The sequence below is a fragment of the Heteronotia binoei genome, chromosome 9 (genome assembly GCF_032191835.1).
Source record: "Heteronotia binoei isolate CCM8104 ecotype False Entrance Well chromosome 9, APGP_CSIRO_Hbin_v1, whole genome shotgun sequence".
In the NCBI taxonomy this organism is placed as follows: domain Eukaryota; kingdom Metazoa; phylum Chordata; class Lepidosauria; order Squamata; family Gekkonidae; genus Heteronotia; species Heteronotia binoei.
In genome coordinates, this window is record NC_083231.1 from 101,640,522 (window position 1) to 101,860,083 (window position 219,562).

Sequence of the window (219,562 nt, forward strand, 5' to 3'; positions counted from 1 at the left end):
TCGACCCCGCCTGACCCCAGAGGAAAAGACCAGACGCCGCACGCAGAATCTGTGCCTCTACTGCGGCACGGCAGGCCACTATGCCTCTGGCTGCCCTGCTAAGCATCGGATACCTGGACCTTCGCTGCCACCGCCGCCAAAAGGGCAGCCCCAGGCGTAAGTGGACCCCCCAGCCTGGGGCGACTAGCTGGGTCCTCCGAACAGCGGGCTGATACCCCAGGGCCATTCCTGCTACCAGTCAAACTCCGTCTGCCTGACGAACGCTGGCTGTTCGTGTATGCCATGCTGGACTCGGGAGCGGCCCACTGTTTTATAGATGCCGCCTTTGTGAAGCAGCACCAGATCCCTGTGCAGACAAAAGGGATTCCGTCGCTGGTGGAGGCTATTGACGGGCGCCTCCTCCGTTCTGGCCCCGTCACCCAGGAGACCTGTCCCATCACCTTCCACGTCCAGCAGCACCAAGAACAGCTGCGGTTTGATGTCGCCCGCATGCCTCGCTTCCCGCTGATTCTAGGCCTTTCCTGGCTGAAGCTGCACAACCCCATCGTGGACTGGGCCCAGCAGGAACTACGCTTCCGAGACCCATGCCCCCATCTGACTCCTCCCACCACTCTAGCAGCTGGCATCCCGAGTGGTGGTCCTCAGCTCCCTCAGAAGTATGTGGACTTTGCTGATGTCTTTGAAGAGACAGGAGCTGATCAGCTTCCCCCTCACCGGCCCTACGACTGTGCCATTGATTTGGTACCTGGGGCACCACTCCCGGTGGGGCGTCTGTACCCAATGTCGGAGCCGGAGTTGGCAGCTCTGCGAGACTTCCTGGACAAGAACCTGAAACGCGGATTCATCCGACCCTCAACCTCTCCCCTATCTGCTCCAGTGCTCTTCGTGAAGAAGAAAAGTGGGGAGCTCCGGCTGTGCAATGACTACCGGGCCCTGAACAAGATCACCATCCGCGACCGGTACCCTCTACCACTGATCCCTGAACTCTTGGATCGCCTAAAGGGGGCCCAAATCTACACCAAGCTGGACCTCCGTGGAGCGTACAATTTGGTGCGCATACGGCCCGGAGACGAATGGAAGACCGCGTTTGGGACCCGATACGGGCAGTACGAGCACCTGGTAATGCCCTTCGGACTGACCAATGCCCCCGCTGTCTTCCAGAGGTTCATGAATGACATATTCCGGGACCTGCTCGACCGCTTCGCGATCATATACCTGGATGACATCCTAATTTACTCCCGCAATCCTGCCCAGCACGCCGAGCACGTCCGCCAGGTCCTGCAGCGCCTACGAGCCCATGGTCTCTACGCCAAGCTGGAGAAGTGCGACTTCGACCTGCGCTCCGTCGAGTTCCTTGGGCACATCGTGTCACCGCAGGGGATCCTCATGGACCCGAAAAAAGTAGAAGCGGTCCTGACCTGGCAGGCTCCTCAGAATCGCAAAGACCTGCAGCGGTTCCTCGGTTTTGCCAACTACTATCGGCAATTCATCCCGGCCTACGCATCCCTGACCACACCCCTGACTCAACTACTCCGCCCCAAAGAACCCTTCCACTGGTCCCCAGAGGCCGATAACGCCTTCTCCACCCTGAAGACTCGCTTTGCCACCGGGCCACTCCTGAGATACCCCGACCCCCAGCTTCCCTTTACGGTGGAAGCTGATGCCTCCAACGTGGCCCTGGGAGCAGTGCTGTCCCAGCGCGAGGAGCCGTCCCAGCCACTACAGCCCTGCGCCTATTACTCGCGGCAGCTCACTGCTGCAGAGAGGAACTATACCATCTGGGAGAGGGAGTTGCTCGCGATCAAGGCGGCGTTTGAGGTTTGGCGACATTACCTCGAAGGGGCTCGCCACCCTGTTCAAGTGCTCACCGATCACCGGAACTTGGAACACCTCCAGACCACCCGCCGTCTCAACCAGCGCCAGATCCGGTGGTCCCTATTCTTCTCTCGCTTCGACTTCCGGATCTCCTACATCCCCCATACCCAGAACCGGAAAGCAGACGCGCTCTCCCGGAAACCGGAATACGCCCCTGCCTCAACTGAGACCGCGCCCGCTGCTCCAATCCTGCCGCCCTCAGTATTTGCAGCCACCTCCACTTCACCAGCACTCGTGGAGGACATTCGGGCTAGCCAGGCCAATGATCCCTGGGTCCAGCAACACCTCCAGGCTCTCCAAGATGACCCAACAGGGGAGTTCACGACTCGAGGCGGCCTCTTGCTACACCGCGAACGCCTCTATGTGCCGCCCGGGCCCTTGCGGGCAGAAGTGCTACGCCTGACCCACGACTCGTTACCCGCCGGGCACTTTGGACAGCATAAGACCACCCACTTGCTGACAAGGGAATTCTGGTGGCCACGAGTTCGCGCTGATGTTGCCCGCTATGTCAGCTCCTGTGACGTCTGCCGACGGGCCAAAGACATCCCAGCCAAACCCTCAGGGTTGCTGCAGCCCTTGCCCACATCTTCAGGACCCTGGGATACCATCTCGATGGACTTCATCACGGAACTTCCACGCTCCAAGGGTCAGACTTGTATCTGGGTGGTCGTCGACCTATTTACCAAGATGGCCCACTTTGTTCCGTGCCCGAAACTCCCCACAGCTCAGGAGACGGCCCAGCTTTACCTGCAACACATCTTTCGTCTGCATGGACTCCCAGCCCATCTGATCTCCGATCGGGGCCCTCAGTTCTCCTCTCGGTTCTGGCAAGCCCTCCATTCCAGCCTGGGTACTCGAGTGCACCTGTCCTCGGCCTACCACCCACAGACAGATGGCCAGACAGAGCGCACCAATGCCACGCTAGAGCAATATCTCCGCTGTTACACCTGTTACCAGCAGGATGACTGGACCACTCTATTGCCCCTAGCGGAGTTTGCATACAACAACGCGGTCCATTCATCCACCCAAATGACCCCGTTTGCTGCAACCTACGGGTACCACCCTCGGTTCTTCCCAGCGATCCTACCACCCACGAATGTCCCCGCCGTCGATGCCTACCTGCAAGAACTCCGTGCCAGCCAAGACTTGCTCCGAGAGCAGCTACAGCAAGCCAAGGAGGCATATAAACGGGCTGCGGACCGAAAGAGGCAAGAAGGCCCTCCAGTGCAGCCGGGGGATCAGGTGTGGCTCTCAACTCGCTACCTGCGCCGGCCTGGTCGGTCTCACAAGCTGGATGCACGGTTCATTGGACCCTACCCCGTCGTTGAACAAATAAACCCCGTCGCCTTCAGGCTCCAGTTGCCACCCCACCTCCGCATTCACCCCGTGTTTCATCGCTCCCTCCTTGTTCCGGCTGCACCCCCTGACCCAGCTCGGACTCCTTCCCCACCGCCGCCACCACCAGTGTTGGTGGATGACGAGGAAGAATATGAGGTGCGCCAGATCCTGGACTCCCGGTACCATCGTGGAGGCCTCCAGTACCTGGTGGACTGGGAGGGATACGGCCCAGAAGACCGGTCTTGGGAGCCCGAGGACAATCTTCATGCCCCGGACTTGGTGCACCAGTTCCACAACGACCACCCCGACCTTCCAGGTCCCTCGACGGAGGGGGGCCCTGGGGGGGGGGATAGTGTCATGGGTGCTGGGGACCCTTCAGAGGAAGTTGAGTCTGATGAGGAAACTGTGCCCCTGCCACCTGCACCAGTGCCCCTGCCTCCTGCTGGAGAAGATCCCAGCCCCCCTGCCTCGCCCTCTCGGGTAGCTCGTGTGCGTGACCGCCTCCGGCAGGACCTCAGGGATCGGAGGAGGGCGGCACGCTCACAAGCAAGACGCTCCCTGAGCCCTGAGTTCTGAGAGGATTCTGGCCCTTCTAAGAGCAAGGATGCTTGAGTGGTAACAGGATCCTGGCTGCCTCCCTGAGCCAGCAATTAGCCCAAACGGGCAACAGCCAGCAGAGGGCTATATAGCTGTGGGCTTTGGGAGGAAACTTTGTGGAAGCAACTAGTCATCTCCCTGACATTCTAGCATCCACTCCGGCTTGACTTTGGTTCCTGACTCCCTGACTTTGGCTTTGGACTTCTGGACTCCCTGACCTCGGCTTCTGGACCTCAGACCTGCGATACTTCTACAGTGATTCGGATTTGGCGCCTCGGACCCTCCTGCTTACTGGCTACAGACCTCGGACTGCCTCTGGACTTTGCCTGACCCGGCCCCAGCCGTGACAGATTCTGGAGAATGAAAAAAAAAATCTACCATGCTAAATCTATTCAGTTTTTAAAAAATCTGATTTACAATGAGTAGAAGCAATGGGAACCTGCAGTTTATTGGAACGGGGAGGCTTGTGTTTGGGGACGCAATTTTATCCCGCCCTGAAAGCCTTATCAAATTTAGTGGAAAGGGGCTGTGGCTGAATGGTAGAGTCAGGGGTTTTTTTGTAGAAAAAGCCCAGCAGAACTTATTTGCATATTAGGCCACACCCTCTGACACCAAGCCAGCTAGAAGTGCGTTCCTGTGCTTCCGGCTCAACCCCCCTCCCCCCATGATATGCAGAAGGTCCCAGGTTCAGTCCAGGGGCACAATCTGTAAAAAAGATAAGAGTGGCCTCCATTTGAATCAAGGCTTTGCATGAATAAGCGAGGGGATTTAACTTTTCAAACCTTGCTTTGGGTTGTGCCAGTTGTTTGATTTTAAAGGCAAAAAAAGAACTCCTCTTTCTCCCCGCCCCCACACAATTTTAATCTAGGAGCCTGGTTTCAAATAGCAAAACTGAGGAGGGAGGGGAATGAAGGTTTAAATTCCCTCTCTCCATTCGCATGGTCTTGCTTGGAGTCAGAGCTGCACACTTGTGCACTTTACCTGTTAGCAGGGCTTTTTTTGTAGAAAAAGCCCAGCAGGAACTCATTTGCATATTAGGCCACACTCCCTGACACCAAGCCAGTCGGAACTGCGTTCCTGCTTTTAAAAAACCCTGCCTGTTAGAGATGGACACATGTCCATGATCTTCATCACATCTGCTTATGGCCTGAGGTAGCAGGTGTGGGAAAAAACTTTTTTTGTGGCCCAAGGCCTTGAAGAACCACCATAGACTAGAGAAGTGAACTAGCTGAGGCCAAAGGTCTGATCCAGCTGGTGGTGGCTTCCTTTGTTGAAACAAAGCATGGGTTAAAAAAAAATCACCTTTGCCCACAGGCACACTTGTAAAGACAACAAAGTTATGTTCAGATTTTGATTCTGCATTGTCCCAGCAGATCTGTAGCCAGCACTTGGAGGCTGGTAATGTAAATCACTGAACCACTTTCCTAGGGTTGCTAAGTCCGACTCAAGAAATATCTAGGGACTTTGGGGGTGGAGCCAGGAGTAAGAGTGTGACAAGAACAGTTGAACTCCAAAGGGAGTCCTGGCAATCAGATTTAAAGTGACAGCACACCTTTTAAATACCTTCCCGCCATTTAGAAATAATGAAGGATAGGGGCACCTTCTTTGGGGGCTCATAGAATTGGACTCCCTGGTCCAATATTTTTTAAACTTGGAGGATGTTTTGAAGAGAGGCACTGGACGCTGTGCTGAAAATTTGGTGCATCTACCTCAAAAAACAGACCAAATCACCAAAAAACAGATAAAATCACCATTATACCCTATGGGAATTGGTCTCCATAGGGAATAATGGAGTGCCCAGCAGACATTTTCCTCCCCATCCCCTTCTGATGACTCTGAAGCAGGGGGAGGGTCTCCAAACTGGGGGATCCCCTTCCCCCACCTGGGGATTGGCAACCCTACCTCCAATTCCATTGTGCATTTCAAATCTGATTGGCCTGTGCTGAATGAAGGAAGACAAGAGGGTGGGATATTCCCCTGTCCATCACAGTCACCGGTTTGACTATGGACCCTGACCAGTTATGTGGGGAAAGTACATTACAGACCTTCCAGCAGTTTGCCATCTGGAGAAAAGGGCAGCTCCCTAATGAGACAGAAGTCAGAAAGCTTTGTGCTGAATAGTCTCGCTCAGGCCTCAGATTCAGCAGGAGTTCACAGGAGCACAGCCCCTGAACCTTTCTGAGGGTTCCCCCTCCTCCTCCCCCCCCACCTACCTTGTCCATTGAATAGTAGGTGCAGTTGCATAACAATCCCTGGATTAGGAGAGCAGGCAGCCACCAGGGGCTTTGCCACATTCCCAGCAGCCCTCATTAACCCCTGGAGAAGCCTGCACCACCCTTTCTCCACTCCTTATGTGATTTTGTGCAGCGGGTGGCTTGCTGGCCTTTTGACTGGGAGGCGCGGCCTAGGAGAGCCCCAGGTGACCAAGGCCTGTTGGGCTGGCCTCCAAACTGGATCTCTAGCCAGCTCAAACAGGCCTCACTCGCCTTGGGCTCTCCTTTCTTGCATCAGGTTGCTTTTGGCTTGGTGGGGAGGCGTATGCTAATGAGCTATGCTAATGAGCTCCCCCACCTATTTTTCTACCAAATGACCCCTGGTCGTGCTTTTATTAATATTCCAATATCATATTGTCTTTTGCTTTTCTACCTCACAGCATTACAGTACGAAAGGACTTTGGAACGCCAAAGATTGGAGGACATTGACTTCCAAAGCAAGCTTGCCCAGCAAGTAGAACCTGAACTGAAAAGTAGGACATTTTTGGCTAGAAGGCCTCTGCCGCTGAGTGTCCCCAGGATGTTCTGCTTTGGTTCATTGTAATATTCATCATTATCTCCCATTAACAATGTTTTGACCAAGCCTGACATTCCCGACATCCATGGGCGAATGGGGAATTTCTGCAGCCATGGGACAATCATGTAGATCTGCCATGTCATTTTAACAATTAAACATAGAGTTGGAAAACAAGTTACGAATTGGCCGGTGTTGCCTTTGACCATCCTACCTAGCAATCTGAGTTTCCAGTGAGCACAACAAACAACATTAGACATTATATGTCTACAAAACAACTTTCCTCCCTCCAAAAGCACAATTTAGAGAAGGAGAACTTATGACTGATCACCTTTTGCTATCTCTGGAAGCCAGGAACTCCTTTGCCTATTAGGACATGCCCCCCGATGTAGCCAATCCTCCAAGAGCTTACAGGGCTCTTAGTACAGGGCCTACTGTGAACTCTTGGAGGATTGGCTGAATCAGGGGTGTGTGGCCTAATATGCAAAGGAGTTCCTGCTACAAAAAAGGCCCAGGGAAGCAAACAAGTGTGGATATGATTTCTTTAGGAGATGTAGAGACAGACCTCTCCCCTCCCCCCAGTCTACCTTCTACCATTGCATTTACTGACCTCCTTTACAAAATCACATTGGCAAATGTTTAGGAGAGAATTAGTTGGAGGGATTAATGTCCCTCCCTCCCCTCCTCCTTAACAGCTGTTTGAGCCAATAGGGACAGAATGCCCCCCAAATGTAAACAAACTCTAAACAATTATGAATGGGTAAAAAACAACATTGCAGTAGTGTGCACCTGTGATCTATGCAAATTACATACAGTTTTGTCACTTCCTTCCCCTGCAACATCTGCCCGGACAATTTGCAGGAAAGCTTTATCTTTTTAATGAGACACAAGCTTCCCTGTGGAGGAAAAACTTGGAAGTTGATCATTAAAAAATGGCCAAAAGTTGTGAAATCAAAGCACGCAGAATGGATGGCTCTCCTTTCATGAAATTTCTAAGTAGCAGATTGCATATAAGAATGCAGGACTGGAGTCATGGGTGGAAAAATTGCTTGGCATGAAACTATGGATTTCTTGTGACTTTGGGAGGCCGTGAGATCCCCACTTGGAATTTATTTATTTATATTTTATTAGATTCTTATCCTCCCCTCTCCCAGAATGGGGCTTGGGACAGCACACAACATTACAATACAGCAACAATCAGGGCTTTTTTTTGTAGCAGGAACTCCTTTGCATATTAGGCCACACACCCCTGATCTAGCCAATCCTCCAAGACCTTACAGGGCTCTTAGTACAGGGCCTACTGTAAGCTCCAGGAGGATTGGCTGCATCAGGGGTGTGTGGCCCAATATGCTAAGGAGTTCCAGCTACAAAAAAAAGCCCTGGTAACAATAATAAAATCACATTTCCAATAAAATCTAATAAAATAAAGTTTCTGTCTCTTAACACTTCAGGGTCTGTTTCCTCACTACCATCCCTCATTAGCTGGGTCATGCTTTAAAAAGATTGCATAGATTTCCTATTGTGCTTTTTGTAGTTACAGGAAATAGGAAAAAATACTGGGGGGGGGGGGGAGTGAAAAATAAACTCGTATCACACATAGATTTCTGAAGCCCCTCCCACATACCTACATCTTCCAATGTTCATTCCCGAATCACTGTTGCCTAATCCCATTAGTAAAGATTGCTGAGGTAACCCATAGCAACAGTCATTCTTTTCTGTTCTGCAAGTTTGTGTTGTGTTAGCAATTAAGGATTTCCAGTGAAGTTAACCCAATGGGATGGTCTGCTGCTGTTCCTGACGCTCTCAGTTCCCGAGCAGGCTTCAAGAGGAGGACAGGAGTTGACGAGAAAGAGGATGAGCAACAACTCCTTAACTTTATCCAATGCAACCAGCGACTGGCGTGAGCCGCAGGAAGAAAACTCTATGTACAAAGTGGGTTTGTCAGTAATGACGACGCTTGTGATGGCTCTGCTGGTGTTCTCCATGGGTTGCACCGTCGAGGTGAAGAAGCTGTGGGACAACATCAAGCGACCTTGGGGGATCGCTGTGGGGATGATATGCCAATATGGACTGATGCCCTTGGTGGCCTATATCTTGGCCATTAGCCTTGCCACCACCACAACCCAAAGCGTGGCCATCCTTATCCTTGGCTGTTGTCCTGGAGGAACAGTGTCCAATCTTTTCACTTACTGGATTGATGGAGATATGGATCTCAGGTAGGACGTTCATAGCACTTCATGGCACCTGCACTTTATGTTGTGGGCCATATAAACAGACATAAGGTTGGATCCAGCCTTACATAAGAACATAAGAGAAGCCATGTTGGATCAGGCCAATGGCCCATCCAGTCCTACACTCTGTGTCACACAGTGGCCAATACACACACACACACACACACACACACATTGTAGCTAATAGCCACTGATGGACCTCTGCTCCATATTTTTATCTAACCCCCTCTTGAAGCTGCCTATGCTTGTAGCCGCCACCACCTCCTGTGGCAGTGAATTCTGGTCATGCCTGGTTCCCCTTCTGATTATAGGCTTTGAACATGCAGATCTCAACTTTTTTTGGACACAGGTGACTCACAGGTGGGGCTGACAGAGCTCGTTATATCAAAACACAAAGTAAGTTAACCAAGGATTCTACAGGCAAATGGAATCACAGGGTGCACCTGATACTTTTATGAGCATTCACACACACAAATCTTGCACTTAGAAAATAAGCATATGTATCAGTAAGAAGACAAACTAGAACCTTGCAGGAGTCAAGAGCACCTTTAAGACGAACAAAGTTTTATTCAGAACATAAGCTTTTGTGTGCTCCAAGCACACTTCATCAGACAAGGAATCCGGTACAATGAGCTACATATAGCTGGTAGGCAGAGGTTTAGAATGCAAAATGGTACAAATTTAAGATTCAGTGACAGAATAGTAAAATCAACAAATTGAGCAAACCTTTGATCTGGATAGCATGAGTATGAGAAAGCAATAAAACAGTAATATGTCAAAATGTGAGAATGTCTGTTAAACACTCTATTGTATAAGCCTGGGCTTATACTTTTTTCTCAGAAGTTTTTCAGAACTAGAGCCTTGTTCTTTGAGATATTGTTTTCTGCGTTTAAGATATTAAAAGTAATTGCAAAGGGGAGGGACGGTGGCTCAGTGGTAGAGCATCTGCTTGGTAAGCAGAAGGTCCCAGGTTCAATCCCTGGCATCTCCAAAAAGGATCCAGGCAAATAGGTGTGAAAAACCTCAGCTTGAGACCCTAGAGAGCTGCTGTCAGTCTGAGTAGACAATACTGACTTTGATGGACCAAGGGTCTGATTCAGTATAAGGCAGCTTCATATCTCCATAGGGAAGCATTAAAATATGTGATTTCCCTACTTGCAATCTAGGAAAAGCTATACGATGTGCTTCTGCTACCTGTGTAGATTTGGCTGTTATATGTTGGGCAGTGTGGCATACTCTAGAAATATCCTCATGGCCATGTGTTCCAGGGAAGAGAGGCAGCTTGCATATACTCCAACTGATAGTTGGCAGCCCTGGATCTTAGAGGGTGAAGCAAAGAGCTGGAAGCCTCCACTATGTCCTGCAGTGCTGGAATGGGAGAGGGAAAACTTCCGAAACTGAATCCCCTTTGGAAGGGCTCACCTTCCTTCGGATTCCTCTTTCTCCACTCCCCACTGGAAACTCAGAAGTGTCTCTCACTCCTTGTTCTGTGGGAGAAAACGAGAACCTTTTCAGTCATTTCAGTTTCTCTCCCTGCCTTTGAACCTAGTAGCAGGTCCTGACAAGTTGTTCTTGTCATTTCTTTAGTTTGTCAAGGGTTAAGCTAAGCAGGCAAATGGGTGGGGTTTTTTTCCAATTTTTAGTACCACAGGTCTTTTAAGAATTGTCCCATAGATAGGTGAGGAAATGGGGCAGTGATGAACATATGAAGCTGCCTGCTTTATACTCAGTCAAGATTGTTGACCCTTCTAAGTCTAGCACTTTCCACTTGACTGGCAGCGATTCTCCAGAATCTCCCAGCGAAACAAGACGCAACAGGAGATCTGTGCTCTCTCTTCCTGGGCTTTCTCTGTTCAGTTGTGGAACTCCTTCCTCAGGGAGACAAGTTTGTGTATCAGTGTCTTCCATCAGTGAGTAAAGGCATTTTTGCTTCATTTGGCACAGCCTCCTCCCTGCTTTCTAGAGCTGTATGTCTAGGTGTTTTTCATTGAGTTATGTTATAACTGCACATTTTAAATTGTTCAGATGTTTTCATGTTTGCCACCTTGGGGACCCTGATCAGGCTGGCAGACAGTAGAAAAATGTTTTAAATAAAGTATCTGTCCACTTCTATATCTGTTATTTGGTCTTGAATCAAATTCTGCTGAGCCCTTATTATCAAGAACCTAGATGAATTTACCACCAGACCATTGCAGATGAGAGGTGTTGGCGTGTGTGAGAAAGAGAAAGAGAGAAGGCAATTGGCATTTTTTTGGAAGTCAGAGCTGAATTTCTAGCTGGAGACAGCCAAAAATAAGGATGTAGCCTTGGGGAAGAGGGTAATCGAAGTTGCTGTCTGGGGAATTTTCTGCTTTCTAGGAATGCCTTTTTGCTCTGCTTGTATATTTTTAAAGCAAGCATTACAGAGTTTTCTCCACCAATGGAAATTTCACAGTGCTGCCCTCAGAATTTCTCATCATTCGGGGACGGCGGGAACTTGAACAATAATGCAAGATTGATTAAACTGTACATGGTTATGTTACACACAGTGTGTTAAAGAGGGTAGATTTTTTTGTATCTGGCTTCCAAAAAGACGTGATTTGCGTTAATTGTATTAAGTACTCATCTCCTGTTTACTTCAGTGTATAATGCCAATAAAGGTTGTTGTTGTGTTAAAGAGAAAAGTGTAGAACAAAGTTTGAGTCCAGTTGGCACCTTTAAGTTCAACAAAGTTTTATCTGGATATAAGCTTTTGTGTGCATGAACACTTCTTCAGATACCTTCTTCAGTTCTCTTCTCCAGGACTGTGTGTGTACATGAAAGCTTATCCAGTATAAAGCTTTGTGAGTTTTAAAGGATTCACTGTACCCAAGCTTGCTTATGCTGTTTCAGACCAATACAGCTACCCACCTGAATTGAAAAGTCTATGTTATTGCAGCGTTGGAAGGATTTTTATTTAATTCTTTTACTGATGGGTATAAAAGATTTCCCATTTTTAAAAGTGAAATCCAATCAGACGCTTGGAGCAGTGTTTTCACCTCTGGGAAAACTGGGCAAATCCTATATGCATTTCTTCACACCTGTTGAATGTAGTTGTCTCAGTTTCACCACTTTCTCTATGCAGTGTTCCCTATGGAACACTTTCTTTATGAAGAAAGGTTAAAACGCTTGGGGCTCTTTAGCTTGGAGAAACGTCGACTGAAGGGTGACATGATAGAGGTTTACAAGATTATGCATGGGATAGAGCAGGGAGAGAAAGTCCTTTTCTCCCTTTCTCACAATATGAGAACTCACGGGCACTCAATTAAATTGCTGAGCAGTCAGGTTAAAACGGATAAAAAGAAGTACTTCTTCACCCAAAGGGTGATTAACACGTGGAATTCACTGTCAGGAGGCAGCGGCAGCTACAAGCATAGACAGCTTCAAGAGGGGATTGGATAAACATATGGAACAGAAGTCCATCAGTGGCTATTAGCCACAGGGTATTGATGGAACTCTCCGTCTGGGGCAGTGATGCTCTGTATTCTTGGTGCTTGTGGAGGGGGGGCACAGTGGGAGGGCTTCTAGTGTCCTGGCCCCACTGATGAACCTCCTAATGGCACCTGGGTTTTTTGGCCACTGTGTGACACAGAGTGTTGGACTGGATGGCCCATTGGCCTGAACCAACATGGCTTCTCTTATGTTCACCAGTGGGTGGGACTTTGATGTAAATGGTGGCTTCCTGCAGCAGTATATGGATTCTGGGTTCTGAGAACAAAGAACGGGAGGATTGCGACCACTGGACTTTTAGACACCTAGAGGTATATCAGGCTGGATATCATTGGTGAGGACGTACTGGATTCGATGGGCTCTTGATCTGATCTTGCATCTCATTTACATACAGTTAAGCTGGTGTTGTGCATTTATCATCAGCAGGGGTCATTTTGTAGAAAAATAGGAGGTGGTGGAGCTCATTAGAATAACTCATTATCATATGCCACCACCCCCAGCCAAAAGGAACCCGATGCAAGAAAGGAGAGCCCCGGGCGAGCGAGACCTGCTTGGGCTGGCTAGAGATGCAGCCAGCCCAAGCAGGCCTCGCTCGCCTCGGGCTCTCCTGGGCCACCCCTCCCAGTCAAACGGCCAGCAAGCCACCTGCTGCCCAAAAGCACATAAAAAGTGAAGAAATGGTGGTGTGGGCTTCTCCAGGGGTAATGAAGGCTGCTGGGGGTGTGGCAAAGCCCCTAGTGGCTGGCTGGCTGCCCACTCTCCTAATCCAGGGATTGTTATGCAGCTGCACCAACTATTCAATGGACTAGGTGGGGAGGAAGAGGGAGAACCCTCACAAAATTTCAGGAGCTGTGCTCCTGTGAGCTTCTGCTGAATCTGAGGCCTTGTCATCAGTGTGATGAACTGGGGCACTTCCTACCTACGTGAAAGCTATTTCTGGGGAGGAAATTTGTCAGTTCATGGGATGAAAGGAAGAAGAGTTGTTTTTTTTACCCTGCTCTCCACTACCAAAGAAGTCTCAGAACAGCTTACAATCGCCGTTCCTTTCCACAACAGACACCCTGTGAGGTAGGTGGGGCTGAGAGAGCTCAGAGAGAACTTAGTGACTGTCCCAAGGTCACCCAGCTGGCTGCAAATGGAGGAGTGGGTGAATCAAACCTAGCTCTCCAAATTAGAGTCCACCGCTCTTAACCACTACACCATGCTGGCTGGCTGAAAGGGGGAAGTAAAAGAGATGGTCAACTCATGCTCTTCAAGAAGTGCATTTCAGGTGATTCAGTTGTCAACTTGCACACAAAAACCCAATCTTTTTCAATAATCTCTAATGTCACTTATTTCCAGCATCTCTATGACAACCTGTTCTACCATAGCTGCCCTGGGAATGATGCCATTTTGCCTGTACATCTATACATATTCCTGGGAACTTGCAGATGGCATCACAGTTCCATATCAGACCATAGGTATCCTTTCTACTTGCTTTCTGTAAAACCTGGTATGTGTGGGAGGGAATCGAATTTCTTTGACATGCTCTAATAATAATAATGCTAATACAGTTAATCACCATCTATTTCAGAAGTTCAAGGTATTGGTAGAATCTGAATCAGTGGGCCAGTGAGATATTCCTTCAGGATTATTTTATGTACTTTTATATCCTGGCTTTCTGCCACCATGTTTCAGGTGACTAACCCATTTCAAAATATTATCCACCTCAGAGATCTCCGGTCCTGTAGCACCTCTGGGTGCTTTCAGAATTTTGAGAAAGGGCAGTGTGTGCCATCAAAAATGGCTGCTGTAGAAGATGGAACCATTTACAAAATGGCCACCATGGAGACGGGCACAATCACAGAATGTTTAGAGTTTCTAAGCCAAGCATCCTCCTACGAAGGGGCCAGTTATTTGTGAACGGAGTTCTCTGCAGATGCAAACCTGATGCTTCTTAGGGTTACCAACTCCAGAGTCCAGACTAGGGATTTTGTGGGTGGAGCCAGAGGAGAGGGGGTTGGAGAAGGGAGGGACTCTATAATGCCATAGAGTCCCCCTTGCAAAGCAGTCGTTTTCTCCAGGTGAGATGATCTCTGTCTCTTGGACATCAGTTGGAATAGTGGTAGATCTCTAGCTACCACCTGAGGTTGGCAGCCCCATGCTTCCTGGAGTCTTCTGAAGTACTCCCTGCTTCAGTGAGAAGAGGGAGGTCAAGGCTGGCTCTCTGCCCACCTTGGGGAAGAGGCACTTTTTGGAAGAAGCAAATGGTTGCACAAGGAAACACATCAGAGGACTCTGCTATGCTCATGGGCACTGCTTTGGTGATCACTAGCCTATGCTACAGTACAGAAGGCACAAAAGGAAAAAGTGATCATAAAGGATAAAAGGAAACACATAAATTAAGAGTACCAATGCATAATTTATACACTAGTTATATAGCTACCAGGAAAAATGGCCACTGGGGGAGACAGCTGAGGGAGGGTAAAAATGAGGAAGACATCAAAAACCCTGGAAATGCTGCATCATCCAAACTGATTTTGATCTGAATTGGAAAAGCAAGATTCTGGAGGTGGAACCACAGTTGACCCAGATTTGACTCACAGATAATTTAAGCTTTTTTCCCCCTTCACTTTTCTAGGAACAAGTCTTCTCAGCTTAATCATACCAGTTGCTTGTGGGGTTTTTACAAACAATAGATGGCCCAAGCATTCCAAAATCATTGCCAAGGTAAATGCCAAAGTGAGTTGCTATTATTCAAAACAGAATACAAAAATATCAAAAATATTGTGCAAGAACACACACTCTTGACTAGTATATACAAAATTAAGAAAACTGTATTTTGTATATACTAGTCAAGAGTGTGTGTTCTTGCACAATATTTTTGATATTTTTGTATTCTATTTATTGTGCTGCCATTGTTCTTTTGCATTATTCAAAACAGGGCAAAGAAATGACAGCATACAAAAAGAAAAACAAAAGGGAAAAAAGCAAATTCTGCAGATTTATTTATAACTATTCATGCACTACATTTCTACCCATGCATTCAAGGTGGTTTAAAGTTTAAAACACAAACTTGACAATTTAATATTTTCTTTGATTTACAAATGGATAGATTCCTGATGAGACAATGACTATAACTATTTCAGTATGCCTAGAGACGACTAAAGCTGGATAAGCGTGAGAGCTCCCTTTATACCCCCCTCCATGATACTATTTGTGCTGGCACCACTAAAAGGAAGGCACCCTTAACACTGCAGAAAAGGTTATGCTGGTGTTCCCTCTAAGCTGCAGAGTCTTGTGAGCAAAAAGTCTACTTTGCAAGCTATTAGTATTAAAGTTGTGAGCTACTGGCATTAAAAGTTGTGAGCTACTGCATAGTATGTTCTGGGGTTATTTTTCCTGAGCTAAGACAAAAATGTGTGAGCGGGAGGCTAAAAATCTGTGAGCTAGCTTACACTAACTCAGTTTAGAGGGAACACTGGCTGGGAATCATGGGGCCCAACAGAATGAAAGCCATATGGGACAGGAGCTGCCCTGAGGAGGCAAATAAAGGGAAATTGAGTAGAGATTTTTGGGGGCATAATGTAGGATTGTGTGAGTGTGAACTGTAGTGAATTCTCCTCTTCATCAGCATTTAATATCATTACCTGCCAAGAGGTATGATCATAATGTGAGGCTGGTGAAACCACTGGGTATTCTAGCACCATATTGAGGCTGGTGAAACCATTGGATATTCTAGCACCCCATCGAGGCTGGTGAAAACACCGGGTATTCTAGCACCGTAATCTTCAAAGCAAAAATCATTCAACATAAGCATCTGATAGCCAGTTGAACTAAGCAATCTGACAACTGGTCTGCTTATCTCAGTGTGTTTCTCCAGGGTGGCAAATCTCAGCCCCACGAACCCTACAATTAGAGACCTTTTGAAGCAGGTCACTCTTGAAAGTTCACACTGGAGCTCCAGAGGGGTCACCAGTCTTTTGTGTTAACTCCACTGTGTGAAGGACACAACCCACCTTGCTGTTGCTGCTTCTTGGTTTTGTTTTTTTTTCCTTTTCCTTCCCCCCCTATTAGGTTGGAGGCATTTTGGGAATTACCCTCCTGATGGTTGAATCAGTAATTGACACAGTATTGTCCAAAGATTCTTTGACTCTGGAGCTCTCTATCCTGACGACTACTGCAGTTTTTATCGTTCACAGGCTACATAGGCGGCTTTCTCTTGGCCCTCATCACCTGCCAGTCGTGGCCAAGGTATTTAAGAAATTCTTGGTATTCCTTAATCCTGAGGAGAATGTGGTGGCATCTAGGGAAAGACAGAAGGTGGCTAAAAGAACAGAGGAAAAGACTGTTAAACCTTGTAGTCTGTGACAAAAGAATAAGAAAACAATGTAGAAGAAGATATTGTATTTATACCCCACCCTTCTCTCTGAATCAGAGACTCAGAGCGGCTTACAATCTCCTATCTTCTTCCCTCACAACAGACACCCTGTGAGGTGGGTGGGGCTCAGAGGGCTCTCACAGCAGCTGCCCTTTCTAGGACTACTCTTGCAAAAGCCATGGCTGACCCAAGGCCATTCCAGCAGGTGCAAGTGGAGGAGCGGGGAATCAAACCTGGTTCTTCCAGATAAGAGTCCACGCACTTAACCACTACACCAAACTGTACCTCTGAGTAAGATGCCAGTAGCCACAGAGAGCCATTGTTTTCCAGAACCATTTAATTGATAATTTTATGCACTAGGTCTTTTTTTTTTTTTGGACCCAAACTCTGTACCTGTTGAAACAAATTTTTAAAGCATCACAATATGTTGGCATTTCCAGGGCTCGAACCATTGCTTTGGAGACGGGATCACAGAACATTGCGTTATACTTTGCATTGCTCCAGTTATCTTTGAACTCTCACCATTTCTCCCAGATAATCACTCTTCCTATGCTCTACGGTGCCTTTCAGCTGCTGAATGGATTACTCATAACTGCCGGTAGGTTATCCCATCCAAACACATGTTCTGAGGAGGTGGGGAAAACAGGCCAGGAACAAAGGTTGCCGTGGTTGATCAGACAGGATGATTTTCAGCATACTAAACAAGCAGCTGTTACTCATTTGCTGGAGTCCACACATTTTTTTTCTTCTAGTTTTTAATGTTAAAAGCTCTCAGGCTTGATTTAAATGTGATGTTGGTGAGGTAACAGGATTGTCCCCTAGAGAGCTTTGCACTGGCCCAGCAACTCCTTGAAATTGAATCACTTTGCATGAGGAGCTGCCTGGTTGGAATTAGATGCTCTGCAAGTGAAGCCCCCCATGGAAGGGGGCACCTGCCCCAGCCAGCATCACAGTTAAATCAGGCTTTTCTTCATCTGCGTCTCTTTCATGAAATCCCTAAGAGCATCTTCACGCATTACATATTCAAGCACACACTTTTAAAATGGGTATGTAACCATTTATAAGGAAACCTGGAGAATCGGACATTCTTTCTTGAGTGTACATTTAGGCTATATTCAGACACCTTTAAAGGTGATGTGAAGCTGGGCTTGTGCACATAACACACTCAGAAAATCCTGGTTAGAGATTGATCTATGACACACAAAATACCGTGGCATGGGTGAACTGGAGATTGACTTGGATGCAGCAGAAAATGTCTTCTAATGGAAAAAGTTTGGGTGTTTTTTGCCAGTTCTCTTCCCCCCATTGCAGATCTCCAACTCCCCCTCCTGCTATTTTGGTGACGGGCTGCCCTCTAGGAGCAACCTTTCAGGGACCGTTCTGGGCTACAGCTGGAAAGGAAAAGAGAGGAAGTCTGTTTCCCTGAAAGAAATTCCTTCAGCAGAGATTTATCAGAGGATCCAAGATTTAGTCTACCCTCCCCCTCCAAGATTCTATGCCTGGATTAAATTCCAGTTTAGTCTAAATTCTGAGCTTTTATATACTCTTCTTTTTATTGCATGCAAACTCACATGGCTTCATTTTTTTCTTTTCTACACATTTTGCTCCCTCTAGTGGTCACTTCAATATTACATTCAATATTACAATATTACATCTCTGGTGCATTTATCTGCACATTTAGCACAGAGGGAAATACGCTGGAGGCACAGCAGTGTAATATCAAAGCTACCACTAGAGGGAGGAAAACATGTGCATCAAAGAACATCCCCCCCTCCCAAAAAAAAAGCAATAGGCACACACAAGTGAAAAGAGAAGATTGTGAAAAAGTCCTCCATTTAGAATTCTGGGGGGGATTTCTATTTATGTTAAAAGCATTTTAGTCTACTTTTCCCCATGCTACTGGATTCAGGACGGAAGGAGAGTGCGGAAGCATGGCAGCAAACTAGGTCTGTGCATATGTCTGCTCAAAGTGATGTGTAAATGCGCTCTTAGTAACAAATCCAGCTTTGGAAGCTAAGTAGCGATAGAGATAATCAGTACTTGGAAGAGAGACCACCAAGAAAGACCTGGGTTGCTATGCAGAGGAAGGAAATGGCAAATGCTCATCTCTTGCCTTGAAAACCCCAATGTCATGAGGTCCCTATGAGTTGGTTATGACTTTAAGGCACACATTGCACACCCACCCACCCACCCCATGGCTGCAGAACTTGTGATCCACCTAGCTGAATATTGTCTGCGAGCCAGGCAGAGCAGACCACAGGAAGCTAAATTAGCCATCTGTTTCCTCTCTTGCCCTGGGAATGAGGATATTCCAAGACCCTGGCAAGTCTGTGGTTGTGTTGGTGGGTCCTGGGCTTTCTTTAGTTGTTGATGGCTTCCAAGAGCTATTCAAGAGCTTGTCTTGTAAGAAAAACAGCCTAGAGGGACTCTCATCACCTAATATGTGTTTGTGTTGCATGCAGTGTATCACATTTACAAGAAATGTCTGGGGAAAAGAGAAGAAGAGAAAGCACTGGCACCCCACGTTAACATGTTAGACATTCCAGGCAGCAAGATCGCCATGGGATTTGAAAAGGAAGAGGATGGCCCTGTGCATTCCAAGATGGAAAATGAAAAAGTTGGCCAGTTTCAACAGGTGGCTGAGCATGATATGACTTCCCTTGAAGGAATCCCATGACTTCATCCCCAAGGTGCAAAAGATTTAATAAACAAGAAACAGGTTGTCATTAAGGTCTAGCCTTCTGTGTGCATTTTCATGGATGCCGTGATGGTCTTCTCTGTCTCATAGCTGGGATAGCTTGTGTTAAGGACATATCACTGGGAGGGAAGGCAGCATGGTGTTGCCTGATCTTGTCAGATCCTAGAAGAGAAGCAGGGCTGGTACTTGGAAGGGAGACCACCAAGGAAGGCTCTGTAGAGGCAGGCAATGGCAAACCACCTCTGTTTCTCGCTTGCCTTGAAAGCCCTTTGTTGGTGTCACAATAAATCAGGTGTGACTTGACTGCATTTTGCACATGTGCAAGGATGTATCCCAAGTCACAGGCAAGCAAAAGCCATGCATTTGATTCATGTATCAAGGCACCTACTGGAAACAATGCATTTCTGAACTGACCTAGACGAACTCACAATGTCAATTATGTCAATTTGTGATACTAAAATACCGACAAGCCCTTTTCTGTCCATTCTGACAGCCCTTCTTTTCTGTAGTGCGCCTGATGTATGGTTGCTTCTATATTTGCCTGTTTGTATATGCCTCATTTTGTCCTTCATATGAACCCAATTTGAATTCATCACCCTTCCTACAGAGAACGAAGCAAAATGACAGATTCCAGACAGCAGAATACTTTCCTGCATCCCATCCCGACCTTTCCTGAATTATGAAGAAACAGGAGCTCCAGAGATGGGACATCATTTTTACGCTTGTGATCATGTGCAAAAAGAAATGGAACTGTCTGATTCCACTGAAATATCTGAGTTGTTATAGAACTCAGATATAGCTGGAAACGTTTGAGATGGCAGAAGGCAAAGAAAAAGGGCCTGGACACCAGGAAGAAAACAGAATATATTAAATGGACAGAAAAATAAGATGGCCATTTTTCATATTTTAAAAGTGTATTTTTATTTACACTGTGGAGGTGTCTCAGTAGTTATACACTCAGACACCTGATAATTCAACATTTTTTTTGTAAAAGTATATAAATATATACATAAGTCTCTATAAAGTAAACAATATAACATGTGATACTTACAGTTCAATGTTTGCTACTTTCCCCTATGCTAATATGATGTAAAGCTTAAATACTGATTTCAAGTATTTTCTATAAAAAGCTCTACCGTATCTTTTTAAAAAAATGCTGGAAAAAGACAGCTCTGCTATAAACAAACATTTTTAAAAACAGACTAATACAAATGTCCCTGTAAGAAAGTCCACCAGGATAAAATACTGTTTGTATCTCTCCCCCCACCCTGCCCATCATCCCCAGCATTAGAATATATTATAAAATAGCTGGGAAGAAAAAAATAACAACCGTAGGAGACATTAATACTTCTTGGAAAAACAGAAAGCTGTTTAAAAATGTCAATTGTTTGTCAGAATGTCCAAAAACTGCACTAACTGCAGCACCGTCCAATGGGACCCAAGGCTCTGTACCATTCAGAAGTCGGGGGAGTGCAGGGGTACATGATGCTTGTCAGAAACTGGGACCCTATTGGCAAGACCGCACTCATGACGGCACACTTGTGCCACAAATACATATTAGCTTGATACCAGTTCAGCAGTCCCAGCTTCCCCCCAAGGTTTTCTGTAAATTATGGTTCACTGAGGATTCTGTGGCAGGAATAACCTTTGAGACAGACAGAATGAACATTAAACCACTTGGATTCTGTAGTGTTAGATGGTGCCTGAATTCTTCAGGAACCTCTTTTTCTCTGTCCAACCCCACCGCCCCCATTTAAAAGCATACTTGGCTTTCACATTTAGTTGTTTCTCTGCTGCTGTTCTTCGACTTGAAGACGTTTTAGGACATAAAGGATAACTTGATAGCAGAAAATATACTGGTCCTGGGAAGAGAAGAAAGCACAAATGCTCATTCCACAACAGAAGATAATGGCTGGGGATGGAGGAGATTTCGCTTAATAGATGCTGTTTAAGACACAACACTGATACAAAAACCCCGCCCTCCACCCTCACTCCATTCAGCTGTTGAGTTCCTTCTTCTCATGCCATCTGTTCCTGTAAAGTCCAGGGCAGGGACTGTCTGCATGGCAGTTCTGGAGAGGGCTTTTTTTTGTAGCAGGGACTCCTTTGCATATTAGGCCACACAACCCTGATCTAGCCAATCCTCCTGGAGCTTGCAGGAGGCCCTGTACTAAGAGTCCTGTAATCTCTTGGAGGATTGGCTACATCAAGGGGTGTGGCCTAATATGCGAAGGAGTTCCTGCTGCAAAAAAAGCCCTGGGGATGAATATGAATTCAGCATTCCTTTAGATCCACAGTCTATGTGAGCCGGCAAATCATCCTGTGATGACTCCTTCCCCGGGGTCTGCATGTATTTGCTGCTGACGGGGCCGACTGCAAGATCAGTGTGGGATGTACACTCAGCAGGGTTTATGCCTTTGGACATGGGGGGAGAGGGGAGGATTTACTTTGTTTAGGTAGTCCACTGCTGGTTTTGTGCCAATGTGTCAAACCAACAGTGAATGCCTTGTACCAGGCCAATGCCTTGTACCAGTGGTATTTGCTCTGTGATCACATGAAGCTGCCTTACACTGAATCACCAACTCTTGGTCCTTCAAGGTCAGTATTGTCTACTCAGATTGGCAGCAGCTCTCCAGGGTCTTAGGTGGAGGTGTTTCCCATCACCTACCTCCTGGTCCTTTCGACTGAAGAGGCTGGGGAATTGAACCTGGGACCTCCTGCACGCCAAGCGGAGGCTCTTCCACTGAACCACAGCCCCTCCCATGGTCTACCACTAAACCCTGAGGCTCAAACATCTGCAAACATCATCAACCAAACAGCCACAATGGCTTCCTGCACCTTGAGGAGGCTGCAGGGAGCTCTGGGTGTGCCTGTTTTAAGGTGACAACCACTTATTATAAACCCACAAGCTGCACTGAGCAAGGCCCTTGTCTGCTATCTGGAATATGGGGCAGGTGCCACTCTGGAAAACAGAATTCAGAAGAGCCATGGGTGGTATCACTGCCTTGTCCAGAGTCCGGTCACTGGGCCATTTATCTGAGGGCTGCCTATTCTCACAAGCACCAGCCCTCTCTGCTCTTAGGGGAAGTTTGCTCCTGGCCCTCCTATCCCAGATCTTTTGGGAATGCCCAAGGGTTATGCTGGGGGCCTCCTATTGCATTCTTCTTCTCTGGTCTTTACCTTGCCCCCACGTTCTACCGTTAAGGCCTGGATGGCTCAGATCACAAACAGTTGCTGTCAACGCACAGACTGATTTCTAGGCACAACACCCATTTGCAAAGAAACTAGGAGGTCGGGGCTACATGTGCTGCACACACGTTTATTGTTTAGAAATGTCCTCATCCCTAGGCGAGCTCGATCTTGTCGGATCTTGGAAGCCAAACAGGGTTGGCCCTGGTTACTATTTGGATGGGAGACCACCAAGGAAGTCCAAGGTTGCTATGCAGAGGCAGGCGATGGCAAACCGCCTCCGCATGTCTCTTGCCTTGAAAACCCTATGGGGTCACCATAAGTCTGGTGCAACATGGCTTTACAGACTTTACATCCTCATTTGAAGAAGTGTGCATGCACACAAAAGCTTACATTCGGAATAAAACTTTGTTGGTCTTAAAAGGTGCCACTTGACTCCTACTTTGTTCTACCGCTTCAGACCAACACAGCTGCCCACCTGGATCTATCGGCAATTATTGTTTGATTTCACTTCTGAAAACAGCGGTTAAAGATGGTATCAGAAGGCTCCTTTTCATAGCTTAGCTTCACCGAGGGCCAGGACCTTTTCAGTTGTGGCCCCTACCTGGTGGAACGAGCTCCCACAGGAGATCAGGGCCCTGTGGGACTTATCAAGGTTTCGCAGGGCCTGTAAGATGGAGCTCTTCCACAAGGCTTTTAATTAATCAGCGGGCATCCTTTGAAAGTCATCACTTCCCCCAGCATGTCACCATTATGGTGTTTTGTGTCATGGTGTTAGCCATCAGTCACATGCTGTTGGGTGGCTTTGCCGCCTATGTCTGTAAGGTTGTTTACTGTGCTACTCCTGATTTTGTAATGCTTGTTTTAGGATATTATTCTAACTCTTTTTTGATTTTACTGTAGTCAGCCACCCTGAGCCCGCTTGCAGGATAGGGCGGGATATAAATCCAAAAACTGGAGAGCCAGTTTGGTGTAGTGGTTAAGTGTGCGGACTCTTATCTGGGAGAACCGGGTTTGATTCCCCACTCCCCCACTTGCACCTGCTGGAATGGCCTTGGGTCAGCCGTAGCTCTGGCAGAGGTTGTCCTTGAAAGGGCAGCTGCTGTGAGAGCCCTCTCCAGCCCCACCCACCTCACAGGGTGTCTGTTGTGGGGGAGGAAGGTAAAGGAGATTGTGAGCTGCTCTGAGACTCTTTGGAGTGGAGGGCGGGATATAAATCCAATATCTTCTTCTTCTTTCTTTCATTTATACCTCGCCTTTCTCCCTAGCGGGAACCCAATGCATTCTCCTCTCCTCCATCTTATCCTCACAACAACCCTGTGAGGCAGGTGAAGCTGAGAGCATGCGGGACTGGCCCAAGGCCACCCAGTGAGCTTCCATGGCAGAGTGAGGATTCAGACTTCAGTCTCCCGGACCCTGGTCTCTCTAGCCACTACACCACACTGTCTCTCCTAGAAAACGAAGAACAGCAGCCTTGAAAGTCAGAACTGCAGGCCCCAGCAGTCTGGATACACATACCTCAGTTTGCACCATTCCATGCCTCTGCAGGCGCATGTTGCGCACGATGTCTGAGATGTCAAACTAGGAGGAGGGAAGAAAGCACACAGAGAAGATCAGTGACGGAGGCACCTACTGAAGAATTACGAAAAAGAGCATGCACCATACCACGGCAAAGGGCATATATGAACATAGGAAGCTGCTTTATACTGAATCAGACCCTGGGTCCATCAAAGTCAGTATTGTCTACTCAGACTGGCAGCGGCTCTCCAAGGTCTCAAGCTGAGGTTTTTCACGCCTATTTGCCTGGAGCCTTTTTAGTTGGAGATGCCGGGGATTGAACCTGGGACCTTCTGCTTCCCAAGCTGATGCTCTACCATCCCTCCCTCCTTCAAAGCATGCGCTTTGAAAGGCTGGAATGATATGTTTGGTAGCAGCCCTGGGTCTTTTCCAAACACTGCAGCAAGGTGGGAAGACTGTTTTGCATTGGAGAAGTGCAGGGAGGTGGCAGGGTGGGGGTGGGGATAAAGGGGGCACTTGGCCCTTTCTCATCTGCCACCCATCCTCTGTAAACATGGCCTTCTTTCCCCCATGACAGTGCAAGCAAGGAGGAAAAGTATCTGAAGGGAGATTACAATAAAGTAAGGCAGCACACGAGCGAAGGGTGAAGCACTCCTCTGCTGCACGTCTCCACATCACCCTTTCATTCTGCCACTTTCTCACTGTTCAGAGGAGATCTGGGGTTCTGGCCCGGAGTTAAGTGTCCAGGCTCAAAAAGAGACCCTAAGAGAAGTCCCTTGGGAGAAGAAATATTGCTAGACACATGCAGATATTGTGTTGTTCTCACACACACACGGCTTTTTTTTGTAGCACGAACTCCTTTGCATATTAGGCCACATCCCCCTGATGTAGCCAATCCTCCTGGAGCTTACAGGGCTCTAAGTACAGGGCCTGCTGTAAGCTCCAGGAGGACTGACTACATCAGGGGTGTGTGGCGTAATATGCAAAGGAGTTCCTGCTACAAAAAAAGCCCAGTGTATTGAAAATGTTGTGATGTGACATCACCCCAGAGTTGGAAACGACTGGTGTTTGCACAGGGGACGACCTTTACCTTTATTTTTTGTTATAAAAAAGGAAGATGGTGGCTGCTGGAAGACAAAAATCCCATTCCTTTAAGATCTTGGAGGCAGAGACAAAAATCAGTGGGTGCTGAGGTAGTAACCCTGGTTAATTACTTTTATACACATGAAGCTGCCTTATACTGAATCAGACCATCGGCCCATCACGGTCAGTATGGTCTACTCAGATTGGCAGCGGCTCTCCAGAGTCTCAGGCTGAGGTCTTTCCCATCCTTTATTGTCAAGTCCTTTCAATTGCAGATACCAGGGACTGAACTTGGAACCTTCTGCATGCAAAGCAGAGGCTCTTCCACTGTGCCACAGCCTCTCTTGTTACAAAAAATAATGAATACATGAAGCTGCCTTGTAGTGAATCAGACCATTGGGTCATCAAGGGCAGTACTGTCTACTCAGACGGACAATGGCTCATCAGGGTCTCAGGCAGAGGTCTTTCCCATCACCTACCACCTGGTCCTTTGAACGGGTGATGCTGGGGATTGAACCTGGGAGCTTCTGCATGCTGAGCAGATGCTCCGTCATTGAGCTACAGCCCCTCCTTTATGCATCCTGAGCAAAGGAAAGCTGCCTCCTTTGGTATCTTTTAAAAGTATTTATTTACTCAGGGTACTTCTGAAGTCCACCTTTTTTTTTGACACAGTCGAGACTTAAGCTGGGTATCAACAAACGCAACACAAAAAGAATTGTTTTATCAAAGTTGTTAAAAGACATAATTAAACAGATGAGCCAGAGCCTAGAGACATAGCCTTCAAACCGTCCCATAAGTTCCATTTTACAGCCTCACAGGGAGACTTTGAGGGTGGAGGACTCCCTCACCTCCCCCCGCCCACCTGAGGCTGTTCTAGAACAGGAAAGGCCCGGCTCGTATCTACCGGAAGCGTGAAAAACCATTCTGAATAAAACAGGACAAATGTGGAGTCACATACCAAAAAGTCATCTCAAACACCCATAAAGAGAGGCACCCCAGAAATTCCTCTGTCCAGTCTCACCTCTAGATCTTGGCCGATGAGTCCCAAGACCACGTCAATGCAAATGAGCGTCCCCGATCGTCCAATGCCTGCACTGCAGTGAGTGATGATTGGTCCTGATTTGTGGACGTGCCTCATGTAGGATATAAAAGTGAGCAAATCATCTGGCTGGGAGGGCGTGTCATGATCCGGCCAGGCAGTAAAGTTCAAATGGGACACGTGCCGCAGTTCGCCCGTCTGTGGTTTTAAACAGACACAGAACAAGTCATCATCAAGTCTGGTAACAAGAGCAAAAACTCAGCAGATGTACAGTTACTGCTTGAAGCAGCTTTTACCCAGGAACAGATAGCTGGATATAAGCCAGGATTTGAAGAGTGGCTTGATTCCAGAAGGAGGAGAAGAAGATATTGGATTTATATCCCACCCTATACTCTGAATCTCAAAGTCTCAGAGCGGCTTACAATCTCCTATACCTTCTCCCCTCACAAGAGACACCCTGTGAGGTGGGTGGGGCTGAGAGAGCTCTCACAGCAGCTGCCCTTTCAAGGACAACTCTTACAAGACCTATGGCTAACTCAAGGTCATTCCAGAAGCTGAATGTGGAGGAGTGTGGAATCAAACCTGGTTCTCCCAGGTAAGAGTCCACAACCACTACAACAAACTTCTCCCCCCCACCCCCAATTTTCATTTTCCTTGCTTGTAAGTTCCTGTTTCTTCAGGGTGGTTTTCCTGTTCCACATGTGTTTTGCTCCCTCTGCTAGATGATTCGATGTTACACAGGATTTTGTCCAGAATATCTCCCTGCAGAATTAAACTGTATGATATGGACTCAACCACTAGGTGGAGCAAATCATGTGTGGAACAGACACCTCCCTCCGCAAGAAATAAGAATTTGAAAGTGAGAAAAATGAGAATGCAGAAAAGCCCTAAGTCACAATTGTGCAGAAAGAACCTTCTTTCTATGGATGGTCCATGATCCAGACCCGCTATTGTCCTCCCCCCCTCCGGCTCTGTTGCTACAACAAGAATGTTTGTGCACCCTACTCAATGCCAGCTAAAAAAAGGAGGGGGGAGTCTAATTGACCTAAGCGGGGCAGCTGAGTTGTATTATGGAGTGTTCATTCAATACCCTACCTCAGGGGTGGAATTCTAGCAGGAGCTCTTTTGCATATTAGGTCACACACCCCTGATGTAGCCAATCCTCCAGGAGCTTACAAAAAAGACCCTTGGAAGCTCTTGGAGGATTGGCTACATCAGGGGTGTGTGGCCTAATATGCAAAGCAGCTCCTGCTAGAATTCCACCCCTGCTCATTTCAACAGTCATCTCACTAGCTTGCCCACTTTCTGCTACATCACATTGGCTCTCCAAGGGAACAGAACCTTGCTCCCGTCAAGCCACTCAAGTGGAAAGGTGGAATTCGAATCCATGGCTTCACAGCAGCACATGGTGAAAATGACCACAATTCAACCATGGTGCACCACCAGTCGATTCAGGAGTTCCTGCAATCAAACAAACCTGAATAGCAGCCAGTCCCTTAGCTAGGGGCCATGAGGGAGGGGGCCGGATGGTGAGAGTAGGAAGTTGGAGAGGCAGGGGCTGCCCCTCTCCCTTCCATCTCCTGCACAATTTAAATCGTGTGGGAAGGGCATATAAGAGCAGATGCCGCACCTCCAGCATGATTTAAAGGGCCAGCCAATCAGCTGATTTGTGGGCCCTTTAAATGGTGCAGGGGGGCAGTGACACAGGAGGAGGGATGGGGCAGCCCTGGGATGGGAAGTGAGGGAATGGGGTGAGCTCCCCCCAACTGCCAGGGGGCGGGTCCCCATGGGTCCCTGCTTAGCTATGGGCATGACAGCAACCCAGTCACTCCTCTGTTCCCATTTCCCACAAACCCTTTCTGTGCATCAGGAAGCCAGGCTCACTTACGTGAATGTCTTCTAGCTCCATGACCCTCACAACGAAGCCTTTGAGCTGCTGCTGCCTCACAAGGGCGAGCCGGAGCCTGTGGTTGATCATCGTGGTTTTGCCCAGTTCATCGGGCCAGTACCGCTGGCACTTGATCTTCTCCCCTTCTACTTCCTGGGTCATCATGGCGATGACAGTGCAGTTTTGTTCCCAGGCCATTTGCCAGAAGTCCGCCACAGTAGTAGGGAGGGGTCCTTGGCAAGCAATATAAACATATTCTTTGCTCCCCACTTGCATCCGGACGAAGCTGGCGTTGATGTAGCCGCCTTCGGTCCCCAGAGGCACTCTTGTGGTGTCATCTGAAACCCCAAACGCAGAACCGGGTTTTCTGAATCGTAAACCTGCATACAACCCTATTTCACTGCTTTTGCAAAATAGCTCCAAGTAGCTATGCAGGGTACATGGCAGCTAAGCAAGAAGATCCGCAAGCACTTTTCAGTATCAAGTCCAAAGACAAATGCGTACAGTTCCCAGGTCCCCCTGCCCTGAATGAGACGGGAGGGGTACGGTGGCCACCAGGGCTGACTCGTCCACCAGGCAAACTAGGCAGTTGCCTAGGGTGTCAGGAGGGGTGTGCCGAATTGGGTCCCCCCCGGTGCCCAAGACAACTGTCTAGTTTGCCTCTCTCCTCCTGCCGCTACTGCCAGCCCCCTCCCTTCCACTGTGCGCCCCCCCGGTCCAAGCTCGCTGCGATGAGGCTGGGCCCTACCAGCTTCAAGCCAGCCGTGGGTTCTTTGAAACCAGCGTGGGAGGAGGCTTTGCTCCCCCTCACTTCCAGTTCTGGAAAGGAGCGGGGGAGAAACCTCCGCCCACGCTGGCTTCAAAAAACACGTGGCTGCCTCGAAGCCAGTAGGGGCCGGCCTTGTCGCGGTGAGCTGGGGTGTGTGGTGTGTGCATGCACGGTGGAGTGCAGCAGGGTAGAGGGAGGGTGAGAGGCAGTGCCGGTCAGGGAGCCTGCCTGGGGTGCCCTGCACCGTAGGGCCAGCACTGGTGGCCACATCCAGTTTGGAAACTCCTGGAGATTTGGAGATGGAGCTTGGGGAGGACAAGGACCTCAGTGGATACGATGCCATAAAGTCCACCCTCCAAAGCAACCATTTTCTCCAGGGGAACTGATCTCTGTATTTGGAGATGAGCTGCAATTCTGGGGGGATCCCAGGTTCCACCTGAAAGCTGGCATCCCTACGTACACATCTTCCTGATACTGAAATGCGATGTAATTTTTTTATGGTGCAGCTTGGCAGATGTGCCAGTTCCTTCTTAAGCAGCTACTCCTAAACCCTGGTGATGATGTAGACATCTGCTGTTTTCTCCACTTCTCTGCAACATCTGAGGCCCTTAAACTGCCCAGATGCAAGTGTATTTTCAAAGCACAATTAACCCAGCGCTCTGTCCCCGCAGAGGTCAGCCACATGTGTCTGAAAAGTTTCCACAGCATCCATTCTCTGTTGCTTGTCCCCAGCATTTGCTTCATTACACAGTAAAGACCAGGGGTGGCCAAACTTGCTTAACGTAAGAGCCACATAGAATAAACGTCAGATGTTTGAGAGTCACAAGATGTGAACATTAGATGTTTGAGAGCCACGAGATGGCAGGCAGGCAAACAGATGGGAGGAGGGAAGGAGAGTTGGAAAGAAAGCAACTTTAAATGCATTATTATTAGCTAGCTTGGCTCAAAGAACTGATTTAAAGAGAGAAATGCCTTTTCCAAGTCAGCCAATGGGGTGGTGGGGGCTTTGAGAGCCACACAAAAATGTGTGAAAGAGCCACATGTGGCTCCTGAGCCACAGTTTGGCCACCCCTGGTAAAGACAATGTCAATGTGGTATAATAGTGAAGAGTGCATGACAAGGAACCCAAGAGGCCCAGGTGGAATTCCCCACTCAGCTACGAAGCTTAATGTGTTAATTTTTATTTTATTTACTTTAAATTTCTATCCCGCCCTCTCTGCAAGTGGACTCAGGGCGGCTAACAACATTCTTGGGGGCTTCTAGTCTAATCTTGGGGGCCTCCAGTCTAATGTGTCTCAAAGGGCTGCTGTGAGGGCAAAATTGAGGCAGAAAGAAGAACCAGGTCTGAGCGGTTTGAAGGGCAGGAGAAAAATGGATAGACAGGCATCCAGAATTCTTGAGACATAGTATAACACAAAAATTGGCCAACAGCACAGTTGGAGAAACATTCCTAGATGCTGAGCACCTCACCCTTTCTTTCCCCCATCTGTTATGAAATGCTTTTAAAAACTCTTTTACAAACAGAGAAAGTTATGTCAAATGGACTTAAGTGTGCATTACTCAATCTCAACATGCAAGCTTCTTGGAACAGTAGCTTAAAAACTGAACTGTAGCTTGCAAGATACATCCGCCTCCTCTTTACATTTTTGGTTGACTGCTAAGCAGCTTCTGTGTCCTTCTTTTGTTCTTAAATAGTGCCCACTTCCGCTTATCCCATCTCTGAAGAGTTGAAGGAGTGCTGACTCATTCAAAAAAGAAATACTCAGAGATTAAAAGTGGGAACAGACGGCTTTGCTGCAGGCAGACCGAGAGCTTCGTCAATGCAGAAAACAAAAGGAGATAGATCCTCTGACTCAGGCCGATTTAGAAAGAGGCGGAAATCTACCCCCCCCCCCCTCCCCAATAAGGATGTGTATCTTGGTGGGGATGGATGGGGTTGAAAGACAGCAAAGTCAAAATGAGTGACCTTATGAGATTTCTTTCCAGGCAAATGTGTGTGTGTGTGTGTGTGTGTGTCTGGAGCAAAGGTTAGTACCTGTTCAATGAGCAACTCACTTTCATGCTAAAAACCCTGGAAGCAGAATGCAAATCAGAGCAGGGAGCTAAACTGCTCACGGATCGTTTGGGAAGAGATGTCAGGGTGACCAGCTCAATGCTTTACGTGGGTCATTTTTAGATGAAGGATCTCATGGGAATGTTATTGACTGGGCAGGGCACGTTACTGCTCTTATGAAATGCACTCCCCCCTGAGCGAGACCTAACAAGGCTGAGCAAGGGGTTCCAGTCACACTGTGATCCATCTGGCAATTCCGGTATTCACTTGAATGTACCCGCTATCCAAAATCAACACCGGCATCCAAGAAAATTGTGCTTTTTTCACATGGCTGATTTTATTACTTCTAGGTTGGCTCTCTAGAAACACACAGGGTTAGAATAGCTCGCCTTTCTGTGTCATGATCTTAACTCTCAAATTCAGTTTTCCAAATCTGGTACTATTGCTCTGACTTAGAAGGGTGAAAGCATGCTCAGCAATACCTGTAGGGCCCTTGCCCTGACCTGGATGATCTCATCAGACCTGGGAAGCTAAAAAGGGTCAGCCCTTGTTAGTATTTGGATGGAAGACCACCAAGATTCAAGAGGGGATTGGATAAACATATGGAGCAGAGGTCCAGCAGTGGCTATTAGGGTATTGTTGGAACTCTCTGTCTGGGGCAGTGATGCTCTGTATTCTTGGTGCTTGGGGTGGGGCACAGTGAGAGGGCTTCTAGGATCCTGGCCCCACTGATGGACCTCCTGATGCGCCTGGTTTTCTTGGCCACTGTGTGACACAGAGTGTTGGACTGGATGGGCCATTGGCCTGATCCAACATGGCTTCTCTTATGTTCTTAAGGAAGTCCAGGGTCGCTATGCAGAGGCAGGCAATGGCAAACCTCCTCTGAATGTCTCTTGCCTTGACGATCCTACAGGCTTGCTGTAAGTTGGTTGTGACCCAACACTTTCCGACCACAAACACATTCCACGCTTTCAGGGCAAGTATGCTACTGACCATGCAGTCCCTCCCTTGCAATGTTCTCCAGCCTAAGACCATCTCAGTGACTTGACAATACAAACTCTGCAGACAGAACCACGATCAATCCTGCAAAATATTTAGCTCACTAAGCTGAGTTCAGCCCACTAGGCACAACTTATGGCCAGCCAAAGGATTTGACAGCTACCCTGCTGTTCTGTCCCAAGCGAAAGAAGCAAAAATGGGGTTGCTGAACCAATGGTAAGCCACCATACATGGCTGATGGAGGTGTTTTTAGTATGGTGGGTCACCATGCGTAAAGCACAACATTGGTTCAAGGTCCTCACACTATAAAAAGGTATCTTCCAGCCTCCTTCAACATGACAAATCTCATTCTGTGCCCTTCCAAACTGTATCAATACACTTATTTCCTGGCACAGAGAATCTACAGGTGGTGGGCAAGCTTAATTAAATGACAGTAATCAGGGCTGTTTTTGTAGCAGGAACTCCTTTGCCTATTATGCCACACCCCCTTGATGTAGCCAATCCTCCAAGAGCTTACAGGGCTCTTAGTACAGGGCCTACTGTAAGCTCCAGGAGGATTGGCTGCATCAGGGTGTGTGGTCTAATAGGCAAAGTGGTTCCTCCTACAAAAAAAGCCCTGACAGAAATGATAAAATTATATGGAATATTCTGGCCACTGGGACTTACAAGGTAGTATATTCTTATATCTGTTCTTCTTCCTGTTTTCTTTTGTTTGGCCAATCAAACACTGATCCAAAGGCTTTAAGTCCTGAAGATTCTGTAAAGAAGCAGAAAGACAATATAAGATCTGCTGGAAGTGGTAACTAGTTAACAAGCAAGATCCGGGTTCAAATTGCTACTCTGCCATTACTCTCACTGGATGACCTCTGTTCAGTCACTATCTCTCTGCCTAACCTGCTTCAGAGACCAATTGCACACCAGCCTTTTTGTCCTGGTCTCATTCTTGGCTCTCGAGACTTCTGGGAAGGATTAAACAAGATCCACTCTACGGTCACTGAAGGAAAGGAGAAAAGTCGACTGAGGGGTGACATGATAGAAGTTTACAAGATTAAGCATGGGACAGAGAAGGTAGAGAAAAAAGTACTTTTCTCCCTTTCTCACAATACAAGAACTCATGGGCACTCAATGAAATTGCTGAGCAGTTGGGTTAGAACAGATAAAAAGGAAGTACTTCTTTACCCAAAGGGTGATTAACACATGGAATTCACTGCCACAGGAGGTGGTGGCAGCTACAAGCATGGACAGCTTCAAGAGGTGATTGGATAAACACAGGGCTTTTTTTGAGCAGGAATGCACAGGAACGCAGTTCCATCTGGCTTTGTGTCAGGGGGCGTGGCCTAATATGCAAATGAGTCCCTGATGGGCTTTTTCTGCAAAAAGGCTCTGCGTGAAAGAGTGGTGACATTGGGGGTGTGGCCTAATATGCAAAAGAGTTCCTGTTGGGCTTTTTTTTCTATTAAAAAGCCCTGGATAAACATATGGAGCAGAGGTCCATCAGTGGCTATTAGCCATAGCATATTGTTGGAACTCTCTGTCTGGGGCAGTGATGCTCTGTATTCTTGGTGCTGGGGGCAACAGTGGGAGGGCTGCTAGTATCCTGGCCCCACTGGTGAACCTCCTGATGGCACAGAGTGTTGGACTGGATGGGCCATTGGCCTGATCCAACATGGCTTCTCTTATGTTCTTAAGGCTGAATGAACATGTGGCAGTCCTTCCCCTTCTGGTAATGAATCAAACCTTCCCTACCTAACTTTCCAGCAGGAGGAAGTGTGCTTGCTTACCTCAATCTCCTTAGAAGGGACGCCCTGTTCCAACAGGCCCCGCAGCATTCGCACCGTGGACTTCAACTTGGATCCTGTATATTTGCCGGAAGGAAGCACTTGGACCACAGGAAGTGCCGCAAGCTCTTTGTCTGTTATCAATGGGCGATCTGGCACAGGAAGAAAGTGGATTTATTGGTGCCTAGAAAAATCCCCAAAGGGCAGCCTCTCCTGCTGCACAGACCCATGAAAAATGGCCAAGGTTTCCCAAGTGACAGCATACCCAGTTTTCAGGTTGTCATGGTGTAATTAAAAATATGAGGATTATAGCTTTCATAAGGACTCTCTCTCCATAAATAATTGCAAGGGGTAAACCATCCCTCTCCCCAGTGTCACATCTCCATCGCTTCGCTCTGCTACCTGCAGTGTCTCTTCCCCCCCTCCCCCGCTTTTGTAAATGCTAGTTAATATTCTAAATAACTGTACACATCATTAATTTAGCTGCGAGCTTCTTATGCAAACTAAAGGAAGTGAGTCACGTTGAGTTGGAAAAGGTAGGCTAGATGGCAAACGGAAAGCCTTGGGTGAGAGAAAACCAATCATGCTTAAATTCCATGGGAATCAAACAGAAAAGCAAGCTGAGATGCTAACTGCTGTCTTAAGGCACACAGAACTGTTTGGGGGAAATGCCTCTTCACAGCGGCACCAGAGTGTTGGATTGGATGGGCCATTGGCCTGATCCAACATGGCTTCTCTTATGTTCTTAAGGACCCTAACATGTTGTCTACGTTGACCTAATTTTCTGTACCTTCATTTAAAAGCCTAGCACCACTCCCCACAAGCTGCTTAGGAATCCAGTTTTTGTATTAATCATTATATTTCTTTTTCAGTGGCTCAGAGTGTAAGATGGGAAGTCCCTGAGTCCACTTCTGCCAATAAAGGAAGTATAGTAATAATATTAATCTGTGAAGGAATAATGTCCTAGTTCAAATCTCTCTTCAGACACAAAGACACTAGGTGGTCTTTGGCAGATCAGTTTCTCATCTGTGACATGTTGACTGAAGTGTATAAGGTTACTGTAAGGAATGCAGGATAATGCATGTGGTGTGTTTCGAATGCTCTAAAGCAGTGGTCTTCAACCCTTTCAAGACTTAGGGCACATGTGAATAGGCCATCAGGCCATCTAAGTCAGTATTGACTACTCCGACTGGTTGTGGTTCTCTAGAACAGGGGTCCCCAACCCCCGGGCCATGGACCGGTACTGGTCTGTGGCCTGTTAGCAACTGGGGCGTGAGTTGTATAATTATTTCATTATAAATTACAATTTAGTAATAATAATAATTAGAAGACACTGGATTTATATCTTGCCCTCCACTCTGAATCTGAGTGGCTCACAATCTCCTTTATCTTCCTCCCCCACAACAGACACCCTGTGAGGTGAGTGGGGCTGAGAGAGCTTCTTACAAAAGCTGCCCTTTCAAAGACAGCTCTGCAAGAGCTATGGCTGACCCAAGGCCATTCCAGCAGCTGCGAGTGGAGAAGTGGGGAATCAAGCCCAATTCTCAGATAAGAGTCCGCACACTTAACCACCACGTCAAAATAAAGTGTACAATTGTATCGTCCTGAAACCATCGCCCCCCTCCCCCCGGTCTGTGGAAAAATTGCCTTCCACAAAACAGGTCCCTGGTGCCAAAAAGGTTGAGGATCACTACTCTAGAAGAAGAAGAGTTGAGTTTTATACCGTTTTTCCCTACCCAAAGGAGTCTCAAATTGGCTTACAATCACCTTCCCTTCCTTTCCCTACAACAGGCACCTTGTGAGGCAGGTGGGGCTGAGAGAGTTCTGAGAGGGCTGGAACTGGCACAGGGTCACTCAGCAGGCTTCAGGTGGAGGAGAAGCAGGGAATCAAACTCAGTTCTTGGGATTACAGACCTCCACTCTTAACCATTACACCATGCTGGCTCTCAAGCAGAAGTCTTTCAGATCACCTCTGACCTGATTCTTTTAGCTGGGGATGCTAAGGATTTGGACCTTCTGCCTGCCAAGCAGAAGCCCTAAACTGAGACACAGCCCCTACTCACATCGAGCTGCAAGTATACGACGTCAGAATCATGTGTCAGGAAGAGGAGGGACCACAGTTATGACCTCACCGATACCAAGGCTACAACTGAGACAGCTGAACAACAGGAGGTGTACTATTGTGAGGAACAAACCAAGGGTTCAGACATGAGGGAAACTCCTCCGCTGTTGAGCTGCCTTATCTTTCTATCCTGCTGCTCCTCTCAGAGAAACAGGAGCTATGGCAGTATTGCTCTCTACCTGGGTACACTAGCTGTAGGCCCTTCCAAAAGGAGGCAACAAAATGGTGGCTCGTGAGGGGATCACAACCCGGCTGATGGGGCATCATAACTCACTTGAGGGTCTGGGCCCATGGGTTGAAGATCACTGCTCTGAAGTGCCATGTGATCTTATTTATTACTAGGAAGAAGATTTGGATTTATATCCCGCTCTATATTCTGAATCTCAGAACAGTCACAATCTCCTCTACCTCCCCCCCCCCACAACAAACACCCTGTGAGGTAGGTGGGGCTAAGAGTGCTTTTACAGCAGCTGCCCTTTCAAGGACAGCATCTATGAAAGCTATGGCTGGCCCAAGGCCATCTCAGCAGGTGCAAGTGGAGGAGTGGAGAATCAAACCCGGTTCTCCCAGATAAGAGTCCGCGCACTTAACCACTACACCAAGAAGGCCAGCATTCGGAACAGCAAATGTCTATGGGGGGGGGGCGCTCAAACACTGCAAAGACCGCTCTGCACAGAGCTCCACTGCAACAACCTGCCCCACTGAGGACCCCCTTCTTAGTGTGCCTTGGGCTGCTCAGTGTCAGGTGTGGAGGGCAGGTTTTGCTCACACTGAAAGGAGGATTTCAAGTGCAGCCACTTTACTGTAGAAAGGAGGGGGACTCTGCAGACACCACTAAAGCAGGGAAATACAACCTGCTTCTTGCATGTGGTAATCCCTTTTCCCCCACTTTCCTAAAGCCAAGTGTGTAATACTCTCATAGCCAGGGGCGTAGGGGAGTGGCAAGCCGCCCCAAAGTTCATACTGCCGAGGGGTAGCGGATAAACGGTGTGGAATGGGATGGTAAAGCCTGACCTTGTCAGGCCTTGAAAGCAAAGACCTCTGAGGAAGACTCTGCAGAGGAAGGCAAAGGCACTTCTGTATCTTGCTCACCTTGAAATCCCCTTGCTGGGATTGCCATAAGTTTGATACAACTTCACAGCACATACATGCATAGACGTTTTGGGGGTTTTTTGTTGATAAGGCAAGAGACATTTGGAAGTGGTTTGCCATTGCCTGGCTCTGCATCATGATCCAGTATTCCTTGGTGGTCTCCCATCCAAATGCTGACCGGGGCCAACCGTGCTTAACTTCTGAGATCTGACGAGCTCAGGCTAGCCTGGACTATCCAGGGCAGGGCATGTACATAGTGAACAAGCACATTTGTACCGATCTGCCTTCTGATCTTTAAGGTAGTAGCTAATGGAGTCCAACAGGAAGCCTTGCTAGCCCTCCTTCACGAATCAGCAGTCGCGGTTAAACCACGTAACACATTAATTATGTCAAATCTTCTATGTATTTAAATATGGTATCTACTGTGATAATTTGCGGGGAATGGGAGAGGGCCCCCTAAGGCTGTGTTTTGACCAGGCCAATGAGTTACCTCTGGAGCAATACCCCCTCTAAGCTGTGGAGTCTTGTAAGCAAAAATTCTACTTTGTGAGCTACTGGCATTAAAGCTGTGAGCTACCACATACATTAGCTTGCTCTGGGGCCATTTTTTCCTAGGCTGAGACAAAAATGTGTGAGCAGGAGGCTAAAAAACTGTGAGCCAGCTCACATTAACTCAGAGGGAACACTGCTCTGGAGTCCTCTACAGAGTTGCATCAAGACTACATTTCTTGGTCATGCCATGGAGCATGATGAGAATGCTGGGTAGGGGCCATGGCTCCGTGGAAGAGCATCGGCTTTGTATGCAGAAAGTCCCAGGTTCGATCCCTGGCATCTCCAATTGAAAGGACCAGGTAGGAAGTGATATGGAAGACCTTTGCCTGAGTCCCTGGAGAGCTGTTGCCAGTCTGAGTAGACAACACTGACCTTGATGGGTAGACAATTCAGTCTGATTCAGTAAGGCAGCTTCATATGTACTGTGGACTGGCTGCGTACCTTCAACAGGTTTCTTCTGGTTGATTGATTCAATCGGGAGCTCCTCGCTACCCCACGTAATCTCATCGTCATCTCCTTGGCCTTCTGAAGATTGCCGAGGTAATCTTAAAGAGACAAACATTTCCTTAGACCTAGTTAACAAGGAAAAATCTTTGAAAAGACAAGCATTCCAAATCAGGTGGTAGTTTAAAAGCAAAACGGATGCATCTTATTAATAAGGATCTCGGTCTTACTAAGATTCCTATATATTAGTAATACAATGTAAATTAAAACACACATAAAATGCAAGAGTTCACAAGAGAACAGCAGCACGCACAGATTCGATGAAAAGGAGTAAGAAGCAAAAAGATAAGGTGGCCCCAAAAGACTAACCAGGCTGCAAAAAATTAAGCTCCAAGCACAACTTTAGCTTCATTTTTCATAGCAAACAATGGAGCCATGAGAGTGACAAGTGAGTCTACATTGAATGAAAAAAACAAAAACATTTCCATCTATTTCTGGACTCAAGTCAAGGCTTGTTAAGCCTACCTCAAGAAACTTAGATCTGGGTTCCTGATAGAGAAGTCACGACAAACAGAGTGAGGGAGATCCTGACTTGAGAGCTTTGGTCAAATAAGTCGACCATTAAAGGAAAGGAAAATTAAGGAAGCTCCTTCACCTTCTAGGGCTCCACGGGGACACTGGCATTGGGCAGAAAGTTTTTGGGAGGAATAACCTGTTAACATGGCTGTTTGCATAGTTAGAAAGCTGATGGCTGTGCAAGCTATTCTAAAGGTAAAGGTAGTCCCCTGTGAAAGCACCAGTTGTTTCCAGCTCTGGGGTGACGTCACATCACAACATTTTCACAGCAGACTTTTTACGGGTTGGTTTGCCATTGCCTTCCCCAGTCATCTACGCTTTCCCCCCAGCAAGCTGGGTACTCATTTTACCGACTTCAGAAGGATGGAAGGCTGAGTCAACCTTGAACCGGCTACCTGAACCCAGCTTCTGCCGAGATCAAACTCAGGTCATGAGCAGAGAGCTTGGACTGCAGTACTGCAGCTTTACCAATCTGCGCCATGGAGCTGTGCAAGCTATTCTAGGTTTATGAAAAATGATATTAGAAAGATAAGAGGCTCTGTTGTTATCTCTTTGATTAATCCAAACCATGGGGGGAAATCTGGAGCTATATAAGGAATGCCCCTTCAATACAGGTTCAAGACTGAAAATACAATCATGAAGCTTGGAACCATCTGGGGTAACATCCTGAGAATTAGCAGGTAAAGAATAGCCTTTGCTTGTAGCCAGCAACACAGGTGGGTACTCTCTGCAGCAAGGGAGGCGCTGCCTTGAAACCAAGCCAATCAGAATACTCCTCTGCTTACACAAACAGTCAATCATGGCAACATGCATGCAGGTCCCAACTTAGGGGAAACCAAGTTAAGCCTACAGAATAGCTGCTGGAGGGCCCTGGAGTATAGGCAGAATCCTCCTTAAAAAGAGATTTTGGATAGTCTCCATGGCCATAATGATTCCTGAATAGCAGATGGCTGTTATTCATACTTTGACAGTCAAATTATTTGAGAGTATGTAGCGAAAAACAATACAGCCAACAGATGGCGAATTAAACCAGATATCTACGGCATGCTACATCAAATCAGGTGGCACAAAGCCACAGCATCTGCTGTCAGTTCAACAAATGAAAGCAATAAATTAGCACTTCTGTTCGCCAAGAATCTAAAACACTTCAAGCTCCCCTTGTAAAAGTCAAACCTAATGCAGGAGTTTTCAACAACGTCCCAATCCAACAGCGTTAAGGCATGCTTCAGCACCCTCTCTTAAGCACACCTAACTGTATGGTACATGGCAAATATTAGGCAACGTTCTGAAAACTGGGATATATTGAGAGGATCGCTTGCAGTGCTGGTGGCAGCACAAAAGGGGCTCTGCAAAGTAAATTCTGACGAGGCTGCTGGGATATGGAGCAGGGATATGGAGTGATTCCCTGGCTGGAAGCTGTGGCTGAACCAGTCCTGGAGAGGCCTTGTTCTCAGCCTGGCAAGAGCCACACTGTTGCAGTGGAGGCTGCCGTGAGGCTGAGGAGTCTTTTGAGTCGGCCTGGCAGACTGCAGAAGACGCCAGAGGCAGTTGTGCAATGGGCAGGTGAGAGGATTTTCATGCCTAGAAGACAGGTTCCCAAAGCAGAGTTCTGTGCAGGTGCAAAGCCCGCACTCATAATACTAGATAGATAGATAATAGTTTTATTGTATGTTGCCATTACAATATAAAATTAAAAGTATAAAAATTTACATTCAAAAAAATAATACTTAAAAAGCAAATCTTTCATAAGTGCATTGTTGGTATGTTTAAAATCATAATAGCTATGCTGGGCTATAGAGCTCAATGTGCTGCATTACTAGGAGCCACCTTGGATCTAACTTTTCTAGCTGCAAGTGCGAAAAGTACTACCTTGCGCGAGGACCAAGGGGGTTGTATCTGACGGTAAAAAAAAAAATCACCTTTTCATTGTCAGATAAGTTGTGTACTTGGCTTACAATTCCAGACAGGAATCTGCTTCTTAGGTCTCAATATAAAGGGCACACCATTATATAGTGAAAGATCTTCCACTGTAGTTCCGCATACACAGTGTTCCTGTGGTTTATTGGTGTACCTTCCAGACAGTAGTTCAGTGGGCATAGTCACAAAACCAAGTTCTGTGAATGCTGCTCTTAAGCTATGTACTGCAATGTCTGGTAAGTAAGAAGTTCTTGAGTGGTCTTTTTTTATCCTGCGATACCAACACTCATAATACTAGAACTGAAGGTCATCCACTGAAGCCAAAGGGTGGGAGATCCAGGACAGATGAAAGGAAGTACTTCTTTCACACAGTGCATAGTTTAATTGTGGTACTCTCCACCACTGCATGGGATGATGGCTACCAACTTGGAAAGCTTTCAAAGGGGAACCAACAATTCCATGGAGGACAGGGCCACCAATTGATACTAGTCATGAATGATGGGTATCTGCTCTTTCCAGTATCAGAGCTAGTGTGACTCTTTATATCGCTTGTGGAGGAGCATCGGCAGGAGGGTGCTGTTGCAGTTATCCTGCTTGCGGGCTTCCTTGAGGTAGCTGGTTGGCCACTGTGCAAACAGCCTTTCACACAGGTCTGCTGGACCTTAGCCAATGAACTGACAGAATTCCTAGAACACAATGAACACTTGCCACCGTGATTGCACACCACGGGCAAGCTTTGGTACATGGTGGGCAAGTTATCTTTCAGGGAGGGTCCTCCATTCTTTTGTCTTCTGAGGAAACCCAGGTGAGCCTCCAAGGAATCACATGACTCCTTTGAAAGCCACCTGTTTAAAATCCTAGCGACACAACAGACAACCAATCCTACATCTGGTTGTTGGCAGCAATGTTTCCTCTAACCTGCAAGGTCTTGTGAGCAAAAATTCCACTTTGTAATCTACTGGCATTAAAGTTGTGAGCTACTGCATAAATTATTGTGCTCTGGGGTCATCCTTCCTGAGCGAAGACAAAATGTGTGAGCTGGAGGCTAAAAGTCTGTGAGCCAGCTCACGCTAACTCAGCTTAGAGGGAACATTGGTTGGCAGGCATATTCATTGCCCACAGGGTCCAAACAGGGAGGGGGACACAGTTGGGTGGCAGTGAATACACTCTGTATGCAGAAGGTTCACAGTTCAGTCACAAGCATCTCTAGTTAAGAGGATTTCAGGCAGCAGGGGTTTTTTTTCTTCCTGAATCTCTGGAAAGTGACTGCTGGTTAGCAAAACTGATACTGAGCTAGGTGGACCTATGGTCAGAGCTTTTTTTGTAGCAGGAACTCCTTTGCATATTAGACCACACACCCCTGATGTAGCCAATGCTCCTGAAGCTTACAGTAGGCCCTGTACTAAGAGCCCTGTAAGCTCTTGGGAGGATTGGCTACATCAGGGGTGTGTGGCCTAATATGCAAAGGAGTTCCTGCTACAAAAAAGCCCTGGTCTGTGACCCAAACATAATCTGCTTACAATTTGATCACATCGTGACATTTTATGATGTTACTAAAAAACTCATCATGTTTTGGGTGATATCTGTGATTTTTTTCATCCTTTATGAAAGCAACAGGCTCCATCATGACAAGCATTCCTTGTATGTTGATAAAAGGAACGTAATTTTTAAAAATATAGATTCATTATACGCAGGTTGCCTATATTTTATTTTCCTTTGTTCCTGGTGTTAGAAAAACACCCCTGTGAAAAGGTCTCACCTTTCAGAAATCCCTCTGTCATTACAATGATCTTCACAGCCATTTATTTGTGGTGGCTAAAGAAAAAAAAGAAGTTAACATAATTCATAAGTTATATGAATTGTAAAAAGAATGGGGAAGGGAGTAGTTTCAATGAAAAATCAGAGTTTCCTGATTTTCTGCAGTAGATTAGTTTTAACAAACCAAGGGCATCTCAACAGCAGCAGCTTTGGCAGACTGGAAAATTCCCAACTGGCTTCAGGGTTTATTTACACAAGAATCTGGGATATTCAGGGCTTATTTTTCATAACAATGTCCATCCACCCCTTTTTTTTTAGCCTCTGCACAATACATCGATCCTACAGGGGAATTTCCTATCAGCAGGCAGTAACAAAGTTTGGGGTTACGGGTAGAAGGAACGTTCTGCAAGTGGACAAAGTCATGCTATCCTTTTCCTGTAAAATAAATTCAGACAGAAAAGGAGGAAATGTAAAGCCCCTTGAAGAACAGGGCTGGTGTATGCCACAGTACTGTACATTTCAAAAATTTGGCACTAGATCTGTTGAAACTTGTAAAAATGCTACCATTAGCATCCAGTTTATTTTACCTCTGGAAAATCTTCAGGCAAAGATGATCCATCACAGTCTGTGTCTTCTGATTTTTCTTCTGTAAGCTTCCCATTTGCCTCTACAAGAAAGAAATACAACGGAAGAAAGGGGAGGGGGAATCATTAAATCACTAGTTCCAGCTGTCCAAGATAAGCTACCCAAACGATGACTTGGGTGGAATAAGGATGGTGCTGACAAGTGGAGAGGGCTCAAGTTCACACTCAGCTATCAGCAAGGATGGGCAATGATGGTTATCCCCACCTGGCATTGCACCACTGATGTCTGGGACCTGGCCGGTAGTGGTGTGGGCCCAGGAAGTGATGGGCATTGCTTATCTTAAACTGGCCCTGCCAATAATCACCTCCAGAGTCTTTCATTCACTTATTCACTTGCACAACACAAGCTTCTGGCCTGGCATTAAACAATGCCATAATAAACCCCATTCACAGAGCAAACTGAATATCCCACACAATGCATATGGAAATAAATGTTGTGAGTCTTTAAATGCCACTGAACTTTTTTTTTTTGCAATGACAAATGTGGCCACCACTCTACCATCAAAAAGTTTAAAGAGAAAACTATTAAACAGGCATGGGTGGTGCTCTGTGCAGATGTACAGTTTTTTTAAATTTGTTTTCTATAATATATTATTACATAGAATTTATAGAATTTATCGTTATACAGTTTCAACAAAAAGTTAATTCAGACACACACACACACACAAAATGCATCTCCATTGATGCTGTGAGGAAAGCGAGTTGGGTCCAGGGAACCCAAGTCCTAATTTGTTATCAAATGGAGTGTTTTAAATAGTTGGGGAAGGCATTCCAAAGAGAGAACAGAAAGGCTAGTTTCCCAGGATACAGCCACCTTATAAAGCATGAGTGAAATCAACATATGATCAAATTTTGGCCTACTTTCTATATCTTTTGAACACTTTTGAGGTAAAAACGGTTTAAAATACTTCGTATAAATATTTAAAATGATAGTGTGCTTGAAGAAGCCTTTTCCAACCATGCTATTACCATGATTAAAAAAACTTCCCCTGTAGAATAGCTGCCTCCCACAGAGCTAATAAAGGCACAGGTGCCCTGCCAAAGAAAGGGAGGCATGCCTCACTCTGTCTGAGGGACACAAAGCCTTTGGAAAATCTGTGTTCTTGTATGTGTTACTTGACCACAGCATCACACAGTTCAAGGTTCAACAGAAAAAGCAACCGCTGCCAACAGTTAAAATTCAAACACTGAAGAAGGAAAAGAAAGAAAATGGCCTGTTTTTTCAGTAAATCATACATCCAGTGGCAAGAAGCGTGCGTTGGATTTCTTAGCACCTAAGCTTTCAAAAACGATCTCATAAAAATTCCAATACCAGCCTGTATGTCTTGCCAGCTGAGAAGTAGCTGCAGCTGTGAGGAAAACTGAGGGTGAATCTGATTTCCATCTAGCCAGCTGTTTGTACTGCATGCCCTTAAATGACTCTTCTTTCTTTCCCTGCCAAGGCAGAAGCCGGATGGCACCAAACTGTAGCCTAAAATGGCCCAGTGGAACTATTCATTTGCCCCACTGGGGAATCATGCAGGACTGACATAGGTTACTCACATGTCTGCTGCAATGGAGAAAAAGTAGGAAATAAAGAAGGAACCATAGTGTAAGACACCCAAAACAAAAATGCCAAGGCACACGACATGCAGAAATTCAGCAAATCTGCTCTGCATGTAAGATTTTTTTTGTATTCTGAATTACTCCTCTACATGAAAGATATTCTGGATTAAGTTTTAAGAAATTTAATCTGGGTTAAGTTTTTTTTAAAAAAAACAACAACTCCTGAATCAAATATATCTCTATCTGCTATAAACAGTTTAAGCCACACAAATTGTTATCAAATGGAGCGTTTTTAACAGTTGGGGAGGGCATTCCAAAGAGAGGAAAGAAAGGCTAATTTCCCAGGATACAGCCACTTTATAGAGCATGAGTGAAATCAAGATATGGTCAAATTCTGGTCTGCTTTCTATATCTTTCAAGCACCTTATTTCTATATTTTTCAAACACATTAGAGCCCAGTTTCCAAAATATTACTAAATAGAGCCTCCTGTTCTGAATTCGCATTGGAAGGTGGACTCCATGGGCATTATACTCACGGCTTTTTTTTTGTAGCAGGAACTCCTTTGCATATTAGGTCACAGACCCCTGATGTAGCCAGTCCTCCTGGAGCTTACAGCCCTGTACTAAGAGGGGTGTGGCCTAATATGCAAAGGAGGTCCTGCTACAAAAAAGGCCCTGATTATACTCTATTGAAGTCCCTGCATTCCTCAAACCTTACCCTCCTCAGGTTCCACCCCCCCACCCCCCAAATCGCCAGGTATTTCTCAACCCAGAGCTGCCAACCCTAATAGTTGATGTCACTGATTTGTACTCTAAGTGGCCCCTAACTTTAGGCATTTTTCCTACCAAGGTGGAATTTTAGCAGGACCTCCTTTGCATATTAGGCCACACATCCCTGATGTTGCCAATCCTCCAAGAGCTTAGAAAAAAGAGCCTTGTAAGCTCTTGGAGGACTGGCTACATCAGGGGTGTGTGGTCTAATATGCAAAGGAGCTCCTGCTAGAATTTCACCCCTGGTTCCTACTATTGGAGTGAGCAATTCAGCATGCCTGGACACTGGGCGGGGGCACTACATCACTCTAAGGGTGTACAGGTGTTATCTCTTTGAATGGAATGCCGCTCTTTGTCTTAACCTGGGAACTGCCCTCTGATTCCTCCTCTCTAACTTTGTCCTCTCACACTCTACACATGGCCTTCCATGGAGACACATGTCTCCGCAGGTCTCTCCTGTAGAGAAAATGCCCTCGTACTCCCACACACATGATGTTGGACAAGCTGGCCATTTGTGATAAGAGAAGTACTCTTCTTTCGACTGCAACCTGAATGTGAACTGGACCTTCTTGAATAAATGTCAGTTTACTTCTTTTTTTGACAATATACTTCTTAGGAGATTTATTTACTGCACTCAGTATCACATTTCTGTGACTGGGCAAAACTCTGCCATATTACGTATTACCTACAATCCCAATACTTACAAGGGCTTTTCTGCAGGGAGTTTTTGCTGTCAACCTGCAGTAAAGCCCCAGTGAGATAGAGCCCTGTGTCAGCAATTTCAGGGGGAAAGTTAATGAAAACCAGGGGTCATTTTGTAGAAAAGGAGGTGCCAGAGCTCATCAGCACAATTCATTTGCATAATGCATTTGCTTATGCCACACACCTCTGGCATCACCAGAAGGTGTACTGAATTATATCCGCTCAACATCTACCTTAAAATGCTTCCTGAATTATAATTGTCATAATAAACCTTACTCCCATCCAATGTTCCCTCTAAGCTGTGGAGTCTTGTGAGCAAAAATTCTGCTTTGTGAGCTACTGGCATTAAAGCTGTGAGCTACTGCATAAATTAGTTTGCTTTGGGAGCCATTTTTCCTGAGCTGAGACAAAAATGTGTGAGCTGGAGGCTAAAAAACTGTGAGCTAGTTCACCCTAACTCAGCTTAGAGGAAACACTGCTCCCATTGTACTTTTCAAATGACTTTCTCCTATGTGGCCACAGTAGAATGAGGAAGATTTCCATCTGTCTGCTTTATATGTTTTGGTTATTTTCCATTTTTTTTGTGGGGGGAAATATTAGAGAGTTTGTCAAATCTTCAAATTCAGCAAAATTCTCACAGGGGGTTTGAACAAGGGAGCCCAGAAGCAAGTATTTGGGGGGTGGGGTAAAGAAAGAAGGAGCACAATGAAATTTCGAGGTTCTGGAGCTCAACTCCTGTGAGCTCCTGCCCAAAATGAAAACACAGGCCAAACTGGTGTTCAGAAGGCCTCTGATAGCACAATCTGGAGGCGAAGGGGCGGCACAAAAGTTGTTCTGTGGCCACTGCATCCATCATAACGGCATCAATTCTGGCACACTTTCTGGTAGCTTATTATGGGGCTTCCCAGGCCTGCTTGTCAGATTTTCTGGTGGTAACTATACCTGACAGATGATTCCCAGATATGGCATTGCTCCGGTTTAACAAGTTCTGGGCTTCTTCATCTACAACGTCCAAAAGGTACTGAATGACTTCGTTGTGATCATCCTCATCATAAGAATCATCGTCATCCTCTTGGACCTCTGCTACAAAATAATTACAAAAGTCCCATTACTGCTTTGAAACAAAAGGAAAACACAAAAATTAGAGCTCACAAAATAGCGAAGTTCCAAAGAAGCCTTTCCCTAATAGTATTGCAGTTGGGATTTTCTTCTCTTTTATTTCTTTCCTATTGACAGCCAATCCTTAAAAAAAAAACGAGGTCCATTCCCCCTTTCCTAGAAAAAGAAGGAAATTATAACTATGTCGAAATGCACGCATCACAGGATATAAAATCTAATTTGACATCAACTGGACTTTTGACTGTGTTTAACAAGCATCCAGATACCCGTCATCTTTCCTCCATGATTTCTCCCCTTTTCTCTGTCATCTCACATAATTCAAAAACTAATAGACTATAAACTCCTCAAGGAATGAACCTATTTGTGTATGAGTGAGACAGACAGAGGGGACCCCAATGTTCCCTCTAAGCTGTGGAGGCTTGTGAGCAAAAATACTACTTTGTGAGCTACTGGCATTAGAGTTGTGAGCTACTTCATAAGTTAGTTTGCTCTGGGGAACACTGGATCCCACAGGATCTGTGAAACACCAAAGGTGGGAGTAGCAGGTTGGCCAGAGATAGGAGCTGGCCATATCTTATTGGTGCCTGATCCTGGGGAAGGGGAAATATGAGATTCCTGGCACTTCTCCCTGAGTGAGAAGTCAACAATTATAGACAGCTCATGAGCAAAGACCTACTTCCAAGCAGTGTTCCCTCTAAGCTGAGTTAGTGTGAGCTAGCTCCCAGTTTTTTAGCCTCCAGCTCACACATTTTTTGTCTTAGCTCAGAAAAAATGGCCTCAGAGCAAACTAATTTATGCAGTGGCTTACAACTTTAATGGCAGTAGCTCATGAAGTAGAATGTTTGCTCACAAGATTTCACAGCTTAGAAGGAGTATTGCTTGCAAGTGTGGCCTGACTTATCAGAAAGAAGGAGGTGATGGGGTGAAACAAGAAACTCTATGTGACAGAAAGAGTGAGAATTAGAGAGGAAGAAGTCTGAGCTAGTTCCAGAAGACACTTGGTGTTATGATCTCCTTGAGTTACACACTGGGATGGGACAGAAAGAAGTCCCCACTGAGAGAGGGGGCCATGACGCAGCCTCGCCACTGCACATAATATTCCTGCACAAAGCATCACGTACACTGCTGTTGCCTACAGCTTAAAACAGAATACAAGGTAACAATAACAATAGCAACACTCTCATTCAGTTTAACTGGTTGGCTGGTGTGGTCCCAGGGCACAACAAAAGCTTCTGTATGAGATCTACATGAATTGCTGTCCTTACCGGAGTTGTTATTGTAGTTGGAAAAATCCGAGGCCAGATTAGTAGCATCACCCGAGGACGTCTCTTTAGATACAGTGACATTCCCTGGCCCTTTTTTCTGGTGACTATTGATCAGGTCACCATTAACCTAAGGAAACCAAGAAGACTGAATTATCCTCCTGTTTAAGGCTTTACTCTGCTTAAGAGTCATGTCTTCAGACTTTAACAGCAGGCATAAAACCTCTCATATTAAAGTGGCATGCAAAATATGGTTGGCAGATTTGCTCAAGAGCGATGACTTCCCCTTGGCACATGGCTAGGGATGGGCATGAACCAGGAATATGCAGTTTGGTTCATAGCTGAACCATGAACTGATTCAAACCAGGAGATTTGTTCATGCCTCCCTGCCACTCAGCTGTCTTTCCAGCTGTCTTCTGCAGTCCCTTTGAAATTTAAAGGGACTGCACAAGACAGCCCAAAATAGCTGAATGGTGGAGAATGCCTCTCCACTGCTCAGCTGTTTTTCAGATTATCTTCTGCAGTCCGTTTAAAGTTTAAAGGGACTGCATAAAACAGCTTGAAACAGAAGAGTAGCAGGGAGCACCTTCCCATCACTCAGTTGTTTTTGTGGCTTTGGGGGAAAAGGGGTTTAAAGAGACTGGGAGTACCTTTAAACTCCTGCTTTCTGCTCCATCCACAAACCACCACGAACTGCTTTAAAAGTTCATGAGAATTCGTGAGGGTAGTCCAGTCACAAACATGTTTGTGAACCACAAACTGGACAGAATTCATTATGAATTTTGCTTCATGGTTCAGTTTGTACCTATCCCTATACATGACGCATCTAATTCACAAAATGCTGCACACAACTTGCATCTACTAAGTTGTGGCTGGAGGATCATAAGAGCACATATGAGCAAACTCGTCCTGGGTCAAATTATTCTTAAACACACACAACCAAAGAACAGGCACATTTCAATGAGGTACAATGCCTCCCACTGTGGCTGCAAGACCAAACATATCCTGATTTGTCCTGTGCACTTACCTTGGGTGCATGTGCATCAAGTCCTGTTTCTGCTCTGCCAAAAGACTCACCTATAAGATGACCTTAAAGAAAGCAGGGGAAAGGTCAGATTATTGAATATATATCCAATAACCCCTATTACTTTTTTATCTTCTGAGATCAACAATGGCTGTAATGCACACTATGGCTTGGCAGGGCTGAAAAAAATGCATGTGGGAGAGAAAACTATGGCAAGCAAAACCTGCTTACAACTCAACGTGCATTTACTTAAATGGTGCCCAACTGGCTTATTAAACCCTCCTCCTGGAGACTAATTCCTACTGAACTCAGTAGGACTTTTGAGAAAACACAAGTAGCATTTGAAAGATTTCATTTCCTGCTCCTTGAGCTTGCATGTTAACAGATGCCTCTCAAGTGGCAGTAAAACTGCATTTCTTACCATTAGGTTTGATTGACTTTGGACTGGAGCTCGCTGTGCTTTTATTCTTTGGAAACACCGGATGAGCATCTCTGCAATGAGAAGAAACTCTACATTCAGCCCATTCAAAGCTGGATGCAAATTCAAGCATTTGTTACCTTGTCTGTGCTTTGCAGTTTTTGTGAAACCAGAGCACTACTTATCCTATTTACTCACACCCAGGAAATTACCTCGTTGCCTTCAGCACCACCACAGGAAGTGACATCTCCAGCGTCCTCTTAGCTTCTTTCAAAGACATTCCCTGAGTGCTGATCCCATTAATGTAATGGATGATGTCTAATGTGCGGAGAGTTCCTTCCATGGCCGCAGCAGACTTTGGACTGATATCACTAATATAGACCACCTGATAAAGGCTATCATGACCGCCTGCGAGAGAGATACCTGGTGGAAAAGAAAGCAAAACAAAGAACCATCATTTCCATCATTCTGTTCTTTTAGTAAAGGTAGTCCCCTGTGCAAGCACCAGTTGTTTCTGACTCTGGGGTGACGTTACTTTCACAACATTTTCATGGCAGACTTTTTACAGGGTGGTTTGCCATTGCCTTTCCCCAGTCATCTACACTTTCCCCTCAGCAAGCTGGGTACTCATTTTACCGACCTCAGATGGATGGAAGGCTGAGTCAACCTGAGCCGGCTACCTGAGCCCAGCTTCCACCGGTATCGAACTCAGGTCATGAGCAGGGAGCTTTATGGAGCTTTACCACTCTGCGCCACGGGGCTCTGTTCTTTTAGTACCATGTACTGATTCTGTAACAACTGCAGAATTGAAAGTGGGGTTGGCATCCAGGATATTTGATTAGTTGCTGGTTCAGTTCATTCTGCTCAGAGGTAGTGATCACAGGAGCCAAACAGTTCATAGACTGTTCATCTGCATCTAAAGAACTCTAATGCATACAACTGTGGGGAAAAGACAATTGTGTGCATGCAGTTACATGTTGCTTTCACACAGCTGCCACCTCCCTGTGAACTGGGTGTGTGTGTGTGTGGAATTTGACATTTTGTGTTGAGACTTACTCCTTTAGTGTCTCTGTATGCCTTATTATGACAACATTATACATAATCCACACTTGATCTTAGCCAAAAGGCTGAGTTAATATTTCCATTACTCTCTAAATTTAAACCTCTGGATAATTATCTGAAATTTGCAGATGTGCTACTGAAATACTTACTGAAAGATACTAAGAAATCTGTAACTCAGGCAGTAGCAAAATATTGTTTTTTAGCCATAAATAAGCAGAAGTTTTTAACAAAGTAGAAAGGAAAGGTCCCCTGTGCAAGCACCAGTCGTTTCCGACTCTGGGGTGATGCTGCTTTCACAACATTTTCACGGCCGACTTTTTACGGGGTGGTTTGCCAGTCATCTACACTTTCCCCCCAGCAAGCTGGGTACTCATTTTACCGACCTTGGAAGGATGAGTCAACCTGGAGCTGGCTACCTGAAAACCCAGCTTCCGCCGGGGATCAAACTCAGGTCGTGAGCAGAGCTTTGGACTGCAGTACTGCCGCTTTAACACTCTGCGCCACGGGGTGGTTTGCCCCGGGGCTCATCAAAGTAGAGATGGTTAATAATGCCATTTTTAAGGTTTAACATTGGAGGAATTTGAATATGAGAATGCTTTTATGTAGGCAGAAATTGTGGTCTCTATGAGATTTTTATATTGTTATTGCTGGTTAATTGACCGTAATATATTGGAATTGGGATTATTCATAATCCAATGACAGCCACAGAGGCATCCAAGACCCATATCAATTTGTGCATGCTCACAGTTGCATTTCCTCATGAGAGCTGTGGTTTATTTCCTTTTCCTTTCCTACCACATATGATAAAAACTTATTTTAAAAAAATTTAAACCCACTAAAAGGGATGGATCTTGAAGCTTGCTATGACTCAAGTGTTCCCAGCACACAGAAGCTATGCTTACAGCTAAAAAGGAAGGGAGCTGAACCGTCCCAGTTGGAGATTAATTTGTTCAAAGAGGGGGCAAACAGGGAGAGATTTGAACTTGAAAAGTGGTGATCAAAAGTGCCGTCAAGTTGTAGCCAACATACAGTTTTCAAAGCAAGAGATATTCAGAGATGGTTTGTCATTGCCTTGCTTCTTTGTAGCAACCCTGCACTTCCATGGAGATCTCCCATCCAAATACCAACCCGGGCCAACCCTGGTTTAGTTTCTCAGATCTTAGGAGATTGGGCTAGCCCAGGCCATCCAGGTCAGGACTCCTGAAAAGCAGGTCACTGTAATGACTCAACTATGACTCTGGAAGCCAGTTTGGTGTAGTGGTTAAGTCTGGGGACTCTTATCTGGGAGAACTGGGTTTGATTCCCACTCCTCCACCTGCAGCTGCTGGAATGGCCTTGGGTCAGCCATTGCTCTTGAAGCTGTCCTTGACAGGGGAGCTTCCGGGAGAATAAGATATTGGATTTACATCCCGCCCTCCACTCCACATCTCAGAGTGGCTCACAATTTCTTTTATCTTCCTCCCCCACAACAGACATCCTGCGAGGTGGATGGGGCTGAGAGGACTCTCACAGCAGCTGCCCTTTCAAGCCAGAGCTATGGCTGACCCAAGGCCATTCCAGCAGGTGCAAGTGGAGGAGAGGGGAATCAAACCCGGTTCTCCCAGATAAAAGTCTGCACATTTAACCACTACACAAAACTGGCTCTCTCAGCCCCACCCACCTCACAGGGTGTCTGTTGCGGGGGAGGAAGATAAAGGAGATTGTGAGCCGCTCCGAGACTCTGAGATTTGAAGTGGAGGGTGGAATATAAATCCAATATCATCATCTTCTTTTGCAAAAAAAAAAAAAGAATGAGAAGAGAAGTTTACTGACTGTACAGGTGGCTGCAAAATGCAACACAGCAGCAAATGAAAGCCATCTACAAAGGTCTGAAAATCCACAAACCTGGCCTGTAGCACCAGTGATTACTGTACAGGTGCAAAAATGCACTTGAGTTGACCTGCAGAATCAAAGAAACCTGCAGGGGGCTTGACTAGCTTGCAAGCAAGAAGTGCAATCAAAATTTAACTTTAGCAGGTAAATGCATCCAAATTCCCAGCATCCCAGGTTTGTATGGAAGGGCAGAGGTTAATGGCATTTTGAATTACCCAGTTCTTCTTTATGGCACGCCAGGCTAATGTTGGGCAGCATGTGCGGCAACACGGGTATCTTGGGTAACTCCAGAACACGTCCAAGCACCAGTCTGACTGTCTTTGGGGCTGATCGAAGAAAACTGACGGCATCTGTATGGCTCATGTTTGTCACATCTGTGTCATTAACCTGTAAAGTGAGAGTTTGCAAGAAAGAAATCTTAGCTGTAGCTCTGATTCAGACAAACAAACATTTCCAGAAAGAAAAACAGTAATTGATTAGCAAACTACCTAATACTGGTACCTAAGGGAAGGGAACAGTGGTCAGAGACTGTGGGGCTCACTGGAGCCCAGAATCCTTTGCTCATAAGTATCACATGACCCCCAAAAGCCAATCTACTGACACTGCCGAGTACAAAGCCTACAGATCTGCTGTATGTCCTCTGTTGGGCAACTCATGACTGAGGTAATTCATTGTGCTACATCTCTGCATTGGCCGATGTCTGGCTTGGCTACTGTTAACCTCACCAACTGCTTTAGGTACTGGCCAGCCCTTGGCAACAGCAGATGAGGGCCCAGATTACAGGGTCCCCAGATAAACACACACACTATTCCCTTTTATTATTAAAAAGCAGACACATGCTTGATATGCGAACAGGGAAGAGGTGTAATCACTTTGGCCCCAATGTTTCGAGATTTGAATTCTGCCACACCTTGATGAGGCGATCTCCGGGTCGTAATCGCCCATCACTTTTGGCAGGGTCCTGAAGAACATCGTGGATGTAGCAGCCAACACTTTCGTGGCCTTTGGTCACTGTGAAACCAAGGCTGCCCTTTTCTGATTTTGTCAGGGTCACATGGAGCTCCACCTCCTGGAAAAAGACATAAGCATAAAACAGCTTAGGAACTGGCAAAGCACAGTCCAAGCCAACATTACACAAGGAAGGGATGATTTGCATGTGGATGTAGTACAAATAGCTTATTTGCTTACCTACTTTATTTATACCCTGCCTTTCTCCCCAATGGGGACCTAAAAACAGCTTAAACCTTTCTCCTCTCCTCCATTTTATTCCCACAACAGCCTTGTGAAGTAGGTGAGGCTGACAGTGTGGGACTGGCACAAGGTCACCCAGCAAGCATCCACGGCTAAGTGTGGATTCGACTCTGAGTCTGCCAGATCCTAGTCAACACTTGAACCACTACACTTATGCAATCTATGGCTGTCCAGTTCCAGATTTTTGAGTGAGTGATCTAATCAGTGCTGATTTTTGGCTGCTTCAATACATTTCCCACGGTTTCCATTAGATGTATGCATTTTGATCTATCCAAGCTGAAAATATACCTGAAAAATTCCTTATTGGTATTTCTCAAGTGTATTTTGGCATCCCAAAAGTATCCAGGTTCTCTCGGGAAAACTGGTGGGAAAATTCCCCCAAACCCCCAAATATATTCAGAAATCAAATGGCAAATCCAAAAACAGTGGAGAGGCAGGAGCAGATGGTTATAATGACAGTCTATGGCCCTTTCATGGCCGAGTGGGAGTCTGAACCTTGGGTTTTCCAGGGCCCCTGCAACCATTTTATCACACTGGCCCATGCTGAGTCACACAACATAGCCATTGAGACCTCATTTTGTGGTTCTCTAAAGCAACTGTCTGGTCATCACTGAATACAGCCAAAGAAGAAGAAGATGATATTGGATTTATATCCCGCCCTCCACTCCGAAGAGTCTCAGAGCGGCTCACGATCTCCTTTACCTTCCTCCCCCACAACAAACACCCTGTGAGGTGGATGGGGCTGGAGAGGGCTCTCACAGCAGCTGCCCTTTCAAGGACAACCTCTGCCAGAGCTATGGCTGACCCACGGCCATGCCAGCAGGTGCAAGTGGAGGAGTGGGGAATCAAACCCGGTTCTCCCAGATAAGAGTCCGCACACTTAACCACTACACCAAACTGGCTCTCCTGGATAATTTATTCTCAAAGGATAATTTATTCTCTAGAAAAGTCTTGAAGCATTTTGATTTTCTGCTTAGCAGGTGTCAAGGGCAAAACACCCTTGAAACGGGTGGTATACTCCACATTCAGACCGATTCCCCATTCGCCTTGTTCTGGTCTCACTGCTCCCTTTCCTTCAGCACTTCTGCTGGATTTTGCACAAACTGCCCCGGGGCAGTGAGTTGCTCTGCCTCTCTTCAAGTTCTCTCCGCAGCAGGCAGGATTCTCTGAAAACTGGTTTCTACTTGCTGTGGAGGGAACTTGAAGAGAAGCAAAGCAACTTGCCGCCCCGGGGCAGTTTGTGCAAAATCCAGCAGAAGCGCCGGCAGGAAACGGAGAAATGAGACCAGAACAAGGCGAGTGGGGAAATCAGTCACTGTCAGCTTTAGAGAACAGACTCGAATCTGGATCTTCCGAATCCTAATCAGATACATTAACTGTTCACACTAAAACCAGCTCTGGCTTCCAGCATACAGTCCTCAAAAGCCAACTGTCAGTACCCTTGTAGCCTTGGTGTTTTGTGAGTTTGTACAGCTGAAGAAAACCAAATTCAGCACAGCGATTCAGAAAGGACTGAAAAAATTACCGGTTCGTATTCATCAGCATTTTTCTCAAGTTGGTTGAAAAGCGATGCCAGCCCTCCCTGGGGAGTTGAGAACTCTGATACGGGAGAGGCGTAGTTTTCATCTGCTGAGCCAGGTGTGACGGTTCTGCAGTTTTGTACTGGCGACAAATCCACCAGGAGAGAAGATGGAGGGCTACTACATGGGACAATATACAGCAAAATGAGACGGTACTTCGAGGTCCAACTTTTATCAAATGAAGTAGCAAAAGCATTAGATGTGTTCTTAAGAAAAGTGGCCCCAAAGTCAACCTCCAAAGTAGCTTCATTCATTCATTATTTGTTCCCAACTGGAAACTTTAGACATTTCCTTGCCCAAGTATAGACCTTTTCAGTACTGTTCATTTACAGAGAAGCCTTCTGGGGGTGGTCAGGAAGATGCTTACCCTCTTGATTTTCAGAAAGTGCCATAAGATTGAGGGCCAAAAACCAGACATGCAACTCTGGGGGGTTCTGGACCTCCCAGCCATTTTTCAACTCATTTCTCAGGTGTGTTGAGGATACTTGAATGGCATACACCCAGGGGTGGAATTCTAGCAGGAGCTCCTTTGCCTATTAGGCCACACACCCCTGATGTAGCCAATCCTCCAAGAGCTTACAAAAAAGAGCCTTTTAAGCTCTTGGAGGATTGGCTACATCAGGGGTGTGTGGCCTAATAGGCAAAGGCACTCCTGCTAGAATTCCACCCCTGGGGGTACTCCATTCAAACAGGGACCGGAGTACAGGTATGCAGGAGTTAAACCTTCACTCTATGCTGTTCTCCTAAACTGAAATGAGCTTAGAGAAATGTTCCAGTTTAGAAAACAACTCGGGGGGAGAAAGCATAAATCCCTCCTTGTGCCCTGTCTGCAGTCTGCACTGGGCCTTTACACATTTGAGAACTCAGTTTTAGAAAAAATGGTGAGAGTTGTAAATGCAAACCTCCTGGCAGGCATTTGACTTGAACTATTGAAGTACATCTGAGGATATTTCAGTGATTGCTGATAGCTTTTATCTATGACTGTTATTGATTGCTTTAATTTTAATACAGCTTTTTTGAATTGTTGTTTTTGACTCTTTTGTAAGCCTGTTGAGTCCTATTTTGGATGAAGGAAGAATAGATGTAGATAAAGCAAATAAATAAAGGTGACTCACAGCAATTTAAAACGCTGTTCCTCAGACCAACCTAGATGTGACCTGGACAGACATATTCACTTATGTGTCCTGTTCACACATAATGTAATAGGTAGTTAAAGAGAGCTGAATCCTTTCCCTCCTTACTTCCACATGCTCTGAAACTCCAACAAGAAAAAGAAAAAGAAGAGGAAGAAAGAAGGAGGAGGAGGAAGAAGAAGGAAGGAGGAGGAGAAAGAGGAGGAAGGGAGGAGAAGAGTTGGATTTCTACCCTGCCCTTCACTCAGAGTCTCAGAGCAGCTTACATCTCCTTCTCTTCCTCTCCCCACAACAGACATGCTGGGAGGTAGGTGAGGCTGAGAGAGCTCTGAGAGAACTGTGACTGATCCAAGGTCACCCAGCTGCCTGCATGTGAAACAGTGGGGTCTAAAACCTGGTTCTCCAGATTAGAGTCTGCTGCTCTCAACCACTACACCAAACTGGCTGTCACTCCACCAAACATGCCCACCTTGTTGTGTTTAGTTTGGCCAAATCTAATTAGATTAACAAGATTAAATGAATCAAAACAATCCGCTAAAAGAGTTAGTAAACTTTCCCCTGGTAGCTTCCACGGTGTAAACAAGCTGCCATTAACATTCTAAAAATCTCAAGTTAATCGATAAAACAGGCTCTAGAAATCAAAGGCTTCTTTCTGCAGGCTTCCAGAAACAACTGCAGCCTTCAAAACAAAACAAAAAAAAAATTCCTTGGGATTTGGGGCTTGCAAGAGAAAGCATTCTGGAAAGGTTAGGCTCAATTTTTTCCCTAAGGGACAATAACATAAAAAAAAAAATGCCAACCCAGGTGAGGATATTACCCAAGCATGCACAAGAAACGTACCCTTCCTCGAGTTCTAGTTTCCTAGACAACTCATGAGGGGAGTAATATATTGTGCGAATAGCCTCCTTCTGACTGCAGGGAGTCTCGAAAGGACTATGTGCTCGAGCCGTTGATTTGCTTGGAGTCTGGTACAGAGCGGAGGTCCATCTGCTGCTTGAGATCTGGGCTGTGCTTGCGGCAGGCTCTTCCCCTCCGCTCCCACTGCTATCGCTGTAGCTGTCTCTCCTAGCAGGGGACTTGATCCGCTTCTTGCCCTGGTCAGGAGCTTCGTTTTCATCTGAACTGTCTTCTTGTTCTCCATTCAAGGGCCGGGAGTTACCTTTACTGTGATCTGAGAAAATCTGCTGTGGGGAATGGATTGGTGTCTATAACAAAAAGAGGGCAACAGATAGAGGAAAAAATTATATTGATGGTAACTTTTGGATGCAGAGTATTTATGTCTGTCTATTTCAATTCTGGGGATGTGTAATAGTATGATCTTGTCACCCTGTTTGTGGCTGTTCAGTAAGTTGCTTCAGTGTATTGCTTCCTAATCATGCATTACAGCGCAATTGGCTTTTTGTGCATATGAGTGCCTACAGACTGAGTTCAATTACCCCCTGTCTTTGCTGTGTAACTGCTCTGTTCAGCAGGCAACTGTTTTAAACAAAGCATGAATTAGTCACAAATTATATAAACCAGTCACCAATAAATGCTGCATTTTAATAAAATTCTACTCTTAAGAACATAAGAGAAGCCATGTTGGATCAGGCCAATGGCCCATCCAGTCCAACACTGTATAAAAACAACAACAGGTGCCATCAGGAGGTCCATCAGTGGGGCCAGGACATTAGAAGCCGTCACACTGTGCTGCACCAAGAATACAGAGCATCACTGTCCCAGACAAAGAGTTCCAACAATACGCTGTGGCTAATAGCCACTGATGGACCTCTGCTTCATATGTTTATCTGATCCCCTCTTGAAGCTGGCTATGCTTGTAGCCACCACCACCTCCTATGGCAGTGAATTCCACGTGTTAATCACCCTTTGGGTGAAGAAGTACTTCCTTTTATCAGTTCTAACCCGATCGCTCAGCAATTTCATTGAATGTCCACGAGTTCTCGTATTGTGAGAAAGGGAGAAAAGTACTTCTTTCTCTACTTTCCCTATTCCATGCATAATCTTGTAAACCTCTATCATGTCACCCCAGAGTCAACGTTTCTCCAAGCTTAAGAGCCCCAAGGATTTTAACCTTTCTTCATAGGGAAAGTATTCCAACCCTTTAATCATTCTAATTGCCCTTTTCTGGACGTTTTCTAATGCTATAATATCTTTTTTGAGGTGCAGTGACCAGAACTGTACACAGTACTCTTTGGTTTTGTCTGAGTAGGCTCAGTGATTCTAATGTCTGCCAACTGGACTGAGTTGGTAGCATTTTTGGACACATGCATTTTTGGAAAAACCTGACGCAAACCTGTTCAGCAGGCAATTGCAGCCGCAGAGCACAAACCGAGCAGGCTGGCATGATTGGCTTATATCTGAATGACACCTTTGAACATGGAGAACAAGGTTTGAGTCAGGACCGTAGCCAGTGGGGGAGGGACACAAAAGACAGTGCCCCCTTTTGAATCTGCAGCAGCCTCACCCCAGCAGCTCCCCCCACCCCAAACTTTGAGACCAGTGGCACCTTTAAGATCAAGGTATAAGCTTTAATGCAGATGCACACTTCTTCAGATACCTGAAGAAATGTGTGTGCACACAAAAGCTTATACTTGAATAAAACTTCATTGGTCTTAAAGGTGCCACTGGACTCTAAGCTTTGTACTGCTGCTTCATACCAACATGGCTATCCCCTGGAATCTACCTTTGAACATGGTAAGTTCAACTGCCAAACACATTTGGGGTGACATCTGCAATATCCTCACACCTGCATCGCTGATTAATCATCTGTCTTTTAACTGACTGCCATTCAGTAAGTGTTTTTATTACCAATACAGATCCTTTTTGTGAAAATAATGATAAACCGAAATAATTTTCTATTTTAGTAATTCTTTTTTCATGTCATCCATTTGAGAATCTGGAACACTGCTGAGCATAGCAGCACGCCAGAATCAAAATGGCTTTATAAAAATAAGAAAGTTCAAATCCCCTCAATTTTTCAGAAGATCATGATTTAAAAGGCACTTTGGCCCTGATCTCATCTGAACATTGCTAGATTCAGTTGCCTACATTTCTTATTGCTAACTAAAACCACAGGAAATGAAAACTATTTTCTGGGCTTGAATCTGGATGGAAAGGGGAAATAATCCTTAATTTTAAGACTTTAAAATCTCAAAGAAAAGAAATCCTAAAAGAAAACCCTCTACAAAAATGTTCCCCAAGTTTTCCTAAACATGCATCATCCCATAAAAAGCCTTACCAACAAAGAAGGATCAATTTCTGGTAGGATTCCAGGGAGAGGCCTGCAGAGGAGAAGAGTAACTTCGGGGGATGTTCCTCTGAGAGCTGAGATGACTTCCTGCAGGCATGGGGGATTTAAAATAAAATACAGACTTCATTTGCATGAATTCAACTGGGTAACTCATACTAGTAAAATAAACAAAGCCAGACTTACCAGTGGCTACTAGAACTCCGCACCAGTGACCTCCCTTACTTCTTCAGGGGTGGAATTCTAGCAGGAGCTCCTTTGCATATTAGGCCACACACCCCTGATGTAGCCAATCCTCCAAGAGCTTACAAGGCTCTTTTATGTAAGCTCTTGGAGGACTGGCTACATCAGGGATGTGAGGCCTAATATGCAAAGGAGCTCCTGCTAGAATTCCACCCCTGCACCTCTTACCATCTTCCCCCACCTAGAAGCCAGTGTCCATTTTTTTTATTACATAGTTTATTTTTATAGAGCAAAATGAAAGACAGCATAAAAGAATTCGTATTGCAGCTATTTATATGCATTACGGAGTTATCCTGTTATAGGGACCCATAACAATTTCAGATAACACCTTCCTCTTTGTAGATCAGTAATCTTTAAATTAACATACATGATCTTGATTTTCTCTGTCTATTCTTGGATATTTGAAGCATTGTTCTGCTTCTCACACCTGGTTAAAACAATCCTGCCTTCAGAAATTAAATATAAAACCTGCAATCTCTTAGGGAACCTTGTAACATAATTTAAAGCAGCCCTGTGGTGCAGAGTGGTAAAGCTGCAGTACTGCAGTCTGAGCTTTCTGCTCACGACCTGAGTTTGATTCCGGTGGAAGCTGGGTTCAGGTAGTCGGCTCAAGATTGACTCAGCCTTCCATCTTCCTAAGGTCGGTAAAATGAGTACCCAGCTTGAGGGGAAAGTGTAGATAACTGGGAAAAGCAATGGCAAACCACCCCGTAAAAAAGTCTTCTGTGAAAATGTGATGCGACATCACCCCAGAGTCAGAAACGACTGGTGCTTGCACAGGGGACTACCTTTATCTTTAACATAATTTAACAGGAAAACTTCTGATCTTAGAGGAATCATTTCACATCCAAATTCCAACTTTTCATGAACGTTTGCCCCAAATTTACCTTAACAAGGGTATTGCTACTTCATGTGTAAAAACACTGCCATTGGCAATTACAGTGCCTATGTTGCCAGGAGTATCGAATGTTTCATTTGTTCTGTTCCTCCAAGCACATCTAAATACAGTTGTGCAAGCTGTGTGTGTCCAAGAAGGCCTTTCAAACTCCAGAAGCTCTATTAAGCATGTGCAACATGCCCTGCTGTATTTATATATGCTTGGAGCCAGGATGATGTAGTGGTTAAGAGTGGCAAACTCTAATCTGGAGAGAAGGGTTTGATACCCCATTTCTCCTCCACATGAAGTCTGTTGGGTGAGCTTCTCAGAATTCTCTCAGCCCCACCTCCCTCCCTCACAAGGTGACTGTTGTGGGAAGAAGAAGGGAAGGCAACTGTAAGCCATTTTGAGGCTCCTTAGGTTATAGGGAAAAAAGGTAAAGGTAGTCCCCTGTGCAAGCACCAGTCATTTCTGACTCTGAGGTGATGTCGCATTACAACGTTTTCATGGAAGACTTTTTACGGGGTGGTTTGCCATTGCCTTCCCCAGTCATCTACACTTTACCCCCAGCAAGCATTTTACCGATCTCGGATGGAAGGCTGAGTCAGCCTTGAACCAGCTACCTGAATCCAGCTTCCACTGAGATTGAACTCAGGTCGTGAGCATAGCTTGGACTGCAATACCTGAACCCAGCTTCTGCCAGGATTAAATTCAGGTGCAGTTTACCACAGGGTATAAAAACCAATTCTTCTTTTTGGAGGGATGGAACATCAACTGGTCTGGCTCCTAGGTGGGGTGGGTGGGTGGAAATGACCATGGTGGCTGTTGCCCCTGTCCTAAAACCATCACCTCAGGCCACTGCCTCACCACACCGCATGGCAGAATTAGCCCTACAGAGGCGCACTAACCTGTTGGGACAATCCTTTCAACGAAGCACCATTCACTTTCAGGATGACGTCCCCGACTTCAATCTGCCCACTTTCTGCTGCGGGTTGTCCAGGGAAAAGTTTTTTAACCCTGACTATGCTGGAACCTGGCTGTTCTGGAGAAACACTGTCTTCACGGCAGAAACTGAAGCCCAGGCCGGAACTATTTTTTATTAGATTCACCTCAAAGGTGTTTTCTGTCAAAGCAAAACAAAACAAAACTTGGAGAATTATCAACCAAGATATTGCATATCTAAATGTAAAATATCAAAATTGTCAGGGCTTTTTTGTAGTAGGAACTCCTTTGCATATTAGGCCACACCTCCATGATGTAGCCAATCCTTCAAGAGCTCACAGGGGTCTTAGAACAGGACCTACTGTAAGCTCCAGGAGGATTGGATACATCAGGGGTGTGTGGCCTGATATACAAAGGAGTTCCTACTACAAAAAAGCCTCTGAAAACGGTTAATTCTTCCACAACAGGCCAAGACATTCTGATTACTGCTGAAGTCTGAAAATAGAATATTCTGAATATCCTCACATAAAATTTGGGAGGTGATCTATTTGAGAATAAAAGACAGCATTCTAGAAAAGCCTTAGACAGTGGAATGTGGAAGTTGCCTCCTTATGCCAAATAAGGTCTTCAGCATCTGTGGATCAGTTCTGTTAGCAGCAGTGACTTTCCTTGGCTCTTCAGTCAAAGAAGGCGCTCATGTTAGCCAAAAAGATCCACAAGATCCAACCCAAAATATTCATATGTTCCACCAGCTTCAGATAATACACAAAGTTTTCAGTGTTCAAACCACTTCACCTATTTGGGCTGGATCCCCCAACCAGCTTTCCCATAGTTTTTTTTTTTTTTTTAAAGTAGGACCACCCAAAAATCTATACTTGAGATTTTCAGATTTACTTGGACAAAACCCAAGTGGAACAGAGGCTGTAATAAGGAAGAAAATGGAGTGATTATGAGCAAAAAAAAACAGCTGGCTGGATCTGCCCCCTTACAGCAGACTGGTAAGGAAGGCCAGTATTATCCTCCCCATATTGCAGATTTGGGGGGTGGGGTGGTGGTGGTAGTGAATGAGAGGCAGTGTGAGTTGCCTAAGGCTACTTAGTAGAACTGTGGAAGAGACAAGATGTGAACTGGGGACTTCCTGGTTCGCTGCTCACTCTATTCATCTCTGCTATACCAGCTCCAAATCAGAATATGGAAGAACAGTTTTACAGATGGATGCTTAAAAATCTACAAATGGAACATAATACCACCAATGTTCCCTCTAAGCTGCAGAGTCCTGTGAGCAAAAATTCTACTTTGTGAGCTACTGGCATCAAAATTGTGAGCTACTGCATAAATTATTATGCTCTGGGGTCATCGTTCCTGAGCGAAGACAAAGAAGTGTGAGCTGGAGGCTAAAAATCTGTGAGCTAGCTCACGCTAACTCAGTTTAGAGGGAACACTGAATACCACATGTGCTGACCATCATTGAATCAAGGAAGGATGTGTGCATCTTTTAACTTTATATACAGACACTATACAAATGCACAAATGCCTTGTTTACATGGTTTCATTTCCATTATCCTCCACTAATGCATGGGAAACCTGTAAAAAGTAAGTAAAACAGATATGCTTAAACATACAAGAACATATGAACATATGAAGCTGCCTTATACTGAATCAAGAACCTCGGGTCCATCAAAGTCAGTATTGTCTTCTCAGACTGGCAGCGGCTCTCCAGGGTCTCAAGCTGAGTTTTTTCACACCTATTTGCCTGGACCCTTTTAGTTGGAGATGCCGGGGATTGAACCTGGGACTTTCTGCTTACCAAGCAGATGCTCTACCACTGAGCCACCGTCCCTCCCAAGAAGGGGAGGATTGGCCATTATAGCCACTGGGACTTCTCCTGCAGGGCCGATGACCCACACCTGCACTGCAGGAGGCCAGCCCAGTGGAGAAAACTGCCTCAGTGGGAGTGGTGATACCCAGCCCATCCAAGGCCTGCACAGACCAGCAAAGGCAGCACAGTGGCTATGCAGTCCAGGGGAACTGGCACTTGAAACACCTGGCCTGGGGGAGGCAGCCCACAGCCCAGGCAAGTGTTCCTGGCCCACCTGAGGCCCAGAGGCACTCCCAGTCCACCTGAGGTCTGCGCAGGGCTTAGAAAGAGGTGGCTTGCTGAGCAGTCCGGCTGCCTCTCCCTCTTGCCCTCCTGGGTGGGGGGGGGGCAGAGCCATAGCTGGCTCCTCTCCCAGTCTACCTCTACATACAAGTAAAAAGTTATTTTCATTTACAGAGGAAAGGGGCAGGTTCCACAGTTACTTCTCACACCAGCATTGTCAAAGGACTTGCCCTCAAGTAGAACAGCAGGGTTGTTCTAGATCAAAACAAGACTGAGCTCTTCCCAGAACAGACCCCCCCCCCCAAACTCTTTGACCCTGCGGGGAACATTTGGAACTCTGACACGGCATGATGGGTGCCCTCAAGTAGAACAGCAGAGTGGTTCAGCCTGCCCAATGAGATAATCAGAAGGAAAGCCTACATTTGTGTGGGAAAAGAAGGGACTTTTTGTGATTAAACCAAAATCGAGGCCTTAAAAAATGGTTGGTTCAAGGAGTGGGGAGAAAGATAAAGTGATGAAAAAAACAGAACAAAGCTGGGCAAGAAATCCAGGCATTGAGAAACACAGAGGACAGTCAGTTAGCATGATGGCCTAGGACCAGGGACTCCAACACGACATGTGCCAGCCACTGTCTCTTAGGCCTAGTCTACCTCAAAGTCAGAGGAAGAAATGACATCTGCTATCCTGACATTCTTAGAGGAAGGGCGGAATAGAAATGTGGCAGACAGGCAGAAGGTTTCTATTATATTCAAGAGGGTCGATGTGGAACTTTACCAACCTAAAACACTTGGCATTTGAGACATAAAACGTGAGCATTCCTTGAAGGGTCAAGCTCATCTAGCAATTCAACGAGAAACTTACCATCAGTGACAAAGTTATAGTCCCTGGTACTTAAAGTCTTCTTTACAGGTTTCTCTGGAGTGACACCTTGACTGGACTGGACTGGAGGTGTGTACTGTGGAGTCACAGGAGCATGCACTTTGGTAGCTGGAAACTGCCCCTTTTCCAATACAAGGTGGACCTCCTGCAGAAACAAACACACATTAGTCAGAACTCAGATTATGAGGAGATTACAACCACCTTGCTGCAAAAATAAGAGAGTTGTTTCTTGGTTCCCTTGGCATGCAGAAGATTCCAGGTTCAGGCCCTGGCATGGCATTTCCAGGTAAGTGATCTGGTAGTCGGTGATTTCATTTGAAATGTGGTGTTGGAGGAGAGTTTTACAGATACCATGGACTGCTGATAATGACAAATCAATGGGTTCTAGATCAAAACAAGCCTGAGCTCTTCCCAGAACAGGCCCCCCAAACTCTTTGACTCTGTGGGGAACATTTGGAACTCCGACACGGCATGATGGGTGCAGCCACAAAATAACTGCCACAGCTTATCATCAGCTACAGGGTGGAGATTCTTGTGCTGTGGTGGATGCTGCTGTCAAAGAAACTTTTTTAAAAACCTGCACAACCAATCCAGTAGTCGATAAGAGGCTTTGCTGGGCAATAACAGCACTAAAAGCACTTGGTGGGTGCCAAAAAAGATGTCAGCAGGCCCTATCACACCCAGAGGCACTATGTTGGGGTGCCCCGGCCTAGAAGCTAAAATGAATAAACAGAGTCTATTGTACATTGGTCACATTATGAGAAGACAAGAGTCACAGGAAATGATAATAATCAGGGCAATTTTTTGTAGCAGGAACTCCTTTGCATATTAGGCCACGCACCCCTGATTTAGCCAGTCCTCCAAGAGCTTACAGGGCTCTTCTTACAGGGCCTACTGTAAGCTCTTGGAGGACTGGTGACATCAGAGGGGTGTGGCCTAATATGCAAAGGAGTTCCTGCTAAAAAAAAAAAGCCCTGATAATAATGTTAGGAAAAGTGGAAGGCAGCAGGAGGAGAGGAAGACCCAACATGAGATGGACTGACTCCACTAAGGAAGCCATAGTTACTCTCATTTGCAAGACCTGAGCAATGTTATTAATGATAGGACTTTTTGGAGGTCATTAATTCATAGGGTTGCGCTAAGTCAGAAGCGACTTGATGATACATCACACACACACAGTAGATGACCCTAGAACAAAGTTTGAGCCCAGTGGCACCTTTAAGACCAACAGAGGTATAAGCTTCTGAATGCATGTGCGCTTCAGCAGATACAGCAATTGTGAAAAACCTCTACCTAAGACCTTGCAGAGCTATAGCCAGTCTTAGTAGACAGTGCTGCTAACTCTGATGGTCCAAGGGTCTGATTCAGTATAAGGCAACTTCATGGAGCTGATTCAAACAGTACTCTTTTAATGAATGTATCAGAGCTCACCTCTGCCTGTCCTGGAAAGCCATGTAAGGAGAGAACCCTCCTATGCTATAAACAGCTGCTGAAAAGGAGTGGCCTGCCACACAATTTTGGAGGAAGCAATATCACACACTTCCCTATCTCATCCCTGGCAACAGCAGCTGTTCTCTGATTAGAAGACAGGGCATTGCAGGTATAAGCCAAGATCAGGGGTGGAATTCTAGCAGGAGCTCCTTTGCATATTAGGCCACACACCCTGATGTAACCAATCCTCCAAGAGCTTACAAGGCTTTTTTTGTAAGCTCTTGGAGGACTGGCTACATCAGGAGTATGTGGTCTAATATGCAAAGGCGCTCCTGTTAGAATTCCACCCCTGGCCAAGATATACAAAGAAAAGCAGGACCCACCTGGAACCTTCACCTATAAGCATTCAAACTGCACTGTGTACATTTGATCTGCACGAAGACATGGAGGTTGTATACACAGAGCGAACTGTGTGCACCTGGGGTGATTATGTGAAATGGGAGGTGGGACCAGAGCACTTGATCATGATGGGGTAGGGGAGCACACTTGCTTCCACTTCTGCTCTACACATGTCTGCCCCAAACACACATATATCATGAATGAAGACAGAGTGCCTTGCTTACTCTGGCAGTGATTGCCTTTGCCTAACAGGGGAGAGCAGCTGCTGCCAGAGTGAACAAAGCTCTGCTGCTGAGGTTGGTGAATGATGAGATGCTTTGACAAAAATGTGACAGTTAAGAGAGAAGGAGAAGCTGTCGCCTCCTACCTGGCCAGTATTCCTCAGGATTTCTACAGCTTGTTTATGGGTAGCTCCTTCCAAAGAAACACCATTGACAGACAGAACTCGGTCACCTAAAATCCAACAATGGACAATTAGGAAGGAAAGGGGAGCATCAATTACACAGAACAGCTATCCACAGATGATAATAATAATAATAAATTTTATTTATACCCCACCCTCCCTGCCGAGGAAGGCTCAGGGCGGCTTACAGGACATGGTAAAAACCATGTTAAAACAATAAAACAAGATTATACAATTCAATACAGATAACAATTAAATATTTAAATAATCTAAAAACAGTCTAAAAATATAATCTAATAGTGCTATTATCTCAGTTATGTTAATGTTAATGATGGCGTGATGTTTATTCCAAGCTCCATCTTAGAAAGCTAGCCGGAAGAGGGCGGTTTTGCAGGCCCTACGGAATTGGCCAAGATCTTGCAGGGCCCGCTCCTCTTCCGGCAGCTGGTTCCACCATTGGAGTGCTTTTATAGAGAAGGCCTGTTCTCTAGCTGTTTTTATAGTTTGGCCTCTTTGGACTGAACCACTAGAAATTTCACCTATTCGTGTTCCATTAAGCGACCATTCATTTCAGCACTAGTACAAAAAGAAGCTTCCCGGTGGAATGAGGAAACACGCACACAAACTACCCTGGATCAGACCAAGGGTACCAGCTATGACCAGCCAAATGCTCCTGGAAAGCTCCCAAGCTGGGCTTAATGGTTACAGCCATTCCTGCTGCTTGCTGCCAGTATCTGAAATTAAGATATACTGCTGCTGAACACAGAGTTTCTCCATAACTATCACAATTAACATGCGTCAACAGACCCGTCCTTTGTGATGATACCTAATAATATCTACTGAATGTACTTTTTAGTAACAGGTTTCTATTTCCAGCAGCTTGAATTGCTCTGAGAGCTAAGCAAGGTCTGCCACAGTACTTGGATGGGAGACCATGGAGAAGGAGGAGGAGGTGGAGGACTAGATTTATACCATAACTTTGCCTTTCACTACCTGAAGGAGTCTCAGAGCGGCTTACAATCTCCTTTCCCTTCCCTTCCTCACAATAGAAACCCTGTGAGGTAGATGGAGCTGAGAGAGCTCTGACAGAAACTGCTCTTGAGAGGAACAGCCCTGCGAGAACTTGTGACTGACTCAAGATCACAGCAGATGCATGTGGAGTAATGGAGAATCAAACCTGATCCTCCCAGATAAGAGTCTGCACACTTAACCACTACACTATGCTGGATCAGCCAATGGCCCATCCAGGTCAACTTTCTGTAACACACAGTGGCCAAAGTCCAGGAGCCATCAGGAGGTCAATCAGCGAGGCCAGAACTCCAGAAGCCCTCCCAGTGTGCCCCCCCCACCCCACCAAGCACCAAGGAAAGAGAGCCTCACTGTCCTGGGCGGTCTTGCTTGGGAATTTCCCACGTCACACATAGATTTGACCCAAATGATAAGAAAAATCGGTATTGCACAAAATGCCACAAAAACTATCATATGGAAAACGGACATGCCTTTTCGAATCCTGCCATCTGCCTCCGCTGCTCCTTTAGGAATAACAGCCTTCACATACAGGCCTCCATGTCTCACGTTGGTGTTGACACCCCCCTGTGGAACAAATGAATTTAAAACACAGATGTAAGAAAAGAAGCCAGACATCTAAAACCACACTACTAACCAACCTTTGTGGACCCCCCCACACACATATATTCAAAGTAGGCCACCAATGAGTGAAAGCAGAAGCCACAGGCAAAACCACCCCAAACATTTTGAAAGCTGCATTCCAGAGCCCCCATGCAAAAAGGAGTCAATGCAGAGGCGAGACCCAAGCCTTCTCAGGAAAACCTGCCCAGTTTCTGTTGTGAGGACAGTGCTATGAAAAATACTTGGGCTTGCTAAAGCCAGCTCCTGCTTGGAGGGCATCATGCACCTTCATCCATAGAGAAGAGAGATACAGGGGGAAGGAAATTAAGATGCGTCCTTTTCTCTAAGCTAGATGCTGGTTTCTGTTAGCATTTGAAGTAATATAATATATAATAATAATAATTTTTTATTTCTATCCCGCCCTCCCCGCCCTCCCCTGCCATTTTATTTTCCTGGCAAGGGTCTACTGCCTTGTGAAACAGCTGTGCAACAGGCAAAAATTAAACAAGCTAATTCCCCCCCCCCCCCCAAACTCAATGATGAAGTGTGCGAGTTCAGTTCTTGGATTTCTTCTTGCACTGCAGCTCTAAAAGGCAAAGGATGGCTGCCAGGAAAAATATGGCCAGTTTTGGCATGAAGTGACTAGTGGACAGGTGATCCATGCCAAGGCTACAAGGGGTCAGGCGGAAGACTGTGTGTCTATAAAGCAGCAGCTCGGTGCCACCTTAAAGACACTGCATCCTATCTTCTTGAACTGTGGAAATTACGAGTGGTTGTGGTACTGCTGATGTTGGTCAACAAATACTGATTTCTTGGTTGGTTTGCTTTCCGCTTCAAGTGAAAAAACTTGAAGTCAAAAGGCCAGCAAGCTACCCACCGCACAAAATTACATAAGAAGTGAAGAAAGGGTGGCGCGGGCTTCTTCAGGGGTTAATGAGGGCTGCTGGGGGTTTTGCAAAACTCCTGGTGGCTGGCTGGCTGCCCACTCTTCTAATCCAGAGATTGTTATGCAGCTGCACCTACTATTCAATGGACAACGTAGGTAGGTGGGGGGGGTGTCAGAAAGGTTCAGGAGCTGTGCTCCTGTGAGCTCCTGCTGAATTCAAGGCCTGCTCATGTTCATGCTTTATTTTAAGAAAAATAAAACTCTAAAGCAGGGGTGGCCAAACTGCGGCTCATGTGGCTCTTTCACACATATTATGTGGCTCGCAAAGCCCTCGCTGCCCAGTTGGCTGGCTTTGAGAAGGCATTTAAAGTTAAAGTTGCTTTCTTTCCACCTCTCTCTTCCTCATCAATTTTCCTTCCTTGGTTGCTTGCGGCTCTCAAACATCTAAAAAAAAAAAATCTGCTGTCCATCCCTGGACCAAGGGAGGCTAGACTGCCGCAGATGCGAGCTAGGGCCTTCTCGGTGGCAGCGCCAGAATTGTGGAATACTCTCCCAAAGGCCATAAGGGCCCTGCGGGATCTTTCCACTTTCTGCAAGGCCTGTAAGACCGAACTGTTTCGACAGGCCTTTGAGATCTAACCTAATTTGGGAGAGAGCTGCCACTCTACACCATTACAGAGTACCATGATCACCATTTACATCTATATTTATGTTAAATCATATCATAGGATACAGCACCAAAAATGCAATGGAATGTTTTAATGTTTAAGAGTTTTAAATAATTTTAAATTGTAGTTTTATTGGTTAAATTGTAAAAATGTATGTTGTTAGCCGCCCTGAGGCCGCCCTGAGGCCGCCCTGAGGCCGCCCTGAGTCCGCTTGCGGAGAGGGCGGGATAGAAGTTTAAAGTAATAAATAAATAAATAAATAAATAATCTGATGTTTATACTATTTGGCTCTTATGTTAAACAAATTTGGCCACCCCTGCTCTAAAGAACATAGAGTCTTTGGTGAATCATCTTTTCTAGCTACCAGCACCTTGTCAGATTCCAGAAGCTAAGCAGGATTGGCCCTGGTTAATGTTAGGATGGGAGACCACCAAGGATGTCCAGGCAATGGCAAAACACCTCTGCTTGTCTCTTGCCTTGACAACCCCATAAGTCAGCTGCAACTGAATGACACTTTACACAACCGGCAATTGCACCACCCAACGAATTGTCTCTCCAACAACTGTGAAATGCAGTACAAATGCAAACCAAAGATCAGCTTTTGACCAGCTTCTGACACCCCCACAAAGAGCAATAACTGCAAAGGGCACCACGTCAGAGATCTGCGTTCGGAATTTGTCTTTAAAGCGACGTTGCCAAGTAGCTGCAGCCCAGAAATACAAATGATCTTATAAAGCCAGACTGTATTTTCCTATAATTTAAAACACATGCAAAAAAGAAATAGAGGGTTCACGGTTGCTCGGTTGCAACGTAAAAATGCCACATTTCACTTTAAAGGAGCAAAGGATCTGGAAGTTGAAACAGACGTGGCTGTCCTCATCCATTTCCTCCTCCAGCTCTTTGGCCTGCCCTGCTGCCTAGCTGGCTGTGGAGTGAAATTAAAATATCGCTTGGAATAGCAAGCAGGGCAGGAGGGAACTGAGGGAACTGGGCAAGAAGAGACACAGCCATCCTCTCTGCTATCTCTGTGGCACTTTAAAAATGTAAATCACTTCTGAATTGAAGTCTGGCACAGGGACCCTATGGAGGGTGGGGGGAAATGGCACTGAAATGTTTTAAATAACAAATGAAATTAAATCGGACTATGTACAAACATCCTGACCTGGAGGGCCTAGGAAGAAGATGATGATGATACTGGACCTAAATCCCGCCCTATACTCTGAATCTCACAATTAGTGTTCCCTCTAAGCTGAGTTAGCGTGAGCTAGCTCACAGATTCTTACCTTCCAATTCACACATTTTTGTCTTAGCTCAGGAAGGATGACTCCAGAGCACACTAATTTATGCAGTAGCTCACAAAGTAGAATTTTTGCTCACAAGACTCTGCAGCTTAGAGGGAACATTGTCACAATTTCCTTTTACCTTCCCCCATACACAGCAGACACCCTGTGAGGTGGGTGGGGCTGAGAGAGCTCTCCCAAAAGCTGCCCTTTCAAGGACAACTCCTACGAAAGTTATGGCTGACCCAAGGCCATTCCAGCAGTTGCAAGTGGAGGAGCGGGGAATCAAACCCATTTCTCCCAGATAAGAGTCTGTGCACAACTACTACACCAAACTGGCTCTCAATAGGATAGCCAGATTTTATCAGGCCTCAGAAGTAAAGCAAGGTTGGCCCTGATTAATATTTGCGAGACCCCCAAGAGAGTACAGAGTTGCTACACAAAGGCAAGCAGCAACAGGAAGTCGCCAGTGAATATCTCTTGCCTTGAAAACCCTACAGGGGATTGCAATAAGGTAGTTAACTACAGAGCAAAAAAGAAAAGTACAAATGTATATTTGGTGGCATTCTGCTTTACAGCCAGCAGAGGGAGCAAACACAATTAGAGACCAAAACCCCTTCAAAGTTCAGTGGCTCTTTTAAAGAGACCGCTTCCATTAGTAATCGTTTTCCCACTGACCTTACCCCGGAGCGACGTCCCTCTTCACTGCGCAGCGTCTGCGCGGATTTCCCACCAACTGCTGCGCAGAACCAGGAAGTGCCGCGGCTTTTGCGTCGCAGATGTAAACCGCTAAAAACTAGTTTACATCTGCGACGCAAAAGCCACGGCTCTTCCTGTTATGCGTAGCAGTTGGTTGGAAAACTGCGCAGACGCTGCACGGTGAAGAGGGACGTCGCTCCGGGGTAAGGTCAGTGGGAAAACGGCCAGTATTTCTCCCTGGCTTATTTCCTGCTGCTCTCCTTGTGTGTTCCCCAGCTTACTGAAATACCTGGACACAGAGAAGGTGATGAAACCAGCATTAGTTGAGGCCAATGAGGTTGTTAAGTGATTATCCAACATATCCAATGGCCAATCAGGAGCATACCTGGCCCCATCCATTTTCTAAAAATACTTGTGGGCACCAGGAAAGGTGTCAACAGGCACTACAGTGCCCACGCACACCAGGCTGGGGACCTCAACTCGAGCCCATTTGGTTGCTATGTCCCCCCTCCCCACATATATCTCTGCAAGAAATAATGGTATAATAATTCTATTAAATTTATTTTAGAAAAAGAAAACCCTCTGCAGTTGGGAGAGGAAATGGCTACCATGGGGGAAATGGCTGCTATGTTAGAGGGACTGGCAGGGCTTTTTTTGTAGCAGGAACTCCTTTGCATATTAGGCCACACACCCCTGATGGAGCCAATCTTCCTGGAGCTTACAATAGGCCCTGTACTAAGAGCCCTCAGTTCTCGGAGGATTGGCTACATCAGGAGGGTGTGGCCTAATATGCAAAAGAGTTCCTGCTACAAAAAAAACGCCTTGGGGACTGGGAAAATCAATGTTCCCACCCACGCTGCAGCCACCCAAAGCTCTGCTGCAATCTTTCTCAAAGCTTCGAGCAAAGCAGGCTTGAGAAAGATTGGAGAAAAGAGCAGGAAGCTCCTGAGAGATGCATTAAAGTGCAACAATGCTGTGGGGAAGGCAGATTTTTTCCTGTCCAGTTCCCAAGTGAGTTGGAATTGGGGCAAATAATCCTTTGCAGAAACAGCCAATGTGGAAACATAGCTTAATTAAAGTGATACTTTATGTGTCTGAATGGGAGCTGTTCCTCTAATTTATTTTATTTATTTATGTCATTCGATTTCTATCCCGCCCTACCCCACTGAAGTAATTATGGCTACTGAGCATCCAGCAAACCAGGATCCAAAGCTGGGTTATCAACCCCAGTCTTAATCATGAGAAATGGACTCCCTGGCTTATTTCCTGCTGCTCTCCTTGTGTGTTCCCCAGCTTACTGAAATACCTGGACACAGAGAAGGTGATGAAGCCAGCATTAGTTGAGGCCAATGAGGATGTTAAGTGATTATCTGCAAGGTGAATCTTGCTTTCACAAACTAATCAACATTAAAATAAACCAAAGTTTCATGTTAGGTCTGAATCAAGACAGTGTTGGCCACGATACACTGATTTCAGAAGCTTCGGCTGCAACGGGTCAGCTGTCCAGCTGAGAACAAGCATATTATAACATTTTTGTGGCACAGAGTGGTAAAGTTGCAGTACTGCAATCCAAACTCTCTGCTCATGACCTGAGTTCGATCCCAGTGGAAGCTGGGTTTAAGGTAGATGGCTCAAGGTTGACTCAGCCTTCCATCCGTCCGAGGTCGGTAAAATGAATACCCAGCTTGCTGGGGGGAAAGTGTAAATGACTGGGGAAGGCAATGGCAAACCACTCCATAAAAAACCTGCCATGAAAACACTGTAATGCGACATCACCCCAGAGTCGGAAACAACTGGTGCTTGCACAGGGGACTACCTTTACCTTTTAATCTTTGTGGGCTGTGATCCAATGCTAATTTATGTGTGAATTAGGGTGGCTCTCAATCAGGTTGTGAAAAAAAATACTGGTGCTTTCTCCAGCATATGCTTCGAAGTGCAGAAGCACAGACACCAAAGTGACATTTGAGGACCCAATTAATTTTACCAGATGCATGTGTCCAGGTGTTTATTAACCACAAAAACAAGCATTTAGGATGACCAATAAAGGTAGCAGAAAGCACCCACTATACAGGTATTTTCTCACAATAATCCTAGTGTGAGAGCTGCCCCAAATTCACACACAGATTTGTGGAGGGCTGGAGATTAACTGTAAAAAGCTACTTTACAACGTCTCTTTAAGGTCCACTGCTTTCCTGTAAACCAGAAATTTTAACAGGTAGTTTGGAGTGGAGAAGAAGAGAAAACAGCTAAAAACCTTGTCAAACAGTACCGTGACACTTATTCCCAAGCCGTTCTCATTTTTGACTAGTTCAACCTCAAAGACATCTCCTGGTTTAAGAGGCGGTGCAGAAAGCTTTTTAGAATTCACCGAGCTGGCCGAATTCATAGAAGAAGGCTCCTTCATGCAAAAAACAAAAGAACAAGGGGGAAAAAAGGAAGGAAAGGAGAAAGAAAGAAAAAAAGAATGACACCCTGTTAGAGACGTAACTGCTGATTAGGATCACATTGCATATTTATAGGGATAGCCAGAGGTTTCAAAAAGATTATGCACATATATGTTTTAAAAAGAGGAAGGCAGAAACTTGTATCAAAACATAAGCACATTTTTCCCAGTGCAGTTAGCATTTAGTACAGTGTTTTAAAGTAAATTGAGGTTTCTCATGGGTCAATGCGCGTGCATCAACTGACTTCCCCAATGAAAGAATCAATAGGCTGATAATTCCATGGGACAGAATGTTTGCTGGAATAGCTCAGTGGCCACACCTTCTGGCTCAATTCTTTATGTACAAAAACACTCTGCCAACCATGACTGGTTTTCAGTTATGAGGGTCACTGCAGTTGCCTCAGGAGGTGAGGCTGGTAAGCAGGGAGCTTTCTGGAGCAGATATTACGCTCAGTGTTGCTGTTAGCGATCAAACAGCTACATCCACTTAAGTTAGCCACCCAGAGGAATGAATTTGAGGAGTCCCTTGTCTGCAAAACATGCTTGTCTTTAAAGCCACAATCTGCCCAATGTTAAATCCCACAGATTTAACTAGGAGCAAATTTACACGTCTCCCAAGGAGGTGGGTGGGGGAGAGGAACGGAATTTAAACTGTGCTTTAAGTTTGGTTGAAACTCAAATGCAAAACTGAAAACGTTTTTTTGCCTTCCTTCAGGCACAGGGGAGGGGTCACTATGGGACTGGAGGAGATTGTTAATTTCCTGCATGGTGCAGGGGGTTGGACTAGATTATGCTTGGAGCCCTGTGTCCCTATGATATATGTTTTGCTTAGATGGAGAGAACTCTTTACTTTCCTTTACATTCCCCCACAACAAAGGATGCTAGGTTTATTTATTTTATTTTAGGTAAGTTATATTCCACCCGTTCCCAAAAACAGGCTCAGGGCGGATAACAACAGTCAAAAAAACATATAAAACAACAGTTAAAAATGAAATCAGTGTGAACAATATAGGCTCAGTTGGGCACATGTTATATATACTGAAAGTCTAAAACAGTAAGTCAAATGAAATTCATTATAGTTTGCCTGTAAGCTTTTCTTGTCACTGTCCACCCGCCAACTGTAGTGAGCTATCCCCTCAACTACACGGGTGCAAGCAAAATCCCCCATTTTGTGAATTCAGAAGGGTTTTTTTTTTAAATGCCAGAGAGGACTGTTTCAGAGAGGGCTAATTCAGCCACTGGAAAGAAACAAAAAATTATTATTGTGTAAACAATTCTGGCGCTCATGAGCCGAATTCCTCACAAGAGAATGATTACTTCCAAGAATGGAAGTTGATTCATTAAGACATTTAGAGTGTTGTGCCAAGCTCCTATTAGAACAATTCACATCCATGCAGAGAAAACATGGCATAAAGCGGCTTCTTCAGGCAGGTGGGAAAACCTCACACGGACGAGTCACGAAAAACAAGCTTAAATGACTTCTTAGAAGCAAAACCAGGGCACCCAACCAGTTCCTCCCTTGGTTGTACACTGAGATATTTGCAGAGAATTTCACCTGGGAAAAACCTGTACCCAAAAATGTTAGTACAAAACAGCACAAGCAATTATGGCAACAGAAGCACTGCGGGTCTAACCTCCCCCCCACTCCTATCCATTATCCTCCGCTGTCTTAATTTCTAAATTAACTAGAAGTAATAAATAGCATATTTCAGACCAAAAAAATGTGATAGAAATGGACTGTGCCTTTTTAGCTAGCATCTGCTCCTGGCTGCTGGAGAAAGTTGCTTCATCCATATCAGAATCCCCTCGGTCAGAATATTCCGCATTCTCCACCACTCCAACCCGTTTCGTTTTTGTTTGGTTCGTCTCAGAGGAAGTTCTGTTCTTCTCATTGCCACCAGAAAAGCCAAGCTGGGAGCTGTGGCAATGCTGCAGTTCCTGCTGTACCTTGTCGTTGACATGGTTGCCAAAGACACTGTTGGACTGACTTTGGGACAGGGTGGCGCTCTCGGTCCTGGAGTCCTGAGAGCTCAGGCTCCCGTCTCGTTTGCCTGAGCGAAGGCCGGGTGGACTCCCTGAAGAGGGTCTCTGGTGGCAGGGAGGCCTGCTGTGCTCCTCAGAAGACGACTCTGCCTCATTGTCCTGTGCCCACGAAGGCCCCTTTAAATAGTCTCTCGAACCGCTGAAGAGACTCAGCAATTCTAAGAACAAATGAAAACATCCAGTGTTTAAATGATCCTTCTGTTCTTTTTATCCTTCAGTGCTTGAAATGGAAATGGAAATTATGAAAAAGCAGATTGCTGAGGGGATTTGAAGGGTCAAGTACTAGCCTAAGGGCCAATTCACACATTACAAAGTCCACATTCCCCTTCATGAACTCTGTACACCCATGTTCTAGGAGTTACCAGCTGGAAATCTAATTCCCAGACAATGATGGACCCAATATGGACTGGGACCAGAGGGTTTTTTTGTAGCAGGAACTCCTTTGCATATTAGACCACATCCCCCTGATGGAGCCAATCCTCATGGAGCTTAGTTGGCCCTGTAAGCTCTTAGGATTGGCTCCATCAGGGGTGTGTGGCCTAATATGCAAAGGAGTTCCTGCTACAAAAAAAGCCCTGACTAGGACCATAGCATAACTTCAGCTTTCCTCCCATGCCATGCTGTTTTCCTGATGTGAAATGGCCTCTGGTAGCCACTATTTGCCCAGTAGGGAAACTTAACATGAACTCATCCTTTTTTCCTTCTTGTCATCAAGTCACAGCTGACTTAAGGCAACCCTGCTGGGTTCTGAAGGCAAGAGATGAACAGAGGTGGTTTGCCATTGCCTGCCTCCACCTCACAACCTTGGTATCCCTTGGTGGTCTCCCTTCCAACTACTGACCAGGACTGACCCTGCTTAGCTTCTGAGATGTGATGAGATCTGGCTAGCCTGGGCCATCCAGGTCAGGGCATATGTATTAATAGCTACGTGTAATTTCCACAGTATGGCAAACAGTGGCTCCCAAGGCTGTTTCAGGTGAGAGAAACAGGAAGGAGCCATTTTTCCCTCATGCATCACAATCCTGACCTGAACTGGGGCAAAATGCACTTGGGAACTGAGTTCCCAGCAATGAACTCCAGGCACAGCACACGTCGGACCCAAAGTCCTCATGGCAGCCGCATGCCCACCATATTGGTCTTTGCAAGGTGAACTGGTTCCAAACCTAGAATGAGCGGTACCATATCTGTCTCTCTGCTCACACACAATCTGCACCCAGCCTTCTAGCTCTGTCCCCAAACAGTTGATTTGATTTAAATTAATTTGATTTTAATTCTTTAATCAATAAAGCAATGACAGCTGGACATTTTCTGAGTCATTAAATACTTAGTGCAGTCCTGCTAAAACCTTGTTTCTAAGATGGTTTTGAAAGGGGCATATAAATTATATTTATACAACAGTGCATTAATGGGGGGGGGGAAATAAACTTTTTCTACATTGCAGATTATTGACTGAGAAAAAGTTACAGAATATATCACTGATAATCTATACCAGTGGACCCCAGCCTTTTTGGCACCAGGGACCGGGTTTGTGGAAGACAATTTTAACATGGACCGGTGGGGGGGGGAGGGAGGGGCCCAGGCGATGGTTTCGGGATGATACAATTGTGTCCTTTATTTTGGTCTAGTGGTTAAGTGTGTGGACTCATCTGGGAGAACCGGGTTTCATTCCCCACTCCTCCACTTGCACCTGCTGGAATGGCCTTGGGTTAGCCATAGCTCTCACAGAGTTGTCCTTGAAAGGGCAGCTTCTGTGACACCTCTCTTAGCCCCACCCACCTCACAGGGTATCTGTTGTGGGGGAGGAAGATAATGGAGATTGTGAGCCGCTCTGAGATTCAGAGTGGAGGGCAGGATATAAATCCAATGTCTTCTTCTTACTACTACATTGTAATATATAATGAAATAATTATACAACTCACAGCCCAGATGCTGACCGGCATCAGTCCACGGCCTGGTTGCTGACCAGTACTGATCCATGGCCCAGGAGTTGGGGACCCCTGATCTATACAAAAGGGTTTTGTTTTGTTTTTTTGCTCATGCAATGATTTACAAGCACCTTTGGTCGGCCTCTCTTTAGGCTGGGAGATGACAAGGGTCACATCGCTGGGAGCCCTCTCCAGAATTTCGAGCACTGCATGGTGGCTGACTCCTTCCAAGCTCATGCTGTTCACCGATATCAGGCGATCTCCTATGCAGAGAGATTAATGCAACGATCAACAACCCAACATTTATCACGCAAGGCTTTATTAAAGAATCTCACCACTGCCAATATGCAGATTCCCTGCAATTCCATCATGTTGTATGTGGAAACCTTCCTAACATATAAGCCTTGCATAGTACCAATTTCTGGCAAACTTCACCTGGACCTTTAGACAATACCCATTTGGAATAGTAAGAGGAATGTAACAGGTGAAGCTACCTTATATTAAATCAGTTTGTTGGTCCATCAAGATCAGTAATGTCTAGTCAGAATGGCAGTGGCTCTCAAGGGTCTCAGGTGGAGGTCTTTAACATGCCAGGTCCTTTTTAACTGAAGCTCCAATGTATTAGAGCAGGGGTAGCCAAATTGCAGCTTGGAAGTCACATGTGGCTCTTTCACACATATTGTGCGGCTCTCATAGCCAGCTTGGATAAGGTATTTCTTTTTAAATCATTACTCCAAGCCAAGGCAGTTGGCAGCTTGGAGAATGCATTTTAAAGTTACTTTCTTTCCACTTTTCCCTCCCCATTTGTTTGCCTTCCTTCCTTCCTGCTCTCAAACATCTGATGCTCATGTCTTGCAGCTCTCAAATACCTGACATTTATTTTATGTGGCTCTTACATTAAGCAAGTTTGGCCATCCATGTATTAGAAGCTCCAATTAAGCATGTGCTGTAATGCCCAACAGTTTGCCATTTGTTCCTTATTCCAAGCAACTGTTACTTATTTAGTGTCAAGAGGGAATACTCTTAGAAAAGATGAACCACAGCTGCAAAAAGCAGCTTTAATTTACAAGGACGGTATAGGCGAAAATTCTGACAAGTATAATGAATTGTTTGCTTACAGTTTCAAAATGTGTTTTTTATTTTCAAGTGACAGTCTTACTATCCTTGGGACTGAATTCAGGCATGGGATGTGGAACTAGGAAAACATGCTCTTCAAACGTTCCTCTCACTCCCTTGCAACGAAGTCTGGGAAAGAGATCTTAAGGATCTTTTTTAGATCTTGGACTTAAACTCAACCTCTGATCTAAGCTGCAGCACGGGATCCATTGTGCTGGTGGCAGAAAGTGCTATCAAGTCATAATTGAGTTAGGGAGATCCCACAGGATTTTCTTTTTTTTTGTTAAAACAATTTTTATTTGGTAACATATGGTAACAAATTATATTTCTTGCATTGTTAATAACTTCTTTTATCTATCCCATATATTACTTTCTACCCACCCTTCCCCCCCGTTACTTGACCCCCGCTGGTGTCATTTACTTAAAGTACTAATGTTTAAAGGTACCCTTAACTAATAAAAACAAAAATTAATATTCTTCTTTTTTCTAAGACTTAATCATTATCAAAAATTGTCCAATGTCCTTTTATGTTCCACTCTTTTTCTACATATCTTCTGAACTTTTCCCACTCCATCTTAAAAACTTCTAAATCATAGTCTCTTAAAATTCTTGTTAATTTGTCCATTTCACTCCATGTCATAACTTTTACAATCCAATCCCATTTCTCTGGTATTTTTTCTTGCTTCCACAACTGCACATATAATGTCCTAGCAGCTGACAAGAAGTACCAAATTATAGTTCTATCTTCTTTTGGGAATTTTTCCATTTGTAATCCCAACAGAAAAGTCTCTGCAACTTTCTTAAATTCATATCCCAAGATCCTAGAAATTTCTTGCTGAATCATCTGCCAATACTTTTTTGCTCTTTCACAAGCCCACCACATATGGTAGAAAGAACCTTCATGTTTTTAACATTTCCAACATCTGTCTGGCATCTTGTTACTCATCTTTGCCAATTTCTTAGGCGTCATATACCATCTATACATCATTTTAAAACAGTTCGCTTTAATACTATGACACGTCGAAAGCCTCATAGAGTTCTTCCACAAATATTCCCAAGTTTCCATCTGTATTTCTTTATTTACATTAATTGCCCACTTAATCATTTGAGATTTCACTACTTCATATTCCGTAGACCATTTTAAAACACCACTGTGTTGGTGGCAGAAAGTGCTATCAAGTCATAATTGAGTTAGGGAGATCCCACAGGATTTTCAAGAGGCGAAGGTGGTTTGCCATTGCCTGCCTCTGCATAGCAACCCTGGACTTCCCTTGGTGGTCTCCCATTCAAGTACTAACCAGGGCTGACACGGGTTTTAGCTTCAGAAATCTAATGAGATTGGGCTAGTCTGATCCATCCACATCAGGGCTGAAATCTATTGTACTTGTTCATTTTGTATCTCTTTATCTAATGAACTCCCTCCTGCCTCTTTCCACGATCTCTTGTCAAGCTGTTCTCCCCTCCCCCAACTTGCAGAGGGAGAGCCAATTCGGTGTAGCGGTTAAGTGTGCGGACTCTTATCTGGGAGAACCGGGTTTGATTCCCCACTCCTCCACTTGCACCTGCTAGAATGGCCTTGGGTTAGACATAGCTATCGCAGGAGTTGTCCTTGAAAAGGCAGCTACTGTGAGAGCCCTCTCAGCCCCACCCACCTCACAGGGTGTCTGTTGTGGGGGAAGAAGATATAGGAGATTGTAAAATGCTCTGAATCTCTGATTCAGACAGAAGGGTGGGGTATAAATCTGCAGACTGCTTCGCTGAGGACCAAGTGCTGGTCGCAACTCGTCTACAGAAGGGCAGAGTTCTCTGCATCAAAGGGGGGGAATCTTTCTTCAAGTATTCTTTAGCATGCTCTTCAAATACTATGCCACCTGCGAAATTCTTGTGATCATAATCACGCTGGGTAACTATCGGAGTTCAAAAGCACATCCAGAATTTGACACCAGATTGGATGTTCAACACAAAAGCTGCAATCAGTAGCACAATTCTCCGGATGTGTATTCCTCTATAATGAATGTGGCTGTTGTTGGGAGGGAAGGCAGACCAGTGGGAACAGGGAAAGCTCCTGCTCAGAAGGGACCCTATTTAGTTTTGCTCTGAATCAAACAACAGAGCCCTGCGGCACTCTTGAGAACACTCCATTACATTTCCTGTAACATTATGCCTTTGATAAAAGCACTGGAGCTTCAGTTTTCCAAGATGAACTGTTAAGCTCTTGAATATAAAAGTAAAAGAATGTTTCCAGTCACCTACTGAAGGTGATATTGAAGGCGCTTCCCTATATTAAACTATTGGCCTTTGTTTTGAATGACAGGTCTGTTGATTGCATTTCCCAAGCCAAATGTTTCTCAAAGGAATCATCACCAACAAAAAATTTTCATCAACCACAATGGACAGGAAGGCATTAAATTACTAATGTGAAAACAGAATTTAGGAATTTCTTTTCCCTATTACTGTTTTTAGGCAAGGTAACCTGAAGGTATACCTGGTTTCAATGACCCCTGCAGATCAGCTGGTCCTCCGGGAGTTATGGAACGAATGAAAATTCCAAGATCAAGTTTTCCAGTCTTCTCCCCACCAGTGATCTGGAACCCTGTTGAAAACAGCTGTTCAGTAACTCTAAACATTCAGAGCAGTCATCTGTAAACTGATTTCCAAAGGTGTAGATTTTAGTGTATTTGGCCAAAGTGCAAAGGTTGCTTTTAAAAATACATACATTTTGGCTAAATCTAAGCGATTTCCAAAGGTTGACAATACAATAAACTGTGGTTTATAAATTACAGCTTGATCAAGTCCCTAGTTAACAGGTGACATCTCAATGCAGACTGTCCAATAAACATGGGCACCAAACTGAGACTTGGAGTTTTAGCTAATTCCGTAACCACAGTCATAATTGTGGTTTTCTGTGACTTTTGAATTCACAAAGCACAATTTGTTGATAATTGCAATCACTCATGTCCACCTTGCAACAAGTACAGTGGTAGGATGTCCTTTCTGATGGGAGGCAAGAAGTGCATAAGCTGGATTTATGCACCAACCCGGATTTATTAGCTATGGTGTTTGCCACACAGGGATAGGCTTTTGTAGTTATCCCACTGATGCTATGGCTTCTCAGGCAGTACAACAGCAATGGAACCCCTGTATGGGCCAATGGCTCAGTGGTAGAGCATCTGGTTTGGCATACAGAAGGTCCCAGGTTCTATCTTGGGCATCTCCAGTTAAAGGAGTTGGCAATAAATGATGTGACAGACCTCTCCTGAGGCCCTGAAGAGCCAGTCTGGGTAGATAATACTGACCTTGATGGACCAGTGCTCTGATTCAGTATAAGACAGCTTCATTTCCAGCTTCCATTTTCTCTCAACCCCTTTTTTTGTGGAGATATAAGGGGAAATGTATATCTCTGCAGTGAAAGGGGGTATAGACTTATTTCTTTTAAAATGAAAGCTGGGAATTCCACAAACCTAAAATACAGACATTATACCAATTTTTGTAAAAAGCTCTCTGGTGGGATGTCCTTGCACTGTGTGGGACTGGAGGAGGGAAAATGGAACCTATATGGATGGGACCAAGAAAAAGTACACTTTCCTGTCCATATGGGTACAAGTTGCCAGGCCCCCCATGGCCATCAGCAGGGGATGGGGAGGGGGTAGAATTGCCAGATCTAGGTTGGGAAATCCTAGAGAGTTGGGGGTGGAGCCTGGGGAAGACCTTAGTGGGGTACAATGCCATAGACTCCATCCTCCTCAGCATCCATTTCCTCCAGGGGAACTGATCCCTGTGGTCTGGGGATGAGCTGTAATTCTGGGCGATTCCCAGGCCCCAACTGGAGGCTGGCTAAGCTACAGTCTTTCCCAAAACACTGCAGTAAGCAGATCTGGGAAAGACTGGAGATACAGGGAAAACCCAAGGGGCACACAGAAGCACCACAATGTTGTAGTGCAGTGAAACGGGAAAAAAAAATACTTCCCAGCATCATCCAAACCTCTGTGTAAAGGACCTACATCTGGCAGGCTATAGCTGGAACCACATTTTAAATGTACCACAGTTTACTGAGACAGCTGAATGCAGACCTGCTGTCCCTTGCTTACCAGCAGCTTCTGTAAAATAATATCCTCAAAAATATTATAAATGAATTATGTACAAATTGCCCTGATGGAGAACTTTCCCTCTCAGGTCAAGGAAGTTAGATTCCAGTGTGGGGGACTTGGATTCTAGTCCAAATGGGGTGGATCCAACCGCCCTCTAAGTAGCCTTCTTTCAAGTTAGGTAGCTGTTACTACTACACAAGAGCTAGCGGTACTTAAGGTAGAGGAAGATTATGTAGACTGGAGAAGACCTTGAGTCAAAATGAAAGGTGGGGTATAAATATTTCAGTAAATGACTGAATGAATCAATGAATAAAGTTTGCTCAGTGGAGTCGTAGGAACCACTGCATCTTATGCCACAGTGTGTGTGTATATATAAAATTTTTTGCCACTGTGTGACACAGAGTGTTGGACTGGATGAGCCGTTGGTCTGATCCAACATGGCTTCTCTTATGTTCTTATCCGAGTTATTGGTTTCTCCATCCCATTGTCCTACAAGGCATAAATACTGTATGGAATGCACCACCAAAAGGCAGGATGTTTAAACAGATTTAAATATAGCTTAGACCAAGATTAAAGGATAGATCTTATTTTCACCGGCTGCTTATCCTTATAGCTAACTAGGACCCTTGGGTTCAGAAACAGACATCTCTGTTGCTGGTAGCCAAGAAGGGGATATCCATGACCACAGTGCCCTGCTTATCAGTTCCAGGAGAATCTCCGCAGCCATTTTGGAAGCAGAATGAGAGTGACCTTAGCCTTGCATTTTAGTGAAAAATACATGAGTCCTGGGAATAAGCTCCCTCTGATAGGAGGAAGGGATTGTTAACTAGGTCAGAATCATGCCACAAACTCAGCATCAGTCCGTTTGGGGTTGGGTCTGTTTCAGTTCTTGAGGCACCTTGAGTATCAGGCCATTTATTCTACAGAACAAAGGCATGTTCCTGGTAGACCTCACCCATCATACTGAGCGTTTCATCTTTGTTTTGTTTCCATTCACTTAGGACTTTCAAAAACAACACACACTTACCTAAGCCGTACTTTTCATCTTTTTTCAACTTTACCAAGTTGATCTCCCTCTCTGGCAATGAAATCACATTCTGTTTTGTTTGTACATCTGTTGAGGGAGGGGAAAAAAACCTGACTCAGATAGGATGGGGTGAATTTCTTTCTAGCATGCTATAACAGGACTCAAAAGCTTTTAAGTCAACTTTTGTTTAGATTTACTGTGCAATAAAAAGGACTCTTCCTGCTACTCAGAAGGCCATTAATGGCAGGCCTAATAACAATTTAGACATTCTAGACATTTGCTAAGATTGAATGCTCTTCTTTCTTCTATGTAAAATAACTTATTTGGAATGCACCATCAGGTAAGCATTTAAAACAACATACTAATCCCCAGTTTGAGAAAAGCACAGGAAGGGACTGGATGAAATCTATTCTGACAATGTACACTGATCTATCCGCTTGAAGTCTAAACCGCTCAATGATTTTGCAGAATCCTCTGCAGAAAGGCATCACCTCTCCTCAGACAAGAAAGATGGCCCACTTCATACATGACATACGTAAGAGTCTAAGAGTTGTCAAATCACACTTCCAGCTGGCTTGGTGTCAAGAGGTGTGGCCTAATATGCAAACTAGTCCCGGCTCAGCTTTTTCTACAAAAAACCCCTGTGCGAAACAATGGTGATGTCAGGGGGTGCTCCTGCTGGGCTTTTTCTACAAAAGCAGCCCTGTGGGTGCCTGACTGTATACAGGCTCCAGCCCTTTCAGACATTCAATGAGGACTGCAGGAACACAATTAAGGGAAGGAGGAAGCGGAATTGGGATGGCAAAGTCAGCCCCCAAGCCATGTTTGTAAAATAAATTCACAGCTGCAGTGAGAACTGTACTGAGAGTACTACCAAATTATAGCTCATCCCTTAGCTGCTAAAGTTCAGGAACTCTTTGGGTACTATCTAATAGCCTGGGTGTTATTTTTTAAAAATGATTTTTATAAAAGCAGCAAGGAAGTACAAGCTAATCACCAACAACCAGTCGAAAATTCAGAAAGTATTAGGTTTAAATAGGAATTTTTTACTCCAGTATTTTTTTTTAAAAAGAAACTGAATCAACAGTGCTGACCTAGAACATAGGCTTGGCCAGTATCTTCGGTGGAGGAGGAGTCTGATTCATTTTTCTTTCTTTCTAGGCTGGCATTTAAACCTGCATGAGACTGTAAACTAAAGAGTTGTTGGAGAAAGTATGAAGGAGAAAGTGGAGAAGGAGAAAGAGAAAGCAGGAGAGGACAAAGGGGAAAACATGATAATGATATAAATAAATATGACACACAAATGAAGGCTGGTATAAAAAGGCATGTTGCTTTGTTCTAGAACAGGGGTCCTCAACAAAGGGCCCCATGGGCACCAAAGTGCGTGCCAACACCTTTTCTGATGCCTGCCAAGTTTTTTTAGAAAGTGGGTTGGGCCAAGTACAGCTTTCCCCCAGCAGAGCATCTTACTGACCACTGGAGATCTCATTGGCTGTGCATATTTTAAAAAACATTTCAGTGGCAGCTGTCCCCACCCACGGTGTTGGTTTTGTTCTCTCTCACACTCCTCTTTCCCAGTGCAAAATCACCCTTTAAAACTGTCTTCTCCCCTGCACGTTGGCTTTCTCTCTGCATATGTCTGGCTCAGCCTCTCACAGCAGCCATGTTGTGGCTGCACCCACCATCTTTGTCTCAGAATTCCAAAGGTGCCCAAGGGCTCAAAAGGCTGGGGACCCCCTGTGCTAGAAATACACCAGTGGAAATACACGGAACATGGAGAAGTTCATTCTATTCAACACAGAAACAGAGCACAGGGGAATAAACGTGAAATAGCTGGTCGTAAAGAGATTTTAGTATGATGGGATGAAAATGAACACTGCAGCTCTACAGAATTACAGCACTTGCTTAAACACAGTGCAGAATTGACCACCGGCACTGTCAGGAGCACATGTACACTGAACTAACATAGAATGCTCCAGAATTTCTCACTCTTTACTAATAAAAAACTCAAATGGGATTCTGGATCAATGATGCATGGTTAAGTGCCATTAAGTTATTTCTGACTTTTTAGCGACCCCATGAATTAATCACCTCCCATTCTCATGTCTTGCAAACAGAGGGCTACGGCTTCTATGATTGAGTCAAACCATCTCGTGTTGGGTCTTCTTTTCCTGCTGCCTTCAACTTTTCCTAGCATTATTGTCTGTCCCAGTGACTCTCATCTTCTCATAACGTGACTAAAGTACAATAGCCTCAGGTTAGTAATTTAATATTGTCTATCTGCTCCTGATATCCGCTGCAGCACATCAGAAAGCATGCTGAATGTAGAACATAGAAAAAACCAAAAATGTGAACTGAAGAAGGGAACCTGCGCTTTCAGATGTGTGGCAGTGCCATTCTAAAACGGTATAAGCATACATATGTACACTGTAATCTGAGCTTCCTATGAATATGAAGACAGGTATAGAACCAGTTTAAATGCTACAGGCTCTCTGATGAAGTTGTGGAAAAACACCTCCCTGTGATAGGCGTTTAAAATGGTGAATGGAATGGAACGCTTCTTATCCTAAGTGCTGGCCCAAATATACATACAGCATCTCTATATCAGCATCAATGATATGGTTGTAAACAGCACGGAGGAGAAAAAACTTAGTCACTTTAACAGGGGCTCAATGGGAAGTTATTTGCCAGGTGATGTTCTTTACACCCATGGCATGAAGAAGACGACGACTGCAGATTTATACCCCGCCCTTCTCTCGGAATCAGAGACTAAGAGCGGCTTACAATCTCCTATATCGTCTCCCCCCCACAACAGACATCATGTGAGGTGGGTGAGGCTAAGAGGGCTCTCACAGCAGCTGCCCTTTCAAGGACAACTCCTGCGATAGCCATTCCAGCAGCTGTAAGTGGAGGAGTGGGAAATCAAACCAGGTTCTCCCAGATAAGAGTCCGCACACTTAACCACTACACCAAACTGCCTCAGCAGTCCATTTCCATCCATTAAAACTCACTTAAAGGGTCAGAAATTCCACCCCCCACTCAGGCCTGTTGACAATCCTGTTGTAAGGTGACCTTTGGCAGTTTGGAGACACTGCCTATGTTTAAACCAGGTGGTGATGGAAAATGTCATCCAGCTGCAGCCAATTTATGGCAACCCCATAGGGTTTTCTAGGCAAGAGATGTTCTGAGGTGGTTTGCCATGGCCTGCCTCTGCATAGCAACGTTGAACTGCCCAAGTGGTTTCCCATCCCAAGTGCTAACCACGGCTGACCCCACTTAGCTTCTCAGATCTGACAAGATAAAGGCTAGCCTGGGCCAGGTCAGGGCTTGAACCAGATAGCTGGTTTTAAACACGACCAGGGCTGGCCCTACACTGTCTGGCACCCTGGCAGGGCTAACTTCTGGCATCCCACCCCCCACTGATAATGTCATTGAGTCAGATGGGGGGCACCCAATTTGGTGATCCCAGAAGGCCAGCACCCTAGGCAACTGCCTAGTGGCAAAGCTGGCCCTGAACACGACACTCCCCGCATACATTCTCACTAGGAGGTGCTTTTTGTGTTGCTTACTGACGGGTACTATAGCCTCCATAGTGAGGCTATAAGAGAGATTCTTACTTATTCAACTTTGCTGCTCCAGACGCTGATTCCGCATCAGTTTTTGGCACCGGTTGGAAGATTTTCCCCATTAATTCTTCCATCCTTCGCGAAGAAGAGTCTGCAGCGCCAATGACGTTTTTCCGAAAAGGGCTGACCGAGATCTGACTCTGGCTCAGATCGTGGAAGGATTTGCTCATGATCTTGGGCCTTTCTTCCCACGACTGCTTCTCGTTCTTGTCTCTGGAGCAACCCTGGAGGGGCTGGAAGAGGGACAACTCGGAGCAGGACAGTCTCTTCAGGATTTCTGCCTGAACCGACAATGGCCGGACAGCCAGGCGGCTCAGCGTGTTGCTGGCCAGGCTGCCTGTGCTGATTGCCCGGCCCATGTTAAATCCTTTCACAGAGTCTGTGTGGAGGTTGAGGCTCCTAAAGGACGCTCTTTCTGCAAGCAAAGGAGATTGGTTTAGGCAAGTTATAAAAAGAGTGAAATAGCTTTCCTGAAGGGGGGGGCGTGGCTCAATGGAAGAGCATCTGCTTGGCATACAGAAGAACCCAGGTTCAATCCCCGGCACCTCCACTAAAAATCAGGTTGCAGATGATGTGACAGTCCTCAGCCTGAGACCCTGGAGAGCCACAGACAGTCTGAGTAAACAAAACTGAGGCTGATTTCCCACTCACCCTATGCCACTCTGACGTTCCTCTTTTCAGTGCAGCGTTCTTCCGATTTCCCACTATCTGCCCCAGGGCTTCATCTTGCATCGCCGTTTTTGTGTGGTAAACAGAAACCGCTAAAAACCAGTTTCTTGTTGCTGCGCAAAAATGCTGACACAAGCTGAAGCCCTGGGGCAGATAGTGGGAAATCGGAAGGACACCGTGCGGAAAAGAGGAACGTCAGAGCGGCGTCGGGTGAAGTGAAAAATCGGTCTGAATTTGATGGACCAAGAGTTATACCAAGAGTATAAAGGAAGTTTTATGAGTTCATGAAACCTAGAAATAATTTACTGCATTAGCGATGATAACAATTCCATCTAAATAAATCCAGCCATTTTGCTGCTCCATGTGGAGTCTCTGCGAACACAAAGCAGCAAAATAACTCATCTCAGGGTAGTTTTTGCACAGGAAAACACCTGTGGGGGGGGAGAAGGCAGAAACCCTTCATTCCCCCCACCCCACCCCGCTGACATTCTGAGCCCATTTGGGCTCCCATTTTTTTTAAAGAAAGAAGCTGTTTCTCTGCAGTTTCTAAGAGGCTGCTGAGAAGATGAGTCAGGTCTGGGGAACCAGACCCAACTCTTTAAAAATCGTAACATGTGGTTTGGCTCAGAGAGAGAAACTTTCTCAAAGGTCATCCAATGTGCTTCAATGGTTGGGGGGAGGGACTTGAAGCTGGTGGTACTAGTCAAATTTGCTAACCATTGCACCACACTGGCTCTCTCTGCATAACTATAACAGAAGCCCTGCTGGATCAGGCCAATGGTCCATCCACTCTAACACTCTATGTCACACAGTGGCCAAAATCCAGGTGCCATCAGGAGGTCCACCAGTGGGGCATGCCTGCATTGTGAATAAAGAACGAGGCATCATTTAACTACATGTGGCCAATGTTCCCTCTAAACTGCACAGTCTTGTGAGCAAAAATTCTACTTCGTGAGCTACGGACATTAAAGCTGTGAGCTATTGGCATTGACGCTGTGAGCTACTGCATAAATTATTGTGCTCTGGGATCATCCTTCCTGAGCTAAGACAAAAATGTGTGAGCTAAAAATCTGTAAGCTAGCTCATGCTTACTCAGTTTAGAGGGAACACTGCATGAGGCAATAGCCAAATGCCATGGACAATTTTGCTCCTGTGCTCTATAGTAGTCAAATTTAACCGCTACACATAAATATATACACATGAAGCTTATGCTGAATCAGACCCCTGGTCCATCAAATTAGGATTATCTACTCAGACTGACAGCAGCTCTGCAGGGTCTCAGAAAGAGGTCTTTCATATCACCTACTGCGAGATTCTTTTAACTGGGGATTGAACCTGAGACCTTCTACATGACAACTACAGGTTCGACCACTGAGACACAGCCGCTACCCATATCATTTGCAGTAGGCTTATCAGAGATAAGAAGGGTTAGATCAACAGCTTATGGTCCATCAGCAATTATTCCAAGGATAACTGACTCCATAAACAAGTCCGAGAGGAGAGCCCGATGATTTATCTGCCGCCTTACATACACAAACTCTCCAAGAGAGACGTCTACGCTGCATAACTAGAGCAGGGTCAGGAGTAAAGAATTTGAGCAAGATCGCAGCTCTTCTACCATGAAGAGGTAACTGGTACTGATAGCCAGGAAAGAGGAACTGCAAGCTCTCTCAAGTCCCCAACAAAACAGGATACTGCACAAAGCAATTATTTGCACAAAAGCTAGCCAAAAGCAGTTCTAGCAACATGGCTACTGCAGTCTGCTTTTTCTTCTCTTGTAACACATAGTAAGTAACTACACATGACATGTTGCCCCTACACATCCAGTTTTCCTGCCCTCACTCTGCTTCACTGGCTGCCATTTGTGACAACTGGGGAAAACAAAACATGTGACCAAATAACATCACACATTTTTTTTCTCCATCAATCTTGCAAGGGGCAGGGGCGGGAAGAAACACAAGTCTGCCATTTTGATTGGCAGCCATGAACATTCTACAGCATTCTGCCTTTTATTGCTTCCAGGGTGAATTAGCATTTCCTTTCCATTTAAACTTTAGCACATTCACACAATGCAAGTGAGGACAGTGAAGCTGCTGATGTCCATAGAACAGGCGTCCACAACATGGCGCCCGTGGGCACCATGGCACCTGCCAAGTGCATTTAGAAACTAGGCAAGATCATGTGAGACTTTTGTCCCCAGCAGGGTTTCTGATCGGCTGTGCAGATTAAAAGGTATCCTGTTAAACAGAACTTCTGTCCAAAATGTTAAAGAGCTGCTATTAGAGTTATATGTAGCTTCACTCTCTAACATTTAGTGGTTGGCCCCGCCTCCTGCAGCAGCCATTTTGTGGCTCCACCCACCACCGTGTCAGAATTCCACAGGTGCCCACGGGCTCAAAAAGGTTGGAGGTCCCTGCCATAGAACAACATGTGGAAGCAGAAGCTGAAGCTGTCCATCAGTGCTTACCAATCTCCTGAGTATCCTGGTTACTTTGCCTGGCTCTCATCTGTAGCTGAAATTTATGTTGCGAAGAGCATAGCTGCAGCAAGTACTGACAGGTCTTGCTTGTGTCGGTTTGGAATGCATGTTTTATACCATCGGATGTGTTCTGCAGAGTTACTTTCCTCTTCTGAAATGTGAAAAACATATACATTTTTTTTTAAAAGACTAGCCTTCCAGATTGAAAAACACTCTAATCAATAGTCTTAATATGAGCAAACCAAACAATGGATTAGATGGACTTTAAGATGTATTGAGTGATCGATTCCTATAAAACTCATTTTAAAAATGAAATTATAACTCGTCTAGTGTCTATGTAAACCAAAAGCAAACCAAAACATTACTTTTTCCATTACTCAGCACATGAAGTCAGGAGGAACTAAATAACAACAAACGATGGACAATGCCATCATATGGCAGCAGGGGTGGAATTCTAGCAGGAGCTCCTTTGCATATTAGGCCACCCAGCCCTGATGCAGCCAATCCTCCAAGAGCTTACAAAAAAGAGCCTTGTAAGCTCTTGGAGGATTGGCTCAGGGGTGTGTAGTCTAATATGCAAAGGATCAGGAGTGTGTGGCCTAATATGCAAAGGAGCTCCTGCTAGAATTCCACCCGAGTGGCAGGCAAATCATGGCAACTTTGCAAGGTTTACAAGGCAAGAGAAGAAAAGTTGGTTTTGTCTGCTTCAGTGGGGCAACCCTGAACTTCGGAGGTAGTCTCCCATCCAAGTACTAACCATGGCTGACCCTGCTTAGCTTCCAAAATTTGATGACATCATGTTCCCCCAGGCTATCTAGGTCAGAGCTCAGTAGCAATACCCAGATTCAAAGGCTTGTGCCTTCTCTCCTGCACACCTGATTCTATTTTAAACAACAACAGGGGAACTTCCACATTCAGAGGCCCTGAATTCAGAAGGCAACATTAATGGAAGGTTTTGGCCTTTATGCCCTGTTGTTGGTCCTCCAGAGGATCTGTTTGGCTGCTGTGTGAGATAGAAAGCTGGACTAGATGGACCACTGGTCTGATCCAGCAGGGCTCTTATGTTCTTATGTGTTTGAAAGTTTTTTCTGAAGTTCCAAAAATAATTCTTATAATGTTGAAAAGTAGTTAGTCAGGGAGAAGGCTAGGATAGAACCCTGAAACGTTAGCTTTCTCCAGGCAAGGAGGCTTTTGACATGGGGAATAGGTAAGTGTGGATCAGTCATGCAATCCCTCCCATCTGTCTTCTGAAGCGCAGTGGTCCCAAGAGGATTAACCAAGATCTCTTTTCTGGAATGTGCAGATCTGAAGATTTCCGTCTCATTCAGAAAGAAAGTTTTGTCAGCAATTCTCAACTTTCTCCTTGCTCTCCACTTCTAGTTCTCTTGTATTGTGCAACTTGGCTCACTCCTTGAGCCACCTGGATTTCTTTACTAAGAGCGTTTGCTGCATGCAGCAGTGCACCTCGTCCTGTCCTGTCCTTTGCTTTTGGCACAATGTAATTCAAAGGATGCGGGTTACTCAATTTAGGGAAAGTGGGTGTCAAGTGTCAGGAAAACCTGTGCAATCTTGGCCTTTACGGTAAATGTTACCAACGTACACTAAATGATATTTTCTTTGTTTCTCTCCATGGGAAGCGAAGGACAGGAGAACGGATGCCGTTGTGAACTTCGAAAATAAGAACTCCTTTAGGGCAGACACCCAACAGAATTCCAGTCTGAGACTTCTTCTCTGGCAATACGCGATGAAAGTGAACACCATACTCCGTTAACCTCTGACAAATCTAGAGAGAGAGAGATTTGTGAGATGCATAAAACTAAAGAGACAATGAATGAAAAATCTTAAATGAGAATGCAGCATTTTCAAAAGGACAACAAATATGATAAAGAGCTGTCCCCAATTAACAGTCTGAGAAGTCAACATTATAAGCCCTGTTCATTCACCGTAATTTTGCTGCTCCAGCCTTCAATAACAAGAGAGCTATGCTATCCCTGTTACGCTCAGTCACCATCTTGTGTGAAAAGGGCAAAGGATAAAATTTTCAGCTTCAGCTCCTGCAAGCACACACCCTAGCAGCCTTGCATTTCCAATGGTGTGTAACCAAAGCAGAGAACTACATGCTCATTAAAATAAGAGACCACACATACCAAGTGGATTGATCACGGCACAATCTTCTTTTATGTTCTGCTTGACAGCTAGAAATACAACCGAGTTGAGCTGCTGTGATAGATCCATCTGACTAGGAGAGCTGTGTTTCTTGAAAGCTTATGCTACAATTTGCTAGTCTTAAAGTTGCTACTGGACTCTTTACTATACTAAGCTATTGTGAGGCACGCACACCTTTTATTTCTCGGTGGTTTATTTATTTATATTTTGATTTATATCCCGCCCTTCCCACCAAAGTGGCTCAGGGCGGCTCACAACACATAAAAATTTAACATAGGGTTTAACTTTTAAAACATCAATTAGCATCTTTTTAAAACAATAAGTTAATAAAACATAAACATAAAACCAGCGGTCTATCAAAATGCCCCTACCACCATCCGAGGTTCCCAGTGTCGGTTAGTTGTAAGCCAGCCGGAAGAGGGCCATCTTGCAGGCCCTGCGGAACTGCCCAAGGTCCCGCAGGGCCCTCACCTCCTCCGGCAGCTGGTTCCACCAGCAAGGTGCCGTTACTGAGAAGGCCCGATCCCTGGTAGATTTCAAACGGGCCTCCTTTGGCCCGGGGATTACAAGCAGGTTTTGAGAATCCGATCTAAGTACTCTCTCGGGAACATGTGGGGAGAGATGGTCCCTAAGGTAGGCAGGTCCTAGGTTGTTTTAGTAAACTAACAGTGCAGCTGTAAACTTGTATACTTAGAAAAAAATCCCACTGAGTTCATTGGGACTTACTCCCTAGCAACTGTGTTTAGCATTGTCAGCGCTCTAGTTTTCTAGGGGTAGCCACAAAGAATGTGCTGTCGAGTTGCCACTGATCCGCAGGGCATTGTGGGCAAGAGACAAGCAGGGGTGGTTTGCCTTTGCCTTTCTCTGCGTAGTAATCCCAGTCTCCCTTGGTGGTCTCCCATCCAAGTACTGACCATCCATGTTCTCTCTAAAGCTGTGGAGTCTTGTGAGCAGAAATTCTACTTTGTGAGCTAAAGGCGTTAAAGTTGTGGCCGAGCAATTTGGTCGCCGCATAAATTACGTTTGCTCTGGGGCCAGCCTTCCCAGGCTAAGACGAAAATGTGTGAGCTGGAGACTAAAAAACTGTGAGCTAGCTCATGCTAACTCAACTTAGAGGGAACACTGCTGACCACGGCCAACTCTGCTTAGCTCCTAAGCTCTGACAAGTCTGGGATAAGTCAGGCTGTTCAGGCTGCTAGATATAGCCAGGGCTTTTTTTTTGTAGAAAAGGTCCAGCAGGAACTCATTTGCATATTAGGCCACACTCCTAATGCCAAGCCAGCTGGAACTGTGTTCCTGTGCATTCCTGCTCAAAAAAAGCCCTGGTTATAGCCAAAGGAATGTGTCTAAATCGTGGATACAAGCAATTCACAAGTTGGAACCCAAGACCGGGGTGATGGTGGTGCTGGTTACCAAGAATCACTTCAGGCATCACAGCAGGTAAGAGATCCCTCCCCCTTCTCTTAACATGCTGTACATCTTCCACAGTGTCTGGAAGAGAGAGCTACATCTGGAAGCCTCAGTCAATCACAGCTCCTGCAAGTATGTTTTCTATGTGCTGCCAAGCATGGGTCTCACTGTAAAAATATTTTGTCAACATGCTGCCATAGTGGGGGATCCAGGTTTTCCGCTTGCAATGGACTCTTCCCAGTTTACAACTGGGATTCCTTCCACCCATTCAGAGGCACAACTGAGTTCATATAAAATCTAGTAGGACACACTAGAGAAAGCACGTTTAACGGCACACAAAACCATTCATATATTAACCTTCAGAAATTCCAACTCGGCTTCTTTTTCAGAAGCTCCAGCGTAAGTGCTATGCAGTTTTGGCAATTCTTCTTTGACGTGAGAAAGGTCCAGGTTCTCCATCACTCTAGGTGGTAAGTAGTGCTCCAGTCTGAAATAAGACAGGCCATGCACCTGCGGAGAGAAGCACTGGGGTAAAATAAACAGCGTGGCCACAGTGTATCTCAGTGTGGATGCAATACTCACATGCAGAAAGACTGGTGTACTGCTGCCTTCTCCCTCTCCCCATGTCTATGCATGCATCTCTTTAATCAAAGAATTAAAGGCTCCTGTGCATCTGAAGTAATTATCCCTAAAAGAGGCTGCCCACTGCATCTCTAAATGTTTGGGTTGTGCCTTTTCACATTTGTACTCTTTATAGGTGTGGGAAATTTGGACACATCTCCAGTACCAGGAGGGATCAGATTATTCAGTTTCAAAACAGATGCAGTAGAATCACTTACTCTCAGAGAAGGATGGCCTGAGTTTCTGCGTGAGTCACTGCTCTGGGGCACGCTCTTTTATTTTCAGATTTTATAGTGAATAGTGCCTCTGATTTTAATTCAGAAAAAAGATGCTTCATATAGCGTAAGTTTGGAAAATACTGCCCTATTGATTAGAACTGGCCTTCTGTTTGTCTCTCTGCTACCTCAAAGAAAAAATCATCTTTCTTGGGGCTGCATTTATTTTGTTTTTTAAAAAGAAATTATTTCAGCTTCAGGACAACAAACGGAGAAGATCTCCCCTGTTTCCCCAATCTTGGTTCTGGCCACTGAAAACCAACTCCATAGGAAGTCATGTTGGTATTCTGTCTGCTCTGCTTTAGAACAATAGACCCCGCTGAGCATCCAGAACGGTGACACTGGAAAACAGAACTGGAGGTCACAGAAGAAATACCACCCTTACCTCTGCTTGGTAATCTCCATATTCAGCCTGGAGAGCCAGTGATGCTAGCAGTAAAGCTGTTTCATCGTCACAGTGCATCCTCTCCTCCAGGAGATCTTTCCTTAACTGCAAGTAATACTGATGACATGTCAGAGTGTGTCTGGGGAAAAAGAACAAAGCACAATAATGAATATGCAGTGCGGAGATAGCAATTATACATAGCTTAAGCAAGGTGATAGTGATAGTTTTCTTTTCACTAAAACTGGCTTCCTGTGCCGAAAAATAACACTTGGCAGTTATGTACCACTTGCAGTGTTCTATATTATGCTAAATAGACTGCATCTTCCGAGTAGTCTGTGAAGACCACATACGTGCGCTTTAGTGCAAAACTGCATGATGCAGAGAGGAATTTCCTAAAAGAGCACATAGCGAGTGTGCTCTATGCACGGACACTGCACACGGGCAAGGGTGGACAGCACAGTCTGCATTCATAATAATAAGGCCTGGTTCACACGTACAGGAGAATGAGGTGGTGGAAATCTGATATAACAGGTCAAGCTGCACCCGCTGCCAGGCAGAGAATTACAGCTTTGAACGTTCCTTCAGAGAAAAACCCTTGCAATGAGAAAGCTAGCAAAGAAGGGAGGAAGCTTCAGACTCCATTCTCTTTGCTTAATGCTGGTTTTCTGTTTTCAGTGAAACAGTAGTGCACCACAAAATGTGCTCCTGCACTTAAAGTCTGAGGTAGTGGAGGTCAGTTTACCACTCTATTGCCCCCGTCATTCCTTTGCATGTGTAAACAAGGGCTAATAATGGCTAGAATGCTAACAATTGTTTACAACTTATCAGATACGTTATTTAAAGGAAATCCTTATCCCTTTATGCAAGGGGGAACTGAGGCTGGTGAACATCTTACCTTCTTAGACATGATGCTGCAGTACTTTTTGCTCCTATTCCCTTCTGGGCAGGGAGGCATCACAGGGTGTGAGTGGTTTGCAGGGAAACAACTGCACTTAACGGTTGCATCCTTATGGCTTTTCTGTTCTGCCTTGACTCCCAAACAGGAGCAGCCTCTCCCCCCAGTCTCTGCACAGCATCCTTGTACATTTGTTAAAGCTTGAAGCTGCACCCCCCAGTTTGCTGCAATTTTTCCTGCTTTCGGAAGAGACTGCAGCTAAACTGTTTTTGCACATGGTGGATGGGGAAAATGCAGATTTCTTCAGACCATGTGTCCACACTGGTGCCATTTTCCTTGCCCCAGTCCCCTGTGACCCCCAATTCCAACACCAGAGGGTTTTATTGAGATAAAAAATTGGTAATTTTTATAGCACTACAGTGATATAACAATTACCATTTAAAAAAAAGCTGGAAAAATCCCTTCGATGGCATGGGAAGATAACATCCACAGGGGGCGTGAAGCAAGGGAAGTGTGTGCAGAACTGTCATGTGAAAGCATTGATACCGATGCAAATGCCTCTTAAAGTGAGCAGCAAGAAGAGCCATAAAGAAAATCACCACCATGTGGAAGCATCCAAGAAGTGTGTCCAAGCCCCAAGAAACAGTCTTGGATCATGGAAAGAGGATGAGGGGCTGTGGCTCAGTGGGACACCCTCTGCCTGGCATGCAGAAGGTCCCAGGTTCAATCCCTGGCATCTCCAATTAAAAAGAACCAGGCAGTAGGTGACATGAAAGATCTCTACATGAGGCCCTGGACATCTGCTACCAGTTTGAGTAGACAATACAGACTTTGATGGGCCAATAGTCTGATCCAGTTTAAGGCAACTTCATGTGTGTTCGTGTGTAGAAAAGAAACACGGCAGGCACTCACTGTATCAAGCTGCAATCATCCACAAAGAACTTAATACGGAAGAACAAGGAGAAGTTGATGGTGTTCTTGCTCTTTTTCTTTGGCTCTTCTTTCCATCCCTCAGGGGCTATTTTTGTTAGTTTTAATTCTGGATCGATGAAGAAAAATTCATTTTCTGCCATACAGGAGAGGAGAGAAAATACAATAATTAATAAAACACCAATCAATCCGGTGATTTATTGCGCTGAACTACAATTGGATTTACTCACCATTCATATGCAATCAGCAGCCATTTCCTGTTCATGACCCTTAACTGTTCTCATTAAATCTGGGAGACTCAAAAGGCACAAAGCCCTGCAAATTGAACACCTGAGCCCATGAGAGAGAAAACTGCAGGGGGCAGTGACAGCCATGGTCTCCCACAGTCATGTTTGTATGTTGGCAGATGCAAAGCCCTTCTGACAGCTTTGGGAACTGGTATAGCGTGGTGCGCGTATGAGAACAAGCTGTGACCCAGGACACCCCTGGCTCAAGTCTCACACATTATGAATTTGCTAGGTGATCCACCCTCCCTCAGCCTCTGTCCCAATCTGACATAGGGGGACAATTTGGCCATCTTGAAGAAGAAGACGACTGCAGATTTGTACCCCGCCCTTCTCTCTGAATCAGAGTCTCAGAGTGGCTTACAATCTCCTTTATCTCCTTCCCCCAAAACAGACACCCTGTGAGGTGGGTGCGGCTGAGAGATCTCTCCCAGAAGCTGTCTTTTCAAGGACAACTCCTACTAACTCAAAGCCATTCCAGCAGTTGCAAGTGGAGGAGTGGGGAATCAAACCCGGTTCTCCCAGATAAGAGTCCGTGCACCACTACACCAAACTGGCTCTCTCAGCTTTAAAAGGAAGCTGTTGTAAGGACTGCAACAAAGGACAGTGTGTGTTTTTGTACGTGCATGTGACGTACTTGGAATGCTGAAAATGGAATATGTATGTTGGACTAGGATCTGAGGGACCCAGCTTCAAATCTCTCCACTCTGTCATGGAAGCTTAACCGAATTCACAGAACTGTTGTGAGCATAAAGCAGGAGTAGAGAATGATGAAAGCTACTCTGGGCCCCCACTGGGGAGAAAGGTGGGGTATAAATGAAGTATGTATGTATGTAAAGTAAGTAAATTAATAGAAAGGATTGCCTAATGGCCTAAACATATTATCATTATTAGCTAGGAGTTCATATACCCAGATAATCTAACCAGGAGATCTCTAGTAGCCCAATACTTGTAAATCCCTAAGCACTTTTTAAAGAGGATAAGACCCACTGAATGCATATCTGTGCTTAAGAGCTTACGGCAAGACTCTTAAATAATTTTTGCCTGGGGTAGAGTCATAGCACTAGGCCCTAGTTGTGGGGCTGTGGATCAATGGTAGAACATCTGCTTGACAATAAGGTCTCGGGTTCAGTCCTTGCTATATCCAGTTAAAAGGACTAGGTGGTACAAGATGTGAAAGACCTCTGCCTGAGACCTTGGAGAGCTACTGCCAATCTGAGTAGACAATGCTGACTTTGACGGACCAAGGGTCTGATCCAATATAAGGCAGCTTCAGCTGTATTAGATGCAGCGATTGTCCTGTGCCAGGCTGAGGGAAGCAACTATCCAATTTTGCAGGCATTTTGTGCCAACACAGACTCCTTTTGTTTTTGCTACAACAGACTAACATGAGTACCCTTCAGGGAACTGTGCCAACCCAAAGATGCAAGAGCTATGTTGAAAACCAACAGCTATGCAGAAAGCCAGAAAACAGGCGTACTTCTTGGGAAGCCTTGGTTTAAAACAGTTATAAACAAAGGTCTCTGACCACTGAAGACTTTTTCTCTGCCACCAGTTGACGTTAGGCAAACAGTTTCTAGTCCTTTGGATTTACATGCAAAAAGTTTTGTCCCTTGAAAAAGAATGACTCCTAAAATGCTCTGCTGGACCAGACCAGTGGTTCATCTGGTCCAGCAGTCTGTTTTGCACAGCAGGCAACCAGTTGCCCAGGAGAGTTAGCAAACAATACAGGATGTTTTATACAGCTGTATCATATGATGGCTTTTAAGTCTATTCGGCCCCTTTTGTTGTCTTAAGCTAGCAGGATAAAGCCACCTTAAAAGTTACTGAGTCTTGCATCCATCTAAAAATGGGTTCAAATTACAAGAAAATTAGACTGCCTTCTTCTCATTATGCTTTATGGAATTGATGTGTAACATACCCTGACCTGAGTAACCAGGCTTGCCTGGTCTCATCAGATCTCAGAAGCTAAGCAGGGTCAAGATCTCCAATTAAGGGTTGCGACAAAGAGGCAGACAGTGACAAATTGCCTCTGAACTCTTGCCTTGAAAACCCTATGGCAAAAAACATGTTCTCATAAATTAAATGACAATTATTGACCTGTTTAATTTTTGTATGGGTCTTATTTTGGGCTTTTCCATTTATTAAAATAATAAACAAACAATTTTGAAACATCACAAGAGCTGGTTCAGATCTGCATACACATCTTTTTACTTCCCAGTCTATGGTGAATGACAGCAGAATTCTCTGCATTGGAAGTAAAGTGGAAGTTCTTTCTGTAACACCTGATTTGCAAATGGTCTCATTCCCACCAGTTCCTGCTTCTGTCATCCACTGGTGACAGCCCATGTGTGAATTGCACAAGCATTCTTACCTTTTAAGGTAGCCAAGCCAAACAAGTGATGCTCCACTAAACCAATATGGGCCACCACCATATCAAACACATCCTTGCATATCGTCTTGGTGTCGCAGGTCACCTCCAGCCTCTGCCCACTTAGAAGCAAGATGTTTACTTTCCGACGGCTCTCTTCATTCTTCCCTTTCTTGTTCTGTGTTTCATGAGATGAAACGCCAGCCGTTATCACATGAAGCTTTGTTATACCAGCTGAAATCATTGGCCTATCAAGTTCTGTGTTGCCTACACTGACAAACAGCATCTCTCTTGGATCTCAGAGAGGAATCTTTCAGATTTCCTACTACCCAACACCCAGGGCTGGCCCTGTCACTAGGCAAACTAGGTGACTGTCTAGGGCGCTGCACTTCTGGGGGCACCAAACTGGGGGGTCCCATGTGACTCAGTGACGTTAGCAGTGTGTGTGGGGCACCAGCCTTGCCTAGGGTGCCAGGCAGTCTAGGGCCAGCCCTGCCAACACCCTTTAACTGGAGATACAAAGGACAGAACCTGAGACCTTCTGCATGCAAAAGATGTGACCTACCATTAAGTCACAGTCCATCCCCAGAATAACGCTCCAAGGACTGCATATAAGCACCAAATACTGTCTCATCCATCTTTTCTACCTCTTTCTAACATTTATAGAGCCTGGCTATCTCTACAAAAATGGAAAACAACTTGCAATCGATCAAAGTGACTTTTTAGAAACCTATGCAGTAATTTTACAATCCCTCACCTGGATGGCTCAGACTAGCTCAATCTTGGAAGCTCAGCAGAGTTAGCTGTAGAAAAGAGCAAGAGACCAGCAGTACCTTAAGGACCAACACAATTTGTGGCAGGCTTTCCTGAGTCGCTGCTTCAGATATCTTCCGCAGAGAGTTAGTGCTAGCTAGTACTTGGAGATCACCAAAGAAGTCTAGGGTTCTTATGCAGAGGCAGGCAATGGAAAACCACCTCTGGATGTCTCTTGCTGTGAAAACCCTACAGGGTTACCACAAGTCAGCTGTGACTTGATGGCACCTTCCACCACCCAGTTTTACAATAAAAATCATCAATAAGATTGAACAAAAAAGCCACAGAAAACAGACTGAGATTCCAGGTAGAGGTTATTATTGGCTGCCAGAGAAGTTTTACATGCAGAAGTCTCCAGATTCAATCCTAGGCATGCTGGTTAATGGGATCTCAGACAGTAGTAATTCAGACAGACTTTTCCCTGTTTGAGACTTCAGAGAGCGCCTGCTTATCAGAGCTGATCTGAATGGACCAATGCCTTTACTCTTGCAGTTTCACATGTTTGCTGCTTCCTATAAGGCCACGGCAGGATGAACCACATGAAGTGCTACAGCAGCAACACCACGGCCAGGCCTTGGGTTGATGGTGCTCCCAGTGGAGAAGCCTGACACTGCTCAACTGATCTGTACCAAAAAGGTATCATTCATGAGCCTATTTCTAAGCAAAAGGTTTCATTTAATAAAAGCTGCTAATCGAGTTTAAAATTCAAGTTCTAGGACTTCCCTTAACCTGCCTCTCTCTCTGAAAGATTCTAATGTGACATCACAGCAGGTTGGCCAATTACATTAAGAGATGTGGGGCATGTAGAGAGAACAGATGCTGAGAAGGAGACTGCAAGAGTAAACAAGTTAGAGGAGATGCACGTATAACCCATCATATGAATATATTGCTAGGACTAAATGTGAATTAACTAAGTATCTTACCAAAATTGACTTTGGCAGGTCCAGAGAGGTGAATGGCTCAATGGTTGTTTTCACAAATTCAGGACCAAAGAAATTCTGCGAAGCACAGATGCTCACATTAGTGTTCAAGCAACAAAAGACTTGCAGCAGTGGTGATAATGATGGTCACTGGATGCATCATGGGCTAGGAAAGCTGACAACTTGTCCTTTGAAACTTACTTTAAACTATACATAAAAACATCAATTATAACAACAGATAGAAACACAAACCAATTCAAACTCTTCCTTCCTTACCACACAGCTTTGGCGGGGGGGGGGGGGTTGCAATGTAATTTTTTGCAGCTAAGAACAAATGCAATTAAGGAGCAGATATCTTCATGTATATATGTATTATGTTTCTTCTTTCATTTTCCAAATATATGATTAAAGGCCAGATTCTGTAACCAAACTGCCTCCCTTAATCGAGACAGTGTAAGTTGCATTAATTTATCATACACATATACCAATCAATGAATTATATTCATCCGTATGTATGCCAGCATGCCTGGATAAACAAACACAGAGGCAGCAACAGCAGCCACTGCATGATTTCTTATAATTGTAGCCAAATTATTTTCAATCAGTCCAATGATTCATGTAATTGATGCTTTTGTTCCCATGTTTAGTTTACAGTTGATAGGTCTGTTGATTTAATGCAGAAATGGAAGGGGAAAAAGATGCACTACTTATTCTTTCAACTCCATTTCCGATAGTGATCTTTCTTCACACCACAAAAACAGTTTGAAATAGCACAGAGAAAGAAAAATATGTACGTGCTCCAAAGGGTGGGGGAGTCAATATAAAATTGTACATGATATGAATTGTTTCTTCCCCTCCGACTGAACTCTAGTGCATGGTAAAAGCTTACAAGAGGAAAGACAAAGGTCATCCCTTTAACTTCTGAAACAAAAGGAGAAAATGCTGCTAAGTATGAACCATTGTAGAAGTCACAGCCTTGTAGTTCTCCTAAAAAAATATGACCTGCTGACCTATTTATGTAGTTTAAGTAGGATACATCTATTCTCCAAAGAGTGTACATAAGAACATAAGAGAAGCCATGTTGAATCAGGCCAGTGACCCATCCAGTCCAACACTCTGTGTCACACAGTGGTCAATATATGTGTGTGTGTGTGTATATGTATACACACACACACACACACATATATTGGCCACTGTGTGACACAGAGTGTTAGACTGGATGGGCCATTGGCCTGATCCAACATGGATTCTCTTATATTCTTATGTACACTCTTTGGAGAATAGGTGTATCCTACTTAAACTACCCTATATTCAAGAGGTTTTCAATCATTCTAGCTAAGAGAAAGCTTTTCCACATGTTTGCCGTGGAATTCTTGCAAAGGATTTGGGGGCACGTTCAAGGATATAGCATCATCTGAAGAGCAGTGGTACATGGGCCTCCTGACATTTACCCCTGCTTGGAATACACCCAACACTCCCCCCCATAGAGGAAGTAAAAGTAAAAATCAGCAGGCAACCTGCCTTTCAGGGATGCTCATCTATCATTACTATTCTTTTACAATGAAGAACCACTGATAAATCCCAGAGTTTCCAGGAACAGAATTTTGAAAAAACACAGCTACCAGCAGTCATACCTAGTATGTGATGGAAAGCGGCTTAAACAGATTTCCCAGCAGTTCTGCAGTGCCATGGTTGAGAGAATTTCCAGCAGCAATAAATAGGCGGTCGCTTAAAGACATTGCCTAAGTGGCTCTCCATTTCTCAATAGGCTGGATTGCATCCTAGGGTGTTTAAATCTGAATACAGCTGCTTCAAGCAGTGCGTGAGAATGCTCTAAACTGGCCACTACTGGAAGACTAATGGATGTGAGAGGTTGTGGTTGCCTCAGAAGCCACATTGTGGCCCAAAACAGAAAGCCCACTATCCAAATACCAGTCAATTTTCCAATGACCCAGCAGTAGGTTTTTTAATCTATAAAGACGTGAACATTTTGAGGCCAATATATCTGAAGAACAACCTTCTCTCACACAATCCTGCCGCCCCATTGCCAAGTTCTTCTTCCTATAATCTACTCTCTGCAAGTTCCCAACTTCGGAGACAAGGTGTTCTCTGTTGCAACACCTTGCCTCTGGTACCCCTTCTGCATACCCATTCATTTCAATGCCAAGTGAAAGATTTAAACATACTTTTGACAGTACATAGTATAATTTCTTCTACTGAGGGATTCTGCAGAATTTGTTTTTAATGGGCTTGTTTTGATAACAGCGCTTGTGTGGTGCTTTCAGGAGTCCACAGCACTTTACACGCACACGCACATACACACACACACAGAGGGTTGGATTCTATTACTCCTTTCTTTTACGATGATGGGGCTGTGGTTCAATGCTAGAGAGCTCTGTTTGTGAGGATTTAGTTGGGCTCTTGAGCCTTCAGCCAGGCTCTGCTCCATCTCCTTGGTCCTGGCCTGACACTCCCAGCAGCCTCGGCTCAGGAGGGGAGAGATTTAGTAGGCCTCTCTGACCAACTCCTCCATCTTGTACAGCCTGAAGCCTCCTCATCAGCCCCTTCCCTGGCCCTTTTAAGATAGAAGATATTGGATACTGGATTTATATCCTGCCCTATACTCTGAATCTCAGAGCGGTCACGGTCCTCTACCTTCCCCTCCCACAACAGACACCCAATGAGGTAGGTGGGGCTGAGAGAGCTTTTTACAGCAGCTGCCCTTTCAAGGACAACTCCTGTGAGAGCTATGGCTGACCCAAGGCCATTCCAGCAGCTGCAAGCGGAGGAGTGGGGAATCAAACCCGGTTCTCCCAGATAAGAGTCCGTGCACTTAACCACTACACCAAATTGGCTCTCTTTTAAAGCACATCTCCCCCACCTTTTGTCAGGGTTTACCCTCTCTGTGAAGACTGACAGCCCTTCCAGCTGCCACTGCAACTCCACCCAACTCAGTTTCCTGCTGCACAGCACCAGTATGCTGCTGATTATCTGTTGTGGCCACAAAAGCTCTTTAAAGGTTAGCTGTTCTAAGCCTCCTTGTGAAAGGTAAAAGGCTCTTACAAGAAAGAAAGGAAAATAATGCCTGTTTGTTCAGCGCATCACACTGACAACGAGCACTTCTCACAGGTGTAAGTTGCAAAAGTGTCCTTAAAGAAGTCTACCATCTGCCACAGAAATGGCTGCAGCTGGCTTGCGTCAAAACAGGTCGTCCCAACCTGTTTGCTTAATCATTTCTGCTGCTGTTGGGACATGCAGGCCTCCTCCTAAAAGTACAGGGCAAGTTGACAAGAATGACATTTTAAAGAGACAAGCCCCAGGGGCTTGCTGATAAGAAGGCTGACCACTTGCTATAACTTTTAAAAAGAAGGCATGGGGCTCTCTCAGATGCAGGGAATGCACTGTATTCAAAGCAGAAATTTGTAGAAGAGTTAGGCACAGTCATCATTGGGAATAGTCATCAGTCTTCATCAGATATAAGCAGCTGTTCATATCAGTATGTGCAAATGTATACCTTATAGCTGAACACATTAAAGCAAATGGTTTAAAGGTGTGCTTTAGTGGGGTCGAACAGAGAGAAGGAGGAGAGATTCTGGTAATGACAGATTTGCTGGTTGTCCCTGACAGTACAGATGCCTAAATATGTCTGAATGTTACCCTTAGTTTCCTTTGGGTCATGGCTGTTTCCAAAGCAATTTCTCTTAGGGGATCTCTGGACATATCCAGAATGGGTGTCTTCACCAGGTCTCCAGGATAGAGGCTTAGCCGAGACTGCCGGAGGGCTATTTTAGCCTGCAGCTGCATCATCTCCTCTTCCTGCCGCTTGAGCATTACTTCTTGGCTTACTAGGCTGCCGTCAAGTGATGCTTCGTATTGCCTGTTATTGAGGAAGTAAAAGCAGGGGTCATTTCGTAGAATAGGTGGCGGAGCTCATTAGCACAACACATTAGCATATGCCCCCCCCAGCCAAAAGCAACCCTATGCAAGAAAAGAGAGCCCTGGGTGAGCGAGGCCTGCTTGAGCTGGCTAGAAATAAAGCCAGCCCAAGCAGGCCTCACTCCCCTGGGACTCTCCTGGGCCACTGCCCACCCAGTCAAAAGGCCAGCAAGTTACCCGCTGCCCAAAATCCCATAAGAAATGGAGAAAGGGTGGTGTGGGCTTCTCCAAGGGTTAATGAGGGCTGCTGGGGGCGTGCAAAGCTCCTGGTGGCTGGCTGGCTGCCCACTCTCCTAATCCAGGGATTGTTATGCAGCTGCACCTACTATTCAATGGACAAGGTAGGTGGGGAGGAAGAGGGGGAACCCTCAGAAAAGTTCAGGAGCTGTGCTCCTGTGAGCTCCTGCTGAATTCAAGGCCTGAGTAAAAATGAGATGGGGAGGGGGAAAATGTCAATTGTCATGAACAAAAAGTTTTAGGTACACTGTCTGGCAAACACCATACATCATAGGTTGCTTTCAGACGGCAATGATTTCCTATTGTGTACGGGTTGCTGCTGCAAATGCAGAAGCAGTTGCTATGGCAACAGAGAATATACATTTGGGTGGCTTCTGTGCTTTCCCACAATTTCACCTTCCACATGCCAGCTCCACCTTCCATCATTTTCCCCACCTCTTTTGTGACCTTTTTTTTAAAAAAAGTAGTAGCTATATTGTTATAGTGTAATGACACTATGATCTGACCTGGCTGGCCAAATTGTGGAAGTTAACAGGATCTGCCATGGTTAGTAGTTCAGTCCAAGGTCAGTATGCAGAGGTAGGCAATGGTAAACAACCTCTCTTTGTCTCTTGCCTTGAAAAGAACCCTATGGGGTCACCATAAACCTGCTGAAGTTTGATGGCACTTTACACAATTGATGCTGTAGCAATACAGCTACTGTCATTTTAAACACACAAGCCAGCAAAAAATCCCACTGGAGTGGTAGATGCAGAGTGAAATGGTGCTGATGTGGGTGGGGAAGTCTGAAAACCCATACCCTCCCATCCACATGGTGGGCAAACCCGAATACAACCCTTCCAGAAAGACTGTACCAAAGCAGGTTTCAGGAACAACAGAGCAAAGCAGAGCAAATTGTGGAAGTGATCCTTGGGAGGACAATGTTGTGTGGATGCTCCAATAAAAGGGTGCAGCTCTAGACCCCAGGAGGAGCAAAAAACCCATCCAGAAGTGGCCACAGCAGAAGACAATGCAAAATCCAAGATCTGGTCTTACAGGAATCTTTTCAACAACCAAGAGCAGCTTAGCCAGTCCAAACAAGTGAAAGGAAAGGAAAAGTAGGTTGTATTTTCTATTTCCCTCTCCTCTGTTTTGCACTCAAACATCTTCCCTTGTAGGAAGATGTGCACATTCTGGATATTGAGGAAGTGCAATGTATTTCCTGACCAAGGAAGGAGAGGCAGAAACACACAGGTTTGGTTCTAAAATTAAAGACAGGAATAAATTCCTCGACATGAAAAGTCTTCAAAGATGCTTGCTTTTCAACACATGATACAAGCAGTGTACATGTTTAAGCAGGGCTTTTTTCCCCTGCCGGAGCCCAGGCAGTGTGGCCTAATACACAAATGAGTTCCTGCTGAGCTTTTTTTACAGAAAAAAAGCACTGTGTTGAAGGAAACTGAAGTTAATTATGGCTTTCCAGCACATATGCACAACATGAAAAACAAACTTCAGAGTGTATTATCACCATTTGCAATGACTTACACCTGGGTTGCACGTTGATAATTACTCACAAGCACCTCTGGCCTAGGAATTTTGCAAAGCCACCTTTGGTATAAGTACTCAGTTTTAACTGTAAGGGATGCACACATGTTGCCTTTTAACAACATGGTCTAAATGCCTCAAGGTCACCTCCACACCTCAGCTTCTTGACTTCTGTTCTTAAGTCAGACTGTAAGAATTACTTATTAACTTAATGCTGCTAGGATAACCAGTCAACTAGAAAATGGATTGGGGCAAAAGCAAGGGCCATGGCAAAGTTACGTTTGCTGCACTTACCTGTGGGAATGCTGGACAGCAGGGTCAAGAGAAAGGAGCCAGGGTAAGGAAAGTGTAAGGAATGCAGAATAAGAAGTGAAGCAGAAGGTTCAGGTGTAGAACGGATGGGGAAAGGACCAGACACTGTGAAGGGAAGATGTGCACATTTAACCTATCAGATGTTACAGAACTGGGTGGACTGTTCTGCAAAAGCGGAAATAGCGTCTCTGCCCCTTTAACAGCTCGGAGGAAGCTGCGCATGTCTAATGAAGTCCCCATGTTTTGTGGAAGGGGAGTAGGTGCAGAAGACCTGGTAAGTTAACATGAGAGGCACGATAAACATTTGAGAAATAAAATCTCTATGTGTTTTCAATAGTTTATAATTAGTTCAAAATGGGCTTCCTCCCCAACAGAGAGCTGCCTTGAAAAAAACACTGAAGTGGCTACAACCATAAGATAATTCTGCCCTCCCTCCTCCGGCGATCTAAAAATTCTATTGTCTTCTATGAACAATCCAAAGTCTTATTTGTTTTACCATTTTGAATCCAGGAATGAACAAAATCTTTTCATGCAGAGGATTAAAAACACCCTTAAAATTATTATTTGTTTCTAAATATTGGCATCTCTTCAGGGCCTTCCCCAAACAGGCTGATTATTTCTTTTTAAAAAATCCAGAACAAGTAAGTATAAAAAGTTGAGCATTAACTTGGCACATGTCAAACACTGGATTCAAACTTTACCACTTGCTCATTTGGTATTTCTTAACTTTCCTAGCACTGCCTAGAAAACACTTTGAATTAACACTGGCAGTAAGCGGGATGAGTCCAGAGGACCGCTACCAAGAACAGCAAGCTTTATGAAGCACAGGAACATTGTGCTGGAATCTTGGGGTTACTGATCTTATCTCAGAGGTTTATGAACTGGAAAATGAAAAATACACTCTTAGGACACTTAAAGGCTGACTAAGCCACCAGCTGTAGTTGCCTTGAAGTCGAACAGTGAAGAAATGATTAAGAATTGGAGGAAAGGTTGCAGCCAATAGGATAAATTCTTGTGGGTGGATAAACAGGGAGGGGCTGGCTTCAAGCAGAACAGGGTGCAGCATCTTGAAAAAAGATTACAGTCCTCCAGTCTATTTTGCTCACAGCTATTTGGGTTGGCACTGATTTTTAGTAGTTAGAAACTTACTACACTGGTAATTCTCCTGTTAGATGTTAAAAAGATTTGTCCTTCTTTGAAAAGAAATTGCAGTATTGGAAAATAACAAGGTACGTTCTTAGAGACAAGCTTAAGCATAGGTCCCTACAAGCGGACATGAAACTGTGTGTTGTGAGTACTGAGTAGCATTTGCTTCCATACTCAGGGTATAAAAATGCACCCCTGCCACAGTAGCCAACTCTGTGGAAGAGGATGGGAAGGGGGTCCATTCTCATGCTGTTGCTGCCACCCTCACCCAGCTCCTTCCCCTTCTCTTGTCCAGGGCTTTTTTGGGTGGCAGGAATTCCTTTGCATATTAGGCCACACACCCCTGATGTAACCAATCCTCCTGGAGCTTATGGTAGGCCCTGTACTACTAAGAGCCTTGTAAGCTCTTTGAGGATTGGCTGCATCTGCAAAGGAATTCCTGCTACAAAAAGCCCTGCTCTTGTCACATCTGTGGACGCTCCCCCCCACCACCATTGCACTATGGAAAAATGGGCAGAGCTGTCAGTTCAAGGTGCATTCTAGGCTTGGATCCTGTCAATGAAGCAACTAGTTGATGACTAGATACACCTTATTTGGATGCAAGTCATCCCTCTAATTTCCAGACACTTATCTTTTCCCTCAGTATATATCATAGGATCAAATGTCTCTGAGTTTTAAAACAACACTTCAAATACAACAGTCGCATTTTGGTTTAGGCACACCTACACATATCTTAGGGAATGAATCAGAACTACTTCTGCCTCAGACTTCAACCTCAAACTGATGAGGGCCTGAGATGTTCAAGTCAGAGCAAAGCAGATTTAGGTGGGTATCAGGAAACATTTCCTAATTGTAACAAAAAAACTCCTTAAGTGGTTAGGCAATGCAGTAGATTCCTCAACGAAACAGGGGAATCCCACCCCATTCCCACCCCCTGATTTCTTACTGCCAAGCACACCTACTGGGACATTAGGGAATATGGGGACAACAACAAGCACACACATCCTGTTTCCTGTACTCCTCCATATTTCCCAACAAAGAAATCTACTAGCTGCCCCCCTCACTGGGAAATCTGCATGGGGAAAGACACAAGCGTCCTATCACAAAATGTGCCCAGGGAATGCAAGGTATTTGTGTTTTCTGTTCCTCTTACAATCCACACTTTTTATGTTACATAGAAACTATATGACTTTTTTTTTTGTGAGGCACTGCAAACAGTTGCCAACCAAAACATTCATCTCTACAGAGAGCCAGTATGGAGTAGTGGTTATAATGCCAGACAAAGATCTGAGAAACTCAGGTTCGAATTCCCACTTATGGCATGGAAGCTCACTGGGTAACCATGGGCCAGTTGCATTCTCAGCCTAACCTACTTCACAGGGTTGTTGTGCAATTAAAGCAGAGGAGAGGAGAGAACGATGAAAGGCATCTTGGGTCCCCAAAGTAAATAATAGTGCCATGTGGTTTTGAATGGGCACATTCCACAATGAGCCCCTGACCTGGGGCATTCTTTCATGAGAATGTGAAAATCGGGACTTGCAAGAAATTAGTTAAGAGAATAATTTCTCATGGTTTACCTTGATCTTTGTCCCTGGATTTGATTTGCTGAAGAAACGTCATCCGAACTTGGGCCGCTGGAGTCATCTCTCTTTAAACCTTCCATTCTTTTCACTGGAATATGAAAAAAAAAAACCCCGAGATAAAATGGACTTAAGGTTACATAAAAATATTGTCAAAACATTTTGGACACAGAAAGCTAGCTTTAAAAGAATCAGTAATGGTGTTCCAGTATTGGGGAAGGAGGGAGGCAGGAGTTAAATTCCTAAAGGTATTTCTACTTCAAGCTTAAATTTGTTTAATATTCATTCTCTTTTCCTACAGGAGCCTAGAAAAACTAATTCTGAAAGGATTACCTTGAGGTCTTCAATAGAGAATTCTCAGCATTTGCATCAAACTATACATGCCAGGATTCTATGGGGCAAAGCATGACAGCTAAATTGGGATAAGACTGGTATATATTTATACTGCTAATATTTTATTGATTTGTATAGAAAATATCTACGCTGCCTCTCCAGAGAACATGTTTCTTCCCATTTGACAAAAGCCACCAACTTTGCTTGAAGAAAAAACAGAAAAATACGACTTTTTAAAATGACACTGGTTGTTATGATAGCGTTGTTGTTAGGATTGCCAGTCCCCAGTTGGGGGAAGGGGATCCCCTGGTTTGGAGGCCCTCCTCCCACTTCAGGGGTAGCAGAAAGTGGGGGGGGGGGGCGGTAGGGGTTGAATGTTCATTGGGCATTTCATTATATCATTATTACCATTATTATTCCATTATAATAGAGAATTGATCCATGGCTCAGGGGGGGCTGTTTTTTGAGGTAGAGGCACCAAATTGTCAGCACAGCATCCTGTACTTCTCCTCAACCTCCCCCCCCCCCAGATTTCAAAAAGATTGGACCAGGGGATCCAATTCTGTGAGCCCCAAAAGGTGCCCCCATTCTCCATTATTTCCAGTGGAGAGAAGGCATTTAAAAGGAGTGCTGTCTCTTTAAATGTGATGGCCAGAACTCCCTTAGGAGTTCAGTTGTGCTTGTCACACCCTTGCTCCTGGTTCCACCTCCGAAGTCCCCAGATATTTCCTGAGCTGAACCTGGCAACCCTAGCCCCCCTCTCATCTTTGGTTAAGCAGGTTCTTCAGGATTCCACATCACTTCAAAAACTTGCAAAAACCTGTTGAGTTGTAGCTGCCAGTAGGACAGAAAGGTCTATGTGGATGAAATTCCTCCTTGTCTTGGATTCACAGCAAACTTATGCCTGTCGGGTCAGTTTACCACATGTTGCCATTGACTAGGAAATGATGCACCTAAAGCATTAAAGGCAGTTTAAGATGTATTAAATACACGTGCCTTCCATGCAGCTGCAGCTGCTTGAGGCTGAATGCAAAGTTCAATTTCAAAAGATATTTACATTGATTAGATTGGAATTCATTTTAATTCAGCCTCCAGATTGATGAAGCAGCTATAAAAATTCATTATCCAAACATCTGCCAAATTTCTAATTTCTTTGCACTGTTCCCTCCCAGGACAACATCCAGGTATGAAAATACCTCCTAAAACTAAAAGTAGATCGAGTGCTGAAGACTGAGGCTGAAAGGTAAGTTCAGAGCAGGTTGAAGACCACCGTTTTGGGAGAGGGAAACAGTTTGAAAAAAAGACCTCATAGAAAAGTGGTGGTTTGGGAGCCTTCCATGATAATGACACACTGGTAGCTGTGAGTTGACAGAAGCAAAATAAGAAAGTAGTCCAATCGAAAGTTAAAGACTAATGGAATATATTCTAGTATAAACTTTTGTGAGTCAGAGTTTCATCACATCTAATGGAGCTTCCTTCCTCCATTTTAATCCTCACAATAATCTTGTGAACTAATTTCAACTGAGTGAAAGTTACTGGTACATAATCCCCCAGTAAATTTCACAGCCAAAGAGGAATTTAAACCCAAATCTTTGCAGTCATAGTCTGATATTTGAACCCTACAAAGAGTTTCCTCTTTGTTAGTGTCTTTCGGTATTTTTGAGTGTGACAGGTGGTGCAGAAATGGCAAATAAAGGCAGCAAAGGAAAACAAAAACCTTTAAAAATAAAAATGGAAGCAACATTTCTGCTGTAACTCACCTTCAGTAAGTTCATTACCCACTTGCTGCACTCTAGGGAGGCCTAACTTTGTGCATTTGAAATTTAAAAACCCAAGGAGTTTGTACCTTGTCTAAAATCTGCATCAGAAGAAATGAAGGACGGACTTTCACTGTCTGTATTGTATATGTCATTGTGGTAAGATCTGTATCTTCGTCCATGTTCTGCAAGTGATTTAAAGGAGGAGGAAGAGGAAAAGGAAGAAGAAGAAAAAAGAGTTAACCCAAAATATCAATATTGATTTAAATACCACCTCGATTACACTATTTTGATATGTAACAGTTTGGTGTAGTGGTTAAGTGTGCGGACTCTTACCTGGGAGAACCAGGTTTGATTCCCCACTCCTCCACTTGCAGCTGCTGGAATGGCCTTGGGTCAGTCATAGCTCTGGCAGAGCTGTCCTCGAAAGGGCAGCTTCTGGGTGAGCTCTCTCAGCCCCACCCACCTTACAGGGTTTTGTTGTGGGGGAGGGAGGAAAAGGAGATTGTGAGCTGCTCTGAGACTCTGAGATTCAGAGTATAGGGTGGGATATAAATCCAATATCTTCATCTTCATCTACTTGTCTTTGGTTGGATCTTTCTGCTAAGTGAGGAAACTGCAGTTCATGGAAAACATCCTTCCGTACACAGAACACCTTGCTCTTAGGGAAGGGAAACCTTTACGATCCAAACCTTAATTCTGTTCTGGAATTTATTTGCCATAGGATGTGTTGATTTTCCACTAAAATATATAGTTCTGGGTACTGGAACTTGACGGTACTGCAAGATTTCTTTACTGCCAGTGAAGAAGCAACACTATAAAACATTAACTGTCACACCTACAGTGGGATATGATCATATGTTGAGGAATAAAGAAATCTTAAACTTCTATTTCTTCTATTTCAGTTTTCAAAATGGAAAAAACCATCAACCCTATCTTGATTTCCTAAAAAGCAACAACAATGGAAACACTTTGGCAAGGCTTTTTCAAATTTTCAACAAAATTTTTGGGACCAAAGGAAGGCATAAAACTGATTACACGATCAACATGGCACCAACAGACAACTCGATACAAAACATCCGTATAGCTGCAGACAAATGAAGGTGGGTCTTTTCGATAATTATAGGTTTTTAACACTGTTGGGACTAACTTGTGGGTGGGGGATGGGGATGTGACTGCTCTGGAAGACTGCAAAGGCATATTCATTGGATCTGGGATAGATTTTCACTATATCCGAAAACGAAAGTCAAAAGGAAACAAAAATACTTGACCAAGCCATCAACTAGATTAGAACCTTGTCTGGAAGCATTTTTGTTTGGAACAGTCAAACCTTTGTGAATGTGCTACCAAACAACAGCACCTGAACAGAATTGTTCAGGTGAACAGAATTGTTCAGGAGGGCTTTTTTGTACAAAACACAAAGCTTTTTTAATGGTTGAGCTCAGGAGGTGACATTTATTAGGCATAAAATCTTTACACTAATTTGCTCGTTGCCCTGAACAAATTGGTTTGGTGTGCTACACTGATTGTTTGATTGCCTTAAAATGATTATGTTTGCATGCACTGGGTTCGCCCCTCCCCGTGCTACAATCCTAGTCCAAGTGCATTTTTCATTTTACTAGGACTATTAGTGCATGTTTTTCTAGGCATCTTTGTGCATGTACTGCTGCTGCAACCTCATCTGGCTGCTCTGATACAGCACTGGCCGCAAAATGCTCGGACCACTAGTCCCATGCTCAGGGCTCACTTTCTAGCAAGAACTCATTTGCATATAAAGCCACACACCCTGATGTAGCCAATCCTCCAAGAGCTTACAAGGCTGTTCTTACATGGCCTACTGTAAGCTCTTGGAGGATTGGCTACATCAGGGGTGTGTGGCCTAATATGCAAAGCAGCTCCTGAGCCCTGCCTGTGCTGACATCACACCATCAAGCAAAGTAAGATCTTTTTCAATACTTCCTGTCCTTTATTTTGAGATGCCAAGGACTGAACCAGAGACATTCAATATTTAAAGCATGCCCTTTGAGCCACAGTGGACCCAACTGCTGCAGAAAAATCCAGATCTCTGTAGTAAGGCCACACTTTAATGAGTGCATGCATTCGCTGTAGTCAAGTTCACAACTACCCTTTTAATGGACTACCTTTGCATCAGACTGAGGTGCAACTTTGAACTGAGCAAATAAAGTGAATCTGGACAAAGGAATGTCTGATTAACAGTCCAATCCTTTGCAGAGAACACTTCAGTCTAAGGCCCAGGTTAGCCTGATCTCATCAGATCTCAGATGCTAAGCAGGGTTATCCCTGGCCAGTGTTTGGATGGGAGATCTCCAAGAATACCAGGGTTGCAACATGGAGGCAGGCAATGGCAAACCACCTCCGAATGTCTCTTGCCTTGAAAAGGGTCACCATAAGTCAGCTGTGACTTGAAGGCAAAAAAAAGGGGGGGGCTACTGATATTAACAGGCTTAGAGTGCAATAACTCTGCATAGGATGCCACTGCAAGACCAATTTCTCACTAGTGTTGTTCCACCCCCAGGCTTCTGTTTTCCCCAGTGCAAGCAATCGATTTCCCACCAGTTGCTCTGCAGGCTCTCTCCAGTTCCCCTCACAGCTTTGTGATGTTGTCTTTTAAGGATTAACAAACTGCAAGAGGAACTGGAGGGAGCTGCGTGTCAAAATGAGCCCATGGAGCAATTGGTGGGAAATTGATTGCTTGTACCAGGGAAAACAGAAGCCTGGGTGTGGATCAATGCTAGTAAGAAATCGGTTTAAGATTCCTCTGTCATACAGTTATATTGTATGGAAGAAAAAGAACGACATAAGAACAAACACAGCTATGCTGGATCAGACCCACAGTCCTGTTTCCAACAGTGACTGTTTGGATGCCACAAGCAATCCCACAAGCAAGGACTATAACCTTCACCCCAGAATCTGACAACAAGGCATTCTGCCCCTGAACTTGAAATGCCCCCATCCAAACCTTACTGCTTTTTATAATTCAGTGCTGCAACAAGAGTGGTGAAGTGCCTTAACATTCAGAACATTACCAACCCTTTCGCAACTGAGCAGACCCCAATGAATTGGAATCAGTTCCAATGAATTTAAACCTGGTAAAGTGTCAGTGAATCTGTGGATTAATCATACTGTGATTCAAGTGATGTGTCTTGCAAAGTAAACATCTGTGCCCATCTGTACTGAGCTTTTGTTGGATCTTTCTTGGTTGTTAGTAATAGTAAAGCAGAAGCCCATACAAATGGAGCATTGTGTATATATAATAAAGCATGTCATTTACTAGCCAACAGCAAAACAAGAACAGCAGCATGTAGCCTGGAATGTTATTAGCTCCAGTGCAAGAACTGATGGATATAGAGATTCTCCAATACTGCTGTTGTTGTGGCATCTGAAAGTAGGAAAGGAGGAAGGAACATGCATCACAGGAAAACATTTATTTTACTTATAGTTAATACAGACTTTTTGGTTCATCGATAGTTGGTATATTACTTAGAACAGACGTTTCTTTCATTTTTGAATGGGTCTCTGGCAAACACAGTTTGGCTTGAAATTAAAATCATCTTTACTGTTAGAAAATCACTAAAAAGTTTTCCCTTTTGGAAGATGCTTTCTAAGAGAATCCAGTTAAATGTGCTTCTTTGCAATTTCAATTAAACAGCAAGGGAATAGGGTACCATCAATGTGCTAATGCTAATGACACCCAGATGTCTGTATCTTTATTCAAATAGCCTGGTGATATGCTAAAGCCCCTGAACTAATGTCTGAAGGCTGCAGCTAAACTGCTACCAGCAAACAAGCTGAAACTGAAACCTTACAAGATGGGGGTAATATTAGTTGCGGGGAGGGGAAATCCTGAAGGACATGGTTCTTCCCACTTTTAATATTGTCCAACCCAAGGCTAATTCTATGATTCTAGTGTAGACTGTCAGTTTGGGGACAGAGCTGAACCAGGATTAAACATCTAGTGCAGAACTGGCCTTGTTGTCTTGGCTAAAATGAAGGATAATGACACAGCTTTATTCCTGGAGAAGTCAACTGATGGCAGCTGAAAAAAACAGAATTCTGTCTCTACTTAGCCAGAAAATCGCCCCGTATCTTGACTGCTGATCAGGCCAGGTGAATACATACTATGGTTACTTCAAGGCTAGATTACTGTAATGCACTCTACATGGGTCTGCTCTTAAAGACAACTTGGAAACTACAGTTGGTACAGAATGCCACAGCCTAGCTACTCCTAGGTGCCAAGCATGCTACTGGCAATAACGATTGGACAGAGCATTCAAAGTACTTCATGTACATGGTCTTGGAATTCTTACAACAGCCCTGTTAGCAGAGGCAAGCCATCCACTAGGCAGCCCTAGGCGCCTCCCCCTGGGCCCAGCCATGTTGCCTTCAGGGCTTGATATTGCCTGGAAGGAGAGGTCCCAGGAGCCAGGGAGAGGCCGTGCATCGCCCAGCCTCCTCCACAGTGTGGGTGGCGGTACAGAGAGGCTGCCTGGCTGCTGTTGCTCTGCTTCCGGAAGGTGGAGTGACGGCGAGCGGACGTATAAAAACCATAAGAACATAAGATCAGCCATGTTGGATCAGACCAATGGCCATTCAGTCCAACACTCTGTGTCACACAGTGGCCAAAAAAAACCCCCACCCAGGTGCCATCAGGAGGCTCACAAGTGGGTCTAGAAGCCCTTCCACTTTGCCCCCCCCCCCAAAAAAAAGCACCAAGAATACAGAGCATCACTGTCCCAGGCAGTTCAAATAATGTACTATGGCTAATAGCCACTGATGAACCTCTGCTCCATATTTTTATCCAATCCCCTCTTGAAGCTGACTATGCTTGTAGCTGCCACCACCTCCTGTGGCAGTGAATTCCACATGTTAATCACCCTTTGGGTGAAGAAGTATTTCCTTTTATCCGTTCTAACCCGACTGCTCAGCAATTTCATTGAATGCCCATGAGTTCTTGTATTGTGAGAAAGGGAGACAAGTATTTCTTTCTCTACTTTCTCCATCCCATCCATGCATCATCTTGTAAACCTCTATCATGTCACCCCGCAGTCAACGTTTCTCCAAGCTAAAGAGCCCCAAGCGTTTTAACCTTTCTGCACAGGGAAAGTGTTCCAAACCCTTAATCATTCTAGTTGCCCTCTTCTGGACTTTTCCCAATGCTACAATATCCTTTTTGCGGTGCGGCGACCAGAACTGTACACAGTATTCCAAATGAGACCGCACCATCGATTTATACAGGGGCATTATGATACTGGCTGATTTGTTTTCAATTCCCTTCCTAATAATTTGCAGCATGGCGTTGGCCTTTTTTATTGCAATCGCACACTGTCTTGACATTTTCAGTGAGTTATCTACTCCAACCCCAAGATCTCTCTCTTGGTCAGTCTCTGCCAGTTCACTCCCCATCAACTTGTATATGTAGCTGTATATGTAGCATTACTTTGCACTTGGCCACATTGAACCTCATCTGCCACGTTGATGTCCACTCACCCAGCCCCAACAGATCCTCACAATCCTCTCTGGTTCTCACCACCCTGAACAATTTAGTGTCATCTGCAAACTTAGCCACTTCACTGCTTACTCCCAACTCCAAATCATTAATGAACAAGTTAAAGAGCATGGGACCCAGTACTGAGGCCTGTGGCACAACCAATTTTTCATCTTTTAAAAACAGATTAATAAAGATTGGTTCCCTTTTACCTTACTGCAGTGTTAATCACTGTCTATACATCCAATAACACACACACAAAGACATTATTAGCTAATTCAAATATAAAGTTAAAGTAGGCATTGGCTGTCCCCCAGGTCAAGATAATGCAGAAATCCCACAACCTGGAACAGGAAGAGGTTTTCCCTAAAAACCAATTTGCACATGTTCTCCTAAAAACTGTCTTGCAACACTGGGCTGTCAAGTCTGTTCAAGTTCAACAAAATACAATGTTCTTGGAATTGCCATAACCCGACAAAATACCACAAAAACCACATGAAATCCTGATCTGAAGAATGCTGGATTTATAAAAGTATAGATCTGAAACACAGAGATTATGTCAAGCAACAAAAGCACCATGTGTATTGTATGGTGCCGTGTTTATTCTTGCAAGAAACCACACGTAAGCATCAAAAGAACCAAGACTTCCCTCATAAAATGACATAAAAAAGCATCAAATTAGTAACGGGAAGGAAACAGCTGGATTTATGCACAAGTAAACTACAGCTTAACTAGGGTTATTTATTTATTTATTTTAGAAAAAGCCCAGCAGGAATTCATTTACATATTACACCATATCCCCTAACATCACCATTCTTTCACACAGGGCTTTTTTTGTAGAAAAAGTCCAGCAGGAACTTATTTGCATGGTAAGATGTTTAACCCTTCCTTCTGCTGTTCTTGAAGGAAGGTATAAGAAAATTCCATTTGCTCAGAGACTTTGCCAGTGTGAGTTGCAAGAAATAGAAACAATTGAACATGTGCTTCTAAGATGTCCTTGGTATAGTTTAGCCTGTGCTAAATACATTTTCCGTTGTGTTAAGGCTAAGCCAGGGCTAACAGTCTGCTCAGATGCCAATCAAAATATCACAAAACAGGTAGCTAAGTTTTGTAATGCTAGTCTTTGAATTAGAAATGCATATATTGAGATATTGAATGAAATGCATATATTTCTTGATACTTTTATTAATTTTACTATTCTATTTTAACCATGGTTAATTCTGCCATTCAGTGTTTTAATTTGCTTAATTATTAGGCTTTTTTGTTGGCTTGTTGCCATATAAAAAACTGTACTGTATATTTGCATATTAGGCCACATACCCTGACACAGTGGATGCAGAGGGCACCTGGTTCAAGCACTGGCACCTCCAGTTTCTGTGTCTAGTTGGGTGACTTCTCCTGATTGTGTATTGCATTGGTTCTAATATGTCCTCTTCCTTCTGTTTAAAGGATGGGACATTGCTTAGGTGATGAGTATCACCTTTGCATACAGAAAGTCCCAGGTTTGATCCCTGGCATCTCAATTTAAATAATGGATCAGGACATGTGTGGGGGACACCCTTTTTTCTGAGATCCTGAAGAGTCACTGGCAATCAGAGTTGAAAAATGTGACTTTGTCAGATCATTGGTTTGGCTCTTTAGAAGGTAGCTTGTCATGTTCAAGAGATTTGTTCTGTTACTCTCTTGAAGCTTGTTGATGGTAGCTGGGCACCAGCCAATAATAACTTTGATCAAGGTCCTTTGGTTTCATAGAGTATGTAAGCAGACTTTAGTAGCTTTGATTTTATGCTTTTCTGGCCCACAAGACCAATTCTCTTTCTTCTGAGAATTGTTATAAAGCTTGTCTTCTAGACCCCAGCTTTGGCAATGGAGCGTGTTGAATTTGGATGTCATCCCAACACCTTTGCCCGCTCCTTGATTGCCTCCTGCAATTATCTTTTTTGTCGTATAAAAGTGGTGCATGATCCACCCAGTTTTTGTAACTATTACTTCTTTTTAGTAAGAATACATACAAAGGAATCTGTGTTGTGCAAAGTCAGACTTTTGGTCTATCTAGCCCCAGGATTTTCTGTTATAAACTGCAGTAGTTTTCCAGACAGAGATGGGACTTCTCCAAATATCCCATTAGCTGTAGATGAACATGATATCTTGTGCGTGCAAACCAGGGCTCTGGAGAGCAGTGGGGGTGGGGGGTAGGGAGGGATTAGTAAAAGAAAATTCTCTGCCATGGAACCTTTCAGATCCATGGTGGTGGACTTCCAGCCCAGGGAAGGCACTTTTCTTCACTACTGATATGACTTGAATGACCTTATTCTTAAGTTTGCAAGGGCCACGAAGAGTAAGAGCAAACATAAATACATCTTTGGGTATGATCTGGGGCTAAATTCACATAAATTGCTGAGACTGTAAAGGCCAAATCATAACTTGGTTGATGGGCCTCCACAGACCCAACTGCAAGAAAGCTCACATGTTACACCTAATCAGAAATAATGGCTTTGCCCAGACCTGGATAGCCCAGGCAAGCCTGATCTCACCAGACTCAGAAGGTAGGAAGGATCAACTCTGGCAAGTACTTGGATAGGAGACCTCCTTTGAATACCAGAGTTGAGAGGCAGGGGCAGGCTTAATTCAGCTACTTCCCTGAATATCCTTCCATGCCCCCAGTACGGGTCACATACCAGAGGTCACCATAACTTCCATGTGTGAAAATGTGCGCGTGTGCACACACACAGATAAAAATAAAATAATACTTTAAATTACAACATAGTGAGAGCAGTTATCACATTTGATAAATATAGCCCTCAAAGTTGGCCCTTATTTTGGAGGCTTTTTTCCAGCCATAAAAAAAAACCCCAAAGACCAAAGACTGGTACAGAGACCGCACCCCCAGGATCATTTATATGGCAATTTAATCAAAGGGTCAAAATGAACAACACTCAAAAGATCCATTTATAGGTCCTTCAGTGGATTTTTAAAAAAACGTAATTAGCAGCCTCCGGCAGCAGCTTTCAAGATAGGTGAAAGGTCACCGGGGTCCAGTCTTTTCTTCCCATGTTTCTTCCATAATTTAAAAACACCCTTCAAAGCTGCAATTCATACATGTATGAAGCTTCATACATGTATACCTCTTTTTTTCTCTTATACAGAACTAACTATGGAGATACACATTAAATTATGGAAGTAGGGTTGCCAAACCCCAGGTGGGGACAGGGGATCCCCCAGTTTGGAAGCCCTCCCCCCACTTCAGGGTCATCAGAAAGTGCGGGGGGAAGGAGATGTCTGCTGGGCACTCCATTATTCCCTATAGCAGGGGTGGCCAACGGTAGCTCTCCAGATGCTTTTTGCCTACAACTCCCATCAACTCTAGCAAGTATGGTCAATGGCTGGGGCTGATGGGAGTTGTAGACAAAAAAAATCTGGAGAACTACCATTGGCCACCCCTGCCCTATAGAGACTGATCCCCATAGGGTATAATAGAGAATCCCTCTTTCTTTTTCACCAGTGGAAAAAACCAGCTGTCTCCAGTTCAACATTTTATTCATTTATTACTGTTATTCTCTTTTAGCTCCACTGATTTATATCATTGACAGTTTACAAAATTTTATACAGAATCCCCTGTCACCAGCCAGAAAAGGAAAAGAACAGCTCCCCATCCCAAAAGATCCTGAAATATACAATTCTCCATGAGAAAGGATATTTATACCCCCTTGAGACAGGGTGGGAGAAAGAAGAGTGGTGGGTGGTGGAAAGTGCAGCCAATTTATGGAGATCCCATGGAGTTTTAAAGGCAAGAACGGTTCAGAGATAAGTTTGCCGTTGCCTGTTTCTGCTTAGCAACCCCAGACTTCCTTGGCGGTCTCCCATCCAAATACTATAACCAGGATCAGTTTCCAAGATCCAAGAGAGCTAGTTTGGGCCATCCAGGGCAGGGTGTAAGAAAAGTAATGTAAGTTAAATATCAGCAGTGCAGTTACATGGGACAATTAAGGCGGTGAATATGTTTGGAATCATGCAGAGAATGTCTGTTATATGGCTGACAGAGGGCCAAGTAGGATTGCCAGTGGCAGAGAGCTACAAGAGAACCCATGGATCTACGTGCTATTGCTCTGAGTGGTGAGTCACCAAGACTACAGGTTGAAACAGTGGGCTGGGTTCCACCATCCAATAGCAGATGAGATGTTTGACTTAAGGAAGATCAGTTTCGTCAAGACACTGAGCAAGAGTTACTGTAAGATCAAGCACTGATTTTTCATTTCCAGTCAGTGTTGCTGTGCACAAAAGATCAAAAGGTACTTAATGTAGTCAGTACAATGTAATTTGGAGGTGCAAGATAATTTCATTGAAGAAAGTCATTATCGGGCAGGGGTGGATGTTATTAAAATATGCTTAACACTATGTCTTGTGCAAGAGGAAACATAAGACAGGATAAAGCCCAGTTGCCCTAGTGCAAAGGCTCCTTCTGATAACCTTTTGTTTCCGCTTTTGTTAGAGCTCCTACATAAACTGAAACATTCTGTACTGTAGGAACTAACCCACTGAACAGACAATAAAAGGCAGGGTTTCTTTTGAGCAGGAATGCAGGTCTGGCTGGCTAGGCATCAGGGGGTGTGGCCTAATATACAAATGGGTTCCTGCTGGGCTTTTTCTATAAAAAAAGCCCTGATAAAGGTGTCTACATTTGGAGTGGCTCCTCCCCCCAGGCCATTGGCTCTTCCTGACCTGGAAGGGCTATAAAGGCTTCCAGGGAAAAGACGGGAATTTCGTCTGGGAAGCTGTCATAGTCACCATGCCTGGTTCCTTAGCTCATGCTCCGTGACTCCATGCTCTCACTCCACAACTGCTGAAAGCACATCTCCATCAATCAGGGCTCTAGTTCTCTGCAAAGGTATTTGCCCCACCTTTCAACTAGCTGATGCAGTATAAACTGTACAAAATTATCACAGATAAGCAAATCTGCACGCAATAAACAAGACAAGGCACTCCAGTTTTCTCCATGCAGAATATTGTTTTGATTTCAGCATGGCACGTACAGCTAGGTCGTTTTGCAGAAGAGAAGCCGAGACATGCCCAAGTCCAAACACAGAGTCAATGCCCTCCATGGGGCACAGTCTGACAGTATTCACTGGGCCAACCTGGCTCTCACAACAGATTAGAATGCACAAGATGATGTGATACAAAGGGATGAAGTCTGCTGTGGAAACTGGGATGACGGCCAACTTTTTGATGGGAGTGCCTGAGCGCTTACTGCCGCGTCCAGCAGAAGCATACATCCAAGCATATTTGTGGAAAAGTAGCTTCTTGCTTCGGCTACTAGCTTCACTCAGACATCACAACAAACTCTAATTAAACAAAGGCTTGTTGGCATCGGCACAAACACTGTTTGCTATGTTTGTGAGGCCCCTCCCCCCTCCTATGGCTTACAGAGTTTCACTGAACACTTCCCAGTTTGACCGAGCTCCAACTGGTCATGACAGTCAAGTGTAGGCCCAAACCATCACCGCCCCTGTGCTCCCCCCGACCCCCTGCTGGCTACAGCCCTGCATAACACGCTGTGTCTTATCTGGTCTGCAAATGGTGACTTAACTCTTCCCATGTAGTGAGTATGCCACGGGGAGGAAGGAGACCGGGTAGTTACCATGATGGAGTCTTCTAAGACATGAACTTCCTCATCAGTTGAGAGGTGGTTAAGGAGAGAGACCGGGGGGGGGGGTATCTTTTTAAAGTTAGCAAAATTAAAATCTTACAAATATGTTTCCCTGTCACGTTAAAATTCTTCCCTCTCTCGCTAATGCATTGTACCGGGAACAGGACACAAAACATTACAGTGATCAACTGAATGGATATTTTTTAAAAAGCTAGAATGGATGTTAAATATCTCCCGCAACGAATTTACAATGGAACAGGAGTAAGAGGTTTAATTGTGAACAATGTAGACTAAATCTATACCCACGGCTGCATGCTTAGAGCAAACTTGCCAATGAACAGCTCGAACAGGAAGAGGCAACAGGAACAGGCCTGATTTCCATTTGCAGTTCCAGGCACTTGCAAAAATCAGGAAGGGTTTGGGGGTAAAAGATGTGACCATGTGCTTTTGGTATTCCAAAAATTGTGTGAGTTAGGAATGATCAAATTGTTGCTCATCAGAAGACTGAGCTAAGCCTTTGTAAGTACAGTAACACACACGCTTATACACACCCCTCCCCAAACGTTTTAAGAGCAAGATTATTCTCCTGCCTCACCCTATATATTGGGAGTGGTTTTCTCCTTAGTTTCACAAACTGCAGGTTCACAAAGAGATGGGGGAAGGTTGAATTTATATCTGCCTCAAGAGATGGGCAAACCATGCAATGGACCATCTTTTTGGTACTCTCTTGCTGCTATATATAGAGAGAGGGCCAGGAGTAAAATTCTAGCAGAAGCTCCTTTGCATATTAGGCCACAAACCCCTGATGTAGCCAATCCTCCAAGAGTTTACAAAAAAGAGCCTTGTAAGCTGTTGGAGGATTGGCTACATCAGGGGTGTGTGGCCAAATATGCAAAGGAGCTCCTGCCAGAATTCCATCCCTGGAGCAAAGTCAAAGGCAGCCACTGCTCAGAGTGGAAACACTTGGCCATCTTCTATTATTTTGTCATCAGTGGTTGATTCCTAGATCAATTTTGATAACTCCCATTCTTACCAAACACCAATTACCAACTGAACTTTGGGTGGTCCTCTATTTGTTGGCAGATATTAATCCTGAAACCACCTATTTTGTTACAAAAAAAAAATTAACAATAATTTTATCTGTAAAACGACAAAAATCTGGATTGATCCAATTGTAACAGAATCTGGTATATATATTTGGCTAACATGACATTTTAGATTTACTTCACTGAACAATAAGTTTTATTAGAAATTCCTGTTTTAACATTTTATTCACTTTTAAATTTGAATATTTTGACTGTAACCTTTGAATTCTGTGAATTTTGTGAGTAATGTATATCCATGTATGTTTTGATAACTGATACATTCTGGTTGAGCTCTAGGAAACAGAAATGGAGTCATACTAATTCTAGCTCACCTGTCTCTGCTTGCTTGCTGCCCTCTCTCTTGAGTGAATGGCTACAACTTCTGCTCCCATCAACCAGCTATCAGTTCTTACTCAGGCAAGTGAGTGACCAGTGACCAACCTACTACTATCTGTCCTCTGGAACAAAAGGACAGAAGGAATAACAGAAGCCCCTGCATCTACCTGTAGTCGTACATGCATGCCAATGGAAAACAAAGGGGTAGGAAATCCCCACCTTTGGCTGGCCCCACCTTTCCAGGGTGGCAATCTTTCTGGAGAAATCCAATGCCACCAACCCAGATAGAGGGTGAGACCACTGCTGCTGAACAGTGGCCGTCCCCCCAAAAGCTGCTTAACAGTGCTGACTCCTGATGCTGGTCCTATTTACTTTATATTCATAGGAATAATCTTCTGGTTCACACTCTTGGAGCGCTTTCACATAAGTCTCACAGTAGGGAGAAGCTAAATTGCTTCAAAATATGACTATTAAGGCAAAATTGGCTAGACCAAACTAAGACTTCACAATATTATCCATGGCCGCATTTCAAGTCAAGCAACTACAACGGCCAGTATAGTATTGTGGTTAAAGCACTGATACAGGCTGTGGAAACCAGATCAGGCTGTGGAAACCAGGGCTCATACAATCCCTCTTCTATGGAGTTCAACCTTTGGCCATTTAATTATTTATTCACCTATTTAATTGTCACATTTTGACAATTTTAGGATTATCAAACTCTGTAATTCCGGGTGGGTTTTTTTTTTTTTTGAAAACACTGTTGTATGCTGCTTCAAAATGTTGAAAGAAGGCTAATGAGTTTAATAAAACTGAACACAGCAGCTAATGACTTTAATAAAACCAAGCAGAGTATCAGAAAACCCACTGACCTTCAGCATCCATGGCTTGTCTCAGCTGCTGCAGTTTTTTCTGCCTCTCTCGGATCCTGTCAAAGGCACTTGAAATGGCCACAGATGTTGAAAACTCTGGCACATGGCGCGCCTGATCTAGTTTGTGAGGACCAAACAGATCAAGGGCTAAGCTCCCATCAGAATATCTTCCCTCCTTGCTTCTAGCGGCTGCTGAAGACCGTGCCGCAATCGTCTCCGCGTGATGGTGGTGGTGTCTGTGAGAATCCCCAACATGGTCTCTCTCTGTCACTGAATCACTCAGCAAGTCTGAGGAGGAAGCCCAACCTTTTCGTTTCGGACGGGCTTCGGCTCCAACGTTACTTTTTCTTTCCAAGTCCGCAGCTCTACACCGGTATGGGCAGCAAGTATTCGGGGCATCTTCATGGCCAGAGTGATAATTGGAGGAAAGGCCTTGGCAACATTCTTCTCCATCTTGTGAGCCTCTGATGGACAAAACCCCCATCGATTTGCTAAGCCCTTTGTTAAGGTTGGCCAGTTGAGAGAACTGACTCTTGTGAATGTCTGGAGCATCAACTGCTGAACTTCTTCCTGGAATGAGAATAATTTACTTTGGAGATGTGTAGTTTTACACACAGCAGATACATCAATGTTACTAGCTGTAGAAAGGATACAATTTTGAAAATGAGCTTTGATTTTTTTTGGGGGGGGGAGGGGGCAGGCAAATACAATCCTAAGCAATTACAGGCTTCTTCAGGCTCTCCTTACTTGGAAGTTTTTAAGTAGAGGCTAGCAATGATGATTCTGTGACTCACTATGAATTTAGGCAGATCAGAAGAAGGCAGGCAAGAAATGTCATGAGACAGAGCTTGGCTCTTGTGGCCCTTTCTTATATGCCCAGGGTAATGCCAATTGCCAAGTTGGGGTCAGGAAGGAATTTAAGCATGTGCTGGAAGATGTAATAAACTGCAGCCCAGGCACAGTCCTGTGAATTATGCTGATCAGCTTTGCTGTCTACTAAATCATCCCACGTTCTGTTTCTTGGCCATAATGCTGGGGAGGGAGTCTTTGAAGCAGGGCTGCCAGCTCTGAATTGAGAAATACCTGGAAATTTGGGGGTGGAGTCTACGAAGGGCAATGTTTGGGTAGAATCTATCCTCCAAAGCAGCTGTTTTCTCCAGGGGAACTGATCCTAGTAATAGCAGGATCAATTGTAATAGCAGGAGATCGTCAGGTACCATCAGGAGGTTGGTAACTCTAGTTAGAAGGAATGTTGGGGAAATTATTTTTATTAGACCAAAGCCAGTTTCCAAGGTTTCATCCAGCATAACCAAGAAACAAAATCCAGGAAGGTGCTATTAAGATGTGATCCGTATTTACACATCATTGAATTGTGTGCTAATTGTGACCACTGACTTCCAGGATTTTCTTGCCCACCCTATAGGTTAATTAGGATGGCAACATAGCCAGCTGCAGCTGGATTGTACTATGATCAAGCTTGATTTTTCAGTCCTTCTGGTTACCCAAGTACCACTTGTGCTCAGTAAGTCAGTGGCTAAAATGTTCAGCAGTGTCTGCCCCCCCCCATGCCAAACTCTCAGCTTGGGCAGTTTGAGCTTTGGGAAAGGGTGGTAGTGGGGAGGCCGGAGCCCGTCCTTCGGCCATGCCACAGTTCCAAGCCATACTGGGTGCCTGCCGATTTTTAAAGTGAACAGCAAATGCAGGAAAAGTTAGTTCGATCCAGTGAACTACACATATCTTGTAGTTTAGTTCTAAGTTACCTAAGGAGGAAATTAGCACCTGGGTCTTTACAATAATAGTATAAAATCATGTAATGACTTTCATTAAGTCCAGCCAAAATAACACAACATAGTATGCAAGTTTCTTTCCAGTTCTTCAGAACTGTTCATCAGGCTGGATTCTAAAAAAAAAAAAAAAAAATTCCGGCCACAGTCTTAAAGCCTCTTTGTCCCTATCCTGTACAGAATTCTTTCGCTGGCTTCAGTGGACACAGAATGTGGCTGCCTGGTATCAGGATTCACCCTTGGTATGCTGCAAAGAAGAAGCCAAAAAGACAAAAAAAGGGGGGGGGGAGGCATCCATTTGAAAAATAAAACCACCAATAGATGATCAAATGTCTCTTTGAAGCCAAACAGGATACAAAAGTCCTGATTTAAAATGCTCAGAGCAAAAGGAAATGTAACCAAGGAAGAATATTCACTACAGGATATTTAGACATTCTGAACAGCTATATACATGTAAGAAAGATACAAATTTCTGCACACCGAAAAGTACATGTGTGTCACTGAAAGGTACTATATTGCCTCCTGTTATCAGGAGCACATAAAACAGTGCCTCCTTTTAATTTATATTGTTTCAGAGGAGCCTCTGTTTGCTTTTGAAAAATCACAACATCCAGTTCAAGTTGCTTCTCGAAAGCACAACACAGAATTTACTCTGAAAAGCAGCCCACGAGCTGCATCTATTGTCTCATCTGCTGTTCCTCTCACAGGATTAAAAAATGCAACTTCTCCATAAAACCCTGCCCACGCCCCTAACAAAGTGACCCAACAGATTCATCTGCATTAATTCAGCCAAGCAATACTAAGAACCTTCAGGCATTCCTTGAACTTTGTTCCAATGTAGTGTTCCAATTACAGCTTGCAGAGATGGAAACTTTGAGGGAAGATTATATGCATGAGCATGAAAATGTGCTTAGTTTCTATGTGGAAACTAATGACGAGGGTCAAGGGGTGCATTAAAGGGATGGAACACAATTCTCTCAGGGAGATAAATATAGCTAGTATTCCCAAACTGTCAAAGATAAGGCACATTGACGGAATGCAGTTATGTAACACCTAATCAATTGCCTTCGCTAACACTACTGCACTGTTAAAAGCAGTTACAGCCTCAAAAATCAGACCAGTTTCGTCTGAGTAGTTTCAGCAATGACAATGGATTCACACTTTAGTAAATCAGTCTCCTCATTTCCTGATATTTCCTTTTTTTTTTTTTAATGCTCACTCTTAATTCTTTAGTCCCCCCGGTTTGTTTGTTTTATGACTATGCTTTGAGGGAATTTATTTATGGAGTTTTTTCACACTACTTTCATAATACTGTATATCTGAACAATTAAATTATTAAGGGGTGTTTACATTATTTATAGTCATTTTAACAACTGCACTATTTTAACCATGCCACTCTCACAACAGATCTGTCATTCAGACATGCAGGTGCAATTTTAGTGAGTGTGCTATAAATAATTAGCTAAATATTTTAACATGGCTTGCCTCTGGAAGGAAAAAAAAGAGGGAGAAAAATTCTTTATATTGGATATTTGTCTGAGAAACGTGTCATGAGCCTATAAATGCTCATTGTAAATCTCAACATTTTGAGAATTACACTACATTACCAGCCAAACTTATTCTGCTTTTATTGGATATTCCATCTTCATAATACTTGGTTAAAGAAGTCAGATGGCAGCACCAAACTTGTGATGTCAACTACCCCAAACACAAGGTCTAGCTCAAGTGAAAAATCTACTCTTGATCCAACCCATTTAGCCTGCTTTAGATGTAATGGTAAACGTGGTTTGCTGAGAACAAGGCAGTGTAGGAATGAACCATAGCACCCAAGGCAAAGAGTGACCACATGGACTCGAGACTCATTTGGGTAACGTACTATCTTGGTTTGACAAACCCAAGTGTCTCAGGAAAACACTGTTAGACCAATTCCCCACTAGCCTTACACTGCTCTCACTCTCCTCTTCTCCATGGAACTTCAGCCAGATTTCACACTCTCTGCCCTGGCGCTGCAATTCGCTCTGCTTCTTCCACGCAGCAAACAAGATCCTCTAAAAACCAGTTTCTTGTGTGAAATCCGATGGAAGCCCCACAGAGAAGAGGAACTTGAGAGCGGCATAAGGATAGTGGGGAATCAGTCTTAATTTGACAAATAAATGTCCACACACCTGCTGTAGTGAAGGAGACAAGAAAATACTTCACCATGCTTCTTCTGGCACTGAAATGGAAACTTCACGAAGTCCCTACAAGATCGTACCTGATAGGGAAAATTTTGGAAATGGCGGGAAAAGACTGTTTATCCCAGTTATTGGCTGGGAAATCCAAGGATGAAGCAAGGAAACATTGGGAAAGACTATATGTATGGTTAGACATCCAAGGTATACTGGTGTGAACCTGCATTTTTATCTCTTAAGATCCATAGTAAAATGTAGAAAGGCAATCCAATATAAGCAAATGGATAATTAAATGATAACTTACAATCAGTATAATATTACATAGATTATGAAGATATGATGTTAAATGTATAATAATTCCCCAATGACATTTTATTTGGAAGATGTACTATCATGCAGACTACACTATATCTTTATATATCTTTATATATTTTTATCTTTATTTCAGCTTTCCATTTCCAATTCCCCTTTTCCTTTTCTTTTTTCGAAAATTAATAAAAACTTTAAAACTAAAAAAAAAAAAGAAAATGCTTCACCATGAGTTGGTTTACACGTCCCAGTGTTTGTTCAGATCCGGCCCAGCTGGTGGACCTTCTGAGGCACCTGAGTTTTGGCCATGGTGTGACACAGAGTGCTGGACTGGATGGGTCACTGACTTGATGAGCATGGCTTCTCTTATGTTCATATGTTCTTACCATCAGCTAGAGCTCTGGAAGTGATTGTCTTGTCCACTTGTGATTGGGTAAGATTTCCCCTGTCATACAATTTTTATAGGGGAAGAGCTTGAGGGTGGGGTTAGACATCTCTTTTATTGTAGAAAAAGGGTAGCAACAAGTGCCTTTTATTAGATCTAGTTTAGAGTCTGGCCCGTTCTTCCACCCATAAAATCTGGCCACATTTCCATGAGACAGTAATCTCAGTCCTACTGCAATGCAGTCTACACAGTGCTGCCCTTGAAGACAATTCTTCCTTTTGAGTAAATGGGTGCTTTTAGTTCCGGCTATCTCAGGGCTCACCTAGTCATGATGGGCATCCCCCAGTTCAACCCAGGGATATGCTGCCATTTTAAAAAGTGATGCACTTCAAACTGCATGGCATCCAATTCTGGTAGGGACCACTATGGATCAGGGAGAGGTGGGGTCATGCCTCCCCCACCTGCACTGTTCTGCCCACATGCCCCCAGCATGATTTCAGGGAGGAAAAATGGGACTATGGGAAGGCAGGATCCTCTCCCCCCGCATGCTTTGGTGGTCCTGACCAGAACTGGGCCCCCACATAAAGTAATTTTCTGTCTGGAAACTCATGTTTTAGAATGGTGCTGTATTCCCAAGGCAAACCTGGGGACACTTGCCACTTCTAGAAGGGCCCTCAGTACCACCCAGTGTAATAGTTTCACACATCAGACTAACACCAGTTGGTTACTCCCTCGTGGAGGGACATCAGGACACTCAGTTAGATCTAGAATTTTTTTTCAGTGTCTGCTCCTATTTTAGGAAACATCCTTCCTGAAGCTGTTACAAAGACTTCCATATTGTTGAAATTCCATAAATTGGTTTTTGAGACTGCCCTCTCAACTTTGAATTGCATAACATTTGTTTAGTTTTTATGGACAGTTGAGCCTGATTTCAGAGAAAGGTGAATTATAAATGCCCCAAATAAATAATTAATAAATCTATGGCATCAGGCAAAGAGGTACGATAATCTACCTGCCTTCTGAGGCAAAAACCTGTCAGTCTAGTCAGAAACTAAGTAGAAGCTCTTACCTCCTTTGCCATACTTATCTGGAAGACAGAAGATTAAAAAGCAGACTAGATTTTCACAAACACGAATACTCCCTTCATTGCCAAACATTTACCTGTGGGAAGACCTTTTCCTCTCAGCCTCTCCCGGATGGCCTGGCTCCTATCCGTCTGCAGCCTTCTGTCCCCAATGCAGGAAAGCTGATCCACCTGTAGAAAGGGCAGATCAAGCACACTTGAAGCATCTCTGTGTTAGTAAGTTTACCGGAAAGTGTGGGGGGGAGGTCAACACATTCAAAGCAACTGTTCTTCATAAACAAATACACTCCTCAGCTAGCCATTGAAAAGTCTGTTTTGTCACTCTGGTGACTGGTAGGGGATGGGAAGCAGGAGAGGACTGGATATCTTAAAAGATCTGAGGGAGGCACACATGGCAAGCCCATGAAAGAATCTGACCTCCTTGACTGATTTCCTTCAGGAAGTATGGTCACCTAACAACAGCCTGTGAGGGAAGGAGTTACGTGGGTGTAGCAGAATCTTTAAACTCAGGGCTTTTTTTGTAGCAGGAACTCCTTTGCATATTAGGCCACACACCCCTGATGTAGCCAATCCTCCTGTAGGCCCTGTACTACGAGTCCTGTAAGCTCCTGGAGGACTGGCTACATCAGGGGTTTGTGGCCTAATATGCAAAGGAGTTCCTGTTACAAAAAAAGCCCTGTTTATACCAATGGGAAGGATTGATAAGGAGCAAAAATGGATGGATGAGAGTTTTGAAAGGGGTGTGAAATGCTTGTGCTTTCCTCATCCCCTTTTCTGAATGTGTAGGATATAATGAGACAGCCAAAAGAAACTTCCATCACCTTCTTTACACATTCAACTCTCAGGCAGCTTCAGTTAATCTTTTCTCTCTTCTTCTCCCCCCCCCCACAGTTGCCAGGTCCCCTTTTTGATCTAGTGGAGGGCTTGGGGGGGGCATTCCAGGGGTGGGCAAGGACATGGCACAGAAGACGCTCTGGTTTTTGGGCAAACTCTAAGGTAAGATTGGCTTAAAACTATAGAGTTTGCCCCAAAATCAAAGCATCCCCCGCACAACGACCCCGGCATGATGATATCACTTCCAGGCGATGTCATCATGTCAAAGATGTCACACAGTGACATCCCTGTTAAGAGGCAGGGTTTCCCCCACTGGCCAGCTGGTCTGAAGCACAGAGAGGCCCCCAAAACCGGGGAATCCCCCACTGGGACCTGGGGACCAGCAATCCTACCTCCCCCTAAATCCCAGGTCTTTCTGCCCCTTCTTATCAAGACAAGGAATCCTTTCCTAAGACTTCATGCTTTCATCCCCCTCTCCCATTTGCACAGTTCCAATGCCTGCCCATCCATTCCAGGTTTGTCTTTCACTTCCCTATTTCCTTACACTAGGGGTGTCAAACTCATTTGTTACGAGGGCTGGATGTGACATAAATGAGACCTTATCAGGCTGGACCATATGTGTCATAAAATGTAATGCCAGGTAGCAGACATATAAACTTCATAAAGGGCACATAAACACAATTAAAGATTTTTTTGCTTAAAATAAGCAATATTTTGTTTTACAGTCTCTGATAAATGTCACCTCTTGCTATGAATTATTGCATCAAAACCTGCAGACTATGTCTGTGCTGTACAATCCTGAATATGCTGTTCAGGTATTGTTCACGTGTGCACATCTGTAAATTACAAACCTACTTTTGATTTATTGACATTCATTACAGAGATCTCATGGTCAATGCTTTGAGCCTAAGATTCAGAGGAAAACATGAAGCAGCTGGGCACTGAGCTTTTGTACATAAGTTCCTTCATGTGCTGGTCAAGAACATCTGAAGACACCATGGCACAGACTGAGGGCTATGTGCTTGTCTACAAAACTATAGTCTTCCCCTGGAAAAATAACTACAACTCCTATGTGGCAGTGCAAGAACAGAGAGACAGCCATGTACAGTGGTCAGTATCAGCCTACTATCTGGGAAGTCTAAGGTCAAGATCACCAATCAAAGGAAAATTTGTTAAGTAAACCTGGGCTGGACACTCAGCCTAACCCTGGCTTGTTGTTATTGCTCTTCTAAATAGTTCATATGCTTTCCTATTGAGAAAGACTGGAGGGCACGGACATAGGAAAGAGAGGAGGGGAAACCAGTTGCACTCATAACTAGCCCAACCAAACTCTCTCTCTCTCTCTCTCTCTCTCTCTCTCTGCAGCAAGGCAAAAAGCTCATACCTTCAATTAAATGTCGCTAGTCTTAAAAGCACTTTCTTTGTATTTCTCCCGATGGTGGGGACTGGGCAAAGGAAGTTAGTGGGACTACCACGGTGGGAACACATACAGCCCAGGTTGCGGGAGCTGCACTGGCTGCCAATTGTGTACCGAGTTCGTTACAAGGTGCTGGTCATTACCTTTAAAGCCCTATATGGCCGAGGACCTGCCTACCTTAGGGACCGCCTCTCTCCATATGTTCCCCAGAGAGCACTGAGATCCAGTTCCCAAAACCTACTACGAATCCCTGGACCAAGGGAGGCCAGACTGAAAATAACAAGGGAGCAGGCCTTCTCCACAATGGCTCCCCAGTGGTGGAATCAACTACCAGAGGAGGTGTGAGCCCTGCGAGACCTAAATCAGTTTCGCAGGGCTTGCAAGACCACCCTCTATCAACTCGCGTTTAAGATGGAACCCGGAAATGACACCTAGCCATCTTATACATACATTGAACTGTGGCACTTTATTTTGTAGCTGTTAATAATCTTAATTGTTTATTTAATTTAATTGAATGTATTTAACTATTTTAACTGTCTTTTATTGTAATGACTGGATTTTAGTGTAATCATGGTGTAAACCATGTCATGTAAGCCGCCCTGAGCCCGCTTCGGCGGGGGAGGGCGGGATATAAGAATAAATTATTTTTATTATTATTGTTATTATTATTATTATTATTAGTTCTGCCTCTTTCCTTCCTTCCCCGGGGGATGAGAAGAGGGAGGAGCCTCAGCCACTAAGGAAGAGAGGCTCGGCTCAGTAGCTCTGCAGTGTGATTGATTGAGCTGGGCAAACTTAATCAACACAGCAGAGCTAAAGAGCCAAGCTCCTGCATTGGCTGATGCTCCTCCTCCCTTCTCCTTCCTTTGGGAAAAGGGAGGGGGAAGAGAGGAGACGCTGCTTTGCTGGTTGCTTAGTGCAGGGGAGAAATACAAAATGGTGACCGGGAAGCAGATAATGGCAGGTTACAGGAGGGACTGATTGGAGCCCTTTGGGGGGGGGGGGCGAATCTTGCCAGTGGGCCATATGTTTGACACCCCTGCCTTACACTGAAAGTACCGTTTGACTATCATTTTCTTTCTTTTTCACCCTTCCATTTGCATCCTACTCTTGCTGTTTCTTAGGCTTGTTCTTCCTTTCCCATATTTTGCTAAATGCCTTTCATTGCACCAAAGAAGGGTAGCCCACCAGGATCGCCAGTTCCTCCTCTCCCTCCTACCCTCACTTTCCACCTCAAATCCCCATGCTACTTTTCTGGGTGAGTCTGCCCTTGAAGATATTTGGGATATTGGTGCAAACGCAACAGCACATTTATGAACGCTGCTGTGAACCTACAATGCTAATTTTGAAACTATATAGTCTAAATATAGTCTTGACCTAGGACCTATGTATTTGGAAGACCACATCTCCATGTACTCACCTGCCCTGGGGCTACCACAATCAGGCATTGCAATTTTAGAGGAAACCTTTCATCTTTCTGCCAGCTGTCTTTATATAAACTATCAGTATTTACTGGCTGGATATGGCCAGGGTCCTCCCAAATCTTTTATTCATTAATTCCAAAGGAGGAAAAAATATCTGCACAAACCAACAATCCTTTGCTTCCTTCCCATCTCTAACAAGCAGAGGAATTTTGTGTATACCTAACAGGTGTTCCCTCATACATATGAAACTCCAGCAGCATGCCATAGGTGAGTGGCAGTAAAAAAGGAACTACCACCAAATTGTAACTGACCATACAGCTAAAGTGGCAGAGGCCCCTACAGTGCAATCTAAGAATGCTTTCCTAGAAGTAAAGGTAAAGGTAGTCCCCTGTGCAAGCACTGAGTCATTACTGACCCATGGGGTGACATCACATCACAAAGTTTTCTTGGCAGACTTTTTGTTACGGAGTGGTTTGCCATTGCCTTCCCCAGTCATTTACACTTTACCCCCAGCAAGCTGAGTGCTCATTTTACCAACCTCAGAAGGATGGAAGGCTGAGTCAACCTTGAGCCAGCTACCTGAACCCAGCTTCTGCCAGGATCGAATTCAAGTCATGAGCACAGCTTGGGCTGCAGTACCACTCTGTGCCATGGGAATCCTTTCCTAGGAGCAAGCCCCATCAAACAGGCCTGAGTAGTATCATGAGTAGACCTGCTGAGGACTGTTCTCCTATTTAAGCAGCTACACTCAGCCTTTTTTTACCTGGCTAGTATTCGGTCAACAAAAGTAGTATTAAGCTGTTCAGAAGTCAAGATGAGCTGTAACATGGGGAGGCTATGACAGAGCTATATATTACTCTGACTCACGGCTGTGTCAACATAAGCATGACATGCATCTTTGTGCAGATGTCTTCCTGCTGGATGGCTTGGGCCCCTGACTGTACTTGGGAGTCTATCATTCCCTAATTTAAGCAAACAGAACAGTAAGTAGTGCAATTATTTGATCTTATCAGTAGCATGTCTCCAGCATGTAATTTTAAAAGGCAAGATGCTGCAGGCAAAATTTCAATCCAGTTTATCTTCAGTGAATTGCTGCCAACGTAAGTCTGGGGTAGTGCTAAGGAATGACAACAGCCTTCTGATGATATCAGATGAATTACCTGCGTATATTTGCTGGATAGGATTCATCTATAAAAAGAAAGATGTGGGCCAAAGCATTGCTCATTATTAATCTGTTAGGAAGATCTATATCCTGACAACTGCGCAGTCATGAGGTCAAGGCACTGACTTGGTTCGAGGGTGAATACAGCAAACAAAGAAAAGAAGCAGACGGTCATCATAGTCTAGTCTAGAGGAAAAGGTCCTCCTTTAAGGTGATCCCAGCTTCAATTAATCAAAATAAGCAGCGAAAATTCTGAGTGTGCCCACTTGAAGCCACCCTAGGAAGTTCCAAGGGGGACAGAAGGGATGAGAAAGCAATTTACAGTCTAGACAGCCAAAGATTTCTGTTGGCTTCCAGTCAGGATTTGCTGAAAGGAAAAGCAAGTGAAGCCCTCAAAAAACAGAATTCCATCAAAACAACCATCAGAAGGAAGGCATTCTATTAAGAAGAAGAAGAAGACAACAACAACTGCAGATTTATACCCCGCCCTTCTCTCGGAATCAGAGCGGCTTACAATCTTCTGTATCTTCTCCCCCCACAACAGGCATCCTGTGAGGTGGGTGGGGCTGAGAGGGCTCTCACAGCAGCTGCCCTTTCAAGGACAACTCCTGTGATAGCTATGGCTAACTCAAGGCCATTCCAGCAGCTGTAAGTGGAGGAGTGAGGAATCAAACTTTGTTCTCCCAGATAAGAGTCCGCACACTTAACCACTACACTAAACTGGCTCTCAAAAAATAATAATAATTAAAAAGCCCAGTCCTACAATACTGATGACTAGAGAGAATGAAAACCAGCAACAGTATAACTGAAGCTCAGATGGTAGGAAGATAGAAGAGGCAGCAGCCAATGACAGCTTAGACCCCATCACCAAAACCAGAGTGCTGTAGTGGTTAAAAGTGGAGGACTAGTATCTGGGACACCCAGGTTCAAATCCTTACTTGTGCCAATGCAAGCTCACTGGACGACCTTGGATCAATCATACTCTCTCAGCCTAGCCTACCTCACAGGGTTGTTATGAGAATGAAATGGAGAAGAGGAATATGATGCAAGCTGCTTTGATCCTCACTGAGGAGAAAAGCCAGGTACACATGAAGTATTTTTTTTTTAAAAAAAGAGATGTTCAAATATGTAAAAAGGTAAAAGGTGCAAGTACCATTACTGACCCATGGGGTGACGTCACATTGCGACATTTTCTTGGCAGACTTTTTACGGGGTGGTTTGCCATTGCCTTCCCCGGTAATCTACACTTTATCCTCAGCAAGCTGGGTACTCAATTTCCTGACCTCAGAAGGAAGGCTGAGTCAACCTTGATCTGGCCACCTGAACCCAGCTTCCACCAGGATCGAACTCAAGTCGTGAACAGAGCTTCAACTGCAGTACTGCAGCTTACCATTCTGTGCCACGGGGCTCCCTGGTAAAATATGTACTGCCCTTCAAATACCTTCAAAGTAAGTGATCTTCTCCAAGGTGTTTTGGATGGATTTAGAGACTCACTCATACAGAATGGAGGGAGCACGTGCTCTGTAAGGAGACAGTCCTGTGCCTAGCATCAGATAGATAGGAGGCTCTTGGAAAGACATTCCTGATTCCCTGGAGAACCACAGCCGGTCTGAGTGCTAAACTAGGTGGATAAATGTCCTGACACAGTGAGCCAAGCTAAACATGACGGTGGCCATGGGGTAATTCTGTGGCTGCTGACACCATTTTAGAGTGCCAAGATAGATAAGGGGATTCTCGGTGTGCAGATATCAGAAACAAAATAATGAATACTGAGTAAAAATAATATTAAAGCCATCTGTATTACATTGAATCAATTTTTAACTATACATTATAATTATCAGAACCTTTTATAATAATATTGACATGTATTACATAGAATATCTTTGTCTGTGTTTACACACACTTGCAATCTACTTTCGACGCACTTCCCAACGAGATTTTACTGTGTGAACTGGCAAAATCCAGTTGGAAAGTGCACTGAAAGTGGATTGAAAGTGCATTATTTAGTGTGTGTGTGATCAGAGCCTCCAAGTAATAAACAATACATATAAATTAGAAGTTACTCTCAAAGACAGAAATTTCTACAGACCATACATCATACGGAACAAAAGCTTGCGGCCAACTCAGCCTCAAATATACCAATCGAAAGGTGTGTTAAATGCTCACAGACACACAATGTCCATATAAATTCTCAAACAGAAACAAGCTATTCAATCTCAGAGAATCCAATGAGAATCCAGTGACAGATGTGCTTCCCAGAGCCAAAACACACTGTAATTCCAGAAAGCATATCCGTCACTAGATTCTAGTTGGTTTTTCTGAGAGAGAGTAGCTTGTTTCTCTGCTTGAGAATTATATGGACAATGTGCATCTGTGACCATTTATATGCTTTCCGATGGGAACATTATATTTGAGGCTGAGTTGGCAGCAAGCTTTTGTTCCATAAAATATATGGTGGGTGGAAATTTCTGACGGGCTATTTGTTGGAACTCAGTCCTAAAATGGCTGACTGACTCCATCTTAGTAATAGTAATGTTGTTTCTGCAATGTCAAGCTGAGTCATGCTGCATCATGATCCAGCTGTTACCTGTTACTGAGGTAAGGTGGGATGACCTCACCTGTAATTAGGCTTTGTGCTGACTCACAGAGCTGATGCAACCCTGATGATTGGTATGTGTACTTAGGGAAGCTCAGTGAGCTTGCTCAGTCTGCCTGTAAGGATTGTGGGTTCTGTGAGGCCCGCTATCTGGGTGGCAGCGATCACTGCTGGTGTTGGATCCTATGCTACTGTGCTTGGATCGTGCTGTGTATACTTACTGCTGTATACTGTTATCTACTGAAGTGTGTACTGATTACTGTGTATGACCTTGGCCTGGCAACGACTCTGAATATTGGATACTATTCCTGGTAAATATATCTACCATTGAATACAGCTGTTTCTCTTGTCTATTAATTCCTGTGTTTTGCCTGTCCCTCTCCTTCAGCTCTTCTGCTGCGTGCAAAATACTCTAACACTATTGATGGACCTACTCAAATAATTATCAAGCTGTTCTCTAACACTTTTCTAAAGTCCAGCTGAGATAGTGGCCATCGCTGAATCCCACGGCAGGAAATTGTGTAAGCCACCTACAGAATGTGTGAACTCGTGCCGTTAAGTTTCTCTGGTGCTCTGGTAAACCAGTGACTGAAGCAAGATTTCTCTCAGTGCTTTGCGCAGAATGCCATAGTCCATTTATTTGTGAAACAAATTTGTTGGTAAAAACCTGGTGAGACTCAACTGAGCTATTTGGCAGGATCGAAATTTGAGCACTGTCAAGAAAAGCTGAATTTGAACGTGCAATACAAACGTGCACAATTTATCCTATTTTGCCTAATTAGATCTACCGGGTGTACTGTTTTGCATAATTTATTTCAGTTTAGGTAGTTATGAGGAGGAGTAAAGACACAGTTAACGGCACTCAAAGCAACGCACCCATTACTTGCAGTCATTGGCCACCCACAGTCTAGAGTATCTTCACAGTCGTGTGGGCTAATGGAAACGCTGTTAAATCATTTCACAGCTGCCAAATGACCATTGCTGCAGGCTGGAAGAAACCTGATCCACGTTCTATGCATGACAGGTTTAACTAAGTATAAAGCACTGACTTGTAGAGGTTTATACAATTATGGACAGGGTGCAGAGAGTTGACAAAGATAACTTTTCCCTCTCTCTTCCAAAATACTAGAACTCAAGGGCATGCAATTAAGCTGACGGGGAGCAGATTCAGGATAATAATATTAATAATAATAATACCTTTTATTTATATCCCGCCCTCCCCGCCGAAGCAGGCTCAGGGCGGCTAACAACAAAGTTCAAATATACATAATACAGAACAACATTTTAAACCATAATTAATTAAAACTATTAAAATTCTAAAACAGTAAAATTGAATTGTGCTATTGTCTAGATGGCGACCTTAATTAGCAGTTCTAGTCTGCGAAGGCCAAAAGGAAATACTTCTTTATACAGTGAGTGATTAAAATGTGGAATTTGCTGCCAGAGGATGTAGTGATGGCCACCCCTAGAGGAAGAAGCAGTTTTAAAAGGTAACTGGATAGATTCATGGAGGATAGGCTTCCCAGTTACTACTAGCCATGGTGGTGACTTTTATGGCCTCTACGTCCTACTGTTAGACCTGCAGAGGAACTGATTGGCCACTGTGTGGGACAGGATGCTGGACTAGATGAACCACTGGTCTGATTCAGCAGGGCTCTTCTTATGTTATGATAATTACTGAGATAATCCATGTACTGTGTTTTAAATAGAGGTAAGCAGAATCTACCAGTTCTACTGTGCTATTATTCTATAAGTTTCTGTATGGCCCTATATGGCCGAGGACCTGCCTACCTAAAGGACCGCCTCTCCCCATATGTACCCCGGAGAGCACTGAGGTCTGGTTCTCAGAACTTATTAACAATCCCTGGGCCAAGAGAAGTTAGGCTGAAGGCCACTAGGGAGCAGGCCTTCTCGGTGATAGCCCCTCGCTGGTGGAACGACCTCCCAGAGATGGTGCGAGCCCTGCGGGACCTGAACCAATTCCGCAGGGCTTGCAAAACATTTCTTTTTCAGTTAGCATTCGAGTCACCATGTGGCAACTAAGACAGAACCTGATTAATGAATGAATAGACATTTAGCCATCTTAAATACATCATTTTAGCACCTATTTTTATATCTTATATGTTTATATGTTTTATGTATTTTAAATAATTTATTGTAATTAATGTTTAAGTTGTTATGTTTTATGAATCACGGGACTCCCATGTCTATTATTGTTTAATGTGAATCATGAGACTCCCGTGTCTGTTAGCCGCCCTGAGCCCGCCTAGCGGGGAGGGCGGGATATAAAAATAAAATATTATTATTATTATTATTATTATTGTGCTTTGGGTTCCTTTCTGGTCTGATCCAGCAGGGCTCTTATGTTTTTATCAACAAAACTTACATGTTATCACAAAGCTCAAAGATGCAAATCTTACTTTATTGATAAATTTGTAAAAAGTTGGGCCATTTTTTTTTTGTCCTTGTTTCAAATAATAAAAATAAGACACAGATCTTATCCTTATGCTTTCTTTGATATGCTGTAATCAGTTGTGAATGTTCTAGTTTGTAATAGATTGGGGGAAAAGCAAGCAAACTATGATTTCTTGGAAACTGAATTCTGCAACCAGTAACCATATTCTAATGATTTTCTCTACACTAGTAAATAACCAATTATTGTCTATTTGCAGGAAGGAAAAAGGCATTGTCTGGTCAGGCAAGAATATAAAGAAAAGTATCAGGCTGCCTTTTACTGAGTAAGTCCATTGATCTATCACAGAGGTGGTCAAACTGTGGCTCGGTAGCCACATGTGGTTCTTTTACACATATTGTGTGGCTATCAAAGCCCCACTGCCCCATCAGCTAGCTTGGAGAAGGCATTTCTCTCTTTAAATCATTCCTCCAAGCCAAGCCAGCCAGAGGCTTGGAGAATGCAGTTAAAGTTGCTTTCTTTCCACCTCTTCCTCCTCCATCTGTTTTCCTTCTTTCTTTCTTTCCTTCCTTCCTTCCTTGTCTTGCGGCTCTCAAGCAACAGATGTTCATGTCTTGTGGCTATCAAACATTTGACATTTTACCTTAAGCTAGTTTGGCCGCCCCTGATCTATCAGAACATGTATTCAGCACTATCTACTTTGACAGTTGCTGACTGTCCAGCGTCTTTGGCAGAGAAATGTCTTTTATAATACCTGCCAGATGAAACCCCTTAAATGGAGACAAGAGGAATTGAAGCTGATACCTTCAAGTGTGCAAAATGAATGCTGAGCCAAGCCCAATCCCCTAAAAAGCACTTTTATCTTATCCTCTGCTGACATTTATGGGAACTAAGGAATCCCACTCCCCTTCCTAGTTTCTTCCCCCAAATAACAACGTTCAACAACAAAGGGGTAGTTTGAAAAACACCACTTTGTTTGTTACAAATATTGTCTAACCCAGTTGTGCTCACATCACAGCTCATGCTGAGTCTTATTTGAACTTAAAGGTAAAGCTAATGCTCTGTGCAAGCACCAGTCGCTTCCTACTCTGGGGTTATGTCGCATCACAATGTTTTCACAGCAGACTTTTTATGGGGTGGTTTGCCATCGCCTTCCCCAGTCATCTACACCAATGGTCCCCAACCTTTTTGGCACCAGGGACCGGTTTTGTGCAAGATAATTTTTCCACGAACTGGGTGGGGCAGCACTGAGGTTTTTGCCACCCCAGGGTGCTCCCTGTTCCTGTTCCCCATGGGGGTCTTTAAATGGGGAGGAGACTGGGGCTATTTCTGCCACCTCCCCACCAGGGGCTATTTCTGCCTCCTCCTCCTCCCATTTAAAGACCCCTGTTGATCAGCTGTTCAGTGGGGGCCTATAAATTAGGGGGTAGGCTAAGGTCACATCAGCACTGCCACTTCTGCCCCCAGGCAGTTGAAAGAGGTGGTGTGGCCTCGTTCCACGGCCTGGTTGCTAGCAGGCCATGTACCGGTCCATGGACCAGTGGTTGGGGACCCCTGATCTACACTTTACCCCAGCAAGCTGGGTACTCATTTTACCGACCTCAGAAGGATGGAAGACTGAGTCAACTTGCCACCAAGCAAATCAGCCATGCTTTACTTCCATAACAAACATGAGGCCGACACCCTCAAGAAGGCTCTTGATTTCCCTGTTTTTCTGGAGAGAGCTGTTTCAAGGTGAGAGCTACCTGCCAACCACATGCCCTTCCAGGAAGGGCCCTGCTCACTTCCCAGACGCAGGTGCCACATTGGGAAACAGTGCTCAGAAGAGCCACAGGGCATGTGAAAGGACACAAATGGCTCCTGAACCACTGAGTATCGCTGATCTAATCAATCATAAATACTGAATAATAGTTTCAAAAGATAGACAAGCTGGTCTGCAGTAAACCAACTAGATTCAAGTCCAGGAGTACCTTAGAATATGACGTACCTTAGAATCAGTGATAGGGGCTAAGATTTTCAGAACTTTGACTCTCAAAAGTTCATATTCTGAAAATCTTGTTGGTCTCTCTAAGGTGCTACTGGACTCAAATCCTGATATTCTGTCTGAGATTCCACTCTGGGAGGCAGGAACTTGGTGATGCAAACCTATACTTAATCTTCTCTGAAATAATGAATGGGGCAAAATACTACATACAGTGGGTTAGATTCAGTGCTTCTGTAAACAGAATGACATGGAAGGTCTTTGACACTGAGGAAAATTCCAGGATATAGGTAAAGGGGACTTTCCAGCCAAAGATGAGCCTTTTATTTTTGATTGGTTACGGTAAATTAGGTGGTCAGATACCTCAGTATAAAAAGAGGAGAGAAAGTCCAATAGAGTCAAGAGTTTAGGAAGGTCTTGACTCCTCCTCCACCTCATCACTGAAGATAACTACCAGAAGACCCTTAGGAGAGGTGAGATACAAAATGCTGCTATATTGCTATGCAATGAAGAAGACTTTGATTTGCTGATATAATAGGCTAGAAATGGATAGCCACAGGGAACATTGTAGCTACAAAACAGGGGTGGTCAACGGTAGCTCTCCAGATGTTTTTTCCCTACAACTCCCATCAGCCCCAGCCATTGGCCATGCTGGCTGGGGATGATGGGAGTTGTAGGCAAAAAAACATCTGGAGAGCTACCGTTGGCCACCCCTGCTATAGAAGACTGTAACCAAGTGAATCTGTAACCATGCATTCATTGTCATCTTTTACACAAAATCCCTAATTCATGGAATTTTAATTGACTTTGATTTTTAGAACTATGTATTAAGCAATACTAAAATAAACTGCCATGCATCTAAAGACTTGGATGTTCTCTTTTCTCTAAGGGTATTTTCCCAGAGTACTGGGCTAACAATCCCCTCTTGTACGTTTGGGCTGTGGTCTATAAACCACAGAGGTTAACAAGAGTTTTCAGGGTCATCAGTGAATGCAGCAGAGGAGGCTGCAGCAAGAAGTATGGAAATCAGCACAAACCCCTCTCTCCTGCCTCGAGGTTTTTTTGCAAATAGATTAAATGACACAATCAGAGCAAAAGCTCACACAAGAGAGGGTGCGTGTGTATGTGATTTCTGCCAGTTCCCATCACCTCCTGTAGTAGCACATCATGGAAGACATTTGTAATTTGAGGAGACAGTGTGGTAAGCCACAAGTTTCTCCGTGTGTGCCTAGATCCCTCTGTGACACCACCAGGCTGGAAGGGGTTAAATGCACTTAAAGGAGTGAGGGAAGGCGCACTGGGTGTTGGAATGCAGGGGATGACTTATTGTCTCAACCTTGAAGCAGACTCCAGCTCAAGGCTAGCCACTAAACGGTTCTTTTTCCTCTAGGGATTTCAAAAGCAGTGAACACACCTGGGCAATGATCTACTGTATAAGTTTAAGGGAGTTTTTGTTCCCATGTTGGGAACTTCAGCTCAGGCCAAGACTCAGAATGGTGCTAAGCAATGTTCCCTCTAAGCTGCCAAGTCTTGTGAGCAGAAATTCTACTTTGTGAGCTACCGGCATTAAAGTTGTGAGCTACTGCATAAATCAGTGTGCTCTGGGATCGTCCTTCCTGAGCTAAGACAAAAATGTGCGAGCTGGAGGCTAAAAATCTGTGAGCCAGCTCATGCTAACTCAACTTAGAGGGAACACTGGTGCTGAGCACACTGGATGATACACAGGAATCAACCTCCTGCCATTTGGGGTTCCTGCAGCTGAAAGAGATGTAGGTATAACACTCGATTATTCTCTGTTTATATCTGCAATCTGGGAAGAATAAAACTGTTTTCCTTTTACCCTTGGTGTGTTCATTGCTTCTGAAACCCTTAGAGGAAAAAGAACTAGTTGCCTCTTGTCAACACCCCTCCCATGATGCTCTTTAAGAATGGCTTTTCAGGGGGCATACAGAAGTACAATAAAGGTAAAGGTAGTCCCCTGTGCAAGTGCAATAGGATGGGGTAAAAATCCTCTACAAATTCGGCCCATTTGCAGAAAGACCTTATCCAGCACATCAATTTGATGTGCTCCTTCTTCAGTTTGCACAGAAGGCCCCACAATTACAATAACTAAGCAATCTACAAAAAGCCGTAAAAATGGCCATGAAAATATCCCACATATCCTCCAAGAGAAATAACATTCTAGGTGGCAGAAAAGACGTTTCTATTTTCCCCAGAAATATTACTTTAAGGAAGGCGGAGAAGATGGCATAAATTCATTTGTTTCTTCCCAACAGCTTGGACAATTTGAATTATTACCCAACTTGTTTTTAAACACTTACCCCAGATAAACTTCCCAGAACCAGTTTCACCAACTGCTTCACATATGAGAAAGATGGTGAGCAGTTACTATTCCGTACGTGAGCACTGCAAGCGTCCAGAACGGTTCGGGCAGACAAGCGGGCGTAAACGACATCTTCACACATGCCGAGCAGTATGCTGTTTAAATGGTCTCCAAGTTTGATAGGCTGATTTTTAGAAAGAAAAGTGCAGGAAGCTCCAGTTAATATTCATACCACTCATGAAACATAATAGCAGCAGTAAGGTCCAGTTAATACCTGTACCAATCACAAAACCTAATAACAATATGAGCAGCTAAAAAGTATCTTCTCATACCCCTGAAGAAATTAACAGACAGCTGAAAACATGACAGCAGACTGACTTTATGTCTTCTTTCAGCCCCAGACAAAACAACTGAAAGAGAATTAACAATTTTTTTGGTTCCTGAATCTAAAACTTTCATTCTTTTTAAGATATACATTCATTTGTTGTTGAATTTGTTTATTGCTTGTCCAAATAATGCTGCAGGCATACAAAAATAATTAACATTTAGAATAAAAACACACTGAATAACATTTAGAATAAAAATCACACTGAACCTACAAAACCCAACAAAAGAATCAACCATATTAACAGATTAGCAATTGCTTGATGGAAAGCCCCTCCAAGTAGAAGCTGACTTATAGCAACCTGCAGGGTTTTCAAGACAAGAGACAAATTGCCTGCCTCTGCGTAGCGACACTGGATTTGCTTGGTGGTCTCCCACCCAACCAAGGGCAACTCTGTTTAGCTTCTGAGATCTGATGAATTCGGGCTACCTTGAACCATCCAGGTCAGGTACCTGCTTACATCTGAAGTATTGTTACAGGTTATCTAAAAATATTCAGATAAAGTAATTTTCCCCACATTCTCCCTTCCTGCGTTTGCAGAACTAACGGATGTGAGGGTCAGGAGCCTGCGCTGTAGAAGGGGGAAGATTCTACTCTATCAAGTCTACGGGTGGTCACAGGAAATCCAGCCGCGATCTCTTATAAGCAGATAAATTAAGGCTTTATTGATCATATTCTCTTAAGTACAACTCTGAGGGCTTATTTGCACATGCAAAGAAGAATCACAGATTTATACCCCGCCCTTCTCTCTGAATCAGAAACTCAGAGCGGCTTACAATCTCCTATATCCCCCCTCCCCAAAAACAGACACCCTGTGAGGTGGGTGGCCCTTTCACGGACAACTCCTGCAAGAGCTATGGCTGACCCAAGACCATTCCAGCAGCTGCAAGTGGAGGAGTGGGGAATCAAACCTGATTCTCCCAGATAAGAGTCAGTGCACTTAACCACTACACCAAACTAGCTCTCATACGAACCACTTGATGACTTTCCGCTGAATGTGCAAGTGTCCCTACTGATAAGAGAGCCAAACAAGACGAGATGGCAATCTTGTATCCAATATAAGGATGCTGCCTCCATTTTAAAGCCCAAAAAGGGCCATTTCCTGCAGTTTATCAGGACAAAGCATTCTGTCATGAGTAAGCCAAGGCTCAGTGATAGCAAAGACTCCTCTGGGGAAAAGGAGCTCTGTGTAGCCAGCCTCAAGTCAACAGAAGCCGACCTGCAGGAAAATGAGCTGCAGGCTTGTCAGGATCACAGCCAACAGCTGGTGCAGTGTCATCACCATCTTTAGCCCTGGCTCAGCAGGTTGGCTGTTCTCACCCCTCCAGTATCACCCACATCCTTAGAGTGCCGCAGACAGAGGCTGAGAACAGAGCTGCAGGAAAGATGGCAAACTGCATGTCTCCTGGCCTGATGCCAGCTGCTTGCTGATAATGAAGAGTTGCTGCAGGGCTGACCCTAAGTAGCTAGCTGAAGGCTTGACAATTAGGCATGCAGCTATAAAGCCGCTCAAGGAAAGCTGCTGGGCATAGGTGCAACACGTATACTGTACAATGACCTGCTCCACTTTATTGCCTGATTAATAATCTCAGATACTCTGACCCTGTACTGAAAGACTGCTGAATCTCAGACCCTCTGAACTCAAACTGAACAACACTGCTTGATCTCTGGAACCCTGATCCTGGATTTAACAACACCGAACTTCAGAACCCTCCTCTAGCTGCACCTCCTTTTGCAATCAGACTAGGGTGCGGTAACCAGATATTCAGAGTACACGCTCATTTCCCCTGTTCAAGCCCACCCCCACCCCCCTGCAGCTACTTCGGTACTTGAAAAGGTATGTGGGAGAACAAGAGTGTCTTATCCCACCTTGCACCATTTTTAAATGGCCTATTTTAGCTTTTAAAATGACAGTGGTGCTCCAATGCTGGACCCAAGGACACTGTCACGTCAAATTTAGCCCAAAGAGTCAAGGGTGGTACAGAAGTTCTATATTTGGTAATTAAACTGTGGTAGATATGCATGTCAAAAAGTTAATGGACATGTTTGGGGAGGGACGGTGGCTCAGTGGTAGAGCATCTGCTTGGTAAGCAAAAGGTCCCAGGTTCAATCCCCAGCATCTCTAACTACAAAGGGTCCAGGCAGGTAGGCATGAAAAACCTCAGCTTGAGGCACTGGAGAACCGATGCAAGTCTGATTGGACAATACTGACATTGATGGACCGAGGGTCTGATTCAGTATAAGCCAGCTTCATATATTCATATATCTGTGTACCATCAGGATGAACTTCTCTACAATGTAGAACACTACTAGTGAAGAATTATGACTAAGGAAGCAAGCCCTGAAGGCTAGCCTGATCTCGTCAGATCTTGGAAGCTAAGGAGGATTGACCCAGGCTAGTATCTGGATGGGGGAAAACCAAGGTCACAACACAGAAGTAGACGATGGCAAACCAGTTTGGTGTAGCGGTTAAATGCACGGACTGTTATCTGGGAGAACCGGGTTTGATTCCCCACTCCTCCACTTGCAGCTGCTGGAATGGCCTTGGGTCAGCCATAGCCCTCGCAGAGCTGTTCCTCTCAAAAGCAGTTCCTGTCAAAGCTCTCTCAGCTGCACCTACCTCACAGGGTGTCTGTTGTGGGGGGGGGGTGAGTTAAAGAAGATTGTAAGCCGCTCTGAGACTCGGAGATTCAGAGTATAGGGCAGGGTATAAATCCTTCTTCTTCTGAATGTCTCTTGCTCTGGAAACCCTGCGGGGCTGCCATAAGTCAGCTATGTCATTTTTTTGATGACAAAAAAAAAGAAGTAAGCAAACTGACTGGACAGCCCTGTCTTGCAAATATCTGACAACACCCATACAGCTGGGAACTTCTCTTTTTTTCCTGTATTACTAGTCAATCACGTTATATATTCTGCTTGAAAAACACACATACTCCAGGGTGTGCACCCTCTGTGGCACTGTTACTTCCCAGTTCCCATAGGCATTTGGATTTCAGCTTGTGTAGTTTATCGTCAGCTTTCATAGTGGGTGGTTATCTTCTGATGACAAGCCCTGTCGTGTACTGCTTGCATCTTTTAGCAGTTAAATTATTTAATTTTTTTTACTCTCTGCTCATCTGCAGTCGCTTAAACAGAAAAGCCAGAACAAAAAAATGAAAAGAGAACCTAGTCTTTCCAGTATTGTTGATTTTCACCTCATAGCCCTACTCCTCCTCTTTTAATATACTCACTTGGCAGCAGGTAATATTATGTACTACATTAAAAGGTACTATGTATAGTTTAGGTTACTATATCTCAAAAAGGATACTGTCGCATGGGAAAAGGCACAGAAAAGGGCAACCAAAGGGATCGAAGAGTTGATCCTACAAGAAATGACTGAGGACTCTGGAAAGGGTATAGTTTAGAAGAATAAAACAGAAGTCCAGTGGCTCCTTAAATAGTCCAGCATAAGCTTTCAAAAGTCAGAGCTCACTTTATCAGATGCATAATGGTTATTTATACAACAGGCAAGCAGAGGGTGATGTTACAAGTAGAGGCCAGTTTGAAACAACAGCTAATCAGGCTGAAACTTATCTATATGGAGTCAATTGCTTGTAGACGATGCACAGAATAAGATAAACACAATAAATTCTAATCAAGAAAAGTGCAGTCTAAAATTTGATAAGCAGAACTAATTTGCATAGGTAAAAGGTGGGTCATGCTGATTAAGTGAGAGAGCTCCTGTCTTTGATTAATTCTAATTCAGCACTATTGGATTTTCCCCTTTGATTTTTTTTTGGTATGAGAACAGTAAGCTTTAGATCCTAGAAGATTAAAATGTTCTTCCATAGGGCTGCAATTTTTTACATCAGATTTAAGAGGAGACATGATAGAGATTTATATCGAGATTTATGCAGGAAGTAGGTAGAAAACATTTCTCCCTCTCACCCAACAAAGCTGATGCACAATAGATTCAGAACACACAAAAAGAAATAGCAACCCAAAATAGGCCTACTCAGAAAACTGTGCAGTGTTCTTGAGACGGCACTGTTATTAACCACTTATTAGCTTTTGGAAATTACTGCCAAAGGATATAGTAATGGCCATGAGGTTAACTGCCTTTATTATTTTCTGATAGAGATATAATTTTTTAAAAAGCTACAACTAACAAAATGTTTAGAAAATATTCACTAACAAAATATCTACAAAAACATCTTAAAGGGCAGGGGGCCTTTAAAAAAACACAGAAGGCTACCTTTGAAAGAACAGACAAAAAGAGACAATAGAATGACAAAAAGTCCACTGTGTAGACCATCTTTAAATTATCTTGATTAGACCATCAACAGAAGAAAAAAAAGTTAGAGACCATTTATCTCCATCCAACTCGTAAAAGGGCACCACATAGAGTCTACTTTCCTGATGTCTTCATTAAATAATAAGTCTAATAAAGGAATTTATTTTCAGTCACTTAGCCACCTTTAAGAGAGGATTAGATAAATTCATGAAAGTTCGTCAACGGGTGTTCTCCATGATGAGCCTCCAAGTTCAGAGGCAGGTCGTGATCACCTTCTGAATACTAGTGCTGAGAAGCAACATGTGGAGACTTCGGCCTCCCTATCCTGTTTGCAAGGCCTTCTTGCAAGATTCCCTTCTCTTGGTGCCACTGTGTACCACAAAAAATTGATTAACTTCCTCCGTAACAACAGTGTTACAAAGTCTCCTGACCCTCAGGTCAGATCCCCACCCACAAGCATGTTTGAAAACAGTAGAACAATTCACACATGAAGCTGCCTTATACTGAATCAGACCACTGGTCCATCAAGGTCAGTGTCATCTACTCAGTAGCTCTCTAGAATCTCAAGTAGAGGTCTTTCCCATCAGCTACTACCAGATCCTTGAAGGTTCCAAGGATTGAACCTGGGACATGCTGCACGCAAAACAGATGCTCTACCATTGAGCCAAGGCCCCTCCCCATATTCTGGGTAGGAGGAGCGGTACTTAATCTCCCCATGCCTATGTTTTGCAACTACCATTCTTTGAGCAGCACTCTCCCCAGTCAAACTCCTGCTGTGTGTTTGCCTTATGTTGTTGTTGTTGTTGCCTGTGTGTGTGTTTTGCACATCTGAAATCTGATCTGTGCGGAAGTGGCTTGGGAAGGAAGTTGCTCTAACCACCACTCCTCTTCTACAGTCTGCCTAACACCCAATTCCATATTGCAGCAGAGAAGCAGTGACCAATGCAAGGGGATCAGTAAAGTATAGCGCTATCCCTTCCACAGTAACATAAGCTGGTAATGAAGCTTTACTACTTACTTGGCTTTGTGGAACTTCATAGTCGGCTCCCCAATAAAGTGTCATCCCAAGAGAATAAACGTGAATCTGCAACGCAACAAGAGACATTCATGGAGTTGATGGAGTAACAAATCATCTGGCTAGAATGATGTTTACGATGAGAAAGGGAGTGATACAAGATGGAACCCTGCTGGACCCACAGGAAAGATCCCAGAAAGGCTTTCAGCCTTCCAAGAACATGGTTATGGGAAACAGCTGCTGCAGGAAGTCATTTCTTATGTAAACAATTGCCAAACTGGCAAGTGTATGTGAATCTCTTCAGAATGAACACACAAGATTGATCACTTGGCTTTTTGTGATTTATTAAAACATTTCTGGTGCTTTTCACAAAAAAAAACCCCTCAAACAACAACCACCAAGCTGATGTTGCAACGCATTGTTAAATGAGCCAACATTATATTTCTGGCAACATCAGAGTTAATACTATTACTTACTTAAATACAAAGTTCAGATTTAGCGAGTGACCAACAAGGCGTTATTTTTATCTGTCCTTCAGCCTTGCCAGAAATTTATCACTGAGTACATCATTTCTTTGCGGTAGGAATGAAGTCATAACCCAGAGTCTCAAAGCAAGCCTGTCATTGTGTTTTAAGAGGTCATTATAAAATGAGAATTTGTTTTGATTTCAGCACTTCTGCAGGATACGCTTAGCTTTCAGGAGCAAGAGCTAGAAATGAAAGCAGCTTTCCACTCAGAAGTTCTCTTGGTGCCTTATGGTTGAGTAACAGTACTGAAAACCAGACAAAGTTAGCAGGCACATTGTGTACTTAAATTGTGAAGTATTAAGAGATGGGCTTGATTTGTAATTAAAACAATAATCTTGGCATTTTGGAGAGTATGTTTATCTTAAATTGGCATTTATAAATTGTAATTTGTAAACTTGTAATTTATAAATTGTTCTTTTCTTTTTTCTTTCTTTTTTGTCTTTGCTTTGAACTCTCCATTTAGTCTGAATTCTTTACTCTCAGGAAAGCTTACGAGACAACTAAAATACGGATGGAAAAGCCCTTGAATGCTGAATGTCTATTCCTTTCCAAGGTCTTCTCTTTTTCTTCATCAACAGTTGTGTGGACATAACAAGCATGCAAAACTAAACCAAGTTTAGTTGTCATTCTTAAAGCACAGAAGACAGCAAGATTAAGGTGTGGCTCCACACTCTACAGTGACCCAGGTTTGCATAGGAGTTTGCTTGGTACAACTCAGATTGCTGCCAAATAGCCTGTAATAGCTGGGAGAAAATCAAAATAAGCACATACAAGATCACATGCTTCCATTCTGCATTCGTTAATTAATATGGAACAGCTGTCACTTCATGGCTCCATAATGATTCTTATTCAAAAAATCTCAATACTGGATACTCTGTACCCATGCTATTAGTAGACAGGATTGTTATAAGGGCTAACTGATCCAAAGGTTACCACTCACTGGGTTGGATCCTGTGGAGGTTTCCGCAAACAGAAGGTGATATTTGCCAATTACCCCTGCCACTGAAGACCTCAGACTCCCCCCCACCCCCCCTGTCATCATGAGGTACTCTATTCTCCAGGAGCAACATTTCCTGGAGACTACGAGACCACCTCTCCTGGTATGCTGCCTGGAGAGCACTATGCTCAGCCAGGGCCGGCCTTAGCCCTTCTGGCACCCTAGGCCACAGAGCTCCGCTCCCGCCTCAGTCACCGGGCCTGCTGCCTACTTGCGAGTAGCCCCGCGGCTGTCATCTACTTACAAGTAAGTGTGGGCTATGCACGAGTAGCCCCATGCCTACTTGCGAGTAGGCGGCAGCCACGGGGATATGCTAGCAGGGCTAAGGCTGGCCCTGAGGGAAGGAAAGGTGTGTGGCAGCGGAGACTGGGAGGGTGGGGTAGGGCAGAAAGGGAGGGAAGGGAAGGAAAAGGGCAGCAGCAATGGCAATCAGGGGGATCGGCTGGAAGGGAAGGAAAAATGCGGCAGCAGCAGCAATGGGGGGGAGTCGAGAAGAAAGGGAGGAAAGGAAAAGAGTGGCGGTAGTGGCGATCGGGGGGGGGGGTGTGTGTGGGAAGGAAGTGAAGGAAAAGTGTGGTGGTGGCCACGACAATGGGGGGGGGCGGGAAGGGAGAGAAGGGAAGGAAAAGAGCGGTGGTGGCGATGGGGGGCCGGCAGGAAGGGAAGGAAAAGAGTGGCGGCAGCGATGGGGGGGTGGGCAGAAAGGGAGTGAAGGGAAGGAAAAGAGCGGTGGCGGAGGGGAGAGAGGCAGGCAGGCAAACTAGACGTTTGTCAGGGGGAGCCCAATTTGGCGCCCCCTTCCTCTTGGCGCCCTAGGCAAGTGCCTAGTTTGCCTAGTGGGTGAGCCAGCCCTGTGATAAGGAGATCAACATCTACTGGAAGTCCCTGTCCCAAAGAGCCCTGGCTCCAACTTGGTGGAACTCTCTGCCTACTAATATCAGGGCCCTGTGGGACTTGTTACAATTGCACAGGACCTGCAAGGCAGAGATGTTCCACCAAGCACACGGCTGAGGACAGAAACGTGTTTTTTTTAACCAGTAGTTTTGTAACAATGGTTTTAACAGCAACCAGCTTATTAACTGTTCTTTCACCCCTCCCCACCTCCCACTTTAATTGGAGTCATAAATTTTGCAGTATGGCACTATGCAGATAACTAGGTTTTATGGTTTTGTATTTTAGATGTTTTAATGTATTTTGTATGAATTTGTTGGACATTGCTCTGAGTCAACTCACAGGGAGGGTGGTATAGTCTAATGAAACAAATAAATAAATACTGGGGAGTCCATGTATGTCGGGGGCATGTCATTGAACTGGGATCTTGGAAAACCAGATCAAAGACTCATTTGGCCATGGAAATTTGCTTGGTGACCTTGGTTCGGTCATACTTTCTCAGCCTAACATATATGAGAAGATTCTTGTGAGGATTAAATGAAGGAGAGGCGAATGTAAACTGTCACCACTGGAAAGAAAAGCAGGTCATGAATGAAGTAAATAAATATGAGACATGTAGAACTGTATGCTCACTGCCTATTTCATATAGAATCTTTAGAGCAGGCATGGCCAAACTGTAGCTCGGGAGCCACATGGCGCTCTTTCACACATATCGTGTGGCTCTAGGAATCCCCACCATTTGTCTCTTTAAATCACTTCTCCAAGCCAAGCCAGCCGGCAGCTGGAAGAATGCATTTCAAGTTAAAATTGCTTTCTTTCCACTTCTCCCTTTCTCCTACTTCCCCCATCTATTTGCCTTCCTTCCTCCCTCCCTGTCCTGCAGCTCTCAAACATCTGACGTTCATCTCTTGTGACTCTCAAACATCCGACATATATTCTATGTGGCTCTTACATTAACCAAGTTTGGCCACCCCTACTTTAGAGTAAGCACACGTGAAACTATGGATAGTTTTAGATGCTTATTAACAGAAAACAGAAGGCCTGGAGATTAACTCACAGTGCATCTTTAAAACACAGCTGGACAGTCATTTCAAACCTTCATCAGCAGCATTACTTAGGACAATTAGATGTTCAAAATTTCCTAGATTTAGTGGAATGTTTGGTGTCAACCAAATCCCAAGTGCAAATTTTTGTTCACAAGAACATAAAAGGAGTAGATGGAACTATTTGCACATGAAGGTATTCATGCACATTCATATTAGCATATGCAGAGAAGGCAGGTCTAATGAAGCGGAAGCTCATTCATGTCCAGCCGTGAATGCAATGCCTGGATATAGTCCAAACAGACTGGACATGAAGTGATCTTTTCTTGGCACAAAACCCCATGAGGCAGACAAGGTGCAAACATTTGAGGGTAGCTCTACTTTTTACAGAGGACAGCAGCCTAAGGAGGCCTGTATCAGGGTACAAACCTATTACTCTTTTATATATACCCACACACAGTGAAGTGGCCAAGTTTGCAGATGACACTAAATTGTTCAGGGTGGTGAGAACCAGAGAGGATTGTGAGGCACTCCAAAGGGATCTGTTGAGGCTGGGTGAGTGGGCGTCAACGTGGCAGATGAGGTTCAATGTGGCCAAGTGCAAAGTAATGCACATTGGGGCCAAGAATCCCAGCTACAAATACAAGTTGATGGGGTGTGACTTGGCAGAGACTGACCAAGAGAGGGATCTTGGGGTCATGATAGATAACTCACTGAAAATGTCAAGACAGTGTGCGTTTGCAATAAAAAAGGCCAACGCCATGCTGGGAATTATTAGGAAGGGAATTGAAAACAATTCAACCAGTATCATAATGCCCCTGTATAAATCGATGGTGCGGTCTCATTTGGAATACTGTGTACAATTCTGGTCACCGCACCTCAAAAAGGATATTATAGCATTGGAAAAAGTGCAGAAAAGGGCAACTAGAACGATTAAAGGTTTGGAACACTTTCCCTATGAAGAAAGGTTGAAACGCTTGGGGCTCTTTAGCTTGGAGAAACGTCGACTGCAGGATGGCATGATAGAGGTTTATAAGATTATGCATGGGATGGAGAAAGTAGAGAAAGAAGTACTTTTCTCCCTTTCTCACAATACAAGAACTCGTGGGCATTCAATGAAATTGCTGAACAGTCAGGTTAAAACGGATAAAAGGAAGTACTTCTTCACCCAAAGGGTGATTAACATGTGGAATTCACTGCCACAGGAGGTGTGTTTTCCTGTCCTCCATTTTATCCTCGCAGCAACCATTTGAGGTAGACTAGGATGACAGTGTATGAGTGGCCCAAGGACTCCCAATGAGCTTTCAAAGCAAAGTGAGGAGACAAATTTGGGTCTTCCAGATGCTAGTTCAACATTCTAACCACTGCACCACACTGACTCCACTGCTATGGTCTACTTGTGTCATGACAGAAAGAAGGATTTCTCCTTCATTATTCATAAGCTGTGTCCAGGGGTCGTTTTGTAGATAAATAGGTAGTGGAACTCATTAGCATAACTCATTAGCATATGCTTTCCTCCCACCAGCCAAAAGCAACCCAACACAAGAAAGGAGACCCCCCAGATGAGCGAGACTTCCTTCGGCTGGCTAGAGATCCAGCCAGCCCAAGTCAGCATCGCTCACCTGGGACTCTCCTTGGCCAGCCCCCCCCCCAGTCAAAAGGCCAGCAAGCCACCCACCACCCAAATCACATAAGAAATGGAGAAAGGGTGGCATGGGCTTCTCCAGGAGTTAATGAGGGGTGCTGAGGGTGTGGCAAAGATCCTGGTGGCTGCGTGCTCTCCTAATCCAGGGATTGTTATGCAGCTGTAGCTACTATTCCATGAACAAGATAGGTAGGGAGGAGGAGGCGGAACCCTCAGAAAGGTTCAGGAGCTGTGCTCCTGTGAACTCCTGCTGAATTCAAGGCCTAGCTGTGTCTATGAAATGAGATGTGTGATAACACATGCATCTGAGGATTTGCAAAAAACTTAACCTATATTATAATTTTTTTTAAGTATATTTTCCTAAGAAAGCCCTGCAGAGAAGTGATCGTACCTTTTCAACATCCGAGAGAGAGGAAAGTGGCTGATTCTGGAGCACTTCTGGTGCTGTGAATGCTCGGAGATCTTGGTTAGAAACATTTTCATCTGTAAACGATACACTTCCGGATGGAAGCAGCAGCAGAGACCAGGGAGAAATGATGAAGCTCAGTGCAGCAGGATCAGCTGTATTTGAGAGAGGGGGAAAACCCAAGAAACAGTTAAATAGCAAATCAAAAGGGCATGGCATCTATTCATTCAACCATGAAAAAGAATGTATAAGAATGAAAAGGAGAGTCTTCAATAGAAAGAAAACTCACATTTAAAACTCCTTAAATGACCCTCACTTTAACTATCAAGCAACAAAACAAATGAAAGATTGGTCAATCGCACAAATGAAGAAAAAAGTTCTTAAGATCATAGTGAAGCACGGTTTCGCAAGAATATGCTTCCCCCACTTGATGTAATAATGAACATTTAATATAAATATCACTAAACAATTAATAGGACTCTGACGAGTTCCCTAGAAACTTGACTCATTTCATATAAATAATTTTTTTTCAGATGAGATACTATATACTTCAGGAGTCTATCAAGCTGGTCTCAGTGTTTCTCAATGTTAAGCCATCCCATTCTGCAGTACTCCTTTACAAAGAATAAAGACTCTCATTCTTGTTTTGTTCACACCCAAGTGATAGGACTTCTGCAGTCATTCTGTTATTATGCATAACTTCTACACATGTATGTTAGGCAGGTATTCTGCATGAATGAGCCTGCCTCTGAAACTGGACCCAAATCACAGAAAAAGAGCCAAGTATAGATTGCCAACCCTCACTCTTGTCGAAGAAGAAGACTACAGATTTATACCCCGCCCTTCTCTCGGAATCAGAGACTCAGAGTGGCTTACAATCTTCTATATCTTCTCCCCCCACAACAGACACCCTGTGGGGTGGGTAGAGCTGAGAGGGCTCTCACAGCAGCTGGCCTTTCAAGGACAACTCCTGTGATAGCTATAGCTACCCCAAGGCTGTTCCAGCAGGTGCAAGTGGAGGAGTGGGGAATCAAACTGGCTTCTCCCAGATAAGAGTCCATACACTTAACCACTACACCAAACTGGCTCCAAAGGAGCTTTGAATTTTTAAATTTCAATACCTGGTTACAGAACTGTGTTCAAATCTGAACTTAGACCACCACACTCTAATTCAAGGAATCAATGACTAAGTGATAGAATTCCTAAGGAAGCCTGGAACAAAACCAGAGATGTAGATAGAGTAGAAAAAGAGATAGCTTGAGTGGAATATTGTAATACACTTACACAGTCAGAACAATATCAAGCATATGTATAATACCCAAAATAAGAATGCTCAGACTAAATGTACAATATTCCAATGACCACACACACATTCATGCAACCTAAGAAAAAAGGTCTGAAACAGGGAAGGCTTACGGTGTACTACACATACTGAATTTAGGGTGAAGGGTACCTAGATAGATGCCAAACCTCTTGTAAGCTTGGATGTCTCTATTTCTACCCTTTCTTCCATCAACTGAATTCCCTGTATTTGTAAATAGCCCCAAACTAGATTTGCAGGGCTTGTGGTATGTTGCACATTTCTACCCACTCTCAATCCCTTACCACTAAGAAGACTGTTAATATTCCAATGTAGTATATTTTGCCCACCTGGATCCAATGCCACTTTCCAATTATGAATGAATCATTTTTCGGTCCTTTTGGTGCGATTACTCCAAGCACCAATGGAAGTACGTAACTTTGCAAATTGGAAGACCTTCCCTCACTCAAGTTCTCGCTTTCACTTGAAAAGAGAACTAAGCTTCTCTCCTCAAAAGCCAATTACAACTGTCTTATTATCAAGACTAATTTTTTTTCTGGAAAACTTTTAAGTTAATTGGTGTAACAATAGAAATATGTGGAGAGAAAACCATTTGTGTTCTATGTAAAAACCCCATTCATGTTCCGTGAATAATATTGCCATAAAGAAAAACAAACACTGAGATGATTCAGCCTACATTTGACATTTTAAGACAGGAAACCTCCTACCCGTAGAAAACACAAAGATTTTCTGGAAACAATATAACAAAACCATCAGTCATACCACTATGAAGTGTTTCACAATGATGGAGTCACCCACCACTTCTGGGTAAGAGATACTGCCCATTGTTGGGGCATGCCAGTTGACACTTGACATAGTATAGTAATCAGCTAGGTAAAGATATACACTTAGACTGCAGATATGCATAGCAACACCAACTGCCCAAACTGGCCATCATGCATCCACTTTTCCCAGAAAGTCTAGCCGGATTTCTTTGGTGGCATTCTGCTTTCTGGCACTGTCACCACTCCCAGTTGACAATGTAAGGTAAACATGGAACATTATGATATCTTGAGGCATAATAAATTCTACACTTATGGGCAGGGTTTCTTTTGTAGCATGAGCTTCTTTGCATATTAGGCCACACACCTCTGATGTAGCCAATCCTCCAAGAGCTTACAGCAGGTCCTATAAGAAAAGCCCTATAAGCTCTTGGAGGATTGGCTACATCAGGGGTGTGTGGTCTAATATGCAAAGGAGTTCCTGCTACAAAAAACGGAGGAAAAGTAGACTGGCATTGGCTGTTTTCAGTGGCAGCAGTGGAACAATTATTGAAACGTCTAGTTGGGTCCTCTACAAACATCTTTACTGATTTTGCACTCACCTTACACTGCTATCACGTTCGTCTTCTCAGCGCGGTGTCCTTCAGATTTCCCACTATCTGCGCCGGGGCTGCAGCAAACATCGCGGTTTTTGCACAGCAAAACCATCAAGACACTGGTGGGCAGTTGTACACAGAATTCAGTGGCATGCTAAAAACCAGTTTCTGTTTGCCGTGCAAAACCCGCAATGTTTGCTGAAGCCCCAGCGCAGATAGTGAGAAATCCGAAGGACGCCATGCTGAGAAGACGAACGTGACAAGCAGCGTAAGGTAAGTGCAAAATCAGTCCTTGAGTTTTATCTTTTTATCCACTTCCACCTTATATTTTTCTGATGTGAGGTGGGAATGGTGATTTCAGTCAGCATTTAAATCCATTTTGTAAGTGGCTGTAAATCGTTGTTTTCCTTTTCAGACCACAGTGCAGTTTGAGTGTAAACCTCAGTGGTTTTCTCCTCACCTCATATTGCTAAAAGGTCAAGGGTTTTCCCTTCAGCCCATTCAGCTTCAAGACATCCTTTCTATCTCAGGATACAGATGGCAAGATACCCACTGTGACTGTAATTTAGCTGTTGATCTGTTTCTACGGTCAAAGAAAAATGGCTGAAGGACTGATCTTTCAACTGACAGTGTGCTGCAACTCAATAGTGCAAAAGAAAAAAACCCTCAGACTAAAACATATTTTGAAAGCCCCAGATTAAGGCTTTGTTAACTGCAAGAGGACAACAATGTACTGTTAAGTTGTGTGAAACCTTAAAATGTGTTTGGCTTCGGAAGCCAAAGAGGGTTAAAGAGCCCACATGAAAGAATCCAAATGAGGTACAGAAAAGGGGAAGAAGCACATTTACTATGAAATGGATAGACTATTTCAGGTTTAGTCAAGATGGGTTTGGCATACAGATTCTTGGCTGGAGAGTAGGGTTGCCAGCTCTGGGTTGGGAAATTCCTGGAGATTTGGGAGAAGAGACTGGGGAGAGGAGGGGCCTCAGTGAGGTATACTCCCACAGAGTCGACTCTCCAAAGCAGCCATTTTCTCTAGAGAAACTGGTCCAGGGGTGGCCAAACTTGCTTAACATAAGAGCCGCATAGAATAAACAACAGATGTTTAAGAGTTGCAAAGACATGAATGACAGATGTTTGAAAGTCACAATACAGGAAGAGAGGGAGGAAGGAAATAGATGGAGAGAGGGAGGTGGAAAGAAAGCAACTTTAATCTTAAATGCATTATCCAAGCCAGACCAGCTTGCTTGACTTGGAGGAGTGATTTAAAGAGACAAATGCCTTCAGTGTGGTGAGGGCTTCAAGAGTCACACAATATATATGAAAGGGCCAACTGTGGCTCCCAAGCCACAGTTTGGCCACCCCTGAACTGGTTTCTGTAGTCTGGAGATCAACTGTAATTGCATGAGATCTCTAGGCCTCACATGGAGACGGGCAACCACTAGAGATGTTGCTGACAGTGGCGGTGCAACCCATGAACCACCAATATAGCCCATCAGCCATATGCTCTGCCTGCCAAGTACTTCAGCATCCTATTTTTTTCCAGTTCTAGGCAGCAAATGAAAAGATGAAAGAGTCATCAAGCCGCTGGTGGGCAGTTGTACACAGAATTCAGTGGCTGTATGCACATGGGATTCAGAGTCAGTGATGTGAGGGAAAAACAGGGGAACAGGGAGCAATGATAAGCAATGATTCTTCCCTCTAAGATGCGGAGTGTTGTGACCATATATTCTACTTTATGAGTCAAAAGAACTACTAGCATTAAAACTGTGAGCGAACCTACATTTGACTATCATGTAAATTAGTTTTTAGAAGATTATTGAGATAGCCTTCTAAAACTCTCAGAATGAATTCCTTTACATTATATTTAAAGAATGATGGAAACATTATAAGTGAAAACAGAAGCCAAATTTCATTACAGAAAATGTTTTAATATAACTTTTATCTTCTTCCTTTCTCTGTTTTCCAGAAATTGTAAACACTGTAATATTAATATTATTCCCATTAGACACTTGCAGTTTAATTCTCATTAAGCTCTCCAAGTCATCTGTATCTAGCCAGTTTCTAATCTTAGTTTTAATGGCAGTCATCAAGCTAAAACCCCTCTTCCAATCAGCACTTGCAACTTGGAAAGTTCCAGAAACATCTAAGAGAAGATTTAGTTCACTGAATTATTTTTGTTGTCGTGTAAATGCTAGTATGTCATGAAAGGTTTTGATTGCTCCAACTTTTATCTTCTCTGCAATGACTAATGTGAAGACTGAATACTCCTTATGAAGTTCCTTATCATAAGATTGTTCATCTTTCTGGAACAAAATGCAGTAACACTTACCTAATCTTGAAAGCTCTTGATTCCCAAAAGAAAACTTATTTAAGTTGGAACGGTTTGATATACAATCTTTGTCAAATATACACCAATCCTGTAATTCATTCTCTGGTAATCTTTTATCCATGTGCTCACAAGCTCAAATACTTTGGCCACCAAATGAGAAGGGAGCACTCACTGGAGAAGACCCTGATGCTGGGAAAGACAGAAGGCAAGAGAAGAAGGGGACGGCAAAAGATTAGATGGCTAGACAGCGTTACTGATGTAACTAACACGAATTTGAGCAGACTTCGGAGGATGGTAGAAGACAGGAGGGCCTGGTGTGACTTTGTCCAAGAAGAAGATGATATTGGATTTATATCCTGCCCTCCACTCTGAAGAGTCTCAGAGCGGCTCACAATCTCCTTTACCTTCCTCCCCCACAACAGACACCCTGTGAGGTGGGTGGGGCTGGAGAGGGCTCTCACAGCAGCTGCCCTTTCAAGGACAATCTCTGCCAGAGCTATGGCTGACCCAAGGCCATGCTAGCAGGTGCAAGTGGAGGAGTGGGGAATCAAACCCGGTTCTCCCAGATAAGAGGATATGCACTTAACCACTACACCAAACTGGCTTGCAAAGAGCAACTGGGGTTGCAAAGAGTCGGACTCAACTGTGCGACTGAACAACAACACAAGTTTGCCTTATAGAGAATGGCATCAATATTTACTGTAGCAGGGAGCTTTGGTAGGGTGACGACCCCTCTCTTCTAGGCAGTCCAAAAGCAGTGTAAAATTCTCAGTCAAAATAATGTTACTACCTGGCTTTCAGTGCAAGATGCTTACACATTGCATAATCAAGCCAGACTGGCCTAGGTTCCTGTTTCTCAACTTTGTAATCCCATACAGAAAAAAATGGGTGACAGCACCTTTTACATCACCCACCCTAGCAATGCATGTGCAAATCTGAGCTTTTACCTCCAGCTTGCTCCATCATAGAATCATAGAGCTGGAAGGGCTCTCCAGGGTCATCTAGTCTAGGGTTGCCAAGTCCAATTCAAGAAATATCTGGGAATTTTGAGGGTAGAGCCAGGAGACTTCGGAGGTGGAGCCGGGAGCAAGGGTGTGACAAGCATAACTGAACTCCAAGGGGAGTTCTGGCCATCACATTTAAAGGGACCGCGCACCTTTTAAAAGTCTTCCTTCCATTGGGAATAATGGATAGGGGCGCCTTCTTTTGGGGCTCATAAACTTGGACCCCCTGGTCCCCAGTTACCTGCCTGCCATGAGAAGGCTTCAACTGCCCTTTCCACACATTAAGCCCCTGTTAAAGCAGCTGGTCATTTTCCCCCTCCAAGCTAACCGTGCATACTCAGAAGTAAGCCCCATTGAACTGATGGCACTTACTCCCTTCTAAGTGTGTTTAGGATCGTAGCTTCAAATCCAAAAATCTTTTAAAAGCCAACTGCAAATAGTTAGGATGCATTTCTTTTTCGCTAGGGAGAGAAACAAGTTCTTGTACTCCACACACGCCTTACAGCATCTTTGCCTCTCAGAATTGCACAACTTCAGCTGCTGTTTTTCCCTTTTAAAGTTGTTGTTTTTATTACTATACAATATAGCTGGGGATTCATTTAAAGGAAGCAGAACCCTTTACAAGTACTTAAGGTCTCAACCACAAAAATAGGATTTTACTAAATCTGTTGCATCGTTTGGGGAAGCCAAGAACAATTTATAGTTCAGGTTCTGCCTATAAATGAGGTACTATCACTCTCAAATTTGTGTTTTAACAAATGCAAGTTTGGGGTGTATTTTTAAACTACATGAAGTCTACCAATTTAGCTCAAAGCCCAGAAACTATCATTTATCAAAAACACACCAGCAGAAAACAACAACCCCGCAAAAGTCACACAAATATATGCCTTTCTTGCTACAGTACCAAGATACCAGTCTAGCTTCAGACTACTCTCACCACTGCCTTCTTTTCTTTTTATTTTTTTTAAAACAGTGAATATAAACTTTCCCTGGGAGGAATATTAAAGTCACACCCAACAAAATCATTTTAATTGGCTAAGCAGACTTGCACAGAGCAAAAAAGCAGTGTGCTAAGGGCTAAAAATTGTCTGGACTCATGGCAAAGAAGCCCTCAAGGGATTTCACCAGGCCTTCCACAACTTCGACCCCACCATCAATCTAACTATGAATTACTCTACACGAGAAATAAACTTCCTGGACACCACAGTGCATACATGAGGGATACATGTACCTCATTATACCAGAAACCAACAGATCGGCAAACATATCTACATGCCTCCAGCTACCACCCCAACCACATCAAACAATCCATCGTCTATAGCCGAGCTGAGCTGTAGTCGTATCTGCTCCACCCCTCAAACAGAGATATTCAATTGAAGGATCTGCAACAGGCATTTTGCAACTACAATATCCTCCGGATATGGTGAGAAAGATGACTGGAAAAGCCAGAATGATACACAGGGTCTGTTTGCTATAAGACAAGCCCAAAGAAAATTATAACAGAACACCACTGGTGGCCACCTACAAGTCACAACTCAAGCCAGTTCAATGCATCATTAATGACTTAAAACCGGGGGGGGGGGGGGGGGGGGGGTTGTAGAAAAAGCCCAGCAGGATTTCATTTGCATATTGGGCTATACCACCTGATGTCACCATTGCTTTGCACAAGGCTTTTTTGTAGAAAAAGTCCAGCAGCAACACATTTGCTTATTAGGCCACACCCCCTGATGCCAAGCCAGCCAGAACTGTATTCCTGCTATAAAAAAGCCCTGCTTAAAACCCATGCTGGATAATGACACTTCCCTCATACAGGCACTGGGAGCTGCCTTATCTTGCTTAGATACAGCCTGCTAACCTAAAGCAACTTTTCACCTGCAATGAGAAACTATGGACTCTGGTACCAAGGCTTGCGATAAACCAAGATGCCAACTTTGCTCTCATATTGATCCTAACAATATCATCACTGGACCCAGCAACATCAACCATACCATCACAGGTTCTACTCCCGCCATCCTCTAATGGGATTTATGCTATGTGTCAGCAATGCCCTTCTACCCTCTCTACATTGGACAAAAAGGCCAGGCCCTATGGTAAAGAATGAATGGACATAAGTCTGACATCAGAAACCACAACATTCACAAACCAGTGGGGGGACATTTTAACCTTCCAAGACATTCAGTTGCTGACCTAAAAGTAGCAGTTATCTTAAAAAGGAATTTCAAAGGGAGATTAGAAAGAGAGGCTGCTGAGTTGCAACTGATAACAAAGCTCAAGACAATGCATTCAGATGGACTGAATTGAGGCCTAGGTTTTCTGTCTCATTAACAATGCTGATTTCTCCACGCTTATTGCCTCTTTGCATATCACACCTAATCCAATCACGCCTTTTATTGTCATTTGCTTGCTAATGGCATTTGGCACCTGAAACCACACCACTTTCCAATATTTAGGACAGATGGACTCTCATTCTAGCTGTATCCGAAGAAGTGAGCAGTGACTCACGAAAAGCTCACCACCCTACCACAAATTTTGTTAGTCTTTTAAGGTGCTACGAGACTCCTACTCTTTTCTATGACTAAAAACTTGTGAGCCAGCACACGCTAACACAGTTTAGCAGGAACGCTGATGATAAATTGCTTTGGGTCCGCATAGGGGAGAAAAACAGAATATGAATATTTAAAGAGAATGAACAAATATCAAACTTGTAAGCAACTTTTCATTAGATGAATTTTAAAATGCCCAGTCTCTATAAAATCAACAATAACACAGTTAATTAAATGGCACAAGTATCCGTACAAAGAAAGCCAGTCAGCGTTAAATCCAAAAACAGTACAAAAAACTTCAGCAAACCAAACTTCAATAGACTTAGCAAGTCTCATCCTCACACCCGAATGCGCTTCAAAATAAAATGTTTTAATCAAATGTCCTGAAGTAATAGCAGAGTCAAACACTGTTACACATGTCCTGAAGAAGGGGGTACTGCAGCCCGAGCACAGTCACTGAGAAAGAACTGTCCTGCATGCCCGCTCTCCTTAATTCTATCCCTGCCTGCTCAGAGAGCAGGGCTTCAAATGAAGAACTAAAGACACAGACCGATTTTCCACTAGCCTTATGCCACCCTCACACTCCGCTTCTCCGCAGGGCTTCCATCCGATTTCACGCTATCTGCCCTAGGGCTGCAACTAGCTTCGCCTATTTCACGCAGCAAACAGACACTGGTTTTTGGAGGATCTCGTTTGCTGCGCAAAAGAGGCGGAGCGAGTTGCAGCCTCAGGGCAGCTTGTGTAAAATCCGACGTAAAAAAGCTGAGGAGAGTGAGAGCAAGATAAGGCTAGTGGGAAATCGGTCACAGGTTGGCAAGCTTGGGTGATGCTAGAAGTGCATACTCAAATCCAGAAGAAGCTGAGTTCGATATACTTTTTTGGGGGGAAACCGAGGGGTACAGCTGTGGCTCTGTGACAGAGCACTTGCCTGGTATGCAGAAGGTCTTAGGTGAGTCCTCAGCATCTCCAGTTAAAAGACAATGTACTAGATTGGATAAAAGAACTCTCTCTGAGACCCTGAAGGGCCACTGATGGTTACAGTAGACAATACAGACCTTAATGTATGAAGGGTCCATCGAGACATGACACCAGAATGAACTGTGCTACAGGGGTGTCATTCTGGTTGGGACCACCATGGTGAGGGAGGACGAACCTCCCAGCATCATGGTGGGGAACAGTGCTAGGAGAAAGGCTGGATCCTCTCCTTCCCCTGCATTGTGGGGGTCCCAAATAGAATTGGGCCTCTGCAGCACAGTTTAAAAGTTTGAAGTTTAAATCAGTGGTCCCCAACCTTTTTGGCACCAGGGACTGGTTTCATGAAATACAATTTTTCTACGGACTGGGGCGGGGGGTGTTGATGGTTTTTGGGATGATACAACTGTGCTATTTCGATTGTTATATTGTAATATGTAATGAAATAATTATACAACTCACAGCCCGTTTGCTAACAGGCCATGGACCAGTTGGTCCATGGCCCAGGGGACCCCTGGTTTAAATGGTGGTGGGTCCCCAGGGAAACCCAGGAATACCATCACATCTAAGTGGACCCTCAATGTAATGCAGCTTTATGCATTTAAGTGCAGAACTGAGAGATTTAAGTAAGACCTTTGATGGAATTAAAGATGACATTGATGGGTTAAATTCCAAATGCACTTTTATATTCATGCTCTTTTACATTAATGCCAGGCATTCATAATTTCTATGTTCATATCTTGGGAACTTTCTTCATAGTAAGTAGGAAAAACTATTCTGGACGGAATCTGTCCATAGATTCTAAGAAGCAGGGGATTTATGCTGAAATCAGCTCCAATCAGTTGTGCCTTTGGTTTCAAAAAGATGCATTTCTGTATGAAGTTACACAGGCGGTAGGGGGGGGGGGGGACTTTTAAAAAGAGAATCTTTAAAAATTACCTGACAGTAAATTATTTTGTCATCCCTACTCTGAAAATGAAAATTGCTACTTGTGGATAACAAGGGTTCTAGTGATTAGTGACATGCTCTCCAACTATGCATTTAATAATGAAATTACAGCAATATTATCTCATCAACATGATTGCAACTAGTGTCAAAAAACCCTTTGATGAAGGCATTCATTTGATCTACAACAGCAGTGGATCACTGCAGTATTCATAATTTATCATGCGAGTTGGATCCATCAGAGTTTTCCACAAATTCAGATTTCTACCCATGGAGCCTCAAGGTCCTTTCCTCTGCAACCAAAAATGCAGAAGGAACATAACCAGGAGAGTTATAGGTCTATTGTAGGAAAGGAGAAATCATGTGCAAAAATACTCCCTGGGATCCAATCTTTTACCCAGAAGCCTACCGAAATCCAAGCTCAAGCTGGGTTTGTGCTGGATTTTGACAGCTAAGGTCAAACTGTTTGATTCAGTGAGCCAGGGGTGGAATTCTAGCAGGAGCTCCTTTGCATATTAGGCCATACTCCGCTGATGTAGCCAATCCTCCAAGAGCTTACAAAAGAGAGTCTTGTAAGCTCTTGGAGGATTGGTTACATCAGGGATGTGTGGCTTAATATGCAAAGGAGCTCCTGCTAGAATTCCACCCCTGCAGTGAGCATTTTGGGACCTAACTCCTTGTTGTATGCAAAATATAGAAAGAAGGAATTGGTCACTTTCCATACAGCAATGCCATTGTGCACTCATTATAAGTGCAGCCTCAGCTGAGCTGTTAGCACCCCTAATTTATTGTAGTTTTTTAAAAATTTATGTAACTGTTTTAACTGTATTTATTAATTGTATTTTATCATATGAATTGTATTATAATCATGGTACACACCATGTCTTGTTAGCCGCCCTGAGCCTGCTTCGGCAGGGAGGGTGGGATATAAATAAAACTTATTATTATTATTATTATTATTATTATTATTATTATTATTATTATTATTATTATTATTATATACTGAGCTGAATAAATTCATCCTAACCAGTTTCCAACTGCAAGAAAACAAATGGTGACAAAGAGAAAGGAAGATTTCACAAGGGAGAAAAGAAATATTAAAGCAACAAACTACTGAGCATAACACCCACATAACATTCAAAACACACAAAAGTTCAAATTATTACTGTACCAGTTGTTAGCAAAACACATCTTTCTAGGCATGGAGCCCATAAACCCATTTTCTATGGCATTGCAAAATGTGGAAAAACACATACAATTTAAAAAAAAATATCTCTTTTCACATTAAAAACAAAAAGATTTTAGGACCTGTAGCACCATGCAGCAGAGTAGATGACAGATCTCAAGTGAAAACCATGGCTCATTATAGTCAGTAGGGTAGCTACATTAAAGGCCTAACTATATATTACCGTCTCCATGTTCACCCTGAGTACTGTCAAACGAGACGTGTGCTGGAAGTTTCAAGCTGAAAATCTATCAATGACTACTAGCCACAGTGGCCAGCCTCTGAATCCAAGAGCCAGGAGGTAACATCGGGGAAGGCCTGGGCCTCTATGCCCTGTTGTTAGTCATTCAGACTCCAGAGGTACTGGCTGGCCACTGGGTAAGACAGGATGATGGACTAGATGGACTACTGGTCTGATCCAGCAGGCCTCTTCCTATGTTCTTACAGCCCCCCAATCAGGATTGGAACCAGGGCTTTTTTTGTAGCAGGAACTCCTTTGCATATTAGGCCACACACCTCTAATGTAGCCAATCCTCCTGTAAGAAGAGCCCTGTAAGCTCTTGGAGGATTGGCTACATCAGGGGTGTATGGCCTGAGCACCAAACACTGAACTCCCAGCATGTGTGCTGTTAGGACCTAAGTGTGCTAAATCTAAAACAAAGAGACCTTGTGGCACAAGCAACTGTGAGCCAGTGTTCCCATTGTATAGATTGTCATCACTGTGTCTACATTGGAGTAACTGCCCCAGCTTTGCATGATTCAAGTCAAGAGGCAAGGTTGGATACATATTATTTAAATAAATAATATATGCTAATATGGTCTGAACCAGCAATGGCTACCTAGGAAAACCATCTTGGGCTTGCGAGAATTGAAAATATCTCTATTGCTCTATTGAAAATATCTGCTGATCCAAAGCAGATATTCCATGTAAAAGTACTTTTTTTAAATTCTCAAACCATTTTGTTTTTGTGAAAGCTCTTTGGGATGCGGAACAGTAATTAGGGCCATTCTTATTCATCTTCAGATTGCTCTCCTCGAGGTACAGGATCTCAGATGTACAACTGGAACTCTACAGGGAGGGAGGTGAAGGCACCCTTCTGTTGGCAGAACACTATAGAGGGATCATGAGGTGGCCATTATTCATTAAGTGACCCCCATTTTTTAATCCATAAATTCAATCATGCACTGTTGCTTGGGTCAGCCATAGCTCTGGCAGAGGTTGTCCTTGAAAGGGCAGCTGCTGTGAGAGTCCTCTCAGCCCCACCTGCCTCACAGGGTATCTGTTGTGGGAGAGGAAGATAAAGGAGATTGTGAGCTGCCCCAAGACTCTGAGATTCGGAGTGGAGGGCGGGATATCAATCCAATCTCCTCCTCTTCTTGTATTTGGAGCACAAAAATGGTGAGTGGGGAAAAAACTTAAAAGTGGTACTGTGTCAATACCGCAATGTGAAATCAAGTAGACAGACACAACTAGGTGGCAAATGTCTTGAGAAATGAGCAGAGAGAGAGTCATAACAACAAAGCGTAGGAGGGGAAGCAGGAAAGCAATTATGAAAATCCCCTTTCTCTCATTCACTCAAAAATTCTGAAGGGCAGAGAGTATGCATGACACAGGGATAAATCACAAAAGCTGGTCACGAAGAGCGAGTTCCAGCATGTATCTCCATACATCTATCTGCATGGTACAGTCCTCCCTGCACATAGCTATCATACCAGAGAGAAAGATTAGGTCAAAGCCTTTATTCCAAGCAAGCTAGTTTTCAACATGCAGGAAGGAAAAATATAGTTCTTCTTCAGATACCTTCTGAATTGTACAAACCTAAGAAGCCTATCTCGCATGCTCTTTCTTTATGTCTGATTGGCTTTGAGAATATTGCTGTTGACAAGGATTTCCTTATGTGCCATTCTATAGCACTACCACCTAGGGCTTCTCACGCTATCCAGGATCATTCCTCAAAATGGATCTAACAGACCTAGACCAACCTGCATTTGTCCACTGCAGTCCAGCTGTGCATTTTTCGGACTATTCGCAAAAGAAATCAGGAACAGACTAGAGGTCAGCTGGACAACAAGTTTTCCTTGGAGCTACTGACACAACCTTGTACTGAGACTTCCTCCTTTGACCAGAGCATGCCAGGCAGTTTACCTACTAACCAAAAATTGAAAGAATGCTACAGGCAGTTCAGTGTTCCCTCTAAGCTGACTCAGTGTGAGCCAGCTCACAGATTTTTAGCCTCTGGCTCACACATTTCTGTCTTAGCTAAGGAAAGAGGGCCCCAGATCAAACTGCTTTATACAGCAGCTCATAACTTTAACGGCAGTCGCTCACAAAGTAGAATTTTTGCTCACAAGACTCCACAGCTTAGATGGAGCATTAACAAGTATATATTCCTTCGCCACCTCCTGCATTCTGAGTATCCTATGTTTCTGGTTCTGTAAAAGCTTTTGTGCTTGATTTTTAGCTGAAATCCACTATTCTCAGAGCTTTTTTTGAGCAGGAACGCAGTTCTAGCTGGCTTGGCATCAGGGAGTGGGCCTAATATGCGAATGAGTTCCTGCTGGGCTTTTTCTACAAAAAAAGTGCTGTGGGAAACAATGGTGACATCAGGGGGTGTGGCCTAATATGCAAACAAGTTCCTGCTGGGCTTTTTCTACAAAAAACCCCTGACTATTCTTAATCAGGGGTCATTTAGTAGAAAAAGAGGTGCTGGACAACTAAGCACAACTCATTTGCATATGCCACATACCTCTGACATCACCGGAAGGTGTACTAAATTATATCAGCTCAGCATCTACCTTTAAATGCTTCTTGAATTATAACTGTCATAATAAAACCTTACTCCCATCATACTTTTTAAATTACTTTAATGGCATGAGGAAGATTTCCATCTGTCTGCTTTATAGGTTTTGGTTCTTTTCCCATTTTTTGTGGGAAAAATATTAGAAAGTTTGTCAAATCTTAAGACTTCAGCAAAATTCTCACAGTGGGTTTGAACCATGGAGCCCAGAAGCAAGTATTTGCGGGGGCGGGGGGTAAGAAAGAAAGAAAGCACAATAAAATTTAGAGATTCTGAAGCTCTGCTCCTGTGAGCCCCTGCCCAAAATGAGGCCTGCTTAATATACTCCTCTCTTGCCCAGGGCTGATTTTGTAGCAGGTACTCCTTTGCATATTAGGCCACACCCCCTGATGTAGCCAATCTTCCAAGAGCTTGCAGTAGGCCCTGTAATGAGAGCCTTGTAAGCTCTTGGAGGATTGGCCACATCAGGGGGTGTGCCTAATATGCAAAGGAACCCCTGCTACAAAATGAGCCCTGCTCTTGCCTAATTTCCTGCCCTAGGCTGAACTTCTTTTCACTGAAGTGACAAACCTATGTCTGGAATGTACCACTGCAGACTGCTGCTCCCATATTCAGATGCTCCTTCATTTTTTAAAAATCCCTTATTATAGCAACTTAGCACATTGAGAAGAAACTGTAGAGGTTTTTTTACATGCTAGTTTTCTTCATGGAGGAATATTCATTCATGTCTGAAATGGGGCAGCCCAGACACAGACTTGCCTCCTCAGGGAGAAATAGGCCTGTGCCGTGCTTGTCAAAACCAACCACTGTCACTCTGTGTTAAGGCTGCAGACAGCTTGTACTCTGTAACTCAGCTGGACACAGCTACATAACATGCCCAAAGACACCTCCACTTTCCTTTTAATGCTTTGCATCCTTAAAAGCAACAGCAGAAAAACAAAATGGGTTTAGCATTTGGATCCTCCCACTCAAAATGGCCTTTTGGTGCCCCAGATTCACTGTGCCAATATAGAAAGTGGTCAGTGGATCCTCTTTGGGAATAGTAATCTCTTGTCTGAGTCTTTGCTCATCCCAGCCTCTTGGTTCTCTCCTCCAGAGTAAATCTTGCCATTGCGAACGAAGACTAAAGATCTCCCTTAGCTCTACTCAATAGGGAGGTGGTGTGTTTCCAGAAAAAACAGAAGTTTAATCTACTTTCCAGGACTACTGGAACTTTTGGGAAAGCTCCTGGTCAGTTGTGTGTCATTTTCAGTAGTCGGCCACCAGATTGGTGAGCTAACTGCAGAACTATGCAGCCTACTTAAAGAAACTTTGGGAGTTTCATAAGCATTGCCAGAAAACGGCTAAGAAGTGTGGTTTGTTTTGCTCCTACACAACACGTTCTTAGGAAGGCAATGCAGCCACATTGTTCTGGCAAAGAATATAAAGGGAAAACCTGGTGGCGTGTTAAATCAGTTCTGCAATAACAATAACATTGAAATATCCAAGACAACTTGTAATCACTGCGAGTCCTTAAAGTACAAACATTATTGTGGATGTCGCTAACTTTCTGTATTGTAAACATCTTCTTGTTGGCCTTTATTCTTGAACTCTTATATTCCAGCCACACAAGAATTCTACAGCAACCAATTGTCCCTCCCTTCGTGGCACCTCTGCCATACCTCTCTACAAATTCTGGGAGTGTTCCTAAACCCAGTGCTTTCACCTGAGAACATTTTCTACAGGGAATGCTGCAAACCAATGCTAGGAAAGAAAACATGCCATTTGCTCAATCTGTATGGTGCCATGATCCACTCAGGGCCGGCTCACCCACTAGGCAACCTAGGTGGACTCTCCCCTCCCGGTGCCCAAGACAACCGCCTAGTTTGCCTCTCCCTCCCCTGTTATGTATTGACCTTAAAGTGTACCGCATGGCGGGCTCTACAGAAGGCGACCCCAGGGTCCCCGGATGTAGCTCGCCATTCACCCCGCCCACCAAGACCTGTGGCGGGAAGTTTGGATGGACGAGGATTGGCCTGGTCAATTCCAGGGGGCAGTTCCGGGCAATGTATATAAGCGGGGCCCGGCCCACGTGTTCGCTGTCTTGTAATGTGCTCACAATAAAGAATGTTGCCTTCCAACCGTCTCGGTTCTCAGTACATTACATCCTCCCTGCTGCCACCACCACCACCAGTCCCCTCCCTTCTGCCATGCTTCTCCCCCCCCCCAAAGCTCGCCGTGACAAGACTGCGCCCTACTGGAATCGAGGCAGCCATGCATTTTTTAAAGCTAGCGCTGGAGGAGGCTTTGTGCCCCCTCGCTTCTGGTTCTGGAAAGGAGAGGGGAGAAGCCTCCTCCCACGCTGGCTTCAAAAAATGTGCGACTGCCTTGAAGCCAGTAGGGCCCAGCCTTGTCTCGGCAAGCTTCGAGGGGGGGGGGGGCGTGTGACAGAGCGCAGCGTGGTGAAGGGAGGGCGGGGGGGGGGGGCGCGCCGGGCTGAGACTGGATCCACCCACATTTCCCAACTTGAATGTACCAGAAGGAGGTTAACAATCAATTCCTCATTTATATTGTATTTACTTAATTCGATTTATAGCCCACTCTTCCCACAAAGCAGGTTCAGGGCGGGTTCCATCAGAAAATCATAAAACCAACAATTAAAAAGTTAAAATTGTAAATAAAACAGCTAAAAATACAGTTTAGACTTAAAACCCAGCTATAGCAAACTGCCTCAACAGGGATGAGCTATTGACCAAGGCCTTACCAGATGAAGCTTTGAAATGGAAGGGGGGAGGCCTAATAAAAGGTGACACTCGTCGTTTCAACCGAAGGCATGGCGGAAGAGCTCTGTTTTACAAGCCCTGCAGAACTGAAGGAAGTCTCGCAGGACCCAGATCTCCAAAAGGAGCTCATTCCACCAGGTAAGACAGCTGAGACGGTCTTCCACCAGGCCTTCTGCATCATCATAAAATAGCAACAGCCAAAACCCAAGCTACAGCCCATTTCTACCAACCACAAATATCTTAACAGAACTGCAACTGAGAGTTCTTTATGAGAACGTGTTGGGTTTTACAAGTGTCATCCCTTCAGTAACGAAAGAGTTAAGCTGATGTTTCTGTAAGATTGTAAACAAGTTTGGCAAAGAACCAACTAGGTGTGGAGTAGAATCTTTCTGCCAACAAGGGGGAGATCTTATTCATAATGAGTTTATCTTAAGATTGACTATTGGCTAATTGGAGATAGTACATGTTGTTCTGTATGTACAGAGGGGTGGAGCACTCCTTTGTTCTTGGGTTCAGTAGTAGTTGTAATTGTTGTCCTCTGTTGTCTTCTGAAGTATGTAGTGAAAGTAGAAAGATGAAAGAGTAGAAAGAGTTGGGCTGTTATTATTTTTCTTTTCCTTGTAACCCTTTCCCTATGCTTTCTAGTAAACTGCTTTTCTTAGAAGCTAAACATGGATGCTAGGTCATGGATGGATTATTCTGTTGCACTTATTCACTCTGTTGAATATCCAACAGAATGTTCTCCCCCCCACCAAAAGGCGGAGGCGATGCCTTAAAAGGAATTCAAAACATTAACAAGGAGAATAGTCTCTGAATCTCAGGTTGAATCCAGACATTTCCTCATGGCCAGGGGTCATTTTGTAGAGAAATAGATGGCGGAGCTCATTAGCATAACTCATTAGCATATCCCCTCCCGCCAAAAGCAACCCGATGCAAGAAAGGAGAGTCCCAGGCAAGTGAGGCCTGCTTGGGCTGGCTAGAGATCCAGCCAGCCCAAGCAGGCGTCACCTGCCTGGGGCTCTCCTGGGTCGCCCCACCCCCAGACAAAAGGCCAGCAAACCACCCACCACCCCAAATCACATAAGAAGTGGAGAAAGGGTGGCACAGGCTTCTCCAGCAGTTAATGAGGGCTGCTGGGGGCATGGCAAAGCCCCTGGAGTCTGGCAGGCTGCCCACTGTCCTTATCCAGGGATTGTTGTCATGGCAAAACAGAACTTTCTCGCCTCGCGTCTCCAACAATGAGGCCTGGAGGCCTGCTACTTCATGTATTGGAAACATACCCTTGTGTTCGTTAGTTTATCCCAATGCAACAGATAGGTTGCTAGAGTATGCATGCATTGTTTGGGGGTCCATTAATCAAGTCTTCAAGTTCTTTCATTACTGGGAGGTGAATGCTCCCTTCCAAGATAAAAGATCTTTGTCAGTTGGCACTTTGTGATTACTGAATCTGATTCCACATATGCATGCACTGATGTCCATATACATCAGTAGAAGCTACTTTGGAATCAGTTCAACAATGAAACAGACTAACAGTGCAATACAAAACAGAGTTATACTTAAATCCATTGAAGTTAACTCTACTTGGGATTACACTATAAAGCTTACATTACTAAGTATGACCTGAAGGATAAGGCTTGTATTGCAAAGGATGAGCCAAGTTATCTTGTATTTCTTTATTATTACATTCCACAACTAAGACTGTATTGTTTTTATAAACCCCTCTGTTCCATCAGATGAGAACTGGATCTCCTTAGAAAAATAAAAATATTTTAATTTAACTTTATACCCTGCCTTTCTTCCCAATGGGAGCCCAAAGCAGATCACATCGTTCTTCTCTCCTCTGCTTTTCCCACACAACTACCCCGTAAGGTGGGTTAGGTTGAGAGTATGTGACTAGTCCAAGGTCACCCAGCAAGTTTTCACAGCAAAGGTATTATCATATCTCTCAGGCGACTGTCAGTGTCAAAGTAGGATTGATGCATAATCACACAGTACAATATCGCAAGCAATAGAGCAATTAACCGACAGCATTTATGGCCTCATTTTTCCATTCTGACTTGTTACTGTTTTATTGGTTTCCCACGCAAATGCTATTCAGACTAAATGTTCTTATTTGTAAATTTCATTATTCTGCCACTGGATTCTAGCTTTGTACCGCTCTGCATTCTTAACCACTGCCCACCAGCTATATGTAGCTCTGCTCACTGTGCCCCATTCCATTGTCTGATGACGTATGCATGCATACTAAAGCTTACATTCTGAATAAAACTTCGTTGGCCTTAAAGGTGCTACTGGACTCCTACATCCTAACTAAATATTGACTGGACATGCACTCTTAAACATTTTAGGTACAGAGCTGAAAGACTGGCTGCAAATATATGCACAATCGAAACTGCCGCATACGCTAAGCCAATGAGTAAGAGAAACTTTATCATTTATAAAAAGGGCTTATTGCCTGTGAACTATGTCAAACCGCGTTACTTCCATCTCATTTTCCCAAGTGGAAGGTGGTGTTAATAGGATTAGTCAAATATATGTTGGATCTTCCACACTGGCCTCTCCTGCATTACCTGCCTTGGTTTTAAGGTACTGGTTTGTTTGCTTTCTGGCTCTGCATTTATAAATGTGAGTGACACACCATATTGTACTTATAAGAACTTACAATACATTGTGAAGACAAGTTGCATGACATTTAGAGATGTCTTCTATTTTTAGCTTCTATCATTTCTGTAAGCTATCCAGCTGAAATAGATGCACCAGATTTATTTTTTTTTTTCTGTAGAATGAAAGACATAGATATGCTTCTTGACATGCTTGCATGCCCACAAATCACTAAAAAGGCTTGTTGCTTTTGACTTCACACAGTACAATAGTACAAGATACAGCATGCATGAACAGCTGATACACCCTCAAAATGACAAGTGCTAACGTGAGTAATTAAAACAGGTGGAATAATAGGACTGGCATTTTCAGGGCTGCATTATCTCTGTACAGAAGATTAACCAAATACACACAACCCTCCTTTTAGATGCTGAAATGGCAGCTAGCAACCACCAGCCTTTTCCTCCTTTTGCTAAAACAGGGCAATATCTACTAAACAGTGTTCCCCCTAAGCTGAGTTAGTGTGAGCTAGCTCAGAGTTTTTTAGCCTCTGGCTCACACATTTTTGTCTTAGTTTAGGAAAAATGGCCCCAGAGCAAACTCATTTATTCAGTAGCTCACAAAATAGAATTTTTGCTCACAAGATTCCGCAGCTTAGGGGGAGTATTGCTACTAATATACACTTTATTATCTGACAAGGGGAGCTTTAACTCTTGAAGGCTAATACCTCCGAAATCTTGTTGGGTTCTAAGGCACTATTGGACTCGAATTTAATTGTGCTAATACTTGTAAATTAGAAATCAAAAACCTATCTTCTAGATGCTATACAAAAGCTGCCTAATTTGTGATCCACAAAAGACATATAAAAGTATAGCAGAGACAGCATTTCTCTGATTACCAGGCATTGGGATAAATAACGGAGATAGTTCTGGGGCAAAACACCTGCTCATTACTGAAAAGTACCATGCAGGATTACATGAGCATTTCATTTTATCTAGCAGACCAAACTTTAGTTTAGATTCTTATTAAATATGAAGGTGCCTTACAGACCACCAATGGGTCTGATTCTGCAGTAGCAGTTGCCCTGCCCTCAGGTTTCTGCTTTCCCTGGCTCAACCTATCAATTCCCCACCAGTTTCTTCATGACTGTATTTTGACCGACATCTCCTTCCAATTTCCCTCATGTCTTCCTGGTCTTTTTTAAAAAAAAGATCAGGAAGATGTGGGGGAAATTGGGGGAAGATGCAGGTCAAAAGGCAGTTATGCAACAACTGGTGGGGAATCCATTGGTGGAGCAGCTGCTATTGCAGAATCTGTATGGGTCTCCAAAATCTAAAGGAGTTTTTCTAGCACAGCTAGCTGAGATTCTTTAACTGGAAATACTGGAACTTAATCTTGAACACTTTGCTTAGAGTGTGCTCACATGCTGAGCCAAGGTTCTCCAATGTGACACCCATGGGCACCATGTCAACTTCCCCATCACCAAACAAGCTTTTTAGAAAGTGTATGAGGCCACTGTAAGGCAGGGCTTGTTATTGGCTAGGCCTCATTCAAATGAAAGGGTTTCCCCACATTTGGGGGTTAAGAATGGTAGGCACCTGGGCTTTCCTTAGGCACTGTGTGGTTCCATTTCACTCACTGTTTCCTTAGCCACTGAGTGGTTCCTCACACACTGTTGCCATGTGCTTCTTTTGCAAAGCCAAGAGGGAGATTTGTTTTAGTCTTAAGAGTCCAGAGAGCTGGGCTGTTGCAAGAGGGAAGATATCAATTCAAGAGTAGACGTTCACCCCCTACCTTTCCAGGTTTGCTGTCCTCTCAGTATCTGAGCCACGCTTCCAACAAAAGTACAGAAATCTAAAAACGATTGTGTCAGGAATACAATTGGACAAAATTTACAAAAATCTATATATTATATTGTGCAAGAACATCCAAATTACATTCCAAAACTGTAAATCACATAGACAGCATAAAGTCCCAAACAGAAATACTGTTCCTAGGATGACTCCGACAAATTCTTTTCAAAAAGTCTATAAGGAGTAATACTACTCAGAAGTAAAATCCAAGCGGAGTCCTTCCACTGATGTCGGCTTCCGAAGGAGAAATCTTGCCTTCACGCAATCACCGGCTTAAATCGCGTTCTGCTGCACTTGCAGCTTCTTCACAAGCCAACTATATAATAAGACCAAATGTGACAACAATACAATGAACACTAGTGCAAATTAAACAATAAATTTTACAAAATACAACACATAATACAACCTAACAAGGTCCTCAGACCGGCCTCTCTCAAACGCCCATATTAGAATTTTCAATTGACGGCTTGGCCATACTAGAAAATCAGCGTACTAAAAGGACAAGTCACAGCTGGTAACAATTAAGCGTTTAAAGGGGACCTCTTATATTTACAAACACATACCTCCAAAACCTACACGAAACATGAGAAATCATTACATTGATTAAGACTGAAGGGTTCAATCATGTTTAGGCGATGTATCCACCTCGCCTCTTTCTGCAACAAGATCTTTTGTATCTCACCACCTCTACCACTAAAGGTTTCTACCTTCTGCAATACAAAGAATTTCAGGGATTCTAAATCATAGCCCGTTTCCATATAATGTCGGGAAAGAGGAACGCTAGGAATTTGGTGACGAACCCTTGAGATGTGTTCTAGGACCTGAGTCTTAACAGCCCTCTCAGTATCTGAGCCATGCTTCCAATCAAAGTACAGCTAATACTAACCTTGACAGACCAATGGCTGAACTCTGAATAAAGCCACTCCATATGTTCAGCATGGTTGCCTTATTATTGTTTTGCAAACCAAAGATGAAAATGTTGTGTTTGGCTATGCCTCCATTAGGAGTTTGGCTCCACCTCCCAAAGCAGCCATTTTGGTGTGGCACTCACCACCCTTCTCAAAATTCTGAAAGTAGAAGACCCCTTCTCTGAGCAATATCCCCACCCATATTGTCCCCCCCCCCCCCCGAATTTCAGTAGGTTGCAATGTATGTTCTGTTGGGTTGTTTTACAGCAAGCTGTCAAGAGACACAGAATGCCAAATTTCTGGTTTTGTATCATGAAGAGTTCTGTAACACTAAACTATCTTTAGAGGCAAGGCATTAACAGTTCTACTTTACAGATGAAGAGGAGTAACCGTGCTAGTCTGTTGCTGCAAAATAGTAGAGTCCAGTAGTACCTTTAAGTCTAACAAATTTTATTGCAGCATAAGCTTTTGAGAAACACAGCTCCCTTCATCTGATGAAGAGAGCTATGTTTCTGGAAAGTTTATGCTACAATAAAATTTGTTAAGTCTTAAATGTGCTACTGGACTCTTTACTATTTTAAAGATGAAAGAACTGAATGAACACATACTGAACTTCAGCATCTCCAACAGCCTGAACACTACCTCCCAAACCCTTTTTTAAAAAAAAATCTATTCATATCAGAATATTGATTTTGAAATGTAGCTCTAAGAATTTATTGCAATCCAACATGGATTAGGGTAGGTTTACTGACTGCCAACCCAGCCAGGATATTTAGTATATTCTGGTGGCAGGAAAAAAGTGACAGTAGCTTGATGAGAAAAAAAACAGAAACATTAATACAAAATCAATATTGGGACAGAAGCAATTCTGTAGTTATGGACGCTGGATACCTGTGACACTATTGTTCAGAGGTGTTGCCTGGGAACTCCAGCAGGCGCAATAGGTGCCTTTGTTCTTATCTCCCAGATCCCAGAAGCGAGAATTAAGCAAGTACTTGGGTAGCTTAAGGGCATTCTCACATAAAAGTTCTGAAGAATTAGCATCATTCTCTTAGTATTTCTCTGCTTGCCACTTGAAACTTGCTAGAGAGCTTACAATAGATGTACTCAAACTAGGGTGGATGAAAAATCTGGTTTTTAAAAAAAAGTTAAACAAAAGCAGATTTTAGATTTTCTTTTAAAGTTTTTGCTATAGTAACTTTCACTTCTAAATTTAAAAAGGTATAGGTAGTCCCCTGTGCAAGCACCAGTCATTTCTGAGTGGCAGACTTTCATGGCAGTTTTCATGGCAGACTTTTTACGGGGTGATTTTTTATGACTGGCAGTTTTCATGTCAGACGTTTTATAGGGTGGGTTGCCATTGCCTTCGCTAGCCATCTACATTTTACCCCCAGGAAGCTGAGTACTCATTTTACCAACCTCAGAAGGATGGAAGGCTGAGTCAATCTTGAGCTGGCAACCTGAACCCAGCTTCCACCGGGATCAAACTCAGGTCATAAGCAGAGCTTGGACTGCAGTACTGCAGCTTGCCATTCTGCACCACGGGGCTCCTTTTTCAAAATTATCTGGGTTCAAAATGGAATCTGAACAACACAGACGCAATATCTTAAAACAGAACTTATTTATGACTGTGAAGGACAAAATGTTTTTCTTTTAAAGAAAAACTGATGAAAGTCATCATGCAACATTAGAGGTCATGCACATATGTTGCTGCTTGAATCAGAGGGTAAGGGGTCAAGAAATCACCATCAACAGGGCCTTGTTTGTAGCAGGAACTCCTTTGCCTATTAGGCCACACAACCCTGATGTAGACAATCCTCCAAGAGCTTACAGGGCTCTTAGTACAGGGCCTACTGCAAGCTCCAGGAGGATTGGCTATATCAGGGGTGTGTGGCCTAGTAGGCAAAGGAGTTCCTACTACAAAAAAAGCCCTGACCATCGGCATTGTCCACTGATCTATCTAAGTTACCTTAAAAACATAAGAAGAGCCCTGCTGGATCAGACCAATGGTTCATCTAGTCCAGTATCCTGTCTCACCCAGTGGCCAACCAGTTCCTCTGGACAGCCGACAACAGGGCAGAGAGGCTGAGGCTTTCCCCTGATGTTGCCTCATGGCTCTAGGATTCAGAGGCTTAGTGCTTCTGAATGTGGAGGTTCCTCTCAGTCCTCATGGCTAGAGACTTATCCTCCACGAATCTATCAAATCCCTTTTTATAGCTGTTTATTCCTGTGGACGGGGCTTTTTTTTCTGGGGGAACGCACTGAAATGGAGTTCTGGAACCTCTTTGTGGAAACAAAATTATTTTAAAAAATGTCTAAAAGTTCATGAGGGGCACTGGGGGAGCATGTCTTTGATCCAACAAAGTATGTTAAAACACAATTGTTTCAAGATCATCGTTCAGCGTTAGACACCCAAAGCAAGACCCAAAAAAGAACTGAGGAAGTTGGTGACATTTCTAAAGACTGGAAACTGTTTTAAAGTAGAGGTAAGTCCATAGTGCATGAAAATAATATTGTTTCAAAGAATCCCATGTGTTTCGCCTTCATTTCCCTCTTGAGAGTTCCAGTACTTCTTTCTCCAGAAAAAACCCCAGTCTATGGCCATCACTGCCTTCTACTTCTGATCAGCCCAGAAACTTCAAGTTACTTCTGACTGTCATTGTTTACTTTTGTGAAGAAGGTTATGGCAGAATAGCTAACCTTGATGATAATGAAGAAAAGGCAGACTAGAAAAGAAAGGAATGCTGGGAAGGAGAACTTACAAACACCTACCATGGCCCCTGTGATTAAAAAAAAAAACCCCATCAGGGACAATAAGCATAAAGCTATCTAAAAATAAGCAAGGATGTGGAATATCATTTCATAAAATAATAAAAATATTATGTTAAACAACTAAGAAGTTAAGGGTCAAACCAGACAAAATGCTGGGAGTTCTGTATACGCAGTGCCCCATTTCCCCCCTTTTAAATAGCTAATGTGCAAGATGCTAATTTGGAATGTAATCACAGCATAGGGTTAAACTGGGTTAACACTTCCCTCCCCTATACTTTTCCATGTAGGGAATCTATTTGAAGGGCAGCGATCCTTTTTACACCCTGAACTGGATAGCTGAGGGAAGTCCAATCTTGTCAGATCTCAGAAGCTTAGCTAAGCAGGGTCAGCCCTGGTTAGCACTTGGACAAGTGACCCTAAGAAAATCTAGGGCTGCTATGCAGAGGCAAGCAATACCAAATCATCAGTGAACATTTTTTGCCCGGCAAAACCTTGATGGGGGGAGGGGGGAAGCTTCCAGACATAATAAGACCACATCTGAACAGGTGGGCATTAGTCCCCCAAAATTTATGCTAATATTGATTTTCTATTCCCTATTCAGCGAGAAGGGAGAGAATGGAAGACAAGAGCAATCATATTCCACTCAAAAGTGCTGGGATCATTATAACCATTGCTTATGAATATTATTATGTCAGGAAAATTATTAAAATACCAAGATCATAGAAACCAAAATCCATCATATGGTTGAAGGGAAGGGAAGTGAATGGATAGCAATATTTCCTGATCCCATGTTATTAATAAAGATACATAGCTGCAGGCCTGCATTTGATGTGATGAAAACTCTCCAGAGTGACTAATCAACACCAATAACATTTCACAAGATCCGTAACTTTTTCCCAGTAACACACATGCAGAGAAAGAAAAAGAAAAAAGTCACTACATGTTAACACCTTAAGATCATTTGATTTTATTATTTAACAAAAAATCTATTTACAGAAGATGAAAGCACAGCAAATTCTTTCTATATCTGTGCAGTTCTATCAGAACTCTGATATTTAAAAACTGGGATGTAAGTTTGTAAGCAGATGTCTGAATTAACAAAAGGCTTCAGGTGTGCAAAAAAAAAAAAATCAAGTTGGCTTGGGAGATAATTGTAGACTTCTAGTATTCCAATGCAACTCATTTTCAAGTGGTTCAAACACAATTTCTGAACAAGCTGCAGTCCTCTGCATATTCACTTGGAGCCACTTGAGCAAGGTGGAATTCAGTATGGAATAACCAGATGTAGGATCAAGTTTTCTTTATAGGTTGGCTCAGATGTAACAGAAAAACACGATCTGATTAAACTGGTGATGGTGGAAACTGCTGCCAAGTCACAGCCAATGCAACTTGCGGCCTCACTGGGTTTTCAAGGCAAGAGATGTTCAGAAGTGGTTTGCCACTGCTTGCCTATTCATTCATTCATTTTTTTTTTTGCTGTCAAGTCACAGCTGACTTATTACAGCCCATGGAGTTTTCAAGCGGAGGAAGAAGAGATTGGATTTATCCCCTGCCCCTTACAATCTTCTTCCCTTCCTCTCCCCACAACAGACACCCTGTGAGGTGGGTGGGGCTGAGAGAGTTCTGAGAGAACTGCTCTTGAGAGAGCAGCTCTTTCAAGAACTCTGACTGACCCAAGGTCACATAGCAGGTGCATGTGGAGAACTGGGGAATCAAACCTGGTTCTCCCAGATTAGAGTCCACGCACTTAACCACAACACCCAACTGGTGTTTACCTGTGCCTGCCTCCAAACCATGACTCTGGTATCCCTTGATGGTCCCCCTTCCAATTACTGACCAGGGCTGACCTTCTTAGCTTCCAAAATCAGATGAGCTCAGGCTAGCTTGAACTGTCTGCGTCATTAGACATAATGAATTGCTCATCTCAACCTATGCCATCAGCCAGGTCTCAGTATGGTTAGTTGGGTACCTCCACCCAAGATCTGAAGGTGGTTTATTGACCACAGTCTTCATTATGATTTTTATTATGGATTAACACAGTACCCCCACTTAATCCTGGCTTATTTTCCCACCAACACTCTGTGCCTGTCCTGCCCACAGAGCACAGGAAACAGCATGTCAAAAACTGAACAGCCCTTGCTTTCAACCACCTCCACTAGCAGCCAAATCTCTCTTCTCCTCTGTTCCAGGTCTGCCTTGCAACAAACGCTTCACTCCATCTCCATCTCTGCTCTCTTAATGACCCAGCAATGAGGCATTCTCCTATGCATTCCTAATGAAAAGTAATGCTCATGGAACTCTGGCTGTCTTAATTGCCTATGTTTCAGCAGCAAAGTAGTTTTCACAAGCACTCTATTCGCATTTATTAGACTACAAGTTGATGGGGGTGGGAGAAGTGGATGGAATGCAAACTCCCTACCCTAGCATTTCTCACAGCAGAGATATCCTTTTCCCTTTACGCTGAATCTATTTAAATTAGCAGGCTGGGAGAGCTGCCAGATCTTTCATAGAAAGGCAGGAGAAAGACCAACAATACTAAAGCCAGGAGTTTTGGGGATGGACTGTGATTAAATGATCCACTTGGATCGGAACCCTGATTGCATTAACTATGTATGAAGTGCCATCAAGTTGCGACTGACTTATGATGACCCCTGCAAGGAGTTTTCAAGACAAGTGAGATCAAATGTAGCCTTCCTCTGCAGAGTCTGGCCCTACTTAGCTTCCAAGATCTGGGCTTTACCATGCCACTTTCCATCCCAGCGCATTAACTTACCACAGCTAAAATAAGCCATGACATTGCATTACTAACCCACAGACTGTGGAAAGTAATACAGGAGTTTCCAGAGCAAGCAGCACAGAACTGCTTGGTGGTGGTGGAAAGTGCCATCAAGTCACAGCTGATTTATGGAAACCCTGCAAGGTTTTCAAAGCAAGAGACGTTCAGAGGTGGTTCGCTATTGCCATGGGGTGGCCAAACTTGCTTAACGTAAGAGCCACACAGAATAAATGTTGGATGTCTGAGAGCCACAAAACATGAAGGCAGGCAAATAGATAGGGAGAGAGAGATGGAAAGAAAGCAACTTTAACTTTCTCATTTATATATTTTATTGAATTTTGAAAATATACGAGTTAATATCAATATTAATACTAATATATACAATTAATTAATCTTATGGAATTAGGTTATAAACAAGCATAAATACTTACATACATACAATAAAATATCTAGTAAGAATTTTAAGTTATATAGATGCGTCTAGATATGTAGACCATTTTTTATCCAAGGAGAGAGATCAAGATGAAAACAAGATTAAAGTTAAGGCAATAACTCCTGCATCAAAATACAATCAATCTAATGGAACCCATATTATCATTAAACATTAAGTAAGCATTGCTAAGAATTCTTAACTGCCTGAATAATTTTTATGCAAACTATTACAGATTATTCCAAAAATTACTATCGAGTAATTACTCTCATGGATTGCTGCCTTGTCGTGGCAAGAAGGCTTGCAGGGTTCAATGAGGCTGTGGGCTATGCCATGCAGGGCCACCCAAGATGGACAGGCCACAGCTGAGAACCCAGACAAAATGTGATCCACTGGAGAAGCAAATGGCAAACCACTCCAGTATCCTTGCCAAGAAAACCCCATGAACAGAAACAAAAGGCTAAAAGATATGGTGCTGGAAGATGAGCCCCTCAGGTCAGAAGGTGCCCAATATGCTACTGGGGAAGAGCATTCAAGTAACCACAGAAAGAGTGAAGTGGTGGGGCCAAAGCCGAAAGGACGCTCAGCTGTGGATGTGTCTGATGGTGAAAGAACAGTCCAATGCTGCAAAGAACAATATTGCATCGGAACATGGAATGTAAGATCTATGAATCAAGGTAAGCTAGATGTGGTCAAACAAGAGATGGCAAGACTGAACATCGGCATCTTGGGAACCAGTAAACTAAAATGCATGGGAATGGGTGAATTTAACTCAGAGGATCACTACATCTATTATTGTGGCCAAGAGTCCCGTAGAAGAAATGCCTTTATAGTTAACAAGAGAGTGAGGAAGGCAGTAATGGGATACAATCTCAAAAATGACAGAATGATCTCGGTCCATATCCAAGGCAAACCATTCACTATCACAGTAATCCAAGTCTATGCCCCAACCACTGATGCAGAATCTCTTTAGTAAAAGAAAAGGAAGGTAGAAAAAGAGAGAAATAAAAAAGTATTAGTAAAAGAAAAAGAAACAAAAAACAAAACTTAAGAAAAATATTAAAAACTTATAAGTAGAGAAGATCAAGATATTCTGGTTTGTGTGGTTGAATATCATTTGCTATAATGAACTCAATAAAAGGAAACCATTTCTCTGTGAATTTCGAGTTATCATTGTCTGAGTTTGAATGTTGGATATTATCTGTTATTTTTTCTAGTATGAGAATGTCCCAAACCTTGAATAACCAGCTTGAGATTGTTGGAACTTGAGGTGATTTCCATTTTGATGCAATTAGGGTTTTTGCTGCTATCAGCATGCTAGATATCAGTTTTCGCCTATGTTGAGGTATTGTTTGATCTTGCCAGATGTCCAGGAAGATCACTTGGGGAAGAAATCCCATTATAATTTTCATCTGATGCAAAATCTCATGCCAGAACAAAGTAATTTGAGGACACTTCCACCAGCAGTGGGCAAAATCACCGCAACTTTAACTTTAAATGCATTTTTCCAGCCTCTGGCTGGCTTGGCGTGGAGAAGTGATTTAAAGAGGTATGGGGCAGTGCAGGCTTTGAGAGCCGCACAATGTGTGTGAAAGAGCCACATGTGGCTCCCGAGCTGCAGTTTGGCCACCTCGGCTTGCGTAGCAACCTTTGGCCACCTCTATGTCTGCGTAACAACCTTGGAGTTCCTTGATGGTACTTCAGCCAGGTACTAATCAGGATTCACCCTGCTTTGCTTCCGAGATCTGATGAAATCAGGCTAGACTAGGCCATCCAAGTCAGGGCACAGAACTGCTTACCTAGCTTTAATCAGGAAGGGTTTTTGGGTTTTCTTTTTTATAAACCTGAGATTTCATTTATTTTCCTGTAAAGTTTACATCCTGCATTTCAAATATGTTCAAACGCTCCCTAATTCATAAAATTACATGTTTTTAAAACAGCAGTTACATGTAAAAACCATAAAACCCAGAACAAGGCAGAGAAGCAGTGATAGAGCTGAGTCAAATAACCATATCTATAAAGAGAGAATGCATGCCTCAAATTGTGCCTTATTCTCACCTTTCGAATGCTTTGAGTGTGATTCATTGCAAACATGGTCTGTAGCATTTTAAAATAAAACGTGGCACAGATCCTTGCTTCCCCCAGACCTGCGGCTTACTGCCAAGAGCTGATTGAATAGTGTGTGTGTTAGTGTCACTTTTCTGCAGGGCATTTGCAGAGTGGGAACCACGAAAATCAATTTGCAGCAGGCTATTCCAGACATCTGGAGTAGCAACTCAGAAGGCCCTGCTTCTTATAGAGGTTAGTGACCTGTTAGTAAGTTGACTGAAGCCGGGACTCTCCCATTGATGAGGTTCCCACAGAATCAAGACCTGCCTTGCCAGATTATACCAAAGTTCTACCTGCAGGTCATTATGTGGGCTGCCTCTGCTCAGAAGGGAGCCTCTGCCACCGTTATCTCATATTAGAGACGAATGGTTCTGTTTACAGGAGGAGACTCCCAGTGTTAGCAAAAGGAGACAGGTTTTTTTAATTGGCACTACTTTCCAATTTCTTGGCAGAACACAGCTATGCAGCATGCAAAGCATTTTCCCCAATATCCAAAGGATGGGTGGAGATGCAAGGAAAGGAACCCTCAGATGTCTTGCCAGCAAACTATGGTTCGGATTTGGGCATCATTCCATCACACACATAGGGCTACTGTAGCAAGCAATGCAATCCTATGCAGAGTTATTTCAGTCTAAGCCCATGGAAGTCACTGACAATAACTTATAGAGCAGGCCTAAATAGAGTTACACCCTTCTAGATCCACCAAAGTCAGTAGGCTTAGAAGGGTATTACTTTATTTAGGATTGTACTGTAAGATGACCAGCCATGAAATAGCAAATCCCTGATTCAAATCTTGTTTCTGCCATGATCTTTGTACACATTCCGAGACAAGCCACTATGCTTCAAGATTTACACAAAATATAGCGTTGATGGTATTATAAAATGGGGCCAGAGGCCCTTTTTAAAAAAGCATTAGACAGGTTCATTGAGGATAGGTCTATCACTGGTTTTTAGTCACGGTGAACTAAAGAGAACCTCCACATTCTGAGGAAGTCAGCCTCTGAATACCAGTGCCAGGAGATATCAGAAGAAAGCCTAGGCCTCTATGCCCTGTTGCAGAACTCCTAAGGAACTGGCTAGCCACTGTGTGAGACAGGATGCTGGACTATATGCAGGACCAGATCTACATGTTTTTTGAGGGGGGGGGGCAAAATTTAAAAATGATGCCTCCTTTTGAGCCATTTTGTCTTATGGTCCCATAGAATAATAATAATAATAATAATAATAATAATAATAATAATAATAATAATAATAATAATAATAATAATAATAATAATAATAATAATAATAATAATTTATTTTTATCCTGCCCTCCCCACCTCGGCAGGCTCAGGGCGGCTGACAACATTTCATAAAAACATACAATATAATCAAAACAGTTAAATTTAACAATATAAAACATTATAAAACATTGAACTTAACAATTTTAAAAACCAGTCAATACAATTAATACAGTTAATGGACTGTATACAATGGACTCCATGTCCAATTTGGCGCCCCCCCCTCCTTCAGTGCCTGGGGCAATCACCCCCCCTCTGCCCCCCCCCCAGATCTGGCCCTGACTATATGGACCACTTGTCTGATCCAACAGAGCTTTTTTATGTTTTAATAATGACTGCAATAATCCATGTAAAATATTTTAAATAGAGGTGAGCAGAATCCATCAGTTCCACTGCTCTATTATTCCATGGTTTCTACTGCGCTTTGGGCTCCTTTCTGGTTTTCATCAAACAAAAAAAGGAGAATTTTAGAAAGCTGGTACTCGATTTCACACAAGAAAAAAGTTTATTCCAATATCTATCTCGGTTAGCTTCCTTGGAGGAAAAAAAATGATTTTTAAATTGTCTTTCCACAGAAGCAGAATAATGCTCTTTGCAACAGAAAGATGATTAAAAAGACCTTCACACACACTCCATGCAGGCTACATAAGCCCCTGTTTGTGCTCTTTGGAAACATAAAAACAAAAGTTAATTAATGGTTTAATTTTAGAATGACTGCTGTGCTGGCATCTTTTAAAAATTATTTTTGCATTCTGAACATACAACTCCAGAAAAACTCCAGATTCCAACATTCTGCTTGGTAAATGCAAAATCCCAAAACCTGGGGAAAGATTTAGCTGATGATTTTTAAAGCATCATTACTTTTAAATACCCAACAGTGTAACATAAATGCAAAATAATATACCACCACAGTGAAAACTGATATACAGTAATATCATGCTTCCTCCCCTTTTTACAGTCCTTTCCAAGTACAAAAGTAATCCTAAAGCAGGTGAAGAGCCCAGCACAAAATTTCCCTGCCTCTAAGACTGCAATACTGAATCAGACTACATGGAACTGACTTCCGTGAGAAGGAAAATGTCAAAAGGCAATGAAGAAAGAAAGGAAAGAAGAGGAAACAATAGGCAACTTTGTTTCTGAAAACAAAATGGAAAATCATATATGCACAATTGTTTTTATTCAGATAAACTGCTGTCGCCCCCTCCCCCAGTACCTTCTCGTCTATGCACTCCAGCAGAGAAGGGTTTTGAAACTGCAAAAGAGTTTGACCTTTGAGACTACTCTTTGTTTCAAGAAGTTGGGAGTAGGAGGAGAGCATGCCCCAGGCTCTATTCCCTGATTCTGCCCCAAATATGTCATTACAAAGCCAGAGTTTCAAATGCATTGGACAGGAACTTTTATTATGACCATTTATTCAGTTCAACTTTTCACAATGCTGATAAATCAGACTTGCTGATGCAAATGTCAACTCTTACTAATATCATAAAGTGTTGTAGCTGGGGTGGGGGAGTGGAGGAGCTTGTGGATACCAGACCCATCTAAGGTTATTCCAGATACTTGTATATGCTCAGCTTTCTTTTCTTCTTTTTTAAAAAAAGCTCTTAACCTTTTACTAGTGGAGGTAAAAAGGAAAAGATGTGCAGGCTGCATTGCTGGGCCTGTCACTCTATCCTAGCCCACCTCACAGGACTGCTGTGAAGACAAAATGTAGGTGGAGAGTTGTCAAGCCCCTCATTGGGGAAGTAGATCCTCTCTGCTGAGCTCCAAACTGTCATTGTGAGTGTGATGACATCACTTCTGGGGGAAAAAAACAGAAGGGATTGTGGTAGCTCTAGGAATCACTGGAAACTCTATGGTAAAACCACAGAAATCCTGGCAATTCCTAGGGCTACCACCATCACTTCTGGAAGAAACATCATCATTTGCATAATGTAACATGTCCCCCATTAATCCCTCCCAACCTTGAATCACTTGGTAGAAGGGCAGGATAAAAATGTGATAGTATTTTACCTAACAGCCCAATAAGAAGCAGCTTGGTTAATAAGCACTGAGATTATCTAAAAACAAACCTGCCGTTTTGCTTCCACAGCATTAAAATGAAACCTTAATTTTAATTGCTTGGCTTGGATCAATGATTCCCTTCAATTGTTGGGTTCTATAACTCTCTTCTGCAAAGAGAAATTTGTAAAATTCAAAAATATATTTTACGTATTGAAATAAAATGTTAATTGTTATTTTAAGTGGCTTATATTGTCATTTTAAATGACACCTGAATACTTTTTAAGTCATTTTAACTTCTGTTAACTGTTTTTGATTTGTGCTGGTCATTAACTGTATTAAAATTGAACTGATTTTAAAAACAGAGACATGTTTTTCTTGAAAGATGACTTAGCAGAAAGGGAGTCAATGGATGCCAACCTACAAATATTATGTAACAGTGAATAACTTTCAACTTATCAAGACAGCTTGTATTAAAATGTTTGGGTTTTTTGTATAAACCTATGAAAGTATTCTCCCCCTTCCATAGGCAAATCTTGAGGCCCACCTCACCCCAGCATTTCTGGCTAACAGCCCGATTATTCTGCCTTACCTTTACGGAACAATTCTTGAAGGCTTTCAGCACTTTGATTCAATACAGCCCATATTTCTTCTTCGTGTAGTGGTCCTCCCCGAACCTCCAGGGCTTCAGCTAGTGATACATGCATGTTACCTAAGGAAACAAGAGATAACTTGTTTTAAGAATGTGCACTCATACTTTGTTCAATTTCTTTCTTAGGGGCAGTATTTCCATAGAATCCGGGTGAAATTTTGCTCTCAAGGCAAATGATTGCTTTGCTGAACACCTGTTACAACTTGCCTTCAAAAAAATCATCATTTACATTCCTGATCATAGTCGTACAGGACTTATGGGAAATTACGGCTAGTCAGAATGGACAAACAGACTGCAACTAAAGGGACCAAAGGTCTGGTTCAATTTTTTTTTTTTTTGGTCACCAAATCGCAACCAATTTAAGCAACCCCATAGGCAGGGCTTTTCTTGTAGCAGGAACTCCTTTGCATATAGGCCACACACCCCTGATGTAGCCAATCCTCCAAGAGCTTATAGTAGGCCCTGTAAGAAGAGCCCTGTAAACTCTTGGAGGATTGGCTACATCAGGGGTGCGTGGCCTAATATGCAAAGGAGCTCCTAATATGCAAAGGAGCTACAAAAAAAGAAGTAGCAGCCCTGAGCAGCTTACTCTTCACCAGAGTGTTGACAAACTGGTCAGACTGAAGTGGCTCTGCAGCACAGTGCTGTGGTGTTGCTGAAAAAATGTTTCTGGACTGTTTTACCAACCTTTCAGAAATGTAGTAGCTCACTGCTTCAATCTAATTGTGCATGTGTGTAAAGTCTGGCCAAGTCACAGCCAACTTATGGTGGCCCAAGAGGGTTTTCAAGGCAAGAGAGGGACAGAGGTAGTTTGCTATTGTCTGCTTCAGAGTAGCAACCCTGGACTTCTGTGGTGGTCTCCCATCTAAGTTCTAACTAGGGCTGACCTGGTTTAGTTTCCAAAAAATCTGCCGAGATTGGGCTAGCTTGGACCATCCATGGCTAGGCTAAATCTTATTACAAAACACCATTATTTTATTGGCAAGAGACTTTATGGGAAAGATCTTCTTAAACATTATCCTCTAATAAAATAATCTAAACCTGGATGTTTTAACAGCTTCATCACATTACAGCCAGAGTTATGGGCACTCTATAAAAGATCAGCTCCATTAATAACATAGAACAAAGTTTGAGTCCAATGCCACCTTTACGACCAACAAGTTTAATTCTGGGTATAAGCTTTCATGTGCATTCAGATACCTTCAGAACTGAATGTGCATTCAGATACTTTCAGAACTGAATTTGCTTATACCCAGAACTGAATTTGCTGATCTTAAGAAGATGATGACTGCAGATTTATACTCCACCCTTCTCTCTGAATCAGAAACTCAGAGCAGCTTACAATCTCCTATACCTTCTCCCCCCACAACAGACAGCCTGTGAGGTAGGTGGGGCTGAGAGGGCTCTCACAGCAGCTGCCTTTTCAAGGACAACTCCTACGAGAGCTATGGCTAACCCAAGGCCATTCCAGCAGCTGCAAGTGGAGGAGTGGGGAATCAAACCCGGTTCTCCCAGATAAGAGTCCACACACTTAACCACTACACCAAACCGGCTCTCCTTAAAGGTGCCACTGGGCACAAATTTTGTTATATTGCTTCAGATCAAAATGGCTACCCACCTAAATCCATTAATAACATAAACACTTCAATAAGAAAATTCTAATCCTTAAATAAATCATGCAAATTAAAAATATCTGCATAATGAAATGTTATTGAGTAAAGTATTCTATTTATGCTAACTAAAGAGAGGATAAAGGTGCCACCCAGGGTGCTGAAGCTTTGTTGCCCCTGATTACTGGAGATACAATTCAAGCACTGCTCTAGCAGCTTCTGTGATTTCACCACCATTGCCCACCCACAAAAGAATAACTCTCCTCCTAACATTAAAAACAGCAGCAACAAAGTCAGCAAGAAAAAAGGTGGAAAAGGTGATTTCCCAATTGTACTAAGTCCCCCCCCCTCCCAACAAAAAGCGCATTCTTCTGTACATGAAGGAAAGGTTAAGATGTGGAAAAAGCTGTTCCCAAATGTGTAATATTCTAAAGAAAAAAATGGTGGGTAGATGATGTAAAAATGTACTTCAGGTGGAAAGAATTTGTTCATGGGTGTCACAAAGAGTTCAGGCAAGTTGAAAGATGATTGTAAATTCACATTCCTGCAGGACTACTAATTAAAAAAAAATGCAAAACTGATTTTTGTTTGGCAATAGTGGGAAATAGAATTCAGTGTGTAGCATAGGAGATTTTAGTCCAAGTCTGGGTTTTCTCTTCTTGTCCTGCTATGAAAGTCTGAATAATAAAGAGAAGCAAATAAAGAGAAGCAAATGCTCTAGCTTAATGGTCTGAGTTCACTTAAATGCCTGGAGCCACTTCATAGCTGCTTGTAATCCCATCAACTTGCCCTGCCAAGAACTACACGCAACAGATGTGTTCTTGGAGAAAGAACTATGTAGTTGCCTAGATGTGCTAGAAGACATGAAAATCACCAATCTGACAATTAAAGGCCCCTCATTTCAGCCACAGAACTGCTGTGATAATTTTCATTTCCCCCTTAGATATAACAAAATATATGAGAAAATAATGCATGAGAAAATGAATTTCTATAAAGTAAATGCTCCAAGTGTTTTAATTTTGCTCTAAATCATCCAGATTTAATTTTGAAGTTGCCTTTATAAAAATGGAGGGCAACACGAAGGCCCACCCAAGATGTCTTTGGGCTGTTCGCTAGGACTCGTTAGCCTTAGAAACCCAAGTTTTCAATTAAAGAAGAAAAAGAAGTTTCGAGCTGTCATCTCTGACAGTCTAAAATTATTTGCAGAAAAGGGATAGATGCCGATTCACAGTAGATTCACAACTAAAGATATGTATAGGGCCAGCATGTGGGAGTAGGTGAGGTAGGTACCCGCCTAGGGCACCACCTCGCTGCAGGGGCAGGGACCGGAACTCCCTCCCCCTCCCCACTCGCGCTGCCCCTGATAGTCCGTGAGGTTCTTTCTTTGCTCCAAGCAATCTGAAGTGAGAGAGGGCTGAGCAGGGGGCGGCCCAAGTGTTCTTTCTTTGCTCCGAGCAATCAGGGCGAAGAAAGGACATGGCCCCTGCCCAGCTCCTTCTGAAATGGGAGAGGGCTGAGCAGGGGGCAGCCCGAGCGTTCTTTCTTCGCTCCGAGCAATCAGAGCAAAGAAAGAAGGGCATGGCTCCTGCCCAGCTCCCTCTGAAATGGGAGAGGGCTGGGCAAGGGGCGGCCTGAGTGTTCTTGCGCAAAGCACGCCGTCGTGATGATGTCACTTCTGGGTTGGAGTCCGGGGGCGGGCAGGCACGGGGTTCTGCCTGGGGCGGCAAGAACCCCTAGTGCCGGGGCTAGATATGTAATGTCCTGTTTACAGTCTTACTGTCTCCTAAGTGATGTCCCTCAAAGAACTGAAATCATCATGCCAGTCACTTGATGGTGGTGGTAACTGCTGTCAAGTCACAAGCAACATATGGAGACCCTGTAGGGCTTTCAAGGCAAGAAACGTGCAGAGGTGGTTTGCCATTACCTGCCTCTGAGTTATGATCCTGGATTTCTTTGGTACTTTCCCATTCAAATAATATCCAGGGCTGACCCTGCTTAGCTTCCAAGATCTGACGCTTTCCAGGTCAGAGCATCAATCACTGTGCTGCCCACAATGTACCTGGCATTCCAATCCAGTACATACTAACTACGTAACATCACCCAGGGTTTTTTTTTGTAGCAGGAACGCCCTTGCATATTAGGCCACACAGCCCTGATGTAGCCAGTCCTCCAAGAACTTGCAGGGCTCTTATTCCAGGGCCTACTGTAAGCTCTTGGAGGATTGGCTACATCAGGGGTGTGTGGCCTAATATGCAAAGGAGTTCCTGCTACAAAAAAAGCCCTGACATCACCACCTTATTCAGTTTGGTGTAGTGGTTAAGTGTGCAGACTCTTATCCGAGAGAACCATAGTGGGTAAGTGTGTGGACTCTTATCTGGGAGAGCCGGGTTTGATTCCCCACTCCTCCACTTGCACCTGCTGAAATGGCAGAGGTTGTCCATGAAAGGGCAGCTGCTGTGAGAGTCCTCTCAGCCCCACCCACCTCACAGAGTGTCTGTTGTGGGAGAGGAAGATAAAGGAGATTGTGAGTTGCTCTGAGACTCTGAGTGGAAGGCGGGATATAAATCCAATATCATCATCATCTTCTTCATCTTCTGGCAGATTTTTTGCTTGGAGTGCAGAAGACCCCAGGGTCATCTCCAACTGAAAAAAAGGGATCTGATAGGTGACATGAAAGACCTCCACCCATGATAGTTGCCAATCTGAGTAAATAATAAGAGCTTAGTCTGATTGGTCTGATTTGATATAAGGTAGCTTCATATGTATATGTGTAGGTGTTTCTCAAACAGATGAATTGGTCCACTGATGAACCAAGTTCACAACAGGAGATGACAATCCTTACCTAACACCACCCTTATCCTCTTCACATTTGGAGTCACCCAGGAACCACACAAGCCTGTTTCTTTGGCAACTCATATAAAACCAAATGGCACACATTAATCAAAACTTCATATTGCTCTCACAATATCAGATACCCTTTTTAGTCAGAGATGCTAGGGATTGAACCTGGGATCTTCTGCACTCCAAGCAAAAGCTCTGCCTGAGCCATGGCATACTGTGGCCATTGTGAGAGCCAGTTTGGTGTAGTGGTTAAGTGTACAGGCTCTAATCTGGGAGAACCAGGTTTGATTCGCCACTCCACCAAATGCTGGAGTGACCTTCGGTCAGTCATAACTCTCTCAGAGCTGTTTTGCTCAAGAGCAGTTCTTGGAGAACTCTCTCAGCCCCACCTACCTCATAGGGAGTCTGTTGTGGGGAGAGGAGGTGAAAGGAGACGGTAAACCACTCTGAGGCTCCTTCTGGTAGTGAAGGCAGGGTATAATCTAATCTAATCTAATCTAATCTCTTCTTCTCTTCTTTTTAATGTGTGGGTTTTTTTTTGTAGCAGGAACTCCTTTGCATATTAGGTAGCCGGCTCGAGGTTGACTAAGTACCCAGATTGCTGGGTGGAGGGGGAAGCGTAGATGACTGGGGAAGGCAATGGCAAACCACCCCGTAAAAAGTCTGCCGTGAAAACATTGTGAAGGCAACATCACCCCAGAGTCGGAAACGACTAGTGTTTGCACAGAGGACCTTTCCTTTTCCTTTTTTATATGACCATGAAACAGCTGTTTTAAGCAAGTCTCAGCTAAGATGATGATGACGACGACGAAGATGCCCTGTTCTCCAGAGCTATTCAATCAGGGTCACAGTGACAATGATGGAGGAAACTCAATCCTGGAAAATGTCAAAATGATGACATCATTCTTACATTTAGTCCTAAATTTAATCTTCAACATGAAAAATCTGAGGCAAAACTCTTGTTTTTCAGGTGATCTTACTGCACCCCATTAGCATGGCTATCTTTGAAACAGCCATGTGTGAAAGGGCATGTCTTCTAGAGGTGTGATTCTCACAACTTTCATTTCTAATTCACATGTCCAAGGAACTGCTACTGATGCTAATCCAATAAATGAAAGTGACTAATAGCATTTCAGAGAGCTGGTTAGCGCCAGTAACTCAATGTAAATAGGCAGGTGAGCTCATTACATCCAATAATTTACTTCCATTAATAACTTAGCTATTACTTTGCTGACCACATGCAGCACAATAAAAAGAATGGTTGTTTGGGTTTTTTTTTAAAAAAAACCTGTCAATTATTGTTAATGCATTAAATGTTTTTCTTTTAAGATGTGGCGTACAATTGTTATTTTGCTCATTCTTACATTGCTCTAGGGTTTCTAGGTCCAACTCAGAAAATATCTCAGGACTTTGGGAGTGGAGCCAGGAGACTTCCCTATTCCCTAAAATAAATAAAAACATAGCAGTCCAGTTTCCCTGAATAGTCTTCATTTCCTCACCCCCAGCAGCTGCACTTCCACTAAATGAAAGTGAGCGCGCGCACACACACACATACCCCAGCAAAAACAGTTTTCAAGCACACATTTTTGTAATCTCACTGGGACAACGTACTCATGGGAGCTGCTGAATATAACCATCTGCTGTATTTCAACCAACTTCTTCAGACTAATAGGAAAATGAAAGGAGAGCAGCTAGGGGGTAAAGTTTTGCTCCATTCCATAATCAGGTTCTAGTTAACTCCATTTTATTATACCACTTCTGAAACCAACGTGAAACAAACAGAGAGACTGTGCTGACTTCTCTTCCTTTCTCACATGGTTCACACACTCACTGGGAAGAGCCATGTGATTCTGCCTGCTCGCCCTGCTCATGCAGCTTTCCTCCTGCTGAGATTTAAAGGCACATACACAGTCCAAAACACAAGCAGTTTGCAAGGTTCTTTTAAGCCTGCCAAGGTCTGATGGCACATGGTAGGTGTTGGGGCAGGGCTTCCCTCCACAGACCAGCTGGTTGGTGGTGGGGAGGAGCCTGTAAAACCAGGGGGTCCCCCACCGGGACCAGGGGGCTGGCAAGCCTAAATAGTTCTGTGATAGAGGACATTTACAACAGCCTGAAACAATGGCCCAGCTATAAACTCTGAATTGAAACTGAGGTAAAACAGGAATCGGAGTTTGTCTGAACTGGGGTTAAATGCTGCCGCTTAAAACAGTGCTGAACTTCAATTAAGGACAGCAGCACGAATTTGCATTCCAAAATAGACACTGGAGGTGGAAGAACAACTCAGATTTTGAAGCTCACTCTCATTAGCTTAATCATAAACAAAAAAGTGACACTTTGACATATGAACCAGCCCTAAAATGGCTGGCTTAGTTCTGTAACATAATATTTGGCCTTAAAAAAAGGAAAAATCATCAATCTGTGCTCCACTGGAATCCCCATTACAAGGAGGGTTTCCCACAAGACCTTTTCAGTTATTACATTTCTGGACCCCTAACTCATGTACAGGGAGAATGTGCTAGGTGAGATTCTCTTGATACATACAGTTGCCATTTTATAACAATAGGGCAGTGTGTGTATTTTCCACCTTTGAAACACAGAAACACAAATCCGTTGTGGGTACGGCATTTGGGTGTGCTGAAGCTAGAAAAGTTGTGTGTTATACAAATCACACAAAATAGCAAGCATGCATAGTGGGGAGGAAAGTGGGTGGCATGCTCTCCTGGGATGTGAGTTAGGATTGCCAAGAAAATCATGACTGAAAAGTGCTTTAGACTTTTTATTTATAACAGTTACACACTGCCTGCCTCCCTACAAAAATATGCTTGCAGAAGCTTGCAATTTTCTAAGCAGGAAAAAAAGAAGGATAATAAAGCTGCAGACAAGACATGGACAACTGGCAACAGATGAAGTTATCAGTAAAACTACTGAAAGCAGAAAAGACTTCATTGACTACTCTAAAAGTTATTCCAAAGCACAAAACTGCATTACTATTAGTTGTGATCACCTGTAATAGTTTGCTAGTTGTGATCACCTTGAATACTTAACTAAACACACCAGTCACCCCAGAGTCGGAAATGACTGGTGTTTGCACCTTTACCTTTTTAAACTTCCTATCTAATCCAGGACATCAGAAGTTCAAAACCTCAATGCAGCTGAATAGAAACAATTAGTGTCTCAAAAACACTCAAATGTTGAGTGTCTCAATGGATTTTAAGATCTGATCCTGACAGCCAATGCTATGAGATACAAGGAAAGACAAAAAGAGGACAAGATCTATTGTACAATCAGCAGATTCTTCTTCATCCAGAGTCCACAAAATGTTGTACGTTTTGAGGGTTTTTTTTTTCATTTCTTCTTTTGACATCACGTCACAGCCAACTTACAGTGACTTCCTGTGCATGCCACCCTTCGAAAATCAGTATTGGTCATGCAAAGCAGTAGCTCCCAACCTTTTTGGCACCGAGGACTGGTTTAACAGAAAGTGGGGAGGGCAGACTGGGGTTTTTTCCCCTGCCCACACCCCATCCCTACCCCCCATGGGGGTCTTTAAATGGAGGGGAGAGACTGAGGTTGTTTCTGCCCCCTTTCTACTAGGTGGCCTGGAGGCAGATGGCCAATCTGCCTCCCCCTCCCATTTAAAGACCCCCGTCGGTCAGTTGATCGGGTCCTGGGCAGGCGGAAGGGGTTGTGGGGTTGCTCTGCCTCACTCTGAGACTGTCTCCCTGCCTCAGAGCAAGGCCTCACTGCCTCTTTTGTCCATCTGGGTCCTGGGCAGGTGGGGATGGTGTGGTACCTCTGTCTCACTCTGTGGCCCAGCTGCTAATAGGCCACAGGCCGGTACCGGTCCATGGCCCAGTGGTTGGGGACTCCTGCTGCAGGAGAACAAGATGCCTAGACCGGCTGCTGGACAGCATTATATCTTATACAAGGAAAATTCTTGTTTTCCTGAAGAGTCTGAGTTTCTACTGTGGGTAACCTGTGATAACTCAATAGGTATGTCAGAAGTCTGTATGCCTCCAAGGAAGATTAAGCATACAGGCAAGCACCGACTGGATTTTTCTTGCCCATTTATCAAAAAACAGGTACTATAGACAAGATGCTGATTCTTACAAATTACCTCACAAACCCATTCCCTTTCATCTTATTAAGCAAGTTATAGCCACTCGCTATACAAACTGCTTCTAGCTGGAAAGAAAAGCTTTTCTTTCTTCAACAGAACAAGAATAGAGATTTCCTGAAAGACAGGTGGAATTTTAATCTGCCAGGATTGTGCAACTATTTTTGGGCCTGTCAAGGAACGGTTGCCACTGTCAATAAAGGGGATCCTAGAAATCTTATTAAGGCTTTGGAACAAAGACAGATTTGCAGCAGGAAACTGTACCTTTTAAAGTAACTTGGAGGTAACACCATATGGAATAAGGAAGGTGGGATCAGCTTTCCCTTTGCTGAGAAGAATGACACTTCCACCTGCCTGATTATATTCTTTTACAGACAACTTGGTTCTGAAATCAGAACAAAGTTATCAGTCACTTCTATATAATTCATAATAATGTTCTTTTAAGGAAACTATAATATAGGTAAAACAGTCACAGGATTCATTCATTCATATCTGATCGATATTGGTTTCTCTTCATTTCCAACATGGAAGGTCTAACCTGTTGGAAACAAGAGGAGAAACCAACTCTCTCTCCCCCTTCCTTTCAAGATAGTGTTTGGATAGATTTGGATATAATACATCATATCTTTGAGGAAAGGAAGGGGGGAAATCACATAAAGGATGTAGTGCCAACTGCACCTCCCACAGTCCCACCACAGGTGATCTTCTCTGGAGTTCCTTCTTTAGAAAAATTCTCTCCCCCCCTCAGAAAAAACAACCCAGCTCCTTCTTTCCTCTCTTGGTATTCACCCTAATGCCAGACAACCCCTCACCCAGTCGGTGCAGAAATCATCTTCCTTTAGAGAGCAGTGTTTCTAAAACAGAACCCACTGTGCAGGAAAACCAGGTCACAAACATATATACAGTGTTCAACGCATGTGCAGACCAAAAATGGGGCAAAAAGTGCCTCTTGAGGTCATTTTGGCACAGGGACAAGACAAAGGCTCTTCCTTTAGAGAGCAGTGTTTCCAGAACAGTGCAGGAAAAACATACATTTTTATTTATTATTATTATTATTTTATTATTATTTATTTTTGGCGCCAGGGACCGGTTTTGTGGAAGACAATTTTTCCACAGACCAGGCGGGGGGGGGGGGGAATGGTTTCAGGATGATACAATTGTGCACTTTATTTCTAAAGTGTTTGGTATGAGGGTTAAGTATGTGGACTCTTATCTGGGAGAACTGGGTTTGATTCCCCACTCCTCCATGTGCAGCTGCTGGAATGGCCTTGGGTCAGCCATAACTTCTCACAGAGTTGTACTTGAAAGGGAAGCTTCTGTGTGAGTTCTCTCAGCCCCACCCACCTCACAGGGTGTTTGTTGTGAGGGGAGGAAGGTAAAGGAAATTGTGAGCCACTCTGAAATTCAGAGTGGAAGGCAGGATATAAATCCAATGTCTTATTATTATTACTACTACATTGTAATATATAATGAAGTAATTATACAACTCATGGCCCAGTAGCTAACAGGCCACGGACCAATACCAGGGGTTGGGGACCCGTTTTATTACATTTGGATCCCGCCCTCCCCTGACAGGCTCAGAGCAGCTAACGACAGTTAAAACAACATAGCACAAAATAAAATCACAATAAAATCATTAAAACAATTCATACTATGTCACACATTTCAGGGACATTTTGTTCAGTTTTCGTTTCATTCCCTAGAATCCAAATGGTGTGGTTTTTGGGATGAGTTCAATTACCAATGCTGTAGGATGGTGGAATAGTGGTCATCTCCCCATTAGATGTTAAATGCCACCCTAAACAATTCTGTCTTGCAGGCCCTGCAGAATTGTAGCAATATAATTGTGAGGAGAGGAGTTTTATTTTTTAGTCGGCTTGGATAAATTATTAGTAGAAAGTATGTGTTTTTAGCTAGGTCTTTAAGAATATTAGTGGATAGAGTATTAAACTGAGTGAGTGGGTGAGAGGAGCAGAATATGTGACTGTGTGATCTGAGATTGGTGACCTGAGACTGCATAGATCTTTGGTAGATGATGATGAGTCAAGGGATTCCAGTGCTCCTGGGGAGGGGAAAGTACAGCAGTGGGAGCAGGCAAAATTGGAACGGAAGGAGACTGAGACACAAGAGGGATCGTTCCCCTTCCAGCCTGTGTCCCATCCCAAAGATAGTAGGTAGAAGGGCCAAGTGGAAACACTTGCCTCCATCCCTGATATTGTGCAACGGCAGGTCCATAAATAATAAAACTTCAGTCCTGCAGAATTTCTTTATTAGACAGGGCATGGACCTGGCTTGCATGACGGAGACCTGGGTGCGGGACGGGGAGACAGTGGCTCTCTCCCAAGTAGCCCCTCCTGGGTTCTCCGTTCTTCATCAGTTTGGATTAGCGGGAGGGGTGGCTTTTTTCATACAGGAGGATTGCTCCTTCAGGGCCAAAGATCGTAGGCATAGAATGTGCTGGCCTGGTGTGGGATGTAGGGGAGAGTTTAGCAATCTGGCTGGTGTACCGTCCACCTAACGCACCAGCCAGTGCCCTACCGTCCCTGATGGAGGCTGCAGCAGGCTGGGCATTGGAGCACCCTCGGCTTATAGTCTTGGGTGACTTCAATGTCCATGCCGAGGGCGCAGAGTCCACTCGGGCGACGGACCTAATGCTTTCCATGGCAGCACTGGGACTCTCCCAATATGTAACAGCGCCTACGCACCAGGCTGGGCATACATTAGACCTGATCTTTGCGGCGGAATTGGAGTGGATCAGATTTCTGCCGATTTCTGCTGAGGCGGTGCCATGGTCTGACCACTATGCCCTGAGGGCTCGTGTGAATACGTCACCTCTACCCCGTTTAGGCGGTGAGCAACTTAGCCAGATGGACCCTTTGCAGCTTCAAGCGGCTATGTGGGATCCCTGGCCGTATGGCGACTCACGGGATGAACTGGTGGAGAACTGGAACAACTAGCTCTCCACGGCCATCGACGAGATCGCTCCCCGACGTCCTCTTCATCCTCGTTCACGATCCGCTCCATGGTATACCCTGGAGCTACGATCAATGAAACAGCGATTAAGACGACTAGAGAGACAATGGCGACATACTCACGACGAAGCTACGAGAACATCTTATAGGTCATTTATGCAGACCTATGAGATGGCAGTCCAGGCCACAAAAAAGACTTACTTTGCGTCCCGGATTGCATCTGTGACCTCGCGCCCAGCACAATTGTTTAGTATAATTCGGTGATTAACAATTTTACTGCATGGTAAACAAAATATTAGAGAATTGGAAATAGGCTGTGAGGCTTTTGCGAGTTTTTTAGTAGATAAAGTCTCGTCGCTCCGACACGACCTTCCCGCCATAATTGATTCAGTGAAAGAACTTGGGGAACCAAGCGCGTCTTCTGATCCAGTTCTGGATTCCTTCAGTCCACTCAGCCTGGAGGTAGTTGACAGGATCCTTTTAACTGTAGGTTGTAGGTTGGATCCATGCCCGTCCTGGCTTATAAAAGCTAGCCAGGCGATGCTACATGAACCACTGCAAGGCATCATCAATAGATCCCTGATAGAAGGGATCTTTCCCACACTCCTTAAAGAGGCTGTGGTCCGTCCCCTCTTGAAAAAACCATCTGCAGATTTGGCCATATTGGCGAACTATCGGCCGATATCAAACGTTCCCTTTTTGGGTAAGGTTATAGAGTGGTGGCAATTCAGCTACAGGGATTCCTGAAGGACACTTCCGCACTGGATCCATTCCAGTCCAGCTTTCGACCAGGTCACGGGATGGAGACGGTTCTGGTCACTCTCATGGATGACCTCCTGCGACATCTGGATCGGGGCGGTTCAGCAGTGCTGCTATTATTGGACCTGTCAGCTGCTTTTGATACAGTTGATTATCAGCTACTGACTGGCCGCCTCACCGACATGGGGACTGGCCGCCTCGCCTTACAGTGATTGACCTCCTTTCTCCAAGATTGGGGACAAAGGGTGGTGATAGTCATCCCAGAGGCACTCACTCACATGTGGTGTGCCTCAGGTGTGGTTCTCTTCCCGATGTTATTTAACATCTATATGCGCCCCCTTGCTCAGATTGTCAGGGGGTATGGACTGGGTTGTCACCAATACGCAGATGACACCCAGCTCTATCTATTGATGCGTCGCCAGTCCGACTGTACCCCGGAAAATCTGGACCTGGCTCTTCAAGCCGTACCATCTTAGCACAGGCTGAGTCGGCTGAAGTTGAATCCAACGAAGACAGAGGTTCTCTATCTGAGCAGGGGTGGTCCAACTGCCGGCTCTTGACGGGGTGCCATTGATACTGGCCCCTAAGGTCAAGAGCTTGGGCATGCGCCTTGAGTCCTCCCTTACAATGGAGGCCCAGGTAGCAGCCACTATTAAATTTTAATTGTATTAATGTTTTATAGATTTTATTGACTTATTGTAATGAATGTTGTGAGCCGCCGTGAGTCCGCTTGCGGAGAGGGCGGGATAAAAGTCTAATGTAAATAAATAAAAATATAATACCACAAAACTATTAACCCTACACACACTGTGGCAAAACAAAAGGGCAAAGGCTACCAAGCATGCTCTATTGTAACTGTTCATGCTCAGTAGTGTTTAGCAGAAGTGTGACAAATTGTTTCTATAACAAGATCCCAGAATTACTGAGCCCTGACCTAGATGGTCCAGGCCAGGCCAGTCTTCTAAGATCTTGAAAGATAAGCAGGGGTCTACCCTGGTTAGTGCTGAGATGGGAGAACACCAACTAAGTGCAAAGTTGCTACACAGAGGCAGGCAATGGCAAACCTGTTAGTCTCTTACCTTGAAAACCCTAAAGATTTGCACAAGTCACCTGTGTCTTGACAGCAATATCCACCACCAGAATTACTGAACCACAGCATAAATTGTAAGAGCAACGTGCCTCAAAGGACACACTAATGCATCAAGAAGAAAAAACCACATTTATACCTAGATTAGAGGGATAGTAAAACAGCTCTGCAGAGAGACAGATGCATCATTAAGAATGACTGTGGCTGGGTCCTGGGGTATATGTCCGTATCTGGCTTCAGTAATAACTCCTATAGACACAATGCCTTTATCAGAAGCTTATGCTGTCTAGCGTAAATCTTGCAATTAGGAGGGTTTAACTCCAGATTAGTTGAAAAAGCTACTTGGGCCTTTGCATGACTATGGCAAGGAAGCTGCAGGCAATAGACAGAGTGTGTGTGTGTTTTCAAAGCAAATTTAAAAAATGTTTTGATTATATTGTCACTTTTAACAAATAAACTATTTAAAATTCAGCTTAATTCATGACCCTCATGACACAGTAAATTAAAAGCTATCTTTCTATGTAAAAGAAAATATCCTGATGTTAAGCATTATAAATATGACAAGTGAGAGACATGCAAGGATTTGTAGGGGGCATCACACTTTCCCCATCACTATTTCCTCTTTGCCTGCCCTGAAAGCTCCCATAATCTTTGCACTTTTTCTGCTTTTTTCTCTCCTTCCTACCCACTAGGCAATCTACATTTATTTGCCCCTGTATTCAGACTTCCCTCTGCCTTTGCACAGAAAAACTCTGGCCAAGTTGTGTGGTACTAGCAGCTGGGCCCATTTGCAATGTGAGGATTCTGTAAGGACTTGGTGGAGCGCTCACTCCCCTGTATCCTCCTCCCCACACTATTTTCTTGTTTCCTCATCCTGGCAACCCCCATATCCTCACCTCTTGCTGCTTCCTTCTCTCCTTTCTTCCTTCCCACCAACCAACCCCATCTACAGCTATATTATTATTAATTTACTTCAGTTATACCTTGGTTTTCTCCACAATGGGGACCCAAAGCAGCTTACATCATTCTCCTTTCCTCTAGTTTATCCTCAGAACAATCCTGTGAGGTAGGTTAGGCTGAGGATGTCTGACAGGCCCAAGATAACCCAATGAGTTTTCACGGCAAAGTAGCAATTTGAACCTAGGTCTCCCAGACTGAAGCCTTAGAATTTAGTCCTCTACATAACACTGGCTTTTGTGAGGTAGCTGCAGTTGAACAGTAGCAAGCAGCCATGTCTGGGTGAATCATATGAGTCACAATGAATCAAGTTGCTTGATGGATGCTGCCAGGATTAGCCATGGTAAGTCCTCGACCAAAGGCCAAAATAGCCCTCCCTGTGCCTTTTACTGGCAGAAATCAAACCTTGAAGGCTGGCAGTACTGTTGCGGTTGCCTAGCAACAGCCACTGAAGGAATTAATTTCTTAAAGCTACAGGCATTTCTTCTGTAAGTATCCACAAATTTGGCTATGTTGAGAACTAGATAATGCTGATACACAGGCTAAGTTATATATTATCGCTTAAATATAAAATATTTATGGCCATCATCTAAACATCATGGACATTAAATTCTCTGAAAAATGCCCCATTTGCAGTTAGCAATTCATACCAAATTGTATTCTGGATGGTGCTCTTGTACTGCTCCATTATGTCACAGTTGCCTGCCTTCTCATTAAGCAAAAAAATATAATTGTATTCTGCCACAAGCACATTGGTTGCATTACCATAGGTTGTAAATTATGTTCCTAGATTACTTATCAAGGCTATATTATATTGTTTCCCAATATATTTTAATCATTATAGCAATTCCATTAATATGCTAACTTGCTTAGCAAAAATATGATTTACAAAATAGGCAATTTTATTTATTCAATTATTTATATCTCCCTTTTTCATGGTGATTTAAATTGCCTTGATTTACTTCAAGCAATGCTGTAAATACAGTCAGACTTCTCATTTAAAACACTAATTCAGCGACTCTCACTCGTGGCTCAGGAGCCACATGTAGTTTCTTGATTTGTGGCTCTCCTGAGCACAGACCCCCTCCCCCCCCAAAGTGGCATGCACCCTACATTCTAAGAAAGTGGGCAAAGCCACTGCCTAGTGTGCCTTCTGGCTGACAGGTAGTTACTATCTTGAAACAACTGTGGCTGGAAGAAGGGATACCTGCAACCTTCCCTGATCTGTGTGGTCAACACTAGGGAGGGAAATTAAGGGAACCTATTAGAAATTGGAATAATTTCATTATTAATATGAGCCCAAGATCAAGAGTTTTATTTTCAAGATACAACTTTTCTAGGATGATTATATCAAGGCCGTGGAGATGCAAATTACGCTAAAACATAGCAAGATTGCAATCAAATATATTTTCTCTTTACATAACTTTCTAACATGCATTTGCAGCTCAGTGGAAAGGTCAAAGGCCATAGCTATATTATTGCTATTCCTGGATTCTTTGGAACTTCTTGGTTTATAGGAAAACTAACTTCAGTGAGTTCAGGATAGAGTACACAGGGTGATCCCACTGTATCCTTCACAATTACCTACTAATTTTTTTTTGTCATCATCATCAACATTTATTAGGCTCAAAAGATCAGCCAACAGCAGCTTACCAGTACAGCTAACATATAAATACAACATTTATACAAGGATTAAAATGCATAGTCTTATAGGAGTAATTAATTAGACATGAAAAGTTATGCTTCCTGATGGTCAAAGCCTCGGCACAGAATATGGCCACTACATCTTGAATGGAAGTAACCATTACCTGACTTTTAGATGTTAATCCATTTTTATTGCACAGCCTGTTACGTTGCATACTGTTTTATTGCACTGCTTATTGCAGGGGTGTTGAACTCATTTGTTAGGAGAGTTGGATTTGACATAAATGAGACCTTGTCAGGCTGGGCCCTGTGTGTCATAAAATGTAATGCCAGGTGGCAGATATAAACTTTATAAAGGGCACAAACACAATTAAAGATTTTTTAAACTTAAAATAAAACATGCTTAAAACATTAGCATGCTTGCAACATTTGTTTTACAGCCTTTGATAAATGTCACTACTTGCTATGAATTATTGCATCAAAAACTTCAGACAATGTCTGTGCTGTATCAGTCCTGAATATGCTGTTCAGGTGTGCACATCTGTAAGTTGCAAACCTATGTTTGATTTATTGACATCCATTACAGAGATCTCATGGTCAATGCTTTGAGCCTAAGACCCAGAGGAAAACATAAAGCAGCTAGACATTCTAAGTTTTTCTATGGAAGTTGTTTCATGTGCTAGTCAAGAACATGTGAAGGCACCATGGCACAGACTGAGGGCTATGTGCTTGTCTACAAAACTATAGTCTTCCCCAGAAAAATAACTACAACTCCTATGTGGCAATGCAAGAACAGAGAGACAACCATGTACAGTGGTCAGCATCAGCCTACTTACTATCTGGGAAGTCTAAGTTCAAGATCACCAATCAAAAGAAAATGTGAAAGAAAAATCAAGGGAAATTTGCTAAGTAAATCTGGGCTGGACGCACACTCTCAGCCTAATCCTGGCTTGTTGTTACTGGCTCTTCTAAATAGTTCACATGTTTTCTTATTGAGAAAGACTGGAGGGCATGAATACAGTGAAAAAAAGCAGGGGAACCCAGTTGCACCCATAACAAGCCCAACCAAACTGTGCGTGTGTGTGTCTCTCCCTGTAGCAAGGCAAAAAGCTCATACCTTCAATGAAATGTTGCTATCCTTAAAAACGCCTTCTTTGTATCCCTTCGATGGTGGGAACTGCGGAAAGGAAACTGGAGCTCTTTCCTTCCTTCCCCAGGGGACGAGAGGGAGGAGCCTCAGCCACTAAGGGAGAGAAGCTCTGTTCAGTAGCTCTGCAGTGTGATTGATTGAGCCTGGCAAACTTAATCAACACAGCAGAGCTATAGAGTCAAGCTCCCTCATTGGCTGAGGCTCCTCCTTCTTCCTTCTCCCTTTGGGAAAAGGGAGGGGGAAGAGGGAACGAGCAGGGAGAGGCTGCTTTGCTGGCTGGCTGATAGGGGAAGAAACACAAAATGGCAACTGAAGAAAGCAGGCAAGGGAGAATGAAGCAGACAACAGCCAGTTGCTGGAGGGCCTGATTGGAGCCCTCTGGGGGACAGATCTGGCCCGCAGGTCGTATGTGTGATACCCCTGGTTTATTGCATGCTTTATTCGGTTTCATTGCATTTTTAAATGTTGTAATCTGCCTTGAGTCTCAGTGAGAAGGGAGGACTGTGGAAACTCTTTAAGAGAAATGAAGTTTATTTGAATACAGGCTCTGCATCTTGCACATCTGTGGGCATTTATACAACAACAATGCTAAAAGGGTCTCATAATCTGGGATGGGCACGGAATGCATTTGTGGCTGATACAGTAGTTTGTGACCCAACAGGTACAGTGACTATCAAAGCATCACAATACATCCACTCTTAATTCAGATGGATGACTACTCATCCATAAGCACCTGGGCATGAGAGCAAGCTGTGAATGTTAACCTGTGTCAACCCGCCCCCCCCCCCCCCGGCCACCAATGTCTGAATTGACACTGGATTAGGAATTAGGTTATTCCAGTGATCAAACAGCTAAATTAAATATCCAAGAAAACAGAATGTGCTTGCATGGATCCAGGATATTTTTATACTTCAAAAGCCCAGAATAACAGAATGCCCTTCCAACACTTTATGACTGGCAAAAAAGGAAGTGTAGCAGAAAGCAAGGGGGAAAATAAGACAGCAGAACCTCCTCTTATGATGGAGAGCCAAGTATGCTGCAGCCAGAAACCAGAGTTCATGGAACTTTCACAATGTGCAGACGATAAACTCTTTCATATTATTAGAACTACGGGACAAAGGGACACATTATACCCTTGGTTGCACAGCGGGGGCATAAAATAGCAGAATTCTTTTTCTAAATGAACTTCCAAATCCTTGGGGGGGATGAACAACAGATCATCTTCTTCCTCTTTTATAACTTCAGCCAATTATCTAAGAATTGGGAAATGTCTATTTAAGTGGAAGAGAAAGTGCTGCAGTACAGCCAATATGAGGCAACTGTGGTCATGGAAAAGAAGAGTATGTGGTAAGTTTGCTAGCCAGGGCTATTGTGGTCACCACAAAAGAACTCAAAAGGAACAGTAAAAAAGTCAAAGAAATGCTGCAAAATTTACTTTCATATGAAGAAGTCCCTATCATTATTAAATAGCTGAGTGCTAATGAGAAGGCAGATGCTGTTGAACATACAAACACATTTTGTGGGCTGGTACATATTGTTTGTTTACAAGTCTAAACATTTCTTGACAATGTAGATATCTCTAGATGATCACAGTCAAGAATCTCTTGAGTTCCACCTATCTAATTCATTTTAATCTTTTCCTTCCCCCAAGGAGCTCAGAGGGGTGGATGTAGCTCTCCTCTTTCCCAATTTTATCTCCCATGGACGCAGATCAGACAAAGAGAAAGGACTAGCTACAGACACCCAAACAGCTTCATGACATGGTTGAACCAGAGTCTTCCTGTTGAATGCTCATCACCCATATTGACTCTCTTTGGTCCTCTTCCATAATTCCTTGCAAACTTGGGGGAAACTCTTGCATCTCTCCACCGCTATTCTTTTTGTTGATCTAACACACACATACATTGTAAAATTCTGCCACACAAAGGTTTTGTATTTCGACCGTGATGACAGATAAATTCAGTGGTGGGCCCAATATGTCTTGAAGATCCTAGCCTCTCACTGCCTCTTTTCTTGTGGCACTCACTGGGAATTCCCATTTGTGAAAAGGCTTCCCCGCCAACCAAAACAGAACTTCACTCTAGAGTAGGGCAGCAAAAAAGGGGGGACGGAAGAGAACAGGACATGCAATAGGCTAGCCCCATAGCTGCTAATAAGTGACTATGGGTGTTTGTACATTCAGTTTGATCCAGAGTTTTAGAGTCTTCAAATTGCCTGCCACTGTTCCACTTTAATTATTTTCCTTTTACATTTAAGCGTTAATTTGGGGGGGGGGTGTCTCTGATCAGAGGGCAGCTGGAATACCAGTGCTTAGTTAAATGTATACAATTGCTTGGAAATTGTGTCAACACTGCAAAAACAATACAAATTTAAATTACTAGATGAGGCAAGCAATGATATGTAAAAATTTCAAGTGCTGTCAGTTCTCATGCAAATTACTGCACCTTGTGGCTTTTGGAGGAGTCTTTTAAAATGCATGAAAACTTCTACAATACAAGTTTGAAATGCCTGTAGAGAAAAAACCAGATCAAAACTAGTGTCAAGAAAAACGTTGCAGCAGCAGCTCCAAAACGCATCTCACCGAAACAAATGTAGATGCTTCGGGCAACAACAATGCAAAACAGTTGTGAGAACGTTAGGTAATATAAAAGGTGAGTTTCCAATGTGGTGATAGAGAGTCACAAACTGTCAGTGTAAAAACACCCTATGAATCCCTACTGTGACAAAATGAATTCCCCTCAAGCCTAATATCAACTCTTTAAAAGGAAATAATCCTCAAATCCATCATCAAAGATTTAATTGGCTGTGCAATCCAGCAAGAGAAACCAGAAAGTTTTAGTGGATTACACTGTTTACTGAATCACAAATAACAGTGCAGCAAATGCCACTCTCTCCATGTGCATCCATCACTTTCTAGGAATTTCAAGACTGAATTTTAAAGCTATTTTAATAGTTGGGATTGGGAGCATGAAAGCAGACAACTTGGTAAATAAATGTGGCACGGTTGTACATCAACACCACCAAAATGAGGGAAAGTCTCTTCCTCTTGGAACAAATTGTATCTGGTGCAACCTCTCCTGGGTTGCTACACAGCATACTTGTGAAGGGGAAACTATCTGCCTCAAGACTGCTACAAATTTTGTTAGTCTTTTAAGATGCTTCTGGATTCTTGCTCCTTTCGATGGCTACCCATCTTGATTAATTCATAGGGTCACCATAATTTGCAAGTGACTTGACAGTGCACGCACGCTAACACACACAATGTGTATGATGTTGAATACACTATTACTTGGACCTAGATAGCCTGATCTTATCAGCTCTCAGAAGCTGAGCAAAGTCAGCTCTGGTTACTAGCTGGATGGGAGATTACCAAGGAAATCTAGGGTTGCTATGCCTGAATGTCTCTTGCCTTGAAAACCCCACAGGGTTACCATAAATTGGCTGAGACTTGATGGCATTAAACAATGTGTATGATGGTAAATACACGTGTAACCCAGGCACTGGAAGTAAGGGCAGATTCAAGGCTTAAGGCCTCCTTTCTTAAATCTCCTCTCCCACTCACACACCTTGGCTTAAGCAAAGTAACTGTTATAAAAGAGTAAATACATATTTATTATAAAAGAGTTTTGTACACAGGGTATGGTGCTCCCCACCCCCAGACTATTTTCGCTTTCCAAACCAGAGATCTAGCAGTCAGTGTCCCAGAAGTGCTGCCTTCTTGATGAAGCCGCTCCAGCCGCAGTCCCTCAGAAGCAGGTCTCTCAGAAGCAGAGGAAAGTAAAGTCCTCAGACCTCCCTCCTCACCACCCAAGAGAAGAAGTCAGCTTCAATTCATAGGAATATGGTCTGGGGGCCAACCTCTTCCAGAAAAAAAAAGTCAGTTCCACAAAAGAGAGGGCCCACACCAGATAAAAATCTCTTCAGCTGAGGCCTCAGCACTCCAGCCACTGGAGAGACCAAACTAGGCCCCTGTTCCTCCCACTACCCAGTTTACTTTTCTTCCAGTCACTCCTACATACACTCCTCTCAATAGGCAAATTAAGTACTTTCACTGCTCTCCCCAACGGCATATATCCCCAAAGCTACACGTTTTCAATGTTTTCATCTAAATATGCAGCTTGTCCTATTGTGACTGTATGAGACGACTTGCATTCAAATCGTTCACTCACTTTTACTTCAAAAGGTGTACTTTCTATTTTAATGTTGTACTTCTTTACCTACCTCTCAGATGGCAAAGACTAATACACATATACTAAAGCATTAAAAGATGTAACAGCTCTCTCCCTAATCCTGGGCACATTCATAAGGTGTTTACAGTTTCAGATTTCATAAATATGCCAAACAGTGCAATTTTACATGCTAAACAGGTTAGAAATGAATATGCCAAGTAGTACAATTTTACATGCAAAGTTATAAATGAGGCATTTAATGTAGTTAAAGTGATAATTAAGTTTAAGATGAATAAGAAAATAAGTACTGCATGTTTCCCCCCACCCCGTGACTTCAAAATGGGTAAATTGCATCTAAAGAGTTCTGAAATACACCATAATTTTACATCTTTATTCCATTATTAAACAAAATCCTACAGTGCAATAATCATACCAGCACTTAACAACTACTATGAAAGCAATATATGCTCATAGGGATACTACATAGCAAGCAGTTATAATTCTAGCTGGAAGCCTCATCTTGCTAATTCACTTCCAAAAGAAGCATGTGACAGGATAGGACACACACAGCAAGAATGTAAATACCTACTCACTTCTTCACACTGTTTCTAGCCACCCTGCCTAAACTAAAGTAGCTTAGCATAAGTACAGCATGAATCAGGTTGCCCATTTCCATTGTTTTTCCTACAACAGCAGCCTTAAAACTAAACAACAGGATCATAAAAATGTCACAAAAATACTGTAGTGCACACAGCAAACCAGCGTCCCTGGATCCCCCAGGTTGTATTTAATATTCACTAGCTTTCCACCTGTATCAAAGTGCTGGGAAACACAATACATTTATCAGTCAATCTTTCTATGCATCAATCACTGCTGTCAATTCTAGTCTAAATAATCTGTAGGGCCTACGTTTATCCTTCTGCCTGGGCAAGAAATTCCCTAATTGCATTAAAAAGTAGGGGAGGGAAAACCGCAGTATTTAATGGCTGAACAGGTTCTACTGCAAAAACAAGAAATTGCAAATTAGAATATCTTATAATCTTGACAATAACGTGATAAGTCACGTTCTGTCTGCTCAAGGTACTAACAGGCTCATACTCAAAGACTGGTCCATCTTTTTCTTTCTCAAGCAATGTTTCCCAATCCTGAACAAAACAGTATTCACCAGCACAAAGTTTGAATCCAGGGGCACTTTTAAGACCAACAAGGTTTAATTGAGTGTAAGCTTTTGTGTGCATCTGATGAAGTGTGCATGCACCCAAAAGCCTATACCCAAAATTAAACTTTGTTGGTCTTAAAGGTACTACTGGAATCAAACTTTGTTCTGTTGCTTCAGACCAACCTGGCCACCCACCAGTATGCCCCAGGAACAGGCAACTAGGTACTCAGCTGTCCTCCAGGGAGTATTAATTGGGTACCAGTTTGGTGCCCACCCAAGTCCCCAACTCAAAGTCTTAACCGTCATCACTGTGCTTCTAAACTATTCTCTTCCATGTGACCTGAGATATAAGATTCGTCAGCCCATTTCCCCAGGATGTAGAATAGAAGTCTGGACACAGCATTCCCCATATTACTCATCTTAGATCACCATTCCAAGCAGAGGTCAGTAAGATTAGAAGGGTATACGTCTCCTTAGGAAGGCACTGCTGTGTGCTTACTCCAAGAAACACCAAGAAAGTAATTATGCACACACTCCTATACTCAAGTCTAGATACAGGCAAAGGAGAATGAAGAACTGTGGCTGTGATCACACACACTAGATAATGTACTTTCAATCCACTTTCCAGCTGGATTTTACTTTGTGAACGAGCATAATCCAGTTGGAAAGTGAACTGAGAGTGCATTATTTAGTGTGTGTGACTACAGCCTAAAGATGCACACAGGGATATTTTGCCAGAGCCTCTAGCAAGCAGTAGATCAGAATTAATTAAAATTTTTGTTGCCTGCTTTTTGTAAACAGCTGAAGTCACAATGGCACCAAATTTCAGAACTAAACTCCCTCAGGTCAGGAATTGCTGAGCCATACATTGCGTTTTGACTTAGATCGTAATGAGTCTCTACCATCAACCCTCCACTAGCAGCAGCCTTCTGTGCCGTTGGTTTCCTTCTTTCCTCATCCCCAAATCTAACAAGGCAAAGGAGGAAAGAAGAGAATGGCCACAGCTGATGGCTCCTGCTAAGCTTCCAGACCTTCTGTCAGCAATAGATGCTCTGAGTGCACTCAGAGGCATTTCAGTGTAGCCAGGAACTATGGGAACTCAGGATGGGCTTGCAGATCAGAAGTCCTGGGTACACTCTCTTAGGATTTCCAGTAGCAGGAGCTGGACCTTAGACTGTGAAGAAGACATTGGATTTATATCCCACCCTTCACTCTGAACCTCTCAGAGGTTGCCACCCTGGGCCATTGAGGTCAGAGTACTGAAAAACTACTAAATCTTTTTAAAACCTGACAAAAAAAAAATTCTTGAGTAATGTGGGATAGGCAATGGCAGGTGTGAGGTAGTGGCCAAGTAATGCATTTTATTTATTTTATTAAAATGTTTACATTCCACCTTTCCTCACGGTTCAAGGTGACATGGAGAAAACCACTAAGCAGGCAGCAGCAGCAATAGTAGAAGATGATGATATTGGGTTTATATGCTGCCCTACACTCTGAATCTCAGAGTCTCAGAGCGGTTTACAATCTCCTTTACCTTCCTCCCCCACAACAAACATCCTGTGAGGTAGGTGGGGCTGAGAGAGCTCTTACAGCAGCTGCCCTTTCAAGGACAACTCCCACAAGAACTATGGCTGACCCAAGGCCATTCCAGCAGCTGCAAGTGGAAGAGTGGGGAATCAAACCTGGTTCTTCCAAATAAGAGTCTGCATACTTAACTACTACACCAAACTGGCTACCCACCAGTATGCACCAGGAATAGGCAACTAGCTACTCAACTGTCCCCCAGGGAGTACTAATTAGTCTCATTAGATCTTGGAAACTAAGCAGGATCAGCCCTGGCCAGTATTTGGATGGGAAGCCTCCAAGGAATACCAGGTGACCCAGAGGCAGGCAATGGCAAACCAAGCTCTGAACATATCTTGCTTTGAAAACCCCATGGGATTGCCATTAAGGGCACTTTCCACCATCACCATTATTGGTGTGGGGGGAGGGAGAAACAGAAAGAGAAAAAGGGGGGGAAATGTGTTTCACACAAACACCAGACTTTTTGGTGGTAGTCAAAGATTGCATAAATGCACCTCACTGTACACTACACCCAACCCAACTTTTTTAATAGAGCTGGGAAACAGAATTAACAAGGAGAGAAAACAGGTGTGTATTCCATTAAAACTGTTGCATCCCGTTTTCAGTTTATAGTATGTCATCAGTTCACCCATAATTGTACACAAGCAGCCTAGCTACCCAGAATGTCTTTCAATGCAGGACATTTTTATACAAACACCTAGACAGGTTTGGGCATGCCTCTCTCTTTTTCATTCTTTCTCTCCTAGAAGCAGGTACGATGCACACACAGTCTTTGAAAATTGACTCATTACATGTCAGTAATGATTCAAAGCCCAGTTCAGGTTACTGCCACAAAGTCATTGTTTGGATTAATATGAGTTTTTCCCAGTTCCCCAGAAAAGATACATTCTTGTTTTTGCTTTGCCTTTCTTTTGCTTATTGAAAAGCAGCATTTCCTAATTTTTAACAGCAAGATACCAGTGGTCCAATCCAAAGGCAGGCACTGGTCACTGCTGGAGTACTGACAGAATAACCGTGGAGGAATCTGCCAGGACACCCTGTTCCCACCTTCCTTTATCTGCAGCCCTATAAGCAATTAGGAAACCACACAAACCCTCCCCATGTCGAAAGCATCCTTGTGTCAAAGCAAAATCTGAACAGGGCTGTCAGAAGTAATAGAGGTTTTAAGGGGCTACAAGCAACCTGCTTTCATAGATGTGAAATCACACATCAGAACCCGCCCTGGCCCAGCCTCGACTTGGGAGTAAGAATGCTTGCAACGCTACTGACGCTTTGGAGTACCAAAGCATCAAAAACGTGTGAACTTGCATCTCCATCAGTGTGACAGCGAGAAACAAGATGAGCAACCTTATAAAAATTCACATTCCGTTGTCTTTAAGGGAAAAGAACACACACTTCTGACAATTCTAACTTAAAAAAAAAAAATCAAATAGCTATGTTAATTATTAGTTGTCTCACTTTCTCTCTCTCGCACACACACCATTAAATTGGGAAGGCTTACACAGAAAGCCAAAGTGTTTTCCCAGCCATTAGCTTTCATGGTGGGAAAAGACAGGCTACCTACCTCATTTTCTTTTGCCACTTTTTTATGTCTACCTTTCTGTTTCCTTGACTGACTGTGGGGTTTTGGAGTCAGCATCCCAGCCCCTTGTCTTCCCTCAACCTGGCAGATAGGGAAAGGGCACCTCAGTCAGGAAGGGGTGGGGGTTCACACCCTCCAAGTTCCTCGGTGGGCTATTCCTGCAAATTCCCCATCACGGCGGTGTGGCCAGCCACTCAGCTCTTCAGTGGAGCCATCTGCAATCACCCTGGCGTCCACAGCAACTGATGGAGCTGACCTGGATTGTCATCAGTTATTTTCAAAACACTTCTGATAAATCATGCGAAAGTCACAATGTTTGCTTCTATTCAGTGACTCTTCCCCACTGTCCAGTCGAGAGCCACTTTGGTGTAGTGGTTAAGTGCACGGACTCTTATCTCGGAGAACTAGGTTTGATTCCCCACTCCTTCACTTGCAGCGGCTGAAATGGCCTTGGGTCAGCCATAGCGCTAGCAGAGTTGTCCTTGAAAGGGCAGCTTCTGAGAGAGCTCTCTCAGCCCCCACCTATCTCACCGGGTGTTTGTTGTGAGGGAGGAAGGTAAAGGAGATTGTAAACCGCTCTGAGACTCTGAGGTTCAGAGTGTAGGGCAGCATATAAACCCAATATCATCATCTTCCACTACTGCTGCTGCTGCCTGCTTAGTGGTTTTCTCCATGTCACCTTGAACCGTGAGGAAAGGTGGAATGTAAACATTTTAATAAAATAAATAAAATGCATTACTTGGCCACTACCTCACACCTGCCATTGCCTATCCCACATTACTCAAGATTTTTTTTTTGTCAGGTTTTAAAAAGATTTAGTAGTTTTTCAGTACTCTGACCTCAATGGCCCAGGGTGGCATAGTATATAGCCCAATGTCATCAGATCTTGGAAGCTAAGCAGGGTCGTCCCTTGTTAGCACTTCAGTGGGAGACCGCCAAAGATGTCCAGGGTTGCTGCAGAGAGGCTGGCAATTGCAAACTATCTCTGAATGTCTCTTGCCTTGAAAACCCTATAGGATCACCATAAGTCAGCTGTGACTCGATGGCAGGTTCCACCATTAGTTTTTCACTACTGTGGGCCAGGTTCAGCCTCACCTGCAGCAGCTGGCTGCAAGGCTACACCTTTAGGGGACAATGAAAGCTGCTCTGAAGGGGGTGGGGGGGAATGACCACCATAAAATGGCTTCGATGTGAGTGGGAGGTTTGGAAATGTGGAACTTTCAACCACACAGTTGCAAACCCACTCTGACTGCCAGGAAAACTCACAACAAAGTGTGGG

At 44.0% G+C, this 219,562-nt stretch overlaps 2 protein-coding genes across 2 annotated transcripts; one reads left to right on the forward strand and one right to left on the reverse strand.

Moving 5' to 3' along the window:
- The first annotated feature begins 8,433 nt into the window (after window positions 1-8,433).
- On the forward strand, window positions 8,434-19,360 carry SLC10A6 (solute carrier family 10 member 6). Its single transcript, XM_060247347.1, is given in 7 exon segments — window positions 8,434-8,813; window positions 13,638-13,756; window positions 14,917-15,005; window positions 16,353-16,466; window positions 16,468-16,529; window positions 17,097-17,254; window positions 19,119-19,360. Coding segments are annotated over 7 exon segments (1,119 nt in total). The 5' UTR covers window positions 8,434-8,451; the 3' UTR covers window positions 19,334-19,360.
- An 889-nt stretch (window positions 19,361-20,249) lies between these two features.
- Window positions 20,250-192,712, reverse strand: PTPN13 (protein tyrosine phosphatase non-receptor type 13). The gene is made up of 46 exons (XM_060247088.1): window positions 192,593-192,712; window positions 158,000-158,169; window positions 152,509-152,574; window positions 146,831-147,016; window positions 132,760-132,853; window positions 126,950-127,519; window positions 113,599-113,694; window positions 111,417-111,510; window positions 106,342-106,561; window positions 102,688-102,762; window positions 100,955-101,129; window positions 98,279-98,432; window positions 96,472-96,610; window positions 95,548-95,700; window positions 93,215-93,397; window positions 91,603-91,765; window positions 88,458-88,881; window positions 85,935-86,032; window positions 84,841-84,927; window positions 82,211-82,318; window positions 78,741-78,872; window positions 76,385-76,842; window positions 74,468-74,596; window positions 68,536-68,629; window positions 67,001-67,086; window positions 64,786-64,948; window positions 61,790-62,004; window positions 59,753-59,851; window positions 57,355-57,719; window positions 55,327-55,501; window positions 53,461-53,619; window positions 52,766-52,937; window positions 49,829-50,039; window positions 49,620-49,690; window positions 49,202-49,263; window positions 48,178-48,304; window positions 46,736-46,873; window positions 42,719-42,798; window positions 42,133-42,188; window positions 37,878-37,981; window positions 33,674-33,822; window positions 32,559-32,649; window positions 28,072-28,409; window positions 26,166-26,381; window positions 24,062-24,124; window positions 20,250-21,216 (listed from the first exon to the last, which is right to left on the reverse strand). The coding sequence occupies exons 1-46, from the start codon at window positions 192,705-192,707 to the stop codon at window positions 21,133-21,135; spliced, it is 7,407 nt and encodes a 2,468-aa protein (XP_060103071.1). The 5' UTR covers window positions 192,708-192,712; the 3' UTR covers window positions 20,250-21,132.
- Between the last annotated feature and the right edge of the window lie 26,850 nt (window positions 192,713-219,562).

Bases quoted from the DNA above. Each gene is read 5' to 3' on its own strand.
- PTPN13 (XM_060247088.1), bottom strand. From the start codon at position 192,707: ATGCATGTATCACTAGCTGAAGCCCTGGAGGTTCGGGGAGGACCACTA. The intron at 62,005-64,785 runs GTAAGTTTCTCG...TTGCTTTGACAG, and splicing joins CTATAACTTTGTCACTGATG to AAAACACCTTTGAGGTGAAT. The intron at 53,620-55,326 runs GTAATTTTTTCA...GTCTTTTTCCAG, and splicing joins ATGCTGATGAATACGAACCG to GAGGTGGAGCTCCATGTGAC.